The sequence below is a fragment of the Vicugna pacos genome, chromosome 2 (assembly GCF_048564905.1).
Source record: "Vicugna pacos chromosome 2, VicPac4, whole genome shotgun sequence".
Taxonomy (NCBI): Eukaryota; Metazoa; Chordata; class Mammalia; order Artiodactyla; family Camelidae; genus Vicugna; species Vicugna pacos.
This window is the reverse complement of record NC_132988.1, coordinates 113,135,322-113,423,679: the sequence shown is the minus strand read 5'-3', so window position 1 is coordinate 113,423,679 and position 288,358 is coordinate 113,135,322. Positions and strand designations below refer to the sequence as shown.

Sequence of the window (288,358 nt, the reverse complement as noted above, 5' to 3'; positions counted from 1 at the left end):
CTATATATGTATAACTGAATCACTATGCTGTACACCAGAAACTAACAACACTGTACATCGCCTATACTTCAATAGGAAAAAATAGGTGGAATCTGAACATACAGTCTAAGGGGAAGACTCAGTGGGAAGAGATGGAGTGAGATTCAGGGGGAGAGAGCATCCTGGGCACGGTACCGTCTAGGGGAGCAAGCGAGAGGGTGATCTCCAGGAAAGCCATCAGGTCGGGGCTGACTGTGAGCACATGGCCTGTGCAGGTCAGAAGGGCCCGCAGTTTGCTGTCTTCAAATTTTTTTTTTTTGGTCTTTAAATTTTTAACAATTTTATCTGTGATCGTCTGTTTTTCACATGGAGCATGTGCTGGGGACATGGAGCCTGGGCAAACAGGCGCTACCACATCCCAGGGACAGAGGCCGAGCTGCCCACTGAGCTCCTGAGGGCCTCCCGGCCTGCCTGCCCACCTTTCGATCACTTCCACCTCTGCCTGAGGCAGGGACCGGGTTGTGTGGGTAGGGGAAGGCCCTTTTTGCCGTCACCCTCTGGTCCCAGTAGGGTCTTGCCCTAACGGCATCTTGGGGCAGGGCAAGGTAGTGGCAGCTCTGACACAGGCTGGCAGGAGCAGAGCTTTCTCAGAGGACAATGCAGTGAAGGACTCTCACCCACCCCTGACCCAGATGCTGAGTGCGTTCCATCATGGAGGTTACAATCACAGTGGGGTCACCTGTCCACTGTGGACTGAGGCACCAGAGGAGACAGAAAATCCCCTGCCTAGAATTTTCACTTTGCCCTAAGCCGGGCAAAGTCTGCCGCCAGCCTAAGTGAAGGAGTTAGCCTTGGTCAGGAGGACTAACACTTTTATTCCAGGAGGGGAGGGACAAAAGGATTGGGGGCAGTAGTTTGCAAGCCACGAAACGCACACCTGTCCGCCTCTCTCTCTCCTCACAGGTCCAGCAGGTACAAAGCTGGACAAAGGCTGAAGTAGGGGGTTGGGTGGAAGCAGAGCCCAGAATTGGGTGGAGTCTTGAGGTCAGAGGTCAGAGTGGTGCGGATGAAGCTGCTAGACCTAACCCTGCTGCGACTCAGCACGAAAAGGCTGCTTCAGGACAACAGCACCCCTCAAGCTGTCTCTTCACCCGACTACTCACTGACAGCTTTCAGGCAGTTTTACATTTCAACAATGCCAGAAACTGACTTTCCATGTTTGAAGGGATCAAATTCTCTTTTTTTTCTCTCCGAATGTTTCAAAGAATATTTTAACATAATGAATCCTAACATACATTGGGTTTCCCTCACTCGTATATCAGACGTTCCATAAATACCCCGTAGGTTTTGTTGACAGATTGATTGATCCTGGATTTCCAGGGGCCGAGCTCCCCTCCCAATCGCCCATGTCATGCGCCTGACCCGCAGCCCCAGGAGGTAGAGAGAGCAGGCTAGGCTCCCGCATGCTCAGAGTGCAGAGAAGAAAGCTTATGTGGCTCAGGACCAGAGTTCTGCAGCCAAGTTCTCCTAATCCCCTGCCCCCTGCTCTGCCCGGCGGACCCTCTATGAGATCACTAAACTGCCTTCTGTCGGCACTCCTTGAGTTATTACTCCCTTAGCGGTCATTTGCGGGAGTGGAGGACATTCGTGGACACCAGGGGATTCTCACTTCAAATAAAGCATATCTTCTCTCAATTAGAAATGGAAAGAAAGAAAGGGGACATGTGTGTGAGGGGACTGGATGGCAGGCACTCAAGTCTTAAAGTGCCAGCCCCCAGCTCGGGGGATGAGTCATGCTTCCTGAGCTCAGGGGCTGAACACACTCCAGCATCTTCCCTGAGGGCTGCCCCTCTGTCTTAATTAAAGTCTCCTATGTTCCCATATTGATGGAGAGAGGGGGCCACTCATGAGAGACGGCTGGGGCGGGGGGAGGGGTGGGGAGTGCACTGGGCAAATGACAATCCAATTACACAAACCCTGTGCTTGAAATAGAAGCTGGACCCCAGCTCTGAAGCTGTACCTCCTGCTGCTGGCACCTGCCTGCTCCCTCCTGCGTCTTCCCTTGCTCCCTACTGCAGAGCCAAAGAATGAAGTCTTTCCTAAGGCAGGCTTGGCCGTAGGGAGGCCCTGACATGAAGTCACGTTCCACAGCCTTCCCCAGGCACTCCTGCTGTGAGCGTAGCCTCACCAAGGAACCTTCAATGATAAGTTAATCCTATTGACAGACGGCCAGGAAATTGGTCAGACCTACAACAGTTCTTAGGCTCACTACACTGGAAGTTCTGGCTGTGTTCTCGCATAAATGGGGAACTCTCAGAGACCAAAGGGACCTTGGAAGAAGTGCTTTGCTTTGTTTAGAAAAGTTGAAGCACAGAGAGGTGGTATGACATGACAAAGTCACACAGCAAGTAACTAACTCTCTGGGTTCAAATTCAGGTACATCTGATTCCAAAAGTAGGCTCTTTTCAATAGACCTGAGTCTCAGAGCTGCCTCCTTAAAGATGCTTCAGGGATTCCAGTAACAATAAGGTGTTTTCCACCAAAAAATAGAAGACTTGTCATTAAAATTTTTAAATATATTTTTAAAATTTTTAAAGTATATTTTAGTCACAAATAATGCATTTCCTTTATTTTTTAAATTGCAATATCTTACCAGATTTTCCTTCAAAGGAGCCTGAACGATATTACACTGAGCCCTGAAGTCCAGGGTGCTCGGTGACAATGAAGTAAACCATCCTTTTAGAATCATTAGAATCAGTCAACAATGCAGCAAAATATAAGAAACGCATGACTGGTGAAGGTACAAGAACTGGGGGTGTGCCCCACTTAGAAGTGGAAGTGGGGGTGCCCGCCAGGGGCCCCCTCAGTCCTGAGCTCTCACAATCTTAGGTGGAGAGAGGTGCTTCACCCAAGGTCACGCTCCTCCCACAGAAGCAGCTCCTGTCCAGTCACTAGCCTGGGTGCAGCAGCAGCAAGGGTACAGCTCTGCAGCCGTCCCAGCTCCGGAGCCCTGGTGGGCTAGCTCAGACCTTTGCTGCAACTGCATCTCTGCCCAGCCTCTCCTTCTGCTCAACCCTCCCTCCCTGTTCCCTCACACTCCACAGGAAACCACCTGCATGCAAACCACAGGGTCTCAGAATATTTTCAGAGAACCTGACCTAAGACAGGAAAGGGCAGCTGCATCACTTAAAACGTTGCGATCTGTCATTAAAAAACCGTTCTTAAGTATAAAAAAAATTAAATATAATAGGCAGTGATTTATAACAGAAAAAAATGTAGTCAAGCAGATTACTTAATAAATATATATCTTTCTATATATAATAGGTGTTTATTTTTCTTTAAATTATACCGTATTTCAAATATGTGTGCAAATAGTATTCTAATGTTTTTTAAGCTGAAAATGATATTTTTAAAAGACACAACCATCACTAATTGGATTGTGTCTTGTTAAGAGCAATAATCACACCTGAGAAAATACTGCCTTTTTTCTCCCCCTATTAGCCAAGCTAGCCCCCGTCACCACACGGCAACTACAGAACGCCACAAATGAAATAAGCTCTATTCCAATCAGACAGCCCACATCTTGGGTAAACAGTCAACAGCAAGAAAAGGAAAAGAGATGGAGGAGATCGTGACACTTCTGTTTCTTATAAGGATGAGAGCTCTCTGAAGTAATCATGACAAACATCTGAATACTGAGTGGTGGATAACGAGTGCCAGACTTCTCTGTGTGTTTGAGATATTTTATAACTAAAATATGTCATTTTGAAGAATATTCACTTCCAAGCTGGATCTCAGCATAGGATCAGTAATCATGAAACAGGCATCTGGTTGTTGGTCCTGCCATTGACACAGCACTCATCACCTGGGTCACTTGTCACCACCTCTTCATCCCAGTGTCTTCCAGGTTCTGAAACGTGGGGGTCAAGAGTTGGACAGATGTAAGTGTCCCTATGAAACAGACTCCTCTTCCCCTGCTAGATCTGTTCTGTATTTCTTCCTTCCTTCCTTAGAAACAGAAACCCTGATAGTTACTGGTACAAGGCTGCCTGGAATAGATGTATTTTCCATCCCTCTTCGCAGCTAAGCATGGCCATGTGACCAACTTTTGACCGTTACGATGTGTGGAGCTGCCTGCAAGTGTTTCCAAGATGAAGAGACAGCCCCTTCTTTGTCCTGCCTCCTTCCTGTTGGTTGGAATGAAGAAATGGCGGCTGGAGCTGACACTGGCACCTGGACAAAAAGAAGGCATCCTAAAGGTTATGAAGCAACAAAACGGAGAGCCCTGGTGCCAGGTAATTATGGTGCCCGAGCTGAGCCTGGACCCATTTATCTGTTTATGTAAACAAGAAAGACTGGTCTATCATCATAAAATCACCACGTTCAGGAAATCTGAGGTCATTTGTCACATGCAGGTGAACCTAGTCATAATAAAAAACAGTCACTAAAAATACCACCATTTCCAGACTGGGCCACACTTAACTCACTTCTGAGAGATGACACAGCTTTCATTTTAAAACCTTCGAAAGAGATAGGCATCACAAATGCATGCTAAGTAAGGCACTTAATCATCGTAAAGTATACTTCCTTCCCAGGTTCCAGGGAGTCAGAATTGGAGGAGGTTATCACATAGTCATAAGAATGATGATTTGTTTGCATCTGGGAAATGGAATGTGGTGATATAGAAATTAACAGAACTGCTTGCATTATAATCTTGATTCATTACTTCTTTCCACTTTACAGACCAATTTTTCACATCAAATTATAAAATTCTTGAGAATATAGCTAGATAAGGTTTTGTACATGATGAATGTTTAGGAAATCTTTTTAGATTACTTATAAAAGTTCTAGTTACACTGTAGAGTTCAATATTAATAAGTAAACCTGGAAATTCTTTTCATAAGTGGCGAGCTCAAAGGATGGAGCAATTTAGTGAGGTAATTCAAATCAAAAAATTTTCACTTGGATCAGGAGAAAGATAGTGGCTGAATTTTAGCAACATCACACTACCTTGTAATTTCTCCTCACCTTCTCCCACCTTTGGCGAGAGCGTAAGAAAAGCAGCAAGATCCAGCTTTCAAGGAGCGATTGCACAGTGAATGAACATTTAGCGTCACTTCATCAGGAAGCCTCACTGAAAGAACAATGAAGGAATGTTTAAGGTGTAGAACACAAAGACACAGAGAATTGGAAAGGAAATAGAAGCCACAGAATTTGGGGAGCTAGGAAACAGAAGGATGAGTTAATAACTGACCTAGAAGTTGCCACAGAAATGAGAGCTAGCCAACTTGCACCATGGTACCTCTATATGGATAGCAGTTAGCATCCTCAGGACCCCATGGAGATAAGCATAAATGTGGAGATGAAATGGGTAAATAGGCTGAAAATCTTTTTACAAAGCCATTGGATCACCATATCCTCTCCACTACTACAACTCTGACAGTAAATGCAGGTTTATTTTCTAAGAAAGATAAGACAGAAGGTACATGGACCAGGGGACACCATGTGAAGTTTAGGTACAGTGCTCTGGAAACAAGGAGATTACATGAAAATTTGCATTCTAATTGTTCCCTTAGGCTCTCAGGTCTCTAGAAGCCAAGCCTGTATCTCCCAAGCAGGACACTAAAAGATAACTCTCCAGGAAATCTGACCAGCCCAAGAAAAATTATCTAAAGACATTCATATCAGCAGTTCCCCCTATAAAAAGCCCAGATCTGGGAGAAGAAAAAAAAAGGAAAGAAAAGAAAAGCCTAGCTCTGGCACCTGATAATGGAGATCAGGGTCAAACACCCAGCCACACGTCTCAGACCAACCCAAAAACGAATCAGGTATCATCATTCTCAAGCAGGACTCTTGACGCTGGAAGACAATGGAGAAATATCTTCAAATTACTCAGGGAAAGTGATTTCCAACTGTGATGGTAAACTATGTGTCAACTGGACTGGACCATGGGGTATCTAGATAATTGGTCAAACATTTTTTCTGATTGTTTTTGTGAGGGTGTTTTTAAATAAAATTAACCTTTAAATTGGTAGACTAAGTAAAGTTCTTCCTAAGGTGGGTGGGCCTCATCCAATCAGTTGAAGGCCTGAATAGAACAAAAAGGCTGACCTTCAGACAGGAACTCCACTGTTGGCTCTTCTGGTTCTCAGGCCTTTGAACTCAGACTGGAACTAAACCACTGGTTTTCCTGGTTCTCCAGCTTGCCAAATCACTCTGCAGATCTTGGAACTTGCCAAACTCTGTAACTGCATGAGCCAATTTCTTGTAATAAGCCTATCTATCCATCTATCTACCCGTCCGTCCATCCAACTGGTTCTCTTTCTCTAGAGAATTCTGACTAATATATCAGTATTAATTCAGTGTAAACAGAGAATAATAACCTGCCAGATCCCCCAAAAGTTACTTCTATTTCTCCCTTTATCAAAAACCTAGAAAAGCAGACGTCCACCAAGGAGAATGGACCAAAACTATAGAAGTCATGGACAGAGGAAACAGAAACTCCAACACAAGAGACAGGGTATCCCTAGGGTGTTTTAGGAGGGTCTAGGTTGCAGATCTAGAAAAGGAACCAGTCCTCTAGAGTGAAAAAAGGCCCTAACGACAATGTCTCCCAGGGGACAGAAATCGAACACTACTTTTGTTTTATTATGCTAAGGGGAGATTCAACAAACTGGGAGAGAGCTTGAGGAACATTTAATAACAAGTATATTTTTAAAACCAACCAACCAAACACACAAAAGTTCTGCTACAGAAGGAAAGTAATTATAATATGCTAAATGGCTTAACTATTACAAACACTGAATTTTGTCTTAACTAAGATTATGGTATAACTAAAGATCAGGAAATTGACAACACTGAAGCATTTTTGACGAAGAAAAGTAGCAATTTCCTAGAATTCAACCTAATATAATAGAAGGTTGGGGGTGGGGGACCGTGCCAGTGTGTATGCTGAGCAGGAGGAGGCGGGGAAGAGAGCTACATCCTGTCTTCCACTGTAGGAAATCAGTCAGTAAGGCCTGAAACTGACAAATGCAGGAACAGCAGGTAAAGCGTGTTACCTAGAGATACGGAGGCAAATATCCACAGGAACAACAAAAATGGTGAGAGCTGCTGCGGGAGTGAGGTCCACCAGACATGCAGTCCAACACAGCTGTTTGCATCTTCAAACTACATTGTCCATATGACTGTAATCAAAGTTAACATTAAAATTAAAAGCTGGAATCAGGGGAAAATAAGAGCCTTGCTTCCCATGCTGTTAACAAGGTGGAGATCTTATGCTCGGTAGACCCAAGGAGAATTAAAGTCGACAGACTTCAGATTCGCCAGAGAATCAGCCAGATGGGTCCACATCAACTTCTTCTCATGACCCTGTGTTGTACACTCAAAAAAAAAAAAAAAACCTTGCTTATAAAGGGGCATATGTTTATATATCCAAGCAGAACTTTCACCAAGAAGTATAAATAGTTTGTGATGGTTGAAGGAAACATTCATAGTTAATAATTAATTAAGTCAAAATGAAAACCTGAGCTAGACTAAACAATGATGGAGAATGCTAAAGGATCAGTGAAAACAAATCATAATTCTACAAAAGTGTGTTTTCCTGTATATTTTGTTTTAAACTGGGTGTCCTACTTAAATACATTGTTTGTGCTAATGTTATAATGTTTGTGCTTAGTTCCCTTAATAAGTACTTTTTCTTTAAATAAAAAGCACAGTTGAGTGTGGAAGCAGTCTTATTTCCCCATCGACCAAGATTCTGATACTCCTGTGGGTTCATATTACAAAACAATAACTAGTGACCTATCTAAGACAAGACAGTTTACCCAACTGACACGTAAAATATCCAGCAAGAAAAAAAAAGTTTCATCCTAAATGGACTAGCAAATACAAACCTGTGAAGAATGGAAAGCACTATCAACACGGAGGTGCCTTGGTTATTGCAATGTAACGGTTAACTGGTCTACAGGAACTATTTTTACTCTGAGGAGAACATTTTCAGTGGAACAGGAGAGGCTGGAGCCAGGCTGCAGAAGGTTAAAGAATATGTGGGATACGAGAAGTTACAGATGCCAAGTGCAGAGAACTCTATAAGAAATTTGCCTGTGAGGGGGTAAGACAGTAGCTGGAAGACAGGGGGTCAAGAAGGTTTGTTTTTCTGTTTTTACTTTAAGATGAACTTCCTTTTGGATGACTTCGGAAGCTCATAAGATGATCAAAAAAAAAAGGTGGAATGACTCAACATATATTGGAAGGAAGAAAGGGAGAAAGGTAAAGAAGGGAGGGAGAGAACAAGAGGGGAAGGACGGGTGGAGTTAGGAGCATTTACACCACGTGCTGCTAGTGACTCATGTTTCAGATGAGGAAACTGAGGTTGACGGAGAACAGAGGGAAGCAGAACCATGTTCCAAAGTGCAGTCTGCCTGAGCTCAAGTCAGCCATGGTCATGAATCCCATGACTTTGCACCTCACAGGTAACAATTACCTAGAACTGGCATTCAGTTCTTTTGGGAGTAAAGAAAATTTTGAAAAAGACACTGGTACCATTTGTCGATTTTCCAACTAAACCATTCCTAAAAGGCTGGGTTAAGTGAGAGAGGAGTTAGAAATGACCATCAGTGCATACAAAAGGGTCTGAAAACAACACAAGGATGTAGGGAAACGCTGCTGCCAGCCCTTCAAGCGTTTCAACATCCTCACAGTGAGAATGCACAGTTACCGAACAGAGTGGAGCCCCTCGGTGTTGGTTACACTCTGACAACAAAGGGGAAGTCAGCGCAGACAAAAACTATTAATGCATCCGGCAGACTCATTCACTCTGCATTTCTGAGCTGTTGCTTGGCCCCTGCTAAGGTGCCCCTGAGACAGCTCAACCAACACAATGAAAGGTGAAACTGCACACAGCAGATTTGTTAAACCAGGCTAGCACATTTAGAAGGAAATATCACTCCCAAACAGCATTGCCATTAGCAAACTGTATAATATTTATTAAGCACTCTACTGCCTGGAATACCCTCTTGTAACCAGTAAAGATTAGGAGTTAAAGGCCATAGGAAACATGAGTTTTTCTTTTGTGAATGCAGACAAGGAGTTCTTTATAGTTTCGCATAAGCTGGAGTAGTGCATACTCTCTTAGCGATCATTTTCCACGTCACCTCAAAACTGAGTCATCCAAGTTCCCAGGGCCCTGTGACATGTCATTCTGGCAAGACAGACATCTGGGAGAAGTCTGTCTTCTATCCTTCAGGTCTTCCCCCAAGTCTAAATACCATTGCTCTCTCAGGAAGTGAGAACGGCTGGAAGGGAGGGAAGTTGAGGTTCTTCAAGGTTCTATTCCCACTGCCTTCAGGGACGGCAGCCGGCCCTGCCCGGCACAGGGGAGGTGCCTAACAAAAGCTTGCTGAGGTCACGAGCAAACGACCGGATGAACAAGTGGACAGAGAGCGCACTGCTGAGAATGGAGTGGGGATGAATGCGGAGGAAAGATAACTGAGACAGAAATCAGGAGATTCAGGTTCTAGCCACATCAACTCAGTAGAATCAAGGCATTTAAACTTAATTTCTTGTTGATATCTGAATATAAAGCAGGACAGGTGTATGTAGCACAGACATGTAGCACATACGTGTAGCAGTGTGTTTAGCACACTCCACCAATGACTGGTGACAGATGATATAAAAGTGCTCCAGCTCCCTCATCCCGCAGCTAGGATAAATCTGAGACACACCCTTTTACGTGTTTCTAACCAGCATACCCCTCCATATCCAAGGTTCTCTCTTGAGCTTCCAATTTTTATGCCCACCATACTGTGGACATCTCCACCTGGACATCTCCCAGGCACTTTAAATTTAACCTACAAAACTGAACTCATTCTCTTCCTCTGCCTCTTACTATTTCCCATCTTAGTTATTCGATGTACCATTCACTCACCCATCCAGGTTAGAGGACTGGGATTCGTTGCTAACCTCGCCCTTTCACTTGCCTTGTGCTCATCCATTTCATTCTTTACATGCTCCTGACTTCACCTCTTATGCATTCTCTAAATAAGTCCCTCTTTCTCCATCTTTACTACCAGCACCAGGAGCCTGTCTCACCTGGATTACTGCGGCACACGTCTAACAGCTTGTTGAGTTGCCCGTTCCCACCGCCCTGCACCCATGCTTTGCACTGCATTTCTAACTGCTTCAGTGGTTCCTGCCTCCATAAGGATAAAGTCCCTGCCCTCTTTGCCATTTTGCAGGTGCTCTGTGAGGCCGCCCACAAGCCACAGCACTAGCCTGTCAACTTCGCAATTTCTAGTCTAGTAAATACTAACGGCTTGTTTCTCTATCCCACCAGTCTTTCTGCCTGAATATTTTGTCTTCTTTGCTGGAATACATTCCCATCCTTCTTCACCTAAATATGTGTTCTGGATTCAAAGCATCCATTTTTCCCTTCAGAAGATCTTCCTAACCCGGACCCAAGGCTGTGCTGGGTTGCTTCTCCTCCATGTGTGCATAGCATTTTAAGCATCATATTGAAATGATCTGTTCCCTCAGCCTGCCCATAAACCTTTCAAGGCTAGAGATCATGATGTGTTTATTCTAATATTCACAACATCTTTCCCATGCACCCAGAACATAATAGGGAGCCAATAAATACTTGTGGAGTAGTGAAAACCTTTGTCTAGCCATGTCATAACATTGCAGTCGTCCAGTCAGGGAACTGTAGGTCTTATCCCACAGGTGGTAGGCATGATCCAAGTGGTGTTTCAAAAAGTCATTTTGGTAGCAAGGTGGTGGGTTAAAGGAAAGGAGACGGTCTTGGAGATGGCGTTTCATTCTCTATTCCATTCTACTTTATTCTGTTTTCCATTCTATGACTATGATCACAACGTGTAATTGTGTATTTATTTGTCTTCATTTTACAGACCACCCAGTGCCCAGGGCAATGCCCTCTGTGATCACCAGGCAGGCCTTGCGAGTCAAGGAAAAGGTACCTACCTACAATAACCGAGGTTTCTCTCTTGGATAATAGTGGACAGTAAAGGCATTCATGACTGCCTGCAACATATTTTGAAATGCATTAACAATAATAACATGGATTGATTGATACCTACCAAGAAAGGAAGAAACAGATGAACAGAGACATAATAAAGCAAGCAGAGGAAATTGTTAATGATAGCATCCCTCTACCACAGAAAGCATTCTGGTGTTCACTGTAAAATACATTTAACTCTTCAGTATGTCTGCAAGTTTTCATAATAGATGCTGGGGATAAAAAAGCATTCATGACAAAAACTGGCGGTTCCCAAATGGACATGAGGGATGATGCCGAACAAGACAGGGGAACGATTCGCTTTCTTTTCTAGTACTAGAAACAACGCCCGCGCCTGCCCCACTCCTCAGTCCCAGCTGCCACTTCAGCGCAGACGGTCAACGAACCATAGGTATCTACATGCCATCAGCGACCCCACCTTTCTCTGCCTCAGCTCCAGACTTGCTCAGTGAACCAAAGCAGTCTATTTCCGATCACATCAGTAACCCAGAGTTTATTGTAAGTGCAAAGCAGGGCAGAAAGCTTGTCCCTGTTGAATCTTCTTGTTATTCTTAAACTGGGAAGTTGAACTTCCCCACCTGCAAATGAAACTAGAAACCTCTTTTCTCCACTCCTGAAAGGACTGGGGAAAAAAAAGATTTTCAAATGGAAGAACTCTTTTTCCAATGTACAAAACATTTTTTTTTCTTTCTTACTACTTGTCAAGAGCATCAACTTTCTCTAAAAATGCTGAAAAGCTACCTGGGAAAATTTCATGATGGCTCATTAAAAGAAAAATCACATCAACTGTCAAAAGAAGTTGTTACATTTTGTTTCCTGATCTTCTCGATAGTTTGGATTTTTAAGAGTTTTCTTCCAAAAACACAACCTAAGTCAATGTACCTATTCTCCAGGTTCTGAAACATGGGGACTTCTCGTAACTTTGCAAAGAGAAGGCAGTTGTTTGCCTGGCCCAAGGTGTACACTGACTCTTTCATGCAAATACATCTTTCTACTCCTGTGGCCAAGTGCCGTTCTGTTATTGCCGCATGTTTGTTCAAGTGGTGAGGAAATATTAAATATCACACATTCTCAGCAGAGATCGGACAGTAATTATCAACAGATGGCAGCAGCAGGGGACTGAGAGCGCAGAAGAGTCCTCCCCGCGGGAGGGCTTGTGCCCATCCCCAGGCGACTCACTGGTCACAGACCTGGGCAGATAAGACGAAGGTAACTACCGACCCCTCTCCTCACTCCCCACATTACCTTACCCTTTCCTGGGCATCCACCTTGAGCGGCTACTCCAGGCTCCCTCACAAGCGGCAGGAGATTCACCTGTGCGCCGGGGTCACTTGGCCATCGTCCGGAGAAGGGAAGCATCGTCAGGAGGATTCTGAGTGTTTCCGAAAATACACAGAACACATGCAAATGGATATAAGTCAGTTCAACAAGTGCATGCTGACAAGCTGCTCTGTTCCACATGCCTGCCAGACGAGAAATTAGGAACACAGAGATAAAAAGATGTAAACCTGTTTCTTGAGGAATTAACATCTAATGAGGGAAACAATTACTTACAATACACTAACAGCAGTCATTGAAATATATATACTAGGTAAGTGTCAATTTTTTTTCCCATGATTAACTGTCTGGAATATAAGTTGTAGGGGTTTGGAAGCTATGTCAAGAAAGGCTTCGAGGAGAGGTGACATCTGGGCTCATGAACTAGAATACATTTATTCTAGAAACATGACAGGTTATAGGCCTACAGCATTGAAAGAGACAGACAGGACCTCTGACCTAAGGAAGCTTCTATCTACAGGAAACAGGAAGATTAGAAGAGGAATTTTCACAGCAAACTAGCAGGCAAGGTCATTCCTAGAGGCGATGAGAGGGACGACTTGTGCAAAGGCACAGAGTATGGAAGAGTCGGGCATGTGGACGAGGCGAGAAGCGGCTGTTGGGTAAAACTAGCAGCCCTTCCTTTACTCATGGATGTATTAACCCAATCTTTACGCCAAGGCACAGGCACGGGAAATGCAGTGCTGAACAATCCTGGTGCGGTCTCAGTCTTTACGGAGTTTATTGACTCCATAGAGAATGCTGGACATTGAGGACAATATTCAGTATATACTGTCTTCTTTAAACTCCATAGGAACTAAAGCCCCTTGAAGAATTTGGTTGTTTCCATCATGAAAAGAACAATTTTGATTTTTCTCTTTTAGGTAACTACAATGTAGACACAAAGATGAGGGAGAGCAGCATGGATGAAGGATTCTACAGAAATCCCACCATGGCTTAAAATCACTGCCAGGGAAGAGTGAAAACAAAAAGATGCTCCCACATGGTCCTCCCATCAAAATCCATATGAAAAATTTAATGCAGAAAATAATGATACCTTTGTACCCATCACCCAGATTGAACACACCTTAAAATATGCTCCACTTGCTATTGTGAAGAAGGAAAACATTACAGAGAGAACTGAAGCCCCCTTTAAACCCCTTCCTTATCCTCCCATCCTCCATCCTACTCCAGAAGCAACCACTAACCTGGTGTTCATCTTGGTCCTTTCTGTCTATTTTTAACAAATTATATATATATACAAACATACACACACACATACATACATTATACAAACATACAGCATACATACACACACACACATACATTATATGATATTAATTTATTTGTTTTAGGATAGAATTGTTTTGCAGTCTGTATAATTTAAAATAATATTATTATACTCTATATTTTATTCTACAACTGACTTTTTATACTTAAAATTAAACTTTCAGGATTTTCCCATGTTATTCAAGACAACATCTCCTGTATTTTTTTTTTTGTTCTCATTTATCATTTGTGCTAGGATTCTCCAGAGAAGCAGAATCTATGACATATATATATATATATATATATATGACGAGATTTATTGTAGGGATTGGCTCACCTGATTATGGAGGCCAAGAAGTCCCATGATCTGCTGTCTGCATGCTGGAGACCCAGGGTGCTGGGGGTGTAATTCAGTCCGAGTCTGAAGGCCTGAGAACTGGGAAGCTGATGGTGAAATTTCCCCTCCGAGTCTGAAAACCCAAGAGCCAGTATCTGAGAACAGGAGAAGAGGGATGTCTCAGCTCAAGCAGAAAGAGGGAATTTGCCCTTCCTCCAACTTTTTGTTGTTACTTGAGCCCTTGGTGGATTGGATGGTGACCACCCACATTGGGGAGGGGCAAGTGCTTACTCAGTTTACCAACTCAAATGCTAAGTGCTTCTGGAATCACTCCAGCAGACACACACAGAAATACTGCTTTACCAGATCCGGGCATCCCTTAGCCCAGTCAAGTTGATACATAAAATTTACCTTATTGTTCTTTTTCTTAACTTCTTTTGCTCTCATTTTTTTAATTCTCTGAGATGTCTACAATTCTTTCTTTTTTCGCTGTTGGTTGGCAATATATAAATTGTGTTTATATTTTAGTATTTAACATTAACCTTTTATAATTTTCTAACAAGTCTAGGATTATTCACTATTTTTGTCCTCCTATAAACAAATCAAGGACTTTATCATGTTTTAACTATTCTGTTATAATCTAGTATCTATTCTTTTTCTATATTACCTGGACATTTAGTTTTATATGTTTCTTGGTAAGCTGTGTTTACCTTCATTAAATATACTAAGATATTTTGTTAATCTGTACTCACTATTTTTACTTGCATCTATTCATCTTTCTGGTTTTACTTTTCTTCATTTTTTAAGCACATCTTTTTTTTTTTTTTTAGTAAAAGCTGTGGATGATAAATTCTTTAATCTCTGTCTGAAATTTTATTTACGTCTCCTTTTTAAATTATAGTTTTTTTGGATCTAAAATTATAAATTGACAGCATTTTCTCTCATCACCCTGAAGGTATTGATTCATTGCCTTTTAGCATCTTTATGATAAGGAGAAATCACTGTCATTGTATGTCATTTTTTTGTTGTTGTTGTTGTTAACTTACCTGTTCTCTCTGTTAGCTTTAAGATTGGTCATTTTTAAATTTTTTTATTAAAGAATAGTTGATTTACCATATTATTGTAGTTTCAGGTGTACAACATAGTAATTCTATTTTTATAGATTATGTTCCATTTAAAGTTATTACAAAATACTGGCTATATTTCCCTGTGCTATACAATATATCCTTGTATTTATTTTATACATGTAGTTTGTATTTCTTAATCCCCATCCCTCCCCCTCCACTGATGACCACTAGTTTGTTCTCTGTCTGTGAGTCTGTTTCTGCAATACACATTCATTTGTATAATTTTTTAGATTCTACATATAAGTGGTATCACATAGTATTTGACCTTCTCTGTCTGACTTATTTCATTAAGCATAATACCCTCCAGGGCCATCTACATTGTTGCAAACAGCAGTTTCATTCTTTTCTATGGCTGAGTAATAATATACATATATTTATTTAATTATATATGTATCTTCTTTATCCATTCATCTGTTGATGGACACATGGGCTGCTTGCATTTCTTGGCTACTGAAGATAATGCTGCTATGAACATTTAGGTGCATGTATCTTTTCGAATTAGTTTTTTTCATTTTCTTTGGATATATACCCAGGAGTGGAATTGCTGGATCATATGACAGTTCTATTTTTAGGTTTTTGAGGAATCTCCATCCTGTTTTCCATAGTGGCTACACCAATTTACATTCCCACCAACAGTGTACAAGGGTTCCCTTTTCTCCACATCCTCACCAACATTTGTTCCTTGTGGTCATTTTGAAGAGAACCACTCTGACAGGTGCGGGGTGATATTTCATTGTGGTTTTGATTTGCATTTCTCCTGTGATTATTGCCACTGAGTATCTTTTCATGTGTCTGCTGGTCATCTGTGTGTCTCCTTTGGAAAAATGTCTATTTAGGTCTTCTGCTCATTTTCAATCAAGTTGTTTGTTTGTTTGTTTTTTATATTGAGACGTGTGAGTTGTTTCTAATCAGTCATATCATTTGCAAATATTTTCCCCCATTCAGTAGGTTGTCTTTTAATTTTGTCAGTGGTTTCCCTTGATGTGCAAAAGCTTTGAAGTTTAATTAGCCCCCATCTGTTTATTTTTCCTTTTGTTTCTTTGCCTTGGGAGACAGACCAAAAAAAATATTGCTATGATTTATGCTAAAGAATGTTCTGCCTATGTTCTCTTCTAGGAGTTTTAAAATGTAAGGTCTTACATTTAGATCTTTAATCTATTTTGAGTTTATTTTTGTACATAGTGTGACAAAATGCTCTAATTTCATTCTTTTACATGCAGCTGTCCAGTTTTCCCAGTACCACTTAATAAAGAGAGTGTCTTTTCTCCATTGTATATCTTGCCTCTTTTGTCATAGATTTAATTGACCGTAAGTGTGTAGGTTTATTTCTGGGCTCTCTATTCTGTCCCACTTAACTATGTGTCTGTGGCAATACCATGCAGTTTTGATTACTATAGCTTTGTAGATAGTCTGAAGTCAAGATGCATGATACCTCCAGCTATGTTCTTTTCTCTCAAGATTGCTTTGGCAATTCAGGGTCTTTTGTGGTTCCTTATAAATTTTAGAATTATTGTTTTGTGAAAAATGTCATGGGTATTTTGATAGGAATTCCATTAAATCTGTGTATCCTTCTGAGTAGTATGGACATTTTAACAATATTAATTCTTCCACTCCAAGGACATGAGGTGTCTTTCTACCTCTTTGTATTATCTTCAGTTTCCTTCACAATGTTTTATAGGCTTCAGGGTATGAGTTTTTCACTTCCTCAGTTTTACATTTCATTACACTATTACATGTCATACACTAACATAGTATTAGAAGTCCTAGTCACAGCAATCAGACAAGAAAAAGAAATAAAAGCATCCAGTTTGGAAAGGAAGAAATAAAACTGTCACTATTTGCAGATGACATGATACTCTACAAAGAAAACTAAAGTCTCCACCAAAAAACTATTAGAACTAATAAACAAATTCAGTAAAATTGCAGGATACAAGATTAATAGCCTGGTTTTGTTCATGATGTATTCCTTTATGATTCTTGATCACCCCTCATACATTTTTTTGCAAGTCTTTTTCAGGCTGTTTTATTAAGTCTATTTTATGTGCCTTGACACATCCAGTCACGGATTTTATTGACCACCTTTTAATATTTTCATGTGTTTTATAACTTTGGTTTGTGGGCACATTTTTGTATGGAGTATTACTGTTTTTCTCTCTGACGTGGGGGTAAATACGTTTGTTTTTATGTACTCCTTCATGTCTAACCTTTTCTGCCTTCACCTGGGCCCCTGGAACTCTTGGCCAGAGCTAGGTCTTTTATTGGAATCAAGGAGCTCTTGTCCCCAGAGGCATTCACAGACACAGTCACTAGCCAGGAGAGTCTCTTGGCTCATAACTCAAAGGTACACAACTTTATACAAAGTAAAAAGCAGCAACTTTTCACACCAGGTTCTCCCTGAACCACATTCCAGCACTTTTGAGAAACAGTGATCCTGGCACCATTAGGGCAATTTAGTCCTAATTGCACCATAGGGCCTAAATTCCAATCCTCCCCTGCTCCCTGCACCACAGAGATGAGTATCCTATTTTTGAACAACCGTGGAGGACTTTTTCCCTTTTACTATATTTTATCTATCATTTCCATGTCTGGGAAGCAGCAGAGTTGACTGGCCTCAAAATATAAACTTAAAATCTCATTCTGACATGTCACCCACCCTTCAAAAATCAGATTATTGCTTAGTGTCACCTCCCTGTCACAGTCCATGATTATTCCTCTGCTTGGAATTCACACTCCTGGTTCTGCCATATTAGTTCTTCAAGGCTTAACTTATACCTCTCCTTTTTCAATATGTTTTCCACAGTAAACTCCATTTCCCCCAACCCCTTTATTTGTTCCTCACACTCAACAAATTGCAAACTTGAGAATAGAGGCTGAATTGGTTTCATCTCACATCTCCTTTTAAAGTTCACTATGAGTGCTTAATCAATATTTAGTGAATGAATAGGTAATGAATGCATATTTGTTTGAGCTTTAGAAAACCCAAATGCACAGGACCTTATTTTGACTTTCCTAAAATCTACCAGCAAGGCTGAAAATAAAAAGTAGAACTAAAACAACTTTTCTCTTCAAGACATCTCAAACTCCTAAACCTATACTCAGATATCCTGAAAACATGTAGACGTTTTTCAGTCTTCCAGTTCTGTGAAACCCAAGACAGTTTGTTCTCCTTGCCATTTCGGAAGATAAATAGGATCTGTGGAGAAATTATGCAAACTTTCCCTGGAAAATAAAAAGATTTCTAAAAAACCCACAGGCAAACTTCTGAAAAGCCAAAATCAACCAGCTCCATTTTACATGCAGAACTTTCTACACCTCTCCATAAAATAATGTGGATGATTAAATCTCACGGAAACTTAAGAAAATCAAATACCACATTTTGCCAAGAAAGATTAACATATACACATATGTGTGTACATATATTTGTGTGCATGTATATGTCTACACTCAGATGAACAAGAACAGCAGCTTTATGCAACTGAATGAATAAATGGGTGAATGAGAGAATCTGAGCAGTAATTGTTTGTTAGATCACTGGCACTTACTCTCTAACAGTAGAAACAGCTGATGGTTCTCTCCAACACAACTTGCTCCCAAGACCCCGTGAATTTGCAAAACTATCCTTTGATTAGCCTTCCCTACCTTGGTTAACTGGATAAATCTCATTCAGCTTAAATCCTGCCTCCTTTGGACAGCCTCTGACTCCTGGCCTATCTTCACTGCCCTTTCCACCCCTCTATCAGGACAAGTATTGAGACTATTTCTTCACCTGTCTTCCCTTCATCAAACTGTGGGTCATCTAAGGGTAAGATCAAGGGTTTCCATCTCTGAATCCCAATGCAGCCCTGTGCTTAACACATGATCGGTATGCAGTACGTTTTTGATGAATGAATGATTAACACTTATGGGTAGAATTACTCTGCAATCTATTTCCATCAAAGAATGAAACCATTAACAGCTTCTGCTTTATCAGGAGTCTTCTGCTAAACACAATCTAAAAGGGCTTCTGAAAAAGTACTGCTAACTTTCAGTGTGAACACCATGATCCTTCTAAAATTAAAAAAAGGCACCCCTCCCGTTAAAAAATTTCAGCCATTTTACACCAGCAAATAAACACTCAAATGATATGTTTTTCTATTAAAAACTCGTGGGTCTTAAATTTCTTCTTAATCACAGGCTTTAGTATTATTACACGTGTTCCATTAACAGGCATATCCAATGAATTCCCTTTCATAAACACTAGTAAGTTCAGTGCAAGCCAGCCAGGTGATTAATTTATAATTCTTGACACATTAGGGAGGTGGGTTGGAGGTAAGAAGTAGCCAGTAAGTCCTAGGATGGTTTGCCTTTTATGCCAACACCACGGACACACACAGAGAAGGGCACATGCAAACACCTGAGCACAGAACACATACACACACACACAGACACATGCCACCCATGAACACTCACTGCTCGACTGGCACTGGACCCATATTTGACAAACCAATGCCTGAAGGCAAATAGCTGAGCCTAAACTGTTGCAGGTTCCTTTTCACATAAAAAAAATAATAATGAATAAAAATTGTTGGAGTTTGGCCAGAACCTAATGCGGCACAATTTCTAAATTCAGCGTCGTCCTTCTCCCAACACACGTACTCCCCACTTGCTCTACCGCCTCCTTGCTTTTCTAAGCAGGTTACTCTACCTCGCATAAAAAGTCATTCAGTGTCTGCTTCCATCTCTGATACCTAATGCATTAGGCTCTCTCCCTACACCTGAGGGACAGAGATTCACTGTGCAAGAAGGAAAAGAACTTCAGATTGGAAATAAGCAGCCACTAACTTGCTGTGTGATTTCAGAAGAGTTAGTTTCCCTCTCTGAACCACATGAGTAAATGTCCACATATGTGAATGAGAAGGCTGGCTGTGATGATTCCTTCCCTTTCTAATTTTTTTATGTAGTAGTTGAGAGCATGGACTCTGGAGCCAGACTGATGGGGATCAACTCCTAGCCCTTTATTTGCCTGGTAAATAGTGATGATGATGATGATGATGATGATGATGAAAATGATGATGTTAGATGGATGATGGATCAACAGATGATAGGCAGATGGTAGGTAGATAGGTAGATAGATAGACAGATAGACACATAGCATCTCATGGATACTGTCTTATACTGAGAATTAAATGACATATTCCATATAAAGTGTTTAAAAGAGGGCCTGCCCCATTGTAAGCCCTATATAAAGGTCACTTGCTATTACATTACACAAATTTAAAAAATGATTTCCAAAGGCCATACTATTAACTCTTTCTGTCTCGTTTTTGTATTTCAGAATAAGGGTGTGATAAACAAAAGCCAAATATTGAACATTTACTTCTGGTCACACGAGGGGACAGTTGTTTCCCCTAATCGCTAAAGCCCCCGACTCTTAGACCTCACGAATCAGCTGGGCCTGCTGAGCGCTGCTGGCGCTGCCGGGAAGACGAGGACAGGAAGGAACGGGAGGGAAGCCGCCGTCAGGAATGAAGGGCGCTGGCAAAGCGAGGGGACTCACACGGAGCCCTGGCCACATGGACTTGGCAGCATCCAGGCCTCTTCATCTCTCAATTTCATGGTCATAAAAAAAAAAAAAACACATAAAAAGCCCAGTAACTACATGAATATGGAAACGGCTTGAACACCCTGGAGATGTGGTCAGCGTGGGTCACATTCAAGTCGCACTGTGGCATCCAGGGATGATGGCAGGTCACGCAGGCTCTGTGACCTTCCCAGGGGCAAGGAAAAGTGATGAAAATGATATTTCAACCCCCTGAGCTATCGATGCAGAAACTTTCACAGAATCTAAGTCCAGGACAGAAAAACAAACAGTTCAAATTATTCAATCTTCCAATATCCCAGTTTCTAAGGAGATTTCCTCCCAAATGAGTCACTGGAAACTGCTCTTTAAAAACCAGGTATTTATTTTCCTTTTATGAAAGATTGAATATATTGCATAGTAATAATAACAGGGGAAAAAATAACAGTGATGTAAACCAAGGCAAGAAGACTGGTCAGCAGGGTGATTACCCCTGATCTGTGCTTTCAGCTGGAGCCCAGAGACAGAGTGCTTTCTCTTTCTCTATTCCCTGCCTTGACAGAGCACTGTACTGGGAGCCCCGACGCTAAGGATCTCATCCCCAGAACATCCGCTGATGAGCTGTGTGTCCCTGGGAAACCTCTTAGCCTCTCTGGGCCTGTTACACAATCAACAAGAACATTAATTAGATAGATCGCAGCCCTCATGTTCAATGGCTTTAGGCTGCCATCCACCAGCTCCCACCCTCCATTGGTTGAAGGTTTCCCTGCAAGAATCTTAATATCCTTGTGCATCCAGGCTTGCACGAGCCTTCATCAGAATGGCTGAGTGATGTCCAGCAGGTGTCACAGGAAGCAGGTAGAAGAGCCACAACTCAATCAGGATGTAATTAAAAGGAGAGCTGGGAGGATGTCACGTGGGCACAAGAGGTACCTGATACACTACGCTTTTTAAAATGACAGCTCACTCGTGAACTGTACAACACGGTGAATCCTAACTTAAATTATGGACTTTAGCGAGTAATAATGTATCAACATCGGTTCATCAGTTGTAACATATGCACCACACTCCTGTGAGACGTTAATAACAGAGGAAACTGCATACAGGGGAACAAGGGTATATGGGGACTTTCTGTACTTTCTGCTTAGGTTACCTGTATACCTGAAACTGTCCTAAAAAATAGTCTATTAAGTAAAACAAACAAACAAAAAAAACAAAAAGACTTCAGCTCTCCCTGTTTCTAACACACCTAACGTATCTTATCATCTTAGTTAGGGCTGCTCTAACAAATTACTCTAAAAATAGGACTGTATAGTTTAAACAATAAACATTTATCTCTCCCAGTTCTGGAGGCTGGAAGTCCAAGACCAGGGTGCAGCAAGATGGGGGTTGGTGCCTACTTTTCTTTGTTTCACATGGCAGATATACGATGAGCTAGCTCTCTGGTCCCTTCTTTTAAGGGCACTAATTCCATTCACAATGGCTCGAACCTGATGACCTTGTTACCTCCCAAAGCTCCACCTCCTAATATGATCACACTGGAAGTTGGATTTCAACATACGAATGCTGAGGGGCACACAAACATTCAGTCCCTAACACTCACCTTGCTGACAATGCTCGTTTTTTTTCATGGCGCTCATCGCTGTCTTATTAGCATTATTAGACTTACATTTAGTGTTGACCCCACCTCATACAGGATCCATGAGGATAGAGATGTTTGTAATTTTTGTTCACTGATATATTCCCCAGTAATGCCTAGTGCATGACAGACACTCAATAAGTACTTTTTGAATCAATGAATGAATGAATAAAGAACATGAGAAGCCTAAAACTCTGGCAGACTAACTGCAGAACAGAGAATCCACTGAAGAAGAGAAATAACCCTTAGGCAAAGAAAAAGGATGGGGAAGGTTTACACTAGTGACCACTCTAATCCAAAAGCTCATCAAGTTCCCCTCCCCACTCTCTACACCCATGAAATCAGCAAGAAATTAACCTGGAACTACCAATGACAAAAGCCAACTGGGCAGCCCAAGTCAACAGCAAGAAGCACAAATTATCAAAAGATGCCAACTTGGGCAAATTTTAGCCATGTCCCTAGTGAGGATCTGACACTAGGCCCGAGACTGTGGTTCCAAGAAGAGTGATTCCTACCTCCCTTGGATTCCCTGAAACCACTGCTCGACGGGGAAGGACCATGAGACAAACTGATGGCCATGCTGATGATGAGGGAAAGCGCAGAGAGAGCTATGACCCACTGAGGGTTTACCATGCGGAAGGCAGTGCCCCACACGTGTAATCGTCGCAGCATCCCTGGGAGACAGGACCGTTATCTTCACTGTGGCAGAGACAATGTCAGTTGTTCACGGTTGCATCTCCCCTCACCACACAGCAGTTTTCCCACCATCACTCCCCTTGATTCAAAAAAGGATCCTATGCCTGGATTCTGGCTAATGGAGCATAGGCAAAAGGGATGCATCCACTTCTGCGTGTGGCTCCTCTCCCACCACCATTCCCAATATTCCACACTCTCCTTCTTTAGACAGTAAAGTGGGAAAGAAAGAGAGTGTAAGGGTGTCAAGCCACTGGGAGTTCCTGTTATGGCAACTGGCAATAATTACCTTGGCTAATGCTACCATTTTACAGAGGAGAAAACTGAGGCACCATTGTAGGAACTTGCCCTAGTTGGTACTGGAGCTTATCTGAACACAGGTAGTCAGCCTGCGTCCATGAGCTTAATCCCCTGTGAGAGCAGGCTCTGGGGAGACCAAAGCCCCTTCATTCAGCCACAGTCTCTGATACCAGGGAAGCCACGAAACCAACATCAGGAAATGTCTCACCTCCAGGAACTGTGGGCAGGCAGAGCACACAGGCTTTACAGAATGAGGTCGCTCAGGAATTCTATGTCTATACATAGGCCACATACTTAATTTTGATGCAGATGGTATATGGCATTTTCTGTTCATTAAATTCCTTAATATAACTTTACGGTAAGAATGCTCGTCTTGTATTTCATACAGTCCCAGGAGTGCTAGGAACGGGGATTAAGCCACCCAGCAACACTGCATGAAACTAATTAACTGGCAGCATTTACAAATGCTTACTACATGACGGTACTACATTCAGAGAAAAAGAAGGCGCTGGGAATGGATGAGGAAGATGTCTCCGCACAGATGTCAGTTTATACTCTGGGGCGAGCACTTGGCAAGGAGTGTCTGTATACTTTACATTATCCCATCATTCTGACAACCCTGTGAAAGACGCATTATTACCCCTATTGTACAGATACGGAAACTGAGGGTCAGGGAGGCAAGTAACTTTCTAAGACTCCTCAACTCACATGGGGGAGAAAAAAAAATCCAAAGCAGCCCAAAGAGAAAGGGGGAATAGATAAATTAAGCGTATGAGATCAACAGATACACACCACTATATACAAAACAGATAAACAACAAGAACCTACTCTATAGCACAGGGAACTATATTCAATATCCTTTAATAACCTATAACAGAAAAGAATCTGAAAAAGAATAGATATATTCTATTATACATATTCACATTAGATATAACTGAATCATTTTACTGTACATCTGAAACTAACACAGTATTGTAGATCAACTATAGTTTGATTAAAAAAAAAAAAAACAGCTCAGCATTGTCCAGGCTTTTTCACTGCAATCCATGACCCATCAACAAGATTGTTTTTAACTGAAATACATAGTGATAGAAAAAAAAAAGAGCCTAGGGCACCTCCCTTTCTAGAATAGAAGTGTTCCAAAAAAACTTTTAGAGTAAATCTCTGTAAAGCAAATTCAAATTCCCTATTGACTCTCCAAGTCGGGACAATGAGCTAAATTCTTTTACAGAGCAAGGAGGAAAGACAATAACAGATGATCTCCACTGAGGGCTCACTAGGTGCTACACACATCATATGCATTATTTTTTCACATTCACAACAAACCTATGGGACAGGCTATTATTATTCGCATGTTAACAGGTGAAGAGACTGGGAGCATAAAAGGACAACTTACTTGCCAATAGACACACAGCCAGCCTCAGCCAGAATTTCAACCCGGGGAGTCTGATGGTGAGAAGAATAACATCGATGATGCTATTTAAAGCTAACTACAAGCCAGGCAGTGTGCTAAGCATCTGTCATATATTAACTTGTTTAATCCTCAGAATAACTCTATTATTGTCCCATTTTATAGAAGAGCAAACTGAGGCACTGAAGAAATTGAGTAAAATGACATAATCCATACTGGCCTACACAGCTTGCAAATGGCACAGCCAGAGTTCAGATGCAGGCAGTTTGGCTCCAGCGCCTGGGCTCATAACCACCACACTCTACTGCCTGATTCCAGGACCTCTCACATCTTTCTTCACTACAATCTTTCTCTTAAGTGGAGGCCAAAACCACACAAAGCAAGTGTCTCCACTGTATTTAGGGGAAGCATGGTTTCTCACCCTCCACCCCCAGTCTCCTGCCTGCAATCTCTGATGCTGTACTGTTATCAACTGAAATTATGTGTGTCTCCCCCCAAATCCTTCTGTTGAAGCCCTAACTCACAGTGTCATGGTATTTGGAGGCAAGGACTTTTAAGAAGTAATCAGGATTAGACGCAGTCTTGAGGATGGGGTCCTCGAGATGGTATGAATGCCTATATAAGACAAGACACCAGAGAGCTTGGAGCACTCTCTCTCTCCCCCCCCTTCCCCCCCATCCCCCAGCTCTCTGTCTCTCCACTGTGGCCATGTGAGGACACCACATGAAGCTGGACACTGGAAAGCCAGGAAAGGGGCTCTCATCAAAAACTGAATCAGCCAGCACCATGACCTTGGATGTCCCAGCCTTCAGAACTGTGAGAAATAAATGGTTGCTGTCTAAGCCATCAGTCTATGGTATTTTGTTACGACAGCCTGAGCTGACTAAGGCATGATCAGTAGCTCTCCTGTACGTGACAACTTCAACTCCATCAGAATCGCATCTCCCAGTCTCCTAGGACTCAGCTCCATTCTCCCTTCTAGCTGATTATTTCCACGGCCTGACAAACGGGTCGGGTTTGATGCCCTTACTAAGACCGCTAGTACTTCCCCAGATGCTGTCTCTCTCTTGCAGAGGTGCCTGCGCAGGAAAGTGGCCCACGTCTCAGGATTCAAGTGAACCAAACTAAAGGCATTCCTTGCTCCCTCCTTGTATTAGTCATCCATTGCTGCATAACAAGTTAACATAGAATTTAAAAGCTCAATACAGTAACATTTACCATCTCATAATTTCTATTGATCTAGAATCTGGGCACAGCTTAGCTGGGTCCCCTGGCTCAGGGTCTCACAGGTGTTGGCCAGGGCAGTCATTTTGCCTCAAGATGGGAATGGGGGTGGTGTGGGGATACAGGGAGGATCTGCTCCCAAACTCATTCACATGGCCCCCTAAGACATCAGTTCTTTGCCACATGGGTGTATTCTCAACACACAGCTCACATCCCCCAAAGGAAGAGCCAGATAGCAGGTCCCAACATGAAAGCTACATACAGTCTCTTTGTAGACTGATCTTGGAAGTGCCATGTTATCACTTCTACTATGTTCTATCCATTAGGAGCGAGTGGCCAGGGCCAGCCCACCTTTAAGTTGTGGGGATTACACAACAGTCTGAACGTAAGGAATCTGGGATCGTTGGAAGCCACTCTAGAAGCTGCCGACCTTGAAATTTCTTTGAAGTTAGAGCTACCTGTAGTAGTCTGACAGTTTACCATAGCAGATTATGATGAGTTATCAGCTGAAAATTCTAACTCAAGTAACAGGCATCCAAATGGAAATAGGCTTAAACAATGTGGAAATACACTCTTTCTAATAACTGCCAAACTGCTGAACTGCCTAACTCTTTCTGATAAGCTTGCAAAACACGGGCAAGCTTCAGTGCTGGGTGACTCAGTGGCTCAGCCACGTGAGCAGGGCACTGGGCATCTCCCCCCTCTCCTGTCTGCCCTCCACTACGATCACTTCACACTCAGGCTACCTTCCCTCTTGGTCACACGACAGCTGTCAGTAGCACCTGGTGCAGCGTGCCTCTTTGGAATATGAGCAAGGTGGCCACGTAAGACACTTTCAGCGTGGAAAAGGCCACTAATTAACAGTTAAAATGGGACAGCAGGCATAAAGCAGGACTTTCCCAAGGAAGAGCAGGACAGCTGGTTGCCCCAAATGCAAGTTTTCCTCTTCAACATCACAGGGTTACCTTAGATCACTGACGCAGCCCTGCACCAGTGATAGCCTCCGCGGGGTATCTTGGGCTTATTCACTCTCATTCGCTCTTCCATTTATCCAGTGCCTACTTATTGAATGTTTTCTCTATTCTAGAGCTGTCAGCATTGAAGATAGAGCAGTGAACAAAACAGACAAAAGTCCCTGACCCACAGAGCTTCTATTCTAGTGATGGGCACAAAAACAAACCAAATAAGCTTGCTGGAGAATGATGGCATTAAAGAAAGCAAGGAATGGGACTGGAGAGGGCAGGAGGGCGGTGCAACTTTAACTAAGCTGCCGGGAATATCTCACTGAGAAGGGGATATTTGAGCATAATGTTAGACAAGGTCAGGCGTAGCTATGGGTGCTGGTGGAACAGTGTTCCAGCGTGGGGGTGGGGGCGAGGGGCAGCAGTGGTGGTGAGAGCCAGCGGTCCTGGGTGGGATCTATCTAATGTGCTTCAGGAGCAGTGAACTGGCCAGAAGCTGAAAGAGAGTGAACGAGGGGAGGAGCAGAAGATGAGGTCACGGAGGGAATGGGAGCCAACCACGCAGGGCTACAGAGGCCATCCTAAGAAGCGCTCTTGTTATCTTGAAAGAAACGGGCCTCGTTAGAGGGTTCAGAGCAGAGACATTCCACGCTCTGATTTACGCTTCACCGTGATTCTAGACGGCTGCTAAACTGAGAAGAGAACAGGAACAGATTCGTGGAAGCGAGATGGTGTGAGTTAGGAGGCTATGATAATCCAGGAGATGTGATGGCGGATGCAGGGAGAGACTCAGACCCTGATATGGTTTGAAAGGAGAGCCTACATGACCGGCTAATGAACTGCTTGAGAAGAGAGACTGAGCACTGTAAACTGCGGCCTCAGAGTATCCTTGGGTTTGTAAACTAAAATAATGGAGTTTCTACAAAATAGAATGGAAAAGCCACTGAAGGGGCAGGTTTGGGAGAGGGGCCAGAGAAAAGGGAGAAGATCAGGAGTCTGATTTTGGAGATGGTGTGTTTGACATGCCTGTTAGACCACCAAGTGAAGATGTCAACTAGCCCTTGGAGACATGAGTCTGTCGAGATGTTTGGACTGGAGATGTAAACTTGCAATTCATCAGCATATAAAAGATACTTAAGTCACTAAGTCAATTTGTTAAATCATTCATGCATTCAAACAATTCCATGTGGTAGGTAGCATTTGAGATGCTAAATATATCTATACTTATTTACAGTCACACTATTTTTAATATAAATATATATACAAATATATATTATTTTATATATGTATATACTGATGTAACCTGTCTATCTATCTATGTATCTATCTATCTATATTGTTGATATGTATCAACAAACAATACTTTGTTTGATCCCCACTTTTACGGACCTCATTGGTGGAGAAGGCTGCTAATAAAATCTAAAGACACTGATGATGTTGCATTAAAAAAAAAGAGAATTCAAGGGCTCCAAAAACAAAGCCGTACCTCTCCCACTCTTGGGTATGAGAGTCAGCTCTGTTGTCCCTTTTTCAAGTTGTGGGTTGGCTTTTACTACGCTCACAGATTCTGTGGGTCGAAATTTAAGGCAAGGGCCGTGGGGTGGAGGCAGAGTAAATGAAAGGAAAACAGGTGAATGAGAGATTAAAAATAAGCCAGCAGGAAACAATCCCCTAAGGCCCTGCAGGCCATGGTAAGGACTTAGGATTTTACTCAAGTGTGACTGGAAGCCACTGGATGGCTCTGAGCAAGAAGCAGTATTTCCTGACTCACATTTTGAAATGCGTAAGTCCCAAGAACAGTGAAATGAGAACATCTTGGAAGAAAATGGAAATGCCCAAATGTATACACCTTGAGCACAGTGGTTGCAAAGCCAAACTGACCCGGATTTCAGTTCTGCTTATGCATACTAGCTGTGTGACCTTAGGCAAGTTACTTAAGCTCTCTGAACTTAATTCCCTCACCTGTAAAATAAAGATAAAATAGTACCTACCTCATTGCTGCCTATCAAACTTATTATTGTAATTATTTTTATTACTGCTGCATAAAAGTTCACTCAAGTCCTAAGGAGTGAGGAGACTTAGGAAAATCGTAATATTGGATCCAACACAAACTGAAGAGAATTTCAATGAGAACCTTGAAGAAGAACAAACAGTGGTATTTAAAACAGGGTGTTTCGGTTACTTGCTGTGGTGAAGGAGGGACAGGCAGAGCCAGGATTATGGATTCTTGCTATGAGTCTCCCTGCTTTTTATTGACAGCCAGAGATCCTTCCTTCCACCCTGACCTCTGTTTTCCTGAATTACAGTGCTGCTCACTACGACACCATCTTGCTCTAACTTGCTTGCACACTCTTCTCCTTTAGTAGACAAGTTCCTTGAGACCAGAGGCTATGTTTGGTTTCACATATATCTCCAACACCTAGCATAATGTCTCTATTAGTCAGAGTTCTCCGGAGAAACAAAACAAATGGGATGTATATGTACATAGAATATATAGATAAATTAGATACAAATATATAGAGAGAGAGGGAGACAGGATATAGATGAAGGAAGGATGGAAGGAAAGGAAAGGAAAGAAGAAAAGAAAGGAGGGAAGGAAGGAAGGAAGGAAGGAAGGAAGGAAGGAAGGAAGGAAGGAAGGAAGGAAGGAAGGAAGGAAGGAAAGAGGGAGAGAGGGAGAAGCTTATCACAAAGAATCGGCTCACAGGACTGTGGAGGCCGAGAAGCCCAGACCCGGAGACCCAGGGGTGTAGTTCCAGTCCACGTCCAAGTCCAAACGCCGGAGAAAACTAAAGTCCCAACTCAAAGACAGGCAGGCCGAGAGAGAGAATTCTTTCTCATTCAGCTTTTTATTCAATTCAGTCCTTCACTGAGCTGGATGAGGTCCACCCACACTGGAGAGGGCATACTCAACCTGCCAATTCCAGTGTTACCCAGAAATATCCTCACAGACGTACCCAGAATAATGTTTAACCAAATACTGGAGCACCCAGTAGTCCACTCGACACAAAAAACTAAGTATCACAGGTCCACCCCTTGTCAACTTGGCACCTGTACGTGTCTCCTTAAACCATATTTAATCTCCAAATAAAGACACTAAGAAGGCCATAATTCTAACATGATACAGCTATCCTGCCATCAGCTGGAAATGGGCTAATCTTTTCCCCACAAAAAGAGGTAAAGCCCTTGAGTGGTATTTCATTTTCTCATTGATTTCTTGAAACTTAAATACTATGAGTTAAAATGAACAATAAATACTATGATATAAAGTCAGTACACTTTATGTGACATGAGAGAGAAAATAAAGGTATTTGACATATAGATAAATTATAACCAAATAAGGAGGCAATACTCATGGCAATCACAGGCTTCATTTCCGTAACGGGTCATGAGGCTGTGGTTGTATTTAGAACTACTTTCCTCCACCACCAGTTCTATATTTCCTTTGCCCTCAGGAAGCACCTCAGGGGTCATGGTTCTTTACCTGGTGGAGTGACCCAAACCTTCATTCCTGAAAACCATCAGCCTTTAAGGCGGGAGGGTGTAGCTCAGTGGTAGAGTGCATGCTTAGCATGCACGAGGTCCTCAGTTCAATCCCCAGCACCTCCTTTAAAAAATTAAATAAATAAACCTACTTACATCTCCCCCTCTTCACCAAAAAATGATCTTGGCCTCTAGAAGTCCTGCCTGAATTGTTAGTTTTCCACGGACCTCAATCTCAGGGCACAGTAGTGCTAAGAAACGCCCTAAGGGATCTCCCACAGTCCAGACATACCCTCCTTTACCTGCACTGTGTAGTCATCCAATTTCCCCCTGGTAATGAGGATCAATCAGTCCCCTAGGCAGCACAAGAACTTCCTTTTGTGCTGCTGATTCAGAATCACAAGCAGCCCAAAGTGGCTGGGTGGCGATTTTAACCTCCATTTCAGTGGAATCATGGGTGTGCCTCTGGGTGGAAGTGTTCCTCTCCCTGAGACTAAGACTGCTAGTCTAGCAGAGTGCAAGGTCATGGGAACAGTAGGCAGTAATTTTGCTAATGGGTCACTAGGGGTAGTAGTGAGTGGTGCCACTCCCATTTCCACACCTTGATTCCTGGACCCGTGATTTCTTGCTATGGGAGAAACAGCACCCTATACTTGACTCTGATTCAGCGCACATACAGCCCTCTGGAGAATCCTCCCCAGTCCTAAAAGGTATCACCACCTAACTAGCACTGTAACTGTATGCTCAGAAGGTCATTCCACCATTCTCTCAAACCAGCTGCTCCAGGATGGTGGTGAATCACACGGTAAGACCACTGAAGTCCATGAACAGGGGCCTACTGCCCCATTTCTTTTGCTGTGAAGTGAGTTCCTTGATCAGAAGCAAAGCTGTGTGGAATGCTGTGATGGTGAAGAAGGCATTCTATAAATCCACAAATGGTATTTCTGGCAGAAGCACTGAGTGCAGAGGAAGCAAACCCATATCCAGAGTAAATGTCTATTCCAGAAAGAACAAAATGCTGCCTCTTCCATGATGGAATCGGTCTAATGTAATCAGTCTGCTACCTGGTAGCCGGATGATCATCTGGGGGACTGGTGCCATACTGGTGACTCCGTGTTGGTGTCTGCTGTTGACAGATGGGGCTCTCAGTGGTGAGCATAGCCAGGTCAGCCTTGGTGAGTAGAAGTCCATGTTACTGAGCCCATGCACAACTTCCGTCTCTGCCACTATGGCCACTTTGCTCATGAGCCACTGGGAGATGATGGGGTGCCTGGGGACAGAGACTGACTAGTATCCACTGAGTGGGTCATTTTATCCACTTGATCATTAAAACCTTCCTCTACTGAGGTCACCCTTTGGTGAGCATTCACATGGGACACAGATACCTTCACATTTTTTGCCTGTTCACAGAGGTCTATCCACATATCTCTTCCGCAGATTTCCTTGTCACCAATTCTCCAATCATGTGCCTTCCAAGTCCCTGACCAACCAGCCAAACCACTGGCTACAACCCATGAATCCATATCTAATAGGCCATCTGGCCATTTCTCCTTCCAAGAAAGTGAATAACCAGAAGCACTGCTCAAAGTTCTGTCCACTGAGAGACCTTCCCTTCAGCAGTGTCCCTCAGGGATGTCCCAGAAAGGGGTGTAGCGCTGCACCCGTGCACTTCCAGGCACCTGCCCAGCATACAGGGCCATCTGTAAACTAAGAAGGGAAGACTCTTCCCTTCCTCTGTCCAGCTGATTACAAGGAAATCCCCATGAGGCCATGGGTGCAGACTGGGAGAGGGAAGGCAGCTTGGCAGGAGTGGGGACCATGGGCATTTGGTCACTTCTTGAAACTTACCATGCCTCAAGCGGGACTGCTGAGGGCCAGTCATATTCATACTACTTCCACTTGATGAGGGGGTGTCGTCTCTGCATACCCAGCTTCACGGTTTGGTGAGTCAGAGAACACTCAGTTTACAAAGGGCAGCTCAAGTCACATGGTGACTTGGTGGTACATGGCTAAGCATTCAGTCTGGTAAGGCCCAGTATAAGGCCAAGAGCTGTCTCTCCAGCGGACCATGGTTACCGTGGAGGGTGGCAGGGCTCTGCTCTAAAAGCCTAGCGTCTGTGCTGTGATTCACCTGCAGGGGCTGCCAAAGGCTCCCAACAGCACCGCACTCGGCCACTGTCAGAATGGCTAGATTGCAGGACCCAAACAGCAAAGCACAGCCGTCTGGACCTGTTGAAGAACCTTCTCTTGTCCTGAGCCCCACTCAGAACCAGCAGCCGTTCCAGTCACTCGGTAATGGGCCAGAGTAACACACCCAAAGGAGGCATGTGTGTTATGAAGCACTGTGTCCCTTTTTCAGTTGTAGGAAGAACCAGATGCAACAACTGTCTTTCAGCTTAGAAGGGATATCTTGGCCCCTACATCACTATACATGTAGAAATTTCACTGACATAGAAGGCTCTTGATTTCTGTTGTGTTCATTTCCCACCCTCTGACATGCAAATGTCTTACCAGTTAGTCTAGAGTAGTTGCTGCCTCCTGCTCACAATGCCATCAATGTAAGGGGTCACTGTGATACCCTGTGGAAGGGAAAGGTGATCAAGAGCCCCGGGGGCAAGGAAAAAAAAAGAGCCCTAAAAACTAAATTATGACACAGAGCTGGAGAGTTGACGTGCCCCTGAGGTAGCACAGCGACAGTATATTTATTGCTGGGCTTGTTAACTGAAAGAAACTGCTTTTGGTGGTCTGCACTAACAGGTATCAAAAAGCAAAAGTGATTTGCCAGATCAATCACTACATACCAGACACCAGGGGATGTGTTAATTTGCTCAAGCAGAGAAACCACATCTGGTACAGCAGCGGCAGCTGGAGTCACCACCTGGCTGGGCTTACTATAATCCACTGTCATTCCCCAAGACCCACCTGTCTTCTGTGCAGGCCAAGCAGATGCGCTGAATGGGGATTTGGTGGAAATCACCACGCTGCCTCTTCCTAATCTTTGATGGTGTCACTAATCCCTGTAATACCTCCAGGAATTTGCTCTTGTTTTTGGTTTGCTGTTTTCCTAGATACATGCAGTTCGAATGGCCTCTGCATCCCACTGGAACAGCCCTCATTCCACAGGTCAGGAAATCAGCGTGGGGATTCTGCCAGCTGTCAACTGTATAACTGCCTATTCTAATTCTGCCTCCAGAACAGGAGAAAAAAGCACAGGGTGGGCTTAGGGATCACTGATCCCACTGTGAGGTGGGCCTGACCTACAATTCCACTCATCCCCTGATCTCCATAAACTTCTACTCTGACTGGTAGACAGTGGTGACAGTTCCAGGCCAGTATCCAGTAGCTCCTGAAAGTCCTGATTATGTCCTTTTCCCCAATGCAGCTGCCCTGGTGAAAGGTGGCAGGTCCATTTGGGGAAGCCTGGGAGGAAGATTAACAGTATAAATTTTTGGCAGAGTGCTGGGGTCCTTCCTCAAGGGGAACCAGTCTCCCCTTCATTCAAGTTGTTCTGGGTCTGTAAACTGGCTCAAACCTGGAAATTGACTGAAGGGTCATGCCTTTACGTCTTTATGATTCAAGTTAGACTTTTGTTCACCTGGGGCCTAGAACTTTTCTGCTTATACAGATCAGTGAGAATTGGTAAGCTTCCTGTGTATCTCACTTCTAGTCACACTGTGATCAGTCAGCCAACACCAGAGAGCTCTGTGAATCAGGCTATTCTAATCGCTGCTTTGACCCTACTGTCCATGACAGTTACCACGCCCACCTTGACTTCTGTGGCTGAACACCATTGCTCGGCCCGTCACTCCAGGATCCAACTATAGTCAACCTTTGAACAACACAGGTTTGAATTACACAGGCCCACTTATATGTGACTTTTTATTCTTTCAATAAATACAATACTACGTGATCTGTGGTTGGTTGAATCCAAGGATGAGGAGCTGCCAATACAGAGGGCCAAGTATGGGTCTTGAGCATCCTCAGGTTTTTGGGGATGCTTGGTTGGCCCTGGAAGCACTGCCCTGTGGATACTGAGGGACAACTGTACCCCGACTGCAGTTAGATTTCCCAATTCAGCGACTACTGTCCCCACTGCAAGGTCTGGTCTGCAGAGAAGAGTGGTCACAGAGCTCTGTAAGGACACCAGGGCCCCCCTCACAAATCTATGTTCAAAGTATCAGTCAGAGCCATGTCTTCTGCACCCTCCAAGTGTGGCTGAGTAGGTCTTAAATAACAAATCCACTCTAACACAAACTGTCCCTAAGCCTCTGAACCCCTTCATATACATTAAACCATAGAAGGGCAAGCATTTCTCATTTTCCCACCATAGGCCACATTTTTCATGTCTGTGTTTCAGCCAATCAACCAAACGAACTGTTCGAGCTCTTTCTAGCTCCCTGAGCCACAGCATTACGTGCAGGACCTGTGCTTCGAGAGCCCACATCAGTTAGCTCAGCCTGATTTGACTTTACGGTCCTGCTACCTTTATCCCACAGCCTTAATATCCATTCTCACATGTGGCCCCACACTTATGTCTGCATAAATTAGAAAAGTCAAGTAGTTCTTTGGATGTGTAACACACCTCCTTATGGGTCACACTTTGTACCTCATCTTTAGGGGTCTTCTGGGACTTGAGTCTAGCTATGGGTCTAAAGCAAAGAGGAGCAGTGGGGGGGGGTCCTGAGGAAAACCAGCATTGTCTTGCACGATGATTATCACAATTTCAGGAAAGAGTTCACAGAGGCTGACTTGGGTGCAAGGAGCTGCCCAAAATCTCCCAGAGAGAAGGTGTTAGAGCTAGGACAGCAAACTCCTTTGTGCATCTCCTTATCCGGAGATCTTTCATAGCACTTTCCTTCCTCCTTTCCTCCCTCCCTCCCTTCCTTCTGTCTAAATGTCCAGGGCTGGAATCTGAGAAGGTGGGGAGGACCTACTTCCAAAAAGATGGTATTGGAAGTGGGGAGGCTGAAAGAGGGCAGGAAAGAGGTGGGGGAGCACACACAGGCAGCCCCGACTCAGACTAGGACCACTGATCTCCACTACGTGACCGATCTGTGGCTCGCGTGCTTAATGGATCAGATCAGAATTCTAGCCCTGCTCCATCAAAATCGATTGCAAATGTTCATCTGTGCCTGCTGATCTGTAATGGTATGTGATGTATTTCATCTTTGAAAAAGTCCACTGCTTTTGATTTTTTTTCCACCATCTAAAAATGTAAAAAAATATTCTTAGCTCTTGGACCATACAAATCCAGGCAGGGAGTGCCCCCCACTGCCTCCCTGCAAAGTTGGCCAATCTCTGCAATATAGTTACAGAGTCCGTCTTGTCTCAGCCAGGTTGCTAGATGGTTATTTCCTGCTAGATGCCAGGATGGAATGCTGGCACAGTCACCACCAGCTCCAGGTGCTGTTTCCTTTCTAAGTAAGCAAGCTTAGTAAGCAACTTTAATAACTACTATTTATTTAGACAGAAGGAAGGAAGGAACGGAGGGAGGAAGGGAGGGAGGGAAGGAGGAAGGAAAGAAAGAGGGAGGGAAGAGGGGGAAGGGAGGGAGGAAGGAAAGAAAGGAAAAAATATTTCAGAAAGCCTACTATGTTGCTGGCTCTGTGCTACATATTGTATATATATATTACCTCATTTAATCCTAATAACCCTATAAAGTATGTGTTATTATCCCATTGTACAGGTAAGAAAAATAAAGCTCAGAGAGGTTAAGTGGTTGCCCTCAAGTCACAGAGCAAATGAGTGGCAGAGACCAGCTCCCCACCCAGACACATTTAACTCAGAAGCCCTGGGTCCTTTCCACCTTTTCCTGTTTCCTTGGAGTCAAACTTACAACCAGTGAATGAAAAATACTGCAAACCAAATCAGTAAACAAAGAATGCTGAAGCCATCAAGTCCTCAGCGGCTGCCGCCACCCCCTAGTGAGGACAAGCCTGCAGCCCAGCCTCTGCAGCCACTCACGGTGGTGCACTCTGAGGGGACTCAGAATAAGAAAGGACAGGAGACTGGTCCCAGATAGCTAGGTGCTTGTCAAAGGAATGAATTCAATGAGCCCAAATGTTGGCTCCCTCCCATAGATAGAAAAGCACTAAATTCTTTAACTTCTTGAGATGCCTGGTTTTCTTTAGTTAACTAGTAAACCTTTAATGTTCCAACTACCTGCTCTTTGTTGTGAAACTCCTACATATCCTAGCTCCTCCCCTACCTCATCGGAGCCGTTCCTCGGAGCCATCTAGGAGGCTGTCATCCCGGGCTCGAAGGGGTTCGAGTCTTCAGAAATGTCCGCCAAATAAAACATAACTCTCAACTTTCAGGCTGTGCATTTATTTCCATCGACAAACCCCAAATGCAAGTCCTCACTGTTGTTGTCTTCTTGTTTGTTTGTTTTTGGAGATTTTTATAGATAAGCTCATTTCAGTAGAGGCCACACCTGGGCTCATCCAGTATTTTCCTGGAAAACCAGGAGAAAAAAAAAACATTTTCAAGTTCAAGCAGCTTCCTGGCACTGGGAAGTGTTTGAGAAGAAAGGGCTCTTTGTCCCTGGTGTTGCACCATGGACGTAATCTCATTTTCAGCTAATCAATTCATATACAGTAAAAAGCCTAATGTGATTCCTCATTAGCTGAGGACCATAAAGAAACGGGTTCCGAGGCTGCACTAAATCCCAAAATGGCTGGCACCTCCCGCTCGGCGATTATCAAATTGGCTGGCATTAATCATTTTTAATGGCCAATTTGTGTTTTTTTTTACTTAAAAAATGGGGAGGGGGAAGACTTGTCTGATGATTGTAGAAAAAAAACAAGCAGGTCTAGTAAAATCTTATTTAAAAAAAAAGTGGGAGAGAATTAATCAGGGGGGAGGGATGGAAAAAACGGAGAAGCTTGAATCACCTTTGTCAGGTATGTAGCTTGGGACCAGCAAAACAGACCGTGGAGAGGCCTTTCAGCAGAGGCCTGCAGGGGGGGGGGGCTGTCAATGGCCCCTTTATTTGTGAAAGATGGATTATTTTAAATAAATTACAGAGCACTTTCGCTGAATAAACAGCGTCTCGGTGGCTGTGGTGTGCTGCACATGCTTAATTGCGCCACAGAAAATCCTAAATGACTCTTGAGCCTGGGGCCAGGCTTTGAGTTTGCTATCAGAAAAAAAGGACCTGAGGACTCAGGTCGGGGCCCAGGGGGTTTGGGGCCGAAAGGCAGTGCCATAGAGAAGCCTAATCGGGACTATATGCTTGTAACAGTTCGGAAAACCACAGAGATGGAGGATTCCCAAAACTGCACAAGGCTCCTCAGAAGTGAGCCATCTGCGTGTCATTTTTATTTGCGTTTGATATGTTAAATGCCCCCCGATGTTCATGGCGTGGAAGCCCACTCAAACGTCGCAAAGATTCCTTGGCTAAAGCAAGAGGACACGCTCCCTCCTTAGCTACCGGCCCCCAACACACACCCCGCCCCCTCCTTCCCTCCGTAGACCCTGTTACTGTCCCTTCTTTGACCAGAAGGTTTACCGTGAGAATTGCACCTAAATAGAGAGTTTTAGATTCTTTTTAAGAATCTCAGTACAATCTGACCTTGTTTTAGGAACAGGTTAAAGTGATTTATTATGTGAGGACCCGGAGTGAGTACAGGCGGGAGTTAGGCTAATGCTGGAAGCAGGAAAGGGCATTTGAGCCCCTTCCCAAGGAACCTGGCCTCGGGCAGGGAGCCGGAATCAAGAGATGATGAAGAACTCGGAGCGCAAGCAAATCAAGTCAGGAGAACAGGTACCGCTATGTTTTGTGGGAGGCATGGGGTATTAATTTTGACAGCTGGTATTACAGAAAGTAAAATGACTCTCATTTGCTAATATCCCCCAAATTGAATTGCAACAAGCAAGCAGCTACCAGTCTCCTTGATGAACAGCAATCAAGAAAAAAAAAAAAAAGAAGGAGGAGAATATAGTCAAGCCTCACAAAAATCATAGAATCTGGGCTTTCTCTGGAGAATTTCAACACATACTACTTTAATAAGGGACTTACCACCCTCCCCCAAATGGAGCTGTGAAATTCTTCCCCAAAGCTGACACAATTAATTGCATTTGCAGTTAACACAATTAAAGTGTAACTGAAAGACTGGCCTGCACCTCATAAATCTCAGATGTTAAGAGGGATAATCAAGTTGATAAATCACTGGGTTGTACCACCTGAGAAAGTATATAAAGGTCCAAGATCGTGGGAAAGGATGAGGCATTAATGAGGGATAACAAGGTAGACAAGCAACCTTAACTGAGATGTCACATTCTGAGACTTCTCCTGATTGTTTAATTTTGCATAGAATTGAGCAAACTGCATAAAAGATGTTCATTTTGAACCTGCTGTTAACTGACTCCCTCAGAAGACGGTCAGCCAACTCCAACTCAGTATGTCAGCTGTGAGCGCTTCATCTTTCTTCCATATATCAGTAGGGCTGAGTTGTTAATAGAGTGCCTATACTCAGACTTCCAGTGAGGTGGGAAAAGAGGACATACACAAAAGAAAAATCAATCCTTCCAAAAGGGTGCCAGTCAGAGGGGGCAGGTTTAGCTCAATTGGTAGAGCACATGCTTAGCATGCACAAGGTCCTGGGTTCAATCCCCAGCACCTCCATTAAGTAAATAAATAAACAAGCCTAATTACCTCCCTCCTCAAAAAATAAAAAGTACTTTTTTAAAAAGGGTGTCAGTCAGAAACTGTAAAATCTGTAAAATGGGTATAACCCTGTATACTTCAATTTTCTGAGAATTAGGTTGCTTGTGTACAACTGAGGAGAATACAACCCAATTCAATATTCAAAATGTTATTTTGAGGATTAAGGACAAAACAATACAGTAAAATCTCTAATAGTAGGTGCACAATAAACATCCAGATTTTTTTAAAGAAAATAAATGCCACAGGGGTAAAAGGAAAGTGTGTTTGGTAGCTGAGACATGTCTTATTCAGAATGAAGGAAAAAAAAAAAAGTGAAGGGAACTAAGTGATGATGTGGCAACAACTTGCTTCCAGATCAGAGAAGATCTTAAAGGCTGCACTGTGGACTCTGTCCTGACAGCAAAGAGGAGCTGTGGATGGATCTTAAATTTGGCAGGGAGTCGTATTACCAAAGCTGATATTATGACAGGAATCAGCCCTGTACCAAAAGGAAAAAAGGATGCGAAGTGGGAGCAGAGACTACAGGTTGCAGCTGTGGAGACATGAATGCACAACCGGATGGGGCATTTTCAATGCAACTAAAAATGAGAGAACAAGAAACAACAGAGGTAAAGGACACAGGAAAGTCAAATCTTAATTTGAAATGTGAGGCCCAGGAAGTTGGGAGAACTCATTCGTTTACTCATTTATTGATGGTTTCAAAATAAATTTAATAAGCACTTATTATTGCCAGATACTGTGCTAGAGAATATAAACAAAAGAATAGGCTGACAGTCATGCAAATAAATAAATACAGCATATGTCTTATAATCAGTATATACATAACAGCACACAAAGAAAATACAAATGTGGCCATATTGAATTCTGGAAAGTTAGGATAAGCCCCCAGAGGTAAGGTGATTTTGGAGCTGAATCTAAATTCCCTAGACAGAAAAGCAAGGAACAGCATCCAGGCAAAAAGAACAGCATGTACAAGAACATGGAGACGTGAACTTGAATGCTACATTTGAGAAACATGCTAAAGTTCAGGATAGTTGGATTTTAGTTGTATGGTCAGGAAAATGAAGCTAGAGAGGTCAGTGGAGGCCAAATCATGAAGGTTCTTATGCATCAAGACAAAGAGTTTACATTTTACCCCACAGATCACAAGAAAGCTAATAAAGGCTTTCAGTGTGCCAAGCAGGCCAGTGCCATTATCAGAAATAGGTCCTGCAGGTGGAGACCTAATATGAAAAGAAAGATGTGGATTTTGATTTCAAACATGTTGAACTGGAGGAGACCTCCAGGTAACCTACATGGAAGTGTTCAGTGTGTAGTTACAGAAATAACTCTAGTCTGTGGGGATGTAGCCAGGTGGAAAGATGAATTTTGAAGATGCTGCAAAAAGGTGACTGGTGAGATTTTAGAGTGGCTCATACATTTGGGGGAAGGTGCAGAGAGAGAAAAGAAGAGGACCCTGAACTGAACTGTGTAAATTCTATACTCAAGAAGGAAGAAAGGCAAGCCGGGCAAGAAAAGGCAGAAGGAGACCCAGCTCCCTGGAGTGGAAGGGAAGCCCAGGAGGAAAGGAAATCGGCAGATTCAAGATAATCAAAGGAGAAAGGCAAGGACTAATAGAAGAGCTGAAATAACCTACAGTTGGACAGAGCCTGCAGGATGCTGAGCTTGGCAAAGGGCCCAAAACTGCAAGAAACACATCACATCAAGTAGAGAAAACACTCCTTCCCCTAAGAAACTCAATATTTCACCCAGAAAATCAAGGTTAATCCTCCTTTTAAAATAGCAAATAGCAAAAGACAAGATATAACTCACTCTATAGCGTGCGGTACATTTTTAGAGCTGCAGAAAATCTGAGAAGGGCAGGTTTTAATATCAGGAGAGGTTCAGGGATGCATTTGACTTGCCTTGGCCTTGAAGGACAGGAAAGAACTGGCTGGGGAAACAGGACTACAATAAGCCATTCTAGCAGGAGGAAATTCCTGAGCTAAAGCCAAGAGTCAGGAATGAGAGTAGTGTTTTGACAGGACAGCGAGGAGCCCAAACTGTCGGGTAGAGAATTCAAATTTGGAAAGAGTAGGAAACAAGATAGGATAGGTTGGAATGAGCTAGAATGTGAAGGGCCTTGAAAGTCAGGTAGAGAAATGTGTGTTTGTGAACCCAGCCTTCGGTAGAAGCAGACAGATGAGCATGTACCTTTAACTCCATCCAGTTCTAAGCCAGCTTTTAGGCATCCATCCATCCATTCGCTGACTCACCCATTCAGTAAGTGACGAGCTGGATGCTTCAACAGGTAGGAAGACCAGGAAGGCTCAAGAGATCAGAACAATCACCCCCATTCTTCCTTCCACTATGATGTAAGTGCCAGCCCAGGTAAAACACTGTAAGAGCACTGAGGTCTACGAAGCCCAGGACAAGCCAGTGTGTCATCAGTAAGATCCTCTGTAACTGAGCTCCTTCTCTGAACATCCCTTACATCGTTTGTTCTCACTAAAACCTGGCTTCACCCTGAGGACACTGGCTTCTTATAACCTCCTCAATGGTGGCTGTTTCTCTACCAAACCCTCTAGAGCTGGAGGAGGAATAGGTGTCCTGGTCTTCCCTTTTTGGCACCTCTGACACCAATCCTTCCTCCTCCCTAAAACACCACTGATCCCTGGAAACGGATGTCAACAGCACACATCATTCCCCTGCTTGCAGCCGTCATCTGGAGACCCCGGGACTACTTCCCTCCCATTCCTTCATATTAGTCTGACTTACTGTCCCTCTTTCCAGCATCACTGTCATAATTCTTGGCAGTTATCCTCACAAATGATTCTTCAAATAACCCGGACAGTTCCCTGGCCTCTTTCCTTCCCATGATCTTGTCTTCCACCTGCATTGGTCATACCTGAGAACATCATGACTAGTCACTGTAGCCCCTTCCTGATCCCAACTCTAAGCTCCCCTCTGTGCCCCACTTTCCATCCCTCAGTTTTCTCTCCTTCCTCTGGTGATTCTTCCCAGTTTCCTGCCTAACTCAGATCCCATAGGCTCTTGCAGAAGCTCTCAGTCTCTTTGCTTCTGCCTCCTCCATTGGTACTCACCTAGCAAATTCCAAACTCCAGGTAGACTGAATTCTGCTTCTGCACCTGGACGATTGAATATTCCAGTGAAAAAGCACAAACCACAGTGATGGATCTCACACTCAGTGTACGACAGCCATTCTCCAACACGTCTTTCATGCTGCCTGGCAACCCTCCAGCGTTCCCCTCTGACATCCATGCTGCCGCTCTCCTGAACAGCCTACACTACCTGCTCCTCACGTCTGAAATCACCAAACGGTCTCTCAGAGAATAGTCTTATCGATCAGATATGGGTGAGATCCCAGGTAGAAGTCATCCTGAAGCAAAGTTCCTGGAGACCTGTTGTGAATCTGTGAAACCAAACACATTACGTGTTTCCGAAATACAATGGCAGGACAGGCCCAGAGACATTCCAATGGTCTTTTGGAATAGTCCAAAAGGAAGAAAGAGGAAAGAAGGAAAGGGTGACAGGTCCCAAGAAATTCCAAAACCTAGCAAGGCAAATTCCATTAGATCTTAAGTCTCAAGAATAATCCTCTTTGGTCAGTGCTCTCCCTGCTGGACCCACGAGAGCAGCAGTCCCAGCTTCAGGACTCCCTGGGGCAGTGATTCCACTCCCATGGCTCTGCTTGGCAGGGGCCACATCCCCACAGCTCTGGGCAGTTCCTGTCTGGCCTATTGAAACCAAAGAGGTATCTCTGAGGAGGATCTCTGAATTGCCTCTAGGGTCAGTCTACTGTTGTCTTGAAGAATAGGGCACATTTGCAGCTAAATGGCTCTGTGGTTCTGCCCTGTAAAATCAAAAAAGTCCAACAGCCTTCCTTCTTTTTTATCCTCTTTGTTCAAACTAGCTCTGCTGGGCTGGCTAATGAGATCCACAGTTTATGCCTACACAAATCTCCTCAGATGGCTGTTTAGCCCCACCCTTGGTTTTCTCAGGGATAGACTGAGACTTCTCCCAACCTTTTCGTTACGATTTCTCTTTGCTTAACAAGTCATACTTCAATTTGTTTCTCCAGTCTCACATTTTACCATAAGGAGTCAGGTGGGACAAAGTCACTTCTTCAACACTTTACTTGGAAATGTCCTCAGCTAAATATGAAAGTTCATCTCTTGGAAGTTATACTTTCCACAAGTATACATGAACACAATTCAACCAGGTTATTGGCCACTTTATAATAAGGATCATCTTTTCTTCATCGTCCAATAACATCTTCCTCAGTGCCACCTAACACCTCACCAGAATGGTCTTCACCATCCATATTTCTAGCAACATTCTGTTCACAATCATTTATGCATTCTCTTAAAAAGACAGACATTTTCTCTGTATCTCTCCTCTTCCCATTCTGAGTTCTCAACAGAATCTCCTTTAACAATTTCTTCGTGGCAACCTTGGCTTTTTCTAGCATGAACCTCAAAACTCTCCCAGCCTCTACCCATTACCCGGTTCCAAAGCCATTTCCACATTTTCAGGTGTTTGTTACAGTGGTATCCACTTCTTGGTACAAATTACTGTCTTAACTCAGGCAGCTATAACAAATACCACAGACTGTGTGGCTTTAAAAAAAAAAAAAACAGGCATTTATTTCCCATAGTTCTCAAGGCTGAGAAGTCCAAGACTAGGCTACTGGCAAATTCAGTTCTTGGTGAGGGCTCTCTTCCTGTCTTGCACACAGCCACCTTCCTGCTATGTGTTCACATGGCCTTTTCTTGCTGTGCATACATACAGACTCTCTCTGTCTTCCTCTTCTTTTGAGGGCAATAATCCCATCAAAAGGGTCACACTCTCATGACCCCATCTAAACCTAATTATCTGCTAAAGGCCCCTGCCTCCAAACAGCTTCACGTTAACAGTTAGGGCATCAACATACCAGTTTGAAGGAGACACAAACATTCAATCCATAACTCTGTGTCTTATTTCACTGAGAATATAGAAACAGAAAAGAACTCCACATACCTTGAGCTTATCCACCAATCTGCTGGCATGCATACCTAGATATTTTGCCTCTTCCAGTGTTTGTAAGGATTTGACCATTCTCCTAGCTAAGGTTAAGCTAAGCTTGGGACAATCGCTCAGGTCTCTGGTGGTCCTGGAACATCTCCTCCAGCAGGTAAGGCGAGAAGGAGGGGGGATTTGTGAGTAGAGGGAAGAGAGGGCACAGGCACTCATGAGCTTGTTCAGGGAGCTGTTTGGGGGTCACTTTGACTCGAATGTGCCTGCACAGACAAGTAGGTCTGTGTTGTGGAGGATGGAAGTGTTTCCGGGCAAAACGGTGAATGCACCAGCATTGGAGTCAGACTGCCTTTGTTTTAACCCTCAGCTCTGCTACCTACCAGCTGGCTCCTTTTGTCAGATGTTTTTGCTGTTTGTTTCTCACATTGGAGAATGGGAGCTATGTTAGTCTTGTTTATTCTGATTCCTTTGTTCCCAGTACTCAGCACAAATAAAACAATAGTGTTAAGGAACATAAAATCTGAAGTCACATCCCAAGCGGGACTCCTAATGTCACACTTTAACTAGCTGTGTGCCCTGAGGCGAACCGTTAACTTGTCTAAGCTGCAGTTTCCTCGGCCACAACACGGGCCAGTGGCAGCACTCCCCGAGGAGGGCTGAAGAGGAAAAGGAGATAGCAGGCATCGGCATTAGCGTAGCGCCTAACGCACAGCAGGTGCTCGACAAACGCTGGCTGATGCGATGTTCTGATACGATGTTTTATTTCAAGGCTCTGTAATTACATTCTTTCACCAAATGATCATCGATTTCTTTCCTGTAACACAGCTTTCATAAGCCCTGCCTCTACAAGTTTTGAGGCCACTTTCTATGTAGATAAGCTGAACTTGTCCCATAATAGGTTCTTTTTTTGTCCTGGGTCTCATACCATATTTTGCATCTTAGCCAAAGAGCAGAGGCTGTAATCAGCCAGGTGTGGGCGGCAGGCTCTTGCTTTTGGCCCCTCCATGAAAAACAAACTCTCCGTCTCCCTCCTAGGAGGGCCCTGCTGCTCTGCCCCCTTGCTTTCTTCCTTTCCTTTGCTGCCTTGTCTGAGCACCAGGACTTAAGTGGGGGGTGGGGGGCTTGCCTTCAGCTCCACTCTAAGCTCTAAGATTACTGTTTTCATTTCCCCGACTGCTTGGTGACCGCGATGTGGCCCTCGGGTGAGGGAGCCCGGGAGAGGGTGTGACCAGCGGGGATCCCATTAAAATACAGAGCAGCCATGCAGGCCAGGCTGTTTGGCTCCTTCCCGCCTGCTCTCGCCACCCCGCCCCCAAATATGATCATAACAGCACAGAGCTATAAAGTTGCTTTTCATAGCACACACTGCCCGGCTCCCTAACAAAGTTCTGACTGTCAAGAAGAAAAGGAGGACATTGTAAGGAGGGGATTAAAGGAAGGAGTGGTGCAGAGAGGCAGTGTGGTATGGTGGAAAGATCCCCTACCCAAGAAGCAGGACCCGGTGATTCTTGCTGAATTCGGCAGGCAGCTCACTCTCTGATTCGAAGCAAGTCCCTCCTTCTTGGGCCTCAGTTTCTCCATTTGTAAAATGAGGACTAAGATGGGACTGTTTTAATGAACTTTCCAGCCTCTGGATGCTAGAAAAATGATGCTTGACACCAAGCAGAACAAGAGAATGTGATGTCTGCTTATGCCATGACCTTCTACTCGCAAGTCCCTTAGCATTTAACCAGCCCTGGGGCTTGGGTCTAGAATGGGGACACCAGACCATGGATTTTGAACTGGAGACATCTGAGTCACTTTGATCTGCTTTGGCTGTCACTGAAATCCTCAGATTGTTTTGGGGCTTATTCACGGCACAGCACCAGCTCCTCAAAGATGTCAGTAAGCATCTTCTAACACATAATAGATGCTTAATGAATGCTTTTTGAATTGATGAATGAGCACATGGGGTAGGTTGGGAACAAGTTCTTTTTCATCATTCATTATTCAGTCACTCACTATTTACTGAGTGATTATTATGTGCAAGGACCTGTACATACACATTATAGATGAGACAAGACCAAGACCCTGCCCTTCTGGAGTCTACATTCTAGTAGGAAGATATGGAAAATACATGAATGAAAAAAATAATTGCTTGCTGGATAGTGATAAATGCTAGAGGAAAAATAAAGGATGGTGAGGGAGAGGGAATTAAGAGGGCCAGGATTATATACAGTGTGACTAGGGAAGGACTCCCTAATTAGGTGACATTTGAGCAGAGACCTAAAAGACGTAAAGGAGCAGCCAAGGTGATGTTTCAGGAAACTGCCTGCTGGGTAGAAACGGTAGTAAGTACAAAGTCCCTGAGACAGGAGTCAACATAGTGCACTTAAGAAACAGCATGGAGGTCTGTGTGGTTGGAACCCAGTCAGCAAGGTGGACATGCACAGATGGTGACATCAGAGGGCTGGCGATCGGTACAGATTATGAGGATTTGATGTGAAATCTAACAAAGATTGGCATCCAAGGGGGTGAGACTGGAGACAAAAAGAGACAGGATGTGGTATATTTCAAAAAGCAAATATGGGCTGTAAAAATTCGCCAAAGCGAGAGAAGAAATCAGCAGGGAGGTCAAACAGGAGGCTACTGAAATAACCAAGAAAAGAAATGAGACTGCATTAGACCGTCGCAGTGAGCTGCAGTAGTTAAGAAGGGATCAGGTTTAGGGGGTGTTTGGAAGACTGAGCTAGTTCAATTAGCATCTACCCTGCACTACCACCTCTTCAAGGGCTGGTAACTTCTTTCTCCAACTAGACCATAAGTTTCTCAAAGGCAACGGCTCTATGTCGTTCCTGCGTAGCTCTCAAATTCTTGGCATATTTGTTAAACAACAATGTAGACACCCAACAAGCCTCTCTTCACTCAACTCAGTTTAATCAATACTTACTAAGCACCAAGCTCCTTCCTCAGCTCCCACCCCCACAGGCCAGCCTCACATGTTTAAGTCACAGTGAGCGCCTTCTAGTCCCTCAAGCCAAGTGGTTTCAGTTTCCATACTTTTGCAAGAAGGGACTGGGTGGTCCATAGAGTGAGACATAAGGTTAAAGAAAGATTTGTTCTCTTTTTTGATGATGAGAAAAAAATAAATATGTTTAAATACTGATGGGAAGTTGCTGTCAAAAAAAGGAGATGAAGAAACCATCACAGAAGGAAAAAGTGAAGGAGAAAAGTCGTGAGAGAGCCAGAGAGCCGGATGGGAAGATGTTAAAGAGGAAGGAAGGGCGAGGACACATGCTGGTTTATAGGTTTCATGGTAGAAAATGAATAAGGCCTCTGATGATTGTTTTTTATGTGCTGGGCATGAGAGTACAGTAGAAGCTGAGGTCTGAGAAGAGAGGAGAGAATGTGAACTATCACTAGACGACAGACAAGAATTCTGAAGAGTGAAACAGCCTGTCGTCGCTGGGCCGCAGTAAGGCATCTGTGGAGGACCATGTGTGTGAGTGCATAGTGGCCTTGATCTGTAGGACAGAATGGATTTGACCTTGACTGAATGCCAGCAGCCAGGCCAGGAGTGCAGACAGAGCAGATGACTGGAGTCACCCAGGGGTAGCGGGTCATGTGTATGTGACAACAGGAGAGTTAGAGCCAGGACATAAAGTTTAAAGAGTTGTTGGAGTGATGAAAAGTGGAGTCCGTGGATGCAGAGAGGGGAGAAAAGACAGGAGCTGCAGACTGTGCAGGGCAAAGAAGTGGGTCAATGAACTGGAGGGCCTAACTGAAGAACCAGAGTTGAGGACAAGCGAGCAAGGGAATTGGAAGCAGAGGAGGGTTGTGGTCAGAGTGGGAGGTGTGGATTTTATGATTTCCATGGTGGAGCCCTTCCAGAAAATGACCAACTCCAGGGTGTAGCCACAAAAGCGGGTGAATGAAGCAGCTGGGAGGAGGCGAGAAGAACAGGGACCCAAGGAACAAGGTGCTGAATGGCTCACAGGTGTGAACACAAACGACCTTAAGAGCAGCAGCAGGGCTCGGCGAGTGGAGGGATATGGAGACAGACGCCAACATGTGTGACGCATGAGGGGGTGTGTCCAGGAAGTGTGCCCATGGCGTTATGTGGGAGGGCCAAAGAGGGTACCAGTGAATCAGAAGGGGCCCCAAGGGAGCAGAGGTCATATTTACTAACACCTAGTTCAATCCGCACAGCAGAGAGGTGACTGTGGACCCCTGGACCCTGCGAGGGGCCACATTTGGGGGAAGAGTTGGTGGAGACGTGAGGATCTGATTCACATGCAGATGCACAGGCATCTCTTAATCAGGATCAGACCGTAGGAGACACAGCTTTTCTGAGTCACCCCCACCACCAACCAAAACCCTTTACCAGTCTCCAGACCACAGGGGTCTAGGGGGGAAAGTTTAAGTGTCAATTTTAGGTATAAATCAGCCAGTTTATAATCTTAACCCAACTTTGAGAGTTGGACTAACTGGAGAGATGTTGTCAGATTTTGTGGCTCATGCATGAAATGATTAGGGGCCCGTTAGCTGGTAAATATCACTGCAGTCACAATACTGGGATTTCAGACAAGAACAGCATCAAGAGATATGAGGGTGAACTGGAGAAGATGGGGAGGCAGCTGGAGGGGAAGGGGTTGATCTGAGTCGTGAAGGACATCCAGGCCGTTTAGAGATGAAGGGAAAGAAGGAGAGGGTCTAGGCAGCGTGAACACTCTCACCGCATGTGGCTGGGCAGGAGCTACCGCTAAGAACACGACTTCTTAGAGGACTTGAAGGAGTTCCCAGACATTCTGCTTGGCTTCGAGCCTCATATAATCTCACAGAAGTCTCAAGGTTGAACTGAGACCTTTGAGGACTAATCTGCCTGAAGAGTTTAGACGTGGGCAGTAAGGAATGGGTTAAGTCATGGGTGTGATGTGTGTAGGATCAGAGTTGTGCTTCTGGAAGACACTGGCTGGCAGAAGTGGGTGAGGGGAACACCGGGAAAGAACTGCAGCAAGCAGAGCATTTATAAGGCCACTGTGGTGGTCCCCGAGAGAGGCCCAGAAGCCATAGTGGGAAAGGGACTGATGGAAAAGGGGAGAAAAGAGCAGAAACAGAAGGTTTCTACAGAGGGAGACATAACAGGTTCTGCAAAGAAATATGAATGATGGCTGTGAAGCCTGCCCACTGTTATCGGTCACGTACTATCAAGTGTTATTTGGAGGCTCTAAGAGATTTGGGTCAACACAGAGATTCTGACTCCAACTAAAACCAAGTCAGCTGTTTACATCTTAAAAGAAGAAAATCAGACACCACGAAGGGAAATTAACCTTTCCCTCACAGAAGCCATAAACAGCATCCAAATGTGGCAGAGAATAAAACCACAGGCCATGTGTTAAAAAGAAACATGATATCATTGGCTAACAGAGACAAGACCCAACCAGGAAACAGACTCCAGTATTAAAATCCTAGCACACGGGGCTTTTGGAAAATAAAAAATAGACACAGAGGGATGGAAAGACTCTACCTAAACGGAAGGGCCTGGAGAGATACGATCTACTGAGACACAGTCAAGAAGGCAGCTGGCAGAGAGGTTACCGAAACTGGGAACCAGCCACCAGAGGAAAGGTTATTGGCCACCAACGAGCAATGATACGAAAGAGATTCAAAATTGCTGCTTCGAATAGAAGCAGGAAAAACAGGAATACGATCGGTCAGGGAGGATCCTTCTCTCAAAGTGAGGCCAGGCTCCTGGAAACCCCCTGGGGTGCAGCTGCCTGCAGCCCTGCCTCCACTCTGCCTGGCCAAGGAGGCTCTGAGCCACAGCGGGCACATGCGGGGCAAGTACAGAAACTCCCTGTGAACTTCAGGCTCCTGCTCTCACGGAACTAGACACGAAGGCAGACAAGACTTGTGCGTGACTGCAGGGTCTGTCCACACTGACCTTGTGTTTGAACTGACTGGAAACAATAGGAATGAGAGTGATTCCCATTTGATATTTCTGACATCACAGCTGTCCAGTGACCCTTGGAACCGGCTTTTTTAACCAGGAAGGACCACTGGTCAGGGCTGTTACGGGTCATATTGATGCAGAGCCAGAGGTACCTGAAGAAGGAGAGGGCTCAGTGGGCTGCAGGTGAGGATGTCGCACATTGCTCCTCCTCTTGGCAGGGCACAGGCTCCTGTGGGCAAAGGCTGCACCTTCTTCTTTCCATCTCAGACATCTAGAACAATGCCAGGTACAAAGCAGACACTGACAAGGTGTTTGCTGAATAGCTGAATGTCTACCCTTTGTTCCAGTAAACTCCACTGAGTCAAGAATCCTGTGTACATCCTCAGCCTGTAGGGAAGGACTGACCAGGGGTGGAGGCGCTCAACAAGCGATTCTCCAATACAGAAATGAGCAGAACTTGACATGAGTCAGGACTACATGTGTTACTATCTGAAAGGCTTTTCTGACCTCCTTGGCTTGGTTAGAATACACACAACACCATATGGCCAAATTCAGGTACATACTTACATAGCGACCCGATACCTAAGCATATTGTACATGCACCAGTAAGGGGGCACACTCGCAAGGAGAGCTAGCGTCTCCCAGGCACGAAGATCAGTGACGTCTCCATCCATTAGCTTTATTTTACCGCCCTCTGAATCGTAGAAATAGTGATGTTCCAGAGAACCAAATAATAAGTGAAAAGAATAACTGTTTTTCTACATGGTGGGCTCCATGCTAAGTGTCATACAAAAAAGACACTCTGCAGTGCAAACTTTACATCAATCTTGTGAAATATATACAAGTATCATCTCCATTTTACAGATGAAGAACCAGAGACTCACAGGAGTTATTAAGTAATTTGCCTAGAGTCACACAGCTCAACCACTGGCCTCTATTCTATAACACCTCTTTACATGGTATTCGGAAATCAATTTGGAATAGCGCTGTCCACTCCTTCTCCTGTTGAGGGAAGCTACAACAGACATCATTCTCTGGCTCCGGCCTTTTTCCTTTGCTGCCCTCGGGCTCTGGCCCACCCTATCTGTAGTCCTCCCAGCAGTCCTGGGTGAGCGGAGACCCAGAAGCTTCTGAGGCCCAGCCGATGTGGCGGGGCTGGCTGGGAGCCACTGCAGGGGAAGCTACAGGTAGGATCTTGTTTCAACCATCAGCCATGCAAATAAGCTGATGCTGGCTGCTGATCACGAATTGCTCACCAGTCGTTTCCTTAATGACTTGCTAAATTTCCTTGCATCCTCCCAGAAAGTCACTTTTTCAAGGTCCTGTGGCTCCATCCCACAGCCCACACTGATAGCACCAGGATTCCTGACCTGAAGCCAAATCCCAATTCTCAGCCCTTTGTGAGCTGACTTGAAGGAGTCCAAGGTAACTGAGGCACCCAGGGTCACACAGAGGCCTTAGCCAAATGTAGACTGGCGGCCAGGACCCCTCTGGAAGGCACCTTGAAGGGGCTGCAGCGACGGGAGACCAACGCATCTCTCTTAAAGCAGAGGAAGCTTTGTTCAAATGAAATCTCCAATGGAGAAGGCAAATAAGAGCAGAAATGCTGGGGTTGATGCAGGAGTGGAGGTCCCAGATCTCTACCTCTGTGTCCCCTATGACCCCACGTTGCTCCCCAAGGCACTGGCCCACAGTTTCTGTAGCTCCTCCAAGTGTAGCTGAGATCCTCTGATCTGGTTCACTCAGCCATTTCCTTTAGGGACAAAGAATAAAAGGACAGAGAGTTCAGGGAACAGGGCCAAGGTCCACAGCCAGCAAGTGCTAGGATCAGATCTCAGAGCTCCCTACACTCAGCTCAGGCTCAGACTGTCACACTACACTATTTCGGCTTCAGAGGTGAAAGTTCTCTCGTGGCTGGCTAATTTTGTCAGTCCAGTCACCATGGGTAACAGTCACCTAAAGGTCTTTTACTCTCTTCTAAAGAAGTCTTCGCCTGCGGCCGGGGGGGGGGGGGTCATCATCGTTCTGTGTTGCACCAAAGAGAGTAGGAGGGAGGACATGCAGACCTTCGCGAGAGCACCCTCAACAAGTGAACATACAACCCCTTCTCTCTGGGAGAAAAAAAAGGTTTATATGTGAGATTTTTCTGTCTGGAAAGCTCTCCTTTTTGAGTCCACATGCATCTGTGAGGCTCTGGTTTCCTTCCAGACTATCCCATGTGACCTCCCCCAGGGACGCCATCCAAGGGACATGCCCCAGTGCCAGCTCTCCTTTCAGTCCCCTAACTGCGTGACCTCCTCAAGTGGAGAGCTCGTGCGCTATGCACCAGTGCAGAGCATTAAAGAGCAAATTTCGCACATACAATTGAATGTAAATCTTCAGTAACGCTCACAGTTGCACAGATATGCTGCCCACTCCGCAGTCACATGTTCTTTTATCTCATGGGACAGAATTCTAGGATCTTATCAGCCCTCAGTTCAAGTCCTAGCTCTGGTACTCTCTAGCCGTGTGGCCTTAGCCAGGCCACTTACCCTCCCTAAGCCTGCTTCCTCCTTCACAACATAATTATAATAACTTGCAGGGTCAAGTGAGGACCAGAAATAATGCAAGTGTACTCTCTGATTCATGAGAATGGCAGATAGCATTTTTCTCTCCCAGAGGATATGCTCTTGTTCACAGCGTTGTCCCCAGCAACCAGCCAGTGCTCAGGAAATGTCGGTGGCAGTGACGACGGCTTGACAGAGTGACTGAGTGCACAAATGAATGAACTAACAAACAAATGTTCACTTTGTAAAGGAGCTTAACAGTGATCCACCCATCCAGTGGACCTTTTAGGTTTATTTATTCATGTGTTTATTTATTTATTTAGTGGAAGTAGTGGGGAGTGAACCCAGAACCTCGAGCACACTAAGCACATGCTCTCCCACTGCACTACACCCTTCCCAAGAGTGGATCTTTTAGAGCACTGATGAAGGATGGCCGTTTGGGCTTCAACAGAGCTGCCCACTAGCCCTTACTGCCCACGGCTGGGGACATGTGTAATCAGAAAGGCGGGCCCGGCACTGAGAAGAAATACTACCATGGTCAGCCACCAGTCCACCTTTCCTAATTCTGGCCTCCCCACTATGGGGCATGTGGCATGTGCTCATTCTTTCAATCCTCTTAACAGACACTTCTTCTTGGCCTTGTTTACTGGGTTAGGTAAACTCTGGAGTCACAGAGTGTGCAGAGGCAGCCCTGTCATTACACGATTCACATTTTAGCCAGAGACGGACATTCAACAACCCAGTGAATCATTAATTATTTAACAGCAATTATAACTCGCACACAGGAAGAGAAACACAGAGCACCACAGAGGGAGAATGACGGGGGAACATTACTGCTCCAGCTCTGTAAGGTAGGCCATGGATTTGACTGAAGAAGACTCGGGAGCAGGGGAGGGAAGGAATGATGGAGGGAGGGATGGATGCACTTTTTAATCTACTAGAAGTCAGCTCTTAATCCTCCCTGATAAAAAATCATTCATGTTAACACTCTTTGTCACACATGAACGGTTATTCATAGATTCCTGAATATAAACAGGCCCGAGCTCAAGCTCTGAGCCCGCTGTTTACACCTCTGGCAAATGACGGCACGCCCTAAGCTCAGATTCCTCGCCTGTAACAGGAAGGGGGTGGACGTGGATCCTGCTCAGGGCTGCTACGGAAACCGATGCGAAGATGCTCCTAGAGCACTTAGCAGTGTCTCACACGGTGAGCCATCAAAGTGGTACCCTCGTTACTACCGTATTAACATTCAACTGCTTCACATTCAGGTGAGGAAGTACAAGCTCAAAGACATGACTCATCAGCTAACCGAAGGCAGAGGTGACACTCAGCCGCAGGGCTCCCTTAATCCAACCCTCTCGACAGAAAATGATGCTGCTTTAGGTTTTTTTTTTATATCTCATAATCAGGAATGAAATACTGACACAAACCAACAGTAATGCTTTCCTTAGAGTTGAGCGATGATCATGCGGAAATTCAGAGCATGAACTCTAGGTTGGGAAGGATAAAAACTCCCCTTTTTTGGTATTACCTTACAGGTCTTTAATGGGCAATGTTGTGGGCCCAGGACTGCTCTGGAAGCTTAATGGGGTATAAAGAATAAGACAGGGCTCTTTCCTCCGAGGTTTTGTCATCTGGTTGAATTTCGCCACAAAAGGCCAGCAACATGGATCCTTTGAGGATGGGAGGATTAAGACTTGAAGAGAGTATTTCCAAACATTCTCAGATATTTCTGGTTACTGCTTTAAAGAAAAACCTTGACTTTTGAACAACTATGCACCTTAGAACACATCCACGTTATTAAAACCAACAGAATAATTTCCACTTGGATGTAAGAAGCATCGACAGCATTTAACCTTCAGGATTTCAGGACATTGACCATCACAGGAAAGTCATTCCTCTCAACTTAATAATAACCTAGTAATAGAAACTAATTATAGGTAGGTCAAAAAACAGGCTTTCTGAACCAAATAAACACCTCTGTGTTAGCCAGACTTCCTGAGACCACGGCACACTAAAGTCTATTCACTGGCCTTTTGAAAAGCAGCTCCTGAGCACCTACTAATAATAGCCACCCTTAATGAGGGCTTACCATGGCCAGACTCTCAGGTAAACTTCATAATGTCTCTGTGAGGCAGGAACTATTATTATCCCCACTCAACAGATGATAAAACAGAGTCACAGGGAACTCAAGTAATTTCCCTAAGTTCACACAGCTAGGAAGTGGTAGCATCAGGCTTCTCCTGGGGAGCTGGGAGCCAGGGCCTCTGCTCTTAGTCACCATGCTGTACTGCTGCTGAGAAGCACGTGCTCTCTGGATGCTGTGAAAGACACATATGTAAGCAGTCGGTGGCCCGTGCTCTCTGGATGCTGTGAAAGACACATACGTAAGCAGTCGGTGGCCCTGACCTTGGGGGCTCCTCAGTGTCCTGATGAGCCTGACATACCAAGGCAGACAATAAGGGGACACACGTGAGCAAATATTGAGCTCTCACCATGTGCAAGTCACAGACCAGCTCCTCTCCTCACAACGCCCCAATTATCCCCTCAATGACTTTGCAAGGGGTCATTGTTTCCAGTAAGGCAAGCAACGAGAATATGAGCGCAGCAGGAATTGACAGATGTCAGGTAACCAAATCAAGGTCAAGCAATTTGTGAGGGTTGTGAGCCAGAATTCATGGCCAACTCCATCCCTCCTGGAATCACACATGCTTTCCACTTCAGCCAGATGTCTACTACTATCTTACAAGCCTCACAATGGTCACGGGCATCCCTAATGCGCTCTTGGATACAAATGAGACAGTGGCTTGCTCTACCTGGGAAGGACCAGGAAGGCTTCAGAGAGAAAATAGTGTAAGAATGGGATTGGGAGGAGTATTGGGATGATAAGAGACAGAAGAGGAGTGTTCCAGGCTGGGGAATGTATTTATAGAATGTCCACAAAAGCACAGAGATGTGAAAAAGTTTGCTTGCTCAAGACCAAGAGCCAGTGCTGCAGAGCAGCTAGAGTGGTGGGGAGGGGCAGGACACGAGGAGGGAAGGTTTGGGGGGCCAGATATTGAGGAGCTTTGCAGGACACTCCACTTGGCGTTTATACTGGAGGCCTATGAGAGTTGACTTGAAGCTGCCCAATGTGTGCAAAGTCTCTGAACAAGAGATATCCATGAATATTGTTTTGCTGTCTTTGATCTAGTTAACTAATTCTGCATAGAAAATATTTTTCAGAATATTTGAAGAGGGCTTTTGTTCAAGAATAATCTTCCAAGATCCTCAAGGACTTGTACTACGTCATATTTACTTTTATTATCCCAGTGACTGCTGCTCTGAAGATTGTGGAAAAAGTGGTTGGATGGATGGATAGATGGATGAGAGGATGGATGGATGGATAAAAGACTGAAGTAATTAATGAGAAATAAGCACAGTGATAAATTTTATGGTAGGAGTGGCATTATATGTAGGCAGAGTTACTGGCAATTTACATATTCAATGTCAGCACTAAATGTGTGCCTCTCTCCAGAGTCCCTGATTACTGGAATTCCTATCACATGGAACAGTGTATTTCATTCAATAGTAAAGAATAAGATTGAAAGTACAAATACTTTGAAGAATTCTCCAATGAATTTTGATTGCTGAAAACAGGAACAAGTAGACATGAATTCATACTAAGATGTAAATGATTGGTCCTGGGTCATTTCCTGACAGAGTGTAGGGATAGGAAGGGAAGGCAGAGGATGAAGTCTGAGTTTGTTAACTCCTTCCATTCCATCAGAAGCTTCAGTCTTCCACCAAGGATTACCTTACCATTCAAATATTCACTTTCTTTTAAAAATAGATCCCAGGGAAGAAATAAAGAATCTTGTCCTCATCATGTCTCACCACTCACTAACTTAAACACCCCTCTTTACTAACCAGGCCAGCCTGTCTTTCTCCATAATCCACAGACATCCCCACCTCACTGTCTCATCTTCATCTTCCCACCCTCCTATGGTGCTCTTCCCACCCCATCAGGGAGATGAGAATCCTTTAAAATCTTTCAAAATCCTGCCTCATCTTCTCAGCAAGCTCTCCCTCCTAAAATTCCCACAGTCATAGAAGCAACACCAAAGCCCATTTTCCCCATTCAGTCTTAACTATGTACCATAGTCTTGGCTCTTTGGTCTAGGTTGTAAGTTCAGTAATCTTTTCCCAGTTACCATAATCATAATCATCTACATGCATTGAGCAATGCCCTTTATTCTCAGAACCTGGATTTGGCACACATTATATCTCATTATAAGAGGTAAAAATTTCCATGCCTGTTTCGTAGACAAAGAACCCAAAGATCAGGAAGGGTAAAATACAAGCCAAATAAATGTCCCTTGCCTTCAATTCCAGCTCTTCTAATTCTTACTCATCCCTCCTTCCCCTACTCAGTACAGCTACTGAAAAAAGATAATATTTTGCTTTATCATTAGACAATATATTTAAAATGGTAGCTCAATTTGTTTAAAACCTCCATAAGTGCTTTTTATAATAGGTGTAGAGTATTCCACAAACTACATATGTATTAGATTTTATTTAACCCTTATTATTGGATGTGAAGTTTGCAGCTTTGCTTTTAAAATTATAAGGAGCACGACTATGAAAAATTGTAGGGTTTCTTTTCCTTATTTTAGATTATTTTCTTATAATAAATTTCTAGGAGCAGGATTATCATGTCAAAACACATGAATGTTTTATGACTCGGAATACACATTATCAATGTGCAGTGACATGCACCAACATACACGGCTGCCAGCAATGCATAATAAATCCCAAGTCACAGTCCCCAGCAGCAAGGAGCATGATCATTTTGCCTCCTTATAACTAGTGAAGTCAAACACCGTCTGCTAATCTATCTGATGTGAATTATTTCATGTACTTCTTGGTATTCAGATTGCATTTTTATTCATTTGCACTAGTTCTTCATAACATGGTGTATATCCTGTGCTGGGCATACTGTCTGTGCTCCATCTAAATCCATTCATATAATTATACTGATTATGGCATCAAATACTTGATGATCACCCACAATGTGTCACCATGCTGGCATTGGGGACACCCAAATGAAGAAGACACGGCTTCAAGAAACCTGGAGACAACAAAAAAGAGATCTGATGTTTGGCCCTGTGGGGTAAACTGAATTCCAACTACACTATATTTCTCTCCAAAATGGGGAGATGGAGAATGAGAAGGATCATGATTTGGACATGGCAGGGGCAGCCAGGGAGTGTCCTAGGGCTTCAGAAGAGGCAGAGAAGGGAGAGTTTCTGGGCATCTTCATGGAAGGTGCACAGTTTAATCTGGGCCTGAGGAACAGTGGGATTTGGGGATAAGCAGAGAGGCGGGATTTCTGGTTAAGTTGCCTTGTGAATCAAAGCCCAGAGCTGACATCACAGCTGAAAAAGCAAGTTCAGTGAGCGGAGGGGTGGTGGGTGCATCTGGGAAACATTTTCTGCATGAGGACCCAAGAGACATTTGTTTGTTCACCGAGAAGTCTGGCCACTATCACAGGGGTCCAGAAAACAAGACCACTCGGATGAAAGTGGCATCTCTTTTCCAGAAGTTTCTCCTTGTGAAGGCTGCCAAAGGGGGGCAGGGAGGAGGGTACAGCTCAGTGGCAGAGTGTGTGCTTAGCATGCACGAGATCCTGGGTCCAATCCCAGTACTCCATTAAAGTTACATTAATTAATTAATTAACCTAACTGCCTCCACCCACCCCCCAAAAAAAATATTTAAAAAAAAAAACAGAAGCAGTGAATGACAGTTTGGAACAGAAAAAAATAACATAATTAGGAAAAAAAAAAAAAAGGCTGCTAAACTGACAGCATCTTTAACCAACCAGTGAGGGGGCTGATTAAATTCTGATCCTGAATGTTCTTAGTGTGCCAAATGTAGTCTTTCCCCAAGGCCTGGTTGCTTGGACCCAGGAACTAAAAGGGATTCTTCTTCTGCGACAGGGGAGGGTTTTACAAAGACATGAGGATAAACTGCCTCGCCCTCCAAGTCCTTTGTAAAGTGGGTAAGTCAGGGAGTTGTTCAAAGCAGTTCCCTGTTTAATAAGCACCAGTGGATTATCCATAATCTGAGGCCAGCAAAGTCTCCCTACCAGATTGGATTAATTCAGTTAAATAATCTTACTTGCATTTCTCAGTGGATTCCTTAAATCCAGCCTGAGAGTCCTGTCTGAGCATCAGGAGGGAACCTGCGTCCATTGTCCTGCATCCCCAGTGCTGAGTATTAAGACATCTTACTCTCAGGAAATGGCCTCATGTCCACAATGATAGATGCCAAAGGATCAACCAACAGTAATAATGGTGAAATCTCTAGAATCGAGCAGAAAACTGTTCCTAAGCTACCAAAGCAAGGTTCCACAGAGTCTACCACAGACTACTAGGATCATAGATGACTAGTCTTCAACAGAATGCTCGTTAACTGGACTAAAGACTCAGGATCCAGAGTTACAAGATCCCTCACCCATCTCCTGGTCACCAGGCAGGCCTTGGAGCATCTGCTTAGCATCACACTCCTGCCCAACTCCAGGCCTTGGATACAATGATGGACCTGATGGCAGAGCCCAGGAGTTCCGACCCCTCAGCACCAGCCACCCTTTGCTGTTTCTCAAACACACGACCCACCTCTAGGTCTTTGCATTAATTGTTCCTCCAACCTGGAATACTCTTCCCCTAGACCCACCAGATTCTCTCCTTACTTCACTCTGGTCACTGCTCCAATGCTGCTTCCTCCCAGCAGGCTTCCCTGACTAACTTGTATAAAATAGCAACCTTTCACCCTCCTCTCAGCACATGAAACTTTCTTCCTAGCACTTATAACCATCTGAAATGCTAACCAGAGTTAAGCTCCATGACATCAGGGATCTGTCTTGTCTGTCTGCTGCTATGGTAAGCCTTCCATGATGATTTATTAAGTAAGTTACTCAACTTTCACAGAGCTCTAAGGAGTCCCTGTAGGCTAGGCCTTGAACCACACTTTGTAAGCTGTCATCCTTAGATCCTAGAGACAAATTTTACCCCTTTGAGTCTCTCAGGTCTACTTTATCAAGACAGCATGTTCAGCTTGGCTCCTCTATCATGCCTGGAGCCCCAGAGGAGGATTTAGCGACATTATGGACTCCAGGAGAAGACGACACACTGATCTTATGCAAACCTCTCAGAAAACTGACCATCAGAGAGTTTAGCTACTGCTCAGTGTCCCACAGGCAGTATGTGAGTAGCTGCTGGGACAAAGAACCCAGGTTTCTTGACTCCCATTGCACGTCTCACCCAACACACCATCCTTTCTCCCTTTGCTGCAAATCTGCCCAAATTTCAAAAGCAAGGAGCATGTCCTTCTAATAGGAGACTTTTTTTAAAGGAGGCAGGCAAAACAAAGAGGAAGACAACATGTTGAATGAGGAAGAAATGCAAGACCTTGCCATCACAATCAATTGTGGGACAGATACCCTGGGAATGGAGAGATTTAGGTGAACAGTCTGTCCAAGACCTTGCCAACCCCAGGGCACCACAGGCAAACCACAGCAACAGTGGCCAGCAGGACCAACCACATCCGACCCGGACCTGGGTCTGAACACGTGCACCAGGACTGAAAGAAAGAACATCGAGGGCGCAGGTAAAGGAAAAAGAAAGGCCCCAGAGAAGAGGGAGGGAGGCCAGTTAGGAAATGAGCCAAGAATATGACAGACACAAGAAAACATAATAGACATGGAAACCTGGCAGAACGAAAAAAAAATGGCAAAGAAAAGCAAGTTGGTGAAAAATAAACGCCATCCAAAAACACAACAAAACATTTTTTGAAAGTTTATTTTACCTAGAATTAATGACAGGAAAACCCCATAAACGTGGTGCAAAATGTTTAATGCCCCATTGAATGCCAACATTATGCCATTCATCTGTCCTTGCAGGTGTATTATTTCTAGCCCCCAGGATGAAAAGAAAAGTTGCTTTCCACATCTTTTATAGTACTTAAAAATACATATTTCCAGGGCCTTATGGCCAAAGGTCCCGCTTTCTTCCGGAACCCACAGCAACTAATCCTGTCACTGCCGCCGAGTCTCGGAGCTGGAATTAATAGCTGGTGGGAGGGTTTGCTCCCATCCTATGAGTGGTCTTTGCTTTAACGACCCTGAGAGTTAGTGATTTCTCCTAAATATTTATTTCTCCCTGAAGGAAAGATTTCTCTAAGAACTTTCTCTCTGCCCTCAATAGTCACAATTCCCGATCTGTTTTTCTTCTATTTGTCCACTTAGAGTTTTTGCTGAAATCAATTTTATTAATTTCCTTCTGAAAATTAGCAAGTCAGAGTAAATCACCGGGAGCTTTTTCCTCTCTACGATGTGAATCAACTACCCTCCACTTTCCCGGGTTTTCCCCCAACACTAGGTCACCAAGGCTGAGATTTACCCTAGTTTTCCTCCAGAACTTCTCTTCAAGTTAAAAAAAAAAAAAAAAGGAAAAAAATTTAAGGTGAGACAGAGAAAGCCAGAGAAGAAAGGAAGGAAGGAGAGAAAGGGAGAAAGAAAGGGAGAAAGAAAGGGAGAAAAATTTTAAACTCATCTTTTAAAATACTGCAGTTTAAACACTGCAATCAACAACTATGCCTTCACCACTTTTCTAAAGGGTGCCCCCTTCAGATTCAGGAGACTTTGTTTATAGTAAAAGACATTATCCAACATTTCCTCAGCATCTCTTCCGTCTGCCATCAAATTGACTGTTAGGCAAAACTTCTGGTATTGTCAGCCTTCTTCAAGGATTCACCTTCAAATTACAGGATTAAGTAAACCATCAAAATTAGGTTTCAAAGCCCGCAGCCACTACCAGACCCATGGCCCCCTGAGCTTGCTAAGTCACTTATACTTTCTGAGTGGACAGATTCCCCCTCTGCTAAGTGAGGTGCTAGACCAGATCGTCTCCAAGATCCTTTTAAACTGTTCTACCCCGCTTGTATACTCTTTCTCAACTCAGTGATTTTCATTTTACTTAATGAGAACACAATATTCATCAAATCTTCAGGGACTCTACCTCGCAATTTTAAAAGTCAAAAAATGAAAGGAAATAAAATAACAAAGGCTTTGGTCACCATGGAACCTGTTCCCAGAACTAGGGATGCACTTAGAGGCGTTCTGTGGCCCGAGGTGTTCTCATTGGCTGCTCTGGTGGCAGCCGGCTTGTTAACCGACTTTTATCATTTGTTTTCACAACAACCTTGAGACTCCTTAGAGCAAATTGAAATGGCAAAGCATGTTCTCCAACTGGCAGCTGGGAAATCCAGATCTCAGGCCCCAGACGAAAGGCTGACTCCCTAATTCCAGCCTGATGATGGGAACGAGTTATCAGGAGGTTAAGTGACTTATGCAGCTGGACAGAGCCAGCCGGCGTCCACGACAGGATTCTGGACACAGAGCACTTGCCTCTTCGGACAGCGTTCAATTCTCCCAGCCGCATTTCTTCCCTGAATGCTTTTTAATCTGGCAGGATCCACAAATAAAGGAAATTGTGGTTTTCACATCATGATGGAGATTATTTTTCCATTGTGAATAATAAAAGCAGAGTAACCCATTCGTAGCTTCAAAATGTTTCCCTTCCAGCCCATGTTGTTTATTCCTCCGGCTTTCAACAGCTTTTACTTCAAGATGTCAGTTTTGAACGTGTTTGCATAATAATTCTGCATTTTATTTCGGGATTCTCTGTCATAACCATTCATTTCCCCCCACCGGCTAAGCTGTTGAAAAAGAAAACTGTGTTTCGAGGCCAGTCCAATCCTACAATTTAAAAGCTGGCAGGATCCGTCTTCCTTTTCTCCCCTGGGAGGATTAATTTGCTTCTTTTTTATTCTCCAAGTTTTATGATTCCAAATAAAGGCTATAATGGTGCCATTGAGAGTTGGGAAATGTGGAAGATAAATAGCCTATGTGGGAACCGCTTGAAATGAGAATCGAAGTTTTGGGGAAGGAGGCGGGAAGAGTGGAGACGTTTTTTATCATGTGAGTGTGGCCTGTTAATGATAAAGGAAATTTCCTCCTTCTAACGAGTCTTGCCTTTATAGACTGAAGTGAGAGCGAATGGCTCCATTTGTATCATAAATGTAAAGAGGCTGAAATCGTACTCCCAAGAATGTAATACGTTTAATTTTGAAGTTAGGGGAACAGCCGTTAAAATTTGACTTTTTTTTCTGGGTCCTCCAACACGGAGCCTGGGCTTTTAATCTTGATTTTTTTGCCTGAACACTGGAACGTTTTAGAAACATGCTACTAAAATCATCTGCGGGAAACTAATTGACCAAGGGAAGTCATTTGAATAAATTCTTTTGGTGGAGTTCACCTTAATTAGCTCCCAACTGGGTGGGAGCCATCTCCATTAATCCCATTATTTCAAGAGCCCAATTCATCATCAAAGAACTGTTCTTATGGGCCCTCTGGAATTCTGCAAAATAAATTGGGCAAATGTTATTAACCTCCAGGAGCTTATAATTAAGGTCAGTGCAGTAGACATTCACGGACCAGGCACTGTGTACAAAGCACTGGGGTGCCAGGGCCGAGCAGGGCATGGGTCCTCCCTGCAGAGCACAGAGACAGTGGGACAGGAAGAATGTGTCCCTTCATTACTCTACAGACACGCTGTGAGTCTAGGACCCCAGGAGGGGTTTACACTGCTGCAAACGTCTCACAGCACAAGCTACATACAACTGGCCCTAAAACAGTAAGAAACACCACACTGATTTGATGCACATCTGATCACATGACACTGTTGCTTACACACTCTTTTAGCATCCCCACCTATGCTGACTGCAGCCTAATCCGTTACCCTTGACCTTCAGAACCCTACACACCCTGAGCCCAACCTAGTTCTCTTATCAGATTTCCTACATCCCTCCTTGGCTCACACCCTTCTGGTCTCCCAGCTGCTTGGTGTTTCTCAACCAATCCGACCTTACCCTGCCCTCGGGCCGCTTCTCCAAATGGAACAGCTGCTTCTAAACCACATGGCTACTGCTTCCGGGCCCCATCTCAGCTCAGGGCTGCCTCCACGGGGAGGTCTTCCTTGCCCACCCACCTTAAATCGGGCTTCCTCTCCACCACCACTCTCCTCCCCCATCACCCTGTTTCACCTTCTTCATAGCATTTATTATGCTCAAAAGTTATCAGGGATGGGCAGAGTGTATAGCTTAGTGGTAGAGTACATGCCTAGCATGCAGGAGGTCCTAGTACCTCCATTTAAATAAATAAATAAACCTAATTACCCCCCCCAAAAAAATAAAAACAAAAAAATTGTCTAAGTTATCATGGTTATTAATTAATTTACTCATTTATCATTTGTCTCTCCCTTTGCTCTACCCTACAATGTTAGCTCCACAAAAACGGGGAATTTTCTGAGTTATTGACTACAACATCCCCTGCACCAGGGCAGTGCCAGGCGCTCACTTAATATTAGGTGAATGAATGAAAGAATCAATCAATCAATGAAAAGAAAAAGATCAACAATAGGTTGTCATCAGCAGGGTGGGAGATGGGGAGACAAGAACAGACACAGAAGTGAAGGTAGGTTGCAGGGTAGAACGTATGGGTGCTTGCAGGGAACTAACAGAAATATGACTCAGTAGGGACGCTGTGGCTCTGAAAGCCACAATTCACTCTCCAAACTTCCAGAGAGCTGGCTTCTAAGAATCAAAGTTCAAGATGGTAAAGCATTTGGGGGTGTCTGCCTCCCCTCCCCATCCCTCAAAATGTGCACCGCTGATAAAGGGCATGTATCTCACCCATATTTTCCTAATGCATCCAACAAATATTTGCTGAAATGTTGCTCCCTCCAGGGATAGATCCCCAATCTCTAGTGCCAAGTTTTACAATCTTCTTACAGAGGAAAGAGACCTTCCACACAAACGGAAAGCCCTGAAAAGAACCACTTGTTCCTTCCTAAGCGTGAGCGAGAGAGGCTATCACTTTAAAAATGTGTGGTTTCTGTCCTGGTCGCTGTGGTGGACAAGCCCATCTTTAAATGTATCCAAAAATGTCAGCTGTCACATTTAAGGGCAGACATCCAGCCCCGGCCGCCCCACAAAGGTGGGCATGTTATCAAAAGGCCATCACAGAGCACTTAATGGACCTCCACTCCTAAGTAAACACGGCGGGGGGACGCGGGGGGACGCCCCACATCCTGCTTCTTTGTGTGTTCCTGTCAGACTAGTCAATTTCATTGGCCTACAACGTTACATTTACTTCTTGGAATATGAGATTGCCCAGATCTGCCTTCGTGGGTGCTGGTGGCTTAAATGGGAATGGTTTAATGAATCTCGAGTCAAAGCCTGTGTATAAAGTCCACATCGCAAGGGGATAGCCGGGCCTCTGCTCAGCACAGGAAGATTTATCTTCGCTGGGTTAGACTGTGACCCCCTGCCCCCTCACCCTCCTTTCACACCAATAACAACTCTATCTCGCTCCCTAAAGGGCCCACGGGATCTTATTGGAGGCCCTTTAAAATCTGGAGCCAAATTATTCTTCAAGTGTCTAAATGATGTTTTAATTGCACTGGTCACAGTGAGGTGCCACTTTAACTCTTTCAGTGGAAAGTGAATGATTTTACAAAGATGTGCTGAATTAGGAAGAATTCATGGTCTTTGTCTTTGACACCGAAGTCCAAACGCCTGGCTGGCCTGAGCGCCCTGTATCCATGCTCCGTAGTCCATCAGCCAGGTGAGCTTGGAGGGGTACAAAGAGTGAGTCTGCATTTAGGACAGCCCTCCCACCCAGGCCGCCTCCAGCCACCCCTGGTGTCCACCACCCCCTCCTTACAGACCCTTTCTCTGGCGCAAGCCTTGGTGCTCCTCTCCTTGCCTGTTACATAAAAGTACATCCGATTGGGGTCACCTGTCACTACACTTTAATGTGAATAAATCTGCCCTAGTTTTAGGTATCAGAAGGTGTGAATCAGAGTCTGCTAACATCCTTCCAATCCGGTGAGCCTGAGTCCACAAGAACCTCTCAGTGTCCCTCGCTTCTCTTCCTTCTGTCTGTGGCCGAATCCCCACTTCATCCCCCCCGACCTGTGGTACCAACTTCTTAATGGGTTTTTCCACAAACATAACAGACACAGCCTACACTTCCCAGTCCCTCTCCTCATGTCCAGCACCATGCCGTCCAGTAGGACAGATCTCCTCTCCATGTCCAGCTGTCTCACTTCATCCACCCCAAAGATTCCTCACGTCCTGGGGGTCGCCCTACTGAGCGGAGATTCTCTTCAGAGTCTCTCTCCTGAAGGAAGTGGAAGAGGACCCAGTTCCGGTGGGCATTCTGAACGTCGAGACCTAATTTTTGGCCTTGGAAGGAAGGGGTTTTCACTTCCCGCTGTGAGCTTGGCCTGGGGTTTTCTTTCCCCGGCCTCCTCTCTCCACGAAGGAAGGCAGACTCTAACGTGAGAGGTGATGCTGCCCAAGATGCCCACTTCCATTTTTTTTTTCTTAAAACACAAACTGTAAGCCTAATGTCTCTTTGTCCTCATTTCTAAGAGAGCAATACTTCTCTACTTTCAGCAAAAATGAGAATATAAGCATATAATAAAAGGCATCTGACTCTCAGCTTCCATCAGGGAGATGAAAGGGAACGGTGGGGATAGGGTTTCCTGGAGAACACTTTTTCCTCTTAAGTGTAGGGGACACCATTCAGTCCCAGATAATTCATACCAAATAGGACAAGAAAAATTAAAGAAGCCCTCAAACCTATTTTTAGGAGAAATCTCCTCATTTATAGGTGTCAATTTAAATCTAAAAAAAAAATCCAAAACAAATAAAAACAACATAGATCAGTGTGCAACAGTTGACGTAAGACAAATATTAAGGTATGAACTTAAATTATTTCCTAAAATGTATTTTATGATGCTACAGATTTCTGAAGTGTTTTGGGCCCCATGGTCCTGTAAGTTCAGAAAACAGTGATACGTATCATGTGAATCAAGCTCTCATCTCAGCCTTTACTCTGCACTTGTGTGCACTTGGGATTTCTGAGAGGCAGAAGGCAGGTTTTCCTAAGTATCGATGACCAGGAGAACCCCTCTCCCAGGAATACCTCAAGGGACTGCTGAGCCACAGAACAAGCTGGTGGGGCCCAGGGAAAAGGGTTCTCAGAAGATGCCCAGGCTGCTCAAATTGCTGGCCTCAGGCCAGGGGCACAAAAGAAGCCTTTGTGATCCACATAGGCCCAGTCCAGCACCCCAGGAGGCTACACTGAGGTGTGGGGAGAAAGTACTTTCTAGTAACAAAGTGTTTGTTTTCTAGGCCTTGCACATCTGTCTCCTTTGGAGGCCTCCCTGTGTGACTCTAAGGGGTCTTTCCTTCTTGTCACAACAAACATTGGGCGGAGGGGAAAACAGAGATGCAGAGACACCCACATCTTCTTGCAACACCTGGAGTCTTGGAGGAAGCTAGAGGTGCAGACAGAAAAACACAGAAAGTAGAGACAACTGCTCTAACCAAGGTTTGTGCAGAGTGGAGGGAGTGGAGGAGGAGCACCCAGACTTGAGAATCAAGAGAGATTCAAGAGCTTGCCAGATAGATGGTCAAAGGCAACCGTGTTTCAGACAGAGAAAAACCAGGGGCAGTTTTGCTCCCCCAAGGGATATATATTCGACAATGCCTAGACAGATTTTTGATTGTCACAACGGAGGGGGTGGACTTGCTACCAGCATCCAGTGGGTAGAGGCAGAGCAGCCCCAACAACAAAGATTCATCTGTCCCAAGTGTCAACACCCCGAGGCTGAGAAGCCCTGCCACAGGCCAACACAGAGGTGTGAAGACAGGTTAACCTGGGCATCTTCGAGCACCTGGGCGCTGCTGAGTGGAGGTAGCACAGAACCGTCTCCCTCCACTCCCAGGTCATAAACTCCTCAAAGGCATTGGCTTATCTTATTGGTCTTGGTATTTCCAGGACCTAGACTCTGATAAGCACAAACTGAATGAATGAAATAGGTCTCCCAAGGAGCAATGTGGTAAGAATGCTGGGGGAACACACGTGTATTAAGTTCCTCCAGCACTCATAACAAATCACCACAAGTTGGCGGCTGAAAACAACAGAGATGCGTTTTCTCACAGTCCTGGAGGTCAGAAGTCTGAAATCAAGATGCTGGAAGAATTTGTTCCTCCTGGAGGTTTTGAGGGAGAATCCTTCCTTCTCTCGTCCATCTTCTCCAGGTGTTCCTTGGCTTACGGAAGCATAATTCCAATCTCTGCCTCCATCTTCCCTTGGGTCTTCACTTGGCATTCTCCTCTGTGTCTGTGTCTCCTTCTTTTCTGTCTCTTATAAGATGTGTGTCACTGCATTTAAAGTCCACTTGGTTAATACAGGCTGAGTTCATATTAAGATCCTTAAATTAACTACATCTGCAAAGACCCTTTTTCCAAGTCAGATCATATTCACAGGTCCTGGGAGTTAGGGCTTGAACTTAGTTTTCTGAGGGGGCCACCAATCAAGGGGCTACGATAGGGGCCATGTCCTGGAAGGAAGAATGGGAAACAGACAAAGGAAGAGAAGAATGTATCCTCTACCTGGATCATCATTTCTCCAGGAGTTGGCCACTCAGAGTCTCACTGAGTAAGACGGCAAGATAAGATGGCAGGGGCATTTTATTTTGAAGTAGAAAATACTTATGTCCAGAGCACATGGGTACAAACTATTTTCAACGATAAAAGAGCCTGTCAAGGAAGAAGTTCGGGGGAGTCAATAAAGATTCCACCAAATTCACATGACATCCCTAGATTTCAAGTCTCTGAAATCTGCTCTGGGCAAAGATTCAACCCGTGCTATTGGTGGGAAGCCTCACTTTCCTGGGAGCAAAGAGGAAAACCTGAGAAGCTCTCTGCAAGGCTCTAGATGCCACGAAGTAGCTCAGTCTGAGCCCAGTCCCCAAAATAAGGAACACTGGGTCTCTGTTTTTAAAATTGGTCCTGTCACCCTAAATTATCCCCACTTCTTGTCTTGACACAACCTCGAAAAGCTGCTCTCAGGCGTGGGTCCATCAAAGCTGCATCGGGGCGAGAGGGGCATATTTTAAAATGACAGATCTAAGCAGCGAGCCCTCAGCACTCTAAATGAATATATTATTTTAAAGATGGAAACGACTTCTGGAATACCCTGTAATCCAACATTTCTCAATAAACCTCATGTAATAAATTCTTCACAGGTCTGAAGACCCGGTCTTGGGGTGAGCAAGTGCATTCTGGAGCCATATTGGGGGAGAACTGAAGTAAGTAGGGCAGAGGGCAGAGGGTCATGAGCGCCTTTGAAAGTGACTCCAAGATCGCATCACCAAAGCAAGCATGATTTTAGAAGAGGGATGAATGGCCGATTTAACTGAGCTCCCCTCAGACCTCTAGTTGGTCAAGATGGATTCTCCCATTTTACACAAATACGCTGGTTCCTTGCTCCTCTGAGAGACTGGAGGCTGGTTGGGAAGGTTTTTCCACTGAATGGTTTTCAATGTAATAATACTTAATACTCCTTTTTGAAACAGTTTCCTCTTTTTCTGAATATTTTCATGGGACTGTAACCCATTTGTACATAAAACTGGTTGAAAGTGACATGTTGAAAAGTCCAGCAAACACTGCAGCACACTCTATTTTCAAGGAATATAAAATTGGGCTCTGTCTGACACCTTGAGTGCGCTTGTGAAAACAGAATGTCACATCTCAAAGGGTTATTCTTGATAGTTTAAAAAAATAAAATAAAATAAACAGACCTCTCTAGGCAAACAGCCCCCTTTGTACTCCAGTTTCCTTGGAAACGCTGGCAATTGTATTTTTCATGGCATGGTCTTTTTCACTTGGTTTTTAAAAGTCTGGTTTAGGCAGCTGACTTAGTGACCCTCAGAATTCAGGAAATAATCTTTATTAAGGCAGTATATGACATTTTAATAGATCCTAAAGACAGTACCCTTACTGTAGACCTAGTAGAAGAAAAGAAGATGTATAAATTGTTGTACAAGCTGGAAGAAATGAACCTCATTTTGTCCTGAGCAATGCTGCTATGATAATCCATTCTATCTCATGTCCCTATTTGAAAATTCCTGGCTTTAAGGGACGAAATATAGTATTTGGAATCTTCCTTACAGAAGAATTTCCAATATTATGGTGTCAACAATCCCCTCTCCAGGAGGTGGAGTTTAACTGCCCCCCACCATCCCCCTGGGGTTGCTGGACTCAGTGACTCACTTCTGAAGAATAGAGTATGGAAAGGGATAAATAATGACTTTACAATGAGACCTGGTGGACAACATTTTAACCAAGTGTGAAGGTTAATATCCTCAATGGTATGTCACATGGATCCCATGACCTCCCTGACATGACATGATTAGAAGGGCATTTCACCTCAGTTTTGACAAATGTACCATGCTTACCCGTTAGAGAGAGAGGGGAAAATGGGTGAGAAACATGGGAACTTTCTGTACTACTTTTACAACTTTATTATAAATGTAAAATTATTTTAAAATTAAAAGGCATATCTTAAAATAACTTAGAACGGTTAAAAATAAAAAATAAGAGAAAGTGCCATTCTTTTGTGTTATGAGGTAGACTCAGTTCAAGAGGACAATACTGAGACAGGATTAGAAAAGCAAAAAATAAAGACAGAAACAATACAACTGGATACAAAGGTCTAAATCCTAAAGAAAGAAAAATCTGAATTGAAGAAAAACCCCATTAGGCAGATTGTTCCCCATTGCCAGGGCCTGGGTTCTTAAACTGCGATTAATTTGTAAAAATTCAGATTCCTGGGTCCCACCTTCCTGATTATCAATAGATAAGAGACAGGATCAAGTCATGCACATTTCATAGAGACATCATTGCCTCACTGTGATAAAGCACACAGACTCTGAAAGAAATGGAGTCTCTTTCCATTCCCTTTGAATCTTGCTGGTAATGAGCATTAACCAATAAAATGCAGCTGAAGTGATTCTACATAACTGTGATCAATTTTATGTATCAATTTAATTGGGCTACCTGGTGCCCAGATACTTAGTTAAACATTGTTCTGAATGTGTGTGTCCAGGAGGATATTTCCGGATGAGATTAACATTTGACTTGGTAGACTGAGTAAAGCAGATTGTCCTCCTTAATGTGGGTGGGCCTCATCCAATCAGTTGAAGACCTGAACAAAGCAAAAATGCTGACCCTTCCATGAGTTTTTTGATTCCCACCTGTATGTTCATCATCCTTTGAATCTAACGGGGAGGGGGTATTTTTACAGTATTTCCTTGTTTACTTATCCTCTTTTAGTGTAGAGGGTGGCATATTAGAGAGCAGCAGTAATTCTTTTTTTTTTATTGAGATACAATTGACATATGACATTGCATAGGTTTAAGGTGTATGTGCTGACATTTGACACATTTATATACTGCACCATGATTACCATCATAGCATTCGCTAACACCTCTATATGTCACATAATTATCATTTCTTTTTGTGGTAAAAACAATTAAGATTTATTTATTAAGGATATCAAAACTTTGTAATAATTTTTGAAAATCTTCTCCCACTCTATTATTTGCATTTAAATTTATGTACTGTTTTCCATGTATAAATTTTAATTATATTGTAAAATTAGTTTTCTTCTATGTTTGCAATTCCTTTCACTGTTTTATGGTCAGAAAAGTATTACACATCTGGAGATTAGAGAATTACCTATATTTCCTTCTAGGTTTTTTTGAGGTTTCAGAAGTTGATGAATACATAGTTTATCTGGAATTTACTATGATGTATAACCTCTTTACTATGATGTATAAGCCCCTTTTTCAACCCAGAGAATCTATCTCCCTGGCTTTAAAGGCCTACTTCTTTGAATTTAGTATACTGAAAAAATACTTTAATTGAATTTTAAAATACTGTTGAAAGATTAAAAATTATATAATTCATACCAACAGCAAGCCTACTCTACAAAGAACAGTTAAAAACTAGAAAAGCCTCATAAAAGTGAGTAGGTACCCACTGAATAAAATATTTGAAAGCCAAAAAAGAAATATGCAAAAGGAAACTCAGATCTATCACCTGTTAACTGTGGGATCTTGGACAAGTTTCTTAACTTTCCACCCCTGCAAAATGATAATAATAATACCTCTCTTGTATAGAGAACAAACTAGTGGTTACCAGTGGGTGGGGAAGGGCATCTTGGGGGTGGGAGGGGCTGGGAGGTACAGATTTTTGTGTGTAAGACAGGCTCAAGGATGTACTGTACAACACAGGGAATACAGCCAATATTCTGTAGTAAGTATAAATGGAAAGTAATCTTTAAAAATTTTATAAAATTAAAAAAATAATAATACCTATCTTGAAAGGTTCTTGAGAGCAGTAGATACAAAGCATGTTCAGAACTCACTGCAGGGCCTCAAATACCAGCCACTGTGAACTTAAAGTATAAATTCTTTCCTCCTCCATCCTACTTTTGAGAGGTGCACGTACTTGCACTTTTACACATACTATGCCAGACTCTCTGTGTTTGTTTCCTGTCTGTCTCTCTTCTGATTGACAATCTTTAATGGCTAGCCTATGGCTTTATTTCTGTACCCCTAGTTCCCATTTTGGCACCTGAAGTACAGCAAACTCTCAAATAGTTTCTGTTGAATGAATAAATGGCTTTAAATATCAAAGAAACATATCAGTAAGTGCAAGAGAATATCATCTGGGCTAAATACAGAAAAAAAAAATCATCAAGTAACAGATTGTAGAGGAAACAACTTGCTAAGCTTTGAAGTAATCAACAAACACCCAAAGGTAACACCTATAGATGCATAAGGTGAAGCTGGAAAATTTGAGTGGTCCATAAAAATGTATTAACATGAAGATGTTCTCACACTGCCCCTTGTGGGCCAATTGTGTTCTGAATTTGCACCTTCCTCTCCACCCAGCCCGGAGGAGGAATGGGTTCAGCCTGGCTTGCCCGGAGGCTGTGGGGTGAAGGGAAGAATGAGACTAGAAGGTGAGGAGGGATTACGGAGAGGTTAAGACAATCTTCAGAGTGAAATCTGGCTTTGGGAGGACACCTTCTAGCACACTCAAGAGTGAAGGGTACAATGGGTCCCTTTGTATTCATCACCTAAATACAACTATCTACATGAAGGATCTTAGTTAATGTAATTCCCATCACAAGTTCTTATGTCAAGTAAATCCCTGTCCATTTTCAAAGTTTCTATTATTTCTAAAATGGACAGGAGGATTCTTTGATGGAGGAAGGGTGTTTTGGGAGAATGAGCCATTTTATTTTATTTCATTTTTTTAATGGAGGTACTGGGGATTGAACCCAGGACCTCGTGCCTGCTAAGCATGTGCTCCACCACTCGAGCTATATACCCTCCCCCTCGAATGAGCCATTTTAAAGAGTGTGGAATATGAGAAAACTAGAAAACTTTAAAAAGGGAATATGAAGCATGTTGCTGATCCTTATGTAGAGGATCCCCTTTAATTCCTTCTAGAGACATACGTGAAGACTGGGATTCTTCTTAATCAGTTTCGGGCTAGTACTCAAGAATAACCTAGTCAGTCATGGGGGCTACAGGACTGCAGGTCAACACCAAGGGAGTTAAGAGACAAGCTGTCACGTGCCCAAAATATTCTTTTATCAAATATGACAAAGGGTTAATTAGTCATTAGAGAGAACAAAATAAAAGCTGCTTAAATTCTTAAGAAAAAACATCAAGACCTGTAGTGTGCTGAATAGTGGCTCCTACCCAAAAAAGTTACCCCCATCTTAATCCCCTTAATTTGGAATTTTATCTTATTTTACCTCATTTGGAAAAAAGGTCTTTGCAGATGTAATCAAGTTAAGGCTCTTGAGATGAGACGGTTGTCCTGGATTATCCAGGTGGGCCTTTACCTAATGACAAGGATTCTTATAAGATAGACATACAGAAGAGAAGCCTCACACCCAGATGGCAATGTGAAGACAGCAGAGAGAGGCAGCCACCAGCCAAGGAGAAGCAACAGTGCCAGAAGCAGGAAGTGCCAGGGAACGGGTTATTCCCTAGAGCCTCCAGAGGGAATATGGCCCTGTGGAGACCTTGATTTCAGGCTTCTGAAAGAATAAATACATTTCTATTGTTTTGAAACACCAAGTTTGTGATAATTTGTTACAGTCACCATTAGAAAATTAATACAAACCCAAAGAGAAACATGGGCAAGATAGAGGAAGAAGGAAAAGACAGAGCACAGAGCCTTGCACTGAAGAACTGAAGACGTCCCACGGTGGCTGGAAAGTGGAGTTCCAGGTAGGAATCAGGGAGAAAGGGAAGAGTCTAGACAGGGAGGAAGAACGATGGCTTGGGACGTCTTCAAGGCCACAGAGCAGAGCCTGAACTTGACCTGAGAACAACTACAAGCCACTGAACAGGCCATTTCACAAGAGACCCAGGAAGGGGTATGAACAGATGCCTCAAGAAGAAAGAGAAATAAAACATGAAAACCAAGAGTGTCCATCCTCAGTCTGATCACACAGTCACTGATTCACTGGACCAAGGACACTAAGTGAAGAGCTTGCAGACTAATGAGGAAGACAGAGGTTAATGAAACAGGCACATAAGTGAATGCACAATTACAGGCTGAAATAAGTGCCCCGAAAAAGCAGCATTCGGTTCTGTGCATTTCATACCTGTCCTAACGCAGGGTGCAGGAAGGGCTTCCCCAGGAGTTATGCTTGATTTGAGAAGTGAAGGAGTGCTGGTGTCATCAGGCATCTTAGACAGCTTGTCACGGTGTGGGGACCATCTCATTTCTTTCTTTTCAAACAAAAATTAAGGAGGGTGTGGTATTATGATTTGTAGTCAGAAATAGATACTTGATCTTCATCCTCATTTCTGACAGAGAAATTCCTAAACCCTTGGAATTTCCTAAAGGATGAGAGCAATATAGGGGTCTTTTGTTATGTTAATGAGGTGACTTTGGAAACCCTGTGATTAGAAGGTTGAAACTTTTATTCTCACTCCCTTGACCTCTGGTGGGTGGTGGGAGAGTGTCTGGAAGTTGAATGAATCCCCAGTGGCCAATGATGTTATTAATCATGCCTTTGAAATGAAGTCTTCAGCAAAACCCAAAGTGATGGAATTCGAAGAGTCTCCAGGCTGGAAAATCGGAAGGCATCCACATGCCACCATTCTGGGCACCAAACTCCATAAGGAGTGTCTCCTTTGTTTGGGAACTTGCCTTTTATATTTCATCTAGCTGTTGATTTGTATCCTTTGTAATAAATCAGTACTCTAGTGGGTAAACAGGCTTCCTGAGTTCTGTGAAACACTCCAGCAGATCAATCTAACCCAAGAAAGGGGCCATGGCAACCTCTGATTTGAAACTACTTATTCAGAAGCACAGGTGACAACCTGGACTTACAATTGACATCTGAACTGGAAGACAGTCTTGTGGGACTGAGCCCTTAACATGTGGGATCTGACACTCTCTCTCCAGGTAGTTAGTGCCAAAACTGAATTTAATTGTAGGACACCCAGCTGGTGTCAGAGAATTGTTTGGTGGTGTGGAAACACACACACACGCGCGCACGCACATACACACACTCTGGAATTGGGTGCAGAATCTTTAGAAGAAATTATGGAAGGACCACTGTATATCTAAAGATAAACACTTTTAAAACTAGGTTTCTATTTTTAAAACTACACTGCTGTGTATTTCTAGTTAGCAAGCCTCATCGGGATATCATTGTTACTAAACAGGACCATATTTTCCTATAAATTGGGAAATTCAAGGTTTAAATTCACAGAGAAACTTTATTTTCCAACTCTCAACTAGTCAGCGCCAGGCCTGCCACAATAACAATACTGAAAGTCTGGTCTTCATTCAGTGAATTTGACCCTGAAGACAAGTGAAATGAGGAAAATCTTCTGTATTGAAATAATCTGGCCCCAACATTCTCATGATTGGAGGTACCAGGTAATTTTTCCATGTAGATTTGGCCTGAAGATACAAAGGAAAAGTTCAAACAGGGACACAGCGTCTCTTTGGCTTAACCCCGCAGGGATGTTTGCCTTGACCATACATTTTTTTATTGTCCAGTTAAGTTTTGAGTAATTCAGCTGATGGGATTTTCAGCCCTGCCCATGGGCTGTGACTCATTCCACCATCAAATTAACAGCTCTTTTGGAAAATGTTTTTTCATGACTTGGCCAAAAATTTCCATGGCTTAATTTCATCCCTTTCTTCCCAGAGAAACTCTTTGAACAAGCCCAATGAGTGCACACTTCAGAAGAGCCTTTATTTCTAGCCACAGCAAATGCCTGACCAACCTGTCAATTTCAACTTTCCTCAGCGCCACTCCGGAACGCCTTCACCAGCCCTTCACAGCTGCTTATCAACTCTTTCTCCCCTGCTAAAGCAGATTTACAGTATCTTGAAACATCAATTCATGGGATTCATTTGGCAAAAGGAAAAGATGCAGCAGAAGGGCACATCAGGATGCCTGGATTCATTCTCCGTGCCTCTAAGAAAAGTGAGATTTTAGCCAAATTGCTTTTTCTTTTGACATCTTCATCTGTAAAATGAAGAGACTGAACTAAATGACTTCAGGGTAACTTCTACCTGCAAAACTAAAGAGCTCAATTCATTCAGGTCAATATGAAACTATAGAAAAGTTTGTCTACGGAAGTCAAGCAACAGGCATCGCATGACACAGAGTTGACGGAGAACACTGGGAGCAGAGCTACAGAGTCCTGGCCCCTAGGTAAGAGGATGCATGCACAATGTGTTAGTCAACAATCTCCTCAGTAACACTGCATAACAAACCAGCCCAAAGGTAAGTGCTACCATCAGTAAGCCTGCATTCTCATGCTCACGGATCCACTGGTCAGCTGGGGCAACTCTACTTCATATCGTGGGCTGGGTGAGCAGGGCTTGGCTGCAGGCCACAGGTGAGACTCAGGCCTACTCCACACATCTCTCATCTTCACTGGGCCCACTCTTCTTAGGAGTACTGGAGCCAAGAGCCAAGTCAAACTACATAAGCACATTTAAGGTCTCTGCTTATGTTCTACCCTCTAGCATTCCATTGGCCAAAACATGCCACATGACCAAGCTCAAAGTCAAAGAGTCTTAAGTATACTCTGCCCATATGGGGGAAGAAGAGTGAACATTGCTGAACAGTCATCAAACAATCACATACAGCTCTCCTTCTCTCATTATCTTTTTGACATGTTCCTTCTATATATATGCATTCAGTTGACTTGAGGGTCAAACAGAACCAGTTTCTAGAATGCACATTTTAGGAGGAAAAGAGTCTTTAAGAAATAATTTACTACCTTTCAATTTTCAGGAGCCCAAAAGCAAGCTATTCTGCAACTATGGATAATTATATAATAAAAGTTAGAATCTGATGAGGGCTGACTACGCACCCGGTACTATTCCAGTGTCTTTTCATTCCTTAGCTTATTTAATTGAACTATCATGTAAGCATCCCAGCTTGGTGTTGTACCACATACAGGATACCCTGTATCAGTATCTTTTCAATTCACAGCACTTTAAAATGTTAGTCTAAAAACATTTCTTCATTATTTAACCAATTTAATTAGTATTCACAAAATACCTCGAAGTCTCAGTTTTCCCAGCAAAAGCTAAAATAAAGTATTATTATCCACATGTTATAGATCAGGAAAGTGAAGATTAGAAATGATTCAATGACAGCTCAGAAGGAATAGAGTACACAAGTTCCAGTAACTGGCTATATAATCAATACCTTATATATCAAAGAAAACATTCCTAAAGAGGAAGACATTATTTTCTTGAATGAATTTTTTGTCACTGATGGCAATAAATTTCAAAGTGCTCAGAGAGGTGTGTGGGAATTTTCTCTGTCCATGCCAAACCTTAGCCCCTGACTATGGTCTTAACAAATAATGCTAGTGCATGATAATAATAAGAAAAAATAAGACCTAGTTTATTTTGAGACCTGCAGTCACCAGTTAACCAGTCCTATTTAGTGTCAGTAGGACTAACGACAGTATCTATAATTTATGATGGGAGGTACTAATACTGTTATCTTTATTAAAAAATGGTGATGAGGAATGATATTCCCATAAAGAAGACAACGAAAATGAAAGGTAAGCTAATACAGCAACTTCATCAAGAGTGGCTGCTTCATTCTGATCTACTTTCAGCCTTAAAAATACCCAAACCATAAGGAGGAGAGAGGGAGAGAGAGGTAGAAGGGGACGGGGAGGGAGAGACCAGCCATGACGCAGTATCAGCACTGGAACAGTGGGGAGAACGGGGGGCCTGGGGTTAGATGGCTGGCACTTAGCCTGGACACAGGAATGTTTGAGAAGGATGTTTATTACCTCTGAATGTCTATTTTCTTAGCTGTAAGATATAGAAATAATATAAGGCAGTGAGAGAAAAGCCTTTGTAAGGCTTAAACCATCATAAACGTATAATTGAGAGTCACCTGCACAATTCCAGTCTGGCTCCTACTAAAAATGTGATGTCTGTCCCATTTTAAAATATGCATTTTTACTCTAATTTCTCAAGCTCTATATATCAGTGGGCAACTTTATTTTAGTCTAAAGCTAGGATAACCTTAGGAAGAAAAGACACTTCTCATATTTTCAAAGCAGCCTGGAGACTTGTGTTTTAAGCTTCCTACTGAGATTTTATTTAGTCCTATGGTCTTTCCTAGAACTACAAGCACGACTTTGACTCTGACAGCCAGAATCTGACAACGACTGAGAAACGGAGCCTTGAATTTTAGGCACCTGAGTGTGCAATTCTTATAAACGTTACAGGTCTTCTGGAGCCTATGAATTACCTCCATTTAAACTCAAAAGCCCCATGACACGGTTCCCAGGGCCTATAAACCCTGTGATACCAGGCATAATAACTCCCCTGGCAAGAAATAAGCCTCACTTCCCGAGGCCTATAAAGGACCTGGCCTGACCTTTAATATCAATCAGAGGGAACATGTGCTTGGGAAAGCCCAGGCCTGGGCCTGAAACGGGGAGCGGGCCTGGAGCCCCAAGGACTGCAGTCCTGCCTGGCAGCCTGGCGAATGACACCGTCACACCTGCTTCTGTGCCCAGAACCCCTATGAGTCTCTCCTCCCTCATCTCTGGGGAGCAGATAGGACTGACTACCAGTATAATTGATGGAAAGAGTATCCTATACCAATCACTGTAAAAGGTGGGGTTTGGCCTGGACCTTGAGGGGTGCAGAGACCCGGGGGAGAAATAAAGCCAAGACAGGTCACTTGAATATATGCAATCTGTACAATAAGAAGCCAAGCATATGGAAGGTGTGCAGTAAATGCTGATCTATGCTTGAGATTCATGGACTCACAGAACTTACCCAATGTTAGGTCCTAAAATAAATAGCCTCAGCAAAGCCGGCTTAGAGCTCTTGTCCTGGAACTGTCATTCCTTTCACCATTAAAAGTACAGCAGATAGACAGCAAAGTATATGGTCACCTCAGCCAACAGTCTCGCTTTTGCAGAAGAGGAAACAACAGCCACAGGTGAGAAGGGATTTGCCAGAGCTGACACCCACACCCTGATACCCCTAGTTGTTCTATAAACCCTGGAGAAACTCTGGAATCCATAACCTCCTCTGTTTTCTGAGCACTTCACACCTGACCTGGGCCCACTGTCTGTCTCGGATTCTGATAGTCAGAATCCCCCCCCCCCTTATGTTTTCTGAAATAACTTGAATCACAGATGATGAGATATGTATATGCAAGTGGCAATCTATGTCAGTGAACTGACCAAACTATGGTGGCATTTATTACTTACTTCTATTTACGGCAACCTCTGGACCCATACAGACTGAATAATTAGGAATTGTTTGGAGGTTAGTAAGTAGCAAAATGGAACTTTTCAGCATAAATGCAAATTCCACTCCTTTGTTATCAAGTAAAGTGAGCACCAGATATTTACAAGAACGCCACTAAAACACAAGAATTCAGTAGAGACAGGCAAGTAGACACTGAGGTTTTGTGTTGTTTGTTAGGTAGCAATAGCTGACTGGTACACTACAATAATAAAAGGAGAATAATTTCTGTCCACCAGAGCTATATGAGAAGTTTCAGAATTTTGATGCAAAAGATGAATCCAGGAACAAATGATAAAGCTGGACAGAGGAATCATAATCAGAGAATGGAAGCTATGGTCCCAAGTCTCCTCTCCAGGTACCTGTGATCTCCTTCGGGTCACAGGAGTAATGCAGAGGTGAAGACACTCAAAGTCATGTGAATTGAGACTTATTTACTACTGGATTCTGCATAAATAAGACAAAAGGCTGTGTTGTACCATACAAATCTGAACAGTTGGAGATTACACAAGACCTGATGATATTTCAGTACTTATTCCTTGCTTATGTACAGTTTTTAAAATATGGATTTATATCCCTTATTAGTTAGAAAAGGATTTATGGAGTGGCTAAAACCCCAAGTCAGATATATTCAAACCCAAAACCAATATGGCACCTAAGGAAATTTCTGCAGAGGTAAGAGGGAGCCTCAACAGGCTTACTTTCATGCATCCCCACCCTAGATTCAACCAGAGCAACTCCACTTTTCATTGTTTTATACCCTGGGATTCTGCACAAAATTCTACCTTAACATGAGTGAGCCCCAGGCTGACCAGCCTTGCAGCAAAGATGAGAGCTAAAGTTTCTAAAACACATGACTGAAACTAAATTCACTGTTTTCCCCACCCCCATAAAATCTCCAACTGTCAAAGAACTGAGGGTGGTTTCCAGCTGACAGCCAGTGTGGAACTGAGGTCCTAAGTCCAACAATCTGCAAAGAACTCAATTCTGCTAACAAACAGTTGGGCTTGGAAGTGGATCTTTCCCCAGCTGAGCTTTCAGATGAGATCCCAGCCCCAACTGGCACTTTGACTGCAGCCTCATGAGACACCAAGGACCCAGCTAAGTTGTGCTTGGATTCCTAACACACAAACTGTGAGGTGATAAATGTATGTTGTTCTCACCAACTAACTGAAAATTTGCTACACAGCAATAGATAATTAATACACCCCTCCAGTGCACACTCAACACAGCATCCAGAGTGATAGTTCTATGCACAAACCTGATGATGCCCTTCCTCTAACTGAAACCCTTCCTTCAGTGTCATGGAAAGCAAAAGAATGGGATTCACTGAGTGCCTGCTATGTACTGATGCTTTTATGTGATGTTTCATTTAATCCACAGAGTAACGCAGCAAAGTCTGGGTTATTAATCCCCTTCTGCAGATGAGAAAACTAGAGGATTAAGTAACTTATTCAAGGCTACAAATCTAGGAAGTGACTAGTCAGAACAGGGGGACCAAAACTGTCTGGCTTGAAAACTCTTCCACTATACCAGCCTTCAGTACCTTGGTGCAGCATTAAATAAAGCCAGGCTAACCAATGCAGGTGAACTTTTAGGCCTAGGAGAAAGGGGAGTTCAGCAAAACAAGAGGGAAGAAAAAATTGTAATGTTTCTGCACAGTCTCTGACTTAGGAGAGTTTTATTGATCTCTTTTGAAACAATAGAAGTTCAGCAAAAATAAGTTTGTTTATTATTAATTCCAGGAATCTGAACCTCAATGGACTTTGTGAGAGGTGTTTAAAACTCAAAGGTGAAATTCCAGAGTTGGGAGTCTGTGGGTTTCTTGTCAAGGGCTACCTTGTTGGGCAGCTTTCTAAGAGACATCTTCCTGATATCAAAAACAAAGGCAATTACTTTGTCCCATCTCAGCTTAAAAGGTGTCCCTGGGACCAAAAGTATACCCTACTCTTTCGTCACGATTCAACCCTCTGGCAAAAACTTACATCTCCTGGAAGTATCCCATTAACCTCACAAATCCCCCACATACCAAAAGCTACATCAGCCTTTAAAAACCAAAAGGGCAGAGGGGGAAAGCTCACAGAAATCTTACAAGGATGTTGAGGTGTTACAGGCGTGTTCTTAGAGATGAGGTCTTTGATAAATCTAGCATGAGCCGCTAAGAGAGAGAAGAGCCAAGAAGTCAACCTCTTCCTCCCCTCAGATTTATGAATCTTCCAGCCAGAGGCAAAAGCATCACTCCGTCAAGATCAAAGCTCAGAGAGGTGAGAAGAAAAGCAAGAAGAACAGAGATTCCCCTGGGATGGAAGTATGTCTGTTTTATGTAACATACATGGTCTGTGTTCTAGAAAGCACATTGCATAGGAAACCCATTTACTAGTCCCCATAAAATAAATACTTCCTTTGCGTTAAGAATACAAAAAGATGGATATGCTCCTTGCTTGGAATGTATAAAGCAAAGGTTAAAAGTTCCACCGTGTTTTCTGCTCATGGAAAATAACTTTTGATTCCTCAGCCCAGAGTCCCGATATTTTCCTGGAAGAATCGAACCCGGAGACCAAGAGTATTTGCAATGCGTCAGCTGCCACAGGCTGTCGTGGCAAGGTCCTTATTGTGTAAGGGTGTTGCTAGTCATTGAAGTCAAAGCAGGCTCCAAAGACTGACGTAAAAGACAACAGCTACAGCAGAGAGGCGTAATCGTTTGCAGAACTCTGTGATACGAGTTCTTAGAGGACTCTGCATAAATTCCACGTGATTCACAGACCCGATACTCCCCCTTTACCATCTGCTGTTTGGCGCGATGGTCATTAACACAAAGCTATTAGGCAATGCTGTGATTATGGACAAAGAACAAAGGCTGAGAGAAACCAACTTCTCAATTCTAAGGGAAAAAAAACACCAAAAAGGAAATGAAAATATCAAAGGGCCTTGTGTCCCATGACGCCCGTTCTAGCCAAACGCAGACGTGTGTGAAGGGCTGCTCAGCCTCGTCTGAGGAGCACCTCATTCTTCAACGTCTGCAGAGTTTGCAATGGCTGAATGAGGACCAAAAAAGAACATCAGGATCTAGACAATCAAGAATTAGAATAAGAGTCAAAGGGCATTGCTTCTGATCCAGGTCTACCTTCTCTTACTCATCTGTAAAATGGGAACAGCACTGTTCAGGTTGCTAAAGTCTCTTCTTTATTCAGCTAGACATCTGTTTTATTTAATCATTTTAACATGTAAGACACTAAGTCTGAAGGCGAAGGCACCATGGGCCCTGCCCACCCAGGGTTCCCACTAGGAGCAGCGACGAGACACGTACATGCAAAATCGCATTCTCTCGACAGGGGTGAGTGTCATATTAAATAACCAACCAGAGGAACAGTATCTTCAGCTGCCAAAAATTTAATCCCAAACTTGCAACTTTCTCTCTCACATGAGAGGTCGTTACAGCATGTCTTTTCCGTTCCCATCCCATTCATGGTGCCATCTTCCTTTCTTACACTTCGCTCTTTGCCAAAATTTTCCCCTTCATTTTAGGTTTATTCTCCCTAGAAATGTCATCTAACCTTCGTGAATAACTTTCTGGAGAAATGAAGATTGTAAATAAAGGGATATGTGGGTGCCTCAGAGAAGCCTTCATGATTATGTGGTTGACTGCAGGTGACTGGTGTGTACACGGAATGTACAAATTGTTAACTGCTATACAACATAAGGAATGGATGTTCTTGTAGTCATGCTGATACAGAGGAGGAGAATTATCTTAATGCAAAATATTTCTATTTGTATCAACATGGAATATAGATTTACAGAAATCTTTTCTCACAAAAGATCTAACGGTGGTTCTAAGCCACAATAAAATAACCTGTACCCAGTCAGGGCTGGGTACGCTGAGACGTTCCCTGGGGCTCTGGCTCAGCCCTGGCAGCTGGAACTCATGTTCCCCTCATGGCTGACTAAAGGCTCAACAGGTGAGCCTGCTTCTCCAGACACCTTTGTCCCCTCAGGACAGACTCCCAAACCCAATTGCCAGGCTCTGACCTGCCTTCTGTTCTGAGGCAACAACCTGCCGGAATCTTCTCCCTGAGTAAGATGCTAGAAATAAGGGAACAGGTAAACACATGCCTCTCAACCACTCAGGGTGAGCCGACCTCATGCTGGTCCCTGAGTCTGAAATCCTGTCCTGTTTGCTCTGCCTCTCGGACTGCTACTCATCTTCAAAGTCCAGCCCAAGTGCCACCTCCCCATTAGGGCTCCTTCCCCATGGCCGGCGGCGTGGTCTGCAGCCTTCTCCCTGCGCCCAGCCTCCACCACAGAATCACAGTGTGGTCCCTGCAGTCCGCGCGCCCTCCGACCAGCTCCTAGAGGCAGAGGTTGTTCAGAACCATCTAACTCATCCCTGGGAACTCCCCCTCAGCAACCAGCACGGTGCCCAGAACTTGCTCAGTGAGTACTTATTAAATCATCTTGTTTTTTATCCAGCTCTCCTTTTCTTTCTTATAACTACTTGGATAACAAATAACAGCACAAACACTCTTCAAGGGAGAAACCCTCAAATATTACGTGTCAGGCTAATAAGCAAGAAGACATGTTGTCTTTAGCTGAACGTGAGAACAAAGGCTCCAAGGAACACATTTCATTTTTCCCCGCAGTGAAGAGGAAATAGCATAGCATGGCACCAAACAGATCTGAGTTCGAATCCTGTCTCAATGATTTAGAATCTGTATGACACTTTGAAAGTCTCTGAACCTCTCTGACTCTCATTTATCACCTGTAAAACTAGGGCGATGAAGGACAGTAGGGGAGACCCGGTGACAGTGTGTTAGAGCATCCCAGGCCTGAACACAGTAGTCACTCAACAGATGTGGCTTCCTTCCTTGCCTCGAATAAGGAAGACAAACTAATCCCATTCTCCTGGGAGAGAGGCAAAATATATATAAATATATATGTACATGAAAAGAGAATTGAGTACTGTCAGAAAGAGCAAGCACATCTGTATAAAGACCCACTCCTGCTGATGTGGGTATAACTGAATAATTCATTTTTGTACCCAATGCAATTAAATGGCCAAGCCCCACAGACATTCTCTATGCTCTAGACATGGGAATTTATATTAAATTTCTAGTATGCTTGGGATACATAATTCTAAAACTAAATAAGATTGAACTAATGATGAAAGGCATACCATTTTTTAAGTCAAATTTTGAATAGCTTTTTTAACAGAGCATTAGTGTACCATACATACATGTATGACTTGTACCGTCTGCTCTACTGAAAAAAAAAGACATAACGAAAAGAAGTCCAATCGTAATTGGCAGTAAGAAAAATTGCATTCCTCCTGCCCTTTGCTCAGGCATAGAGCCATCAAAGTGTTATGCCATAAAATTTAATTTTTGAGTTTTGAATGATTTACAGTGGAGCAGAACTTATAAATCAGAACAGTAACCATTGCTATGAATAGAGATGTATGTTTTTCCAAAATGTCTAAATGAAATACCTTGAAACACATGAAAAGGCCTGCACACTTCTCCAAAGGCAGTCATAATTGAAGTTAATCATTCTTGTTTGGACAGAAGGAAATTTACTGACACCTAGGCACCTCCCTCTTTTTAAAACGAAGTGATCAAATAGTCATCATCTCTTCTTATGAAAGCAGTTAATCATGGTAATATATCATATTATTGCAGGTCAGTTTCTCGCCTTGTCCGTTAAGTTCGTAAACCCTTTCTATTATCTTTGACTGTGTCTTGAATCCAATGCACTTCTTAAAATAGTTAGGGTACCCAGAGCATCATTATGTGAGAGCCCTGTGTGCATGAGTTCACTGACAGAATTCCTCCCTTTCTTTCACATCTCAGTGTCTAGTCCAGCAGCAAGTCCTCTACACTTCTGCTACTCCTGCCCACCTCCTTATTCTGTCCCCTTCCCATCTCTTACCTGTCTCCTAATTTCCTGCCTGCCTCCAGTGTGGGGAGAATATAGGAACAGGCTGCCTAAAATGTAAACTGTATCATTTCTTAAAATTCTCCAGTGCCTTCCCGTAACACTCAGCATAAAAGCCAACCTTCCCACAGTGTTTTACGGGGCTTACATGAGCCTGGCCCTGCCCACCCACAGCCCTCATCCAATCTCTCCTCACTGACTCTTCTCAGTCTGAAAACATACCACTTTGTACATACTCCATGATCTCAAATTTGTGAAAAGTTCTAGATAAACGGATAGAGATGGATGGATTTATATATCACATACCAAGAAACACAGGCAGGAAAAACACCAATGTATTAATAGCTTTTATCTCTGGTGGGATTTTAGGTAATTTTATATTCTTCTCTCTACTTGGCTATACATTACAAAATACTGGAAATGAACATATTTTAGTTCAAAAAGACATCAGATATATTCTGCAAGACTTCAGAGGGCAGAAGTAGGACTCTTAGGTGCAAACTCACAAAAGATGCCAAGGTTTAGGTCTTTAATTTCCTGCAGAACAGAAATAACACAAGTTTTCATTCTGATTTTTATCACTCCCAGAAGTCTTTTCCAGCGGCTGACCAATCAAAACATTTGTTGAACAGATGCGCTCTGATCTCTCTCCCCACCCCACACTCAAAATGTGGACAAAGGGCATCAGGAGCCAACATGGATCCTGGAGATGAGAGCAGCTGCTGAAAACAGCACCAGAATCAGGGATTCTGAAATCATGTGTGTCATCACGTATCTGGTAATATTAATAAACACTTGTAATTTTCATCTCTCCAGCTAGATTATAAGCTCTATAAAGGCAGGGATCATATCTACCCATCTTGTTTTTTCAACAAACATTTGCAGAGTGCTCCCTCACATAAACACTGCTTGAAGTGTTGCAAACACAGCAGTGAAGGAGAGATACCTGGTCCCTGGCCTCACAGGATTGAATTCTAATGGGCAGAGAAAGAAAATAAACAAATTACAAATGATACTAGAGTCATAAGTGATACCAGAATAGAGAAATGTGGTGGAGGAAGGCAGTGGTTTCTTTAGACAGGATGCCAAGAAACGTTCCCAGGCACCCACAGCAGGGCTGAGACAGGAGCACAGGAAGGAACCAGCCCCAGAATACTGTCATCCAGGCAGGGGGATGCGGGGCCAAAGTCCTGAGGCAGGAACGAGGTGTGTGAAGAACAGAAGCAAAACTAGCTTGGCTGGAGAGAGAGAATGAGTAGCAACAATAGGAGATGAAGTCAGAGACTCATTGAGGGGGTACAGATTATGAAAAGTCATCATGATAAGGGGGCCATCTTTTTTCTAAGTAGAGTGAAAAGCCATTGGGAGATTTGAAGCAGGGGAATGAAGTGATCTGATGTAGCTTTTTAAAAAGCTACTCTTGCTGCTGGGTAGAGAATGAACTAGTGGACACAGGAAAAAACACAGAAGGCTATCACTGAGATGATGAGGTCCTTAGGTAGGATGGAACCATGCAGAGAAGAGAAAGGAATGGCTTCCTGGCTGGAGGTGGTGTTGACAGCAATGGACTAAAATGTGGAGATACTGAAAATAAGGAAAAACTGGAATCATGGATGACTCCTGGGTTTACAACTTATTCACAAGTGTGTTCCCAGCACCCAGATCAGGTCCTGATACAATGAGTACTTGGTGATTGTTTGAGTGGATGGATGGATGGATGGATGAATGGACTGAAAGATGAATGGATGAATAAATGGACAGAAGGATGGATGGATGAATAAATGGATAGTGAGGAGAGCTTAGAGAAACCAATATGGGGTGACAGAGGAAGACAACAGCCATCTTCTTCAATTCCAGAGGCCCCATCTGGCATTTTCTAGGAGTCCTTACAGGGACAGCAGTAGGGAGGGCAGGATTTCAGAGCAGGTGGAATTCAGTGATGCTGTGAAGTCAGACAGACTCTGACTGTATTGCATTTAAGACCTCGCTCCAAATCTTGCTCACTATGTGTCCCTGTACTTTGTTAGCCTCTCTGAGCCTTAGTTTCTTTATTTATAAAATGAGAGTAACTATCAACATCATAGTCTGACCTCTGTGTACATGGCTTATGTGGCCGTGGGTGAGCCACTTAAGCGCTCTGAGCTCCAATTTCCTCATCTGTAAAGTGGAACAAATAACCACTACTACCTCTCTCCCAAGACAATCGGAAGGTTAAGTAAAAATAAAAAAAAAAAAAAGATGGGTACAAGAATTTATTGTCACCTTTGTGACAACACAGACCAGAGTACAGCTCCCCCATCAACACCTGAGTCAGTGAAGCCAGGCAGACAGAGGAGGATCTCCCATGGCCAAACCAACCTCCTGCCTTGCCTAGAGGCAGAGTCCCCTTCCCGCCAAGCCCAACATGGCCATTATTCTCACTGTCATGGTTCCAACAGGGGCAAGGCTGTGCCCCACAGGTAACTGTCAGGACATGAAGAGAAAAGGTTTTTAAAGACCAGAAAGGAGAGCTTAGGGCACCCTGTGTGGCCTCCCTGCAGCCTGTAGGAAGAGCACGGCATTGTGGGCACTCCAGCTCTAATTGAGGATGACGGGCTGGATAAATGTATTTATAGCTGCAAAACCCAGAGCTTTCTGGCTTGCGCCCCATCCTGCTCTAAATGCTCCACACCTGAGGCCCACTGGGCAGGCAGGCGGCAGGGATGGGAGGTACCAACAGGGCCCTGAGGGCCAGAGGACCAGATATAAATCCCATCCAGACTTCCTTTCCTAAACTCAGGAAATACCAGTCAATTTATATCTCATCATCTTAACCCTGCAGGTCTGGTTAATGGTTTGACCCATGTATTCTCTCCTTTTCCAAAATCTTGTCCCGTTCCCTCTTAACTTGATTTACTCTACTTACTCCAGCTGCTGACTTTGGCAAGTTTTCTAGCTCTCAACCGACCACTGCATGCGGGCATCATCCTGAATGGTTTCCATGGCAATGAGGGTGCAACTGCTCTGGCTGTAAGCTCCAGAAAGTGCCCACTCTCATAACCTGGGCTGGAAAAACACCCTCCCCCCCAGCCCCACCCCCTTTTCACTTTCAACACCCAGGCACACTTTGGGGCGCAGCATGAAAAGCCAGGCGAAAAGGGGCTTATATTTTTACACCATATTTGAGTTAGCTGTTTTATCTGGACATGAACCTGAGCAGGGAGACGAGAGGGAGAGAGAGGGGCTTTATGAACTCAAAACCCAAATAGACCATTTAAGCAGGGCTGAGTGAAGTCACCGAATGTGCCGTGGAAAATACTTCCAAGGCATTTTATAAATTTTGCACCCAAAAAAATGCCTTGGCCAGGTTGGCCTCACAGCTTTCAGATACTCAAATCCTCCGTTTCTCAGTGATTTTCCTTACGGCTTAGGGCTTTAAGAAAACAATGAGAACGTGTCCCAAAAAGTTACCCGAGCACGGCAGGTAAGCTCACTTTCCTACAAATGAGCCACAAAAATCACAGGCTCTGAGAAGAAGTGACATTCTCAGAAGGCTCCCTCCTTTCTCCTCACCTTCTTCTCCTCCTCCTCTTCTTCCTCTTCTCACTGTTACCAGTAACATTAGTGGACCGCATCACTGACAGTTTCTGCCTCCTGGGCTCCTGGTTTTACTTGTGCTTCTACGGAAGGGGGGCTGGGCAGTACTGTTAATCGAGAAACCAAACTCAGCATCTTTTTTTTTTCTTTTTGAGCTACACTTTTATTTTTTACTTATTTTATTTAGTTACTTTTATCAAAGTGTGGTTGATTCACAATGTTGCATTAGTTTCTGGTGTAGAGCATAATGATTCAGTTATACATACATGTACATATTCTTTTTCAGATTCTTTTCCATGATAGTTCATGACAAGATATTAAGTATAGTTCCCTGTGCTATAGAGTAGGACCTTGCTGTTTATCTATTTTATACATAGTAGTGTGTATCTGCTAATCCCAAACTCATAATTTATCCCTCCTCCCCCTTTCCTCTTTGGTAACTATAAATTTGTTTTCTATGTCTGTCTGTTTCTGTTTTGTAAATAAGTTCATTTGTATCATTTTTTGATTCCACATGTAAGTGATATCATACGATATTTGTCTTTTTCTGACTTACTTCACTTAGTATGATAACGTTTACATCCATCCATGTTGCTGCAAATGGCATTATTTAATTCTTTTTTATGGCTGAGTAGTATTCCATTTTGTGTGTTTGTGTGTGTGTACACACATCTTCTTTACCCAATCATCTGTCAAAGGACATTTAGGTTGCCTCCATGTCTTAGCTATTGTAAATAGTGCTGCTGTGAACATTGGGGTGCACGTGCCTTTTAAAACTGGAGTCTTCTCTAGACACATGCCCAAGAGTAGATTTGCTGGATCATATGGTAAGCCTATTTTTAGTTTTTTAAGGAATTTCCAAACTGTTTTCCATAATGGCTGCATCAAGTTACATTCCCATCTACACTGTAGGAGGGTTCCCTTTTCTCCACACCCTTTTCAGCATTTTTTGTTTATGGACTTTTTAATGATGGCTATTTTGACTGGTGTGAGGTGATACTTCATTGCACCAAACTCAGCATATTAAGTGATTTTCCTGAGAAATCTACCCAACCCAAAGATATCTTGAGAGTTGTGTCTATGCACCCCGGCTCCTCTCATACTCCCTTGATGGAGGGCACTGCCATCATGCTAGAGAACCCCGTGCCCCACATATATGTCCGCCCCCAAGTCTTTGCTCCTCCTGGTAGAAAATCCTGCTCTTCCTCAATCCTGCATTCTCCATTCTATCCACTCAAGTCCCCCCACCACAGGCCTGGCTCAGTGCCACCTCCCCCATGACTCTCCAGTCTCCAGCTCCACTGAACACTTCCTCTGTTTCCCTTCCACCAAACTTCATTCTTCCTATCTTGGCTAAAACTGTTGGCTGGTCCCAGATGAGCATCCTCATTCTAAGACTTGTTAGCTGTGTGATCTTAGGCAAATAATTTAAACTTCCTAAGACTCAGTGTTTCTACTGAAAAATACAAATAATAATATTTATCTTATAGAGCTGCATGAAAATGAAATATAAAAACATATGTGATTACTCAGCCACAGAAAAAGAATGAAATAATGCCATTTGCAGCAACATGGATGGACCTAGAGTATTTAGTATGTATCATAATAAATCAGACAGAAAAAAGACAAATATCACATGATATCGCTTATATGTGGAATCTAAAAAATGATACAAATAAGCTTATTTACAAAGCAGAAACAGACTCACAGACATAGAAAACAAACTTATGGTCACCAAAGGGGAAAGGGGTGGGGGAGGGATAAATTGGGAATCTAGGGTTAACAGACACATTACTACATATAAAATAGATGAGCAACAAGGTCCTACTGTATAGAACAGGGAACTATATTCAATAGCTTGTAATAATTTTATATAACCTACATATATATATAAAGAATATAGATATCTTTTTTCAGATCATTTTGAGATATATATATATATATATATATATATATATATATATATATATCTGAACCACTGCTGTATATCTGAAACTAATGCAACATTGTAAATCAACTCTCTCTATACACACACACACACACACACACACACACATATGAAGCTCTTAACCCAGTGACCAGTACATTCCAACAGTACAGGAAATGTCAGTTGTTGGTTTATTTACTACCTTGTCATATAAATACTTGAGTCTAATCATATCTCTTGTATTATATCATAAACTTCTGAATATCGGGATTAATATATAGTCTTCCTTTGTCTCTCTCACCATCCTAGCTAGAAATGACTGGATACATGTATCTGCCAAGTCGTGTGCATGCTGCGCTAGGTTTGTGATGGTAGTTTCATGTGTCAATTTGGCTAGTTGTAGGCTGGAGTAACCAATGTGTCAAGCAAACAATAAGTGAGGTGGTGCTGTGAAGGCATTTTGTAGATGTGCTTAACTCTCACAATCAGTTGCCTTTAAGTAAAGGAGGTTATCTGACTCAGTCAGTTGAAAGATCTTAAGAGCAGAACTGAGACTTTTCAGAAGAAATTCCACCTGTGGAAGGCAGCATCAGCTTCTACCTAAGAATTCTAGTGTGTCCTCCCTGATGGCCTGCCCTACAGATTTCAGACTTGGCCAGCCAGCTCCCACAATGGTACAAGCCAATTTTCTGCAATCAGTCAATCAGTCAATCAATCAGTCAATCAATCAATCAATCACTGGATATGTTTCTCTGGTGAAACTCTTGACTAATACAATATTAGTACATCTTAATATTAGTATCTATACCTATGTGTGATAATTAATTTTATGTGTCAACTTGGCTGGGCCTTGGTAAAATATTATGCTGGATGGTTCTGTGAGAGTGCTTTTAGATGAGATTAATATTTAAATCAGTGGACTTTGAGTAAAGCAGACTGCCCCTCATAAGGTGGGTGGGCCCCCACCAATCAGTTGAAGGCCAACTGGAACCAAGATTGACCTCCCCTGCATGAAAGAAAGCAGTCGGCCTTCAGACTCAAAAGGAAGCATCTGTTCCTAACCTGGGACTCCAGCCTGCTGGCCCAGCCTGCAGATTTTGGACCTACCAGTGTCCATAATTGTGTGAGCTGATTCCTTAAAATAAATCATCTTCTCTATATCTACATATTCTCTTGATTCTGCTTCTCTGGAGAACCCTGACTACTACAGAGTGTCAGAACAGGAATTGCTTTTGCAATTGATGTTGCTATCAGTATCAGCAACAGTATTAATACAAGTGTTAGAATTGGTATTGGCTTAGTATTTGAATTAGCATTATTAGGATTTGGATTCAGATTGACACCCTATTTCATACTAGAAACTGCCAAATAGTATAGTGTCAAAGGGAAGTGACTTTGGAACTTGAATTCTAATCCTGTGAAATACAAATGCCATGCCACTATCCACCCACTGCCTCCCAAGTCCAGGGGCTCACACCTGGGAGGTATTTAATAAATGTTTACCCTGCCCAAACTGAGCAAATTGCAAAATGTGCAAAATCCAGTTTCCTTGTAGTATCAAAAATTTAACGAGACAGATACTTCAGAGAATTTCCTTCAAACTCTGAGGATTTTCATGACTCCAAAGAAAGTCTATTTAAAATAGTTCCCACTGGAGCAAAGAGAAGTGCATGAAGCCGGAGCACCTAATATATGAGAGTCATCACACATACGTGCTGTAGGTCAAGTATTAAAAGGATAAATGTTCCACGCCGGAAACATCTGAAATACGTACATTATGGATGGACTTCCCAGTAGGTGGACAATCATGACCAGTCTGAGGAATGGCTGTTTTCATCCATCAGCAATAAATAGCCCCAGGGGACCCTGCCTGTGACAACAGGGAGGGAGACACTGTGTTCATCTAAAGTCTCATTTTCTTGGTTTGGGATCTTTTGAGTCAGAAACTTCCCCTCTGTGTCAACAAGGCTTATGTGAACACTTAATTTATTATCCTGAGGGTCCAGGAGACAAAAAAAATCATTGTGATGACTTCTTTTTCATGAAACAACTATGCCTCAACTAGCACATTAAATCAGAAATGCAGTATAAAGACAAATAAACTGTCATGATTAATGTTAGCCTCGGTCATTGACAAATACATCTTTCTTCTACACGGAAGGGAGGTAAGAAAGAAGTAAGCCAAAGGTTCTAAAACACATTTTACGTAATTAATGTAATTCTCTCCCTCTCTTACAAAATGAGCCAGGCTCTTCCAAGCTCTGCCATTGTTCCTGTATTGTTTTTCCACCCAAATCTCCATATTTCTCATTTCCCACTTCTTTGCCTAGAGGACACACATCTTTGAAGAATCAGGCTGTGGTTCTCAACCACGGCTATATTCAAACATCATCTGTGATTAGAGTTGCAAGATTCAGCAAATAAAAATGCAGGACCACCCGTTAAATTTGCTTTTCAAAAAACAGTGAACAATTTTTTTAGTGTTAAGTATGTTCCATAAGATATTTCCAACATACTCAAAAGACTCTTCATTGTTTATCTGAAATGCAAATTTAACTGGATGTTCTATACGTTGTCTACAACATCTGGAGTGTTTGCCTTTGCCTCTGCCTGTCCCTAGAAATTCTACCTTAATTGCTAGAAGGTGCCTCTTCCCCATCTACACACATGAGCACGCTTCCAGTTCTCTTCTTCCTTATCTCTTCTCCCCATACTTTCAGGTAACTTGTACCTACTTGGATCACCTGTTAACACAATGTCTGGGGGATAGGATATCTATTGAGATCATTAGTGTTTTGTTGCTGCTGCCTGCTGTGAAATATTCAGAAAAAATGAGCACTATTTGTGTTTTGGGCTTTTCACTTTTCTCTTGCGCTCCAAGATCAGGTGAGCCTTGGTGTCCCCTAACTTTAGAAGCCAGCCCAATTTAGAAGGTGTGTACAGGTTGTGGAGGTCATTTTGGTTCTGGGAAAGTCTTCAAACACATGCAGCCAGCTTTCCCTGAGCAAGGAAGAGGAGGGAGGGAGCACATTTGAAGGAGGTGGGGTGGTACCTAAACATGGGACAGAGGAGGGAGGCGCCCCAATACTGAAAGAAATTATTGAAATAGCACCTTAAGTGTTCTTCCTGCTTCACTTCTTGCCCTCTACCCTCCCTCCCCTTTAGAATGGAAATCAGATCACATCACTCCCGCCCAGATTCCTCCCGTGGCTCCCCTCTTATTCCAAATAAAAGATGGGGCTTGGTCTGCCCCAACACAGTTCATTCCATCTCCACACCAGGCTCCTAGCTGTTTCCAGAGCATCCCAGGCATGCTGTTCTGCCCTCTTCACATTTCCATGTTCATTTCCCTCTGCCAGGAATTCCTTTCTTCCAGAAATACGCCAGTTTGTTTCATCACCTATTTTGCCTTGTGCAAAATGCGAGGTTCATCCTGACCTCCTCCCAACACCTCCCATCCCTCTTCCTTACTTTGCTTCTCTGTAGCACCAAACTCTTCCAAGCTTTGATACAATTTGCTTATTGGTTTTATTTGTTGTCTGTATCTCTATGACTCTCTGTTATTGAACATCCTGAGGGCAAGAGTTTCTGTCCATTTCACTTCTCTACCCCCAACACAAAGGCTAGTCCCTGTTTTATAGGGACACTCTATAAATATTGGGAAAGAAGGGAAGGAAGAAAGGGAGGGAGGAAAGGAGAGTGGAAGGGAAGCAGGAAAGCAGGGAGGGAGAGGAAAGCTCAGAGATCTGAAGATGCCCAGTACAGTGAGAATGAAAAGACCCTGCTTCCCAGGCCTAGGGGAAGTGGCAGGACCTTTGAGAGACGCAGGTCTCTAGACACGGGTACCTAGGATTGAACTGATTCCTTTGTCTAAGTGTGTCACTGAATCAGTAAACTCTCCAGATGTTCAGGGACCACACAGAGCATTAGGGGTAACCATGAGGTCGACTAGGTCTCCCAAAACTGTGTACTCCAGAGATGACCCCTGGGATATTCTGTAAAGTCTAGGGAAGAAAAAAGTAAAGATACAAAAAAGACCAATGAGACTGAATTTCCCACCACTATGTGAGATGGGAGCTTAGAGTCAGATTAAGATTGATTTAGAGAAACTAAAGATACATATTTCTTGAAAAAAATCAGTGAATGAAGTTTGTACTGGTTAAATTTGTGTATCTGTTAAAAACAATGTAACCACTGAACAGTAAAAATACTGTAGTCTTGGTGCCCCGCTTGCTAGCTGAGTGACCCTGGGTGAGTCACCTCCCTGAGCATGAAGTGTCTCATCTATAAAGTGGCATCACTGTACCTCACACATCAGTCAGAATGTGTTAGGTGATGCTGGAGTAACACGTAAGCTCCAACTCTCCATGTCCTGAAATAGCAAAGGGGCATTTCTTGATCACACACATGTCCTCCCAGGTCAACGAGAGAGCCCTGCTCCAAACACATTCAGGAACCAGGCCGATAGGGCAGCCTCCTTCCACGCACCTGGTGGCTGTGCCAGAGGGAATACAAGCTCCAGAGACCCTCTTGGTGGCACCCAAGGGCCACGCCCCAGAAAGTGGCACATGGCACATTAGCCTTAAGTCTGTTCTTTGGCCAGAACTAATCATAAGGCCCCACCCAACAAAGGGGATCAGGAGTGTGATGACACCATGTGCCTGGAAGAGAAAGAGCAGCAAATATTTAGGAAAACATACCACAGGGGTACCAAAGGGCAAGTGTGAGGGTGAAATGAGGTAATATACATAAAGTGCCTATCACAGAGCCTGGCACATAAAATACACACCATGAATGAAAGCTGTAATTAGATCCTTAAGAGTCTTGGGGAAGGCTGAGATGAAACCTATTTTATGCCCAGTCGTTAGCTTAGTGCCTAATAGGCATTCTTTTGTTTGTTTGTTTTAACTGAAGTACAGTCAATTTACAATGTTGAGTTAATTTCTGGTATACATATAGTGATTCATTTATACATACACATATAAGATTAACATACAGAAATCAATTGCATTTCTTTACACTAACAATGAACTATCAGAAAAGGAAGGTAAAGAAACAATTCCTTTTAAAATCACATCAAAAAATAAAATAAAATACTTAGGAATAAACCTGACCAAGGAGATGAAAGACTTATACATGGAGAACTACAAAACACTGGCTAAGGAAATTAAAGATGATTTAAAGAAATGGAAAGACATCTCATGCTCTTGGATGGAAGAATTAACACTGTGAAAATAGTCATACTACCAAAAGCAATCTACAGATTTAACATGATCCCTGTCAAATTACCCAGGACATTTTTCACAGAACTTGAACAAATAATTCTAAAATGTATATGGAATCACAAAAGGCCTAGAATTGCCAAAGCAATACTGAAGAAAAAGGAGAAATAACCCTTGCAGACTTCAGTCAATACTACAGAGCTACAGTAATCAAAACAGCATGATATTTACACAAAAACAGACATATGGATCAATGGAACAGAATAGAGAGTCCAGAAATAAACCCACAGACTTACAGTCAATTAATTTTCAACAAAGAAGGCAAGAATATACAATGGAGAAAAGACAGTCTCTTCAACAAGTGATACTGGGAGAAAGCTGGACAGCCACACATAAATCAATGAGGTTAGAACATTCCCTCACAACATACACAAAAATAGGCTCAAAACGGCTTAAAGACTTAAGCATAAAACAAGATACTATGAACCTCCTAAAAGAAAACATGGGCAAAACATATTCTGAGATAAATCTTAGCAATGTTCTAGGGCAGTCTACCCAGGCAATAGAAATAAAAGCAAAAATAAACAAATGGGACCTAATTAAACTTAGAAGCTTTTGCACAGCAAAGGAAACCATAAGCAAAACAAAAAGACAACCTACAGAATGGGAGAAAATATTTGCAAATGCGGAGGCTGACAAGGGCTTAATTTCCAGAATATGTAAACAGCTCGTACAGCTTAATAACAACAACAACAAAAAAACCCAATCCAAAAATGGGCAGAATATCTAAACAAGCAATTCTCCAGTGAAGACATGCAAATCGCCAATAGGCACAAGAAAAAATGCTCAATATTCCTAATTATCAGAGAAATGCAAATCTAAACTACAATGAGGTATCACCTCACACCAGTCAGAATGGCCATCATTCAATAGTCCACAAATGATAAATGCTGGAGAGGGTGTGGAGAAAAGGGAACCCTCCTACACTGTTGGTGAGAATGTGGTTTGGTGCAGCCATTGTGGGAAACAGTATGGAGATTCCTTAAAAATACATTTACCATATGATCCAGAAATCCCACTCCTGGACAACCCAGAGGGAACTTTAATTTGAAAAGATATATGCACTGCAGTGTTCATAGCAGCATTATTTACAATAGCCAAGACATGTTAATAACCTAAACGCCCATTTAGAGATGACTGGATAAATAAGTGGTCTATTTATACAATGGAATACTACTCAGCCATAAAAAACAAAATAACGCCATTTGCAGCAACATGAATAGAATGCAGATCATCGTTCTAAGTGAAGTAAGCCAGAAAGAGAAAGAAAACTACCATATGATATCACTTATATGTGGAATTTAAAAAAAAAAGACACAAATGAACTTATTTACAAAACAGAAACAGACTCAGACATAAAAAACAAACTTATCATTACCTGGGGGAAAGGGGGTGGGAGGGATAAATCAGGAGTTTGAGATTTGCGGATACTAACTCCTGTATATAAAATAGATAAACACGTTTATATTGTAGAGCACAGGGATCTATACTCAATACCTTGTAGCAACCTATAACGAAAATGACAAAGAATATGAAAAGGAATATATGTATGTATATGTATGACTGAAATATTATGCTGTACATCAGAAATTGACACAACACTAAACTGACTATACTTCAACTAGAAAAAAGAAACTCTGAAATTAAAAAAAGAAAAAATATACATATATATTCCTTTTCATATTTTCATTATAGGCTATTACAGGATATTGAATATAGTTCTCTGTGCTGTACAGTAGGACCTTGTTGTTTATCTATTTTATATATAGTAGTTAGTATCTGCAAATCCTGAACTCCCAATTTATCCCTCCCCACCCTCTTCCTCCCTCGCTAACAGGCATTCCTTTAATGAAGACTGCTGATTGAATTCACTGAGTTTTTTCTATATTTCAGACAGTAGTCCCTCATGGGGAAAGGGACATAACCATATACAAGTTCAGCCGCTGCACCATTCCCATGCCTCCCCAAACCTACAGCACCAACATTGATGTAATGCCTCTTATGTTCTAGGAAAGTGCTATTCCAGGCCTGGGGAGATACAGAGTGAAGCAGACAGAGAGCCCCTGCCCTCAACAAGCTTACATCCTAAGGAAAGATGAGGAGGCAGAGAGGACACACTTAATCAAATATGTGAGATGGTTTCCTATCTTGGTACTGACAAGCATGGTGCTGAAGAAGACACCCTGGAATAATGCGGTAGGGAGCAAGTCTCTACGGATGGGAAAGGAGGCCAACAAGGAGGGCTGCCTGAGGGTGACTCCGTGATGGGAAGGAAATTTGCCGCAGGAAGATCCAGGGATCCAAGCAAAGGCACCTGCAAATGCAGAGAGCCGGAGACTGGAAAGAAAGAACCATGTTTAAGAATCAGAAGCAATGTCATGTGACTGGGTCCTAGTGCACAAGGAGGAGAGAGCAAGGATGAAGGAATCAGAGAGGCAGGCATGGTCCTGTAGGCCAGGATAAGAAACTGAGGTTTCATTCGAATTATAGGAAAGAACAAGTGTAGAGTAGGTGGAGTAAAATTTGGGAAACAAACAATAGTGCTTTGGCCAAACCAACTTTTAGCCAAATCAAATCAAGTCTGAGGTACCTATAAAACATCCAAGCACAGTCATTAAACAGCAACTGGATACCAAATCTGCAATTCAGGAAAGAGATTTAGACTGGAGATACAAAACTGAGACTCTTTAACACAAGTCAGAATACAGAGTCTTTAAAGAGAACACTGGCCTCTCTGGAGCTGGTACTAGCTGAAAAGTCAACGTTGCTTAAATCAAGTAACAGAAGAGATGCTGCCATTCAGAAAAGTTCTCTTGGGCATGTCACTGCTAAATCAGACACTACTGTTACAAATAGTAACTGCAGATTTTTTAAGCAGTAACTTGGAAGATGGTGAATAAGGTATAACCATGAAGATGCATGAAATTCACCAAAGGGAAATGCCATAATCTGAAGTTGAATTTTATCAGTCAAAATAAGCTAGGTTCTGCTGTGATAACAACAAACATCAATGTATCAGTGGCTTAAAGCAGCAGGGATTTTTACTATCACATGGCATGTCCATCAGCAGAGAGCTCTGCTCAACAGACTCACTCTGGGAACCACGCTAACAGAGCAGCCATCTCAAAGAAGCCCGTTCCAGGTGAGAGGGCCTGAAAGGGTCTCACGTAATAATTGAATACATGAAGGAGTACTGTCTCTTCCGTTCACAACCCAAGTCATCCCCAGCCACAAGGGGGCCAGTATGCACAATCTTACTAACGTGTCCATTTTCCAACATTTCCAACTCTTCCCACTCTTGTCACCATTTTTTTTTTACTAGAGATAACCCTCAAAATGCTCACGATAGGGGCAACTAGAAGAAATAAGTCATGATTATATGATTCGTGATATCCTTTAATTTTCACAACAACCCTATCAACTAGTTTTTATCCTTCCCATTTTGCAAATGTGGAAATGAAGGCTTAGAGATATTCAGTAGCGTGCCAAAGGCCCCACGACAAGTAGACAGGGGATCCAAGATCTGTAGGTCAGGAACAAACACAAAGTCATCGTTATTCTTTCCAGAATAACACACTACCATCTACTCTCCTGCGTCCCCTTTAAAATGACTGGGTGTCTTCCTCTTAGATCCATCCTGTCCAAGCCAGAAAAGGAGAGGGAATACTTAGCAAAATATACTTAATTAGAGAAAAAGAATAAATGTAGCAAATGTTGGATTAGCTCAATTTTCTTTGGTCATCTTTGTCTTCTGTGAGTGGAAGGAGAAAGGTGGGGGAATAGAACACAAGGCAGATAAGAGGCCTCTGATACTGCTGGCGAAGCTGATGCTTATTTTTTAAAGATTCTTCAGGGATTCAGACATGTGTAGGCCAGCTCAGCCTCAAAATCATGTTTCATGGAGTTGATTCCTTATGAACCATAAAACAGTCTAGTGTTATTCGTAGAAATGCGTATCAGAGAGATCAAAAAATGATTACACATTCTCTTTTCCAAGGGCCCCAGTAAGCAGTCTGTTATATTTCTTGGTTAGGGCAGCGTATTCAGTTATGTTTCAAGTTCCTGCCAGTTGGGACTGCCTTTGTGCAAAGCTTTGCACAAGGTTAACTTTCAACTAGAACACAGTCGTATACATCTTGCTCCAAGGCTTTGATTTAAACTTTCTGTAGATGCAACGTGTTGACTTAAGTTTGTCGTGTTTATTTGTAAAGTATTTTCTGACATCTTGTTACAGTTACTCCACACCTCCAATTACAACCTGGGTCCTGAGAGAAAAATCCAAATCACAGCCTGAGCCACCTGCTCTGCTACAAAAGCCTCATTTCTCAATGCTCAAAGATGCCAAATTCTAAAAGAAAAGCTCCCAAAATAGGGCAAATCCTCAGTCAAGAAAAGAACATAAGATAGAAAAGACAAAGGCTGGGTTACGAAGCTTGAGATTGCAAATGGTTTAAACTTCTCCTTCCTTCGCCAGTGCTTCATCTCCATTTTACACACAGGTAAAACAAAGCAAGAAAATGAATAAACCTGGACTGGACCCCTCACCAAAGGCAACTGTCTTACCACGTTCCACCAGGCAACTCATGAGACGTCTCTACCACGTGTTGGAGCAGAGAGAAACTGTACAACGTGAGGGCCAACCCATAGTATCTCCCCAACAGCCGTACTAAACCGAGGTCAGATCTGAAGATTGCAGGCAAGTCGTCCCCGTGTCAGAAACCGAAGGGACCCGGGACACTGCCACGTCTCAGTACCTTTGGTGACACGGGGGGAAGCAGAGGCCCATGGAGCTGAGATGACGGTCGAGCCATCCTGGCTCCCTAGTACCAGAGCCAGGCCTGAATCCAAGCCCTTCCTGAGGGTCCACGTGGCCCCCTTTTGGAAGAAGCTTCAGGTTGAGGGCTGGTTCCCAGCTGTGACCAAGTGCTGAGTGGCCTGGTAGCTCCCAGCGTCCCTCCTCTGAGAAATGGGGAGGGTACTATTTACTGCCATGGGACGGTGGGAGCATTACCAGAGGAGCATCAACGTACGTCCCACAATAAACCGTTCACATCTCCGACACTCCACCTTGTAAGGTCACCGAGAATCTACGCACGTGGGTCTCCTCGCCTGGCTCCTGCCGCAGACCCGCCAGCGCCCGGGCGGACCTGAGGGGACGCGGTCGGCGCCCGGCCTGGCTTCCGTGGGCGCCTTCGCCCCGGAGACCCCGAGAGGACAGCGGACACAAAGGCTCAGCGCCCCAGCCCAACGCCGTTTCAGAGCCTCCCGCTCCTTCTCTCTCACCTTCGCAGGGTCAAGTCCGCAGGAAGCAGCCCAGACGGCGCGGGGCAGGAGGAGCGGGAGACGCAGGCGGACGGTTTTTGGCGCCAAAGCCGAAGCGTAAATGAGGGCGCAAAAGATGGGACTGCGCAGGCGTACAGCGTCGGTGTGCTTTACAAGTCGGACAGCAGGGAGGGTGCGACCGGGAAACGCGGTCCCCCAGGACACCTGTTTCACTCTAAGGAAGTTCCCTGTCTCAAGATGCTCCTCAGCAGAGGCCTGGGGCCGGGCGTCGTGACTGGGTCACTTCTGGTAAAACTGCCCCAAGTGTTTAAACTCCTGGGAGCCGAGAGTGCCGACGGGTTGAGTCACCAGTCTGTAACGCTAGCGTTGGTGGCGCTGACTGTGACCATGGCCCACAGCTTCACCAGCAACTTCTCCTTCAGCTCTGGGGGTGAAGCCCTGTTCCTGATGCCTTCCGCGTCCTGCACTACAGGGGACAGACTGTGAAAGGTGTCGCTTTCCCAGGCCTGCTGGTTGAGCTTTCACCACTGAAGCCCCTGGCTGTAGTCACTCTGCTCCAGGCCTCCCACATGCCTGCTGTGATGGTGGGAGTGTTACCGAGTCCAAACTCGTTCTGCTCCCCGCAGGACAGGCCAGTAAATCCGGAGACCTGTTGGGGCAAGGAATAGCGACTTTATTCAGAAAGCCAGCGGACCGAGAGGATGGCAGACTAACCTCTTGGAGAACCATCCTATTCTAGTCTTTTATACAAAAAACAGGGGAGGGGGTGTGGTTGATTGTTGCAAACTTCTTGCTGTAGGAATTCTTTGTTCTTCCAGCTGTCCATGTGGGTCAGGTCATGGTGTCCCTGTAAACCTCCACAAAACAAAGGTTATTTCCTATTCTGCAACTTGTTATCTTTACATAAGTGCAGAAGTATTAACATCCTTAAAGATCAGAGCCTTGAGAACAGTCTCTCCCTTACATTTCAGGCTAAAGGCAACATTGTTTGACAAAAGGTGCAGAGCTAGCAAGACTAAGCCCAGAAACAGGGCACAGTGGTAAAAACCAAAGAAACAGATCCAATGTAGTCAGATTTGTTCTCCTGTATTACAGGAGGGCTGCTCCAGGCAGCCACCAACTATCCCAAAGGGTACATGGGCCAGCTCTCAACAATCACATTCTATCTACTCTTTGGGGGCTCCCTGGCCAGAATCTTCACCTCCATGCAGGAAACTGGAGACCCCCTCATGGCTGGAACCTTTGCAGTCTCTTCCCTCTGCAATGGCCTTATCGCTGCTCAGCTCCTCCACTACCCCACAAGAAGACAAAGGAGCAGTAAAACTGAACTGGCTACTGGAAGTACATTCCAGCGCTGCCATTCATCCACTGAACCTCAGGGTCCTTCTCACCTGAACCAGCCCCACACATCTGGTGTCAGAAGTGTTGTGAGTATGGTAGTTGGTGTGAGTGAGACATACATGGAAGGAAGACTGAGTTTTTCCCAACACACACAAAATTATGTTGGTCTGCTCATGAGTATATTTGCCCCACTAGACTAAGACAGTGTCAGAGAAAGACCTATACCTTGTTCCTTTTTGTGTCCCTGTGTCTGCACAGGGGCAGTCAAATATTTGAGGACTGAATACTCAATTAAATGACATGTGTAACTTGTCTAGCACGGGGTCTGGTACTTAGAAATCAGTCCGGATGTCTCCCAGTTCTCCTTCAAATCTATCTTAAGACCCATTGCTCTTTGCATTGTATTATTCTGATACCCAGCTGGGAAAGTCTACCTGTATAATTGGCCAGGACCTCTTTTAACAGTGCGAGAAGTTTATATTTAATTAGGTTTATATTTAATAGTCTAGAATGAAATAAGCACTTAATATAGACAAATCTAGCATCTTCTTTTAAATAGAGTAATCTAATTTATGTGTTTTGAAATTATGTAACATTTATTTTCTATCTTAACAGCAATAAATAATCATTGCCCCCCTCCCACTCACCCCCCACCCCCACCCAGGGTTCTTTCCTGCTCCAGCTTTCCATGTCTGCTCTGCCCCTCCTTCAGTCCAACTCCAATACCACCTTAAAGATTCCAGGTAAGCTGCTCACCTAAATCCTCCAGGTCAAATGGATTTTCACTGAGTTTCTATAGGAGTTTTATGCCCACCACTCTCCCACACCTTTATACATACATTATGCCTTTCTTTAGATCCTACTCAAGTCCATTCATGTAATTCTCATCAATCAAGCCAGCTGCTAACTTTCTCCAGGTCAAAGAAGTTCCTTCCTTCCCTTCTTTTAATTCCCTGGGCTCAGAATAGCAAATTGCTTCCATCCTATGAAACAGCTCTGCTCAAGGAGTTACCTGGGACTCCAAGGTGAAAAAATCCAGGCTTAGCAGGAAAATGAAATGAAATTTGTGTCTTGACTCTCCCTAAATGGTGTATGGCCTAGAACTGAATACACAGCTCATGATTCAAATATTAAACCTAGACTTATTATAGCCTCCAAGTCTAGGAGACAGCCCTTACACCCTCCCTTCAACAGACACACACACACACACACACACACACACACACACACACACACACACACACACACACACACACACACACACACGAGTGGCCTCAGAATTGGTTCATCCTACAAAAAGATGGCCCCCCAAATTTAATCTCTTGTTTTACAGATTAAGAAACTGAGATAGAGAACCCTTAAATAGATGGCAAATACATCGAGCTGGAACCAGAAGTCCAGAATATAACCCTTGGTCATTATCCCTCAGCAGCCCAGTTAGAAGCAATATTCAAAAGAGGGGTGGGGAGAAGCTAATAGAATCAGTAGTACCTGGTCTTTATCTAGTTAACTGCACAAAACTTGGGAGCTTAAAAAAAATCATGAGGCTTTTTTTTTTCCCTTTAGAGCAACATGGCAAGACTATCATTTGGGAGACTCGAGCCCCTCAGAGCTTCTCCTCTTACCAGGCCAGTGTTCTAACAGTCTCCCCTCTTTATCCTGACCATGAACGCCTTGATCAGCATTGCACCAGGAGAAAAAACAAGCAAGGAGAGAAAAGAGCAGGAAAACACATGCTTCTGCAAGTAGAAATTTAAGCTGCTCTGAGTGTGTGCTAAGTGAGTGAGCCCAGTGACAGCCCCAGGATCAGAGTCTGGGACGCCTCGTGGCTCCATCCCAGACCCTGGGGCCAGCGGACGCTGCACACATCCAGCCCAAATCACACGGTGCTTCGTTCTCTGGGTGAGACGTTCTGTCTCTCCACGATGAAGTGCTTGCTCTCCGGGGAGCTCCTGGCTCTGCCCTGCGCATAACTAGATACGCTCAGATTCTGTTTCCCCGTTTTGCTGGTGCAACACTTTTGACATTAACTCTGAGAAATGAGTATATGTAAAACTAGATGCAAAACAAATTATTTCCTAAAGAATAACTTAAATGAAACACTGTCCTAAATGAAGGCACTTCTAAATATTTCTGGATTCTTTCTTTGACTCCAAAGGACAAAAGGGATTAACTCTAGCTACCCTAAATGGAGTTACACAAGATGCCCAATTAATGGGTGAATTAAAACTAAACACAGTTACTATTTATTGAGCTCAGTTCCAGGCACCGTGTCAAGAAGTATACCAACATCTTTATATTTCATCTTCATGACAATTCTATGAGACAATTCTTCTTGCCCTCATTTCACAGATGAGGGGACAGACTGAGGCAGGTGAGTGATTTGCCCCTGGTCACACACCAACACTAGGCCAGGTAAGGAATGAGAAGCACCTAAGTGCACAATTTAAGGAGGCACCCACTCTCAGGGCTATACAAGGGCAAGGCCATCACCGGAGTGTGAGTGCCACCTTAAATTTACATCCTAGGAGCCTCCCTTGCCTCACCCTAACCATGTCACAGGTGAGCAACACAGCAGTAGTACACCTGGGATTCAGACTCAGATCTACCTGGTCCAAAGCCCTCGCTCACACGACCCATCCTGTCGTAGAGATAAGCAACTCTACCCATGATATTTTGTTTCAAATCATAAATCCCTGCACAAGCATCCTTGAGAGCTGAGATCACAGAAGGACAGCGTCAGCCGCAGGAACCCAGCAGACAGGCACGGGGGTGTGGCAGGTTCAGACCTACACCAACCCTCAGTCATGCTGTAATCACAGGGTAACCCGATATCCTAAAAGGAAAAACTATTTTGTAAATATCCTCAATATGAAACACGAGAGTACAGAAATCTGCCCTATTTTAAACCTAAGTTAGTGATCAATTTGTTCTGAGACACAGAATACAGTGCATATTTTTCATCAATGTAAAAACCAAAACCAAAGTTCTGATTAAATCCCATGGCCAATTCCCCAGCCTAGGCTCTACCCTGCTCATGGCTGAAGCCATAAAACTTCTAATTGCTCACCAGGGGTAGAATAAAACACATTTCTTGAGGGCGAGAGCAGAAAGCTTGACTGCCATGAAGCTCACCATCCCGTCTGTGGGCTGGAAAGGGGAGGAGAGCTCAGGCTTTTGCCTTGAGGACAGCACTCTTTCCTGACCTCTTTTTGGCAGGGAGGATGTGTGGGAATTCTACAATGTCTGCGTTTGTCAAAATTACCCCCAATTATGAGAGATATTACCCCAAATGACTCTTTTCCCTTGCCAGCCACAATTACCCATTGTAATTTTCATTTTCATCTGAAAAGCATTTTTTACCAAAAATAAAATTGTATATTTAGTTTGAAAATGGGTATCAGCCAGGTGTTGGACATGTGACCTACCAGTCATAGCTAAGTTGGTCTAAGATTCACCCATCAGAAGCCACCAAGCTTAACTGAAGGTGGTAAGAGGTTGTGGGGACATAGCTAATAGGGGGAGTGAGAGTGAACAAAAGTTTTGATACACCACACAATAGAGAAAGGTTTCTAATAGCAAAATACCAAAAATTCAGCCTGGCAAAACTGATGGAAGGTTGGATCTTAAATTTCTAATGCTCTTTTAGCATAGTTCCAGAAAACGATGAAATCATGTTATTTCAATTAGAGTTTCCATCCCAGGCCTTGTATTTCCATCTTCCCCAGCAAAGGAACAGAGAATGGTGGAACTTGCCCTGTGTGTAAAGTGATGCTGTGTCACTTTAATGCTTAAAGATTTGTTAGAGCCTTGAAGCTTCTGGCATCTCCTGGGAGCTGGTTAGAAATGCAGACCCTCAGTCCTTGCTCCAGACCTACTAAATCAGAGACTGCATTTTAACAAGATCCCCAGGTGGTTCGTGGGCATATTAAGGTCAGAGAAGCACTGTGTTAACTCCAACTATGATTAGGAATGAAGAGCAAAGGGATAATAAATTCACCATTCCCACTGATGGAGTGATGAAGATGCTCTGAGCACCATGCTCCTGCCCCGCTCTTCTCCACTTGCGATCATTTACGCTCTATGGCAACCTGGAAAGGAAGGCATTATCCCCATTTTACAGATGAGAACGTTGACACTCAGGAAACTTAAATAACTTCTCAAAGGTCACTAATAAATGGCAGAGCCGAGATTCTTTCTCAGGTCTCTCTGGTACCAAAACCAGTGTCTGGTACCAAACCCAATCTTTGGGTGTGGTTCAGGATACTCTTGTGATAAAGAATCCACAAACTTGCTAGAATTACTGAGATTCCATGATGTGATTCTTGGGCCCAAGGATGAAATGCCACATCTCTTTAGGTCATTCTGAAATCTTTCCCGTGGGAATAAAATCCTCTTCAAAACGACACTAAAGGTTACTACAAGATATTGAATATAGTTCCCTATGCTATACAGAAGAAACTTGTTTTTTTAATCTATTTTTATATATAATGGCTAATATTTGCAAATCTCAAATGCCCAAATTTATCCCTTCCCACTTCCTTTCCCCAGTAACCATAAGATTGTTTATTATGTCTGTGAGTCTGTTTCTGTTTCGTAGATGAGTTCATATATTGAACTATATTCAGTATCTTGTAATAACCTTTAATGAAAAAGAATATGAAAGTGAATATATATATGTATATGCATGACTGGGATATTGTGCTGTACACCAGAAGTTGACACATTGTAACTGACTGTACTTCAGTAAAAAAATTAAAATAATAAAACGATGAAAAACAAACAAACAAAAAACTACACTAGACATGAATACTCTTTATAATTAAACATGAAAAAAACTGCTTGCCTTCCCTCCAAATCACACACTATAAATGTAACCAAGAGCTTGTAAATTATTAAATAAAACTTCATGGAGAAAGATCACTCCAGTGTACCAGCCCACAAAAAAAGTGTCTTTTGCAGCATCCCAGTAATCAGTGAGGTCAGAATTAGTATCATTGATAAGTTCTCTTATCACTGGTAAGTAGAGCTGATAAGCTCTCAGACCATGAGCTCCCCAGGGCAATGAAAATATATATATTTTTCAATCCTTTATTTTTTCTGGTCAGTTTTAAATTTATAAGAAAATTGAGAGGAAGGTACAGAGATTTCCCATAAATCTCTCCACCCCCACACACTTACAGCCTCTCCCATCATCAACATCCCCCACCAGAGTGGTTCCTTTGCCGCTGCTAATGCACCTACATTGACACATCACAATCACCTCAAATCCATAGTTTATATTAGAGTTCACTCTTGGTGCTGTACATTCTATGGGTTTGGACAAATGGATACTGACACGTATCCACCATTATACCACTATCACACTCACTGCCCTGAAAATCTCCTGTGTTCTCTCTATTCACCATCCTTCCCCCAAGCCCTGACAATCACTGTTGTTTTTTTTAAACTTGTCACCATACTTTTGCCTTTTCCAGAATGTCATATAGTTAGAATCATACAGTATGTGTAGCCTTTTTGGATTAATTCTTTCACTTAGTCATAAGCATTAAAGGTTCTTCCACTTCTTTTCATGGTTTCATAGCTCATTTCTTTGCAACATTGAATAGTATTCCATTATCTGAATGTACCACAGTTTATCCACTCACCTACCAAAGAACATCTAGGTTGCTTCCAAGGTTTGGCAATTATAAATAAAGCTTCTATAAACATCAGTGTGCCAGTTTTTGTGTGGACAAACGTTTTCAGCACTTTTGGGTAAATGTGAAGGACCATTATTTCTCAATTGTACAGTAGAATTATGCTTAGTTTGAAACAAACCACCAAACTCTCTTCCAAAACAGCTGTACTGCTTTGCATTCCCATGAAGATATCTTTTTTCATTTTATACCCCTACTTTCTTATACCATAGCATAGAGTCAGCACACAGCAGTTGTCCAATAAAAATTTATGGATTAATGAAATAATGAATGCCTTATATACTTTTTTCAATCATTATGCATTCATTTATTCAGCAAATATTAATGAAGCACCAATAAATTCACACATTATGTTAGGTATTAGAAACACAGAAGAGAAAAGACACTGGGCTTAATTTCATATGTTTTCTAATACTCAGAAGAGGCACAGGTTTTAGATCATCCAGATCAAGGGATGCACCATCTCAGCCTCTACAGGTCTGTTCCATCAGCTACAGAATGCAGAGAACTAGAGTTACTGTTCAGGGTGGTTGGGTTAACTAAGATGATGCATGTTGAATGGCAATCACTGCTTATCACATATAAGCTCAAAAGTAGTAGCTATAATCATTGATATCATTTGTTTATAGTAAGTGATTTTTAATCTTTTAAACCTTTACAAGAATGGATATAAGTCCATAGCCTTCACAAACCCATTTTCTTTTTAAGGTGAAGTTGGTTTCATAGTGATCCTCTTTGAGGAGAATAATGGTTTAGGAACTCCAAGAAGAAGGATCAGACATCTTAAATGTCACCCAATGATCCAACAGCAAAGAAGCCTTGGGGGAACCCAGTGCCAGGCTAAGTGGGGAGGGGGAAGCATCTCGCCTTTGCTGCTGGCAGAGCCTCATGCTGTAGGCAGGCCTTCAGCAGCAGATCAAGTGATCCTTGTGTAGGTCTTCCAGATCCCAGAGAAATAAAACACAGTTTACTATGACATTATCATGGTAGGGGAGGGAGTCTTTTTCCAATGGTTACTGGATGTGACCCTGTCACTGGACACCTTACCAGACATATCTGAAATGGGAAACTAGCTAAGTCACTTACTGACAGTTCTGCTATCTTCTTTCTATAGCTTCCTCAACAAAAATCAAGTAAAAACGACTTAACTTCAATCCAGCAATCCTACTCCTGGGCATATATCTGGAGAAAACTGTAATTCAAAATGACACATGCACCTTAATATTCATAGCAGCACTATTTACAATAGCCAAGACATGTAAACAACCTAAATTTCCATCAACAGATGACTTGATAAAGAAGATGTGGTATATTTATACAATGGAATATTACTCAGCCATAAAAAGAATGAAATAATGTCATTTACAGCAACATGGATGGATGTAGAGATTATCATATGGAGTGAAGTAAGTCAGACAAAGACAAATATCATATGATATCACTTATATGTAGAATCTTAAAAAAAAGATACAAATTCTATTTACAAATCAAAAACAGACTCATGGACATAGAAAACAAACTATGGTTACCAAAGGGGAAAGGGCAGGGAGGGATAAATTAGGGGCTGGGGATTAACAGACACACTATACTATATATAAAATAGATGAAAAACAAGGACCTACTGTAGAGCATAGGAAACTATATTCAATTTCTTGTAGTAACATATAATGGAAAAGAACTTGATAAGAAAAAATATATATGTGTGTGTGTATGTATGTGTGTGTGCATATGTGTGTGTGTGTGTGTATATACATATATATATATATATATATATATATATATAATTGAATCACTTTGCTCTACACTTGAAACTAACAGTGTGAATCAACTACACATCAATAAAAAATAAAAAAAAAGCAGCCACCAGGAATTGGTCTCAGCCCTCCCCTGGCATGATCTTCAGATGTGTATATGCTAAACCCTGTGCACCTCCTACCAACCCACATGGCCGGGCATCTCTCTGCCTTATGAATATTCACTTTTACAGGGCTCCCCAAAAGCAAGTTCCAAGAGGCTCTGATGGTGTCTTTTTGAGTTGTGTGACCTTGCACAAATTATCTACCTCTCTGTGCCTCAGTTTCACCATCTGTAAAATGAGGATAATAACATTATCTAATAATAGCATGACTTTCAAGAAGTTAAAAAACATGGCACAGAGGTACAGCTGTCAAACCTTTTTCTAACTCCTTAAAGCAAGGGGCCGAAAGATTGGTAGAAATGGTTCAAAGAACATTTGAAGAACTGAGATTTTTGTAGGCACTAGAGAAAGAATATTGGAGTAAGATTGACAGATTAGATGTAAAACAAACTGGTTAATGTCCTACAGGCAATAAATCTGTAACCTTTGAAGTTAACTTTTTCATTAGACAGAAAGCGTTTGCATCTCTACCAGACAAAACATCTATGTTGACAGGTAGCTTGAAGAGTCTGTCTGGGCCCTATTCAATAATAGTCAGTAGAACAAATGTTCCCCTCTAGAGCTGCACCACCAAATACAGTAGCCACTAGCCTCACACGGCTATATGTAAATTCAGGTTAATTAAAGGTACATTAAATTAAAAATCCACTTTCTCAGTAGTCACATATTAAGTGTTCAGTTGCTGGGGGTAGCTGGTGGCTGCCGAATGGGAGAGGGCAGAGTAGACATCTCCATCATATCTGCACCCTCCTGGGGGGTGGCACTGCTAGAGAACTCTAGGGAGCTGAAACAAACTACTACAAATCTAGTGCCTTAAAACAATGCCCATGTATTATCTTACGGTTCTGTAAGTCAGGACGCTGGCTTACCTCCACTGGTTTCTCTTTTCCAGGTTTCCCAACGCCAAAGTCAAGGTGTCAGCCAGTCGGGCTCTAATAGGGTGGCTGTGGGAAGAGTCTGCTTCCAAGCTACACCAGGCTGCGTGTGGGACTGAGGTCTCTGTTCCCCTGCTGGCTGTCAGGCAGGGGCTGGTCTTGCTCCTAGAAGCTGTGTGGGTCCCTCTAGCAACGTAGGTCAAATCCCCCTCACCTTCGAATGTCTCTGACTCCCCTTCTGTGGATTTTTGGACTGAAAACAGCTGAAGAAAGTTCTCTAATGATTAGCTTGTGAGCACATACAGAGTCCAATATGATCTCTGCACCATAAATTCTATGACCCCAGTGACATCTGCGAAGTCCCTTTTACTACGTAACATGACAAGTTCATTGCATACAGGGATGAGGATGAGGACATCTTTGGGGAGCCATTGTCCTGCCTACGACCGCAGGCTCATTAGACAGTGCTGAGTGGGACTTCAGGAGAGTGTGCCATCCCCCTTTTGCTTTATTTCCAAGCATTAGATAATTTTTTCTAACAACTTCCTAGCGTTATTATGAGGAGTAAATATATGAACTGGGCTGGGTGCAGAAATAAGTGCTACCTACTTAAGTGTAGCACTAAACTTCCCGTGCCTTGGTTTCCTCACCTGTTAGATTTGAGTAGTATCCGTGTCTTTCACAGGAGGTCATTGTAAAGAATTCAGAAGCTAACCCATATTAAGAATTAAGCACAGTATTCTACACATAGAGGAGGCTCAGGATGCCTTCGGTCTTGGTGAAGGAACCAACAATGTTGACCAACAGTAGTCCCACCCCCTGTGGGATGGAGGAAGAAGGGGCCAGCATCTCCCCTCTTCACCCACCCCCTTTGCTCCTGCATTTCAGGTGCAGATGGACGGATGGAAGCAAACCCACAGAGGCCCAGTGTGGACAACTTGGAGTGAGCAACGCCCTCCTTTGATGAGCGATCTGTCTCAAGTGAAATATCTCACATTTCCTCCCGTGGGGCAGAAGGAAAACGGGAACGTGCTGGACTGCGAGCCAGGAAGGCCAGAGGGAATGGAGGCTGGTGGAATGATGCCTTGGGGGTTTCCTGCCATGGAAACCAAAAAGGCCGTTGCAGGTTTAAAGTCATCCTCGGTAGCCTTTTGTGGTTTAAAATAAATGTGCAAGGGCAAATTCTTATTGGCCTCTTGTTAAATGCTGAACTCAAGATCTTCGTATCTTGATCTTGTCTCGTTTATTAAGTCTTTCCTGCCTCTCAAGGAGGCATTGTCCCTCTGTCTTTTGTGTCCCTGCTGCACCCCCTGGAACATCCAGTGGCAGTAATTCTGACACTTCATGGCACTCACTTTTGTTGCAGGTACAAGTCTCATGAGGGTCATTAATTGCATGTAGGTGAGAAATGTGCCTTTCTTGTCTGGAATTTAATGTAATTTCTATTCTGAGCCCCTGTTCCCTCCCTGAGGCTCACATCAGTCAATATAGGGTTTCCCGACCCTCTCTGCCAGCAACTTACGCACAACTTGAGGCTGACATAGACCCAAAGCTATAGGAGCTACAGAGGCTGGGAGCACAGCTGCTCTTCAGCTGCCACCGAACCACACCTTCTCAGGTGGCATGTCCCGCATCCAAGAGGAGCCTCGGCAATTGGTTCCCGCAGGACAATCCTGGGTCTATCACATGTTCCACCCTGAGAGCAATTTTCCTCTAAGTCTGTGCTGTTCTGTGCACACAGAAGCATTTTGTGTGGAGGACTCGTCAAAGCCATCCCAGACCCATCACCCAGGTATCCCAGATAGCCATTTATATTCAACTCATAAAGCTTTTTCTGGAAATAATCTCCGGGCACAGGTACACACACGCACACAGCCCTCAGCACCTCTCACTTCTTCTCCAGTCAGGGTGCAGCCAGCCAAGCCTGCTTCCTCAGCCCAGAAAAGCTGAGTGCACCCAGACTGGTCACATGGATAATCACTTAAAACTAATTACTCACTTGTGTCACAGAGATGGCCCCCAAACATCTGGTTCAGATAATCCACCCCCTTCCTCCCCCTCCTCCAGCCTGAAACGTTCTACCAAATGTTGCAGGAAAAAATACAACCTGTGCAGCGTCGCAGCTGGTCGATGACCCAACGCTGCAGGCTGACACCCGGGAACAAATCTGCACCCGGCAGAGAAGATCTGATTTCAGTGTGGTCATTTTCCATGATTCAGAGCCGAACGCTCCTACTTCCTCCTTCTCCCTCACCCCAAGGGAAGAATTTCACCCTGAAATCAGACCCTAAACTCAAAGGAACTGGCACCAGGGAGGCTGCCCCAAGAACTTTGTGATACGGGCACTTTACGCTTTTCATGAAATCACTCCAAGGCACCTTACTCTGTTCACTTGTTTGTTTATTCAATAAACCTTTATTAGGATCCCTAACACATGCCAAGCTAAGCCCAGGGTGGTAAACAGTAGGAATTTCAGGAAAAGTCTGAAAGATCACCTATTACAAGCCTCTCTTGCTATAGTCCCAGCGACACAGCTACTCAGGTGACATAGCCTGGTCTGGAACCTCTCACACCCACAGGGAAACTGAGGCCTGAGGCTCACAAGCACAGCTGGCTGAGGAGCTCAGCTCAGACACACAGACCTTCTCCCCAGCCTCTTTGAAGTTAACAGCCACCCCCAAGACCAAGGGGAAAACAGTAACTTCATTTTGCGCTGTCTTTTGTTATCGCAGCAACTCCATGCGTGCCAGAAAAGAGATCCTGGTAACTAACCTGGTTGCTCTTCAAAGGAATTTAAAAACGTCCAGACCCTCTAGGGCATTTGCCACGCTGAGATTTGTCTAAGACTTATCTGTAGCTGTTACTTGGCTTTTTCCTTTGAGGGGCTTGCAAAGCACCTCAGTATTAGGGATGCCTGTGCTCCTTGCCTTCATTTTAATTCCAAACTCTCTTATGGTTCATCACATCTATTTCCCCTCTGGACCTGGAGTGCTGTCCCTTATCCCTGTCTTGGTTCACACTCACAACCCCTCTCTTCACACTTTTCACAATTTTCTAACTGGGTTTTTAGCTTCCACCTACCACTGTCATTGAAACGAGCTTCATGAAATGCAAATCTAATCAGAACCTTTGCCCACCCACCCCACTTAAGTCATCCTCCTCACGGCCTCCTCCAGCTAGAAATAATTCTGAAGAATTTCATTAGCAAGACCTTCCACGATCTGGCACCTACTGACCTCACCAGCTTCACCCTCCATCAGTCCCCACATCCCTCCTCCCACCCCTACGATCTAGTGAAATTACATGCCACTCTATTCCCCACAACTGCTACCCTCTTTTGTGTTTTTACACCATCCCTCATACCCAGAACGCCTTCCTCCCACACCTCCACCTGGAAATCTCCAAGTCACCTTGTCGCCGTGTTGGTTAACTATTCACCATTGCCCTAAGAAAGTGCATTGTGATTTCCTCTACTCCTATATTTACCCATCTATCACATTGTTCGTGGTTTGCCAAACTAAGCCAAGAGTTCCTTATGGAACTAGGTGTTAGGAGCTGAATGGAGTTCATCGTCCATTACTTATGATCTTGATACTATTATTTTATTGGTGACAAGACTTGCATTTTTAATATCTCCATTTCTAATTCCTAACACAGTGCCATGGCATATAGTAAACACTCAAATTATGCCAGAGAGAGAGGGAGAGAGAGAGAGGAGGAAAGAAAGGGAAAAAGAAAGAGAAATAAAGGCAGGGATGCTAGTGGCCCCAGCTCACCTATAGTTTCTTTTCATTTCCTACCTCTACCCGCATCTGACCGTAACACTGTGTGTTCATTGGGCCATTTCTTAACTTTGCGGTCCTCCAGGTGAAGGGGCTGGAGTGACATGTGCAGTGCGAGGCAGAATTTTTTTCCTATATACTCCCGTCAAAGCCATCGATAAATTAGATGAGTGGTTTTGACATTTTCTGCCTATTTGCTGATCTAAGCCTCTAAATAGAGCCTCTACAGTCCTTTCTTACAGCCCATCTCAGTGTTTATAAGGTGGCAGAAGTTGCGGGGCTTACCTGTCGCTGGGCCAAGGTCAGATGGAGCAAAGCACAGCTTTATTAGACTTTGGAAAAGTTCCCAATAGGAGGCTCCTTCTCACATATACATGTCGTAGCTGGTAAAATACCTGCCAGCAGCTTCTAACCCCGCTGAAAGGGCGGCCGTGGCCAGTAACCCTCACCTAATATATCAGCGTAAATCTCATTCCTATCCCCTTTTATTCCTTACACTTTCTCTCCACGGCTGGGCTGTACGAGGTCACCAGGAAATTGTTAGAATTCCCATCCCCCAGGGCCAAGGAACACACTTTACGTTTCATTTCTTGCTACTCAGACTCACCATGGTTGGGGATTGGGGGATTATGTTGGGGGCTCCTAGAACTAGGGGTACCTTAGAAATCAGCGATCCCAGTTTCTCACTTTACAATGGAGGAAACGGGGGTGGCGGGGGGTTGCAGTCTGCCAGGGAATGAGTGCTGTGCTCTCATTCAGCAGAAGTAAACTGGTTTAAAAAGCACCAGAAAGCTGCTACCCACCTGGCTTTGCTCCCTCTGGGCACCAGAATTTTGACTGAAATAGACAATTCTATTTGCAGCGCTCAGGAACGTCTACAGAATGAGATCCATAGAGATCTTTAACTCAAGACCTTATGACAACAGTGTTATTTCAAAAGCACTGACTTCATGCTCTAAAACAAAAACTAGCTGCATTTTTCTGGAATGATCATCGAGGCTTGTATTCCTACAAAAACAACCAGCTTTGAGTTCTTGCTAAGAGATGGATGGAAGTCCTGAGCTACAAAGAGTGAGGAAAGGCTCTCTGCTCTGGTCTGCTCTGAAGTCTGGTCTCCGTTCAGATGATGTTAACCCTCTGAGGGCCCCACAAGGTTCTCCTCCCCCGTCATTGCCACTTCCTGTCCTGAGTCCAGGTCATATTTTCAGCTTCAGCTTGTGCTCTGCTCTAAGCTTCTCTGCTACAGCAATAAAAGACTAGTTTGACATTTGACAACTTTTTATGAAAACGTTAGTTGGGACGGGAGGGGATGGGTGTCCAACATACAAATGGATTTGCTCCATTGGCTGAAAGCAGGGTGACTTGATATTTCCTGTGTAATATTAATAAACACTCACCCTAAGAGGAGCAGGCCAGGGTTTTTCCTGCTTAACCATTTCATGACTCTGTTCCAAGGATGACATTGGCAGGGAGTAGTGAGTCCTTGGGGAGCTGTTGGGATTTCTTTTTTAATATAGCTTGATCTGATGCAATAACTTTCAGGGAAATAATTTACCTAAATTAAAAGAGTGATTTTCCCCTGGACAGTGCTCTAAATCCCAGCCTAATGAGATTCAGTCCCTTCGAAAAAGATTCAATCTACCAAGTGTTAGACTCACAAGGCACTGAGCTAGAGACTTAGCATTACTATTATTTCATTTAATTCTCACAGCCCTATGAGATGGATACTGTCGTGATTACTGTCTTATGAATAAAGATGCTAAGACTTAGAGAGGTTAAGCTGTGCAATATAATACATGTGTTAACAGGAAGAATTAGATCCACCTGGTGCTACAGCCAAAGCAGAGAATTTAATCATTGTACCAAAATGCTCAGGACCCATAGTAATGGACAGTGCTGTACCTTTGTGTTGCAAAGATGCTTTAAATACAAGCCAGCTTCTTAGAAAGCACTCTTCCCTGACTACCATTCAAGTTCCATCCTCTTCAGAACTGATGTGCAACCTCGTGCATCCTTTCATCTGTGCTATTGCTAAATCTCTTGTCTTCAGTCTTCCAAAGTCTCAACACTTTGGCAAGTTGGTTTCTTGGCAAAGCCAGAAGTGACAGTAGACTGTATTAAACCCCAGGGTTTACCTGTGAAGGGGAAGGAGACATGACTTGAGTGACTGAGTGAGAGTTACATCCTGAATAAAGAGATTCATGTCTGAAAATTCAACTGAATGTCTTTAAAGCCTGGGACACAAACATATGAACCCAATTTGCCTCTTTCATATGCCCTTGAGTTTAAGTGTACCTTGCTTCATGTTTCACACTCTCTAATTATTCCCAATGCCAGGTCTTTATGCCTTTTCTACCTGATTCCATACTTCAGACTTGTTTTATTCTGTAGCTGTTGAATGGAGTGTTCTGTAGTGGTAGGTTAGATCTACTTGATTTATAGTGTTGTTCAAATCTTCAGTTTCCTTGTTGATCTTCCTTCTAAAGTTCTATTCATTATTCAAAGTGAAGTATTGAAGTCTCCAGCTATTATTGTTGAATTGCTTATATCTTTCTTCAGTTCTGTCTGTTTTTACTTTATGTGTTTTGAGCTCTATTGTTAGGTTTACTTTCCATATACCTAGTGTTCACAGCAGCATTATTTACAATAGTCAAGATATCAAAGCAATCTAAGTGCCTATCAACAGATGAGTGGATAAAGATGTGAGATATATATATATGTTTATGTAAAATATATATGTGGTGGAATATTACTCAGACATAAAAAAGGATAAAATTCTGCCATTTGCAACAATGTGGATAGGCCTAAATAGTATTATGCTTAGTGAAATGTCAGAGAGAGACAAATACTCTTTTATATGTGGAATCTAAAAATTTTTTTTAATTGAATGTGTATAACAAAGCAGAAACAGACTCAAAGATATAGAGAAACAAACTAGTGGTTACCAGTAGAGACAGGAAAGTTGGGAGGGGCAAGATAGAAGTGTAAGATTAAGAGACACAAACTATAAGCAAAAAGGATATATTGTACAAGGCAGGGAAATATAGGCATTATTTTGTAATAATTTTAAATGGAGTATAATCTATAAAAATACTGAATCACTGTATTGCATACCTGGAACTAATATAATATTATAAATCAACTATACTGACATAAAATAAATAAATAAATATAGATTTAATTTAATTATATGTTTATAATTATTATAACTTTCTGGGAAATCAGCCCTTTTATCTACATATAATACCCTTATCTCTTGTAATAGCTTTTTTTTTCACTTAAAGTCTACTTTATCTAATATTATTATAGCCACTTAGCTCTCTTTTGTTACTGTTTTCATGGCATCACTTTTTCAATCCTTTTACTTTCAACCTATTTGTGTCTTTAAATTTAAGTGTGTCTCTTGTAGACAGCATATAATTGAATTTTTTAAATCTATTCTGTCCATCTCTGTCTTTTAATTAGAATTCTTAACACATTTTACCTTCAATGTAATTACTGATTAGGTAGGATTTATGTCTGCTGTTTTGTTATTTGTTTTCTGTAAGTCTTATGTCCTTTTTATTTCTCTATCCTTAAATCATTGCATTCTTTTGTGTTAAATAGATATTTTTTAGTCTCATACTTTAATTCCTTTGTTTCTTTCACTATTTTTTCCAGCCATTTTCTTAGTAGTTTCCCTGGGAATTACAATGTATTTTTTTAATTTATAATAATTTAGCTCAGATTAATATCAACTTAATTTCAATAGTATACAAAACTTTGCTTTTCTATAACACCATTCTCTCACTCCTCCTTAGTGTTTTTATTGTCAAGCAAATTGCATCCTCATACGATGTATGCCCATCAATACAGATATTTAATTACTGATTTATGCCATTGTCTTTTAAATCAGACAAGAGAAAAAGTTACAAACAAAAAATACATTTATACTGTGTTTTATATTTACTCATACAGTTACCTCTGCTGATGTTCTGTATTTCATATGCAGAATTTAAGCTACTCTCAGATGCCTTTTATTTCAGCCTGAAGGACCCCTTTAGTATTTTTATAAGGCAGATCTGTTATTGAAAAGTTTCCTCAGTTATGTTTATCTTGGAATGTCTTAATTTCACCTTCATTTTGGAAATATAGTTGTGTAGGGTAAAGTATTCTTGTTTGATATTATTTTCTTTCAGTACCTTGAATATGCCATCCCACTGCCTTCTGGACTTCATGGTTTCTGATGAGAAATCAGCTGTTAATCTTACTCAGGGTCCTTTGTACATGATTGGTCACTTCTCTTCTGCTGTTCTCAAGATCTTCTCATTATCTTTGATTATAATGTGTAAAAGTGTGTATCTCTTCAAGTTTAGCTTATTTGGAGTACATTAAGCTTCTTTGATGCATACATTAAAGTTTTTAAAATTATGTTGGGGAAGTTTTCAGCCATTATTTCTTCAAATATTATTTCTACCCCTCCTTACTCCCCTACCCTATACATTCTTTTGAGACTCCTATTATATGTATGTTGGTATACTTGATGGGTGTTCCATGGGTCTCTCAGGCTCTGTTCATTTTTCTTCTTTTTCTTTTATGTTCTTCAGATGGAATAATTTCAATTACCTATCTTCAAGTTTCCTAATTTTTCCTTTTTCCCTGTGCAAATCTGATGTTGATACCCTGTAGTGAATTGTTCATTTCAGGTATTGTAATTTTCAACTTCAGAATTTCCACTTGGCTCCTTTTCCTAATTTTTCATTTTTTTATTGATATTATTTTGGTGAGACATCATTCTCATGCTTTCTTTTAGTTCTTGAGACATGCTTTCCTTAAACTCCTTGAATATATTTTAAATAGCTGATTTAAGTTCTTTGTCTTTTAAGTTTAAAATCTAGGCTTCCTCATTTTCTAGTGACTACATGTTTTCTGTGTAAGGACCACACTTTCTTGTTCTCTGCATATCTCATTTTTTTTTTATCAAAGCTGAATATTTTTTAAAATGTGGCAATTTTGGAAATCAGATTCTTCCCCTACCTGCCAACCAGGGTTTGTTGTTACTGTTTATAGTTGCTATCATTTGTTTAGTGACTCTACTGAACTAATTCTGTAACGCCTGTGTTCTTTGACATGGGTCAATAGTGAAGTCTCTACTTTGTTAGTTTAGTGGTCAGCTAATAATGAGACATAGATTTCCTTCAATTCCTGGAATCAATAAGTCCCCTAGTCTTTGCCAAAAAGTCCTGTGTGCATGCTTAACATGCCCTCAACACTCAGGCAGTTAACAACTTCCCCTTAGCCTTCAGTTTCCCCCTGAGAAGAACCTCAAAACCAGCCACAGATAAGAGCTTAGAGCCTTCTCATGTCTTTCTTGCATATGAGCTACTAGATTTTCAGGAATATGTCAAAGCTCTTGAAAGCTCTGTGTGAAGATCTTATTCTCAAGCTTTTCTTTTAAGCTTTTCAGTTAGCCCATTATTTGCCCAAATTGTTAGCTACTGTCTTAGGAAGCCACAATATTAAGCAATTGTCCTTTTATTGTTTTCAACAAGTGCTGTGTGGTAAAGACTTTTTATGCTAAGCAAGCTAAGGACAGCCTTGAGAATGGAGTCTTCCAGGATACTACCAGACTAATTAAATAATGTCAATGCTCTGGAAATATGGTTTTGAAATGGTTCCAATCCTGTTTTGCGCCCTCTAGTGGATGACAGACTGCTAGTTTTCACTAATATTACAGGTTGTTAGTTTTCAAGGTTCCCATGGAGCTAAAAATGAGGGAATGGAAAGAGGAAAAATTAAAATTCCACTGTTCATATCAAATTTTCATACCCAGATTCAGTTGTGTTTCTTGAATAAATGCTCCTCAGGTTGCTTCAAGCCTTTAGTTAATTTCCACAGTTTTGAAAGAGTTAATTCTTACAGTTCTTGCCAGTGTTCTCAGGGCTTTTATGAAGGAAAGGATCTTCAGAGATTCTTATTCCATAATTTTTACTAAGGTCCAATGCAGACTTATTTTATAACAATATTTCTTTGCTCTGTTTGACCCATTTGAGTTTATTGCTGCTCTGTTTCTACTCCTTTCCAGTTCCCTCATTCCCCACTTTCAAGCAAAACATATTTTTCTGCTTCAAATCTTTCGAATATTCCTTTATTTCCATTGCCAATGGCCTTACCTAGAAGTTTTACCATCTCTCACCCAGATTACTCCGACAGTGTCCGAATTGGTTCCTTTGTAGCATATCTTATTCTCTTCTAATCTCTTCACTATTCTTCACAGTGTAGATTGATTATTTCAAAACATATGACTGTGTTTTCCCTTGCTTAAGCCCCTCCATTGAGCCACATCATCTACAGGATAAAGTCCAGTTATCACCATGGCAGGGTATAAAATGCCCTCTTGATTTAGCCCTGAATCTCCACTCTGACCTAGCAGTTTTTACCCTAGCCGTTTACAAATATGCAATTCCTCATAAATTCTGCACTCTTTCATTGACATTTTTGTCTTTTGTTCTCCTAGTAGCTTAATTCATTCATTCAATGCACATTTTCTAAATACCTACTCAATGTCAGGCCCTATGTGAGACATGCGGGGAAAGGAAATGAGCAAGACAGGCAAAGTTCCTCTCCCCATGGATGTAACATCGGAGGAAGAAACTGACAATAACCAAATAAATTAATAAAAAACTGGATAATTACAGAATTCTGTAACTGCATCAAGGGATGATAGTAACAGGAGAAACCTTCATTAATTGGTTTAGAAAGAAAAGTTCTCTGTAAAAAGTATTTGAGCTGAGACTTCAAGGATGACACAGCCGATAAGTCATGAGAAGAAAGACCGTACAAAATCCCTGAGACCAAAGTGAAACCCAGATAGAGATTAAACTGGGAAAACCTGTCCCAGAGACTTCCACACATTCCAGTGAACACACACACATGCTCACACATGCGCACACTTAACTAAGTTCCTCAAGTGAGTAAGTGCTGAATGGCCCAGCTGACAGATGGGAAATGCTTGCACAGACTCTGACAAGGGGAAGTCTGTGGGAAAAGGTGCTGTTATTTAGCTGGCCCACCCCTGCTGAGTGAGTCCAAAGTTTCCCTTGGATTCATTCCCACCTGAACTTCCACCCTTCTGAGCTAAAAAGGCCTTTAACGTTCATGTTTTATACAAAGCAAGAGATGAGGATTAAGTAGCAGCTGCTTAGGGGTAGGTGTAGAGAAGAAACATATATATGCTTGGCTATAAAATGATTATATTTTTAAAAAGAAACTTAAGACCCTCCATCCATGCTTCTCAGAGTTGTGATCCGGTTAAGGAGTGTTGGGTAAGCAAAGTGCTTTAAGAGAGATGGCAAGAGGAATGAGTAAGTGTTCCATGAGGAGGGTGACTCCAGAGGTGACAGACTCTTGCAGCTGAGCATCCAGTCCACAAACACAGACCCCGCTGACACTGAGGATTTCTTGTAGAAGTCGAACGACAGCCTGATGATCCTGAGAAATTCCTCCCGATGCTGGCACTGTCTGTATTTATTTATCTTATAAATAAATATTGAGTACCTACAACATGCCAACCCTTTCTCTAGGTCAAAAGATACATCACTGAACAAGTAAGAATCACTTGTAGAATTATATTCTAATAAGTAGAAAAATAGACAATAAGTAAATAAAGAATGTGTCAAATGTTAGTAAGTGCTGTGGAGAAAAACTAAAGGAGAAAAAGGAATTAAGAAGGGGTTGCACTGGACCTGTGGATTGCTTTGGGTAGTACAGCCATTTTGATGATGTTGATTCTTCCAATCCAAGAGCACAAGATAGCTTTCCATTTCTTTGTATCACCTTCAATTTCCTTCATCAATGTTTTCCAGTTTTCAAAGTATAGGTAACCTCTTTGGTTAAGTTTATTTCTAGGTATTTTGTTGTTTTTGATGCAGTGGAAATGTTTATGCCAATTGTAAAATTTTGGCTTTTGAAGTGAAAAGAATAAAAAAAGTGAATAAAGGGCCGCAAGTGGCAAAATATCCTTCTTTCTTATGGGTGAGTTGTATTCCATTATATATATATATATGCTGCATCTTCTTTATCCATTCATCTATTGATGTGTGTTAAGGATGCTTTCATATATTGGCTATTATAAAGATTTTTGCTGTTAATAGTGGGGTACATATACCTCTTGGAATTCATTTTTATTTTATTTTGTGGTTGGCTTTATTCCTTTGATAACTATGTAGGTTTAAAAACCTAAAGCTCTAAACATTCTTAGAAACAATGAATAGTACATATATGTAAATAAAAAAAATGTGCAGTATATTGTGTATATGTATTTACATGCAATATATTGTGTATGTGCAGTCAATGTAACAATTCTACCTAATAAAACAGAAAAATGGGGGGAAAAAAAGAAGGGCTAAGAAGTTCTGCTCCCAGCCAAGATGGACTAACGTGAGCCATGTTTACCCTTCCACTTAAAACAACTAGACTATCTGGGCAAAATATATAAAACAATGGTTTTCAAGTCTTTGGATATCAGGTGATGAGTGATGGATGAGAGATAAGTAATAAAGTGAGCTTGCTACCTGGAGAGAGTTTCCAGGCTGGGTTGCCGGGAGGAGGAACACAGGTGGAGCCCAGCATACTCTCTGATTTGAGAAGGTGGAGCTGAGATTCTGAGAAGACAAAGGCAGCTAGAGTTTTCAGGATAGAGTTCCAGAGAAGACAGCCATTCCGGAAACTCTGGCGATCTTCAAAGGGTCCACCTCAAGCATTTAGCAGATACTGGTCAGCATATTCATGTGAGGAAGCTACCCAAGGCTGGGAAAAGAACAAGGAACATGTGCCTGGAGTGTTCAAGGTGCAGCAAAAAGCCTGCTGTGGCTGTGGTGACCCAGGAGAGAACAGTAGGAGAAGAAATCAGAGAGTCTGAGGTACAGGGGGACTGCTCAGGTAGGGACTTATAAACCATTGGAAGGACTTTGAGTTTTGCTCCAATGAGATGGGAGCCATGGGAGAGTTTTGAACAACAAAGTGGCATAATTTGTTTTATGCTTTAATTTTAAAGAACCACTCTGGAATTGAATGGAGAATAGATTTTAGAAGTAAGAGTAAAAGCAATGGAGCACTTTGGAGATTATTCTTATAATCCAAGCAGGAATTCGTGGTGGCCATGACCATGGTATACCAGTGGAGGTGGTGAGAATATAGCAGATTCTGGCTGTCTTTTGGAAAAAAGCAACAAGATTTGTTAATGGTTTATTCCAGAAAGTAAGACTGTCTTAATATTAGGAAATCTTTCAAGCAGACTTGACTTCTGTCTTATTCCTGGTTATCCATTCATCGATGCCACAAGCAAACTTAGGGCTTTCTCAAAGAAAGACCAGTTGCCCTCTCTCTTTCTCTTTCACATGTCTTCTTTTAATGGGACTGGAGTGTAAAGATCTGAGACTTGGGTTCAGTTTGGGTTTAGTGAAAAAGAAGTAATAGTTCTCTTTTCAAACTTTAGTCTGAACCTAATTAGCTTAGGAAAAATTAGTGTTTTATGTGGCCCAGCCTTGCCTTCCAGTTCTTTAAATTGGAATGTGATCCTCTTTGTAATTATTCTTTGTGCATATTTCCCCTTTAGGAACATTTTTAGGAGGGTGACAAAAACTTGAGATAGGATTGAGGTATTCCTGGTTCTTCTGACCAATTGCCATATTATTCCAGATCCACGTATTATTTCTAACACAATATTATTAATATAATTAATCACATCATGAATTAACAGAATAAAATTATATATTCACTTTAATAAATTCTTATACAACGTATAATAAAATTCAAAATCCATTATTGTTTACTTTAAATCTTAGTAAAAATGAAAAGAAGACTATTTCTTTAACATGACAAAAGATATTGATCTAAAAATTAATTGACAGAATTACTCCTAGCTGTAGTATATCAGATGAATTCCTATGAAAGTCAAGGACAAGACAAGAACAACAGGTACTGCCTATTTTATTTACCAGTCTTGTGTAACTTCTAGATAATACCATAAGATAAAATAAAGAAATAAGACTTTAAAATGTCTCATATGCTTATAAATGTATAAATGTCTTATAAATAAAAGCTTTATTTATCTGAGGCATATATAGTTGTATACCTAGAAAATACACAAAAATATTAAATGAATAACTTTTGAAGTAATAAGATAGTTCAATAACATAACTGTTAAAAATACATATTTTAAAAGTTTTCCTATATGTCTGAAATAATTATAAGATGTAATACAAAAAGATCTCTTTTACAATAACAAAAATACTTTAAATTCCTATGAATAGACCTAAAAAGAAATTTGCTGCATTCATTTTAAGAGTACTTGTATGCTATTTATAGAATTTATGCTATATTGACATAATACAATGTGCAAATTAACACTTTGACCTGAAAGAATCAAAGGGAAAGAGACAATATTAGAGACTGGAAGGTCAGTTGAGAGGCCATTGGTATATTCTAGGCAAGAGATGATAAGGCTCTGAACTAGCAAAGTAGCAATAGATACAGTAAGGAGGAAGAAAATTGGCTGATATTTAAGGGCTAGAATTTGACAGAATCACCACGGGAGGTGATCAATAGTGAATGGAGTTTCTAAACAAATTTGCACTAGCTCATAGCATAGAAAATGGTCTTGAAAGTCAAGACTTGCGTGTGCATAATCAAAACTTGAAAGGGGAAATTTTTTTTTCAATTCCAAAAGTTTAGCTTGGAATACCAAGAGCTGGGCTCCAAAAGATTCTGCACGTAAAGTTGATACTATAAACTAGTATTTTGCAAACCTCTGGTTTCACTTCATTGGTGGATTGTGAAATCAATGTGTAAGTTACAGCCAGATTGGTTCAATGAGAGACTAGAATAATATAAAACACCACCAGCGTGTATTACACATACAAGGATAATTCATGTTTCTTGAATTTTTTTTGTTTTGTATACATTCATGTGTGTATGTGTGTGTGTCTGTGTGTGTGTGTGTGTTGGGCCTCAGTGTAAAATCCATTTCTTACTGTGAGTCATGTCCAAGACTTGGAAAACACTGCTATAAATAATAAACTTGGGGAAACACTGAGGAAGAGTCTGACCGCCCAGCTTCTCAATAGATTGGATAAACCAGCTCCAATTAGGAAAGTCCATTAGCTTAGGGGTGACGAATCGTGAAAAGAATTAAAAGAAGGTAAGAACTACCGTGAAAATGCAGCCCCAAGCTGAGTCTGGAAGCCTGAGATGGACATTTGGGAGAAGGGAGAGCAGTCCTAGGAAGAGGAGCAGCAAACGCAAAGATTGGAGGTGGGAAAATGTAATGGGTGTTAGAGGACAAAGAGGAGGTCCATCTGGCTGCAGCCAAGTTAGACTGAGTCATGGAGAGCTGAGGAGGTCTAATCGGAAGTCTATCTGGTAGGAGGGCTGTTTTTGATGGTTAGTTGGGTGTCATGGACTATTTTTGCTTTGGTGAATGATGTGAAGATAACAGGATGGCCCGGAGGAAAAAGGAACTGAGGGAAGAACCTTTATAAGTCTTGTAAATAACTAGGCTCAAGGGAACGGACAAGATTTGTAACAGAGGCCATAAAAATAACAAACTGTACGCATTCCAGGGTGAAAGCCTTAAAAGCTCTTGGGGACGGGCTAAAAGGAAAGAACAGGGGAAAAGAGTCCTAAGACAAAAGCCTCCCGCTCTTGGGCATTGCAAGTAAGTCTGTTAGCGTTGCCGGAATAATCAGTACTGTTAATATCCTAAATAAGGATTTTACACCTCCATTACACTTCATTACCTCAAAGTGTCTTCACATCCGTTAATCATTTGATTTTTATAATAACCTTGAGAGACAATAAGGGGACATACCACTATCTCTATTTTAAAGATGGAGAAACTGTATCCCAAAGAGCTTATCTGGATTCCCAAGATCACACAGTTAGTGATGGCCCTGAAGTCCCCAGATCTTTCCCTTGTTAGCCAGGATTCTCACATTATCCCACAGGCCATACCTCAAGTATCACCATTCTCTACTAATGACCCATCAATTTGTTGATTAAAATTATTCCAAGAATTGAATTGGCTCAGTATTTCAGGGAGAAAGCCCGTTAGGAAGGTCACTGTGGCTTGGTGTAAGTTTGTTTAGTAAATATTTTTCTTATTTGGAGGTTTTAATTTTAAGTATGTGGTCTACTCTTTTTGTATGATTATTTGCTCAAAAAAATTTTTAGTCAGCAACACACCTCATAAAAATTTAATATGCTTCAGAGCTCTCTTTACCATTTGAAAAAAGCACAAATCAGGCATTCTTGCATTTTGAAGGTGGCACCCTTATGACTGGGCTCTCTCTGAAGAAGGTGCTTCCCAACTTTGCAGTGAAATTGCTCTTTTTTAAGAGAAAATTACACTCAGATGGAGAGTTGTCTTAGACAGCACTTCCACTCACTGAGTCTGAACATCAGCCACTCAGATGTGTCATGATTTTCCAGGTCACCTGCACATTTCTCTCCTTAATCTTGAAAAGGCTCTGCTCGCTAATGTATCTTTGGTTTTCAGGGCAGGAAAAAGATGGCTCAGCTATCAAACAGCCCTGGGTTTGAGTTGCAGCTCTGGCTCTCCTTGGACACACAACCTTGAAAAAATTAACCCACCTCCCTGAACATCATTTTCTCACCTGTCCCATGACGTGGTTAAGCTTCACATCACAGGGTTACTGCATGGATGTCAGAGAGGAAACTTGAGAGCACTGAGCTTGAAGTCAGCCTTCATCGATTATTTATTACTTAAGAGCCTCTGAAAGATAAGGTTTGCCAAGAGAGCAATCTGTGGGTTCCTAGCTTCACTTATGTGGAGAATTAGCAGTTAGAACTCCCAGCCATTCTCTTTTACCAGGTCCAGAGATTTATACCCATGGGCCCTTACCTGGTCATATTCTACAATCAACTGCTTTGAGCAAGAAGTTGTTAAAGTGCATTCATAGTTGGAGAGAAACAGCCCTGGCTTCTTCAATTCCTTCCATCAAATAATATTTATTGAACATTTACTATGTGCTAGCCATTGTTCTGGGCATTGAGGATAAAGAAAGACAATGGATAAAATACTTGATCTACCAGGGTTTACCTTCTGTTGAAGGAGACAGACAAGGGTAGACAAGCAAGTAAACAAGAAGCTGTATTAGACAGAGACTGGTCCAATATAGAACATTAACAGAGTGCTGTGAGAATGTGGGGCGCTCCGTTAGATAGGCCAGTCAAAGAAGTCTTTCTGAGGAAGTGACATTTAATCTGGGAATCAACTGATAGGTCCTGCCCACGTGAGAATTAAAACAAAGAGCAAAGGCCATTAAGTGGAAATTACCTTGGGATTCTCATGCGATGGAGAGCACGAGGGTGGCTGGCAGGGGAGTGTGGCGGGAGTCTTGGGATGAGAATAGGTTGTTTATGGAAAAGGGTGAGAAAGGAAGAGGCCAGATCACACAGTGCCTCACAGACCAGGGGAAAGAGGCAGGATTTTGTTCTAAGAGGAACTGAGTTCATTAGAGGATATTAAACAAGGAAAGGTCATGACTAGTTTTTTCAAAGTGCACTCAGTCTGCTCTTTGTAGGGCAAGGACAGGAGCAGGACATCTCTTTGAATGTATTGTGGAGGTCCAGAAAAGAGAAAGGGCTGTAGACAATGAAGCTCATGGTGGAGATGGAGAAAACTGAACACATTCAAAATATATGTTGGAAGTTGAATTGACAAGGTGTAGTGGGTGAGCATGATAAAGAGAGAAACTGAGACTATCCCTAGAATGTTGGTTTGGTTAAGTGGGTGAATTGTGGTGTTGTTCACTGAGAAGGGGAAGTGGGAAGGAAGGAAGGAAAGAAGGAAGGAAGGAAGGAAGGAAGGAAGGAAGGAAGGAAGGAAGGAAGGAAGGAAGGAAGGAAGGAAGAAAGGAAGGAAGGAAGGAAAGGGAGAGGAAGAAACATTATTAAGAGATGGAAGCTCAGGGACCTGATCTATACATGCAGGAGCCTTCATCTTTCTATCCTCAGGGCTGAGTACCATGCCTTACACAGCCCTGGGACCTCAGTAACTCGAGTTCATGCGATGGGGAGACGAGAGCATGATCTTAAAAGTCCAGACCTGTTGCTTTACTTACAAGCCTCTAATTTCTCTGAGCTTCAATTTCCTGTCCTGAAACATTGGAATAAGAAGACTTACTTTGCCTATTTCATGGAATGTTGTATCAAAATTAGGTATGTATGGAAAAGTACTTTGAAACTGTAAGCCACTGGGCAAACATACGTTTTACAGAAAGGAGTATGACCTCATGTTAGAAGGTAAGTTTTATGACATTAAAGACTCAGTCTATCTTACTCCTTGTCTCCAGCACCTAAAATGGAGGTTCTCAATAAATACATGTTAAGTGAATGAAAGAATAAGAACAGATTCTCATGGAATGGAGAGCTAGAGGCCATGAACACTAGAGATCCCCCAGAATGTTATCATATAATTAGTTTGACACACATTTGCCTGCTTCATAGTCCAGGAACCCATTTTATTCATCTTTGTAGGACCACTAAAGTCCAGCACACAGTAGGTGTGCAGTGAAAGGCCAGTGAATCAAGTTCTCGGCAAACCAGACTGTGAGCCACTAGCCACTAACATACAGGGACTGTGCTTCACCAGAAGACCACACCGCTCAGCACCCTTGGACACCTCCTGCTTCCTGGGACCTGCAAGCTTACCATTTCCTCTCTCAAATCCGGGGCAAAGTGTGCCAAAGAGAAAAAGGAACACAGGAAGCCCTGGGGTCAACATGGCACCTCCTATAGCGAGCTAATGTCACTAGGAAAGTGGAGTGAGGACGTGGGAACAAAATGGTCCCACCCCTTAGGTCTGACTTGTTCATTAACCTGTATCCAGTGCTTGCGCATAGCTTGTCCTCAGAAGACAGCTGTTGCAATGAATGAACAATACATTCAGGAATACATATTAGACACACTTGGAGAGATTATAAAGCAGAATTCATATTTTTAAAAAGATAGTCAGGATTCTTAAGAAGGATTTCAAGTTTGAGGTTCATCACGTCCAGCTACACCCCCTGAATTCCAGTGGGTACAAGGGGCCTGCATATTCTCTGCACTTTGAGTGACCTAAAAGATAGGAGATGCAAAATGGAAAGTTCCAAATGCAGGTGCTACCTGGAGGCTGCAGTCAGGGCCTAGTCTCTCCAAGCATCATCTATAGCCCCTCTTACCTTTACATTTAGGGAATTCACCCTCTCAAATGTAAGCCCTATAACTCAGTGTTCAGCATGGTGAGAAAAAAGTGGGTCATCCTACAGGGTTCCAAAGATAGTTTATTTGTCTGGAGCTGATAAATTCTGAACATGTCTCCTGCTTTAATATGGGGAACTTCCTCCTATGTGACTCAATGTTATATTAGAAAATTTATGTATATAGATGAAGATATATAGTTATATTGGAAAATTCCTTATGTCATACTGCATACTGGAATATTTAGGGGTGGCATGTCCTGATGTCTATACTTTAATTAAGCAGAAAAAAAAGAAAGTAAATATGGAAAACTGACAATTACTGCTAATCTAGATGAGGGAAATATGGGTGTGTATTGTATTATTTTTAGTTTTCCATATATTTGAAATTTTTCATGATAAGAATAGAAATAAATCAAAGCATCGTAAGTGAGGAATATCTATCTGGGAAGACTGTTTGAGAGTATTAAATGAGGTACTTATCACAGAGGCATAATGGATGCTCAGGAAACATTAATTCCAGTAACTGCTGAGTTTGTAATAGGGAAGAAAAGATTTGACTCCACTTTAGATCTGTTCCTTTAGTTGTAACCCTGTGCTCTGTTTCCTGTGCGTAGTCATACTGGTTCTGTACCTTTTGTAAAAGAATGTTGCCTAGAGCCTGAAATACACAGGCTAGACAGCCCATTCTCAAGGCTCTGACCTTTAAGGTTGTAACACTTCTCCATTCATACAGAGATAAAAAGTTGCAGAACACAGAATAACATTTGTCTTGTCAGAGGTTTACAGGAACATCATGACCTGGGCAGCTGCAAAAACAAAGGACTCTGACACCAAGAAGTTTGCAACAAACAACCACACCCCATCTCCTTTCAGTATAAAAGGAGCCTAAATACTGCCAGGGGTAAGATGATTCTCCAGGATGTTAGTCTGCCATCTTCTTGGTTTGCTGATTTTCTGAATAAAGCTGCTACTGCTTGCCCCGACACTTTGTTCCCTATGTATTGGCCTGTCACGAGTTTGGACTCGTAACAAGTTCACATATAGGCACACTCTCTTAGCAACTTCTCCTTTGAAAACAAAGTGAAACCTCCACTTTTGGGCAACATGATAAATCACATAACTTAATCCTATTTCGTAGCCTCGTATGGGAGTTTTGTATCCAAGATCTCTTGGGCACAAAGACCATGACATAGGCAATGATGGGCCATCGGAGGAGAGTTTTCTATTGACTATTTCTTTCTAAAAAGAAGGATGAGGCAGAAATAAAAGCAAGCTGCACCTTTGAGAGATGTGGGTGTGTCCCCACTCCTGCACTAACAAGAGCATGAACTTGACAACTGATCGACATGATGGAGCCTCAGTTTTCATAGCTGCATGACAGGATCCCTGTGCTGCCCACAGTGATGTTCCAAGGGTTAAGGAAGAGCTCATGCACAAAGGGGCTAACACGTACAGCACGAGGTAAGCAGGAGCAATGTTAACTGCCTCCCACCAACCCCCTGCAAAAAGGCACAAAGACCAAGCAAAGGGCCTGATTGGGGTGTCTGATTAAAAAGTTGAGATTTAGGCAGTGAGTGATGATTTGTACACTGATCGTTGGTTAGCATCAATTATTTTGCTCTGTTTTTTCATTGGTTTTCTTTTAATTAACATGCTTTAAGGAGAAAATGAGAAAAGACAAGAAAAGCTTATATCAACAAACAAGCCACTTTTAGAACATGTCCTGGAAGCAGGGCTCAGTCAAGCCAAAAATGACACCCTGCCCAGTGAGCAAGACAGGCCTTGGGTCCTCACTGAACAGTCAAGAAACCGAGTCATCAACTGGCCAGAAAGGGGGAGAGTCAGGCCAAGGCCTGGGCAGTGGGGGTGGATCTGAATGCAGTGGCTGCTCTTGTGTGAACAAGAGGTGCTTGTTGCAGAGGCGGGAAGAAGAGACCGGACAGGAGAATAGAGCATCTCCTTTTCACAACTCCAGCCCCCAAGTGGCAAAGCCACACAAGGAGGACATTCCGAGAGTACAGATGTGGGCAGGACGGTGTGTTAAATGCACAGGGTAGCTGATTCACTGGGACAGGAGTTCAAGTGTCAACAGTCCTCTGAAGGCCCACAGCAGAGCAGCGAGGCCTCCCTGGGAACTGTGAACACTTTGAAACAGACCGACCATAAATAAGACCCAGGGACTGGGACCAAGGGACTGGAGCACTGAGATGCTGCTTCTCAGGGAGGCAGGCGGAGTGGACTTTTTACGGCTGATCTGTGGGTAAGAGATGCCCATATATGGCCCCAAGGATGCAGGTAGGGGTGACAGCCTTCTGGGATGCTCAACTCACATTCCAGCTCTGCTTTCTGTAGAGGAAAGATGCTTCTGACGGGTGTGTGTTCCTGCAGACCTGCTGCACGTGCTGAGAGCAGGGAGGCGCCCAGGCCCCATGGGCGAGGCTTCCTCCAGAACTGTCAGGAAGTGTCTACAAGGACCCAAAGAAACACCCTTGTCCCTGAACCTGGAGGTGAGCCCAGGTGGGTGAGCACTTAACCTCCGTCTGGCACATCTGACCCTCACAGGGGCACTCGCTCGTTCATTCACTCACTCATCCTCACCACAGACATCCACTGACCTTTACTCCCTGCCAGACACTACACTCAGCCCCAGGGAATTTGAATGTTGTAGCTGATCTGCACGCAATCATTCCTTCCTTCATTCATTTGTTCATCCAGTGGACATTACTGAGCATCGCTCTACAGAGTAAGTTTTAGAATTGCAGCAGTGAGCAAGACAGACCTCCTCCCTGACCTCACTGATAGTCTAATGGTTGGAGGGTATTCAGAGAGTCGGGTGATCTCAGTTTAAAGCCCCTGGACAGGTAGCTTGAGCCTCAGTTTCCTCACCTGTAAAATGGGCATCATCCTATTTCTCTCCGAGTCGCTGTGAGGTTCAGAAATAAAAGATGTGAAAACTTCACTCCAGTCTTCATGGGTTGGTAAGTACTCTTGTGGAGAGAGGTTTTGTAACTTCCCCCTGAGCTATTTACCTACAGACAAAGAGGTCTCCAAAAAGCTGTATCAAGTTACTTACTCAGAAGTGGGGGATGGGGAATTTCATAAAGAGACCACTGTGAATGCAGTGACTTATTGAGTGTAGAAGACTGTTGGAGCAGGGCAGAAATCACTTCCATTTATGTTCAAAGAGCATTTTGTGGTTTACAAAGGCGTTTTTGTAATACGTAGAGCGCTTTGTTAAGAGTTAGCCTCGCTCAGGTAGAGCGCAGTGACGGGGCAGAAGCTGGTTACCTGGTTTGCCTACCCTGGAGGCAAGAAAGTTAATTCCAATATCTGGTTCATATCTTGATGCCTGATAGACTTCAGGAATACACTGAGAATAACTGAATCTAAACTACGAGAAAAAGAATGATATGCAGATCTCTACACACGTGACATGAACCGATGCCCAGGATACAAACCCTGCCCATGAGTTCTCGAACTTTCTCGACCAAAATGCGTGCCCATTGGTAATATCTCTTTTGCAGGTAGTAATTTTCAGTTGGTTGAGAAAGGGGAGAAAGGGGCAGAGAGAGGATGCCATAAGGGAAAAGTTCATTAAAATCTGCCAGAACACAGCAGTTATTTAACAAAGTCTTCTTGACACTGATGCTCCCCACCTCAATTTGAGAATCACCGCAGGACAGAGAAGAGATGACATGAGCCTGGTGTCTCTGACTGGATCCTGCTCAGTGTACCACCCTGACACCACATCAGTCTCTATGCCCTCACTGTCCCATGATAAACTGTGCTTAACCCAACCTGCATCGGAACAGACATTTCCTCACTCTGGGACTGAACTGTCTAATTGATAAGAATTCTCAGTCTCTTTGTCTGCAACTGTTTAGCTTTTTTTTTTTTTTGGCCCTTTTTTGGGTATTTTTATTACTCTTTAATACATTAAACGCATTCATTCCTTCCTTCATAAATTGAACTGATTTTTTAAGTACCTATAATTTAACAACTGTTGTTTTAAGATTTTTTACTATTATTTTTTCGTTTAAGCATAGTTGATTTACAACACTGTGCTAGTTTCAGGGTATGGCAAAGTGATTCAGATACATATATTATTTTATTACTTTTCAGAGCTTTTCCATTATAGGTCAAGATATTGAATATAGCTCCCTGTGCTATACAGTAGGTCCTTGTTGTTTATTTTATATACAGTAGTGTGTTGGCTGTATTTTTGTGGTTCTCACCATTCCTTTCCTGGTGGCCACAGCGCAGCTCCCTGTCATGCCAAAACCTGGGGACACCTGTCAGCTTTCTCTAGACACCCTGTAAGTGTGCCTGCTGCAGACGTCTGTGACTGAGGGTGACTTCTGACTTTTTCATCTCCGCAGTATAGCAGTGGGAAGCATAATAGAGATCACCTGATTTTCAGCACTAACAGAAAATTCTACCCCACTGGGGACATGGCAACAACTCTCAGTTATTATCTGTACTCCAGAAAAAAAGAAAAAAGAAAGAAAGCAAGGTGCTGTTCTCCAGCTGAGGTAGCCTGTGTCTTTCTTGTTGACCATTTTCTGCTAACTTATGTGTGGACTAGCCCCCCTGAGCCGACACCAATTTGAGCCTCAAGTACATAGATCTGTATCAGTTTTAAAAACATTTTGCAGAAACAGAATAGGGGGTTCTTGTCCTTCATTTCATCTAGCACCAAGCCGACTAAGCACCTCTGGTCAATCACCCAGCTTCTTTTTGAGAAGCTGTCATGGGCCTCTCTGACCCTCAGTCTCTTGATCTGTCACCCAGATGCTTGCTCTCTCCTCATCCACAGAGACTGTTTCTGCTTTGACTTTGGCTACAACTCCATGCAGAAGTCAGCTCTGTGCTAGTTTCCACAAGAAATCCAATCACAGCAGAAGTTCATGACTTTTTAGTGATTGTATCTGAAAGTTGGTGGAGTCCTGGGAAGAAGGTCAGCTCATGCCATCACAGCAGATTCCACTATGGAGCCCAGCTTCTCCAAGGTTCCATCATCACCTTACACCAGAATGGCCAACAACAAAAAGTCCACAAATGATAAATGCTGGAGAGGGTGTGGAGAAAAGGAAACCCTCCTACGCTGCTGGTGGGAATGCAGTTTGGTGCAGCCATTATGGAAAACAGTATGGAGATTCCTCAAAAGACTGAAAATGGATTTACCATATGATCCAGTAATCCCACTCCTGGGCATATATCCAGAGGGAATCTCAATTCAAAAAGATACATGCACCCTAATGTTCACAGCAGCACTATATATAGTAGCCAAGACATGGAAACAACCTAAATGTCCATCGACAGATGACTGGATAAAGAAGTTGTAATATATTTATACAATGGAATACTACTAAGCCATAAAAAAGAATAAAATTATGCCATTTGCAGCAACATGGGTAGACCTGGAGATCATCATTCTAAGTGAAGTAAGCCAGAAAGAGAAAAATACCATATGATATCACTTATATGTGGAATCTAAAAAAAAAAGAAAGACTAATGAACTTAGACATAAAACAGAAACAGACTCACAGACATAGAAAACAAACTTATGTTCACCAGTGGGGGAAGGGAGTGGGAAGGGATAAACTGGGAGTTTGAGATTTGCAGATACTAACTACTATATATAAAATAGATAAACAATAAGTTCCTACTGTATAGCACAGGGAACTATATTCAATATATAGTAGTAACTTATGCTGAAAAAGACTATGAAAATGAATATATGTACATCCATGTATGACTGAAGCATTCTGCTGTACACCGGAAATTGACTCAACATTATAAACTGACTATACTTCAATTAAAAAAATACACACATTAAAAAAACAATAATTTTCTCTCCACCTCACCACCTCCCTTCTCCCAAGCAACCCCACTGGCCTCCCCCTGCACACAAGCCCCCTCTTCTACAGCTCACTTCACAGGAAACAGGGACCTTCTCCTTTCTTCCTGAGAGCATCTCCAGCCCAGACATCCTTCCCAGGCCTCGTCTAAAGGTTTCTCCAGATAAAGATAATCCCTTCTAGAAGGAAAAGTTGAGGCACAAGTCTCTCCTCCTCTACAAGAAGAATGCAAAGAGTAAATGTAACCGCATGTCCCTCCTCCACTCCAGGTTCTGATGAAGGCCAAATGAAGGGGCGGGTGCAAGCATTTTTTTGTAAAATGTAAAATATTAATCAAATGTGAGGGGTGATGGTGGTGGTGACAGCAGTCATGTGACATTAGAGACGGGAGGACTGACTAGTCCAGTGCTTTTCATACATTTCCAGCAATAATGGACAATAAGAAACATATGCATTTCACATCTAGACCCAGCGCATACATCCCACCCCCACCACACGCACACGCAACTGAAACAAAGATTTCACAAAGCAACGTCTACCTTATTGTGTGCAATCTACTCTAAGTTTTTTACTCTTCCCTTCTATTGCATTTTAAAATGCTAGTTGTGGCCCACAAGATTTCTTTCAAAACCCACCCAGTGAGTCACCAGCCTTACTTAAAAGAGCCCTGATGTAGTCCCAGTATAATTCTTTAAAGATGACGAAAACAAGGCCCACTTATTTTTTTGTAAACAAACATCTACTGCCCACTTACACACTCACACAGTGTGCTGACCTTGGGGAATGACAAGTCCGTGTTCACCCTGAGGACTTCACCGTCTAGCAAACGGCGGGTGAAGAGGCACGTCTGGGCGATGACGGGTCAAGTTCACATCATTCCAGGGCAAGGACTAGAGCTAATTCTACCGATAGGTTTCTATTTTTTTTAACTGCTTGCCTGTAGTTTTGAAAAATAGCAATGCTTTTAATTGTGTTTTTAAATATTTCCATTTGCAACAACTGTTGACAAAAAAAATTAAATTTTCTTATAAATGTTCATGACTTTCTCTCTGTGTATATAAATCAGCCAGAGCCTGGGGTCAAAGCAGAGCAGCGTAAGAGGGAATAGTAGGCCTTCAGGAGCCAAAAAATACAGTTTCTCAGTTTTTTTTATAGCATTTTACAGCTTAAAGTACACTTCACATAACATTGTGTATTTCATTTCAATATTCACAATCATCCCATTGTTTTATTGTTCCCATTTTATGGATAGAAAGCTGAGGCACAGGCAGTGACTCACCTAGGGTCACTCAGTCAGCAAGGGGCAGGAATAACAAATCTTCAACGGGCTGTCATGGGAAATAAAGAGGCAGCATAGGTTAGACCCAGATTCGAGGAGGCCTGGGTCTGTCTTGGGGCAACAGTTATGAAAAGTCATAATCCCTGATAAATTCATCAATTTCGAGTCATTATAAAAATCATCTATTTGCTTCAGTATGTCATGAATGCCCCACATAAACTTCGCTTTACCACCCCTTTCCTGGCAGGGACTTCTATTCCAGCAGAGGATGCGAGGAAGCAGTGCTCCAAAGCCACTCCCAGCCTTAAGTCTCAGTCAAAAAGAGCCTCAGGACAGAAGCCAAAAGTTCATTGTCTCCGCCCAACGTGGCACTGACTCGCAGTCTCCACTCCCAGAGTGGGTTTCCTTCTCCAAACTGTTTATTTATTTCTAGAAATTCTCACCAGGCTAATAACCAAAAACTGACATTTGTCTAAAAGAGCTCAGACTGGGAGAAAATGCAAAGCCCCTGAAGGGACAGTTGTGTGAACTTGAGCGAGGGGATTTTAAACCCCACTTGCAAATCAGAGCCAGAGGTCATTGTGAGAAACAGACAGGAGACAAATTCAACTATAGCTGATCTCTGCAAGGCCTAGATCCTTGCAGAAAAAAAAATATAAATAAATAGAACACGTACTTCCATTCGTTAGGCTTACAGAATTCTCCTCCTAAATTTCCTTTGTCTATTGTTAGCGCGCGCGCACACACACACACACACACACAGTCACATACAAGCAGTACAAGCAGAATTTGAGATGCACTTCAGCAAGAATAGTTGACACGTTTACAAAGTAGTTTATAAAGGTTGTCTCAAGCCCATTAACCTGTAAATTGCTCCCCATGTAGAGGGAGCTCTAAAAGTCACTGTGAAAATATTAACCGAAGGATTATATGTCATTTTTAGACGTCAAACATTTTCAGCACAGAATAGAAGAGATGGCTGAAAAGCCAGGCAAAAGCTGAATCAAAAACTATTTTATGAGGCACACTAAGGAAATTACCCTGTAGGAACTAAGGGACCATTGAAGAATTGTAACAATGGTAGTTGCATGACCCCATTTGCATTATGAAAGATTGCCCTTGCAGCCGAGGAAGAATGGGCCGGAAGACAGCAAGACTGGGGCACAGGCCGGCCAGTTGGGCAGATGCTGTAACAGTTCAACAATAAATGATGATTGTCCAGAGAAGGTGAGAGGAGACGCTTTCCATGGGTCTCCTTATGTTTCCCTGTGTCTTGTGAGTGAGGTACTGACTGCTCTCTATTCTGGACTACCTTTTCAAGGCCCTTTGCATGTCCAACAGCCTTGGAAGCACTAGAATCTTCCTCCAGAACAAAGGGAAGATACAGACAGCGTCTCCCTGCCCCACCACCTGCCAGAGCAAAGAGGAGACGTGCTTACTCATAAAAGGTGTGGTTTCCGAAGCTCAGAGTTCCTCTCCTGCCGTGAACTCACTGTGTGTGCAGGTGTCTTCTGGCTCTCACTGCATCATCCTGGGGGAACTGGGGCTCAGGGAAAAGGCACAATGATGCCACCACCCTGGCTACTGCTATTACTGTGAGCAGTAAATCGTCCTTTGTCTTTGACCTATGAAACATCTCTTCTGCCAGCATCAGTGAAACCGTGGTGGGCTCAGTTATTCAATTAGGGAAAAATGTCAGTCTCTTCACCGTGTTTGACACTGGGATGTAATTGTTTCAGCAGGAATGGAGAGAGGAGAACAGATGTGAAGGAAATTTAATTGGTTTTTGGTGATGAGAGATGAAAATATTAAACTTGAGATAAATTCATTCTCCCTCTTCAATACCCTCCTTACCTTCCAAGGATGTGTCTATGACTCTATTCCATCCTTAGTCTTTCATGGTGCTGAAAGAGATGTGAATTAGGGGGAAACCCGAGAAGTACAGACAATTATGAGATTGATTTATAGCAGAAAGAGTCTGGAGTAGATCATGAAACAAACGAACAAAAAAAGAGAATGGGGAATAAAAAATCCTTGGGTTTGGAAATAGTAGCAGGGTTTGAAGAGTTTTAGACCTTTTCAGGAAAAAAAACAAGAAAGAAGTAGCTCAGGGAGAGTTGATACATAGATAGATGGAGATGGATAGATAGATAGATAGATAGATAGATAGATAGATAGATAGATAAATAGATAGATTAGAAGATTTCAAAGTCTGCTGTGTAATATGAATGGGACCTCTCCTTAGTTTTGTACAGAATTCAGTAAAGGTTAAAATTATTTTAAATTTTCATTTTTGGTGGCCAAACTGCTGGATTTTTTTCTATGAATCCAAGCCAAGGTTAACTTCAAGGCAAGAGCCAGCAGATCAAGATATATGTAGGTTACACGTGTAAAACTTGTCAAACAGTGATTTATTAGATGTGCTAGTTTTAAAAAAGAGAGAGAGAGAGACAGATCTATGATAGCACTCAGGTTTCTGGCTTAAATATCTGGTTTTATGGGGTGCCATTTACCACACTAGGTAATGCAGATGGAGGAGCAGGTTTGGGTGAAAGTTACAGGGTTCGATCTCGAATGTGTTGAGTCAGGAGTGCCTAATGGGCGTGCCAGGGGGTGGCCTGGGCTGGAGTCTGTGGCAGTGATGTGGACCCCGCAGCAGTGGGACTGGATGAGAGACTGTTGCCAGGGTGGGTCCCTGGAGCGCTCCACAGGGAGAGCGAGGCAGGCCTGGGTGGGGTGGGGGGTGGGATAGGAGACAACTAGGGGAAGGGGTGTCGCAGAATCACCCAAAGAGTGCATGTCAAGAAAGCGAATCCAACGTTGCTACCCAGGAAGGGAAAAAAATCGAGATTATTTCATTACTTTCCAGTCAAAGTAAAAAATGAAAAACAAAAACAGCAATGAGATATAAACGGCTTTTAAAAAACATAATCATGTTTCAAAACAAGGCCAGTAAACCCTGCAGGCCACACATGGAAGAGCAACAGCAGTGAGTGGGAAGGGACTCGAGGCCCGCGGAGCTCCGAGCCAGGAGCCAGCAGGGGCAGCCAGCCCGTCCACAACTGCGATGGGAAAGAGGCCCCTGTCGGGTGATGGGGGCCAGTGTCAGGCTCGCCACGTGAAACCTGGAGCTGAGCGGGAATCTTCCACCCGTGAAAGGAGGCGGAAAGCTGTGACCGTGGCCCGGGGCTGTGCAGATATCAGACTGCGGCCTGGGTCAGCCGGGAGAGGAGGCCGCCATGAGGCCAGCTGGGTCCTAGGCACAGCCACAGCACATCTGTGCGCTCTCCCATCAGCAACACAAACTCTGTCCACCTTGGCCTCCCAGGACTCCCAGCTCTGTCATTTCAACTCAGGGACACTGCCAGACTGCCTGGCTCCCCCATCCCTGCATTGGCCCCTGGAAACTCTCCAGGCAGGAAACCAGGACATCACAGCCCACCTCGTGTGATGGCCCACCCTCAGGGCCACTGCCCTCTGCTGCTGAATGTTTCATGTATGAAAACTCGTTTCTCACATTCTGTCCAGATTTTTGTTCTGCCGAATGTGAGGGTAAATCTGGTTCCTATTACTCCATCTTGGCCAGAAGCAGGAATTTTTCCTACGACTTTCAGTGCCATCTGTCTTTTAAAGTGTGAGCTGTTGACTCCCAAGTTCACACTTGTAGCCCTTGCCTCTTCCCACCGCCAGCTGCCTGCCTGCCATCTTCATTTGGATGTCTAACAGTTCTCCAAACATATAATAACCCGCAGGAGTCTTACGGATTTACTGCCCCAGACGTGCACCTGTTCCTCCCCTCCCTCCACATCTTCTCATTGATGCAGGGAGCTCCTGGAGTTCCTGACCCTTCCCCTTCCCTCACCAGTCACTCCCAACTCCCACTCACATCCAGTGGCTTCTGTCCATTGCTCACCAGAATGCTAATTGCCTTTGTTCTCTTCTATCTCCAGTGCCTACGCCCAGGTCCAGACTACCAGTGTCTCTTGCCTCCACACTGATCTTCTCTGTCCGGTCTGTTCCCCTTTGACACTAGTCTCCACATAGCAGATGAAATAACGCTGTAAAATATTGATCTAGCCACACGAGCCCTCTGCATCACTCTCACGTCCTTTCATTGCACTTTGAGCCAAACTTGAGGCGCTTCCACAGTGCAGCCTGGCCCATGCTCCCGGGTTCCACCTTTCCCACTACACACATGGCATTGGTTTCCACTCCACTTCTTGAACATTCCAAACCAGCGCCTGTCCCAGGGTCTTTATACGTGCTGTTCCCTCCGCCTGGAATTCATTTCACACTCTGGCTTCTCGACCTTCGAGCCTGTCTGTCACCTCTTCAGGGAGGGCTTCGTTGTCCAGTCCATGGAGGGAACATGCAAGTGCAGTCCTGCCCTCGCCCTTTTGCCACCTCAACCCTTGTTTGTTTCTTTTCCAGCACTTAGAGTTTATCATGTCTTTCTGTTTCTTTTTGTTCACAGTGTCCTGTCTGTCTTTCTCATTCAGATGTCAGCAGCAGGAGGACAGGAACACAGGCAGTCTTGCTCATCATTCTAATCCCAGCATCTAGCATAGTGCCTGGCTCGACGTGTGTTGAATGAATGGCTCAATCAATCAAAAACTCAATGAGGGGTCGGGGATAGAGCTCAGTGGTAGAGCATGTGCTTAGCATGCACCAGGTCCTGGGTTCAATTCCTAGTACCTCCAATAATAAACGAAAAAAGAAAAAACTCAATGAATTGATGAATGAACAAGAAAGTGTAACTTCATCCTGAATCAGATTCCTATTTTGTTCTAACTGTGGCCTGGACAGTGATGGGAGGAGGCAAGCCTGGCAGCAGTGAGGACAGGAGGAGGTGGCAAGGGAGGCACCTAGTGCAAAACATTTAAGGAAGCACTCACTCTCCTGGCCATGCAATCTGGGAGTCAACACCCAAGTATGAGTGCTTCCTTAAATGTTAAGCCCTAGGTACTTACCTGGCCTCCCCCTGGCTCCAGCCCTGGGCAGCAAGGATACTTTCTGGGAGATTATTGAGACAGTTCAGGCAACAGTTGACAGTGGTCATGGCAATGAACAGAAGTGGGTCTATCTGAGACATGCTGAGGAGACCTAGACCCTGCAGTGCCCACTCTCTGGCTCACGCTGTACAGATCTCCCCGCTCAGTCTGCCTAAAAGCACACTGGGCTTCCTTCTCATTTTCTTAACCTGTCTATTTTACATTTTTTCCAAGCCTCCAGAGTTAGCTTAGCCATCTGTCACCTTATTAGCCACAAGTGGCATTATTGGTAAAAAAAAAAAAAAGAGTTCCAAAAGGACATGAGGAAAGGTTTGAGGTTCATGGACTCAGAATTTGAGGGCATTGTAACAGAAGAGAGGGGAAGTCATTAATTTAGTCTAGCTTTCCTTGAACCATGTACCCACAGAATGCTGGCATCTTGGGACTGGACAGGACAAGGTGTTCCAATGAAAAAAATCCAAAAACTGAAAAATCTTTCTATTGGTAGGTGGTATGACTCGGTGATGGGGAATTAAATAAATACATAGAAAAGCATTTACATTTTTCTAAAAAAATTGTTTCTCAACTATTTAGTGCATTTGCTTCTTGTCTTTATCTCATTTTAGGTGGTGTGAAACTTAACAGAGAATAATAAACTTTTTTTTTTTTACATAACACAGTAGTATTTCCCGGATCCTGCTAGGAATACCGTGACTTCTGCCTGCTGTCTCCTGAACATGCCTGAGGTATATGCCTCTCCCTCCCTTGTATTCCAATATAATACACTGAGATGCCCAAGTTTACCACGCATATCGAGAGCTGTACACAAATTCAGAGACTCCCACTCCAGTCAGTGCCATCCCTGTTACAACAATCTGCTCTTTTCCCTGTTAATGCTTTCATCACCAGGTCTGCTACCCGTATCAGTCAGGATGGGCTCAGTTAGGCTGCAGTAACAAACAACTCCAAATCTCTGAGATTTTACAGACACAAACACACAGATATTTTACCCTTACGCACATCTCCAGGGCAGATGGATGTGGTGGGACAGGCTAAGGGAGGGCTCTGTTACCCTAACAGATACAACTCGATACATGTTTCCAGAAGTGAGAAGGGAATGTGGAAAACCATGCACAGATTTTTTTAGTTTCTGTCCAGAAGGGACATATGTCACTTCTGTTCAAATGCCATTGGCCAAAGCCAGTCACATGGCTGTGGCTGATTTTAACAAGGGCAGAGAATCACAAACTTGCCAAGCAGAGAGGGATTTGGTGAACAATCCTAATGATTATCACATCATTTACAAGAAGAGGGGCTGGGGCAGGAGGAGAAGGAGAAGAAGAAAAACCTCAAGAAGAAGAGAAGGAAGAAAGTTTAAAAACTGCTCGTGCTCAGGGATTAGAAGGCTTACATTTTCTTAACAAGATGTGTGATCTTGGGTAATTTACTTAATCCTATGATGTCTCCGTTTCCTCGCCTGTAAAACAGGACTAAAAGCATCTACTTCCTATAGTGGTTGTGGAGACTCAACCAGATAATCTCTGCCAGTGCTATTCCCGTGCCGGGCACAAAGTAGATGCCCATGAAATAGCCATGATCGCTGTGGATATGGCCGTTTCCAAAGCACTTTCAAGTCCATCAGTAGGTCTGATCCTCATGACAAGTCTGTAAGGTCAGTAAGGGGGATTATTATCATCCACATGTTACAGATGTGGAAAGAGGTTCTTTGAAATCGAGCTGTCCCAGCAGCTGCCTGCTGCTCCGTGGACGCAGCTGGGGGACCCTGGGCCACAGGGCTGCAGACCCCAGTCTTGTCCGCATGTCCTCCTCTCCTTCTCCCTCTCTTTTCTGGGGATTTATTTTTAAAACTTCACTTGTGGTGGGTGACTATTTAGGTATATATTAAACTAGAAGACTGAAAAATAAGAATGTAAACATGTGACTTTGGCCCAGGCCAGAAGACATAACACCTGTGTTAGCAGAAGCGTGTGGAAAGCCTCCGGACATATTTCTGGAACGTTTTTCACACATGTGAATGAAAGACTCACCCGGGCCGCACACAGAAGACAGGCATGCCCGGGGACTTTGGCGGTCCCCGGGTGAGATCACCCCCTCCAGGAAAGGAGGCCCAGGAGGCCGGGAACCATGCTGTTGCGGTTTCCATTCAGGGCTGCATGCATTGTTGCATTTGATAAATATTAAACTCTCGGTCGTGTAAAAAGATGAGCTATGCTCAAAGGCAGCTGGAAACAGATGCACTGCAAATGCCTTTGCCCCTCCAGCTAAGTCTGAGGGAAGGCTGGTTTCTTCGTCCTGAAAGTGAAAGTAAGAGCAAGTTCTGTCTTCTAGCAAAGTGAGCACTTAAAGAGAGAACCCAGAGTCTCCAGAGAGACAAACGCAAGCTTTGTTGCTGCGTCCCGCCATCCCTAGCCAACCACTTAGGGACGGAGGGCCTCGAGGTCAGGAGTGAGAAGGAGTTGCAGCTCTTACCCTCCAGCCAGGCTCTAGGAGATGCGGAGAGAGAAGTGGATGGTTGGTTGCTGTCCCAGCAACCTGCACATCCTGAAAACCAAATTCCACCAGAGCTTTGGAGCTTTCCAGAAACCCACCCCTAGAACCCTGGCTTCCAGCACTCCTGCCCTGATAGCCCCCACTCACCCTCCTCTTTCTCTTCTGCCTCACAATGCCCTCACAACTGATCACTGGTACACCTCCGATTGCTTCAGGTATAACAGGACATAGAAAAATGCATGCCCCTCAGTTTCAGAAGATCTGGGGAAGGCTAGGTGGTGGGTGAGGCTGAACCTCAAAGGAAGGGACCTTGAACTTTATGTCAGGTGGTGGGCGGGGGCTTGGGGTCTGTGCACAGCAAGATGTAGGCATGTCTGGGGCAGGGAATTTGGAAGACAGCAAAGCCCAATGTGGGAAGCCCACCAGGTGGGACAAAGCAGGGTGCTGAGAGACAGAATTCTCACCCCTTCCTCCCAAATCTGCATTAACATTACTGAAATCATAACATGTACCCATAGGAGTAGATATTTTTGGATAAATAAAATGGCCAAGGGGCCATGGTCAATTTCCCAAGTGGTCCAGAGCCAATCCATGGCACATGGAGTTGCAGCAGCAGAAAGAGAGGAGACCATGAGGAAGAAGAGGAGCAAGAATTTGTGGAAATTGCAAGGAGGATTCTGGATTTTCGCCACCAAAACAGTAGGTGTTCAAACTAAGTCAACCAGAAGCCCCAGGGCACAGCTGAGGGACTGTCATGGGTTTCTGTTAATTTAGTCTTCCCAACTGGAGCATAAGTATTTTGAGGGTGGAAACCACAGCTTGGTTGTCACCATGTCACCACCATCACAGTGCCTTTGCACACAGCGGGTACTTAATGATTACTGATGCATTAAGCTGTTTTCCCAATCCCTCTACACACAGCCCCCAGCATGGCGCACTGAAGACTCGACAATGGACTGAAGCAGCGGGGCGTGCGGTAGCAGTGGCGCGGGAACTGGGAGTGTGGGAGGCTGGGGTTTTCATTCCAGCTCAGCGGATTGCTAGTCATGCCCTGAGGACAAGGTGCCTAGCCCCTCTGGGCCTCAGATTCCACATAAGTAAAATGGGCATTAAAATCTCACTGAGGAACCAAAATATTAGCTACTTAATGGAGGGAAGTGATCGTGAAAATCCTGACTACAGCAGAGACTCATAAATTACAGCTTGTTATACAAATGATTTTTTAAACCTTTAAAAAAATATATTACTGACACTTTGGGAATGTAACTAGGAAAGAAATGAGTTTCAGGACAGGCCATGCATGTCTGCGAAAAGGTTCTGAGCACGCACCACCACTTGGACATGATAAACACAGATCCTCTGATGTGCCTGCCGGGAACATTCCCTGCTCACCACGCTTCCACCCTCTGCCTCTCTTGCCAGCCCCTGTCTGTGTATCATCTCTGTGTCTCTGCACTTCTGTCTTTCTCTCTAACTCTTTCATGCTGTACTCTCAGTTGCAGTGTCTCCCTCCGTTTCTGTATGTCTCTGTTTCTATTCCTGTTTTTTGCTCATCGTCTCCTGGCTCTCTGCCTCTTTTGGTCCTTCAGTTTCTCTCTCTCTGTCACTCTCTCACACCTTGTATTCCCTCCCTCTGATGATCTCTCTTTGCTTCTATCTCTCACTGTCTTTCTCTCTTGTCTCCCCATCTCTTTCTGTCTCTTCCTCTCCTTCGTCTGTTCTTCTCTGCATCCTTGCCTTGTCTCTGTCTCTTCTATGATGACTCTGTGTCTGTCTGTCTGACCATCTCTCTGATAGGGTCCGTCTCTCCCCTCTTCCATGCTTTATGCCGTGGTGCTCACAGAGACTGAGATTCCACCCACACTGTGACCTCTCACGTCAGCCTCTCCCTTGACTGCTCACACTCACCATGACCATGTCTCATCCGAGTCCCCCGGTCAGTATAAGTCTCCCTTGTTCACTTTGGGCAGGAGCTGGGGCTTATGGACAGCCATGCAGCACAGCCCAGACCCGGAGGCAGGGAGGCCATGTGTCTGGCCTCACTCTGTCCTGGGGGAGGGGCCCTGGCTTCCCTCTCCCACGGGGACATCTGGTCAGGGTGGGCCCCCAAAACAAGGCCACCCTGAATCCCCATGAAACATGTGGCCAACATTTATCTTTCATGGACCTCTAGGTTGTAAGATTGTTATTTTTGTGTATTTTTCTGATTGTCCCAATTATAGATGCTGTCAAGTAGAAAGTTTAGACAATATGAGAAGCAGTAAAGATGCAGAAAGAAAAGCCATGTGTTATCCTACCGCCCAGAGGCAGCCTCTGCTGTCATTCTGGCATATTTTTGTTTAGGATTTTTCTCATGCATTTTGTTATTTGTCTTTACATAGATAAGATCACATTAGACCTAGAACTGTGCAATGTCTTCTGTTGTTTTGAATATTCTATCATTTTTATTTTCCTTTGTCCTGGAAGCTTTCTGGATACATAGTTTTCTCTCCTTCTGGGAGACAAAAAAAAGGGGAATCTTCAGTGGCTCCCCATTTCTCAAAGGAGAAATTCAAGTATTTTAACATGGCTTACCACTGTAGCCTACCTCTTCTGATTCCAAAACTCTACACTGAACAACAGCCAATCAGGGCTCTTCTAGTTTCCCAAATGCATAAGGTCACCTTAGCAACTGGTCTTTGCACACACCCTTCTCTCTGTGTAGAACACAAGTGTCTGAGTTTTTTCATGAATCAGCTTAGCTATCACTGTCCTCTGAAAATGTTCCCTGGTCCCTCCAGACGTCCTCCCCATCCTACATTTAGGAACCATGCCTATCGCATTCCACACTTCCCCTCGCAGAGAACCTGCCCCTGGTATAGTTGCCTGGTCACTTGATGTCATCCTCGCCGAACCACTCAGAGGGCATCTGTACTAAATGACACCCAGAAAGCATCTGGCACAGAGCAGATCCTTTGTGAATATCGGTGTTAGCTGAGTCATCCGTGAGAAATTCGCCAAACCATTTATTCCCTTGATGTTGGCCTTGTAGGTCGCTTTCACTTTCCCCAAGTGATAAATAACCCTATTAAGTAGCTCATTCACAAAGCTTTGTCTGTGTTCCCATTCATTTGCATAGGCTGAACACTCCAGAGACCGTAAAATAGCAAATTGTATGTATCATCGTTGTTTAATGTTAGGTCCCTCTGACAGCTTAGGGTCCCTGCTATAGATTTCTCGTCCTAAAAGCTACTGATGGGTTGAAGAGAGGCAGGGGAAACTGTCGGTGGGATTTAAGAGTGGAGAGGTTTTACCAAATTTAAAACTGTTATTAAGTGAGAATCTTTGAGCTGATGATCCTTATAGATCATGAAGCCTTGAGTTATGAGATTTACTGCAAGTTACTTAGCTTTTTTTCTGCTGATGGAACATTTAAAGTCCTCCCCACCCCACCCAAGGTAACTGTTGCACGTTTGGTCAGCTCAAGAAGCATGATGGGTTTGGCAAAGGATGGTGGTCAACGGAAGGCACGAAGCGATACTGAGTCAAAAGCAAGGTAACTTCCCCTGTTCCCTAACTACCCTGCAATCCGAGATAAAATCCTAGATTTTGGAACCATTATTCACTGAAATATTGAACACCTGCTAGGTGTCAGGAGCTGTGTTTTGTTTGTTGGTTGGTTGGTTGGTTGGTTTTATGCTGGGAGTGAGAAATTAGTAATAAGAAACAAGTGCTTACCCACAGGAGCTCCCAGGCTATGGAAATGATTTGCAATATGTATTGAAAATGTGATGGCAGTAAGGAACCACGGGGAAGGACACCTCACTCAGGGGGCGCAAGGGACCCAGCCTGGGGCAAAGTGAGGGCAACAGGGAAGCACAAAATGTGCAAATACCCTTGGGTGTGGTTCACTGGGAGGTCAAAGGTCAAAGTGTTAGCAGTAGGAGTCGATGACGCCTTTGCAGGTGCTTTTCAGCCACAAAGCTGCAACACACTGGTTAGTTATGAGGCTGTATCACAAGAGATAAGAGAGTAAAGCTTTTTGGAAAAAATTTTTTGTTTTTAGCAAATCAGAGTGTATTTCAGGTTGTCCCTCTTGCGAACGTTACTAGTTCTCAATTCATTCTGATGCGCTGTCTCTCTTAGCCCTCAGGGAAGTAAAAGTCTGTGTCAGCCTGGCCTTTGAATTCTCTGTGACCTTTTTGGTTGGCCGTAAAGTGAGCTCTACTTTAAACCAAGTTTAAGAGGATGCCTGCCCTTCTCAATCTCTTTGGCTTGGGTTTCAGACAAGCTAACTTTGGAAATTATGTCTAATCGCATCTGAATCCAAATCAAGGCCTAGCTTCAAACCATTGGCCTCTTTTCCTAGGCGATGGGGGAATAAATACAACATTGACAGCACAGCTGTTTCTCCTGAAAGGACCTGGCATCTCATGTAGTTTATTTCCCGTATTTTACAGAAGTGGAAAACGAGGCTCCGAGAGGCGGCATCATTGCCCAGGATCACAGCTCTGCATCCTTAGCCACGGAGAGGTCATGAGGAACCACACGTGAGCCGCAGTTGTAAGTGGAGCAGAGGAGGTTGAAGAAAAAGTCGGTCAAGAGGAGAGAATGAGAAAGGTGCTCAGTAGAAAGAGAAGAACAAATCAGATGGGCAGGAAGTTAGCAAACCCCATTAAAGCGAGAATCCTACAGGGCAGCTCCCTGCTCTCTTGTGTCCGTGGGCCCCAGAGTGACCTCGGCTCTGGAAAGGTCACGCTGTTCTCGCTTTCCTGAATTTCAGTCTTCCTCCCACTGAGGAATGTGATGCAATGCAATGGGATGCAGGAATCACTGTCTGAATTTCTATTTCTCTTCACTTTACCTCAAAGTAAGAAAAATACACTCTGTTATTTAATCTATATGTTGACACCTATACCTTTACTAGACGCATGTCAGATGGTTACAGCTGGGGAAGCATCTAGAATGTTAGATGTGAGAACAAGCTAAGAGAATGAAGGAAGTCTCCCAACACAGAGGGGCTGGCTGCCACTCACCTAGCCAGTTGAGGTGGACGGCAGTGGCCTGTGGTCTCGGAGCACCCGCCGGCTATGGACTAAACATTCGTGTCCCTCCAAAATTCATATGTTGAAACTTTAACCCCAATATGATAGTATTCGGAGGTGAAGACTTTGGGAGGTAATTAGATTTTTGTTTTGTTCTGGTTTTTTAGCGGGGGACTTCGTTTGGACTGCATCTTCCAAAGGGTGGCCTCGCTTAGGGTCTCTTTATAAGGACAAGCACATCTCAGCCAGCAGTTACACTAAGGCTCCCAGCCCACCGGTTCTATCTGCCAGGAACTGGCCAAGGTGGGGGAATGACCCGCCTGACTTTCAATTTAAAATGAGGCAGATGATGTGTTTTACCAGTTGTCCAGTTCCCTTCTTTCCTCCATCATGCATGGATCTCATATTCTGTAAAATTTTTAAAAGGACCTGTAGTATCAGCCTAGTCTAGTGTGCAACTACTGATACATTTCAGATGATGATTCTTCCGAATGAATTAGTGAAAGTGAGGGGAAGAATTCTGAACAGGTAGGATAAATGATTGTTTTCATCGCAGCAGCTACTAGACATTAAGTCTTTCCTGTCAGCCAGGCACTGTGTTAAATGCTTTCCTTTAATGCCATTTCAAATACTCCTGATTCCAACCCTATAAAGCAAGTAGTGCTATCACCCCCGATTTTCCGGTGAGGAAACTGAGGCCCAAGGTCACATGATTGCTACATGGAAGAGGCATAATTGAATCAAGGCTCTGAGTCTAAAGCTGGGCTCTTGGATACTTAGCCATCTTTTGACTGCTTTTACAAAACAACCACAAAATGCATGTTGACAAGTTTTACACACTTCGTCATGCCTTCAAGGTCAAGTTCAGAGATTCTCAAACCTGTTCAGGTGTTGGAGCACCTAAAAGTCAGGCAAGATACCAAGAAGTGGTTACATAGTTAATTAGATTTTTGGAATAGGAGTAGTTTTAGGAGCAGAAGAACACATGTGTTTATAACATCAAGAAGGCTCACCCAGAACAGGGACCCCTGGGGGAGCAGCTGTCACAGTGGGTATGGGAGACTGGAATCTCAGCCCTTATTTTTTTCTAATTTTAATTGAAGTACAGTCCGTTACAATGTGTCAGTTTCTGGTGTACAGCACAATCCCCAGTCATGCACACTATTAATCACTTCCTACCTCCTCATTGGTTTTGTTGCCTGTAATGACTTGCAAGCAGACATTCAGGGAAGTCAAGAGAGTTTCAGGGACTATTATAGAAGAAAGACTTAACACTGAGAAAGGTGAATCCAGCAGTGCCCCGGGGCCAGAATGAGACGTCCTGGACTCCAGTCCTGCTTGTACAGTTTCAGCCTTATCCCACAGCTCAGTTCTTCATCTGTTAAATGCGGATAATATTAGTAAGCACCTCCTGTGGTCATCATAAGGTTGTCATTAAAAACACGCGTAATGCACTACAACAGAAGAGTAGCTTTAACCTAAGCAGTCAGTAAATAGTAGCCCTTATCCTCATCATCATAAACTTGCTTTTCCCATGAAATTGGAAAGGTCCGCCACTACTCAGTTTGCATCTGAACATCCATTTTCTGCAGGAGGGTGTCTGAGACTGTTGCCAGTTTAACGTGGGTAAGTGCCTACCAAGGACGGCACTGATTTGACATTGATGATCTCAGGGCTGTAGGACTAAAGAAGCGGATGGGGGGGACCAGAAGTGTTTCTTTCAATAACGCTATACTTTTGGTGTGTTGAAACAGCATATATCACAGCTATGTACTTTTTTTTCCGTCTTAAAAAGTAAAAATCAAGTTACCATGACTTCAAATGTCAAAACATCGTGATTTCCTCTTCTGTTACATCCCACATTCAATAAAGTCAGGGTTTGGGTCCGTGGAGATGGGTGCGATGATCATCGCACGAAAGATGGTGAAAGACAAGGCACTGTGCAGAATGCATCAGAGAAATGAGCTCGTTCAGAGTTCAGTGACAGATTGTACATTTCAAGATTATAGAATCTGCGTTGCTGTTTTTGCAAAAATTAAAAATAAAAATAAAATCATTACAATAAGACATTCCTACCTTTCCAACACAGGGTTCTTGTTCCTGCATTTTCTTTCTGATCAGCCGGCTTCCCCTTCTGGCGTTCCCCTCCCCCCACCCCGCCCCCTCCTCACTCCCTCCCCCTCCCCTGCAAAGAAGCTGGTGAGGGAGCAAAGGAGCACACAGCACATGGGAGGCAGAGGACAGAGTTCACCCTGTGAAAAATCATTAATCATCTTGAGGTCACCAGCCCTGAACACGTTTCCTTCTCAAACCCGTCCTGCGGGCGATCTGTCTCCTAACAGGTTTTGTAATGCTGAGTTGTAAAGCGTTCCTGATGAATTATTGTTGGCACTCAGTCCAAAGGCTTGAAGGCTCGAGTCCACGAGAAGAAAAAGCAGACCCTCTGTCTTGCGCCTGTTGTCCGTGGGGCCAGAACAGGGCTCGTATTTTGTGTGCTGGCGGATGGTCGGTGGGCCCTCATCCCGGCAGCTCCGACTCCAGGAAAGGCCTGAGACGGATTGTGGTTTATCAGTGGGCTTCTGAGCAGAGGTGTTTGAGGGCAGGTCACACTCTGTTGTAGCACAACTCTGGCTAAGGCTGGATTTATGCTCCCCTTGCACGGATAAGGAAACTGAGGCCAGGGCTATGATATGGCATGTCCCAGGTAAGCCAGCTACCTTGTGGCAGAGCCAGGATTAGAATTTGGGTATCCAAACTACCGCCTTTTCCTTTCCTCCACTCTGCTTGCACCAGGCTGTGTGGTTCTTCCCTGTAGGACATCATCCCACACCATTCCTGCCTCATCTAAAGCCTCTGGTCCAGCCTTCCGTCTGCCTGGCGTCCTCTCCTCCCAGGTCCCCCTGCCTGCTTCCTTCTGGTCATCCAGGGCCAGTGTAAGGTCACGTGCTCCAAGAGGCTGCCATGACCACCCAGTCTAAAACAGTCCCTGTCACTCTTGATAGGAACTCCCTACTTTACTTCCTCATGGCACTTATCACCTCCCAACATTATCTTGTTTATTCATTTGTTTATTTGTCCTCTGTGCGTCTGTCTGTTTTCCTTCGAGCTCCAGCTCACCCAGCGTGTGAGCTCCAGGGAGGCAGCCCCCTGGCAGCCTGGTTCTCCACTGTGTGCCCAGCACTGAGGGTGGTAACTGACACCTAGCAGGTGCTCAACAAACACTTAGTCAATAATTAACAAACACTGATCATCAGTGATGCCTTATCTTCATATGAAGCCTTTCCAAATATAAATGTGTATATGAATATATAGACATATATTCACAGGATTTCCAAAGCATTTTCACAAATAATATTTTACTATCACTTGCCCCACATGAGGTAGAAAGAAAAGGGTTTATTATAAACTTTTACAGATAGGAAAACAGATATTTCATCATGACTTTTCCTCCTGACCCTAAAATTAGGAGACCAGGGTTCCCCTGCAAGTCACTTGCTATGTAACGTTGAGAAAGTCATATTCCCAGTCTCCCTACAATGGAGGGTGGTGAAAGCAAAGATCTCTAAGGCTTCTTCCAGGGAATATTCTAGGGTGGTGGTCCCAGAATGCGTGCTTGGGACCCTAGTATCCGAGGGGGTGTTCTGTGGAACCATTTGGGAAACACTGTTCCAGTGCTGGCTTCAAGTTTACTTCAAGGCAGAGGCTGCTGCAGGGCAGGTAAGATGCACTGAGGCCCAGGGCAGAGTGGAAAATGGAAAGGAATACAATCCACCAGCCCGGGGCCGTGCCAGGCACGTGCTGAGCCCTCCCCTGCCTCACCTCACGTAGTCTTCAGAAGCCCTGGGAAGTAGGCGTTCTTCTTACTTCCACTTTACAGCCTGGAAACTAAAGAAAACGGAGGAAACTCAGGAAGGTGATGTGTATAGCAGGCGATGGTTGCTCAACAAGATGACCTGAGAGAGTTCATTCTTAAACCTCAGCGGGCTGCAGAAAGCTTCGCTGTTGCCATTCATGCGATTTGCCATCAACTGTGGGGAGTCGTTGCTTCCCTTTCACCTTCCAAATGTCCAGCAAGGGCATCTGCTAGCTGGGCCTAAAGAGGACCTAGCACTCCAGCTGCAAGGGAGTCTGGGAAATGTAGTCCCTTAGCACTGTGTCCGGTGCAGTGCGGGACAGCCCAGAGAAGGGCCGTGGTAGTGATGCTGAGGGCCAGTGGCCACAGTCATCATTCACCCTGTGGTGGACTAGGTTATCAACGTCTCTTCCTGGACTCCACGGGTCTGAGATGTGAGCTGCGGGACTAGGGAGGGGAGAGGAAATGTGTGCAGGGATGAATTGGGGGTAGGGGTCGGGGCTGTGGGAATCACGGTCCAGGATAAAGACGCAAAGCTCCTGCCCAGTATGGCAGCAAAAGCTGAGAAGTGAAAAGAAAGAAAAAGGAATCATAGCGTCAATGAGTGAAGGGTTCATTTTCTCAGACTGAACCCGCCCTGCTGGATTCTACTCCTGGCTCCTCCCAACCTCACCACACAGTCCTAGACACAGCCTCTCCCTCTGAAAGGCACTTCCCATCGCTTTCCTCTGTCCTCCAGTTTGAGGATCAAGTGGGTCATGATACATAGACAGATCCATTCCCTGTGAAGGAGGCACACAGGAGAGAGACAGGGGTCATCTCCCAACCAGCAAAGGTGAGTGAGTGGCTTTACCACTTGCCTTCTGAGCTGTGCTCATTCGACCTGGAAGGTTCTGTAAGTGGCAGAGTCATCTTTCGATATAATTTCAATTCAGAAGAGCAGGATTTCATGGGATTTTTATTTTACAGTAACTTCATTTCTAAGAATGAGTATGTATTCCTTTTCGAATCAAGAAAATCAGTTAAAAATACGATGTCTTGGGAGGGCCAGGTGGGAGGGATGAAGAGACAGAGCACAGAGGATTTGTAGGGCAGTGAAAATATTCCGTACGATTCCATACTGGTGGACACCTGCCATTATACATTTGCCCAAACCCACACAATGTACTTCATCGACCTGTGGACTCTTGGTGGACTTCTCACACAGGGGTCAATGTAGACTCATCAATTTGAACGGATGTACCACTCCAGTGGGGGATGTTGGTGACAGGGGAGGCTCTGCCTGCGGAGGGAGGGGGTGGGGGTATATGGGGAATCTCTGAACCTGCCCTTCAGTTTTGCTGCAAAGCTTGATCTGCCAACTTTTTTAATGCAATGTCTTGGTCAAAATAAAATAAAATGCCAAATTGTAAAGTCTCTCGTACGTGTACACACAGACATATTTTTGTAGTCACAACTGTGACTTAGAATTTACAACTCTGTTTGTGGGAATGTTTGAGCCCAAAGGACCTGAGAAATCATGAGGTATCCAACCACGTGCTGAGGACCCTAGGGATCCAGAGAGGCATCTCAAGGGCTCCAAGAGCAGAGGGGATGGCAGTGACCAAGGTCTCTCCAGCTGCCTGAAACCAAACAGCTTGGCTTTCGTCTATTTTATGTTTTGGATTTTCCTGTACCATCCCCATTTTAAAAAAGATTTTACAGCAACCCCTCCCCCAACACGCACATGAAAACCAGGAAATGAGCTCAAAGCTATGTAGCTTCTGCCGTTTTTCAGATGGGGAAGCTGAGGCCAAGTGAGCTCAGAAACCCACCTATGGTCCCACAGAAGCAGGAAAACAGGGTCTGGAGCTGGAAATTTGATCCCTAATCTGTTCTCCCTCCCCACCCCACTGCGAGCATCCCAGGCTGAGTGGCCCAGACAGACGTGGCTCGGATCCAAGGGGCAGATCGTTGTTGGTGCTGTTTGTTTGCACAGCGTAGAACATTGTTTAAGACCTGAAGCTCAGAGACATCCCCTGGCAAGACTCTGAACTGGAGCCCAGAGGAGAGCGTTTCCAGAGTTTGTGGTCTGGGACCAAGAGAGCCACGGTCAGGGCTGGGTGGCTCTTCCAGGGGGTGGTGTGCTCTGCTGTTACGCGTCACATCCCCCCGCAGTATTGTAAACACAAGTCCACTGTATGTTTTTAAAACGTGAGAAGAAGCAGGATCCCGCCTGCATGTTTTGACATAAACTGCAGGGAGGGAGGACGGGACGGGCGGATCGCGCAGGAGCAGAATGTAACCGCTTCCCGCACCTGATGGTTAATCTCAGGCCCGCGGGCTGTCCGCCGGGCCCTCTGCCGGGCCGCCCAGACCTGCCGGCAGCACAGAGAGGAGACCCGGGACCCACACTGGGCCAATATCGCCGTTCGTGTGTTCTGGGACTTTGGTCCTTGGTTTCCTCACCTGAAAAATGAGAGGCTTGGCCTACATCATGGTTTTCAAGCTGTCGGAGACTCAGTTTGGATCCATTTTACAAAGTGGGTGTCCTGGTAAGATTTAGGCTGAAGTGTCTGCTACTAAAAGGAAGTTGGAAATCCACTGGGCTAGATGTTTCTGATACCTCCTTCAGCTCTGAGACACTGCAATTCTAGATTTTACTTCTCTTTCAGGCCCTGAAAGAATTTCCACTTCCAACCAAGAGGGATCAAGAACAGCACGCTCAGTCTTGTCCTGGGAAAGTCAGCTGGCGGTCTCGGGGTCCCCGGAGCTCCACCTTGCCATCCCCCTCCCAGCCCACCTCGCACCCACAGAGCGAGCTGCTCCCAGCTCCGCCCCACGTCAGTGCTCGCGTCCTGTACCAGTCCCGCTGCCACACGACAACTGCGTTGCTCGTCCCCCCCCCCTCCCGCTGCCCCCTCTGCCCCTCCCTTCCATCCCCTCTGAGCGGCCTGAAGCCCACAGCTGCGTCTTTTTCCCGGCTGAAACCCCAGGAGCTGGCACTATACCTAGTATATTGTAGATGCTCATTAAATAGATGCTGCATTGAACTGTGTGCTGAACAACTGGACTTACTTTCAGATTCTAAAGCTAACCTTTAAATGCTCTGGCCCGGCGCAGGACAGGATCCAGCCAGTCAGTGAGGAGATGCCGAGATCAGCTCTGAGGCAAGCACTGCTCTGGGGCCTGGAGAGACAGTGGAGACTAAAACTGATTCCACCTCTGGTGGAAAAGCACTAGACTCGCATAGTAGAATACAGTGAGGGTTGGGAAGTCCTCTGTTCCCAGAGAATAACTCTTTCTGCTGTCACGAGTCACGTGTGAAGGTGGGGGCTTAAAGTGTGACGGCCTCAGGGAATAGGAAGCCATTCACATTGATTTCTTTACTGAGACAAGAGCCTTGCAGAAAGGAGCACCAAAATACCAGATGGAGCGCCGCAGAAGAGGGCACTGGAGAGAAGGCGAAACGAGAGGGAAAGACTGTGAACCTTCCTTCCCACATTTCCTGACCCCAAGATTGTAGTGGGTGGAAAGCAGTCCAGAATGAGAATGGACTTTGACAGCGTTGGGTTTGAATTTGGTCACTGTTACTTGCCAGCTATGTGATGAGAGGCAGGTTGCCCTAAGCTTTCTGAGACTGTCTTGGGAGAAAGACCGTGACTTTGGGAGGTGATGTGTTGAGCTGGAAGTGACTTTGGGATTGCCAGTGGAGGGGTCCTGGAGGCACCTGGACAACCAGGGATGGAGAGCTGGGGAGGACTTTGCTCTAGGGAAAGAGATTTTGCAGTTAATTTGCATGTGTGTTTCTTGAAGCCAGTGATGTCTATGACAACACTCAAGGAGACTCAAGGAGAGGACACAGACAGAAGAATGTAGGGCTGGTGAGGAAGGAACCACAGGAAAAACTCTCATTAGAGTGACCCAAAAGCCAGCACCTCTAGGAGGTGGGTTTTCTCCTCTTCTAGGACCTTGCTCAGGCAGCCATTTTAGCTCCCAACAAGCTGCCCAGGGAATCGTTGCTGTTCCCTCCCAACATCATGAACTCTGCGGACAAGACCAACATCAGACCGTCTTTGCACGGTCTAGCCCAGTGTTCACTGAATGAGTAAAGAAACAAACGAAGTCTAGAAATCGTGTCCTTTGAGAAATAGCTAAAGAATCTGTAACTGTGTTCTTGGAGAAGACTTGATTCAGGGAGCCCAGAAAAGACTGACCTCTGGAGAAAGGCGGAACCCCATTGCGTCAGTGCTGGAGGAAAACCATTTCAGTTCTGCACTAGAGCTGCCCGATGATGGAGTGGGCCATCTGGTGAAGTGGTGAGGTCTACAGCCCTGAGAGCATGTAAGCAGAGACGGGGGACATTCTCCCAGGATGAGGGCATCAAATGGGAGCCTAATCACAGCCTCTTAGGCAAGCAGCCTGAGAGTCGATGATTCCAACATGGTGCCCAGGCAGCCCCCTCACCTGAGCTGATTAACTTCAGAAGGGATGAATGGAGCCCCTTTTGAGCAAATGAAGACAAGATTTCTGCAGGTGTGGGCTTCATTCTACAGAAATTCTTGAAGGCCATTTGGCCCAACCTCTCCATCATCATTCTGGGCCCTTGGTATCTGGTCCTTGCCTGCCATATCTACTTCTCATCGGTTTCACTCCCAGCCGTCACTTCTCTTTGATGGAAAGCCCTTTGAGGGTAGGGACCAGGCCTCATTTATTCATCAGGCAGCTGTGTTGCAGTGGTTAAGAGCATGGGTGCCATGGTCAGACCTCCTCCATTCCTTAGTCTGCAAATCTGAGGCACTCATATGTTGTGAGGATTAAAGGGTTAATACACATAGAGTGCTTAGAACAGTTCTAGCATGGAGTAGGTTCTGGAAAAAAGTTACCTACTTTTATCATATTAGTTTCTCCTCTAGCTGGCATGGTACCTATCAATAAATGTTTGTTGATTTAAAACAACAACAAATAAATTAACAACTAAATATTGATGTTGCAATCACCAGCTAATCAACAGACACTTATTAATTTCAAAAAAGTACCCAATACTCTGCTGAGTACTGAAAAAGACAAAAATGGAAAAAAAAAAAACAGGGTTCTTATTTCCAAGGATTTTGTAATCTGATGATAAACACAAATACCATTACTTCTTAAGATAATACATTTTTTTCTTAAGTTAATATATTTAAAACAAAACCTAACACCTTTATAAAATAAGATATAGGTTGAGCCCTGCTGGTTTGCATGGGTTATTTGATCAAGTTCTAAATTGTGGGGGCCCTCCAGTGAATGTTTTAGAAGAAAAAGGGAAAATCATGTGGGCTTCCTTAATGGGAAAGATTTTGACTTTCTTAAAAAGTGCCCCTAACTTTCTTAATATTCTACAAGTTGCCCTGGAATATTCAAGTAAGACGGGGAAGCAAGCCCTGGCAGTACGAAGCCCGCTGAGCTTGTATCTTTCATCAGCATTAGTTCATTTAATCCCAGCCTTAAAGCTATTAAGCAGGTGAGGGTTTTCCCCGGGCCAATCGTGGAGTTGGTCTTCTCTCTCCTCCCCAGTATGAGGATCCACAGAGATGCTTTCCTGGCAAAGGAACTCTCAGAGGTCCTGCCCTCTGACCTACCAAGGGCCAAGGAGCAAAACAGACTTTGGCCAGTCACACAGAATGGCCAAGGGGGCTATGTGCAAATTCACCATCAATGTCCTCCCTAAAGAAAACATGAGCACCATTGATTACCTTCTAATAACCATTTTATTGCACATTTTATATTTATGAAAGGGCACTGCGAGACGACGGTTATTATTCCTCTAATGCAAAGCAGATGGGCCTGACAGAGGTAAATGGGACTTTCTGGGTGTGGCCCTGAAAGTTGGTGTTTTCCCGGAAGGTTTTGAGCCGGGGCCAAACCAGACCCAGAAGTCCTCATCCACCCTTGTCTCGACACATGACTTTCATTAACAAAATTATATTGCTCTTTTCTGCAAAAGTGGTACCATTACTCTAATAAAAACATGTCCATTGTGGATCAATTACCACCTACGTAGCGGTAAGGAGGACTCACAAGTAAGAGGGCAGGAACTGGTGAGAACAAAGAAAGGCTGGTCTTGCAGAGGGAAGCTCCAGCCACCGGGCCTCCTTCCCAGGCCTGGAGATGCACAGGAAGGGAATCACACTTGCACCTCCGGCACAATCAGCATGGGCTAATCCCCTCCAGACAGAATTTGCCTCTCAGAGAGCTTCTGCTCCAGCATTAAACCAGCCCGGCCTGCTGCACATGCCTGGTCTACAGAGGCCAGTACAAGACCCATCACCAGCTGCCGCCACTCCAGGCCCACTCTCGGGGCTCAGCTCAGGCCTTCGCGCTTTGCTCCTGAGTTGGCATCCTTCCTCCATCCCAACAACCGCCCCTTCAGTTTCCGGTCTCATGCTCACTTTCTAAATTTAATTCGGATTTCTTGACTTGGCCATGGTCATGTTGTTCCACTCACTGGCTCCTCCCACTCCTGGTGTGCTCAAGTTGACCCTGACCTCACCAATAGCCACCCAGATCTACTCAGAGTCTGTGATAGCTTGAATTTTTGATAACCTTTGATGTGCCATCTTGGTGGAGGTGTTTTTCCCTGTACCTGTGATTCTCAAGCTTTTAGGTGCATGAGAATTAGCTGAGGAGAGGCAGAGACATGAATTTCTGAGTCAAATCTTCAGAAATTCTGATTCTGTAAGTCTAGAATGGGCCAAGAATCTGCATGTCTTATGGCGGATGATTCAAATGAAGAAAGAACTTGGGGTGCACTTTGAAAACTCAGTCTGCACCTGTCCTCACATGCCTTCACTGGTAAGTGACCATTTGAAAAAATAACAACATTTTGCATCCGTATGATGCACAAACTTTTTCAAGTACTTTACAGTAATTTGCTCTTTCTATCCTCTTGATTCTCTCTCCCATTAAGGGTACTATTATGTCCATCTTACAGATGAGGAAAGAAAGGCTCAGAGTGGTAAATGTGAGTCTCCCAGATGCTAGTGCTCAAATCCCAGCAGATTCCTGTCTCTGGCCTGAGCCTCCCTGCTGATCCCCAGCCTGTGGAACATCTCTGCTGGGAGTGCCCAACAGATGTCCTAACCTAACATACCCACATGTGAGCTGGTGTTCTTCCTTCCCAAACGTACTCTTCCTGATGAAGAGTTTCTCCATCCCCATAATGTCACCTCCATCCTTCCATGTTATCAGCCCAAACCTTCAGTCATCTTTAATCTGCTCATTTCTAACCCACATGAATTCCTTCTAAAAGTATCCAGAATCAAACTTCTCTCCACTTCCCCTGCTACACTCTGCTGCAGCTTCATTTTTCTCCTCACCCCTATCCCACTGCCTCAGTCAGCTCGAGCTGCTGTAACAAAATATACCATAGACTGGGTGTGTGGCTTAAACTACAGACATATCTTTCACACAGTTCTGGAGGCAGGAAATACAAGATCAAGGTGCTGGACTCTTTGGTTCCTGGTGAGAGGCTTCTTCCTGGCTTGCAGACGGCGACCTTCTCACTGTGTCCCCACGTGGCAGAGAGAGAAAGAGCTCTGGTCTCTTCCTCTTCTTATAAGGACATTAATCCCACCCTGGGGGCCCCACGATGATGATCTCATCTATACCTAATTATCTCCCAAAGGGCCCCACATTGAAATACCATCACAATGGGGATTAGAGCTTCAACATATGAATGTGGGGAGGGGGGACACAGTTTAATCCAGGGCGCCCACTTCAATTCATTCTCAACTCAACGGCCACAGTGAGTCTATTAAAGCATAAGGCACACCATGACCTGCCTCCACCCAAACCCTCCAGTGACTCCCAATCACTCTGAGTAAAAACCAGATTCCTTCCGGCTGAGCCACCCAGCCCTCCCCTCTGCCCTCACCTCCCACTGCTCTGTCTCCACTCCCTCCAGTCCAGGCTCACTTGCCTTCCTGCTGCTCCTCCCTCTCACCAGACCCATTCTTGCCTCGGGCCCTTTGCACTATCTCCTCCTCTGCTTGGAATGCACTTTTTCCTAGAGATTCCTCTGGCCCACTTTCTCATCCCCTTCAGATTTTTACTCAAACACAGTCCCAGTGAAGCCTTCCTGAACTCTATTTAAAATTGCAGCCCCCCACAAACACACACACACACACACACACACACACACACACACACACACTACCCAAACCCCTGTCCTTGTTTTATTTTCACCTCCTAATCACTATATGGTTTATTTAATTACTCGTCACCTTCTAACACACTACAGTCTATCTAATTGTTTTGTTCACAATCTCTCCAGAGCATCAGCTCCATAAGGGTAGGCATTGCTCACCACCAACTCCCGGTGCCAGGAACAATGCCGGCAGACTGCAGGCCCTCAATAAATCTCACTTGAATTAATAAATTAAAGGATAACCCAGGCCTTGAACAGCTTCCTCTCTCCCTCCCCCTGTCTCTCTGCCACTTTCACAAGGGAAGTAGCCTTTCCACTGCCCCTACATCAAAGCAACACTCAGAACGGGATCTGCTCAGACCCCTTGACTGTGGGCCCTCTGGGGACAGAGACCATGGGTCAGTGACCTCTGTATCCTCCCCCACATCAGAGGTGGAACCCAGTGCCCATTACATGTCTGGTAACTCTAGATTAAAGTGTTGAATGGGATTTGGGGAGAGTTATTTGCACTAAAATCTGGTGTCTTGCCCTAAATAAAAACCTGCTCTCTGCTGCGAGAATTTCTAGAGGCAGAGAGTAGGTGAGAGACAGTGCTCTGGATATGTGAGAGGCAGCTCTGGGATCCCAGGGTGAGCTCAGAAATGTAAGGAGTATTGTGGCCCCAAGGCTTTGGAGCCAGAGAGGGTGTGTATCCTGGCTCTACCCACTTGCCCTCTGATCATATTTACAGGCAATTTGTAAGCCTCAGTTTTCTTGCTTGTATATAAGAGGAAGCAGGTTTACCCAACTCAACCTAACCTAACCTTCCTCACCGGTTAGTTGTGAGCGTTAGGAAGCAAATTTTTGTTTAGACCTTGCATCTAATAGGTACTCAATCGATAGTTTTAAAAAATTTGGGTCCCTGAATTGTATAATTTAATCTAATTAGAAAGAGAAGACTAACACACAAGAGAGATATGAGTCAGGGCCTGAGACTAAACAATGTGGTGCTCACCAGAGGAGCTGCAAGGGTTTGGAGAAGAGTTCTTGGAGGACGTGGCAACAGCCTGAGCCTCAAAGGATGAGAATGTGTAAAGCCAGAAAATGGGAGGGGCACTAGCCTGGGCTGCAGAGAACAGCATATTGATTCAGAGGACCATTTGGGGAAGCCAGTTATTATTTTCTTTAATGCCTTCTTCAACACAGAAAGGATTTGAAAAAAAAGTCAGCACCAAGAAGATTTCATTTTTTCAACAGGACACCAAGATCAAGAATGGGAAATGGAATCCAACTATTTAGTTCATGGAGGCTACATCCCCGCTGTCTGGGGGCTATAGATTTTTTCACCCTGAGCATCCTGGCAATCTGAGGAGAAAGGAAAGCAGAGGTAGTCTCTAATTCCTTCTGTCAGAAGGAAGGAACACATACTGCTCTTGAGGAGATGGGATTCTTTCTCCCACTGTCGGGCTGGGAAGGAAATCGTTCAGTGCAGTTACTGCCAACAGCGCTTTATGTCTTGAGCCAGAGTCTTTCTATGTAACGAGGTCTACAAGGCTACTTAGAGAGTCCCTCCATGAAAGATGGAAGTGTCACTCAAAACCCAGCAGGACAGAGAGGACAGGGTGGCACGGCCTCCACACATCTTCCTGGTGCTTGGGTTTGAGTCGGGCCGGGGCGGGGCTGCCCTGCCCTCCTCCCGGTCCACGAGCACACGCTGGCCCCCGGTGCTGAGCTTTCCGTGGCTTCCCACCGTCCTTCCGAGAAAGCCCAGCCTCCTCCCCGTGGCCCGCAGAGACCAGCACCAGCTGGCTCTCGTCCTCGCCCGGCGCCGCCTCCCACCCACGCGCCGCCACGACGCTGCGGCCACGCCGGCCCTCGGGAACGGGCCGGACTCTCTCCCCGCGCCACCCCTCGGCGCTTGCTCACTCTGCCCGGAGGGCTCTACCCGCAGCTTCTCGCTTGGGGCTGCCTCCTTGTGTTTCGGGTCTCAACCGACAGTCCCTTCCTCCCGTGGCTCTGCCCTACCCGCCCCTCTAAGTTAAGCCTCTCTCGTCATGCTCCAGCTCATCCGATCACCATCTGTCCCTGACTCCCTCCTGCCTTTTCTGGGGTATTGGTGTCTCCCCACTAGAACGAAAGAGGACGCGGATTTAGCCTGCTTGTCCGCCATCGTGCCCCCAGGGCCCAACATAGCATCGGCCACGTGGTAGGTGCTCAACACATATTTCTTTAACAAATGTGGGAAAAAAACTTTTTTTAGTGAGAGCCTGGAAAGTAGGCTTTTCTGCATTAAATCCTTGCTTAAAAGAGCCAGCCGTCCACGGCGATATCCTTCCGCAGAAATCAAGGCGCCCAAAGCATCCTTCACTCCGAGAAGCAGGCCAGCCCCACTCAGCGCACCAATGCTCGCACCTCCGCAGACAAGGTCAGGTTTCTCTCTCAGGAACTGGCTCTGGGTGGAGCCAGGTTTGCCCTTTGCAGCCCTCCTTGGCAGGAGTGAGGTGGCGCGGAAGGGTGATGAAATTCTTTCCTTCTATTCCTTTCAATCCAGTCCCCAAGGAACAGTTCCCCCAGTGGGATGAGAACATACCTCCAACCCAAAGGCACCAAAGAGCGCTGCGTGGTGTAACAAATAAAAGAGAGACACTGTCTGGATGTGAACGGAAAACATCTCCCACTTGGCGGTGGTCTGGTACCAGGGGCCACTGGCATCAGCAGGCAGCTAAGGGCAGCAGCCTCTCTTGCAGTGAGGCCGGCACACTGCCCCCCGCGGAGACGAGCAGTCACCAGGGCGAGGCCACCCACCGCCGCCCGCAGCCCAGACAGAACTGAAGGCTTATTATCACAGCCCAGCCCTCTCTGTTCCCTTTGGTTTCCTCCTTCTTTCCCACACTCTTAGACGGCTCCAAACTAGCCACCTGGTGCCCACACCCAAATTCCTACCCTCCAGTCTGTCCTGCTCTACAGCCACATGGCGCTAGGGACGCAACCCAGAAATTTCTCCAGCTGGAGGCCAAGGTGGTCAGAGGCCTCATTCCTGCTCAGCCACTCTCAGGCTGTGGGACCTTGGGCAAGACTCTCCCTAGCCTTGGTTTAGGCGTCTGCAAAATAAGCAAACTGTTCCCAGTCGTGTACCACCCTCATGATTTTTACCATTTCTTCATATTTAAAATATGATTATCTAACGTTTGCCTTTATACTTACTCACTCGTTAAGCAGTGATATCGTGGGTACTCTCTGTGTATCTTTCTAATGTACATTCAAAAATACATAACTATTAAAAAATTCATCCATCTGCCACCAAAAGCCATCTTATATTCCATCAGTCCAACATATGCACACTTTGGGAAATGCTGGATTAATTAACTGATCTCTGAGATAAGTTCCTGCAGCCTATGATTCTAAGTATAATTCTAGAACACAGAAAAACTACTTTTGATTCCTGAGGGTACAGACATCGTGGCTGGCATTTCAACACATCCATGGTGATGAATCCTCTGCTTGGTATCCATGGAATTCCAAATCCACTGCTGATGGTAACAAGCCCCAAGAGTGAAGGTCCTATTCTTAGCATAACTAGATTTTGTAGATGTTTAAGTCTATTGTGTACCGTGTCTGATGGTAGATACTTGCAGAACAGAAATAGTGGGAGACGTAGGTCTGCTCTCATTAGGCCTAGCAGGAGACAGCCATGGGAATGAAAAGTCCCATTGCAGTGTGTTAAGACCGAGCTGCAAACTCCTCGAGAGAGAAGACTGAATACCACTCACCTGTGAGCCCTGGCACCGCGCACTGCACCCAGCACACGGTGGAGATATTATTGGCTTCTCTGCTGACGTTCTGTAGTGGGGATCCTTACAAAATACTCCAGGGGAATGGTGAAGACAGAGATGCATTCTGCACTGGGAGCATCACTGAAGGCTCTGCTAAGCAGATTTGTGAAGGAAGAGATATTCTCTGGTTAGGAAATTCCTCCAGGCAGACAAAGTAGCCGAAGCAAAGACCTAGAGGAGAGACGCAGGAGGAAGTAGGGACCTTTGAGTCACTAAAAAGAGCAGGACAGTGGTTCTGTGCAGGGGAGTGATGAGGGCTGAAGGTATCCAGGTAAGCTGGTCACATGGGAGGCAAGCAGGTGACCTATGGGGATTGCAGTTCAACTGTGAGCAGTAATAAGGAGTGTTCAGATGGAGAGAAGAAGGCAATTGACTAGGGACCTCAGGCCCCAAGAGACAACATGGCAGTGAGGTCCCTGGGTTTTCAGGTATTCCAGACTGGCTGCAGAGAGGCTAAGAACCCCAGACTCCAGGAGGTGCAGATGAAGAGCTAGCCAAAGGGCCAAATAAGGTGCAGCCTAGCAAAACAGGAGACTTAGATGCTGACTGCTGTACTCCGGCCAGACAGAAAAACCTACAGCCTCACTCCTACCGTCACCAGCACGGTCAAGTAGGGAGCCTAGATTTCCACACTTATCAGTCTGTCTCGAGACTCTCACCCCCTCCACCAGGATAGTATCAGAGAAGGTAAACTGGAGAAAAGGGATATTCATCTCTGCTGGGCAGTAATGAGCTCCAAGAGCCTGAAGTTCCACCCCTACCTGCCAATAAAGAGGCACCGCTCCCCAGCTCTGCTGCTTGGAGTCAAATGGGCCTTGGTAGAGAGCCAGGACTTCCACCACTGCCCACTTATAACAAGGCCCCTCTGCAGGGTCCGTGCAAGTCCCCTGCCCCTTTCAGCCAGGACGGTATTAGTGGGTGCCAAGTGGAGAACCCAGACTTCCACCTCCACCTGGGAGTCATGGGGCAGTGCCCTCCTCTTCCACCAGAGCAGTGTCAGAGGAGGCTGATGGCAACTGAGATCCAGATGCTCATCACGTAATTCCCTGGTTGTCTGGGTTTCCATCAAAAAGTCACTCGTTATCCCAAGAACCAGGAAAATCTCAGCTTAAGTGAGAAAGACAATCACCACACCTGGGGACACAGATAATAGAATTATGTGCCCAAGAGTTTCATGCAGCCATGATAAGAATGCTTTAATGAGCAATTACAGTCTTGAAACAAATGACAAAGTGAAGAATCTCAGCAAAGAAGTAAGAATCAAGTGGAAATTTTAGAGCTGAAAAATACAATAGCAAAAACAAACAGGAAGGAAAATTGAAAATCAGTGGTCTAGTCCAGGGGTCAGCAACTACAGCCTATAAGCCAAATCCAGTCTGCCGTCTGTTTTCGCTCATGGTTTTGCTGGAATATGGCTTCTTTGACTGCATCCTGCCTATGACTGTTTTGTGCTACGGTGGCAGTGCTGAGTACCTGCAACCAAGAGTGTGTGGCCTCCAAAATCCTCAAGTTTTTACCATCCAGCCCTTTACAGACAATGTCCGCCAACTCCTCATCTAAGCTACCACCTCTGGACGCTAAAAAAAAGAAAAATGAATGAAACCCAAATAAATAACAAACATAATAATAAAGGGTGATGATGGAAATTTCAAGAGTGAGGGACATATTCTGTATCTTGACTTGGGCGATGGTTTCACGGATTTCACATTTTTTAAAACTTATCAGGTGATCCTCTTCAGATCTGTGCATTTTTGCTGTATGTAAGACAGGCCTCCACAAATTACATGGGTCAGCGCATGTCACTCTACGGCTCACAATCTTCCAATGGTTCTTCTTTTTATTCAGAGTAAAAGTCAAAGACCTTTCAGTGGTCTCAAAGTTCCTGCATGATCCGTCCCCGACATGCTGCACGCCTATTCTGTTATTCTCTGAATCCATCTCTCCCTCCTCCAGCTTTCACTTCTCACCAACTACATTGGCCTCTTTGGTTGCTTGAAGATTCTAGACACTCTGTGACATCAGAGCCTTTGCGCTGGCTGTTCCCTCTGCCTGGAATGCTCCTCCCCCAGATACTCCGGTCATCACCTCCCTCACTTTTTTTCGGTCTTTGCTCAGCTATCAGCTTCTCAATATGTCCTTCCCTGATGGCTGTACTTAAAATTGTAACCCACTCCCCCCACTCCACCTGGGGGAGCCCTGATCCCCTTAACCTGCCCTACATCTTTCTTTTTCCACAGTACCACGTTTACCACTATAAAAGTTGCTCATGTATTATATTTATTGTCTGTCTTCTCTCACTGGACCAGAACACACTAGAACGAAAACACAAAGGAGGTAAGAATCTTTTTGTTTTACCCACTGATAATGACACAACCACTTAGAATAGTAAGTGACGTATCATGGAGAGTCATGGAAAAAATGTGTTAAATATGTAAGTGAACAGTAGACGAAGCTTGTGAAGACAATTCAAGTGAAGAAAGTATATACATAACCTTTACGTGAATACGGCGAAGCAAAAAGTGTCAATCCTTCACTCTTGGCACTTACTCCTTGTTCCCTGTCCCTTCCCCTCTTGACCTGGCACTTACAGAGCCCACATTCTGAAACTCCACATTCTCTGACTCAAAAAAAAAAATCTCTAACTCTGTGAGTGGCAAGCACTTTTGCCACTGAGCACCCCAGAGGACTTACGGCATCTTCGAAATGGGAGAGTGATTGCCTCCTCCCACCAAAACCGTGGAGTCGCGGTATGTTTTAACACTGACGTGGCCTCCACTCTCACCGAACTTTGATCTCAATAGTTCTATTTGTGTGTACAAATACTGTATCATTAATTCCAGAGCCTTTTTAAAAAGTAGCCAAAATGTGAGAAGTGATTATGGACATGTGGAATCCATTTCTACACTCCTTCAATCATGTTGCAGAATAAGAACCAAGCATCTCAGGTCTTACTGCGTTGTGCCCTTAAGTGCCCAGAACCTTTCCCTGTACCTTACAGAATAAAAGGAACAGCCTTTACCCTAACCAGGGCAGTTGCTGTTTCTAAGTCTAGAGAGCATGTTACAGAAGGTAGATCTAAGAGAAGCTAATGAGCTTGGCAGGAAGGAACAATTAACCAAGTTGACCAGTCAGGATGCTTTTACATTCTATCAATTCTAATCATGATTTGAACTCCTATCTGGGCTCAGTGTAAAAATTAATGCCTGTTGGTTTTGCATTTCTCAACTGAGACCAAAGCTCAGTCAGTATTTTCACATGGGAGCAGCAAGAGTTAACTGTGACGACCACACTTTATGTGTCTGTCCAGGTCCAGTCACAGGGACCTTCTGTCTCTGGGATTTCTCTCCTCACCCCGCTGCCCCTGGACATCATGCCTGCCGTTTTTATCTCTGGCCATGGCCGCCTGTATCAAAGTGGATGCTTGACCCAGGATCCTTGAGCCTGGGCAGACTGGATAAGTGATCCTTTTCTGAGTCCTGCTGTGGGGCTACAGCGCTGTAAATAGCTTCCTATACTAATCTAGAATGCTGCCCTGTTCACCAAGGTATGGAACATGGCATTAGAAACTGCATATGAATGGCCTTTACATCTGAGGAAATCAAAAAGATACGTGCACACCAATGTTCATAGCACTATTTACAATAGCCAAGATGTGGAAGCAACCTAAGTGTTCATCAACAGATGAACGGATAAAAAAGATGTGGGGTATATATTCTGAAATATTATTCAGCTATAAAAAAGAATGACATAATGGCATTTGCAGCAACATGGATGGACCAAGAGATTATCATACTAAATGAAGTCCAACAGAGAGACAAATATATGATACCACTTACATGTGGAATCCAAAAAAATGATACAAATGAACCTATTTACAAAAAAGAAACAGACTCACAGACCTAGAAAACAAACTTATGGTTACTGGGGAGAAGGGGATGGGATAGGGATAAATTAGGAGTTTAGGATTAGCAGATATACACTACTGTATATAAAATAGATAAACAACAAGGTCCTACTACACAGCACAGGGAACTATACTCAATATCCTGTAATAAATTATAATGGAAAAGAATCTGAAAAAGAACATACATATATGTATGTGTGTATGTATAACTGAATCACTATGCTATACACCAGGAATTAACACAATATTGTAAATCAACTGTACCTCAATAAAAAATAAAATAAAATAAAATAAAATAAAGAAATGACTCTCCCAAGATATGGCTAAGCAGGGGCACTGACAGGATGAACACCGGGTCTGCCCAAATACAAAACCCACCCTCTCCCCACCACATCACATCCTCTCTGCTACAAAAGGCTCCTTGGCAAAAAGAGACAATTCCTCTCAGATCCCAACTGGCTGCTGAGTAAAATCTGAGGCAGACACACTTTCGAGGGCACCACCATAAGCTGTTCGGACGAAGCTCAAAGGAGCGTGAGGACCACACCCAGAGTGCCAGAGGAGGGATTCTCCTGGACTGAACAACAGCACATCTTCAAAGCCAAGACATCACATGTGATACTGTGAGGATGCCTCTTCTCAACAGCATCCTCTGATCATCGTCAGTAACCCACCCACAGTTCCTGGGTCCGTACTGATGGGAAAATGGCTGTTGCTCTGTTCCCTAATCTCTAGTCAGACCAAATATCTGGCTTGTGTCTCTTTTACTGGACAGCTGCAAAAGGCACCACCATTTCTCTGGCGTTCAGACAGCTGAGCAAAGCCCGAGCCCAACTGTCACCTGTATGTGGAGGGAACCAGCTTCCGCTGACTTAGATCATCCAGAACGTGACTTGGTGGCTCCCAGGCCTGAGGCTGGAGAGTCTCTGTGAGCAACAAAGAGTCCCTTTGTAGACACGATTCCAGCAGAAACAAGCATCTTTTGACAAACCTCTCAAAGACGATAGTAGCGCTCAACGGGAAAACTCAGGAGGGAGCTTCATTTTAAATGTATGCTCCATAAAGTGGAAGCCACAAGCCCAGGGGATGCATGCTTTGGGAGAATTACCCGAGTTCCTGTCTTGCTGCTTCAGAAGAGCCCTCTGACTTCAGCACAAGTGGGTCAAGCTATGTTTCCTGCCTTGCATCAGGCTGCTCTGAGCCTAGCTGGGGTGGCAGGGTAGCTCAGAGGCAGAACACTGTCTTTGGGAACCAGAGTCCCGAGTTCAAGGCCAAGTGCCCCCTTCTAGCCATGTGACCAGCAAAGAGTGGCTCAGTTTACTTGTGTGAAATAAGCAGGAACATGCTGCTCATGCAAAGTTGAATTTGATAAAAGAACACATAATGAAACACCTAGCAAGGTACCTGGCCGAAAGTGCCAGTTCGGTATGCTGTGCTGGTCTTCCTAGTTACGTGAGTACCTTGACCTTTGGAAGGAAGGTCATCGGCAGTGTGGATGAGGTGACACCAGGCGGTGCCCAGCCAGTTGGTGGCCCTCAGTGGGGCATCCTTTGGGAATGCATCAGGTCCAGGATCTGGTTCTTAGTCTTTAAGGTTTAGAAACTGGTTCAGCACACTCAGAGGATCCGTCTCTTCCTGATGGGTGGCTATAAGAAGTCCATCCCTCTGCTGGGAACCCTTCCTAAATATCAAAGATTGATCATCAAAATCATCACATCATGATGAGCCAAATGAGAGCAAAGGTACTGAAGGGCTGAACCCAGACCTGGACCACCGTTCTCCAAGCATTACATTCTCATTTAAAGTTTGTGTTTTCTTTTAAATGACAGTCTAAAAAAAGCATGTAAGCATATTCTGCATCTGAACCACCATATGTAGCTACCAAAATTTTAAATTCAAACTAATAAAAACTAATTAAAAAATTCAGTTCTTCAGTCGCACCAGTTACATCCCAAGTGCTCATGGCTGCATATTGAACAGCACAGAAAGCCCCATTAGATGTCACTGTTTGAGCTATTTCATCCATGAGTATTGCCATAAGATTTAAGACCTCCAATTATAATACATTCTTTACCACTGAATAAGAGCCAAGCAAAGATACTTTGATGAAGGCTGATGCTAAAGAGAAACAAGAACTCAATTAGTGTGATACGTTCTCAGCGGTAGCAGCAGGAGTCCTAAACGTTGTCTATTCACAGGGAGGAGGACAGGTGGGTGACAGCGGGGAGAGGGGGTGGCTCTCGTGGTAGCTGCAGCCACGGGAGTCAGAGCTGCAAGGCTGTAATCTGTGGCTCAGAGTCCACAGTCACAGAGGAAAAACAGAATTGTCAGGCTCTGCCCGAGCCCCTGCCTCCGAATTCCTCTGGACCCATTCAGAAAGCCTCCACGGGGTGTCCCCTGTGTGCCTGTGAACACACAGACTGTAGTTTGGAAACGCAGTCCTCTGGGCTGTGAGACGCAGCCTCCCACTTCGTCTTCTCCTGTGGGGGCTGGTCAGGTGACAGCTCTGCCACTTCCTGCTCCAGAAGCAGGAGACCCAGGGCCTCCTTCCAGCCTGGGGAAGCTTAAGCCAAAGAAATATCTACCACTTACAGGCCTTTGGCTGAGTGAGTGGCACCTTTCTGGCATCTCTGGGATGTGCGGCTTTGGCATCTTTTTACTGGTGCATCTTCCTCTTTTCAGGCGCTGGTCTGAGTCCCAGGCAGGAGGCAGGGCCAGAGACGAGCACTCATCCCTCCATACCTCAAAGTTTTTGCGGAAAAAATGTGCATCTTCATTTTCTTTCTCATTGAGGTGCACTCCTTCAGGCTAAGTAGGGAGACTTTTTTTTAGAAAAAAGAAGAGTCTAAGATCCTCTATATGCAACTACTTTAAATCTATTTTTAAGAAGGAAAGAAAAGGTGTGCCCTGTGGCTATGTTCAGGCAGTGGACTCACCTGTTCCACGACTGTCTGTTGGGTACCTTCTAGGTACCGAGCACAGTTCGGGCACTAAGGATATAGCAGTGAACCCAGCCGTCGAACACGTCTGCCCTCCTGGAATTCAGTGGGGACAGACAAACGGTAAAAGCGAAACAAAGATATCTATAGTCTATCAGGTGGTGATGAGTGCCATGAAGAAAAGGGAAGCAGAGCAGGGAGACAGGGACGGCTCAGAAGACGGAGGTAAGTGTGTTTGAAATGGTGTCCATTCGGGCAGGGCTCCACTGACAGCATAAAATCTAAGCGCAGAGAAAGGGAACGGGGTAACCCAAGCCCAGTGGAGATGCTGACGTTCCTCCTTGTGGGGGGTCAGCCCCCTCTCCTTCAAGTCTTTATGAATTACTCTGTCTTCCAAGTACCACCAACCAAGTTTTGTTGAATTTTACCTCTAGAAATTTGCATTAACAAAACAATAGCCTGGGTTGTTTGGGAAATTTTTTTTTTAGCATCTCAAATGTAAAGTTATGTTCTAATAGTAAGTACGCTCTTTCAAATGAAACAGCCGTTGCCCAGAAATTCAAATAGACGCTCTGTTCCCCAAACAGCTGCCTTATGGAAAGCAATACTGACAGCAGGCGGTGTTTTTCCAAAACCCACCTTCGGCTTTTGTCTTTTTGAAAAATCTGAATTTTCACATTCTCTCGTACTCAGAGGCATTTTTGCATATTATACCTTATTAGTAGCAGTCAGGAATCAGTCAGAAAAATACACTGCAGGTATTTCAAACGGGAAGGGAAATAGGATCTAACAAAACCACTGGAGGAACTGAAGAAGAGAGAGTTAGGGGGCGCTCCCACCAGCTCTCAGATTCACCACTAGCTTTTAGAAGATCAAGAAGCTAGAGTCACAGAATGACCACTGATGACAACCACAAGCAGCAAAGAGGCAAGTAATTCGAGGGTAACACACTTAGGGGGCATCGCAAAGCCTCCCATTTGCCAAAATCCACACATCTGCCCACCACTGCCAGAGGAGCACTAATGATGGTTTGGCCTCTGTTCACCTTGCAATTCGTACCTTCATGCCTGTGATCACTGAAGTAATCTAACCTGGAACCTTGCAGCAGGGAATTCTGGGAATTGTCATTCCTAGGCTCCAGCCTCTGTGATTTGGGGGAGCATGAAATCTTCACCCTAGATGGGTGAGAATGGTGTCTACATCGGCAGCAGACTCTCCTGCATAGTCGACTCACTGTGATTTTCAATTGATAAGTGTAACTTGTGTCGTAGTGGTGTCCCTTCCCTGCTATCCCAGCTCAGGGCCAGCACTCCCAGAGGCTCGGCTTAGCATCTCAAGTAGAGTGATGGCGCTTAACCTCCTAGGTCTTCAAAGTCTTCCAGTTGTCCCAAAGGGAGACAGCAGAGAGAATTCTCCCAGTAGTAGAACTTAGCTCCCTGAGGGAGGGTTCAGCTGGTGGGCTGTTGACCCAGCACTGTTCCTGCTCAGACCAGAGAGGGGACCGGTGCTGGAACCCAAGCACCTGACATTCTGGTTCTCTCCCCTCTTTTCCCCTCCTCCTTGTAGCTCCATCACCCCATCCCATCTCACTCGATGTCCCACACAGAAAGCCCTGGAGCTTAATACCCCCCTCCGTGGACCCTGATGGGCCATCAGAAAGAGGATCAATGGAGCATTAAAACAGATCCCCTAATTAAGAGCAATGAAAGCTCAGTCCCTTCTCCTGGAGGACTCCATCTCCACAAAACATTGTCTAAATTGCCACTCTCCTCGGGAGCTGTTTTGTATCATTCCCAGGAAGATTACTCCCCTCTGTACAATGGCCGAAAATATCACTTCTTGGAATTCCAAAAAGGATGATAAAACAAGTTGAACATTCATGTAATTGTCTAAAGGTTTTGAGCCCCTAGTTCATGCCCTACAATAGGGTTCCCAGGCTCTCAGACTGAGGTGAGCAGCAACTGTGCAGTCAAGATCCCTGGATGAGGACTGTCCTGAGTTCCGATTGGTAGAAGTTGTGGCGCGCTTTCAGGCACAGTCAGGCCATGATAAAATCACATGGTATGCAAATTATATTTTACAGAGAACAGAACTGTTTTCATTTGTTCCAGGTAACTTGACAATGACCCTATGGGGAGACCGTATAGTTGAAGTAAACCCAAACACAATATGTCTCTTAAAAAGAAACTAAAATCATAAACACATTGACTTTGCAGAGTGAGTGCTCAAAGCACACTTGTGTGGATGAGGCAAAAATGCATTCCTGTATAAAAATCAAATGATCCGTCTTCTTGAGTTCTGTCAGGAGAGTGTTTAATGTGACCTAGTAGGAAGTCCATGATCCGGCCTTTGGCCCTAAGAATGCCTGAGGTTCTAAACCTTTTTGATCACACACCCTTTGAAAGTCTGGTGAATGGTGGCCTGAGTTTGCTCTAGTTTTATCTGCTCCGTGTGCTTTCCCATCTCCCTTCTTCTGGTGCCTCTGTGGGACTCCTCCCTTACTCCGTGTGGTTCTGTGAGACTGTCAGTGTCAGTGTGGGGGCACTGGCTGCAGACACGACCCAGGTGGACCAGCCAGGGTGGCTCAATGCCTCGCACCAGCGAATGCGAAGGTGTGTCTGAGTGAGCCATGCAGGGGACTGGGGGTCATTCTCTTACTACTCAGTAGTAAGAAGCCGGAAGGTGTGAGTGTAGAGTTGTCGGCGGCCTTTCTGTGCCCCGAGTACAAAGAGCCTTAAATCAGAACAAAGTGAGAGGCAGGCTGAGCTGAGAGGTGGAGAGAGCTAGAAGCAGAACCACCATGTTCAGCCATTCTGGAAGCTATTAGTGTCCTGGGTCTGAGCCCGTGGAAAATAAGCCAATAAATTACCTTTACGCTTAACGTTTCTCTCTTATCCAACCAAGAGAGTCCAGGATAAACAGATCTTCTCCCTAAAGAAAACACACATACCTACTCATGCATGAAATAATTCATACAATGTCAAAGGCTGAAGTCCTTCCAAGGACCCTCAATAAAGAAGCCCTGCTCGTCCAGTTTTCTAGATGGCCTTAGAATAGAGCTGATTTCACAGTCAAAACCATCTTCTTCCTCTACATCAGTGTTCTGTCACACACTAAATGTTAGACCTTGGAAAGGTAAATACCGCAAGCCATTACTAGTCAGAAACAACCATCAGGAAACGTCCGAGGGTAATAGCTAGGATTCAGAATGACCTGCGTAGACGTATTTGGACAGAGATGATGGACAAGTGACCTTTGGCTCAGGATTTGAGTTCAAGCAACTCATTTTCCCCATTTGTGCAGTTTCCCTGTTTGTATAATGAAAAGTTTGGACATGTTTCCAAAGGTCCTTTCACTAATGGATCTGTTAAATTAAGCATGAGTACTTCTTCCATTTTTGATTATAATCTAAAGCCAAGTCAAAAAAGGAAGTATTGCTTCAACGAACACAGCACTCGCCTTCCCCCGGCGTTATACAGACTAGGTTTGGTTTCCTCTCCACTGGAGTTGTTTATTAGAACAGTACGCTGAGGAGACTACAGAATAAGAAGTGCATCCCAGGACCCGTTAATGGCTCTCCTTTCAGTTATTCCACGAAGACTCCAAACTTAAATTCTCAAGATTCAGCAATCTCCCTAGGAGGGCTGGGAAATGAATGTGTTAATGGGTTTATTTATTCATATGTATTTAAAAATAGATATATACATATAATTTGTGTTATAATTATATATCACATATATAAATATATATTTAAGTGAATATATATACACATGTCTATATGAACAGAGCAAAACATTTTACAATAAAATGCCCAAATATGTGAGAATAGTCTCACTGGAGGAATAAAATTTATGTCTTGCAATCTGAAACAGGGAAGCATCTTTGTGCTAGAATTATCTTCAGAAAATATGAATGAATGAATAATTAGCTGAAATATAGTGCTTTTCTCTCCAAAATAATGTAATGGGGTCCTAGTCTGAGCCTCACCTGTGCCCACCCTGAGGTTTATTCACGGCTGGCAACGTTGGCCAGGGGGCCCCAGTGAGATCTATTTTAATAAGGGAGAGAAATGAGAGTATCCTAGTAGGGAAAAGCTTATGGGTTCCTTTATACAAGTTTGGCCAGAGAGCAGTGTGTTTGCATCTGTGAGGTGAGTCTGGGTACAGCTCACGCTGTCAGGCAGACAGCCCTGAGGTCCTGTCCTGTACACAGGGTCCAGGCCTGATGTGCGGTAAGGAGGCTGCCAAACAAAAGCAAATACAAGCTGGAAGAATGGGACAAGGCAAGTGCAAGTTACCTGCAACCTTGAAGCCAGTAGTCGAGACACCATTGGACAAGGTGTGTTTGAGGCCAGTAAGCAGCCTTGAGCAGGCACTGGTAGGTACCAGCAGCCCTGGTGAAAGCTTTGACAAGCAATGCCCAGAAAGCATATTGCTCTAGAAATCAAGGCTGGGAGAGGAACAAAGCTAAAGCCACACAACTCCAGAAGGACAAGTTCCTAGAGGACGCAAGATGTACCCACTTCTTAGGATTCTCAGAACCATACGGAAGACTTCAAAGGATGCTTGGAGGCTGGAGTTTCCCCTCACTCCACTCCCTCCCCCACCAACCCCTGCAGTAAGGCAGAGTTTCTTAATTTCCTATGTTCCACAGCATTTTATGTGGAGAGCCACCCTGTTTTCCCTCAAGATGGTACTGCCTGGGCAGCAGAAGTGCCAGTAAGGTAAGCCAAATGGAGCTTTGCCCAACAGTGGTCAGAAGATAATTAGAACATGGAAATTCTGGGCTGGGTTCTACCATTTCAGGCCCTCTGTCCTAGTTGACATTATAGATTCAAACTGAGACCAGATTTCCAGATGCCAGATTTCCAACTCTTATTTCTCTGGATTCTCTATTTCTAAAACAATGCTACACCATTTGCCTGGATACCTTTTAACTAAAATATCCAGTGATTGTCATGGTGGTGCAATGATATTGGAATATTCCAGAAACAAATCTATATAAATGACACTTTAAAATCTTGGGCCTAAAGAGAGGGGAGGATGGGCAGGCCTGTTTACTGGTGACTGACTCTAAGTCACAGCTGTGTCACTGTTCCCTGGTCTGTTATCCAAGAACCCGTACTGTACACAACTCAACAACAAAATCCAAACAACATGGTTTAAAAGAGGGCAGAGGGCATGAATTGACATTTCCAAAGAAGACACAAACGGCCAATAAGCACATGAGAAGATATTCAACATCACTGATCATTAGGGAAATGCAAATCAAAGCCACATGAGACACCAATCCACAGCAGATGAATGGATAAACAAAACAGGGTATGTTAATGGAATATCATTTGGCCAGAAAAGGGAATGAAATTCTGACACATACTATAACATGGATCAACCTTAAAGACATCACGCCCAGCAAAAGAAACAAGATACAGAAGGATAAATCCTGTATGATTCCACTTCTACGAGGTACCTCGAGAAGTCAGATTCATGGAGGCAGAAAGTCCAACGGTGGTTGCCAGAGGCCAGGGGGCGGGGAAACAGAGAACTATTGTTTAATGGAGCAGAGTTTCCATCTGGGAAGCTGGGAAAGTTCCGGAGGCGGATGGTGGTGATGGTTGAACAACAACATGAATGTACCCAGTGCCTCTGAGCTGTACACTTAAAAATGATTGAAACGGTAAATTTCATGTTACGTATATTTTACCACAGTGTTTAAAAAGGAATCTGTCCTTGCCACGCTTTTCGCGCGTCTTTGAGCAGTGGTCACATGTTCAGGTTGAGCGTCCCTGGCTTTTGCTGGCCCCACACCATTTGCTAAGATGGATGCCCTGTCACCAAGACGTGGCTTAAATCACCCCGGTCAGCAAAGTTTACACTCCAAAGGCCCCCATTGGCTGACGTGACTAAGTGGATTCACAAGATCCTGGACAACTCAGGCTACCGCCGTGTGGCCGAGCACAGGAAGGGACCAAGAAAAATTGGACATCGGTGTCAAAATGTTAAGCCCCTGCTGTCTCAAGTGGCTGGAGGAGCCATTAGGGGCAGGGAGCCGACGGCAGGGGGCACGGTCTCCCCCACCAACTTCTCAGCCTGCTCAGCCCCCTCTCGGGGAGGCTGGCTTCCTTTATGCAGCCCATGCGGTTTGCAAAGGGGACAAGCGGCAGCACAAAAACCACACCACCGCATCTGCATACGAAGCCCTTGTTTAGAGAGGCTCGAAAGGGAGGTTCTTAGTCTATAATATCTTCTCCCTGAAAATTCCTTCCGGGCCCCCTGCGCCCTCAGCACTATATAGAGATGTCAAGTGTTTATCCAAGTCGCCTGCTGCTTTCTGTGGCCCAGCCTGCCCTTCTGGACGTGGCTCCCCCTCTCCGCGCCCCTCTGGATGTCCTGGCTTCCCTAGGCCTCCCGTGGCTGACTCTCTAGCTTTCCTCTTGCTTGCTCATTCTTCTGGCTTTCCAATTGATTTTTATTTCACCTGTTTGCCCAAAAGAGTGGTGAAGCATATATTTACGTGAAGGTTGGCAAATCGGCACACTCAGGACTGAGGAGGAAAGGGAGGAGGAAATGCTTCAGCTGTAAGAGCGGGCACAGCTGCTGTGCTGGGCGGCGGAGAGAGAAGCGTTGCTCCCCCCGCCCTCCGTGCCAAAACGAAGGCGCCTAGATGTTTCTAAGGGAAACGATGCTTTTGAGGAGAGTGAATTCTGAAATTTCTGACCTTATAAAGGGGACACTGAGTGACATAATGAGACACTGGCCACACTTCTATGGGATATGATCGATTTCGTATGGCTTTGTCCTGGTCCAATTTTCACTGTTTCCCTGTCAGTGAGACCATTTTCTCTTGGGTTCTGTTCTTTTTCCAGTGGCCACGTCGGAGATCAGGAGTTCTCCAGTCACATACTTCTCTAGGCCGTGTTTCCTATTATGTGGGAATGCTTGGGTCCCCTAGACAAGCCAACGAGGAGCTAGCGTGTCAGCCGTGAAATCCTCACCCCCTGCAGGTGACTCCACTCTCTTAAGTCAACACACCTGCCATCAGAGGCCTTTGGCTACCTAACCCCTTACCCACCGCCCCTCCCAGGAGGGTCTAAACAATTGAAAAGTGGGCCTTGTGGGACAAAGTCTCCAACGTGATTAAGGGTGGATCATCGGGAGCAACTGGTCACAAGGCTGCCTCCTGCTCCCTCCTCCTTGATTTGAGGGGAGGAGGGGTCAGCCTTCACCCACCCTGTGTAAGACACAAAAGCGAGCACCGAAACTCATCTCCTTTATCTATTACCTGCCACAAAACGGGCTGGGACCTGAGATGAGCCCACCGAGGAACGGGGAGAGGAAGACAAACAAGGAAGCATGCTTAAACAATGACCCTGAATATAGTAAACCCACCAATTACTGATTTAGGATAGTGGCCTATTTTTTAAAATAATTCCATTGAGTCAAGTGGGACTGTGAGGAGTCTTACCTTCTGGATAGACCTGCTTGGATGTTTGTTAACTATTCCCCAGCGTGGCAGACACTGCTGGTGGGCAGTCATGGCCCAGCGGTCATTTCCAGCCCCTCCTACCTTATCCACATTTTCTGTGTTGCTCTAAAAGCTTCTGGCCTGCCCTGAACAAGGGGTGGCCTTGTGACAGTCCAGCTGTGGCCGGTGGGAGAGTAGGAAGAAGGAAGTAGCCCCTGGGGAAGGTGGCCATGGTAGGATGGCCCCAAAGTCATTCATGCCCTAAACACTGGGACTTGTGAACATGTTTCCTTCTCTGGCAAGAGGGACTTTGTAGATGGGGTTAAGACAAGGATCTTGAGATGGGGAGATTTTTCTGGATTATCCACGTGGGCCTGATGTTAACCCAAGGATCCTTATAAATGAAAGAGGGAGGCAGGAGAGTCAGAGAAGGCGATGTGACAAGAGCAGAGTGATGTGATCAGAGACTCAACCAGCCACTGCTGGCTTTGAGGCTAGGAGGGGTTTACAAGCCGAGGAACGTGGGTGGCTTCTTGAAGCAGGAAAAATCAAGGAAACAACTTCTCTAGAGTCTCCAGAAAACAAAAACAAAAACACAATCCTCAACCTTAGCCCCCTGGGAATCCTTTTGGACTTCTGACCTCCAGAACTGTAAGATAACAACCTTGTGTTCTTTTCAGCCTCTCCTCCTTTTGAGTTCAGTTTGTGGCATTTTGTTACAGCAGCAACTAGAAATGATCCAGGGTCTCTTCCCAAATAAACATGCTTCACACTTTTTCTCCTTCCTTGTTCTTGCTGCATGAGATGTGGATGTGGAGTCCGGTGGGACAGCAGCCCTCTTGCAGTCTTGCGGTAGTACCCACGAGGATGAAGGACTCATGCTCAGAATGGCAGAGCCGAGTCTGGGACTCTAGATGGCTTCACCAAGCCACCAGCCCTAGACTGCCTGTCCCTGAACTTTGTGTCACATGAGACACATAAAATGGGACATGTTTAAGTCACAACGGCAGGACTTTGTGCAGTGTGTGCTGGAGCTGACTCCGCCAGCTCCTGAGAGGGAATTCTTAAATTTCCAGAAACTCTGTGGGCCCATTATTAAAAATTTATATAATCTTATAATCAAATAAATTACATTAAAAATAAAGGTAGTAAGGAATCAAAATTCTTTTGATTTCTGAATATTTTACAAATTTTACTACTATCTATGCTCTTGACACTACGTACCTCTATTGTATCTGAATGGCGGTGACAGCACGTCTCCCGGTTCTACGCTACGTACAGCAGCGTATCCTATACTGAATGCCATGTATCTGCACAACTCCGCACTCAGTTCCATCCCACTGGCAGCTTTAAACCAGCCATGCTAGAAATCAGCAAACACTACAAACCAGGGTTTTCTTTTCCCCCAGAGTCCATCGTTAATCATTTACTGATCCGCCACTGGTTTTGTGTTTCTGCAGCCAGATGCATTTGTAATGGCTGCATCCCTCATGGTGTTTAATGCCACCTGCAGTACAATGGCAGCCACAACTTGCCAACCCAAATTATATTTGTAGGGAACTGAGTTCTCCTAGTTTCTCTTTTAAATAAAGATTTAGGCCCCAGGCACTGTGCTAGGCAGGCTCTTTCTTATTCTAGCTCACAGAATCCTTCCTGTCTCGCTGAAAGGTGGATATTCTAACCCCATTTCACACACAAGGAGACCAAAGCTCAAGGGGAGAAGGGCTCTGCCAATGATCTGTAACCAGTTAGGGGCCAAGACAGGATTTGAACACTCTTTCAACTGACTCAGAACCTCTGCTCGTTCTCCAACAGCATGCTTTGAACACAGCAGGACCTGAATAGATATTTGTTGAGTTATGAAAACAAATATTAACTCTTCCTTCTAGATAGCTGGGGACCCAGGATGCCGGACTCAAGTGCAAGGCGGCTTTCACACCATATGTGCAAAAGACATTGGCACCAGGCTACTTTTCCTGAACATCAAAGAGAGCCCTGAAACACTTATGGTTAGAAGATTGAGTTTCATGAAAGTATTAAATTTATGTTTTTTCAAACAGCATCACTGGGGGGAGGCACCGTGGTTACAACTCTCTCATCTTGAAATAGACACAGAGTAATTTCCTCCTTTGCTGGTTGTCAGCTTGGCTCCCAATCATTCCCCCCAGAGCTGGCAGAATTTCAATGACTCTAAAATTAATCTGTGGGGCAGAGAGTTTGTCCAGTGCCTTGACATTCCGGGAGCTTTGCTGTGGTCTCAAAGTCAGTGCCTGGGAGGGAAAGTCAGGAGGTCAAAGGTGAAATCTCAATTCTTGGCCCAAGTGGGGACCTTGGACAATCCTGCCAACACATTTCTCCCCTGGTTTTATGATGGGAGTCCCCACAAATTATTCTGAACTAGGGTGATTGGTAACTAACATAGAATTGCTAGGCACAAATATGGGTTTTTAACTTAATTTTTTGAACATTTATTTGAATTCCTAAGGAAGATAGACATGAGCACAGATAAGCAATAGATGAGTGTAGTGAAAAAGACACAGGCAGGCTGCTGGGATCACACAGAACCTGGGGTGACTAAGCCCATTGAGGCGGGGAGGGAGAGATTCAGGAAAGGCCTTTTGAGATGATGATGCCTGAGGTTAGGTTTAAAGACAAAATGGACCTAGATAAGTGAGAAGCTAGGATAGGGGTTTACAAGCACACGGAGTCGTGCACCGACTGCACGACTGCACCGACGGCTGCACTTGGGGGTGGGGTATAGCTCAGTGGTAGAACGCATGGGGTTCAATCCCTGGTACCTCCACTAACAACAACAACAAAAGATGGTTAAACTACGAGCAGCTCAGAGTTTTGAAGCACAGAAGGTAAGACACAGATTAGCAGAGAGACGGCTAGAGGGCTGAGCAAGGGCCAGGACACACAGGGGACATGGATGTCACAGAAGCACACCTGCACTTTATCCCACATGCAGTGAGAAGCCGTCAGATGTTTTAACCAGTGGGGGACATCGCTATGCTGTATTAGGAACTATTCTAAAGACTTTGAGATTCATGAAAAGATTCTTGCAAAACGCTAGGTAGGAGACGAGGGCCAAGGATGGGGCTGTGGAGAGAAAATAGAGGGTCAGCTTACAAATTCAGAAATACTCATGGAGAGACTCGTAGGGCCTAGAGATTGAGGTTAGAGTGAGTCTAGGATAACCCCGAGTTTAACATTAACTAAGCACAGGCACCAGAGCAGGTCTGGGCGAGAGAGTGAGCTCCAGAATGAGTTCAATGTGTGCCATCCAAGTGGAGACGTCCAGCAGCAAACGGACATATGAGTCTTCAGAGAGGAGCATGTTTTATTCACGTTTGCATCCAACCTAGAGCAAGTCCTGGCACACACAAAGCTCTGGACGTATGTTTGTAAGCTGGAAGGATGGAAGCTGGAATAAAGATTAGGAGAAGGGTTCAAGGTAGAAACAGAGAGAAGTTTGCCAGGGTGGGTTAGCAACTTCCTGAGAGTGGTTTAAACTGAGAAAGAATGAAACTCCAGAGAAAGGGAGAGTCTCTAAAGTGAGAAGAGAGGAGGGCTGAGAATGAGATCCTTGGGCGCACTGACATGCAAGGGATAGGAAGACAGGACAGAGCAAGGAGATGGAGACTGGGGCACAGAGATTGGAGGGGCACAAAGACAGATGCCACAGAGGCCAAAGATGGCTGGTGGAGAAGCAAGGTCCCAAAGGCACACCCTGAGAAAGGTCCGTGGGAGCTACGTGGGGGTCTTGGCAAGAGCAATTCCAGCGGGATGCAGGAGGTAGAAGCCAGAGGGCCCTGGGATGTAACACGGGGTGAAGAGAGGGATGTTAGACAGAGTAATAGAAAGACACAAGGTCGAGGGTGATATGTTAGGGCGGAGACTTACACATGGCTGGAAGTGTTAAAGGGTGGAGAACAGAGAAGAGAGATGGGATTGTCTGCTCTGTAAGATTCCACAGGAGATGCCCGGGAAGGAGACTGTCAACCAAAGTGGAGAGACTGGGTGACGTGGCTTTGTCTGAGAGGAGAAGATACGGGCTAGGTATGGAGATTCCTTTGGAAGGGCAGAGGCTGGAAAGTGCATTGTTTACTACGGCTAAAATACTGGGGAAACCCTCTGTGTCCCAAAATAGGAAAATGGTTGTATATGTATGATATATCTACCCAATGGAGTGTTTTACACTCATAAAAAATAAGTTACAGGGGAAGACTAATAGCTCAGTGGCAGAGCGCGTGCTTTTCATGCACGAGGTCGTGGGTTCAATCCTCAGTACCTCCATTAAAAAAAGAAATCACAGTTATGAATCTATGTGGTCATCTGAAAAAAGGAGTTACAAAATCACACCACATGAAAAGGGTGGAAAATTACCAATCCAAGAGGTACAATTATTTTTAAAAGAAATTTCAGGAAAAACTTCTGGAATATTAAGACCAAATGTGATCATGTTATAAAGATTTTTGTGAGTGCCTCTTAGGACTTTGTCTTTGATTGTCTACAGGCTTATTGAATTTATTTTGAAAATTAAAAAAAATAAATTTAAAGTAGGACTGACTTGATGATAGCCAAGTTTTTCCATTAGCAATAATTCTCATTCTTCGATGTTAATCCAAGAATCACAGCTCCAGATAGCATTTCCCTCTGCTGGAAATCTCTCTTCCACCCCATCTGCCTCGTACCTTACTCTTCACTGTTTCCAACACAGCCCTTCCCCTGGAGAAGCTGAAGACTGCCATGGGCGTGGATGCAGGCTTTCAGTCGGAATATCCACAGAACTACATCCAATCCCCAGGACAGCTTCCGTCCTTACCATAGGGCAGGTGGCGAAGATGCCAGCCAGCCCTGAAGTTAGCACATGTTTCATTTGACACTTTGCCTCAGGTCTTGTCTGATTCTGAGAATGTAATTGAGACACTGATTTTAGGGGGTGAGCTCAGGGGTTGGAATGAGACAGAAGTGGGTTAGAATCTCCAAGCCTTCTTCTTATTAGGGAAAGACACGGAAGCTGTGCTCCAGTCTCTACATCTGTAAAATGGGGGCAATGAAACCTCCTTCATAGACTTTTGAGAATCATAAAAAAAGGCATCACCTATGTATGTGTATATATAGCTTCTATCTATATATGACAATGTCTATATTTACATCTACATTGACTTTAGAATTTCACCGCTTAGGTTTGCATTTCAATGCGTGAGACCTTGAGCAGGTTACTTAACTACCAATGACTGGATGAGACAGGATAACAGGGGATGAGGATGGTACTAATAGCCAAACGGATCAGTCTCTAAAATCTTCCAGAATTTGTCAGTGACCCTGGAGAAAGACGGGAAAGACCACTCAAGTGTAAATGGGGCTTGAGACAAAACGTAAGGTCATTGCAGAAAATCAAAGGTGTATTTCTTGCACTCCTGAGTTTGTGCGGTGAACATTAGGTGGCAGTTTCCTTGAGAAAGTAGGAGTAGAGTTAGCTGGCAAGTGTGGAAGGAGATGGCAGGACCAAACTTCAGATCTCAGTTTACAGACCAGTCAGTGGAGGCCCAGAGAGATGAGACAAATTGTACACAGAAAACCGGAACTCAGGGCTTCTCTCAGACCCACACTGCCTCCCCAGATAGATTTGTTACAGTGTTACCGAAAGCGGCAGAACGGGAAGGCTATGCCCCCGATTAGAACGAAGCAAAGCACTGAAGCTGAGCCATTTCCCCGAAGAGCCTGAGGGGAGACTCGTCATGGGAAAGGCACAGCCAAGTCTCTAACCTCACCTGCTTCCTTAGTAATGGCTGGTGACACATAACCAGTGCATCTTAACTGGCTGGCCTGAGAGATTTTCATCCACGGAGACACTTCCATCAGGTTCATCTCAGGCCACCATGGCCCAGGCCTACGACTACCCGCGAAGCGCTTCGGCTCTGTGGTCACTCCAACGCCTTCTAATAGGGCTCATTCCTGACACTTGCCTCTGCCAATGAGCCTGTCCAAGGAGCAGGGGATCATTTTCTCATCTAAATTATTGTGTTGATGAAGACTCCTTTGGCTGCAGGTGACGGGAACCTACCTTGCACTAACTGAGGTAAGCACGCCACTTTCTGAATAGGATGCTGGGTCTCCCTCAAAGACAGACAAGTATTTGGATTCTAGGACTCAGAGCAGGAGTTTGAGCACCATCAAAAAAAAATCTGTCTCCATCTTTCATTCCTGAGCCACTGCGTCATTCCTGGATTCAGGAATCCCAGAGAAGGAACTCACTGGCCTTTCTGGGGCAGGAGCTTGCTACTGAGGCGACCAGCTTGGCTAGAGAGGGTGAGTCACAACAGAGCCTTCCTGCAGCGGCTTCCAGGTAAGAACGAGGTGGGAGCAGATAGGCACCGAGTGCTCATCTTAGTATTTACTAAGGGTAGGGATCTGGACTAGGTTCTAGGGGAGAGGGAGCAAGGGAAACCAAGAGTTGGAGAAGGACCAGATTCCTTCCTCAAGGAGCCTCCCACTCTGGAAGAGGAAGTGACATAATACCGTCTGGGCAGTGCTATCATGTTGGGTAGAGGGCACGGAATCCCATCTTACCCAGGGCTTGGATTCCAAAGTTAGCAGGCAAGGCGAAAATGGTCTACAGCCAATACATTTGCCCTAAATACTCAAATCGCACCCAACACAAGATGTTCATGGCAGAGACAAGCAAACCAAAGCTGCCTTAGACAGCTCAGATCCGCGTTTCCCACCTCTCATTCCAGGATGCGTGCTCACCGAACAGACGACAGGCAAAGTCACCCACGTGGTTGATAGTTACCTCTCTTCTTGTGCTCTTTTCCCAAGATTGTGGAGTTAAATCTACAGAAGTCAAACACATATAGCATGTGACTCATTAACTTACCAAAGCCACACAGCACTGAGCTTGAGAACCAGGTTCCAAGCCCAGGGTTGCCTGAGTTTTCAGCCCACAATCACACCCTCACATGGGAAGACTCCTGGAATTACTTCATTCCCCAATTCTCGGGGCTTTTTAAAGATGGAAGTTCCACCTTCTCCTCCTTGGAAATCGCTGGCCCCCAGCCCAGAGCAGCACCGAGCTCTGCTCAGCTGGGTCCACGTGTGTAGGACTGGGTTGGGCTAGGCTGGGCTGGGCCGAGCTGAGTTGGGAGGGCATCTGGACAAGCACAGGGAGACAGTGATTCCAGGGCAGCTGGTGGGAAGCCATTCATTTTCCCAGGTTGTATATGCTATAAAGGGCTTATCAAGGAGATGTTTACAAATGGGAGCCTTGCTGTTTTTAACAGATTAACTGTAGCATTGATTCAGTGACCTGACAACCCATTCCCCTGGACCGCTGGCTTACACTTGACTCCTCCTGGACAGCAGGCAGATAAAGGAGCCGCCGAGTTGACAGCGAGGAGGCGGGCCACGCCCAAAGCTTCCATTAAGCAGCCTGCAGGGCCTGCAGGCTCGGACACCCCCTAGAGTCCAGCCAGCACTCACGCCTCGCTCCTCCCCCATGGTCCGTGAACCCTGCCACCCAGCCCTGCCAAGGGCGCCCCTCTGCCCAACTCTGCGTCAAACCTCCTTTCCAAGCAACACAGAAGAGCGTTGCCGTTGTTGCTCTGGTCAAGCATGCAGGTCACAACCAAGGCAAACAGGCCCAGCGGGCCCCAGGGCAGGCCCAGTTATATTTCCTGATCTGCAAGAGGAAAAATCTGACCCCCAGGGACATTACCAAGCATGTACTGAGCCCCAATCTGTGTCAGCTCCTCTCACTTCCTTGCTTTCATTTAACCCCAAAACTACTCCTGGAGGTAGGCAGCATTCTCCTCATGGTTTGGATAAGAAAACTGACGCTCAGAGAGATTAACCAAACCGAGGCAAGTTGCTGGTGGCCACATGGAGTTCTCACTCTGGTCTGTCAGATGTTCACTTTTTTTTTTTTTTTCAAAATATCATGTGGCCTAATCCAGATACCCTAACTGTACCTGTGTGGGGCAGATGCTTCAGATGCCTTTGGATGTCTACCAATAGCCACACACCCCGTTTAGAACTTGAACTGGTTCAGCTATCCCATGGCCATGTGCTTCACTGAAGACTAGGACGCTCTCCATCCCGGGGGGTGAAACTTGAACAGTCTAAACCAATGATTTTCAACCCTAGATGCTCATCAGAGCTCTTTGGAGTGTATACACACACACACACACACACACACACACACACACACACACACACACAGACGTGTATATGCACAACAGGGCCCCAACTGAGCCCCTTTAAATCAATCTCTAAGAGTAGAACCTAGACATCTGTATGTATTTTAAAGATGCTCCCCCCTCACCCTAGTTCAATCTCAGACAGAGTTGAGAGTCACTGGCCCTAACCATTTTCCCTTACCACGGGTCTGGGATGAGCATTTGATAAAATTCTGGCTAATGGAAGGGGTGAGAAATCTTCTGGAAGCTGGGGCTTTGGGGAAATTTTTCTTCTTTCTTTAAAGGAAGTATGAGGATGAGATGGGCCCCCTTTTCTCCTTCTGACCTTTGGGTTTTGTGGTGTAAAGATGTGACACCTGGCATTATTGCAGCCACCTTGTGACCATGAGAGAGCCAGCCCAGCAGTCAATAGGCTGAGGACGGCAAAGAAGAAAGGCAAGAATCTGGAAATTCGGTGGCATCTCCGAACAACTTAAACAACCCTGCGATCACCTTACCCTGAGAATACTTGTAAGAGGTGATCAATATTCTTAACTGTTTAAGATACTTAAAGTTAGTTATTTGGTTGCTTGCAGCCAAAAGGCTCTCAACAGCTAACACCCACCACTGAACTTCACCTACTTCTGCCTGCTGCCTGAGCTGTTTCCAACAGGGGCGGACATCCGTCAGCAGCTGGGGCCCCCAGACGGGAAGGCCGAAACTCAGTCCTGCTGCCCAGAGGACTCATAACTAGAGTGAGCCCTGGGCGTATCATTAAACAACTAGTTACCATGAGAGCGATTCCAATGATAACCATGACATTTATTACGCACTTACCCCATGCCAGGAACTGTGTAAAGCAAAGTGCTGTAAGTATGTCCCCTCATTCCATCCTTAAAATCACCCAGTGAGGTAAGTATTACTGTGTTTTACACACCAGGAAACGGAGCCCCGGAGAAGCTGCGGCATCTGCCCAAGGCTGCAGGGCTGCAGGGCTGCAGAGCGGCAGAGACAGGACGCTAACCCGATCTGTCAGACTCTCAAGACTTCCCTTCTTTCCAGGAGACCGTGTTGTTTCATTTCCCTGTGACTTACGACGTTACGTGTGTTCACACATTCGCTGAAATGCTTAACGATGCGAATAAAAGGCATTCATCACTGTAATCCCTAATGGAGATAACAGAAATATTAGCAAGGCTGAAGTGAAAACAGTTCAAGTGAGGCCTAATTTTTTACAAGGCCAAGGAATAATTTACTTTATCACAGCAAAGAATTTTATTTGACAAATGCATACTTTGTCATCTCTGGTCTGCTGAAAATGTAAGTTTACATTTTTCCTAGCCATAAAATTAAAATAATTTTGGCTGCAAAAATCTAAGAAGAAATCCCATTCTAGGGTCAAGCATTTCCCTGGAAATTTAGATGCTAAATATGGAGCGTGAATAAATGCCATCCCAGTCGGGCATGGCGGATGCCTGAGTCTGTTGGATCAGGGTTCAAATCCCTGTTCTGCCTCCTGTTGACCCGGTGACATCGAACAAGACATTTCACTCCTCCAAGTCTCAGCTTCCTGATCTGGAAGATGGGAATCACAGCTCCCAAGGCAGGCCTGGGATGAGGGTCCAATCAGATGCCCACGTACACTGCATGGCAAAGCAGATGAGCTGTTAACTTGGCTGTTACGAAAATCCGTGCAAAGTGCCTAGAACGGGACCTGGTGCGGAGTGGCTTCTCAGTAAATCTTTAATGCCTTCCCTCTATCCTCCTTCTCTCGTTCCTCATCATCGACAGCCAGGGGTGGGCCTTCGAGGAGAGCACCGGCAACAAACCGGTCCCCTCTGCTCCTGGTTGTGGGAGGAGTAATGGGCCGAAGCCCACATCTTGGTTCACTCAGCTTCCTGTCAGCTTTTTACAGCATCATCCCTGCACCCTGACCCAAACACAGGGCAGCCGGCCAACCTGTGAGCGGGCCACCTGCCAATGTGGAAGACAAATTTGAGAACGTGTCAGAGGATTGGGATAAGGGACAGAACAGGGGGTGGAGGTGGGGCGGGAGGAAATGGTTAAGTTGGCTCAAGAGTCGAGGGTTTTAGGGAAGCTGGAAAGAGATGATCCCTCACCCTGAAGTGAGGAACAAAGGAGGCAATTTTAGAAGAATCTGGACTGCTAGTGGGAGAAGCAAAAGACGGGGCTAACTCAGGGGCTCCGTACCGCTCCATTAGGGCTGGGTAGCCAAAGTTGGCCCCCAAGTCACACTGAGAAAAGCAGACAGAAAAGGCCAATAGTTCATGAATATGTTTGGAACTGTTACAAGTTTCTGAGGTCCTTCCTCCCAAGACTGGAGTCTCATTTCAGCTCCATGAAGTTCTCTGGGCTGTCACTATGGTTATCATCCCCATTTTACAGATTTGCAAATGGAGGCCTCAAAGCTGGCAGTGTGTTCTTGGTCACATAAGGGAGGAGAGACACAGAGAGATGAGTTTGTCCAGTGGTTCCCAAACTGAATCCAGAGCCCTGCATCTGGGGTGGAGCCCCAGAATCAGTGTTTTTTTTTAAGCTTCCCAGGTGATTCTGATCACAACCAGGTTTGGAAACCACTGAGAGTAACAAACTCACTGCATATAAAGAAATGGAGCCTGACAGAGGTGGAGGAATTTGCCCATGGTCACATAGCCAGTTAGAAGCTAAGACAAGGTCAGTCTCTTGGTCACCTGTCCCCAGGACAGAGCTCCTCCCAGCTCACCCCATGGGCTGCTTAGTTGCTGATGACAACCTACAATACTGGTAGGTTTCATTCATTCAATAAACGTTGATTGAGTGCTTCTTCAATGCCAGGCACCAGGGAGATGCAAACAACAGGGGGGTTCTTGGCCATGGAGAGCTCATGGTCTGAAGGGGACTGGGACAACCAGCCTCATGGCTGCAGGGTGGCCTGGTGGTGCTACAAGCCTGGTGGGTGCTTCTAGCATGGGGCCTCTGGCAAGGCTGTGGTCAGCTGAGAAGCTGGACGACTCACTTCCATGTGCAAGCAAAGGGCACAAGAGGGCTTGGTAACGTCTGCTTGGGATGGGGGGTGTGGGGTGGGGAAGGGGAGGGCTGGGAGGGAGGACTAAGGCTTCAGAGGAAGGGAGAGAAAAATAAGGAAAACAAAGGCTCCTTATATGGAAGGTGGGTTACTTTTGTTTTAATAAGCCACTTGTGTGCTGTGACTTTATACAACTCAAGTTAGAATAAACAATTTTGAACTAACGATTGCTAAGGATATTTACTGGGTGTATAAGAAACAATTTGACATTACTAAAATATGTCAAGACCAAAATAGAGGCACCAGGAAAACGTCCCTGTAGGCACGAGTCTTTGCTACCATAGAGACATCCTATCTGCCTTTGCTCACAGCTGTTGGGAAAGTCAGTCCACATCAGTGCCATGTAGAGGACCACACAGGTCAGCGAACCCACCACATTTACAGGAGGAATTTACCGACTCTAATGCTGCCAGTGTCATGGGGAAGTGGACACTTTCACTTGCCATTAGCAGGATAAGTTGTACAATATTTCTGAAATGCAGTTTGGCAAATTTTATCAAAATATGAAATATTTTCAAAATACCCTTTGAACCAGCAATTCTACTTTTAGGAATTTATCTCAGGGATAAATATATACAAGAAAATATAGAAAGATATACGTAGGATGTTCAACAAGGCATACTTTATAATAGTGAAAATTTGGGGAAAAAATAAATGTCCACAGATCACAGAGTGATTAAATTATCCTGTTATACACTTGAAAACCATGAAGCCATTAAAAATGATGATGTGTATTATGTTTATGGATTTCGAAAATGTCTTTAATATCATTTGTCAACAAAAGCAAATTTCAAAACAAGTTATTTAATATAATGCAATTTATTATAATTTCTGGAACTGCATTTATCCATATCTGGTACATGGGTTTTCACCAAAATGTCAACATTGACAGGGAAGGGGCGATCTTAATTTCTTTATTTTTCTCTGTATTAAGTATTTTACAGCATTTCTACAGTCAGAACAAATGGTAGCGTTATCTTCGTTTGGGGATTAGAAGTTTTAAAGAAACTAGGCTAATTTCAACCTGACAACAGAGATTGCAAATATTCGTTCATCCTTCATTTTTACAGGCTAACGCCCTGTAAATACATATTCATGCAATTTGTTTATATACTGAGTCATGAAAACGGTTTGCTCAGTCACTGGAAGCTGTTTAGTAAGCACCACCACGCCTGAGGCACAGGGACGGTAATGAGGGGGGCGGATAACACGGCAGTTGGGGTGTCAGGCTTCTGAGCAGGCCGACCTGGGTCTGATCCCGGTTCCACCGCCTTTGGACAACTGTACAACCTCAGACAGGTTGTTAAACTGCCCTGAGCCATAGCTTTCCCGTCTGCCAGAGATGATACAAGTACCCACTGTATTAGTCACCTATTACTCTGAAGCAAATTACACTGAGATTTTAAAACAACAGTAATGATTTGTTCTCTCTCACAGTTTCTGTGAAGCAGGAGTTTGGGGCACCCTGGCTGGGTGTTTCTACCTGGTGGTCTCTGGTGAAGCTGCAGTCTCATGAAAAGCCAGGGGTTCACTTCCAGGCTGGCTGCATCAAAGGGCTGGCAAGTTGATGGCAAGCTTCGTCGTAGGCCATCTGGAAGGCTAACTAACATACATCGGATGAGAAGATGTTTATACAGAACTCAGGATGTCTGCACTGCATCCATTATAAACCACGGCAACAATAAAGAGCACATGTAACCGTCCTGCGCAAGCGAGCCCCGGAAACTGAGCTCAGAGATATTAAGTGGTTTGACTAGTTATGCAGTCAACTGATCTTTGAGCTGGGAGAAGAAACACGTTTTCCAACTCGTCTCTTCAGCGTCCCTCTTTCCCTAGAGGAAATCTCAGTGGAGACATGGAAGTGAGGGACCACAAGGTAGTCACAAGAGCTAAAGATGAACAGATGTCTCAGAAGGAAGGATAGGGAAGCTGCTGGAGGATTCAGAATGTCGGGCTGATGGGAAAGGCCCTGAGGAGCCATGAGGGATTTGGAGTGAGACTGACCTAATTCAAACCCGTAGGTCAAGTCCCCCCCTACAGCTGCAGCATGAAGGTGATGTGGAGGTCTCTGAAGAAAGCGGGCTGTTAGAGCAATGCAGGCAGCAGCCAAGGAAGAGGGGAAGGGGCCTGAGAGACACAGTGGCTCAGAGTCCAAGCCACGTGCAACCTGCGGATTCAGGTTAATTAAGGATTAAGGAGGCCAGGTCACCAGGCTTAGGGGAGAGTGGCTGACTGAGCTGGTACATGCACAGTGCCTCCCTCAGCCCCAACTCCAGCCCTGAGTCTACTTCAGTCTACAGCGCATGAGGCCTAAGAGTACTCAGTGTGACTTCGAAGAAGGACTTTAAAACAAGTCATCTGCCCTTCCTCGTTTCCAGCTCTGCAGCATGGAAAACTGATGAAATGAAGGGCCAGATAGAATGGAATGTACATGGTTCTGAGCTCAGCCCAAAGGCCCTGCTCCACTGAAAGGCTTGCTTCCCAAGGATGAAGGTGCTGGGAGGGTCGCCTCACTCAAGGCTGTCAGGCCAAGCTTCACTTCCCCTGTTAAATCTGTTCTGACTGCCCCTCACCCCTGTCCGGGGGGAACCGAGCTGCTCCCAGCACCCTGTACGCCATTACCAGGATGGACGCTCTCCTAGGACACCAGGATGCCCTACGAACTGCAGGACAGAGGCTGTGTCCCTAGGCATCTTAGGCCCCTGGGGCCCAGCCCGAATATTATGACTTAGCTCTCCAAAAAAGTTTGACAAATAATTTTCTCTCTTAATATCATCAGCTTTGCATCCAGACACTAAGGTTTACATTCACAAGAACTGCGATCTAGTAGCCAAAGGGTGGAATTCACCCCCTCAGTAGGACTGCCATTCACATCAAAGGTCTTGTAGATTTAATCACACATTTTACAGGATAGTGAAATGATCAGTTCTAACGGAATGGTGTGACAATTTTCTAGAAGAGAGAAATAAATGATTTGAGAAAGGAAAATTTTTTCTTAACTGGCTTAATGATTCTGTATGGGTTAGCAGTGGCCCTGTCCATACACTGGTTTTATTTGGCCAATGTAACTTTAAAAATGGGGTTAGAATGGCTGTAGCCGGGCACATGCTCTCCCTATTGTTTTATATGCTTAACTGCTTTGTGTTCATTTATTTACTTACCTAGCCCCTAACGCCATGAGTTTGCAACCCTGCAACCTGACACTTCATAAAACATAGAGCAGATGCTTGCAAGGTTCTGTCTTGGGCTGCATCAGAATTTTCTTCCGATAGCTTCTATCTACCCACCCTGCTTCTGGCGTCCTGTAGGTTACATACTGGAAGTTTAAGCTTTTTCCGAAGCATGGTCTCACCTCTCTGGAGACTACCACCAGTCTCTCTCGGAAGCTTTCCCTTTTCCAAATTAAGCATACCGTCTTCCTTCAACAGTTTCTTATGACATTGTATCTTTTCACCATGATCAGAATGTGCCCTCTTAAAGAGGGGCACCCATAGAAGGAAAAATAATGTCAGCATAGCCTAATCCCTTGCAATTCAAAGTGTAATCCAAAAGTCAGCAGCATTAGTACTCCTTGGCAGCTTGTTATAAATTCAGAGCCTCAAACCCCACCCTAGACCTACTAAATCAAGATTCTCCAGGTGATACGTATGCACAAACTAACCCAGAGAACAGAGACTCTTTTTGCATTAACATAGTCTAAGATTGTATTAAGTAATCCTATAAGAGGCAATTACCTTATACTGTTGACCCTGATTCCTGTTATCTGAAATCCCTGATTCTTCACTCACTGTTAAGCTACATCTTCCTATATTACAGTTTTATTGAAGCATTTAACTGATTCCATTCCGATGAGTTATATGTGTACCTAGACTAAGACCTTAAGGACAAAACGCAGACATGTTCATCTCGACCTTTGGTGCCAAGCAAAGCCCCTGGTACATAACAGCCGCTTATGTAAGAACTAACAAGGAAATAAACTAACCCGAGCCAAAGTGACAGAGGAAACCGAGTCATGCTGTTACACAGTTCAAGCCTGCCTTAATCTGGGGCTCGGTGTCAGGGACGGGGCTTCTCCCCATGTCTCACCTCTGCTCCCTTGGCATGAGCTCTGGATTTGGGCAGGTTCTCCCTTCGTGTCCTCAAACCGGCTGCCAGTGCTGCTCACAGCTACAGCCTGTCTCATTCAAGTCCAGTGGGCAAAGAGTCATTTGGGAACTTCAGGGGATGAAAGCTTTCTTTTCTTTTTTCTCGTTTTTCAGAAACCTCAGCAAATGTCCCTTCCAGTTTCATTAGCTCTGATGGAGTTAGCTGAGCCAATCACTGAGACCAAGAGGAATTAATATCCTAATAGGTTTAAGCCAGTGAGAATCCATCCCTAGAGCTGTGAGTGGTTGAAAATGAAGGTGGGATCCACCGGGAAATCAGGACACTGTTGTTGGGAGAAGCGGTGACCTGATGCTGGGGAGGCCGCTGGCAGACGTCCATCACAACGCTCAGAAGGTCTGCATTTCCATTTTCTTTGAATCTTGCAACTGTTTTCCAGGATGTCCAACATTGCAGCAGTCACTGCACGGGTTATGGCCAGAAAACTTTTCTATTTTTAAATGACACACACACTATTATGCCCCATCACATTGTTTCAGTGATCGACTTTAAAGGGTCCTGGCTTACCTCCTCCTGGAATAATAAAGCAGTCACAGGAGTTCTTTGGGCCACTCCAAAAACCACTCCAGAGTGGTTTGCCACACATAATAGAGGGTGCACTTGAAAAGCAGCATCCAATGACCAGTTCTGGCTGAAAACTTTTGTGTTTTCAAAAGTTCAATAAGCAGCAGAAGTGACCACAATGTGTTTGAAACTTTATAGCTTGAGTCTTCAGGAGACAAAGTGCCTAAAACTAGATGGAAAGACTTATAATTTTTTAAATTAAAAACTGTAGACAGGAGAGGTAACAGTCAAAGTAAAAAAAGCATGAATCCTATTTTTTGTTTCAAAAATAAAACCCGAGGTATGGGGAAAATTGTAATATGGAATTCAGAAATCTGCTTTGGCCATATGCTTACTGCGTGTTCACTGCGCCTGCCTTCCCCGAGCCAGAAGGCCCTCAATGACCCTTCAAGCTTAGGACGGGACAGACATGAAACCAATGAGACCAACAGCAGGGGAGGCATTTTTCTGTCCTCCCTTCTGTGATCAGAGGGCAAACTTACCACCATGAGCCTCTCTAGACACATACCGCTTGCCAGTCTAGATGGTCGGCGTGAGAAAGTGGGTGGACCAGCACTGGCCGTCACCACTTCTCAGAAGAACACCTAGGCCTGATCAACATCTAGGAAGGTCAGCTGTGTGAGCTCTACAAAGGGAAGGCAACCTAATTCAGTACTCGGCCGAGTGCACCCTCTCTCAGAAATGGTTTGTGTGGATCCTGGCTCTACCCTCAAGCAGGGATTTAGTGTACATCACTCACTCCCCGCTGCAATGTCCTCGTACATAACAGGGACAATGACACCCTTCTCATAGTGTGGTGTGGAAATAAAACAGCTCCTGTGACAAGTGCCTGGAAATGTCCTGGGAGAGAAAACCGACAAAGCCATTCCCTCACCTGCCCTCTGTTCAGTGCCCTTTAGTGCTCTGACTTTTATAAACACACAACTGAAGTACCCTGGTCTGATCGCAGATCTTCTGTAGTTTCTCTCTGCCTCCTCCAGATGCCTGTACAATCATACGTACGTGTTAAGTCACACCTTTTAATATTGCAATAATTGGGACTGAAAAAAAAAACACTTTTAAAAATCTTCAAATTTTCACATAGATGTATAAATGACAAGAAATGATCAAAAAGGCATGGTCTTACCCCTTACTGAATGTAAAGCAGGGCAAGTTTAGTTAACAGTAGACCTCAACCAACCACAGCTTTAAAGTAGCAGCAGCAACAACAAACATCTCTCCTATTAGACTGTACGGTCCTTGAGGGTTGAAATCTTTTATTCAACTTTATACTCTCCTAAACGGCCCTAGCCAACCGACCAGCATGTATCAGAAAGGTCTTGAAAGGAAGGATAAGCTGAACTATCCTGAAGGGCATGCCACCTTGAAAGGCTTAAAAAGGCTGCACAGTTGCTAGAAAGTGAAAAGCACAGAAATCAAAGTGGGGAAAGCTGGACTCACTGCCTAATGAGTGCCGCAGGCCCAAGTTTCAAAATTTCTTAGATTTCAAATCACTCTTGAAAAAGTGTTAACCCTGGCCAAGAGACAGAAGATCTCCTATAGGGTCTATCACTGTTATTTCATGACCTCAAGTTCCTTTTCTTTTTTAATTAAAAAACTACGATCTTACCTGAACAGCGCCCACCCTGGACAGCAAGGAGTGCCAGAAGCAGTCCAGCTCACCCGGCCTCAGAACTGCCAGGGTCGTCCCCACTTCTGGCAAGCTCCTTTCCTCTCCGACCTTCAGTTTCCCTTGCCACGCAAGATGTGAAACAACAAGGTTTCTAAAATCCCTTATAGCTGTAAAATTAGATGTCCAAAATTCCTGCACACACTTACGGCAAGTCTCCTCCAGGGAAGGCACCCTGACAGGCACTCCTGAAGGGACGCAGGAGAGGACAGGGTCTGCCCTTCAACAGGCTCATCGTCTATGAACAGTAAAACACAAGGACACGGACAAGTGGGACCCAAGGCAGAAAGGGGTAATGGCCACCTGAGAGGTACTCACGTGGAACCTGCAGCTGTGGAGACGAGGACTGGCTTTGGAGGGGCAGCATTCACCCTGTTTCACATGGCAAACACGGGGCACCCAGTACTCGGGTGCCCACACAAAACACAACACAACTCTACCAGGACAGAGCCCTGCCCTCGTGGTGCCTAGACGCCGGCTGGCAGAAGGCAGACATTGGGAGAAGGGGGAGGAATTCCAGGCAGAGGGGCCTGTGCAGCAAAGACAGGACGGCAGAGCTTCATAAGCACACAGGAGCGAGCCCACGGCTCTGCTGGCGCACAGACAGGAGGCGGGTGGAAAAGCAGCGTGAGGAAAGGTACGGGGCAGAATGCCACTGACATGGAGCCCTGAAATGCCGGGCTACAGAGTCCGGGTTTTAACTGGTCTAACAGAATCACCTAACAACTCTAAGTTACTCATGTTTATTAAGCTTCACACAATCACTGGTCTGAATCCAAAGAATCTTTGTTTTTCTATACCTAAAGAATATGGCAGAAAGAAAATTCCCCCCCAAAAGTAATTTAAATAAATTTATTTGCAGGAGAAAAACATCTGAACATCAGGTACAGTCTGATCCACAGTGATCCAACAATAGTCATAGCTCATCCTGGGAGTTCTCTTACGCAGCCTGCAGGAGGAAGTCCACTGGAGCAGCAGCTGGACGTTTATCAGAATTCACAAAGCCGTCTAACTTGAGTATCACACAATACATACTGACCATGATACAGTAACAAAAATACAATATCAAATACTCACTATTTCGTGAGCTACAGCTACAATATAAACAATTTCGGCCCTTTCTTAAAAAAATGAAAAAAAGTATTTCTATTATAGCTTTATTTCAAGCATTTTCAGTTAGATACAGCTTTACATATTTTTACTTACAATAGATAGCAAAAGAATGCCTTCTTAAGTATCTGTAGATAAAATATATTACTTGTTTAAATGTTTGCACTCCGAAGCATACTTTGCCAGGTATCAGTTCAGATAAGAGAATGAAACTGTGCTCTGGCAAAATCCTGGCTGATGGTCAAGACCTGGAGAGTTTTCATATTTGTTTAAAAAAATTTACATCGGGGAAAAAAGAAGTGAGGACATAAAGAGAACCAACATTATTCTTTTACAATGAAGCAGTCTACTTCCAGAGAATGGGCTTTCCATTCAAAGTGTGTGGTCCCGAAGCTGAATTCTTTCCAGTCCAAGGAGCTGCCTGCGGCTGTGAGGCAGCTCGTAATGATGAAGCGAGTTAAGAGGAAAGTGTTAACTGAACTACAGAGATGGTCACTGATAAAGCAAGTTCCTAGAGGTCCTCAGGCCCACACAGAGGCGAAGGGCAGCCAGAACTATCAATACAAAAGAAAAATGCGCTCACTGAACTGCACACATAGCGCTTCTAGGAGGGTTAACAGTTCTTGACATAGGTTCCTGGTTGTAGTTTACAATATCTGCCTTCACCACCCTCTGTCATAAAAGAAAACAGAGTTATTATCAGGACATCAGAACATTTCGAAAGAGCTCCTTAGAGTATATTTTTATTTTCTGAACTCTGGTGAACTCCTGATGATAGACATCATAAATGAAGCAGGAGCTGATATTAAAAGAATCATCCAGAACCAACTAAAGTCGAGCTGGGGTTTTTTTTTCGGTTGGGGGAGGTTTGGTTTGTTAAAGGCTGTAACAGCAATTCTTTTAAATGGAGTCTTCTCTGGTTATGTGACATTAACTTGAGGTTCTCACAAGTCTAATAAAAAATCGGCAAATCAATATGAAAAATTAAACCCTGGTTATAATTTAAAGCAAAGGAATTAAAATTAATCATTTACATATTTTAACTCTTAAGACTTCATCATTTCATAGTAAAAAATGTCATTATTAATATTTTCATAAGCCATTATTCCCAAACACAACTTTTAAAATGTTAATCAATTTGTGAGTTAGTGAGAAGAGTTATAAATATTAAAGAGATGTGACATATAAAGAAGAAATGTTCTGAGCAACCCAATTTTTAAAACTTTTTTAATTTTTAATACTTTTCTCACAAATCCCTAACTTACTTCCAAAACAGCTATTAGGTTATGAATAATGACTCTAACAAAATATAGAATAATGAGAAATTTACAAAATTACCTTATATTTTTAAAATAATTTAAACTAAAAGACACTTTCAGCTCTTCCTTCCTTCCCTCTAACACACACTTCAAGGAATGTCTTAAATAATGAATTTAGCAATATATCCTAACAATCATCTCTAAGTAATAAATTTAAATTAAAACAAATCCTTTACCATTTTCAACTTTTTTTCACTAAGTCTGCACATACAAGCAGACAAAGAAGGATAATTCAAGGCAAATTTTTAAAATATTCTTTCAATTATCAGGCTATTTCAGGAAAAATGGTGAAGAATGAATAATGAAATAACTGCCTCAATTCTCCACTTCACTGCACATGTAATAAACACAACCATAAAGACAAATACGTTTGACAGTAACTGAAATGTTATTTTAATTTGTTCCCAATTCCTTGTTTAAATCGTAAGCCTCCTGACAAAAGATCGATTTTTCAAAGTTCTGAAACAGGACTTCTGCAATATTAATTCCCAATAATACACAACAATCATTTGAATGTCTCTATTCATAAGGAATAAGGAACAAGATAGCATTCACTAGTCCTCCCCACCCGCCTCCCCCCGAATTGCAAGTTTATTCATTAATACCTGCACTACTGTACTGAACAGATTCTACTCTGAGCAGAGCTGGTAAGTTGATTATCTTCTTCCGGGTACTTCACTATTTCTGCCCTGACAATACGCTGTCAATTCCGTACAACATAAACAACATGAAGAAGAGAAAAAAAGGAAAGAAAGAAAAAATGGAAAGTATATTCAATATCTGAAAATAGAAGGGAACACCAAAAAAGAAAAAGAAATATACACATAAATTTAAGGTGTCACAAAAGAAACAGCAGAATATATGCATATAAAAGGAAAGAAATGAACAAAGATCCAACTGTTTACAATTCTGACTATTGAAACAGACATGTCTACTGAACCTCCCAGACAAGCTATGAGTTCCATTTCTAGTATCACGATTACAAACAATGCCCAGTGTTTCAGAGGACAACAAAGAATTACGGGGCTTCTCCATGCTGAAGTGCAGTGAAAGTATTAATTCAACTTCCTTCAACAAACATCACTGAGGACCCACAATGTGCCAGTTACTCTACACGGGGAATGCATGGGTGAACTACACAGAATTTGTTCATCAGTTCTGTGGAGCTCGCGGGAAGAGAGCATGTACACAGCTAACTGTCACACAAGGTAAGTGCTTCACCAGGGGGCTTGTAACATGTTGTGGGAACAAAGAGGAAAGAGTGGTTAATTTTCTTTGAAGATGGGGAGAGGACGCAGAAGTCAGAGGACGCTATATGCCGTTTACAATTTTTACATTTACTAGTATTTACTACTTGTCAAAGATTTTCCTTTGATTCTCACTCCTCCACCCCTCACAACCCTAACTTCCATGCTTCCAAATTCCATATAGAAATAAACAAGTTCAAAATACACTTTTCTGTCATTAAAAAAAATCCTGACACACAATATTTAAGCACAACAGCTGTTGTTTTCAAATATCTAAGAGATTTGTTAAATATAGGAATAAAAGTTAGGGTTTTTTATTGCTATAACCCTTAAGATGAAAAGACCACATATGACAAAGTGTAAAACTTGAAACTATTCTCACTTTTTAAAGTAATTTCAAGTATTTTATTTCAGAAATACCTTCCTTCATAATAGCATCTACTAATTAGAAGAGAGAGAAAAACGTTAATCAGGCTGCTGCTTGGGATAATGTTTATAAAGCTTGGATAAACAACTGAGGGTGGAGGACAGGACGCTGCAGCGCGTGAGCCTTGGACGGGCTCTGCTCCAGCTCTCTGGCAGGCAGCATTAACTTCTGGACAAGGCTCATGATTTACTGGGCACTCAGCCTGATGCTATCAACAGAAGCATTACCAACTGCCACGTGAGGTATGAGGGGGTACGTCAGTGAAACTCTGAACACCATCATCTGGCCTCCCCCGAACCTAATTGTTTCATGCCAAACTATGGATTACAATAAAGAGAAAGGATTTTCATAATCAGTAAGCAACTCATTAATCCTCCAAAATGATGGTTTAAACCCTGTCCTATAAACACAACCAGGTTACTGACCTGTGGTCAAGACATTCTGGTCGAAGTATTGACTAACATAAATGACTTGGATTTTCATCAAATTAATGAAGAACTAACAAGGCAACATCTTTCTTGGGGGCCTTGGCTGTTTGACATAAAGCTTTGTACAAAGTTTCTGAACTGGATGCCAGAACCAAAGCTCTGCAGATTCAAATCTTTGCTTTCGGATGAGTTAAAAAGCATAATTTCCATGATACAAGCTTCATGGTAGGTGATTTCACAGCAGTTGGCTTACTTACAAGTCATTCATTCATTGATGTTTTCAGAGAAAATGTTACCTACAAAACACCAACTTTGGAGCCACAAAGTCAATTATATTCTCTGCTATTAGTCAATCAAGTGAAAATAATGAAGTGGCCTTAAGAGAAGGGAGCTGTGATTCAACACCAGATTAACTCTTACTCTTAAAGAGAATCTACAAGTGGATACCAGAAATGGAAGTGGTAGCTATCCACAAGGGTAAGCAAGAAGTCAGCCTCAGAGTTGAGATCATAAAGTACTAAGTAGTAGAGATGCTTGGGAAGACACTAAAGATCAATCTGGTCAATTCTGCAACTGCATCTTAATCCAACAGTAGCATGTTTACCATTGCAAAAGTCATAGTTTTGTCACGCTTAGGGTATGTAGTAAACATAGTTTGATGGACTTTGATGGCTAAAACACCTGTCACTATCATTCGTTCAAAGCAAACCACTATTCTACATATTGAAGACATTCAGATAAATAACGTATAATCCCTGTTTTTGAGATGCATAAGAGCCTAGCATGGAAAACAGATGTGTAAACTATTAAAGAATATTATGATATAAATTTAAGGTGCAACAAAATTATAGATTACCATTTAAAGCACTGCTATAGCATTTTTAAAAGCATGGTACTTTGCACATAGTAGGAGCTTAAAGAAAGCCACTCTCCTCTTTCTTCTGTATAATGCACCATTATACACTCCCAGTAACATTCACAACTTTGGGCAAGTTACTTCACCCCCTTGGTCTTCAAAATATCCTTATCTATAAGACACAAGGTTTTTCTGCAAGGTCTCTAAGATTCCATCTGGTTTTGAAACTATATGAAAAAATAGATTTAAAAAGTGAATAGAAAAAGGAAAAAATGGACTATGATTTGACATGGGTCTTAGTAACATTTTTTTGGAACTGTCTCCTCCTCAGGCAAGGGAAGTGAAAGCAAAATAAACAAATGGGGCCTAATCAAACTTACAATTTTGTAGATACTGACAGGCATATGCAGAATAGATAAACAAGATTATACCGTATAGCACAGGGAAATATATACAAGATCTTGTGGTAGCTCACAGCGAAAAAAAAAGTGACGATGAATATATGTATGTTCATGTATAACGGAAAAACTGTGCTCTACCCTGGAATTTGACACAACGTTGTAAAATGACTATAACTTAATAAAAAAAATATTAAAAAAAAAAAGCTTATGCAGAGTGAAGGCAATCATCAAAAAAATGAAAAGGCTGCCTACGGAATGGGAGAAGCTATTTGCAAATGATAAGTCTGATAAAGGGTTAATATCAAAAATAAATAAAGAACTCATACAACTCAATATCAAAAAATCAAACAGATTTAAAAATGGGCAAAAGAGACCTGAGTAGACATTTTTCCACAAAAGACATACTGATACCCAACAGATGCATGAAAAGATGCTCAACACTGCTAATCATCAAGAATATGCAAATCAAACCACAATGAGATATAACCTCACACCTGTCAGAATGACTATTGTCAAAAAGACAAGAAATGACAAGTGTGGGCAAGGATGTGGAGAAAAGGGAACACTTGTGCACTGCTGGTGGGAATGTAAACTCATGCAGCCACTATGGAGAATAGTATGGAGGTTATCCAAAAAACTAAAAATAGAACTACCACATGATCCAGCAATTCCACTCCTGGGTATATAGCTAAAGAAAACAAAAACACTAATTTGAAATGATACATGCACCCCAATGTTCAAAGCAGTATTATTTACAATAACCAAGCTATGGAAGTCACCTAAGTGTCCATCAACAGATGAATGGATAAAGAAGATGTAATATATACATATATACACAGTGGAATATTACTCAGTCATAAAAAGAATGAAATTTTGCCATTTGTAACAACATGGATGAACCTGGAGGTTATTATGTTTAGTGAAGTAAGTCAGACAGAGAAAAACAAATACTGTATGTTTTCACTCACATGTAGAATCTAAAAAATAAACTAATATAACAAAACAGAAACAGATTCACAGATATGGAGAACAAACTAGTGGTTACCAGTGGGGAGAGGGAAGAGGGAAGGGACAAGACAGAGGAAGGGGATTAAGAGGTACAAACTACTAGGTATAAAATAAGTAAAATATAAGGATGTAACGTACAACACAGGGGATATGGCCAATTTTTAAAATAAGTTTATATGGATAATCTGTAAACATATCGAATCACTATGTTGTATACCTGAAACCAATGTGATATTGTAAGTCGACTATACTTCAGTTAAAAAAAGAGAAACTAATGCATACCTATTTCAAACCAAACAAAGTCATAGCTTATTAACTGGCCAGTGAAAATGTCAAAGCTTAAAAATGTATTAAGAACTCAACGCCAGGTATATAGGACAAACCCTCCTTGCAACTCAGACTGAAAGAGATAAGACACAGAACTATGCATTTTCTTTTTAGATTATTTAATGTATTATTAAAGAGCTGAATGCTGGACTTCCTCAGAGAATAGCACTTCTAAATTTATTTCTTCTAAAGGTTTGACTCCTTTGTAAACAAAACATCTGGGATGGAGTAATAGCTCAGTTGGCAGAGAGCATGCTGCATGAGGTGCGTGGTTTGATCCCCAGTAAAAGAAAGAAAGAAAGAAAGGAAGAAAGGAAGAAAGAAAAATGAGAAAATCTCAACAGTCTGGGAAACTTGGACATTTGTTAACAACTAGTCCCAACTTTCACACTATCAGAGGAGCGTAGGTGGGGACAGAAAAGAGGTGAATAGATAAATGACGCAAATAAAATCACTAACTAACTGAGAATTGTAAAAAAAAAAAAAAGGCATCAGAGCATACTTAACTGTTTAAATATCTGCCTGCCCTCATGTATTCTGGGAGCTCCTTGAGGACAAGGAATTTAACTTAGTCATCTCTGTATCGCCAGATTTTAGTGTCCTGGCACAAAGTAAACCCGCAAAAAATGTCTGCTGTATTAATAAACTGCATTCCCTTTCTTTTCTCCCTCTTCCCTTTCTTGCAAAACTTGTAGTGTGTTGATAGCTCATTTTATATGACTCTCAAACAGGAAAAATCTAGGTTAGAACTAAAATAGCAAAGTCTCTTTAATCAGTGAATGGAACCAACACTAAAACCTTATTATAAATATTTATGTTACAAATGAAGTTACTATAGTGTCAATTTCTATGTGACTGGTGAGTCTACAATCTAGCTCCTTCTGTATAAAGTAATACAAAACACTTTCAAATGTGACACCAAATTCCCTCCGGAACCCCTCAAATGACATAAAAATCACAGAAAACAAGTGTACACACTCTCTCTCCCTCCCTTTCCTCCCTACTCCCCCACCACATTCTGTATATATAAAATCTGAACTTCTTTGCTTTTAAATGAACTTTCAGAAGATATCAAATAGCCAACAGGTACATGAAGAGGTGCTCAACATCACTAATCATCAAATTAAAATTACAATGAGACATCACTTCACACCTGTTAGAACGGCTGTCATCAAGAATATAAGAGATAAGTGCTGGAAATGATGTGGAGCAAAGGAAACCCTTGTGCACTGCTGGTGGAAATGTAAATTTGTGCAGCCACTGTGAAAAATAGTATGGAGTTTCCTCAAAAAGTTAAAAATAGAATTACCACACCATCTAGCAATTACATTTCTGGGTATTTATCCAAAGAAAATGAAACAATAAATCAAAAAGACATATGCACCCCCCTGTTCACTGTAGCATTATTTACAATATGCAAGATATGGAAACAACCTAAGTGTCCATTGACAGGTGAATGAATAAAGAAAATGTGCTAAGTATATATACAGTGTAATATTATTCAGGCATGAGAAAGGAGAACATCTTGCTATTTGTGAAAACATGGATGGACTTGGAGCACATTGTGTTAAATGAGATAAGTCAGACAGAGAAAGTATGATATTACTTAGATGTGGAATTTTAAAAAGCCTAATCTGTAAAAACATAGAATAAAATGGTGGTTCCCAGAGGATGGGGAGATAAGACAAATGTTGTTTAAGAGTACAAACTTACAATGATTAGTAAATAAGCCCTAGAAATACAATGCACAGTACAATGATTCTAGATAGCAATATTGTCTTATAATCATCAAACTTGCTAAGAGATTAGAGCTTACTTATTCTAACTACTAAAAAGGATAATTATGTAATGTAATAGAGGTGCTAATAATTGCCACAATGACAATCATATTACAATATATAGCCATATCAAATTAACGTGTTATATACCTCTTAGATTTATACAGTGTTATACATCAAATATCATTTCAATAAAAAATAACACTGCGCTCAACACAGCTTGCAAGTACCTTCTTATAAATGAATCTTTTTTTAAAAAATCAACTTTAAAAAAATGTTTCCACTGAGAAATGTTAAATGTGAGATAAATAATCCAACTGTCAAAGACACCAAATTCACTAGTTTTGGGAATGGAGACTGAAGTTCCCACACACAAAGGATTCTGATGAACATAATACAGGAAGTCTCTAGTAGCTTGAATTTATCCTTTAATGAATGAATTCAAAGTAAACACCAAGAAACTGAAGACTGAATTAAACCTCACAGCATAATAAACAAGACGGGGTGCACTAACAAACAAGGAGGGGTGCACAGGGAGGGTAGAGAGCTATGCAGTTAACACATCTGATACTGCTTTAGTTAAAACATGCTTAGGTGTCAAGTCCATCTCTAAAGTCTAAACAGTAAGTTTCTGGCTCTTATGACCTAGAGCGAGCTAAAAATATTAGTAAAACTTCTCTAAAATTCTGCCTTTCAAAAGTATTTGCATCAGTCCACCTCTCTGGAGTTACCCTGAACCCGAGCATGCCATGGAGCTCCGATGGCAGCCTGTGCCGCACCAGCACACCTCCCCTCTAGGGAGGGATCACCAATCATTGCGTCTCCCCCTTTTTCAACTCCACTAGGAGAGAAATCTCAACGTGATCTTGGACTTCTCCCTTCTATCCAGTCATTCCACAAGTCTTACTGATTCTTCTTTGAAATGTCTCTCTTAACATCCATTCTTTTCCTTCGACTCGGATTTTGGTCCTTATCACATGAGGGCAGTAACCCAGTCTCTTTGCTTCAATCTCTTTCTCATCCATTCACACACAAAAAAATCCCATTATATTAATCCTACCTAAAATCTGCTTTCATTTATTTCCCTGCTTAAAAAATTATTTCCCACCGTCAATATGTAAGATAAAATTTATCAACTTGGCATTCGTAAACCTCCATAATCTTTTCTGAAATTCCCTTCACACTGTAACATTTATTTAACCAAACTGCTCTTCTGTTTCCAAAATACAAACTAAGCTTTTCAGCTTGTTCATACCAACTTCTTTTTCAATTCCCCACTCCAAACCCTCAGTAAATCTTCCCCCAATATGGAAGACTGAAAATACTAGGCACACTGCCGTCCGATAGGCCTGAGTTCAGATCCTGGCTCCACCACTGCCTAACCACAGATTCGCAGATCAAGTTACTTAACCTCTCCACAGTTTCAGTTTCCTAACCTTAAAGTGATGAACTGCCACCTGCCCCACAGAGTTATTATGAGGATTAAATGAGATAACACAGTGCCTGGCACATAATATATTACTTTTCCTCACTAAAGGCAGGGACTGCATCTTAAACTCTTTTAAATTTCCTCTGGATCCACCACTAAACCACATTTGTAATACATGATCAATAAATCATTTGTAACTGTTTGATAATCATTCATGGACTATCTGATTAACCAGGGACAAACATAATTTAGAAAATGAAGCTAAAAATCAGAGGAATCACTCGACCTCTGCGGCCTGCCAAGTTCTGTGCAATCAAGCAAATCACGGTGATTTCTCTTTCTTGTATCCATTCTCCTAGACCAAAACCAAGTAACTATTTTTGTGTCTGGGAGCAATTTATATGGCATAAATATCTGAACATTGTGCCTAGCCATAGTAAGTGCTGAAATAAACATTTTTTGTATAATGAGAAATAACAAGTTGCAGATTTCCAGAGTTCCAAATATTTTAATGAAGTCCTAGAAATAGCCACAGCAGCATAACAATTTTCAATTGCTATTTTCTCAAATTGTTATAAACCCCCCCCAACACACAAACAGAGTGACCATGAAAATAAGACACAGAACTAACTCTAAAAGAAGTAAAGAAAAATTTAAGGATGGGGAAATATCATTATACCTTTTTAGCTGCAAGGAGCAGGAATGCAGTGGAAGGGATTGAGGAAAAATGTAATTTATTTGTTGCTTCTACGCAAATCACTTCTGAAGCTTAACCTTATAGGCTCTTGTTCTGAGTTTCATTCAATCAAATGTGAATTGGCTAGTGTAGTGGTATTTTTAAATGCTTGATCATTGGTATTCATGTTTATTTCTTAGTCTAAGAGAACTGTCTAGGAATACTAAGAGAATTCGGAAATCCTCAATAATTAATACCATTATTAAATTAACAATAAAATAATAAATATCATTAATTACTATCAAAATCAGTATCATTACAGTGGAGGATGTTTTAGAGAGGAACAGAGAACAAGACTTAAGAAAAAATAATGTTTTACCAAAGCAAACATGGAAGATGCCAAATGGAGTAAATTCTTACTAATTAAGGTAAACTTTGATAAATAGTTGGGATTTGATATGAAATACAAAAAGAATATTGTACAGTAATCTAGGAAGAAGAACTTAATGAAGTACAAAACAATATGGTCAGTATCTTAACTAATTATATAACCACTGATGAAATTTTTATTATAGTAATCTAATTTCTTCCAACACAAAGGACAAAATGAAGTTTCAAGGGTATCATAATTTGGCAAAAGTTAACATCCTCCATCTTCTGCACAAACCATAATTCACACACACAATCTATTTCTAGGGCTTTTTGGAATATGTACATAAATGTGAAAGGATTCAGGGTGAAAATTAATGTCATTTAAGAAATAAATTATTTTTTTAAATATAAAGTTCAATATAATCACCTGTGACTGTTCTATTTCTGCTTTGTTTAACTTGATTCCAAGGATTTCAGCAGCAACTTTCTGAAAACACAGGAAGACCTACATAACAAAAACAGGTTTAAATGATTTAAAACAGGCATGCTTAAGTTACTTTCAAGTAAATTGAACTTTCTAAAAAATGATAAACAGCAAGAACTGCAAAACTATGATGTACCAGGTTATTCCAAAAATAGCTTTGTCAAATACTGCAACATTTTAAGTGTAATAATTTTTCTAAATGATTAAACCGTAATTTGGAAATTCATACAATTCACTGAACTGGTTTAAACATACACAAATCACGCTTTTAAATATTTAACATAAGATAATTAATTACAGATACCACATTTTAAAAAAACTATTAGCATAACAAACTCCCGTAAGTCCTGAAGAAAACGAGGGTCAAGCAGTCTGTACCACCTGTATGAAGTCCTCACTGGCAGTTCTACACTGGCCTGTTGATCTGGCATTAGCTTTATCTTAAAAAGTCTTACTTTCTAACCTTTCAATCCTCTTTGTGCTTCTCACCAATTTTAATAAATTCTCCGTATCTCTTGAGCAAAACAACTTAGCAATCTTTACCGTATTTTATCAAACAGAAAAGGAGCAGTATACTCCATTATCATTAAACGAAAACCTACGAAGACTTTTCTATAAACAGCCTTTCGTACATAGGAGGTTTATGCTGGGTCCACTATGACTCCTAGAGCTCCACTCCAGTCACTGACTGCTACACATAACTTGTCTTTGCTTCTAAGTGTCCTATCATATTCTTATCCCTACTTATGATTACTTACTGAATATTTATTGCAACTATACTAATTTAATTTTGATTTCTAATCAAAAAGAGATACATGTCCTCGAAAGACTTACATCATTTCTACCCCAAAGAGCATTACATAGTATAGTTCACTGATGGTCAATGTTCAAGGAGAAACAGGAAAGTTAGTGTGGTGGAATGGAGAGAAAGAGGATTGTAAAAGAAAATTAGCAAAGAGACTAAGAGTGTACAAATCACGTAAGTAAGATCTGGTAGGCTACTGGAAGGACTCTGACTTTTTCTCTGAGTAAAATGGAGGGTGGTTTGATGTGACTTCTGTTTTTAACAAGGTCGACCTGGTTGCTGTATTGAGTTTTCACTTCAGAAATCAAGGTACAAAAAGAGAAAACAGCAAGGATACTAATGTAAGAGATGATGGAGGCTTGGAACAAAGTGGTAGCAGTGGAGATGGTAAGAAATAGTCACTAGACTACGGATATATTTTGAAAGTAGAACCAACAGGACTTGGTAATAGATAGATGTAGTGTGTGAAAGAAAGTCAAGGATGACTCCAAAATTTTCTTGGCTTTAGCAACTGGTAGAAGATCTGCCATTCCTGAAGTGGGGAAGATTGTGAGAGATTTGAGGGGAGAATATCAAGAGTTCAGGACCTGAATTAAACTGGGACTACCAATTAGACATATAAGCAAAGGTGCTGGGGTCCACGACTATGGAGTTCAGGGAAGAGGCCTCGTCAAGGCCATGAGACTAGACGAGTTCACTAAAGGAATGAGATTTTAAAAAGAGATACCCAAGAACCGAGCCCTAGGGCACTCCAATATTTAGAAGACAGAAGGATAAGAAGGAATCCGCAGAGGGGACCAAGAGAGCAGTCTGCAAGGCAGGAGGTAAGCCAGGAGGGGTGGTATCCTGGAAGCTGAGTGAAGAAAATATTTCAAAGTGGAGAGAGTGATCAACTATTTTATATGCTGCAGCTAAGTCAAGTAAGATGAGGACTAAGAACTGACCACTAAATTTAACAAAAAGGAGGTCACTGGTAACCTTAATAGGAGCATTTTGGGTGAAACACTGGGGACCAAATTCTAACTGGAACTGTTGAAGAGAAGTTGGGAGGAGAGAACTGGAGACAACTCTTTCAAAATATTCCACTGGTAAGTGGCAGAAGAAAGAATAGCTAAAGATGTGGAATCAAGGGTTTTCTTGTATTTAAGATAAGAGAAGTCATAATATTTTGTATACTGATAGAGTAACCTGGGAGACAAAAAAAGGTGCAGGAGAGAGTGAGAACTGCTAAGCGATGTTCGCTACTAGGCAATGAGAAATGGGACTGATGCACAACGGAGGAAATGACTAGGAGCACAGACAGTGCACCCCGCAGCAACCGCAGAGAAGACAGAAGATACAGATGTGGGGTGGGAAGGAGAGCTGGGGTAGATGTGGTGGCAGGAGTATGTGAAAGTCGATTTCTGTTTGTCAAATTTCTTATAAAATAAAGAACAAGGGCGTCAGCTGAGAGAATGGACGAGGAAGTTTTGAAGATTTGAGGAGAGAAGGGAAGCTATGAAATAGTCATCTGGGTGAGGGAGAGAGACAGTGGCCCTGGGATATGTACACTTGCTGAGCAGCACTAGGGCCCACTTGAAGTGAGTGACTGTGAACTTTAAGTGAAACCTCCACCATGCCTCTGTTTTCTCTGATCATGTTCAAACCCATGAGTGCAGCCACATAAAGGTGGGGGCTTGGTTTAAGGCAGCCCAATGAGTCAGATAATGTGAACGAGGGGAAAGGGAACTGACAGGATGTGCTTGGCTGGCCATGACATTTAAGTTAGGAAGAGAGGAAAATGAGGACATGAAAAGAAATTAGGGACACTGAAAAAGTGTTAGGATCAGTGTCTTGTAGGTCCTGCATGGGTTGCAGACTGACTGGGTTAGGGCACTCGGAGGTTGTGAGCTGGGAAGACAGAAGGTGGTCAGTGATTAGGATGCGTGATATGCAATATGAGGTAACAGAAAGGCTGTGGTGTTTTGTAAAGACAATGCACGGGAGTGAGTGGCTGAGGTGGGGTGGAGAACAGACAAAGATGCCAAATCACTAAGAATTATGACAAAGGTATTATCAGGGAAAGCACAGTAAGCCAGAAACTCAGCTTCTCAAGCAACAAAGGGAAGTAACCTGGGAATGGAGATGACTAAAAGCCTTAAAGTGATTTCACAAGAACAAACCATCTCAAAGTTACACTTAACAAGAAAACAATAAGAAATTTTAAAGGTGGTTCAACATAAGTACACAAAAAATATTAAATGGTTAAACACAAGCTAAAATACTGAAAGGCAACATAATTCCAAAATGACAGAAGACCCCTAGGAAGACACGTGAGGGTAAAAGCCCAACCCATGGGTGGACTTACCAAGAAGTATTGATGTTATTATTTTTTTAATGACATGTACGGGTATGTGCCCTTGTCTGCACCACCCTGGGGGAAAGCGCTCCAAGAGGTCACATTTTTAAATGTTAGACCCCCCAAAAGATTAAATACCCTTATATTACTTAATATTTATCCCAAGCACAAAAACCATCAAGGACATCATAAAGGAAAAACACCAGAAAGATTACACCACAGAAAAAAAAATACAAACTTCCTTTGGTTGAAAATGCCAAGAAAATTAAGTCAAATAAAAATCTGGGCAGAGGAGAGTATCTGCAAAAATTATGACAAATGGCTGTTATCCCCACCTTAAAAATGGTCACAGAAAACTTTAAAAAGCAATAGAAAATTATAAACACACAATAAGCAGAAAATTAATAAGTAATAAAAAATTTTAAATTTCCACTTCAGTAGCAGTCAAAGAAATTCAAATTTACATAGCAAAAAAATTAGTTTTTCCTACCAAATGGACAAAGATTTAAGAATAAATAAATCCTGAATGTTAGAAAGAGCACAGTGATACGGAGCTCACACAATGCTGGTGGTGATATAAGTTAACTTAGGCTTCCTGGCAGTAATTTATCAATTGGTTTCAATTATCTTTCAAGGAATCTATTTCAAAGAAAAAAATCAAAACATCAAAGCTTATGGACAAAATATTACATTAAAATTTTGCAAAATTTAACAACATCCCGGACTTGGAAATAATCTACATGCCCAAAAATAGGTACCTGGTTGAATAAATTTTTGAACATTTATTTAATGATTTCTTAAATCTAATGGATTATTAAATCTATTTAGTATTATTAAGTGACATGATAAAATTTTCTACAGATAAATACATTAAAAAGTAAAACACAACCTTATTTCTATACTATAACCTCAGTTTTGTTAAATAAATATTTAACATGGTTAATATGGTGAGCCCTAGATTGTCAATCCTTAGGTTTACAAATCCTACCTCCACCCTTATTCTGTGTACCCTGGACCCTACTACATAACCTCCCTAAGACGATTCTATAAAACAGAGAGAATCACAGTAGTACAGTGCCCATCACAAAGTACGCACTCAGTAAATGCAGTCCCTTGACAGCAGGACTAGTATTTGTGAGCATCAGAAAAATAAGACTGGAAGGAATCATATGAGGTCACCTCCGAATGCTGGAGATTATGAGTGGTTTATATTCTTTTTGACTTTCATATTTTTTAATTCCTTAAAATAACCGTGAAGAGAAATACAAACAGAATACCCATGCTATATCTAACCTAACATATTTCATGTCTTCATAGGAATTAACTTGTTCCAAAAGTTAAGTAATGGAAGTATACTTCCTATGAATATTAGTATATAGAAGTAAAACACTTGTAATATTCAGTGTTCATTATTTTACTTACAGAGTCTCCTGTCTTTGCTGAGACGAAGTGGCTACTAAAACCATTTTCCTGGCAAAACCTTAAGTGTTTTTCGGGTTTTACTGTTCGCATGTGCTCCAAATCAACTAGAAAGGGGAACAAAAACAGAGAACAAAATTCAACATTAGAGTCAGTCAATACATTTTTTAACATATTTAAATTTGACCTATTTTCCAATACTGTACCACCACTTAGATATTAGCTGTGTAATCTTGAGCAATTTTTTTTAACCTCTTTATGCCTGTCTCCAAATCTAAAAACTGGGAATAACAAATACACCTATTATATAGAGTTCCTTGAGAATTAATCCATGCTTAGTGCACAATGGCCAGAACATGGTAAGCACTCAAAAATGAAAGCTGTCGTTCTTGTTATCTGTATACTTCAGGCACACTGATGACACTCAAAACAGGTCTACTTAGTATAACGTGTTGACACACAGTGATTAATTGAAAAATGCACTTTCCCAAGCACATTTGGTTTGAAACAGTTTAATTTAATAATTAGAACAGTTCTACAGTCTATGAACTTTAATGTTACACAAATACATTAGTACTTTTCTGCTAAAAAAAAATCACCATTTCATTGTACATTTATTTTATTTACAGCCATGGTTTCACTTCAAAAAGATAAAGCTCATTTGCTTTTCAAAATTAAAAGTATCCATTTTGAAAGTAGTAATTGGCCAGGATATACTTCCTTGAATAGTTGTAGGTGCTTTAAAGCAAAGCACAGTACTCATGTCCAACACTGGTTTTATCCAGCACAGACTAATTTTTTAGTGATCCTTTATTGAACAGTTTCTCTTTTTACAACACTACAGACCCTATAAGGGTGTTGACTCAATGCCGTCAAATTATAAGGCAAATATATTCACAGGATTTAAGGACAACTAGGCTCTTTGAGTCAATATAGGAAAAAAAAACTTAAACTGATTTCCTGAGGAAGGGACCCAACTGACTTGTAAAAACTTGTAAATTTGCAAATCTAGTAAGCCTACATAATAGTGCCAATTGATTATCAACTAAAAAATGCTCTCATACTACGTAAAAGGCTTTATTTAAAATTAGATTGAAGGCTTCTAGTTTGTAAGCTCAGGACATCCTTCTCTAGGAGATTTTTGATCTAGTGGGGGATTCCTGAGTCCCGTTTATATTGCTTAACTTGGATAATATGCAGCTTTTTTATTTTCTGGCCACAAGTTGCTGTTCCTTAAACATCACTGAGACCTTATTTACAAGAAGAGGCCAAAAAATGTCCAGATACCACAGGCATCAATTTGAGAAGACTAAAATACTAAGCTATTAGCACTGACATTTATACATCTAGTTTATCATAATATTGAAGTTAAAATACTTTCCTAATTCAACAAGAGTAGAACAAATCATGTCACTAGGAAAATTCCCCAATGAAATCCCTTTCCAATAAAAAAAAGTCTGTAATTCAACGAGTGGGTGCATTTGTCTTTTCTAATGAAATAGTCCATCATTGTTGTGTCTTTTCCTTCTTTTTTTTTCTTCTCTCCCTCTCCCCCACCCACACCCCACAACTTCTCACTACCACATAAGTTTATCTATACAGCAATGGGAGATTTACTATCCAAGCAAAAGTTTTTTCCTAGCAAAGGTAACTATGAGAGACTAATACTATCACTGATCAACTGAAAAAAATTATTCAATAAACATTTACTGAGTACTTGTTATGTACCAAGCACTGTGGTAAGCTGTGAGAAGCCAAAGATGAAAAAGTTCAATCCAGGTCCTAAAAAAGTCACCACCAGTACTATGAACATAAAAAGATGGTTAAGAATCATAAAAGTTATTTTAAGTAACTGAGATTCTGACAAATGAGACAGAAGATACAAAAAAGGCCCTCACAGAAGGCCTTGACTACAAAGGCTTCCCCTACTGTGTTAGAATTCAGCAGGCAGCACTTAAGAGGACTCAAGTTGCTAGAGGACTTCATTCTAAATAATTCAGAAATGTAAATTTTGAAGATGAAGGTACAGTGAGATACTAGTGAATTCTTTCTTTTCTTCTATTCTTAAGAGTGTCCTTAAAATTACTGTCCAGTATTCATCTAATGGACATGAGATAACAGTCTTACTGCTGTGATTGAGTTTCCCTTATGTCCTTCAGTGAACCACATCGCTATGCTAGCTCTTGTATTTTATCTTGAAAATGGAATTAAAATCTCCTAATAGCAGTAATACATGATCATTTCCCAAATACTCAGAAAAACAATTATGAAAATGATACAAAAAATGCCACTAACTAGAGACAACTACTGTTAACATTTTGGTGCTTATCCTTCCAATTATCTAGCAACTGAAGGGACAAAGGCATTAACATTGTAACATGCAATTTCTTTCAGCTCAATCATACTACAGCTTGCTTAAACATGTGTCTAACCATTTCAGTGGATAAACACTTTGTCAATCATTCATTCATTTGTTCAACAAATCTGAGTGCCTACTATAGCCAGGCAGTGTCCTAGGTGCTACAGGTATAACAATGAGCTTACATTTTAATGAAGAGAAAGAGACCAACAAGTAAAGTATATAGTATGGCAAACGCTGATACATCTAATGCGGAAAACAAGGGGGTACATGAGAGGAAGTGCTATTTAAATAGACAGGTCAAAGACCTTATGAAGACTAAGGAGCAAGGAAACCTGGGGAAGAGCCTTCCAAGCAGAGGAAACTACAGTGAAAGGCCCTAAAGGAAGAATACATTTAGCAGATTCAGAGAAAAGCCAGGAGGCCAGGGTGGCTGAAAAGACTCAGAGAGGGAAACAGCAGGAAATGAGGCTTAAAAAGCCAGGAACCATATTACGCAGGGTGGGTAGGTCTCTGTAAGAAACGTGAGAAGAAACATGGGTGGTTGTGAGGAAAAAAAAGATGCAATCTGATCTACATTTTAAAAGGTTTTTTTGGACTGCTTTGTTGAGAATAAACTACAGTCAAACGTAAAGCAGAGAAGCCACTGAGGAGGTTATAGTAAAAATGTAGGAAAGAGAAGATGGTAGTTTGGACAAGAGTGAGAGCAACAGAGATGATAAAAAGTGGGGCTGAGTCTCAATATGATTTTTGGAATAAAAAGTGAATAAGAAATGCTCATAGATATGACATGGGATGTAAAAGATATGGAGAAGTCACTTGAAGATAGTTAACCTGAATATTAAATGAGACAGTGTTTTGTAGGTTTTGTTCCACTCATATTCAGCTGCATGAATGGAGGTGCTGAGTAGATAAACATTTGCATTTAAGTAGAGCTTTGGTTTTCCCAACCACGTACAATTACTAAAAAGAAAGGCAGGTAACTGAAGACAATAAATGCAAGGGAGTGATTATGTTGACGAAGCATGGAATCTAAGCTGGGTAAGGAGGGGGTTCAGGAAAATGAAAAATTGCTAAGATCAACTGATGTTAAGGTCTTGTGTGGTTTAAAAATTATTGGAGTTGGGTTACCAAAGGAAGTGAGCTAGAAGGACAAGAGATAATAGACTGTGGTGGATGAAACTGATATTGATGTCATGGAGAGGGTACAGAAACTTATAATGACTAGGTCTTCAGAATAACTATGGTAAGTGTAGATGGGGGAGTCAAGATTGTTGAAGATGAGAAATTCAAGAAACTGAGAGACCAAAGTATTAGAAGGATAATCTGTATGGATACTGAGATTACCAAGAATCATGAAAGCAACAGTGATGGCGTGACTGTGACCCAACAGCCAAAATCTTCAAGAAACTCAAGGCAGTGATTAAAGGGTTGGTTGAAAACTCCAACAAATATAAGTAGCAGCAGGTATAATCATGCAGCTTGATATTCAAATCTAAGGATTTTTAGGAAAGATGAAGGAGAATAATCTGGAAAGAGCAATACGTAACAAGAAGGTCATCTACCTCACCTCCAGTACTAGTGATAAGGAGGGACCTCAACATCTGAAACAGCTTCAGGAGAAGGCAGTACTGTCCTTATGGGAGAGCCAAGTGAAAGAAGTAGTGTAAAAACTTTTGTTCAAGGAAGATGTTGAGAATATAAGAATTTTATTGATGTCTTATTTGTAAATTCATGAAGGCCCAATGGAAAGATCTCAGAAGTTACAGAAGGACAAAACTGGGGTCTGAAAAGCAGATGACAGAGCCATATAGGATAAGAGTGCAGGAGATAAATCAACAATATCCATGGCAAAGGCTTTTCCAGGCAGCTGAAATAAATGAGGAGTAAAAAAGCATGAAGATGAAAAAAATTCTAAGACTGCATTAGACAGACAAGAAATCCAAATTTTATACTGTCAAAACAAACTGTTCAAAAAAAAAAAAAAATCACTTGGCTTACTCAGCTTGACCTGGACACTGAAATGGAAAGAAAGAAAAAAAGTTATCAAGATACCAAGTCTGGGGGGTGGGGTATAAGCTCAGTGGTAGAGTGTGTGCTTATTAGCATGCAGAGGTCCTAAATTCAATCCCCTGCACCTCCATTAAAAAAACAAATAAATCTAATTACCCCCCTAAAAAAAGATTAAAAAAAAAAAGACTAAAAACAAACAAATAAAAAAAGATCTAAGTGTATCTGCCATGTTCTTAAAATCACATGGTACATGAAATAGAAGTCTAAGAGAATCCAATTAATTTTGGCTAACAAGAATAATTTTGATATAACTTGTAAAGTTGTTTGAAAGAGTAATATGTATAATTTTAGTTTAATATATTTTAAAAATACAAATTACAGTATTTCATATTTTATAATTTAGGTTTACAGCAAGAAAGAGATACTAACAAAAGCACATTTCAGGGCTTCCTGGAATAATAACAATCCAGTAAGAAGTAAAGTTTTCTCAGAAATATGACTAATAATTACATTTTCCAGAATATTATGCCATCTTAAAGGCCTTTTTATAATGTTTCACATAAACCTGTGAAAACATTATTCAATCTCAGTGTGCAAAGAGATGCAACTGAAAAAAAAAATGGAGCACTGAGGTTTCCTTTCAAAATATAAAAAAAAAAGAGAGAGAATACCCAGTGCTGATGAGAGCTGGTACTACTGGCTTTCTGAAAAGCAATTCAGAAAATGTGTGTTGAGCCTTTCAAACATTTCTGCTTTACGACCACATAACACAATTTGAGAGAGTTTATCTTGAGGAACATATTAGGGATGTATAATAAGAATTATATCTTCACCACAGAATTATTGTTATATAAAAAAATCATGGAAGCAATATAAATGTCCCCAAACAGAAATACAGTTAAATTATAATACAACCACATAACACAATACTCTCTGACCATTCAAAATCATGAACTCGAAGACTATTAAGTGAGATCTTGGCAATGATTTTTCAGATTTGACACTGAAAGCAAAGGAAACTAAATCAAAAATGAACAGTGGGACCACATCAAATTAAAAAGCTTTCAAAAGGAAACTATCAACAAAATGCAAAGGCGACCTACAGAAGAAAATTTTTGCAAATCATATATCTGAAAAGGAATTAACATCAAAAAACTCAATAATTGTATGAAAATAATTGTATGAAACAAACAATCCAATTAAAAACATGGGCAAAGGAAATGAATAGACTTCTTTTTTTGAAAGAAGACATAAATGGCCTACAGGTACATGCAAAGATGCTCACACCACTAATCATCAGGGAAACACAAATGAAAACCACAACGAGCTATCATCTCACACCTGTTAGAATGACTATCATGAAAAAGACAAGAGATTCCAAATGTCAGTAAGGATGTGGGGAAAAGGGAACTCTTTTGCACTGCAGGTGGGAATGTTAATTGGTACAGTCACTATGGAAAACAGTATGAAGGTTCTTCAAAAACTTAAAAACAAAACTACCATGTGATCTAGCACTCTCACTTCTGGGTATATAACCAAAGGAAATAAAAACAGAATCTCAGTGAGATATCTGCACTCTCACATTTACTGCATCATTATTCATAATAGCCAAGACATGGAAACAACGTTGATGTCCATCAACAGATATGGATACAAAAGATGTGATACATACATGTATATACAATGGAGTATTATTCAGCCATGAGAAAGAAGGAAATCCTTCCATTTGCAACAGCGTGCCTGAAACCTGAGGGCATTATGCTAAGTAGAAATAAGTCAGATAGAGAAAGACAAGTGCTGTATGATATCACTTATATACAGAATCTTAAAAAGCCAAATTCACAGAAACAGAGTAGAATGGTGATTATCAGGGGCTGAGGATTAGGGGAAGTGTGGAGATGTTAGTCACAGGGTATAAATTTCCAATTATAAGGCAAATATGTTCTGGGATTCTAATGTACACATTGTGATTATAGTTAACAATACTATACTACATATTTGAAAGCTGCTAAGAGAGTGAATCTTCAATGTTCTCACCACAAAAATGTTAATTATGTGAGGTGATGATGGTAGTAATCACTGTGCAATATATAAGTGTATCAAACACACTGTACACCTTAAACTTATACCATGTTATATGTCAGTTATGTATCAGTAAAGCTGGGAAAAAAGACTATCAAGTGAAATACACAACAGTACAGGATATTAAATAGTACAAAATTGCACACAATAAAACTCCTTTGTAAGCATAATATATATGTATAAATGTGCATAAATAAATGGCAAGAAAAATACACTTGTGATTTAAAATAAAATTTTTTAAATTAAAATTGAGAAAAATAACATTTTTAAATAACAGCTTTTGTTTTGAACTATCCTTTCAAGGATGTTTGTGTGGCAATCAACCTACACAGAGAAAGTGTCTCCCCCAGGGATAAGGTGTAAGTTTGTTCGTCGTCTAGTATAATAAAATAGCACCTCCCTCCAGAGCAAAGTCCAGAGGCTTACCTGGAGCCCATTATAAAGGATTTAGGTTTCCTAAGCCCAGTACTCCTCAGCTGTGATAGAAACCACTGCATACAGATCACCTGTGTAGGTCCCCTCACACTGTCCTAGGAACCGACACAATCATGGAGCTCATCCTGCTTGCTATGCTAGGAGTAATAAATTCCTTTATTTCCGATTCCAGGAGCCTCATGCCTTCTGCCTGCATCCATGTGGTAGCAGGCTAACTTGTTAGCTTGTAAGTAGGGTAAAATCTAAGATCCTTCACTACTTTCAACAAAAAGAAGAGTTAAACAGATAAATAAAGAAAAGATGAGCCAACCAGATAGCTGTTCATCAACCTACACTACATTTCCCAGCTTGGAGTGCAGTTAGGTGTGGCCGTGAGGCTAACTTCTGATCAATGTAATGAAGAAATGATATGCATCACTGTTAGGCTTGACCCATAAAAGCCTTCCATGTGTGGTAGTCCTTACTCTCCTTTTTCATGGTAATCCATGAAGCCATCTGTTGAAGATGGCAGTTCCAGAAAATGGAAGGATTTGGGGTTCTTGAAGGGAGATGCACCAGCACTGATAAGCATTACCTGGTTTTGGTCTTTAAGTAAATAAGAAATTTCTATTGTGCAAAGATATTGAAACTAGAGACTGTCTGCTTATGGCATCCAGCATTACCTTAACTAATATATATACCTTAATGTAAAATAACATAGATTTACATCACTCTTGTTAACAATAAACCTCTCCTTGAGTAGATATTGGGTATTGAGTTATTAACTAATGATAACTTGAAGTCATAACTGGCAAGATAATAGAAATCTAAATGTTACAATTGTCTCTGAGATTCTGCATATGTAGTATTCAATTATGTAGTCAAACAGTACATTAAACTTAATTATAAATTGAGAGTAGTCATTTGCATTTTTAGTAACTAGGGAAATATAAAAACAAATAAAACACAAACCATTGGAGAAATGTTCTTTCTTCTGCCATTAAATGGCTCAGTTAGGAAAACAGTATGGAGATTCCTCAAAAGACTAGGAATAGACTTACCATATGACCCAGGAATCCCACTCCTGGGCATATATCCAAAAGGAACCCTACTTCAGGAGGACATTGCACCCCAATGTTCATAGCAGCACTATTTACAATAGCCAAGACATGGAAACAAGCCTAAATGTCCATCAACAGGTGACTGGATAAAGAAGATGTGGTATATTCATACAATGGAATACTACTCAGCCATAAAAACTGACAACATAACGCCATTTGCAGCAACATGGATGCTCCTGAAGAATGTCATTCTAAGTGAAGTAAGCCAGAAAGAGAAAGAAAAATACCATATGAGATCGCTCATATGTGGAATCTAAAAAACAAAGACAAAAACAAAAAAAAAGCATAAATACAAAACAGAAATAGACTCATACACATAGAATACAGACTTGCGGTTGCCAAGGGGGCGGAGGGTGGGAAGGGATAGATGGGGTTTCAAAATTGTAGAATAGATAAACAAGATTATACTGTAGAGCACAGGGGAATATACATAAGATCTTATGGTAGCTCACAGAGAAAAAAATGTGACAATGAGTGTGTATATGTTCATGTATAGCTGAAGAATTGTGCTGAACACTGGAATTTGACACATTGTAAAATGATTATAAATCAATAAAAAATGTTAAAAAAAATGGCTCAGTTAATACACAGTAAGTAGTATGGAAACAAAAACGCATTCTCCTTTGTTAATACACTTAGTGGGAAGATATAAAGAAAAGTGCCTGAACAATTACCAAGTCATGACTAATCTTTTTTCAGCCATATCCCCACTCTTAGATTATCTTAAAGCAAATCAAAACATATTACATATCATCTCATCCATAAATATTTTAGTATGCTATATTCTTAAAATATCTTATTTTGGTTTTATTGAGGTACAGAGTTTTGATTTAGAAGCAACAAATGAGAATTCTGAATCTACAGCTGTCACTTTCACCCTTCACTTGGCCCTGCTGATTCCAATGGAACAATAATTCCCTACATTGATGTGATGTGAACAAAATTCATTTACTTTGATGACTTTCAGGATAAAGCAGCCTGTATATTAGGATACAGAAACAGATTCTGATAAGTAACAGAAAATAAATGGTGTTTAATAAACAATACACAATTCTGATAAAAACCACATTATGTCAAATATCATCATAAAAAAACTATCATTTCAGCACATTTTTTCATATCCCAATAAATGGTCTTTGTTACTATTTCACTATCTAGAGTGGTAGATAATATACAAACACCAGTCTCATACAAGAAATAACTTTTCTGAACTTCTCAATTGTTTGCATTATAGTAAATGCAACAGAAACTACAGTTCTTCAGTAATTCACTGATTAATCTGGAAAGGAATTAGGACATGGTAGTAAAGAAGTCTCCAGAACCAAACTGCCTGGGTCTGATTCCTTGTTCTGCTACTATCTGTGGAATCGTGAGCAATTTCTCTTTGTCTCAGTTTTCCCATCTACAAAAGGGGGCAACAATAGTACTTTCCTCATGTTACTATAATAGGTAAAATAACTAAACACATAAAGCACACATAACAATGACTGGTACATAGTATGTGACCGGCACAATAAGTATTAGCTAGTGTTATTGTGATTTGTCTATTCATTCATTTATTCGTGAACTATTTACCCAGCATCTTCTATGTGCTAACGGCTGGGAAGGCTGAGAGGAACACATATGGAAAGATACTACACAGTGAAATTCTAAGACCAAGAGAACAACAACGGTCATATAGTATATAAGACAACGTACAACAGGAGTAATAGAGAAAGGAAATTTCTAAAACTGCATAGGGGGACAGGAAAGATCTCACAGAGAAGATGATGCTTCAGCTAACTCCTGAAGGATAAGGAAAAATTAGTCAGACAACCTTGGGGGCAGAGAAGATGTACATTCCTTGCCAAAGGAATGTATGAAAAGCATCTGAAAGAACCTGGCTTCCAAGAGCTGGTGAAATCAGCAAGGCTGGCACATGAGAGTCTTGTATGGGATGCTAAGAAGTTCATATGCACATCGGTAACATCTATACTGCTATGCATTTCACCTATCTTACCTCACACAGTCCAGCCCACCTGAGCAAAAATATAACCACAAAAAGGAAGTTCTTGTGGGTGACATATATAAGAAAACCTTCAACTTCTCCCTGCTGGATTCAAAGCATTTCCATTAACTACACAGTGACAACTTTTATTTCTAAATTCAGAGACTATTCAAAAGAAAATTACAAATGATTAAAAATGTTGCATTCCTACAGATTTCAGGACTATGACTTCTTTTTCTGTTCAGTTATCTTGTAAACTAGTAAGTTCCTTTACAAATTATAAACAATTGCCATTATCTATATCGTAACTTTAAAAATAGAAGATGGCAAGTTTTACAGTCACACACATGCAGCTGGTTATTCTTTATCCCAAAAGTAATTAGTCATTACAACGCATGTTAATCAACCTAAAGATGACTCAGATTAACAGTGTAATTACAAAATTCACGGGCTATCCAAAAAAAACTTCAGGAACTTCTTTAAAAGAAGTAAAACAATACCTTTTAAACATTTATTAAACATACACACCTATTATGTGTCAAGTACTATGCTAAGCACAAGCAATAAATGAGAAAACAAAGCAGACACTGTTACTCTCACATTAATGAGGAAGAAAGACTGATAAACAAGTAAACACATAAACAAGTCAGTGTAACACTTATAATCAGAAATTGCAGGAGGGGAGAGGTGTTGCTGAGCAGATAAAGAGTAACAGAGTGACAGGAAGCAAGATAGCAATTATGACAATTTTATATGGTAGTTATGGAAGACCTCTTTGATCTGAGTCTGAAAGATGAGAATAAGCCAATCAAGCTAAAAGGAGGTTGGAGGAGAAAAATGTTTCAGTCACTGGAACAACCAGGACAAAATCTGGATGAGGAAAATGACTGAGTACAATTTAGGAAAGTAGAGACGCATAATGAGCAAGAGTGGGGACGTGCAGTCTAACGTGAGGCTATTACCCAAATACAGCGATGCAAAGCCAGTGGAGGGTTGTAAGCAATGGCACAACATGGTCTTTGCATCTGAGAAAATTACTCTGGCTACTATGAGGAGAAAGGAAACAGGCGGGCAAGACAGATGCAGAGAAACCACTTTAAGAGACTTCTGAAGCAACCTAAAGTCTGTTTCAAAACTTACAAAACTTTGTGGCCCCATAACAATCTTGACAAACAGGTAAAGCATTAATCTAATTTCACACACAGTGATTTAATCAAAGTCCCACTGCTAGCACCAGAATTAGAATCAAGCCATTTGGTGCCAGATTCAGTGTCTCACAAAGAAGGAACATCAGCTTTTGGAATGGTCATTTTAAAGTGTTTTATTTAGAGTTTTAATTAAAAGAATAAAGACATACAAACTTTAAAGGCTCATTATTATAAAAAAGTGAACTATTATGAATCTGATTATTGCTTATTAGTACTTTAAGTATTCATACAATAAATCATAAAACCGAGCCCATCAGCATCATAAAATAAGATACTCTTTGCCTAGCACTTGATTATATAAAGTTCTTTACAAAGTACTTGCAGCTGTACATACAAATTGTGAAATTACATAATGTTTAAAAATGATCCATCATGATTAGCCCACACATGACAAGTAAAATACCCTTAATAATTTATTAAATTTGATTTACATGTGCTTAAAATTATGTATATATTTTGACTTCTAAAATACACACACTAATGCTAATAAGCCAAGTATATGACAACTTCTCTTTTTAAGTCTTATTTGTTTATAAGTCCTATTTGTTTACTGGAATTCAGGCATCCATATTTAGGATCTCCATTGTATCTACTTATATAGGATTGCTAATATAACAAACAGAATAGTTTTCAACGATACAGCATCAAGAGTAGTAAGTAGTTTAAAAACTATAAATCAAATGTATAATAATCAGAGCTACTGATCAAACTAAATAATATAAACTTTGAAGTAAAATTTTTAAATTCTGAAAAACATTACAATAGTTTGTATATATTTTTTTATATTGGCCTCAAAGTTTACAATATTCTTATTTTCCTAAAACTTCATTTTTTAACATGCTGTAAGAACATATTCTACAATGAATATGACTTTTTTATTCAAACCAGAATGCATTACTTCATGTTTTTTAAAAAAGGGAAAGTATTGCACGATGCTAAATAATTATATTATTGTCTAATCCCTGTCAATGGAAAGAAATCACTAAAAGTATAAACTTTTTATGCATCTTAGTCCATATACAATGGCAGAAATAGATATTCTCTGTGACATTATTGTAAAATACGTCTCTGCCTAACTTAAAGAAGCAAAATACAAATACAGTACTCGTACGGATTTTCACAGTAATTTTTAGGTTATCAAGGAAACATCTAGAGTGTTGATCTGGTTATACTCAATTCAAACAAACTACTTGTCACATTAACTACCTCCAGGAAGTTACTCCAAACACAAAATAAACTGTTTATGCCCCTACTCAGATAGATAACATGACAGATTGTTATTAGTTGAAGACAGATGAAATACATTAATTTGATTGTGAGCATATGTTTAATTTTACCCCGCCATGTACACGCTCTAATGCTGTCTTTCTATGATGACACAGTAAATCACACTGTATTAGAAGAATTGCTAATGCAGGAAAATAAAACATTACCAGAACTTGACTTCGACTTTATAGATTCTTAAACCAAACTTCTTAAAAAACATAACTGCCTGAAAATCATGAGGTTCCACAAACATAAAGAAAAAGGTGTCATCAAAGAAACTACTTTAATTTCTAATATAAATCTAAAAAACCTCAATGCAGTTTAACATTTTCCCTATATACTAGTTCATCTATTTGTGAAATGCCATGTCCTTCCTTTTCCCATTTTCTACTGTTTTTAGTGCTTATCTTACCAATGTGTATACCGTTTTCTACAATAAGAACATTTGCTACCTTTATTCCAACATTTGTTTCCCTCAGGTTAGGATTTTCCTTTTAAGTACTTCATGATGCTTTAGAGACAATGAAATTAAGATTTTATGAAATAAAATACACTGAGAAAATAAGCTTATCATTTTTTAAGCTGCACTTATTTGGTTCTTTTGTTATATGCAGCTAAAAACAAAAACAAATAAAAAAGCACACAACACAACAGCCACATGCAAAGTATTTGTCGAATAAAGAAAAACATTTTTAGGCTCTTAAAAGAAATACAAAATATCAGCTGTGTCTAACATCATATATTTTTCTTCATTTTTACAGGGAATACTATACTGTACTGAAAATTAATGAACTAGAGTCTCACACCACGTTAAGAATGAGTATCACAAAGATGTTGAGCAAAAGAAGAAAGACAAAAAGGAATACACATAAAAAATAGCATTCATATCATAAAATTACAAAATTAAACATTACTCAGTGAAGCATACACAGATGATGAAACCAAAATAGAAGACCAAGGGAAAAAGATCAGGACAGAGGATAGTAGTTAACTTTGAAGGTAGAGAGAGGATTGTTTAAGTCACTGGCTGGCCTCTGGGGTGCTAGGCAGTACTGTTTATTGAGCCAAGAATAGCTATTCTTTAAATTATACATATATTTTATATACTCTTCTGTATGTATATCTCACTATATTAAAAATTACTAGGAAAATTACAGCAATATAAGAGTCTTCAAACTGAATTTTTCATATGATCATAAAGAAGGGTAACTGTTGCAAAAACACTTTTTCACAATCTTCCCTTGTTTACCTTAATTACCAAATCACACTCCTTTGACCTACGTATATATGTCATGAATCTTGTGGATTTTCTCTTGAATTATTTGTTACCTGACTCCACCAGATCTTTGTCTTTTTTTTTTAACATTTTTTACTGATTTATAATCATTTTACAATGTTGTGTCAAATTCCAGTGTTCAGCACAATTTTTCAGTCATACATGGACATATACACACTCATTGTCACATTTTTTTCTCTGTGAGCTACCATACATAACGTTTTGTGTATATTTCCCTGTGCTATACAGTATAATCTTGTTTATCTATTCTACAATTTTGAAACCCCATCTATCCCTTCCCACCCTCCGCCCCCTTGGCAACTGCAAGTCTGTATTCTCTGTCTATGAGTCTATTTCTGTCCTATATTTATGCTTTGTTTTTGTTTGTTTGTTTGTTTTTTAGATTCCACATATGAGCAATCTCATATGGTATTTTTCTTTCTCTTTCTGGCTTACTTCGCTTACAATGACATTCTTCAGGAGCATCCATGTTGCTGCAAATGGCGTTATGTTGTCAGTTTTTATGGCTGAGTAGTATTCCATTGTATAAATATACCACCTATTCTTTATCCAGTCACCTGTTGATGGACATTTAGGCTGTTTTCATGTTTTGGCTATTGTAAATAGTGCTGCTATGAACATTGGGGTGCAATGTCCTCCTGAAGTAGGGTTCCTTCTGGATACAAGCCCAGGAGTGGGATTCCTGGGTCATACAGTAAGTCTATTTCTAGTCTTTTGAGGAATCTCCACACTGTTTTCCATAGTGGCTGCACCAAACTGCATTCCCACAATTACTTTTTGCTTCTAGTAATTCTCCAACACTTTTACAGATTCTCTATATTGGTATAAGATTTGCCTAATCACTTTGAATTGTATTTCTTTTTTTGTATATATATATTTTATTGAAGTACAGTTTACAGTGTTGTGTCAATTGCATTTCTATTACATAGTCACATACATATCTGCAAACAGACCTATAAGCATTCTTAAGGGATAATGATGAATACTGTTAACTCTGTGGAGTCACAGAACAACATCAATAGCAGCCAGCAGCAAGACTGCAGGAAGGGGAGCATGTAGAAATTCATATTATTTCCACTTATTTAGTACCATTCACTGGATTCCCTAAATTCCCACTGGTGACGGATAATGGATAATTACTTATTTAACTTCAGGATAAAATGTTAATTATAGGTCTAAATGAAGACATAACACCATGGAGTAAATCTTTCTATATTTGTGTCTGTCTACAACTTTTATTGCTTACTGACTTTTCTTTTAAATTCATGTTTCAGGCAGTCTCCATAGGAACTCTTCCTAGAGATTTCATATTGACACAGGACTACACAGGTTTATCTGCAAAGTTGTACATGATAGATAGTATAATAAGGTCCAAGTTCAATTATGCCTTTTATACATAGAATTGTATGGGGAAAAAAAAGAGGTGTTTTTGTCTTCCTTAGACACTAGTATATCCTGAGATCTTGCAAGGAACAGAAACCATAGTAAGAATTGCTTCAATTAGCAATTGTATTATTGTTATTTAATTTTTTTTTATATTTCCCTCTATTTTCCAATTGCCATCAATTGGAAACCTTATATTAGACCCATTGGGAGATGGCAAATAATAAAACATAATTTAAAATAACAACAAAAAGCAAATAATAAAGACAAAACTGCCTAACAGCAATAGAATTCAGAGTAACAAGAATAGCTAACATTTATTTAGCACCACACCATTTTATAGGCACTTTACACATATTAAATCTTTTAACCCTCACAAGAACCATCATTGACAGATGAGAAAACTAAAGCATAGACAGGATAAGTGACTTACGTAAGGACCACATCTAGCGAGAGCTGGAGCCAGAACTCAAGCCCCAGGCAGTCCAGCTCCGGAGTCTGCATCTTAGCTCTCACACAGCTGTCTCCTCATTATGCAGTTTTTTGGGACTGTCTTTTTTTCACACAACATTGTTTCATTCATGTCTTCCCAAGTGGAATAGTTCATTCACTTTCATTGCCATATAACATACCTTTATATGAACAGACCACATTTCATACATCTTTTCTCCAACTGACACACTTGAATTGTTTACAGCTGTTAGCTATTACCCTCAATGAAGCACCATGACGTCCTTAGTACACGCCCTGTCACCTGATACATATGAGTAGCAGTCTAAGACATTCAGCAGAGGAAAACTGTTGAATCATAGGGTCTATGAATGTTCAATTTTACAGAACAGTGTCAAATTATTTTCAAAGTGGTTGTACCAATTTATAATCCATCCAGCAGTGAAGATGAACTATTGTAGATTCACACTGTGTCTTACCACTTCTTAGGTTTCTTGATTTGTATCTCACTACTTGTCTGTGGTCTTATTTCACATTTCCTTGACCCGTGATGAGACTGCACTTATTCTCATACATCTCTGGGCTATCTGTTCCTCTTTTGTGAAATTCCTATTCATGTTTTATGTCCTTTTTTCTACTGAGTTGTCTTTCTTGTAGATTTGTGAAAGTATACTAATCTTTTGTCAGTTATTTGTGTTACACATACCTTCTCCCAGTTTGTGGTTTATCTCTTTGAATTATTTAATACATCACTTGATAGAAACAAAAGTGTTTATCTTAAGTGGTTGATATATTCAACACTGAAATTTAGCCATTACTTCTTGTTTAAGAAATCCTTCCACATCCCAAGGTAGGAAAGTCATTTTTCATTTTTTTCTTCTAAAAAAGTTGTACCATTAACATTTCAGCCTTTAATCCATTTGGAACTAATTTCTGTCTGTGGCAGTAATACAGGCACTATTTTCTTCTTCTCTGTAAATACAAGCAACTATTCCAGGGCTACTTAATAAACATTCTCTTCTTTCTTGAAGATCTTCAACAGGACTTTCACTATAGCATCAAAGTTCCCTTATGTGAGGGTTTGTTTCCAGCATCTCTGTTCTGTTTCCTTGAGTAAATTCCACATTGTCTTTATTACAAGCTATTTATATAGAGATCTGATCACTGGCCTGGCAAATGCTCCTCACATGGTACATTAGGAACATACTGACTATCCTTCGCCCTTTATCCATCCACATATGTATTAGACTCAGTCTGCTTAAATACCACACACAAACAGCACTGGGCTTTGATTGAAATTATGCTGAATTGATAAATCAATTTAAGATGAACAGCCATCTTTATAATACTGAGTTGCTGTATCCCTGAACATGGGAGTTGTCTTCTTTCATTTGGGTCTTATATTAAAATTATATAATTTTCTCACACAGGGATTTTCAGTGTAGCTATTCATATTGTGTGAGAATCTGAGTAGTTTTATTTCTTCCTTTTTAATATGTATGTTTTATATATCTTTTTTCTTACTTTTTTACAATAGCTAGGACTTCAAGAATGATGTTGAATACAGGAGTGCTGAGAGTGAACATCCTTGCCTTGTATCTGATCTTAGGAGGAAAGAATTCACTAATTCACTATCAAGTATGATGTTAACTGTAGGTTTTTCATAGATGCCATTTATCAGGTTGAAGAAGTTACTTCTTATTCCTAGTTTGCTCAGGGGATTTTTTTTTAATACCATGAATGAATGTTAAACTTTATCAAATGTTTTCATGTATTTATTGAGACCATCACATAGTTTTTCTCCTTCAGCCTACTTATACAGTAAATTATATTAATTGATTTTGAAAACTGAACCAGCCTTGTATTTCTAGGATAAACCCCAGTTGATCATGATGTAGCATCCTTTTCATATATTACTAAATTCAAGTTGTTAATATTTCATTAAGGATTTTCTGTGTCTACCTTCATGAGGGATGTTAGTCTGTAGTTTTCTTTCCTTCCACTGTCTTTTTCTGGGTTTAGTATCAGATGAACGCTGCTGTTATAAAATGAGTTGAGAAGTGCTCCTTCCTCTTTCATGTTCTGGGAGGATATATACACAACTGATGTTATTCCTTCCATGTATGTTTGGTAGAATTCACCAGGAAAATCATCTGGGTCTGTAGCTGTCTTTGTGGGAACATTTAAAATGATAGATTCAGTTTTTTCCTCCATAAATACAGCAGTATTCAGGTTATCTATTTCTTCTCGAGTAAACTCTGGTAGTTTTCATCTTTAAAAGAATTTGTTCATTTAATCAGTTTAAATTTATGGAAGTAAAACTTTTCATTATATTCCCTATTCTCTTTTCAATACCCACAGGATTTGTGGTAAATTCCCCTCTTTTATTCCTGATACTGTAATTTGTATCTTCTTTTTTCAGAGCCAGTTTGTCTAGAAGTTTATCAATTTTATTTATCTTTTCAAAGTAGCTTTTGATTAACTGATTTCTCTACTGCTTTTTCTTTCTACTTTTCACTTTACTTTTCTCTTTCTCCTGCTTGCTTTAGGTTTAATTTGCCTTTCATCTTCTATTTTCTCGAGGTGAAAGCTCATTTAGGTCACTGATTTTGAGAAATTTTTCTGTTTTAAACATAAGCATTTAATAATGCTAAACATTTCTCTCTAAACACTATTTAGCTGTTTCTCACAAATTTTGATATGTAGCATTTTCATTTTTGTTCAATTCAAAATATCTAATTTTTGTGACTTCCTCATTGATCCACAGGTTATTTAGAAATGAGCTGTTTAGTTTCCAACTAATTGGGGATATTACAAATATCTTTATGTTATTGATTTCTAGTTTAATTCCATTATCGTCAGAGAACATATCCAATTCTTTTAACTTTGTTAAGGCTTTTTTTTATAGGCCAGAATATGGTCTCTCTTGTTCCATGTGCACCTGAAAGCAATGAATATTCTGCCATCGTCAGATTAAATGTACTGTAAATGTCAATCAGGTCCAGTTGGTTGATGTCTCTATATCCTTATTAATTAGTTTCTACATGTCCTATCAGTATTGAGAGGAGTCTTTCAGTCTCAACTGCAATGGTAAATTTGTCTATTTCTCTTCTCTGTTCTATTGGTTTCTTCTCTGAGCAGTTTGAAGTTCTGCTGGTGGGTTTATATACATTTAGGATTGTGATGCCTTTTTTGTGAATTGACCCTTTGATCATTATTTAATGTCTTTCTTTATCCCTGATAAATTCTTGGTATCTGGTATAATACAGGTACTTCAACTTTCTTTTGATCAGAATGTGCAGAATGTATCTTTTTCCATTCTTTTACTTTTAACCTACCTGTATCTTCATATTTAAAGTGGGTTTCTAAAGAACCTGTGGTATATATATACAATGAAATGCTACTCAGCCATTAAAAAGGATGAAGTAATGCCATTTACAGTAACATGGACAGACCTAGAGATTATTATACTAAGTGAAAGTGCAGTAAGTCAGACAGAGGAATTTGATATCGCATATCAAATCTGAAAAAATGGCACAAATGAACTTACTTACAAAACAGAAACAGACTCATAGACATAGAAAACAAACTTACGATTACCAAAGGAGAAAGGGCAAGGGAGGCATAAATTGGGAATCCGGGATTAGCAGATAGAAGCTGCTATATACAGAATAAATAACAAGGTCCTAATATGAAAAATAATTTATATATATGAACTGAATCGCTATGCTGTACACCAGAAAGTAACACATTGTAAATCGACTAAATTAAAAATTAAATTAAAAATAATAAAAATTTAGAAATTAAAAAAATAAAGTGGGTTTCTTATAGGCAGCATAGAGTTGAGTTTTGCTTTTCTATCCATTCTATCTCTGCATTTTAATTGGTGTATTTAAACCAGGTGTTGGCAAAACGTTCTCTGTAAAGGGCCCGAGAGTAAATATTTCAGGCTTTGCAGGTCATATGTTCTTCACAGCAGCTACTCAGCTCTGCCGCTGTAGTGAAAAAGCAGCTACAGACAAGATGCAAACAGATGAGTGTGGCTCTGTTCCAATAAAACTATTTATGGACACTAAAATTTGATTTTCATATAATTTTCAGGTGTCAGGAAATATTATCCTTCTTTTGATTTTCTTCTAACCATTTAAAAATGTAAAAACCATTCTTAGGCAGTTGGCCATACAAAAAAAGCAGCATGCTGTAGTATGTTGACCCTTGCTCTACACCACTGCTCAAATGATTCTTCTGTTTAAAATCCCTTAGCAGCTTTCTATAGCTCTTAGGAGAAAATCCAAACTCCTTAGAATATTGTCTCTGTTTCTCAACTCCTTCTGCCTTGTACCTTATGCTCCAGCTGCAACAAATATAAATTTCTCTTATATTTTAGACTATTTCCTAGCTTCTGAGGCGTTATTCATTTTTTTTTTTTTTTACTTCTTTCTGAACTGTTATTTCTTGTCCTTCTCTGTATGGCATATTTCTGCATATTAAGATTCTGTTTAAGTATTTACTTCTACTGTAAAGTCCTCCTGTATATCAAGTACATTACTCTAGGACAACACTATCATACTGTCTTTCCGACCACTGTGCTTGGTACATCAAAAGCACTCATGAATGAACGAATGAATGAATGAATACTTCAACTACAAGAGGAAACGGAATGTGTATAAATGTTTACAACAGTAAGAACAAAGTCAAGTTCTAAGGTAGTTTTGTTTTTACGGTCATCAAAACACATTTTAACCAAACTGATTATAGACATTTTTTAAAATTTTCATAAAAACTAAAAGCATTTTCTTAATTATAAAATATCACTTAGACTTTAATATTAAACTGTAATGTAACAAACTCTCAGAAGATGGTGCTAGCCCAATATGTCAATAAGCCAAAAAATAAATAAATAATAAGACAACTGACCAAAAAAAAAAGCTTCCTCTAAAAAAAAAAAAGAGGAATTACTTAAGGAAAAGGCACAAGTCCAGATAATTCCTAACAAAAACCTTCTTTCCAAAGAGGAAAACTTCATTCATGAACCTAAGACTAAAAACACAAAATTTAATCAATTTTACCAATTCTTATTAAAATATAGAATAGCAATCAATAATCTTTAATGGTTAAAAAAGAGACCCTAGGAATGAGCTTAATTGCAAACCTAGAAAACATTCATTTCCACTAACATTCAGCTCATAGTCTCAATATATTAACATATCAAATTATAATTCTATGGGTATAAATGGCAGGTGTAGAGAAGACAATGGAATGAAGAAAGAAACACGATTATACAACCATCTTTGGTATTCAGCTTTAAACCAGTGCTTTACAATGCATTACACAAGTGACATATTTGAAACAGTTCACTATGCTGAAACTTCAATATGCAATACAAATGCATGGAAATAAAAGTGTTTTTTTCAAACAACCATATCAATGGTAATTTTGTACTTTATAAAGTTATGAAATTATTCACTAATATTTAAAATCTATTATGCTAAAATGTAATAATAGTTTTGGACTTCTCTATCTGGCATAATTCATTCAACAATTATTTATTATACTGTCTTTTATACACAAGTGTTGCAGAAGAAAATAAAGCATTGTAACAAAATCTCATTTGGAGCCAAAAGTGGCATCAAATAACCTGAACGGTTAAGTAATCCTGTCTATTGCCAACAAAAAAGTCAACTGCAAAAGTCAAAAATATACTATCTTTGATATTAAATAAACATGATAAAAGCAAAACATACATTAACCAATTGCAATGAAAAAAATGCATGTCACTGAAACAGGTGTTCAAACTTTAAAGTTGCCAAAAAGAAAAGTACAAGACCTTACTTCATAATTGATCACATCATATTACATTACACAACTGGAGCATAATGTGAAAATACGTCTCTCTGTTGGTTGTCAAACACTTCTCACCATGCTTCTGTCATCATGCCAATTTATGACACTTCTACCTCACTCTAGGCCATTTAAATGTAAAAACTTCTTTGGGTTTTTTGTATGCTTCTAGCTCACTGTTTTGTTAAGTGGGTCTTTATGGTAAAAAGACTTCAACTATTTTTAAAAGACTGTTATGTCTACTTAAGTGTTTTTAAAACTAGTATTTAAGCACAATTAGGACTTTTAATCCAAACTATTAAAGGTTTAAAATACCACTGCTATGTCAGATCAAATATTAAACATGAGAATACATAGCAGCATTAAATAAGGAAAAGGTGCCAAGATTAGAAGAGAAACAGAAAACTTTCTGGAAGACAAAATGAGCAGTTAGAAATAACTCTCTAAATACATGATCAAATATGAAAAGTTTCTAGCATGAACCCTGGAATAGGTAGGGTATATCAATTAGGGTTCAGTTCAAAGAGGCAGAACCGGTATGGGTGATAAAGAAGAGAGATTTATTACAGTGGTCAGATCTTACTCAGCTGTGAGAGTTGCAGGAGTGGTAGGTGCAGGCTGTTGCCTCTGCATCTAGTCTTGACCCTGAAGTCACTACAGGTCAACCAGGCCAGCAGGCAGCAAGGGAACTGGACAAGAAGGAGAGCAAGAGCAGACTGGAACCTGTAAGGATGACAGGAACTGTCACCAACCCAACCCTGACACCAAGGGTGATGTACAGGAGAAGCATGCACCCTTCACTTGGGAGCTATACACGCAGGGCAAATATTCAGAGATGCAGAAGGGGGAAATCTGGCAGCAGCTGAAGGCACTGAAGTCCACGTGCTACCCCAGACCTACAAAGTGAGCTAGCAAATCAGTGATGTGGTGTGAGAGCTGCCACAGTGCCTGGTACTCAGCACTAATCCTCAGAGAGTCAAAAAGCATACTGGCCAATTCACTTCCCTCTTAAAAGTCTTCCACAAAATGTCTTTTGTGATCAATGCTAACTGAACAATACAGAGAAGGAAATTCTGGGAAATGTATTTCTGGTTAGCCAAGTTGACCCAGCACAATGTCACCACAGAGAGAAACAGGTCAGTGCCCTCACATAACCTTAAGCTGTCATAAAGGCATAAAGAGAAAAAGAAAGAACAGCTGTACAGTGATAAACTCCTTCCTAACTTCCACAGTGGACAGGGGTCTCAGTTACTGCTTGTCTGTATACCCATGGGAGAAGACTGATCGTCAGCATGCTACCAATACTCTACAGTCAGCGTGAAATCTACTGCAAACCATGAAGTTTGTCCTCAAATTCAAGGTAAGAGTGGCTAAGAAAATTCAACAACACCCTTTATCATAAATTTTTAAATCTAGATCAGTTACTAATACTATTAAATTCTATCTTTATATGTAAAGAGGAATAAGAGTCTACAGATCTTAAGAAATCAAAAACATGAATGTGAGGCCATAGAGATGTTAACCCTCAAGAAAACAGTCAATAAAGACAATGAAGGACAAGGGAAAAAAACACACGCATCCCATTCGTGGTATCTGCGATCTCTTCCCACTCCGGCAGGGGAGGCTGCGGCAGTGGCAACAGCTACTGCTCATTCTGTTTCATTTCAGCCTTGTGGCTGCGGCGAAGGCTGCGGTAGGATTTGGAGGGCACTGAGGAAGGCTGAGCTCCTCTGGGATGGTAATATTCTATATCTTGATAAGGATATAGGTTATATAGGTGCATGACTTGTCAAAATCAACAAAAGGTACACTTAATTGTTTTTTAATTTCACTGCAAGTAAATTTTACCACACACGAAAAATTGAACTCTAAGTAATGATATGTACAATGAAATACTTAGGTGTAAAGTGTAGTGTCTGCAACTAACTTTGAAATGCATCAAAATACAGATGAACTGCTAGATGACAGAGAGATAGATAGATGGACAGGTATGTGATAAAGCAAACATAGCAGAATGTTCACTGTAAACTCTAGATCAGAGGTCAGCAAACTATAGCCTGTGGGCCAAATCTGATCTGCCACCTTCTTATGGCCCCATGAACTAAGAATAGTTTTTACATTTTTAAAAAGTTGAAACTAAATGAAAAGAAGAATAATTCATGACATATGAAATACAAAATTCAAATTTCAGTATCTATAAATAAAGTTTTATTGGAACACAACCACATTCATTTATTTACATACTGTCCATGGCTGGACTGATTACTGCAATGGGACAGGTAAATAGTTACAACAGATGCTGTATGTCTTGCAAGTCATAAAATATTTACTATCTGGCTCTTTTCAGAAAAGTTTGTTGAACTTTTGCTTTAGACAGTGAGTATACACAGGTGTTTACTATAAAATTCTTTCAACTTTTCTGTATGTTAAACAATTTTTATAAGAACGTTTAAAAAAAACCAGAGCAATAATCATAAACTGATTCTACAGTGGCCCATGGTAGGGGAGGGGAGGGTCTATCAGTTCTGGGTGCTGCAACCAGCTCTTCTAAATCCTACTGGCATGTGTGTGGAATTGCAAGAAGGTCAGAAAACTAGAACCAAAAAATGCTCTGTCCTTTAAAAAACAGCCTAGAAACATTCTACCCACCAGCCAATAGAAGTGTCAAGGAAGCCTGGTATTATAAGAAGCCTTAGGTCAAAGAAAGAAAAGTTTAAAAAACATTGAGAAATCAAAACACCAAGCCTTCCCCCATTCTCACTCCTAGTTGAAGACTAGTATTAGTTTTCAAGGGGTGCTCAAAGTACCACAAAATAGGTGGCTTAAAACAACAGAAATTTATTCTCAGTTCTGGAGGCTGGAAGCCAGAAATCAAAGTATTGGCAGGGCCATATGCCCTCTGAAGGCTCTTGAAAAGAATCCTTTCTTGCCTCTTAATTTCTTATGGCTACCAGCAAACCTTGGCATTCCTTGGCTTGTAGCTCCATCACTCTGATCTCTGCCTCCATTCTCACATGGCTTTCTTTTTTAAGTGTCTGTGTCTCTGTCCAAATTTCTCTCTCCTAATAGGGATATCAGTCAACCCTAATTAAGTATGACTCATCTTAACTTGGTTACATCTGCAGAGACTCTGTTTCCAAACAAGTCACACTCACAGGTTCTGGAGGTTAGGATTTCAACATACCTTTTAGGGGGAAACAATTTAACCCACAACAAAGACTGTGCTTCCCATTTCACTGAGAAACTAGAAACAGTCAAAAGACCTTCTGCATGTCACCAGATCTACACATCAAACACAGTATAGGCAGTTGTCTATACTCCTGTTAGTATGAATCCATGCTCCTACTTAAAAGTCAAACCATTTATTTGTATACTAAATCCTATCCTCTACTACTTAATGACATCACTCCAGCAATTCTAACATCTCTCTCCTATGTCACCAATTTTACTCATGCTACTATTTCGTTTCTATCAGCATACAAACATATTTCTCCTATCCTAAAAATAAAAAGCAAAAACAATTTAAAAACTCTTGACCCCACTCCCCCTTCCATTTCTCTGCTTTCTTTACAGCATACTCCTCAGATGAATCACCTATACTTATTAATTCTAATCTCACTTTTGTCCTCACAACTTCACCAAAAGATAAACAACGAAATGTTGCTAAAGCCAATAGTTAAGTATTGTTCCTCTTTCTACTTACCTATCAGCAGCATCTGACACACTTGAATTCCTCCCTCCTTGGAACATTCTCTTCAACTAGCTTCAGGAATATCATACTTAATACTAAAATCAGACAAGTAACATTCTATGAAATATTCTATAGCTACACTAAGATATAGTACTTTTAAGGCATTCTTTGAAATTACTTCAATTTCATCAAGAATATCCACAGGTTGCAGGATACAAGATTAATATATACAAAACAATGCATTCCTATATACCAGCAATGAACAATTAAAATTTGAAATTAAAAGCATTAAGCCATTTACATTAATACATCAAAAAAATGAAATACCATGGTATAAATCTAATAAAATATGTACAAGGTCTACATCTTTAAGGAAATGTACATGTAGAGAAAAACTACAAAACTCTGATAAACAAAATCAAAGAAGAACTAAATAAATGGAAAGAACTAAGTAAATGGTGAGCTATTCCATGTTCATGGATAGGAAGACTCAATATTGTCAAGATATTAGTTCTATCCAACTTGAGCTATAGATTCAATGCAATCCCAATCAAAATCCCAACATGTTATTTTGTGGATATTGACAAACTTATTCTAAAGTTTATACAGAGAAGCAAGAAACTCAGAATAGCCAAAACAATACAGAAAGAGAAAAACAAAGTTAGAGAACTGGCACTATTCAACCTCAAGACTTACTATAAAGTTCCAGCAATCAAGATCATGTGGTGCTGCAAAACAACAAATAGATGAACGGAACAGAATATAGAGACCAGAGATAGACCCAAATAAATACAATCAACTGACCTTTGACAACAGAGCAAAGATAACACAATGGAGCAAAGACAGTCTTTTCAATTATTGGTGATGGAAAAACTGGACATTCATATGCAAAAAAAAAGAAAAAAAGAATCTAGACACAGATCTTAACTTTCACAAAAATTAACTCAAAATGGATTGTGGAACTATATGCAAAGCACAAAAATATAAAACTCTTGGAAGATAACAGAGGAGAAAACCTAGATGACCTTGGATATGGTGATACCCTCTCAGATATAACACCAAAGGCACAATCCGTGAGAGAAAAAAAATTGATAAGCTAGACTTAGTTAAAATTAACTTTTGCTCTGGGAAAGACAAGGTCAAGAGAATGAGAAGACAAGCCAGATCTTATCAAAGATTTACAGACGGCAAATAGCATATGAAAAGATGTTCCCTGTCATCAGGTGAAATGGAAATGAAAACAACAGTGACATACCACCACAATCTACCAGAATGGCCAAAATCTGGAACACTGACAACAGCAAATGCCAGCAAGACTGCAGAGTATCAGGAACTCTCATACAATGTTGATGGAAATGCAAACTGGTGTAGTCCTTCTGGAAGACAATTAGGCAGTTTCTTCGAAGACTAAATACACTCTTACCATAGGATGTAGCAATTGTACTCTTTGTTAACTACCTAAATGACCTGAAAACGTATATCCACACAAGAACCTACACACTGATGTTTATAGCAGCTTTATTCATAACTAGTAAAAAATTCAGTGGTTGCCAGGAATTGGGGTGAGGGGATGGATAGGTGGAACACAGGATTTCTAGGGCAGTAAAAATACTCCATATGACATCATAATGATGGACACACGCTATTATATATCTACCCAAATATTTAGAATGTGTAACAACAAGAGTGAATTCTAATGTAAACTATGGACCCTGGGTGATTACGATGAACCACTAAAGGTTCATCAACCGTAACAAATGTACCATTCTGGTGGCGGCAGGGGTTGTTAATACTTATGTGAGGGCAGGTGTACATGGGAAACCTCTATATCTTCACCTCGATTTTGTTGTGAACCTTAAACTGCTCTAAAAAAATAAAAACTCCAATAAAAATTTTTTTTAAAGAATATCAACAAGCAGGCAATTGGTTCTGGAATTAAGCGCCCTTGGCTATTACTAAAATTAAGGACTAAATCCCATATAAAACTATGTCAGCAAATGATGTTTTCCTCAAATCCGTCAATCCTTAACAGTAATTTAATACAGATTTTTGTATTTCAGAAACTCCAACATTAGCAATTTCAATCTCTAGCATCATGAAAAGCACTCAAGATCCTACTTTCGAGCAGAGTGCATGCGTGTGTTTATATGCAAATGAGGAGGAGGAATTCTTGGAGAAAGCCAAATTTGGTCTATACACATTTTTTTCAATGATGAATTTGGCATTTTAGGAGAATTAATAGAAACTTTTAACCTCTGGCAGTCCTTGGCTTTTATATAGGTCCTGGTAGTTAAGGACATTTTGTTTGTTTGTTTAAAACTTAATACATGTACACAGAGTTCTGTGGCAAGACAAAATTGATAGTCATACTCTGGAGCAGCATCAATTCTAAACAATACACAAATGATTACCCTCATAGGATTATCACTCTGAGGTACTACTTTCCCCTTCCATTCCCTCTCAACACCTGCTTGTATTTATATTTATATGAAATATAAAAGAAAATGCAATTAAAGCTTGGGTTTAAGGGAAGATTTGATTAAAAATGTCACACTGACAACTTCAACTCAAGTTTTATAACCATCATATTATTTTCAAATTTATTATCTCTGGCGATTTAAACTTGAGATAATATTCAAACTGAAGAGGGCAAAAATGTGTCTGACTGCTTAGTTCCAACCTAGAGAACCCCTCTTTGATATTCCCATATTTTGAAGAAAAAATCCTGTAAGACTTTCATAAAGATTCAATGGAAAAAGTCTTACAGGGGAAGAGAGGAGCAGAACAGAATTCATCCTCTTCTTAACTTCAGGTTACCACCTAGTCTGATCCAATGTGATAGGATCTGTGCACAAATGAGGATGCAGCCTTGGGAAAGAATCTCTAAGGAGGGGAATATGAATTGAGACCATCATATAATGAGAATCATGAGGATGAAAATTAAATGCTTTTATAAGACCCCAAGTGATGCTTCACCCACATCTATGACTTTGACTTTTATTCCACGTATCTGCACATGGTGCTGATCCTTGACCTTGATTCCCATTTAATACCTTATCTTTCCATGTCCTGTCCATAAAATGGTGACTATCCATTTTTAATTTTATAAATCCAACCTACCTCATAATTTAATGGCTATATCTTGAAAACTATCTGGTCTTTAAAGGTAGGGACCTTATCTTATTATTTTTGTATTCCTAGTATTTAGCACAATTCCTGGACAAAATGGGCCCTCAATAGATGTTTGCTAAATAAACATATTACTTTACTTGTGTTGATGAGATTATGCTCATGGTATTCAACAGCATTAATCAAAACATTTGGCTGACCTTTAAAATATTTTAGTATTAGTTTTAGTCTTGGTAACCTTTACTCTCAAGATTATGACTAATGAGAATATTTTCAACCCACAGGCACAACATGTACTTCGGACAGTAGGATTTTCAAGATCAGTTTCTAAAAAGAAAATTTCAGTTTGTGTGGTTTTTAATCAACATTGTCCTTGTCTTCCTTGTTCTGCATGAAATCAAGATATGGATGGTGTACAAATGGCAAATAGGCACATGAAAAAATGCTCAATATCGCTAATTATCAGAGAAATGCAAATCTAAACTACGATGAGATATCACCTCAAACTAGTCAGAATGGCCATCATTAAAAAGGCCACAAACAGTAAATACTGGAGAGGGTGTGGAGAAAAGGGAACCCTCATATACTGTGAGTGGCAATGTAGTTTGGTGCAGCCGTTATGGAAAACAGTACGGAAATTCCTCAAAACACTCAAAATAAACTTACCATATGATCAACAATTCCACTCCTGAGGGAACTTAAATTCAAAAAGACACATGCACCCCAATGTTCAGAGCAGTACTATTTACAATAGCCAAGACATGGAAACAACCTAAATGTCCATCAACAGATGACTGGATAAAGAACTTGTGGTATATTTATACAATGGAATACTACTCTACCATAAAAAAGAATAAAATAATGCCATTTGCAGCAACACAGATGGACGTGGAGATTGTCATTCTAAGTGAAGTAAGCCAGAAAGAGAAAGAAAAATACCGTATGATATCACTTATATGTGGAATCTAAAAAAAAAAAAAAAAAAAAGACAAACTACTTATTTACAAAACAGAAAGAGACTCATAGACATAGAAAATAAACTTCTGGTTACTGGGGAGAAGAAGGTGAGAAGGGATAAATTAGGAGTTTGAGATTTGCAGATACTAATTACTATATATAAAATAGATAAACAACAAGTTTATACTGTATAGCACAGGGAACTATATTCAATATCTTGTAGTAACCTATAATGAAAAGGATTTGAAAACAAATATATGTATGTATATGTATGACTGAATTATTATGCTGTACACCAGAAATTGACACTATAACATAACATTATAAACTGACTATACTTCAATTAAAAAAAAAGGTATTCATGGTGTAAGAAAATGGCTCAGCCTCATGATCCAAATTATCAGAATTCCCCATAGATCTGATACTCTGAATGAACTGATCCATTATTGAGTTTTTCTTATTATTTCTAATTTTTGAAACTCTCTTCATAAAACTAAGATGTAATCTACTCCTGGGGAAGATGCTGTGAAGACTGTTGAAATGATAACAAAGGATTTAGAACATTACACAAACCGAGTTGATAAAGCCAGGTTTGAGAGAATTGACTTCATTTTCTTTTGGTCAGGTAACTAACTTTATCTGTTGTTGTTGTTGTTGTTTTTATTGACGTAGAGCTGATCTACTATATTATGTAAGTTTCAGGTCTACAGCCCAGTAATCAGTATTTTTGAAGATTATATTCTATCATAGGTAATTATAAGATAATGGGTATAATTCCCAATGCTACATAGTAAATCCTTATGCTTATTTATTTTATATATAGTAGTGTGTATCTGTTAATCCTATATCCTTAATTTGTCTCTCCTCCCTTCCTCTCCCCTTTGGTAACCACAAGTTTGTTTTCTGTATCTGTGAGTCTGTTTGTTTCACATACACACTTATTTGTATTATTTTTAACATTCCCTATATAAGTGATATCATATAGTATTTATTTGTTTTTCTCTGTCTGACTTATTTCACTAAGCATAATATTCTCCAACTATGTTGCAGCAAATGACAGAATTTCATTCTTTGTTTATGGCTGAGGAAAGAAGTTCTACTGTTGGTAAAATGCTATCAAACAGCATTGCATGCAACAGAGAGATCCTTTTTGAAAGGAAGAGTCAATCAATGAGGCAAACTTCATTCTTGTCTTATTTTAAGATTTGCCACAGATACCCCAACCTTCAGCAACCACCACTCTGATTACTCAGTAGCCTTCAACTATGAGGCAAGGTCTTTCACCAGCAAAAAGATGATGACTTCCTGAAGGCTCAGATGATAATTAGTATTTTTACCAATAAAATATTTTAATTAAGGTATGTACATTGTTTTTTTAGACATAATACTATTGCACACTTAACAGACTACAGTATAGTATAAACATCTTTTATATGCACTGGGAAACTAAAAAACTTATATGACTCATTTTATTGTGGTGGTCTGGAACAGAACCCACAATGTCTCCAATGTACAGCCTCCATGGTTCTAAAAGTCACCCGTGATATTCTATTTGTGTAAATCAACTCACTTTCACCCTTCCTTTGGCTTCCATTATAACTTTAGAAGTACTAGACGAGAACAGAAATAAGGACATCATTTACTTTTAGAAGCATTCTTCCTTAATTTGTATAGTATGTGTATTTGCTTCTTCTAATAACAAAAAAAATTCAAATATATTATCTGACACACAGCAATCCACATTTTTATACAGTAAATATTTAAAGATGGTTTACAAATTTAATTCCCACTGATTTTCATAATGTATTCAAAAGAGCTCTTATTTCTGTTTCTTTATTAGTAAATAAAAAAATTAGAAGATTTCTAGATTATTCTAGCTCTAACTTCAATGATTCGTTGAGATTTACTTCTAATGTTTTAAACCATAATGGTTTTTCTCTGGGCTGAATTGTGTCAACCCTGCCACCCCTCAAATTTATATGCTGAAGTTCTTAATCCCCAGCTGCTCAGAATATGACTTTACTTGAAGACAGTAATTATCTTTAAAGGAGCAATCAAGGTAAAATTGAGGTCATATGGATGGGCCCTAATTCAGTATGAATGGTATCCTTCTAAGAGGAGATTCAGACAGACACGCAAGAAAGACAGACCATGTGAAGACAAAAGGAGAAGGCAGTCATCCACAAATCAACTCTGCAGGCACCTTGATCTCAGACTTCTAGCCTCTAGAACGGCAAGAAAATGAATTTCCATTGAGGTACCTTGTTATGGCAGCCCTGCCAGAATAACACAAGCTCTAATACTTTTCAATTATTTAGATCCTCTCAGCATGGAAACAAACACCAAAATATGGGAGTGGAACTCCTATTTCAAGAAACCTTAAAATGAGTTACTAAGAGATCTTTTTTTAATTGCAAAAAAGAGCCAACATTAAATTCCAAATGGAAAGTTATCCTTGAATTGGCTTAAGACTTACCTATAACAACATGAAAAGAAGTGGAGGTGCTCTGGCAGAAAACAGCTGGGTTCAAATCTGGATCTGTCTCCTACTAGCTATTTAACAATTGACAAGTTACTCTCTGAGACTCAATGTTCTCACTCTTTCAAAAGGAGATCATTTAGCATGATGCCTGGCACACAACAGATGCCTTATAAAAGGGACATCATTTTATTATCATATTTAAAGAACTTAGTACTGGCCCAAAAGGAAACAGCAAGCTATCTACCTAAGCACAACAGATACAAAAAAAAAAAAAATAGCACCAATATGCCCAAGTGCTATTATGTAATTTTTACTTATTATAATTTAACTGAAAAGCACAAATAAAATCTAAATTCACACAACAGCTTATATTGCTTTAAAAAATAGTAAATAGATGGTACAGACTCTAATGAATCAAATATTTAAGAAGGACTCAAGATTTCTGTCAACTTCTCTCTAAAAATACTTAACCTTAAAATGCTACATTTTGCCTGAAATTCAGTCTTTCAATTTATATATCCAAACCCTACTAGTTTTGCAAAGACTCAGTTTGAGTTACACATTCCTCTTAATCCTTAGCTGACAATTTTTCCCTCCCATTGATATAGTAGTATATATGATGTCTTTCTTTTGTACTTTTTGTCCACTATGTCAATCTTGCTTCCACAACAAGTTTTATAGAGGCTGGATTAATGTATATGTGCCTGGAAGCAGCCATGTGCTCACAGGAAGAACTTACTACTTTATAAATTGACTATGTTAAACATTTATATTAAGTCTGCTACTGTCTTTCTATGCTGCTTAAGTTTAAGGTTTTTCAAATTAGAACTCAAAACACGCCTTTAATTTAACACATATACAGAATCACACACAGATTTGACAGTATCCTAAAGGAATCACCTAATTTAGCCTAATTAATCACCTAATTAATTCTATAAGAGGTAATTATTAGCAAAATACAGACAACACTAGTATTTATTCTTATTTCTTCCATTGTTAGCAATATATCTCTTTTACAGTACACAGTGGTTAATCTTTCCATTCCCTGAATGATAATGAGAATATATTTTCACAGTAGCAATTGGTGACATTTCAATAAATCAGTGTACTGCAGTGATACCTAAATAAAAGCTTATTTCACTATAATGATGCTTCCAGGCTTCCCTCAAGTCAGGTGGTTACTTGCAGTTAATGATCTGTGACATGCCACACAAGTAGTCCTAAAAAGACTTATTATCCACTGCATGTGCAACAATATTTGCTTTATGGATGGCTAAATGAATGAAGACATTCAATGTAACTGTAAAAGTAAAATCAAAAGAAAACTTACAAGTAACATGTTTTCTTTAAGTAAAAGGGCTGTGACCATTTTCCATTAATACTTAACCTTTTGCTGGAGCAGTGCAACCACATAGAACGCTCAAATCCACAAAGCCCAGGCGCTGTTCTGGGTTAATGCTGATTAACTGCCCCCAATCAAAAGAGAAGCAACTTTCCAAAAATGTGAGATCTTTAGCTTCTATTGTTGACGTCAAAAATCACACCACAAAGCTTAATGAACAATAAAAAAAGACAAATACACTTTATACATAGTTGAGAGTATGCCTTTTAATTTAATTTACATATACATATACAACACAAGCATGCCAAGAAAAGAATTATTATTATTGTGCTGCACACAAAATTTGCTAATCTGAAACAATATGCTATCTTTTATAGCTGCCAGACTTTGTAAGCATTCACATGTTTACCATTTATAATTTTATTTCATTTACTAGACTCGGCTTTTGTCCACCATATGTCCACTGTGGATTAACTATTCCCTTAGGTACAATTAAGGCCTTTCCATTTGTTGTAAGAAGAGCTAAGTATGAAGGACACAGCCAGAAATAACATTTATACCTCAACCAAAAACAGAAGCACATTCAAACTCAAATGATGGTTTATGCAGCATCTTTTTTTTTTAATAGACACATGTCTACATAGCAAAATAAACTTGAGACAAAAATTCATGGCAACTGTACACCAGCTTTCACCATTCAGATTGAATATCAAAATTATATTACCTCCATCAATTGAATTTAAATATTTTCCAGAAAAATATACTTCTAAACTACCAGTGAAGGTTGGCTTCCAAAACAATAACTATAACCAAAAATTTAATCATTATTCAAGTATTTTAAAGATATTTCACAAAACTTTTAATGTTTTCAATCTTTAAATCCTTAAATTTAAAACATACATAGACTTAGCAATAACTCCTCTCATTACCCATAACTAGAAGACAGGATTTGGAGAGATAGTGGGAAATATAATAACAACTGACATATATAGCACCTATTATATATCAGGCATAGTTCTAGGAAATTTGTATGTATTAAATTCCTGTAACAACTTCCTTATAAGGTAGGTACTATTATTATTCCCATTTTACAGATGACAAAACTAAGGTACAAAGAGGGTGAGTACCTTAACGAGATCATACATTTAAATAAGTGAGCCCATATCTGAACCTAAGTGGTCTTACTTAGAATGTGTTTCTGACTCTACATTAAAAATATTAAAGTGCTAGAATATACCATGAAATAAATACCTATAGGGAAAATGCAATTTCTCATCTTTTTAAAATTAAAATTTTGAATAAAAATTAAGAGATTAGGGCTAAAAGTTTAGTTTTCAGAATAACTACACGTGCAACACAAAAGGCTTTTTACATGATCTTCTGTGGCAGTAGAGTTAGGCTGTTATTAAATTCCTTTTCCTTCTCCAGATAAAAAACCTGGCCTCAGAGTATTACAAAAGCTACAAAAAATTTTCACTTTATTATCTCAAAAGTTCCAAAGTTCCATCTTTTACTGAGTGGAGAATTAATAATCTTCTAATCACTAGTAACAAGGATTTATTGAGCACTTTCTGTGTGCCAGGGACCGAGCTTGATACTAGAGAGACTAGGCAGTCTCTGCCTTCATGGAGCTTCAGTTAAAGAACACCTGCATGATTCCAAATCAACATCAAAAACAAAACAAAACACTTTGCTCTAAAAAGGGTGACTTTTCTGGAAGAATCAGACAATTTAAAAAGCAAAAAATAGCTAGTAAAAATTAAAATCAAGTGAGAAACTATCTAGTATTCTGTCCTGGTCCTTTTCTACTTGTTTATTCCCCTCAACCCTCTAGGAGGAGTTTAGGAATTGGGAAAGTTCTCACAGACCCCTCATGTGCTACCTTTTCATTTAATTAGAACCAATACAATAAACTGAAGAGTAAAGAATGGAGATGACTCATTCCAAACCATATCTAAAACAGAACCAGTTCAAAAACATTTAAAAGACATGTATCTTAAATCATCAGGTGTTTGCACAACACCCACCCATCCCATGTTTATCTCTCTTTTCCAATTAACATAAAGCATGCTGTAATAGCTCTCTTTTAAAAACACCAAGACTCAGATTCTGACTCAGATTCCCTCCAGCTGCTATCCTACTTACGGACTCCCTTGTTTAGCGGCGTTAACATATACATGTTGCCTCTATTCACTGTCTACAATTCACCTTCTTCCCTGAACTCACTCTACTCAACTTTCACCCCCAGCACTCCACTTGCCAAGGTCACCACCAATTGCCTCTGTACTGCTTAATCTAACCATTCTCAGACCTCCTCTGCTGATCACACCCTTCTCCTTAAAACTCCTATGCATTTGGCTTCCAGGATACTTCACTCTCCTGATTTTCCCCTGACCTCCACTGGCCATATTTTAATTCCTCTGCTGATCTTTCTTCATTTCCCCAAACTTTAAAACATGACTATAACCCAAGGATTAATCTTTGGACCTCTTTCTTCTCTTCTTATACTCATTCCTATGTAAAGTTCACTCAGTCTCAAAGGCCTAAATATTATCAACATGCTGTTGACTCCCAGACTTTTATCTCTAGACTTCATCTTGCCCTTGAATTATAAACTCATATATCCAACTTCCTACTAGACATCTCCACATGGAGGCTTAGTAAGTGTTTCAAACCTAACATTTCCAAACCCAAACTTTGACACTTATCCAAAATCTGTTCTTCTCACATTCTTCCTGACCTCAGTAAACTGAGCTTCAGCCTTCTGGATGCTTAGACCAAAAATCTTGGCATGATCTTGCTTCTTCTCCTCTCTACTTTACAACCAACCTATGAGAAAATCCATCACCCCACCTTCAAAATATATCCAACCACTTCTCACTACTTCACTATTATCACCATGGATCATGTCACCATTATTTCTCACCCAGATTGCCAAAAGTGTCCTATCTGTTTACCTTGCTTCCACTTTTACCCACTATGGTATATTCTCAAAACAGGAACTGTAGTGATCCCTTCAAGTTAAATCACTTCACTCTGCTCAGATCCCTCGGTGGCTTCACATCTCATGCAGAGTAAAACTCAAAGCCCTTACAATGGCCTACAGAGTCTTTCCTGTTCTCTCCTCTTCCTAGATCCTCCTCTCTTTATATCTTCAACTCTGACACTATTCGTTTAGTCACTATTCCCCATATGCAGCTGCACATACAGCTACAAACACTCTCCCTCTCCCTCTCTCTCACTACACACAAACACACACGTGCCTCCTCATGGTTTCATATATTTCCAAATACTAGATGGAGGCCTTTGCACCTGCTCTTCCCCTCCTACTTGGATAACTCTTCTTCCAGATATCTATGTGGCACTTTCTGTCATCTCCTTTACGTCTCTGCTCAAATGATATTTTCTCAGACTTTTCCTTTTATATCTAAATTCTTAACACTCTCCTCTCAGACTTCCTTTTTCTCCTTTCCTGCTTTATCTATCTATACAACACATCACTATTTAACATGTTATATATTTGCTTATCTATTGCCTATATTTCTCTAGTGAAATACCTACATAGGTGCTTAATGACTATTTGTTGAATGAATGAAATAAATGAATAAGAGATGACATAAGAAAGCAAAGAAAATGCTTGCTGAATTGCTTCATTTATACTGCAAAACTAGACATTCATATGAATTTTAGAAAATAGTGTCAAGAAAAGGAAAAGTAACTAAATTCTGAAGTCAAGCACAAATTTAAGTTAAAAAGAAATGCTATTTTTATCACGCTCCCTGACTTCAGATTATACTACAAAGCTACAGTAATCAAAACAGCATGGTACTGGCACCAAAAAAAGACACATTGATCAATGGAACAGAAGAGAGAGCCCCCAAATAAACCCATACACCTATGGTCAATTAATCTATGACAAATGAGGCAAGAATATACAATAGATAAAATATAGTCTCTTCAATAAGTGGTGCTGGAAAAACTGTAAGAGAATGAAATCAGAGCATTTTCTCACACCACACACAAAGATAAACTCAAAATGGATTAAAGACCTAAATGTAAGACCTGAAACCATAAAACTCCTAGAAGAAAACATAGGCAGAACACTTTTTGACATAAATCACAAAAATATTTTGGGGGGTTTGTCTACTACACCAAAGGAAATAAAAGCAAAAATAAACAAATGGTACCTAATTAAACTTAAAAGTTTTTGCACAGCAAAGGAAACCACAGAAAAAACCAAAAAAATCCCACTGAATGCAAGATATTTACAAATGATAAGACCAATAAAAGGATTAATATCCAAAATATATAATCAGCTCATATCACTCAATATTAAAAAAGCAAAGACCTGATTTAAAAAATGGGCAGAAGACCTGAATAGACATTTTTCTGAAGACGACACATGAAAAGATGTTCAACACTGCTAATCATCAAGGAAATGCAAATCAAAACCACAGTGAGCTATCACTGGTCAGAATGGCCATTATCAAAAAAGTCTACAAATAAATGTTGGCAAGGATGTGAAGAAAAGAGAACTCTTGCACATAGAAAATGGACTCTAAGTAATCTAACAAATGAATGATAAAATGAGCCTAAGAAACCATCTCCGAAGATTAGACAGAATTTTAATTACACATAAAGCTAAAATGAAAAACTCTCTTAAAATTGTATGGCAGTAAGTATGTTCAATTAAGCAGACCTATAACTGAACATAGTTTGGGTCATCATATTTTAGGAATAGAAGGTGCTTATGATTGCCCAGTACAGTCCTCTCATTTTACACAAGGATCATCTCAAATGATTAAATAAATTGCTGAGGTAACGTAGCTAGATAAAATGGCAGTAGCAGGACAAAGTTTTCCGATCTCCACTACAGTGTTCTTTTAATCTAATATTGGATTTATTCTACAATCACTGCAAATAGAAATTAAAATAAACTATTTAAGGGGCTTAAATTACATTAATGAAAATTTCAAATCTTTCCACACACAGAAAAACCTGATAGCCATGTTATTTTATTTAGGATTTTATTTAATATTAATATTGAACAATTAATTTCTTCTAAAATTTAAAATCAGAGATTCATCATAAAAGAAACAAAAGGTAGATTATGCTTTATCGTTTAATAAACCTTCTCTATCAAGACAATAAAAAGATAGACTGAAATCATATAAACAGACTGCTATGACTGAAATGCTTACACAATTCCCCCAAAACAAACAAAACCAAACCACAAAAGCCATAATACTTCTCAAGCTAAGTAAACTGTATACTGTCAAAACGGTTCGAAGTGGGTCATTCCAAAAAAGTAACCCTGTAATGACATAATAACACCACTGCAACAACTGTCAGGTGAAAAATAGTTTTTGATTAGTATTATGAAAAAAGCACTCATTTGACATTTTCTTCCCCAATGTCAGTCACAACACCAGTCTGAATGCAAGCTTATGCATGTAATTTGAGGAAAATACTCAGCCAATTAAACTTGAAATACTATCAAGATATTCTTAAAGTATAGTAGGTGTGTGAAGTACCACATACAAGAAGAGCTTTAAGTGTGTATATTAAAATACTCTCCAAGTATAAGGAGTACTGATGCTATCAGTATCAGAATAAGACGCTATCAGCATCCACCAGTAAGGAAATCATCACAGCAATATTTGGCAAATTTACATGCAAAGAGAGGGGCAAAAAGAGGAAAATGAAGCAACAGAAACAGAAATATGACGTCAGTCTGAAAAAGACACTTGGATCTGATATTCTGGTTTACTATTCCCAGAACAAAAAGAACTAAAGTATTAAAACAAATGGGTAAAGGGTGGAATATTTTAATTTAGAATGTATAAACAGAATGAACTTTTCAAATCCTCAAGTTTTTGTTTATGCTTTATAAATTGTAAACTCTCTTAAGCAAATTGGTATTATGGTTCACTCATTCACTTTGTTATAATATTGTAGATGATAAATTTTATAGAAGTCAATATGAATCCTTCCAAATAGAAATCAAAGTAAATGTTACCTACATTTCACATTTTCACTCTCCAGATGAAATAGGAATTTTTGAAGACTTAAAAGAGGCACAGTATAGGGAAGTACTTTCATGTAAATCTCCATGAAGTTCTCAGAGCTGGACATATAAGCATCTCATACTCCTCTATTACTAAGAATAAAGAATAGTCTTTAAAAGGCTTGTGATAATTTTACTGAGAGCATCAGTAAAATTTTCAACTTAAAATTTACTTGTTTTACTAATACATTTCCTCTGAGTTCAGGGAACACAACTAACAGGGTACATTAAAATGTAACCTTTGAACCTCACAGTGTAAAACATCACTTCCTGGGCAGAGATAGTACTCCAAGAACAATCAATCACTGTTAAAAAGAATATACACTCAACATTGTTAATTAGTGTTGATGCACTCTTCTCTATGCCCTCATCTGTCATGAAGATTGTTTAAAAATCTGAGTTATTAGTCTTTATTTGGGAAAGGATCTGTTTAATATCTTTAAGAGTAGAAATCATTCATCCATACACTCTACACTGGAGCGTGATAATTCCTACTCTCTATACAAGTTACTGATAACCACCACCCCTCCACTAACTTAGAAGCTATAAATCACGAAGGGGGCAGCTCCTATGCAACCCTGTTAATTTCTGTTTACAATCTATCCAACTGAGAATGTTAGCCAGTCAGGGAAGAAACTAGGTGATGGATCAGATAGTAGGAAAACATAACAGCTTAAAGATAGAAAATAACACAATGACAAATTAAAATGCCATGTGGTTATAAAACACGGGTTGAATATAAAATTAACCTTTAAAAAATTTAATATTCCTGAATGTTCACTTCATTTTAATTTGAACCTTCTGTGAAACACTGAAAGAAAAATTAAAATTATACTTGACTAAAGATTATGATTTTTTAAATTAAACAGAGAAATTAAAAATTTGTAAATAAAAAGTTGAAAGTATAGGTTTCTACATATAAAAGTCACAAGTTAAGAAAATGAAGCAAAATTCTTAATTTTTTTAGATTTATTTAACCTAAAATCATGACATAAAATCTGTGACATTTAACCTCAGACATGATCCAGCATAAAATAACTTTGATGTGTTTCCTAAGAAATTCTGACGCTATTCACCAGAGTGGAATTCAGTAGGCCAGTTGGGCCCAAAGGCCATCTAATAGGTTCGCTGTATCTACATATGTATTTTTCCTCATTAAGAAAACCATTTTCCCTGAATAACACATCCCAGGCCATAAACACTTCTAATTTCAACAGTCTTCATGAAAGGCTTTTATTCATTCATTCAGTATTCATTCTTTCAGGCACTGTTCTAAGCGATCAGGTCCTTAGCTTTCACAGAGTTTAGATTTTAGCAGGGAAAGATATATAACAAAAAACGGTATCAGACGACAATGAGACTATGCAGATAACTGAAACAGAACATCCCGACAGAAAGGGACTCGATGACTTATGTAGATTTGAGTGGTCAAGGACCCCAACTCTGAGAAGATGACATTTGCCCAAATGACAAAATGGAGCCAGCCAAGTAAGACTGGAAGGAAAAGCATTTTGAGCAGAAGAAACCCTAAATTCCAAATTAACTTGGAATGTTTTAGGAATAGAAAAAAAGACAAATGTGCCTTACATATATTATTGACAAGAGAGCATTTAGTAGAACATGAGGTCTGAGAGGTAGGGAGGAGCCAGATCACCTAGTGCTTGATAAACTTGGATAAGGAGTTTGGATTTCACTCTAAATATAATGAGAAAGCACTACAGGATTTTAAGAATAAAAGTCATCCAACATGATTTGCCATCTGGGAACTGGATTGTAGGAGAGCAAAGCAAGGAGCAGGAGGAGCAGTTAGGAAGCTAGTGCCACAGTTCACATGAGAGATGATGACAGTGTGTTAGGCCATGGTCAGGTCCACCCCGTAATAAGCCCATAGTAAGTGGACACAGAGTGAAAATCCACAGGCTCTGATCAAGTGAGAGGGGCCCACTGCTGGGGGAGCAAGACCTTCAAGGCCAGGAGGCCAGTTACTAAGCCTGGCGGATCTGGCTCCCTGAACTGCAGGTGTTCCCTTAGGTGGTAACATAACTGTTTCCGGATGCTTACGTTGCTGGATCCATCGCCTGTCAGATATCGTACTGCACTTGGGCTACAGATTTCATCAAACTTCAACAGAACTTCCCTAAAACACAGAATAAGTAGATGACCTACTCTTTTTCCCATCTTGAAAGTTACCTACCAGGAATTTTTTTTTTTACCTCACCAGGGAAAAGTAGGGCCTTCCATGGAGATTTGAACATAAATGTATTTATTAATCCCAACAACTAGACAAAGCAAAAGAAAGTTAAAATTTTAGAAAACTTGAAGATGGTAGAGAAAAAGAATAAAATTAAGACTTAGGTTAGCAGGTCCCAACTACTCCTTAAGCACTCTCTTTGGTTCAAACCTTTGCACAGATTGACAATGGCTAGCTGAATATACATAGTTGGCACTCAAGAATGGTTGCTGAATGAATTGCCCTACCCATGGTATGGGAAGTATCATGAAAAAAAAAACAAGGTGTAAGACTGGGACAAAGGAATTCTCTAGGAACAATTTCCTTCAGGCTACTTTTGTAAAATAACTAGTTCAGCTCTACTAATTTGTAATTTGTGATCTTTCAAATTGAAGCTATAGTCAGTGCTTTTAAAAGGCTATTATGATTAATAATAACTAATAGTTTATTGAGCACTTATGGTGTATAAGACCACATACCAAGTATTTTGCATGTAATAGTTCATTTAATCTTTAAACCAACTTAATCAGACAGAAACTATTATTCTTATTTTCAAATGAAGAAATTGAGGCTTAAAGACATAAAGTAACTTGTTAGATACCACACTGCTCGGGCTTGTAAGCAAAGTCTGTCTAAAGTTAAGGCCCAATGATGTTAACCACAACTCAATGCTTCATTTAAAACCTTAAATAGTACCAACTAAGAACACGAACTAGCACTTTATAGCCTTTAGAATAGAGTATAAAAGTAACTAAATTAATTTAAGCACAGCTGACCCTTGAACAACACGGGTTTGAACTGCGCAGGTCCACCTACACGATGGTTTTTTTCTATAGTAACACTGCAGCACTACATGATCCAAAGTTGATCCAATCCATGGCTACAGAACTGTGGATAAAGAGGAACTGTGTTTACAAGGACTTACTGTAAGTTACACACGGATTTTTGACTGCGGGAAAGAAACATGCCCCTAACTCCTGTGTTGTTCAAGGGTCAAAATGTATTACATGTTTTTAAGTATTAATGCTGAAATAATTAATTTACTAATTACCAATTCTATTTCATTAAAGCAAGTATCCTCCTCTGCTGGCTATATCATTAACCTTCTCTAGTTGATCTCTGTATTTAGCTGTAATAAAATATAATGTTTATAAAAATAAACCCATAATTCTTCTTTATCTAAGACTCAGCCCAATTTCTGAGAGTTTTATGTTTTAATAAAAAGCAAATGATTTTATAACTTACTAATTATAAGCTCATACTATGTAACAAATTCACACACACACACTCTTTGTATAGAAACTTTCTATCTCACCCTTTTGCTAAACTTTGGCTAAAAGCTGCCAATATTTTCACAGCCTACACATACTTCTTTTCAACATATGCTTTCTATTTAAGTTGCAAAGAATAGTACACAATGATGAATTTTTAAAAGCACATTTAGGCAGAAGATGACTCTGTATAGATAATGATCATAATAATCTAATTTCAAATGTCTTTCCATAATGTTTTTTATGCTTTGCCTCTACCCAGTATGTAAAGTCTTTGCCTTTTAATATAATTATATCCCTCAAAAAGAAAATTAATGCATACTACTATACTAATGTAACATCAAGTTGGAAATACAAATTGTAAGACCATTCACTACATGATTGTATTGATTATATGGAATTGGGTCACTGACATTATGGTAAATAATATCGAGGAAAATGTTTATCTATAATCACTTAATTTTATACATATAACATTCTGTGTCACTGCAAACTCTGTTATATGATCTCATTCTGAAAGAGAGTATTATAAATATGAGAAAGGGGTTAGAGCTAAGCCAAAAGCAAAAAAATTCTCTTGACTTTAACGCCATTAAGTCTCAAACATAACACTATATTCATTTTTTGCATAAATTCATATAACTTATATAAATGTATGTTTTTAAAACCTAAGATGGCATCACCAGTATAGTCCAATAGCCCATCTAGTCTGACAACCTGTCTTAGACAGGGACCAATGGTGGATGCCTCACAGGACAGCACAAACACACAACATAATGTACATAATCATGCACAAGTACTCCAGATGGTGGTGAGATTATATCCTAAAAAAAATGAAAACAAATCCCAACCCCCATTACTCCTCTATTCTATAATTTCCCAAAAGGTGATGGGAAATCTCCAGTAAAGCACAAATTTAACTATAATATAAGCCAATGCTTTGGTGACATGACAAATGACTAAGAAATGATCTCCTAAAATGAAAAGCTGCACTCAGAAAATAGAATCTAAACTCATCAAAACTTATGATTTGTAAAGGGGGATTTCAATGAATTGAAAAGCTTCTGATTCACTCAATTAGATCCATGAAAGAGATGAGCAAAATTTAACTAAAGCTTAAAAAAAGGTGTATCTTGTACCCAAGCCATCTATTTTGTGGTATGTAATACTGTTTTCTAGAAAGTATTATAAAACTCATATTTTTAACTCTTCAGAGAAATGATATTCACACCTGCTTTGTAATGGTTTTAAAGTAAGGCTTGGATTTATTAAATGTTCATCTAAATGTGCAAAACCACATCATGAAGAAATCGCAGTTTAGTCCTTCAGGAAGTACTATTTCCTAAACAATTACAGACAAAAAATGCACTATATTTTTAAAGACTTTTGGAGAAGATAATTCTCTTGGTAGTATACTTGGGTATTGATTTAACAATGTTTATAGCCAGGAAACAGTTCCTGACCTGAATTCTCCATGGTATAATTTAATTCATTTTCTCTTTTTCTGACCTCAAATAAGTTGTAGAAGATTAGGTCATATCATAACATTTTATATATTTGAAAACCCTTATTAAGGTCTCCTTTTCCAGGGTAACTGCATTGTAGAACTATGAACCAAATAAGAATCCTGTACTGAATTCACTCTTATAATTTTTATGTGCTGTATATCATATAGCCCAAGAGACAGATCTAAAAAATTATTTATCCATCATTTTTACCAAGCACCATTCCTCCCCCAATACACTTTTTTTCAAAAAAAAAAAATCTTTAAGAACAAACCTAAAAAATTTAGAAAGGGAAGCTCATGAGATGAGAGCAAGGAACAATGTACACAAAATTCCATGCAGACACTGCTTTCTTCCCTAGAATAGGGTATCATTTAATGAAATGTATCTCTCAAAATCTCTGGGGCAGAGCTGAAGCTGCAGTGCAGTATCATAAAATCTGCAGCTGTGTTGCTGTTCTTAATAGTCCACACTGCTTCCTTAGACCACAGGAAGCCAAAACACACAGTCAGAACAGAACTTACCTTAACGAGGAACTGGCCAAAGCAGCAGAGGAGTTACGACAGATCAAGCATCAAAACTGTTATTGAAAAGAGTGAGCACATCTTTAGGAATTTTCTCCTCAAGCAACTTGTTCACTCCAGGAAAGTGGTATCTATTTATGTTTCCAATCACCAAATTTTTTTAGGAATAAAAACTATAGGATAGGCAAATAAACTTTACTATAGATAAACATTAATAACTTACTTTTATTGCCCACCAAGGCAACCAGTGGCTGAGTTTCTGACTCCTCACTCACTTTCTTCACGACAGAATACCAATCTTCTAAATTCTCAAAGCTTTGATAATTTGTAATATCATATACCAAGAGGATTCCCTGTCACAAAAGAGTTATGGAATATTTGTAACACAACAGTTGAAAAAAATATTAAAACCAAATATACTTAAGCAATAGATACTACTAGTAGTCTAGCAGTCTAGCAGAGCATAAAAATACAAACATGGACTGTTTGTATCTGACTTCAATTTAGTTGTCAGCAGACAGATAACACTAAATATTTTCATTTAAGATAAATCCAGCAATTAAAATACAATGCAAGCTAAAGAATAATTTTATCTATTTGTAAGTGGCTTCCCAATGAAATATCTGGGATATGTTTGGTAAGTTACAATAAATATAAGAAAATCATATCACAAAGGTGGAAAAAAACTGCAAGGTCCACAAGTCTGCCTGTCACTTTCATGAGGTCAGACATTTAAACTTCTCAATAAATAACCATCTGCTGCTGCTGCTCTCTTTTAAATATTTTCAAAAATGGAGATTCCATGACATCCCTTGATAGTCAATTTCAGTGTTTAACACAATTTTCTTTAAATGAAATAAGTCGACTTCCTCTTTTGGTCCTCTGTGCATTTGGAGAACAACGTGAGAGTGTCCTCCTTATACTAACCCTTCATGCACTTGAAGATAGCTGAGTAACTCCTTCACCAGCTCCTCTCCAGAATAAACAAACTCAATTCCTTAAACTTGCCTCAAAGGACCTATTTTCTATCCCTTTAATCATAATTATTGGTTCTTCCCAGGGCATGCTACGTACAGTTTTTTGACATCCTCTTTAAAATGAGCAATGTAGAACTGGACATGATACTGTAATAAGAGCCTGAACAAAGCCAAATGTAACAGAGGAATTGCTTCCTGCCTCTTATATATCATATTCCTTTTAATATATCCCATTATTTTGTGTGGGAAGGAGAAGTATGTACACATACACAAATAACAGTGCCACATTCTTGATTCTCATCCAATTTGTGGTTAAACGCTTAATACAAAGCTCTGCATATAGTATGCCTGGATCCTAATAGCATTTAGTCTCCTTCTTAAGTTATAATCATAAATGCTGACTACTTTTTTACACCTGCTATGTACCAGACATGTATTAATCTTCACAACAATCATGCAAGACTGGTATTATTATCCTCATTTTACTAATACACAGAGGTCAAACACAAAGTAACACAGAGCCAGGATTTGAATCAAGGACTGCATGAATATAAAGCCCACTCATTCATTCTACAAACATTTGTCTGCCAACTATAAGCCAAGCATTGTGCTGGGTACTAAGGATATACATTCCAACCTCAAGGAACTCACAGTCTTGCAGCAAAGCCAGACACATAAACAGACAAGTATATAACACAGAAGTCATGGCTAAGCACATGCAGGTAAATATTAATCAACCAGCTCAAGCATGTCAGGGGTAGGGAAGAGAGTGTTATCTGTAACATTTGTCAGTTTCTGTAATGCAAATACTCATCTGTGGCCATTTTCAAGCTATTAATGTCACTTTACTGAACTGAGTTGTGGAGTATACCACTATTTATACCAAGAGCACAGATAACAGAAATGTATAGGAAAATAATTAGTAAGTGATACATTTTGATTATATAAATCTTTGTTTTTAATATAATTTGAGTTTACGTGTAATTTTTATTCATGAATGTATTCAACAACCAGCTCACAAAAATTCATCAGAATTTCACAATTGACTCTTCTAGTCTGGCTCTAGCTTACTACCATTATGACCTTCCAGTACTATGCTTTTATTTTTCCTCCAGTTTTATTGAGAAATAATTGACATACATCACCGGACAAGTTTAAGACATACAGCATGATGGTTTAATTTACATATATTTCATGGTCTTTTATTATTCAATTACACTGGTCCCTAAGTCACTTAGCCTCTCTGGATCTCAGGTTGTTTGCCTGTAGAATTAGATCACTGAGTTAAACAGTCTCTAAGATCCCTTTCAGTTCAATTATTCTATAATTTTATGTAAAATCGCTTGTCTGATTTACTTCAGTAACTTATACATGTATTTCTGTGTGTCTTCCTAAATGCTTTGTAATAATGCTCAGTACAGAATTATTTGAGATAATGAGCATAATCCCACTTTTCTCATTTAGAATAACACACCAGAATTGGCCTCTGAACAAAGCTAGTATTTAATCTGTTGACTCAACCTCCAGTTGACATGAGTGATACAATACATTATGTTAAAAGAACTCTGCCCTGGAAGTCAGATCACTGATCTTGGGCAATGCCTCTGTCATCCACCATTATAATACCTGTCATGCCTAAGTGATTAAGTGAAGTAATAAAAATAGACTTATTTTAAAACTAACATCCTACACAATTGCTGGGAACTTTTTAAATTATTCTGAATGAATATGAATTACATTTCAAGGTAACTTTGAGGTAGTTTTTACTCTCATAAATTGAGCCTTGATGGTGCCTCTTAAAGCTTAAAATTTTTAGAACCCTTCTAACAACATATTAAAATATCCATCAACACAACATGGGTTAATACCTGAATGTAATAAAATATATGCAAATAAAACACAGCCAGCATCTCTTGATAATCAGTACTAGACGAGAGCTATACAATAAAAATTAAATACCACTGATCTAGACCAGGAGTTGGTAAACTATGGCGCCCAGGTCAAATTCAGCTCATAGCCTGTATTTATAAATAAACTTTTGTTGAAATATAGTCATAGTTACTTGCTTAAGTATTATTAATGACTGCTTTTGCACTATAATAGCTGCAGCAGAGACAGTCTGACCTGCAAAATCTAAAATATTTTCTATTTGACTCTTTAAGGAAAAGCTGGCCAGTTTCTGATCTAAACCAATGTGTCCCAATACTCTTCAGTCAGTGACACTTATAAGTTGTCCAGGACTCATAAGAAAGAAGGATAACATCTTTTCATAAACCTATCTATCTACCAACCCGAACATCTATCAGTTTATATACCCGTTTCTCAGTACCATCTAATGTAAAAATTATGATTTTATCTTTGCTCCTAACATGACAATTTTGTGCCAGTTTTGACCTACATCAATGTGGTGAAAATCTGAGAAGGTAAAATGAGAAAACCAAAGACCTTAAAATACAAAAGAAGTACCAGGACTTTTGGTTTCACGTAAAGAGCTTAGAAGTCATCACATCTGTCCTTGTAAGTAAGAAAAAAGTTGGACAAACTGAAAATCAATGACTTTTCTTGGACACAACAGAGAATTAAGTCTGCATGGCAAATTGCTACCCTGAAATCTGAAGAGACAGGCAAATTCAGAGTCATAGCCAAAATCTGCTTACTTGGAACAAAAGCCACTAGAGTCAGTAAACAGTAGAAATATTTAAATGGTAATTTTGATGAACTGCTGGAGGCTGAGTGTGGTCTAGTTTGAGAGTGAGAAACTCCTGGGGGAGAGGGCCTTTGGACATACTTGCGTGGGTTTTATTTCTAGGAACCCCACAAGATCCTCATGGTAAAGAGTCAAGAAAAAAATCCCCTCACAGCTCTGGCACGGGGAGGGAGAAAGTAACTACTTAAAATACACCCAAGCATTATTTATCAAAAAGGCATACTCCCCAAGAAAAAAGCCTAGTTAGAGTCTTCTATCACATGGGAGAAGGGCAGTTCCAAACTCCAGCCCCTTCTAGCCATCCTGTCTCACTTAAGTCGGAAAAGCCAAGAAATATCTATGAAGGTCACAGTCCAGGGACACATATGCGCTAAAAGGCTATGACTTAATCATAAGAGTATAGACTGTTTCTCCTCCTCCATGCTTCACCACACATCAATAAGGCAGTAGATTACATCTGAAAGAGCTGCAAGACACAAACTTCAACTAAGGAAGAGCTCTCTGTCATGGTCAAAAACACAAGGGAGGGGAAGAAAAAGGGCACTAGAGGAACCTGATGTCTCTAACGCCTAAAGCTTCAACAAACATTAAACATAAACCAACTCCTGGTCAAATTAACATAACACTTCACACTAAAGACCTATTTATTTGACTTCATATTGCTTGATACATCATGTCTAGTTTCCAGCAAAAAAATAAGCATTAGAACCACACTCAAATATGAGACTGATTTTAGAATGATCAGACCAGGCATTTAAAGTAACTGTGATTAATATTTTAATGACTCCAATAGAAAAGGTAGACAACATGAAAGAGCAGGTGGGTAACATACACAGAGATGGAAACTTTGAAGAATAATAAAAAGGAAATACTAGACATCAAAAATATACTCTAACAGAAATAAAGAACGTCATTGATAGGCTCATCAGTAGACTGGACACAACCCAGAAAAGAATCACTGAGCTTAAAGATAAGACAATGCAAACTTCCAAAACTGAAATGCAAAGAGAAAAAAGAAAAAAAAAAATCAAAGAATTATGGGACAATTCTCAATGGTGTATCATGCATGGAACTGGAATACCAGAGGAGATGAGAGTATGGAACTTGAGAAATATTTGAAGTAATAATAGCCAAGAAACTGACAAAATTAAGACACCAAACCACAGACCCAAGAATCTCAGAGAGTATCTAGTAGGATAAATACCAAAACACTTACACTTAGGAACACCATATATTTAGAATTTAGACTGCATAAAACAAAACACAAAGAGAAAATCTGGAGAAAAGGCAAGGGGTGGAAGCCAAAAGGAGGGAAGGAATACCCTATCTATACAGGAACAAGGGTTAAGAATTACAGATAATTTCTCATCAGAAACCGTGCAATTAAGAAAATAATGGAGTGAAATATTTAAAGTGTTGAAAGGAAGAAAAGGGCCAATCTAAAATTCTATATGTAAAATTATCTTTCATGAATAAGGGAGAAATTAAGACTTTCTCAGATAAACAAAAACTGAGGAAATTCATAGCTAGAAGACCTGCCTGAGAAGAAATGTTACAAGAGATTCTTTAAGGAGAAGGAAATGATAGAGGTCAGAAACTCAGTTCTATGTAAAGGAAGGAAGTATATCAGAGAAGGAACCAGTAAAGATAAAATAAAATCATTTTTCTTATTCTTAATTAATCTAAAATATAATTATTTCATAATAGTAACAATGTATTGAGTGATTATAGCATAAAGATAAGTAAAATAAATGACAGTGATGCCATCAGGGGCAGGAGGAATGAACTGAGAACATTCATCCATTAAATATTTTATGAACTATACAGGAAGCAATACAGTATCATATGAAGGTCAACTTATATTAGTTTAAAATGTATATTGAAAACTCTAGAGCAATTGCTTAAAAAATGTTTAAGTATAATTCACAGGCTAAGAGAAGAGATAAAATGCTCAAATAAAACCATGGGAAAGAGAAAGGGGCTGAGTGTGCCGGGGAAGCACAAGGAATAGAAAACAAACATGAAAGATAGGAACCCAACTATATCAATAATCACTTTAAATGTGAATGGTCTAAATACACCAATTAAAAGACACTGTCAGAATGGATGAAAAACCAAGACTCAACTACATATTGCCTATAGGTAACACCTTTTAAATATAAAGACATGGGTCAACATCAAGGGATATAGAAATATCATGCTAACACTAATGACAAGAAAGCTGCTGTAGCCATATTTCAGACAAAGAAGACTTCAGAATAAGGGAAAATCATGCGATACAAAGATTGGCATAATGATAAAAGGGTTAATTCTCTAAGAAGACATAACAATCCTTTGTGTATACACACTTAACAACAGAGTATCAAAATACATGGTACTAAAATTGATAGAACTGTAAGGAATTCAAAATCCACAGATCCACTAGTACAGTTGGAGATTTCAACAACTTTTTCATTGATACATCAAGCAAGCAGAAAATCACTAAGCTGACCTGACCAGCACTAACAATCACCTTCATCTAACTGGCATTTATAAAACATTCCATCCAACAATATGAATATTTACACTCTTCTCAAGCTAGTACAAAACATTCACTATGACAGACTACATTCTGGGCCATAAAAATATATTAACAAATTTATAAGAATAGAAATCATATCAAGCATATTCTTAGATTACAATAAGATTAAACTAGAAATCAATAATAGAAAGACAGTTGGAAAAACTCAAAGTATTTGGAGATTAAACAACATACTTCTAAATAAGACATGGATCAAAAAAGAAGTCTCAAGAGTTTAAAATACCTTAAGCAAATAAAAATACAATCTATCAAAACTTGAAGATACAGCAAAAACAGTGCTTAAAGAAAAATGTATAACATCGAACAAATATATCAGAAGAGAAGAAGTATCATTAATCTAAGCTTCTGCTTTAGGAAACTGAGGAAGAAGAGCAATTTAAACTTAGTGCAAGCAGAAGAAAAACTAATTAGAGCAGAGATCAATGAAACTGAAAAGAGGGAAACAATAGAGAAAATTAACAAAACCAAAAGCTGGTAAAATTCTAACCAGGTTAGAATTTTAACCAAATTCTTAACCAAAAAAAGAGAGAGAGAGACAAGAGACAGGGAGAGAGATCGAGACAGTCAAAGACAGAGACAAGAGTCAGACAGAGAGAGAGAAAGAGTAGGCACAAATTAATAGCAGGTCATGACTACTGATTCCATAGACATTAAAAGGATAGTAAAGGAATAATATGAACAACTCTACAGCCAAAAATTTGATAACACAGATGAAATGAATCAATTCTTTGAAACACACACAAACTACCAACTCATACAAGCAGCCACCGACTCCCAAGGCCTCTACCCACCAGCACACCAATGCCAGACCTCTAAGTACTCACCTCTTTGGGAGACTATAATATAAGCACCCTAAAAGTCCTGAGTCTCTCACCACATCAGTCAATCCAGACCTCTTGACTCCTTGCAGAAAACTATCAGAAAGTATAACTTCCTCAGAAATGCAACACATGTTGGCAACAACTGAAGTCTGAGAAGAATCTACTGGAAACTGCTAGAAATAATTGTCTCTTGGCAGTCTGGTGGCCATCTAAACCCAGCACCATGTCTCATGTCGCTGATATCCTCTTTCTCACCAATCTATCCACCATTTGTCCTTCTCCTATGTCTTCATCCCCAAACTGCCCTATGCTTCCTCTTCCTAATTTATTCTCCAACTGCTTCTCTTCTTCCCAAATCTTTTTGCCATGACTTGTGGAAATCAGACTTCAAGTTTAATAAATCCTTCTATATCCTCAAATTCTTCATTAAAAGTTGCCTCCATTTTCTATGCCTTAATTTCACTTTTACCCCCTGTAATTCTAAGATGGTACCTCTTCTCCTTATAAACCTCAAGACTTTGAATAAATTTTACATAATATTATGTAGTATTTTACTTTCATCTATTTCGCTTATCACCAAATCTAATAAGCATGAGTCAGTAAATCAAATGGATACCATTTTCAAAGGAATAACTGATAGCAGTCTTGAAGGAACACTGTGGCAACACAACCATAACATAAGGTATTTCACAAATTTAATTCTAAAATTTAACAGATACAGTACACAGAATTTAACCTTCCCCTAAAATGAAAGGTTCACTATTTCCAAAATGCAGGTATTTTCCCCTGACCTGCACAATAATCTACTTTAGTTTTTAATTACATACAGAAATGAATTAAATCATAAAGACTATATAATAATCATAATAACATATACTTTGCTGTGTAAGTACAACCTGTAAGAAGGAAAACTAATGCGAGAGGTCTGTAAATACAATCAGTTATAAGCTGGCAAACATCCAACCAAAAAATTCATAGTAAAAGACAGCAGACAGTCTCAAGGAGTGCAACTGTGAGACGTGCTCTCTCCCCAGTTGTCACACAGGCACCATATCCTTTTGTTGCTGGTTAACAGGGTGGCTCATGTGTGTGGGACACTGGCACAAAACAGTAGTTATGTTCTACCTCACAAATGACTACACTTCATTGAGTTTATGCTCAGTAGGGCAGTGTTTGCAAACCACTTAGATTCCAGGACGGAAAGAGCTACAAAAATGAAACATCCAGTCCTTCTCTGAGGTTTGTTATTAGCCTCTGTTAGCCACAGGTTACAGGGCACTAAACACTATGTACTGTGTGTTTGCTCGTAACCGCTATGAAAAATAGCCTATAACATCTTTCTGAAGACTCCTAGAAAATTTTAAGTTAATTTAAAATCTGGTAATTTAACTGGGACATACTTCAATTCTTAGAACTAGTTCTTGACAAAATACCTCATTAATTCTTTCTTGGGTGTCAATTCAATTTCATTTTAATCAACACTATTCAATACACTATCACTAAAATTTAATGCTACTGGCAGAAAAAAAAAGTGAAGAAAGTCAAATAATCAGTTTTATTTGACTTAAGTTAATTCCAAGCCTACAAATAGGTTTCTTTCTACACGATAAGAAGTGCTTTAAAAAAGAGATCTATAGCTTAATAGCTCAGATACATATAATTCTTTCTATACACATTATATAAGTTAGAGAACCTAAATAAAAATCCTAAATAATACATTATACTAATGTCTTCAAAACAGCTTGTCAAAACATTTCTGAAAGATTTCTATCCTGTAGCAAGTGCACAAAAATCCAAAATATTCATGAGATAGGCAATATACAGCATCCACAACTCTAAAAACAGTACAGATCCACTTTGAAGAATAATTATATAATTACATAACATTATTAAATGCTATTAAAGTGCTTATGAAAGCACTGTTTTTTTAAAAGTTACGTTTCCCCAGTTTATGGCAGTGAACTTTAGACACAGCTTCTCTGGCCTGCTTAAAAAATTTACATAGAGTTTAACAAAAGAAACTACTGGTAGATGTACTGTATTGTATTTTATATATTATTTAATTTAGAATCTTTAGAAAGCAGAAAAAATTTATTATATTATCATTAACGTATGACATCTCATTTTACCTTCTTAGAATTCCTACTTTCCTGGGACGATCTCATGAAAATGTTCATGAATTTCCTAGAAATACTTTACTACACTGTTTTTTTTAATAAAACAGGGTATATGCTTTACAGAGATTGTTAAGTATAAACAATGTAAGGCACTGTCAAACGAGAAAAAAAAATGTACCTTCAAAACAGAAATCTTATGTGACATCCTCTTTCTCCCAAGATATGAAATACATTAGAAAAGAATAGAGACATTTTACTAAACTCAAGTATCCTCAAAAAAAATGGAAATTTTCTAAATTTCTACAAATTTGCCCATTAACATCTGCTGACTTTAAGCAGATATGTACTAACATAAAACATACACTGCAAATAGATAAACAAGATTACACTGTATAGCACAGGGAAATATACACAAAATGTTATGATAAATCACAGAGAAAAAAATGTGACAATGAGTGTGTATATGTCCATGAATGACTGAAAAATTGTGCTGAACACTGGAATTTGACACAACACTGTAAAATGATTATGAATCAATAAAAAATGTAAAAAAAAAAAATACACTACAAAAAACTGATTTGAAGGACTGGTCACACAACAGTGTGAATGTACTAAATGCCACTGATTATATACTTTAAAAATGGTTAATTTTATATTATGTGAATTTCATATCAACATTAATTTTATATCATAATTTTGTACTACTAATTAAGTTTATATAAATCAAATAAAATTTTATATGATTTGAAGTAAAATAGAGGCCAATCCATAAGCATTTAGTTCCTCTAATTTTAAGTGAAAAAAATTTAATTGAATGTCATAGTATTATTTACTCTGAGATGTATAAAAATCTTCCTGTTTGCCACTAACTCTTGATATATTTATAAATCACAAAAAACTATTCTATTTGACATTCAGAATCAAATATCAGTTAGAAGCTTGACTGATTTAGTCTTCATTTTTTAAAAATCCAATAGGTGTCCATGAAGATAGATTTTAATGGAGCAAAGAGGAAAGACACTGCTATCTTCAAATCCCATTTTACCAACTAGGTGAATGAAACAAGGACTGTAGCTTCCCACAAGTCTCTGTCCAGCAATTTTACTTTAGTTTAATATCTACTTTAAACATAATCAGTTTATAAAACAGAAACAAACAACAATGAAAAAGCTAGCCACAAAAATCTGAGACATTTCTTTTAAGAGAAAAATGAACAGGCATAAAATATCAAGTCATATGGTCACAAGTGAAAATGTTAAACGAGCAGAAAGATTTTCCAGAAGACAAAGAACAATGTAGAAGACAAGGCAAAGAAGGGTTCTAGGAGCCAGATCTATGTATCAATAATGCAAAATATGAAAACACTAAGGTCTTTATACATGATTAAGAACCATGCAAGCTTCATCCTTCTCTTAATATTTTAGAAAATAAGTCAAAATCCATTTTCCATGCAAATTAAAGCAGTGGTATTTGTTAAGCATCAAACTTCATAAAGAAGATTGCTCACTATTCTGTCTTCATCTTCTAGACTCACTTCTTATGAGCAACATTGTTCCACACAACCAAGTTATGATTCTCCACTTAAAACATCAAATTCCAATAAAGAACTAAATGAGGGTTAGGAATATTACCCCTCAATACCTCATGATGATGTGAAAGATAACATACTAATTAAAAGTGGAAGAAAAAGCAAAAATAAACAGTATGTCAATTAATTAATTTTTAAGTATGTTAATTACTATCATGTATATTTTCTACTTGTATAATTTTATTTTAAACCTTATAAATTATGTCTATATAAGCTCATGTTGCCAAAGAATTTTTGTTACAAAATTATTCAAGTGGTTTTTCTTACACATAGATTTTTCTTCTGAAGAGACACCACAAATGACTATCATGTTAAAATATTATATGTGCTTCATATATAATTAGCCATATTTAGTTTTCTAATATAATACATTGATATATCTATTAAATCTGAAGAACTATAAATATTTAATAGACTAACTCATAGCACAAAAACATATAGACATATAAATATGCTTTTTGTCCTTACAACTTAAAATAAAATTTTCCCCTACTGTATTTTCATTCAGTTTACATATTCTGTAAGTAGTCAATACAACCAAATCAGTTAATAAAAATCAAAATATCATTTGTCACTGCATGTATTCAACTGCTGACAATAATATCAGTAATGTAAGCTGCATATGAAGCTCGTAGAGTCACCCAGTCCCCTGACCTAAGTCATTCCAAACGTGATTTTGGGGGAGGAGGAAAAGGAAAAGATCTGCACAAATATAAAATCAGTCTCTCTACGTATCAGATAAAAATCAAGGTAGAAAGAGCGTGCGTGCGTGCGTGCGTGCGTGTGTGTGTGTGTGTGTGTGTGTGTGTCTGTGTATGTGTGTCTATGTGCAACTTCTTCTGTTTGTGAGGAGGGTGTTTACAGTACTGGAATAATCACAGAATTCATTTCATACCTGTGCTCCATAGATATATTTATCCAACATCTTTCCTCCTATTGTCTGTCCTCCTATGTCCCAGACTTGAAGGGTAACATTCAAGCTTCCTAGAGTATAAAAAAAAGAATATAAAAATAAGAATACACAAAAAGTTAAGGAACATACAACAATCAAATACAGTTTCACAGAACATTAAGTCACAATAATACACTCTGAACCTAATTTTCCTTTTATTGTGCACATTCACATGGTCAACTATTTGGAATTGTGAGATACTGTTGTCAAAAGAGACCATAGTGGGGAATTTAGTTTACACTTTACCCCATTTCCATGAGACTACATTTATAATCACCTTCAAAACAAAAGAAAATAAAGAAAGCTTTAATTCACAAACTTCTTAAATGTTAAAAAACATTTTTCCTAAACAGAGAATAGAACAATAAAGTTCTTGTATGTGGAGTAAGAAGCAATTTAAAACTAAAAAGTGAACTTTATATACTAACCTACCTTTTTGCACATAATGAATTTTGGCTCTAAGGTCTAAACTCAATAGGTTCTAAAACTCATAGGTTAATAACAGACTACAAAGATGGTCCCATAGTTTCAACTCAAGTGAATTTTTAAATTTGAATGTTACCTACTATATACAGTAGCAAACATAATTTTAAAAGTACATGTTTTCAAATTTAACCCATAAAATATAAACATATTTGATAGCCCTCTTCAGAACTGATGTAGGATACATACCCAGTACATCACTAAATACTATGATGCATTTAAACCTGTTCAAAGCATTCCACTGAAACAAGTTTTAATGTGTGCTTCAAAGACCTCATAAAATCGTGTAACAAATCTCTTCCCTATAAAAGCATTCTAAAACACTAAAAGGCAATCTTTAAAATTCTTTTGTCCATTTTACAAAATACTTACTTGATAAAAAAATTTATGAGACAAGTTATTCTCTATTATCAAAGCAATTAGTGACAAAACCACAAAATTTAAAGACCAAGTCCAATATGCTTTGTAGTTTAACATTTCAAACTATTTCTCCTAATAAAATTATGCAGTTTTCTCCAAAGGTAGACAATTAGTACCTTCAAAACGAGTTCCCACACCAAAAACGTCTCTCTGAAAAACATGCAAATCAGGAAAACTCAAAAACTTAAGACACTAAAAAACTGTTCTCACTTCAAAAACAAACAAAAAAAGGATTATATAGACATGAATTTTCATACTAATGTAAAACACTAAAATTGGAGAATGTTAGTTACACCATTCACCTTTGCAACTGAAAAGAAAGTATGATACTTACTGGATTAACCAGCCAAGTTTTACCCTTAACTCTAAGTTTTGTTGGGTTTGTATTACAATCTTTCCATTACTCGGATGTAGGTCTGTTCCATCTGCCAACGTGCAGAGGATTTACATGAGGAACTTCCATTAGCATTAATGAGAGCTACTGAAGTTTATCACCCGGCATCATTCCGACATACCCACACTTTCAACACTCGCAGAGTAATGACCGAAATGTTCTTAAAGCTCTATGAATACAAAAACCAAAATGTCACAGACTAAGACTTATCCAACAACTGTGTAAACCCAATTTCTTAAAAATCTAAATTTTTCAATATTCAAAATTCATTCTCCTACAATGCTGTCTCAAATTAAATACGTGAAAAAGGACTAGTCATTGCTACAAGTATGTTAAATAATTTCAGAAGCCCCTAGATAAACAGGCAGTATTCTATTCATTCTACTCACTAAACTCTCTGCTTACTTGAAAAAACAGTACTTAACAATATTACCTTTTTTAGAGTAAGATTTTAGGCAACACTAAATAAAAGGCATTTAATTCCATTTTCTTCAAGGCCAAAAACCTTATTACCACTTAACTTCATATCAAGAAATACGAAGCTTTTTTCCTTTAAGTTCTGATATTTAGATCCTATCCTACCTAACTTTAGGAACATGGTCTTCATTACATGTTTTCAAATTCTGACTACATCATTTCAAGACTCAAATCATTTATTCAACTATCTCCCACCTGAGAAGTTTACATTTATATGTAGAGGGTATTTTTAAAAATCTATACCTTTCCATATAAACACTGTTTGCTGCTCTTGGCTTCTTTTTCTTTAATATATATATTCTAGTGCCTCAAATAAAAATAGCTATGCATTACTAGTAACCCACTGATTTACAATGCTACCTCCAAAAAAGCCCAAACTTTTTCTATCACTACAGCTTCAACAAATGATATTAACATCATAGTTATTTTATGTATCTCAAAATATATTTCAACTTCCACATTTGAATTTTAGGCTTATTAACACATAAAAATAAAAATAAATGGGGATTCTGTATTTGGGAAAACAAAATAATATACAATTCAAATCAATATTCCTTCTAGTTCTTGCAAGCAAAAATGAAGTCTTCTAGCATATTTTCAAAATGACATGCCTATAAAGCTCTAAGAATTTTCAACCGATATTGCAAATTCTTAAAAAATCGAGAATCCACCTAATATAAATTTGTAACTAATAAAGAATGTTAAGTAGGAAATTGTCAGCAACCTAATCCCAAATGCAAAATGCTAGAAAATTCCTGCTCCTCTGTAAGAAGTGACATTTAACTGGGGAAAAAAAATAAATAAATGAGGTGACAAAATACAGGTAAGTTGCTTTTGGTATAAATCAAAGCCACCAAGAGGATTCAACAGTGACCTTGTAAAAGTACACTTGGTGCCTTGGTTAACCTTACTTAAAGTGCTGCATAGTCAAGATGGAACTAAAAACACAAGTCTGCCCACTTCTTGTACTAAAGACTTAGAAATCCTTTTCACAGTAGAACGCTGTTTACTGGACTGTACCCACAAGCTTCCTGAAAGTATTTTGACTAAGGCTCTTAAGAAGCTCTATCAGCAAAATCTCTGACTAACAGATACACTATTTCAAGCAGTAAAATCTGCACAGTGGTTGCATCCAGACTACACAGCATACCAGATTGTGAAATACACGAAAATGGATGCGTATTTGCAAAGTAACGACCTTGAAAACTTGCATGAAGAGAATGTCAATAGATGGACAGGAGGAATTACACCTCTAACAAGCTGAATGGACTGAAGACTTACTAGAATACTAATAAGTATTAGATTCCCCTCGTGTGCTGCTATACCATGAATTCAATAATGCTGCCTAGAATGTTTTAGCAAATGATACAAACATTAATTGTTTGACACAATGAGTTAAAATTAAGGTTACGGTATATAAAAGGTATATAATAAACCTTTTAGTTTATTAACCTCATTTTTTTAAGGTACCTATTGATATAAAATCAAATTACACTAAAACAATTTTTTCCTCCTGAAATTTCTACCATAATTTTGAGTCCATTAAGTAGAATAAGACCAACTGCCTTCTTAAAAAAGGAAATTTTCTTCTGGAACTCTGCCCATAAAAATAAAAACTTAATCAGGAAAATTAAAATGTATATTCATTAAGAGTCTACATTTCCCAGTGTCATTTTTTCATGTAAGTACTTTCTAACTCTAAAATATTATAAATTTGGATTTCAAAAATAAATAGTTTTTACAAAGTCATCAAAATTTAAAAATTGGTAGTATTGTGCAAAAGACAAGAAATTATCATATATATCAGATATATAAAATGTCCAAAACCAGTCTTAAAATGTTTCTAATGTTTGACTAGGTGCTTACTCCTTTATTTAAGTCTTTGAGCTGAAAAATGAGAAAAGTTAAACAATATTAATGACACAGAAAGTTAGTGCTTTTGCTAATTAGTCTCAATACAAAATAGTCGATAATTAAACACATACTGAGGTTCTCTGTGTACAACTGGCATCTCTAAAAACACTGCTGCAAAAATAAGTTTTCAGTATGTATATTATGATTTGTACTTCTCCTAGTGACTGCTGTAAATATTCTGAAAGCAGCATTAAACTACCCATAAGAGTAAGAATAATAAAAATGAGATTTTCACTTTTGAATACATTAAAAGAAATACAAATAAAACAAAATACACGTATCTGTCTCATTAAACCTCTTTCTGAACAGTAACTTAGTAATGAAAAATTGAAATTCTTTTCTCAAGCTATATCTTCTATTTTATTTTTCCCTGGAAGCCAAATACCAATCACAACAAAATATAAGAGTATATTACTAATGAGATATGCAGAGTAACTTCAAATACCAAGAGTTTTCATTAGCTGCTCCAAAACTTTCAGAGTTGCCTGATAGATAGGATATTTGAGAGATCAACATCTTTCAATAATATCAGAATTTTTTAAAAACCCCTTCCCATTATATCACTAACATTCCAATATATGAATCTTATACTACACTTGCAACTGTTTTTATTCAAATATACTTCCTCAGAGAGGAGAGAGATGGGCTGGTTTATTAAGTCAATCAAGATAAACTGCTTTTAATACTTTTAATAAAATACTTTAAACATATAATTTAAGCATCACATGTAAATGGACAGAGCATTTTAAAGCCCCAATTGTTCAGAAACTAACTTAAAACAGAAACCACTCTTTTTTTGTTATTATTTCCCTGTATTTCCCACAAAATGTGCTGCAACTGGCATCTAAATAGTTCTTTGCATGGTGAACTGAAACATCTTGAATGCTCAAACTGTATTTTTATGAGTGCCTGGGGACCCTAAATTTTAGTGGTCTATTAAATGCCAGCAATTTCATGCTGCCTTGCATAAAACAGCATTCACATATTAGAGCACAGAAGTTCCATAGCTACATTATACTTCTGTTCCAACTTTCTCTCAAACAAAAAACTGAAGCAGAGGCTAATCAAAATAATATTTAAAAAAATAATCCTTTCCAGTCTTTTCACATTTAGTTTATACAATATCTGATGATAACTGTATGGCATTTGAGTTTTTTTTTAACTTTAGAATTTTATAAGCAACTATTGTTTTTCCTCAAAAATGTATAGTGGTCAAAAACAGTTGGAGAGTGGGGAGTATATAAACTTTTTCCTCACTCCCAGGGACAGTATGTCTTCATGGCAGATGCTGAAGAAAGTTAACCTCCCTAAGATAGATTTACTAACTACACATATTTTCACACAGAAACTGCTGCAAAATTTATTTTACACATTACTGTTTATGTCTCTTATTGTCAGATATGTACAATTGTCTGTTAAGACATTTTAGTCTCTTACCTGGCAATGTTATCCTTCTCAAAAAGAAATCCAGTCCTATAGTTTGTTTGTACTGTTTCTCAAAAGTTTCTTGAGCAAAACACGTAGCTAAGGAGGTCTAAAAAATTGATGCACAGAATATCAAAGTTAATGTCTTTGTTTTAGATATATAAACATAAAATCACTACCAAATCTTATTAAGTAATCTTAATATTTATACTTGTATTAATTCAACAAGCAACTTTAAGCAGTTCTAATCAGTTACAACGGGATGAGGGACTTAGCAATCCACCAGGTAAATTTCACTTGCCAACCAGCTATCAGTGGCAGCAACAGACTAATCAGCTAAATCTCTTTAAATCCCCTGATTGTCAAGCTCCTTCTCCTTACTAGCAATTAGAATTTGAGATTTATCAACAGAGAAAACTAAAACAACGTGATTAAAGATCTGAATCTCATATGTCCACATATACCAGTTCAATATAAATTTCAGAGAAGTTGCACTTCTGATGTTAAACATTTCTGAGTAGTTTGTGTCCTCAGCCAGTAAGTACTAATTAAGGAGAAGAAAGCCTGTTTATAGAATTTCATTTCTTTATTGTCCCCTCAAGAAACGTGTCTAATTTTTCTCTGTATTAAAGATGTTACATAAAAATGATCCTATAGAATGACTAATTTATCTTTTAAATTAAGAAATTGATATTTTAAGATTAATATTAAGCAGGCAAAAATAAATATATTCCATTCAAAAGAACTATAAAGCTTAAAGTCACAAGAATATTATAACCAGGACAGATACATAGCTACATTTTTTTTAATAACAACTAAAGTTGTATTCAAAACTCTGGAGTTTTTTTTAGAGTACCACTTCTTACCAAAGCAAAAGAATAATTAATTATTCTAGTAACAACTGAAGTAACTCAGTAACTCAAAAGCGTCTTAAACATTTTAAATGCACTATTTATTTATTTGTAAACTTCTCCAAAAAGAAGAGAAAGAGAGCTTCGTGAAGCTTGTATGCTCTTCAAGATAGACTCCCAAAGTTAAGGAAAAATAGCTCCTTTTTTATTTTAAAAGTTAAAATTAGATGTCAACTCCTAAGATAATGAAAACTAAGATAAAATTTCCATGATAGCTTATTATAGTTAATTATGACATAATTACAATAGTGTAAAACAAAAACTTGGCCAAATTTCAATTCCTTTAAACAAAAAACCCTAAAATTGCTTTGACAAAAGAACAATATAAATGGCAATTTATACACGTTAACTCTAATTCTTGTAATGTTTAAATTCTCAGCATTTTTAAGAAATTTATAAAATATTTGGTTAAATATTTACTGAGCACCATAAAAAAGATGTTTTGCTAGACTCTGAGAAATAAACTCACTATACCAAAATGAAAATTTATCTAGCTTCCTTGATAATATAAAAAACTGAGAGAACAGAAAAAAAAGATAAGCATTCTTTTTTAAAGCCTTTTGTTTTTCATTTAGCCTTGTTTATGCCATTAAGCTTACTTAACTAGGAGCACAAAGTCATGTGTGAAGAGGCTCAGCGTTCTAGAGAAAAATAATTAACACTACTTACACTACTACAGATATTTCAAAATGTTTAATATATGGGTGGTTAAAACACTTTCATAAGTCAAAGAAAAACTCAAGGCACATGTAACTTCAGTATAATGTTATTTAAGGTGATTTTTCACTTTCACTTAAGTTTCTCAAAGATCAGTATTTTTATATTAATGAATATTCAGAAAAATTTTAAGTTTCTTTTTCTGAAAATAGGATTTCTAGCTTTTGAAAGACCTACCCTCACACTTTTGAGGCAAATATAAAGCTAGAATTTTCAATTGGAACAGAATACAATCTGTCAAAAGTATAGGTCCTTGGAAAAAAGAATTTATGAAAATGGATTCTTATATCTCCAGACATCTTACTTAACAAATTAAACAGAGAATCAACTGAATCAGTGAGAAGCATTTCTTCTTCAATTATCTAGACCCTGTCTTTCAGAGTCAATAATTTCTCACAAGTCATTGCATAATTACCCTTCTTAAACAATTAGGAAGTGAACAACCACCTACCATATCTATAACATTTTTATCTGATTTTTTTAACTTGGTGAACAACTGTTAACCATACTACATCTACAAATACTGAAGACACCATAAAAAAAATTTTGTCTCAAAAAAATCTTAAGAAATATATAATAAAATCCAAAGTATGAATCAAAACAAGAAAGAAATAGAAACACATGTTAATAGGAGGAGGAGCTAAATTTCTCTTACAGAAACTGTTAGTGGTCATCTCAATACTCTACTGCTTCTGTCTGGGTGTATAAAATGCCCTGAGTTACAACTAGCAAGAAAAATGATGCGAGAAAAAAATGGCCAGGAGTTAAATCAGCACACAAATAAGAAAGAAAAGGACAGTGAAAGAAACATATGGGAATTTTAGTAGCTGCCAAATAATTTGCCAATAATTTGAGAGCTGAATGGGGTATGGAGAAAAAAAAAAAAGCTTGATATATGAATAATGGAAAAAGGTTAGCTTTCTGATGCTGGTAACCAGAAATTTCTTGCAGAAAAAGCCTTTACAGTTTAAAAACACATAAAGATGACAAAGACTAAATCAGAACTATCAGGTACTATAAAGAGTATCATTGTTATCCTTCAAAGCAGAATAATAGTCCTAATTCACCAAAACAGAAGGGGAAAAAATGTGTTGTCCTACACTAGACACAGTTTTAGACAGAAATGAAAAACCTTAATTATTCACACTAAATTAACAACAAGAGGAAAATGTATAACAGGCTAGATGAAAAACCTAAATAGAAAACTATGAACAAATTTCAACTGAGAAATATATACATAATAATGGATGAATAATAGGAGAAAAATTAACAAAAATTTAAAGAATTATAATAGAATGTAGGATAATGAACAATTTTTGTGTCTTTTTACAAGTGTATTAGTGTTATAGTCACTGTAATTTTAAACAGAAAATAAATTACTTATGAGTTGACCATAAAAAGATTTAGGAAATAGAAATTAGAAGGCATTCAAAAGAAAATATGAATGATAAGAAAACTATAAAAATAAAGCTTACTTTTTTATCGAATAAGGGTGTTAGAAACAATGCTAATTTATTTAAACAGCTATTCAAAGAGTTGTTACAAGTGTACAAAAACTCATAATAATTAATGCTTTATGAAGAGAAGTGGTCCCAAGTAATTTTCTTCCTCAAAATGTTCCAAAATCATCAGAGCTTATTAAGTTGTTTTCCCTAACAACAAAAATCAATAACAAAATATCAGTGTGGCAAGAAAGAAATTAACAGAATTCTCCAAATTTTGCATATGAATAACACCTTTCCGGGCCCTAGGAACTCAAATCTCAGAATGAAAGACAGGAGCAGCTGTGCAATGCTGCCAGCGAAGATGTGGCGAGGAGTCGTCTCCACAGAAACAAGGTCCAAACTACACCAGTAACACAGAAACGCGCAGCCGAAAACGGGGAACTGGTTAACAATAACCACCTGCGTTTCTGAAGACTGGTTGGGGAAAGGGATGAAAGAAGAAAGGAGACAACTTAAGCAACGTTCTCGGAAACAACGTTGGCGCCACTGACAGAAGCGACAGGTGTGAAGGTTCCCCGGGGCAGAGGCTCTTCACCTTATTTGGGGCGTGGATCATAGAAGCCTCTAAGATCTTACCGACCCTCCCCAAAGAGCAAGGACCGGGCCGGCAACGCTTACTCCATTACAGGAGCTCCACGACCCTGAGTTAAAGACCCCCGCCTACGAAGTAAGGGGACTGGCTGCCAGATATTCTCACGCACTCACTCTCATTCATTCAACCGTCACCGAAGGATAGACTTTAAGGCAAGGATCCCCTCTGCCAGGCTAGCAGCTCTGCCCTCAGCATCCAACTCAGAAGAGTTCAATTGATACTTGTTGAATGAATGCTTGTGTTGACAGGTGCTGCGCTGGGAGCAGAGATGAACAGGTATGATGCTCTAAAACAGCACCTAACGTTTGTTGAATGCACACCATGTTCTGAAAGCTTCATGTGGATTTTCACATTTTATGTGGATTTGCACACTTTACCCTTGGAGACGACCCCTATCGAAATACCCATCTTACAGACGAACCATAGACAGGATAAGCAATTTGCCCGCTAATGACCTGACCAGTAAAGTGACGGAGCCCCGATTCTCTCACCAAGGGAATCTCATTCCAGAGTCAAGCTCTTGGGAGCTCCTCGTGCAGTGGAGGCATCAGAAAAACAGTAAAGAGGGGGAAAGGGAACAAAATGTGACCTGGACTAAAGTTAAAAGAAAAAAAAAAAAGATAAGATGTCTTCCTTGAGAGTCCCCAGAGGCGAGAAGCTGGAAAGCTTCCCAGGGAGATGCTGGCCCGTGTCTTGGAGAAGTAGGAGTTCGCGATAGAGACAGGGAGTTGGGAAATGCCTTTTTCTTCTTCTTCTTTTTTTAATGTAAGGGGAGCTGGACAGTTCTCGTCGGACTTCACCAAGCACCTAGTATGTGTCCAGTCCCAGGCCACGACCTGGAGGGCCCGGGCCCACAGGCCCCGGGGGTTCAGAGAAATAAGGCGACGCCGCGGGGAGGGGAGGAGGCTGGGGGCGCCAGGGCCGCGCCAGGGTTCCTGCAGGCCTGGCACGGCGGGCCCGCTCGAGGACTGACCTTCCCGGAGGTGCCGTCCCCCAGCACGACGATTTTCAGTTGCCGGTCCTGGCTCTCCTCCTCAGAGTCCGACATGGTGTCCCAGGAACCAGGCCCCCCTCCCCTCCCTCCCCCACCGAGGTAGAAGGAGGAAGGGAAGGAGGGAGTCTCCGGGGGCGGGGGAGAGGAGGAAGGGCAGCGGTGGGGACAGAACCCCCCGCCCCGGTGTCTCAGCGGCCGCTGCAGGTAACCGGGAAGAATCACTCGCCAGGCGCCATCTTGCCCGCCTCCCCTCCCCCTGCGCGAGGCCACGCCCCCTGCGCGCTACGTCGGGCGCGCTCCCCAGCCTCTGCTCCAACCAGCGCCGAACGCGAGCTTCCCTGGCCGGCCGGCCCATCAGCCGGCCTGAGATGAGGAGGCGTTCAAACACAGCAGGCGAGACGCGGCGCTACCCTCGCAGGGACAGTTGGAGGGAGAAAACAGAGGATGTGTACTATTCAAGCTAGATAGAAAATGGGGGCAGGGTAGCACGCAGGCGTTCTATTAAATTCTATTGTTTCCAGCTCCCTGTGGAGGTCCCCCCTCCCCTGAAGCGAATGGTTTAGCCTGTCTGGTAAAGGGTGGGTGACGCCTGGGCTGCTCGCCGAGGTTGCCATGGAAGCCAGGACCCGGCGGAGCGGCGGCGGGGCGGGGCCTGGCTCAGGGCGCCGCGGACGCTGGTTTCCCGGCGGAGCGCGCAGGGGAGGGCCGTCTGGGGTGGTATCTGCCCCGGGGGTCGCGCGCCGGGAAGAGAGGCGGCGGCGCGACGGCGGAGGGAGCGGCTACCGAGGGCGTCGCTGCCGGGCGGCGAGTCTACGGTGGCGGCCGAGCGTAGAACGTAGCTGTGGCGCTGCCTCTTGTTTTCTCCTCTTAAACACTGGGTTTTCTCATCCAAACAACGGAATCCGATGCTTCGCTCCCGAAGCACGTACGCTAGAAGCAGCAGTTCTCAAAGTGCGGTCTGGGGGGATCTTGGGAGCCCTGACAAAGTCAAAACTATTTTCCCAATAATACAATTTTTTTTTTTTGCCTTTTTCACCTTCATTCTCTCACAAATATACATAGACGTTTCCCGGAGGATGCTTGATGTGTATGACGTCATCTAACGGAGCGTATGCTTGTTATTCTTTCAAACACTTTTCAGTACTCATCTTAGTGTAGTAATGATAGCTATAAGTTACCTAAACAAATGCTCTTTGGGGTTTACAATAATTCTTAAGAGTGAAGAGGGGCCGTGAGCCCAAAAAGTTTTAGAACTGCTGTCCTGAATGGATGATTTCAGTTCAAGAAGGTAGGTAAAAGACATAACTGGAAATTTCAATATGGTAAGATAAATTCCACAACAATAATGCCAGCCTACTATGTCTCCTTGTTAATTGCTTTACGTGGATTATCACGTTGGCTCCTCATGGGAACCCTGTAAAACAAGAATTATCTCAGTTTACAGATGAGGAAACTTAGGTCACAAAAAGCTTAGCTCAGAAGCAGTAGTCCTGGAAAGTATATGGGAATTCAAATGGGAAAGCAGTACGGTGTCAAGAATTGCTTAGCCCTTGCAGCAGCACTGGCTTTCTCATCACAGACCTGCACTTACTAGATGTGTGATCTTGAGCCACAATTTCCTAATCTATAAAACAGAGACGCTACCTCCTTCATAGGGTTGAGAATTAAATGACATCATCACTGCAAAGTGACAGAGTACAGTGATAAGTGCTCAGTGTTAACCAGTGCAATTACCACCCTCGTCATTATCATCATTAGATACGGTCCATATTGGACAATCACTTCTTTCTACCCATGTTACTCTAAGCAGAGTTCCTATGTGGAACCCCAGTCCCTTCATCTGTAGATAGGGCTGGCCACAGTAGTTGCCACCCAGGTGCCCAGATCTTTCTCTCTCCCCCCAATCACCACCATCAACTTTCTACATCACTGGGTGTGTTAATGAGAATTAGAAGAAAAAGGTGAGTGAGAAAGCTTTGCCAAGTTCTTTGTAAATGTTCCTTTGAGGAATCTGTTTCTAATGAGGACAGATTTAACCCCTTCTTGTCCCTGAGAGGAGTTAATGTGGCAGTGGTTGGCTTTTCTACTCTTCCTGAATGGAGATGGTTATGTGACCCAGTCTAACCAATGAGACAGAGAGAATGTCCTTTGGGAAACATCTGGTTTTCTTCTCTGACAGAGGAAGGAGAAGGGGAGGCAGGAGGGGGAGAAGAAGGAGAAAGAACAAAAAGAGAGACACAGAAGGAAAGATGTCCCCTCCCTTCCTCTGTTGTCATTATTTGGGAGAGGACATAAAGCTTGGAACTGCTACAGCCTTCTACACCCTACCTTCCAGGCTTCTTGTTATGAGGAGTAATACTTAGGTAGCTTAGTGATGTATTCCTTTACTTGCTGACAAAAACACCCCAACCGGCACAAATGCTTTGGCTAAACACCAGATTTAGTTAAGGCCATAGGATCAATTTTCATGTGTGGTTTCGTAGGAAGGGAAATCTGGAAGAAAACTTTGCATTTTCTAATCACCAGTTTCCTAGACACCAGTTTGATGGAGAGACATCATTTATTTGGTTGTGTTCATCCCTGGGGCAGTATTGCTACATGAAACAAAAAGCCGATTACATTTGTTCAGTGACCATGTTTTACACACTTGTGGCAAGATTCCAGGTTAAAAATTAGATTTGAAGACTTGAAGTCATGTACATAAATTAAAAAGAAAAAAAAATTCGTCTTGTGTGGAAGACCATGCTAGATGGCACCACAAGCTTCAATGTGGTGCTTTATTATCCTGAAGAGAAATAGAGCTGATCCACAGAAAAGAAAAATGTCTCTGTGGAGCCTCTGTAAAATGCCCACAACAGGGTCATAAACTAGGGAATCATTTTTAGTGGTCTTAAAATTAATAAATTAACAAAATGCTTAGAGATAAATTCTAGAAATTGCAAGAAATTGGAGATCTTTAGATAGGAAGAAATTGGAATAGTTACACAAGATAAACCTGTCTGCTATCTGTAAAACCACCTTCTTACCTCATTTTAAAATATCATTTTTAGTGTCCTTAACAGGTGATAAACCAAATTTTGTTGGAATGCATCCTGATTTCAAGGAGTTTATTCCTTCATGAAGTACCTTAGACTATGGACAAACTGGCGTGGTCATTAGAGTATTCTTTCTGATGAGCTGATGTCTCTCGTTAAAAATTCCAATGAATGGTATCGGGTGAGACTTCGGGAATAAAATAGGACTTCCCCATTCTAAAGGAAAGTCTTCAAATTGATCCCCTGTGTTTAGTGAATATTTGACAAGTATTAAGTGAACGCCTACTGTGGGCCTTGTTCACAGCTCTTCTAATCAGTGAGGACACTCATTCAAGGGCTCTGCTCCCACGGAACTTGCAGTTTTGTGGAGAGGTTAGTAGACTAAAGATACCAGGTCCCAGTCCCTGTTTTCTGTTTAACTCAGACAGAAAAAGAGAAGGCAGTGTGACCACGGAAGTAGACACTGGAATGATACAGCCACAGTGCCAACGAATGTAGGGAACCACCAGTAGCTGGAGGAGGACAAGAATGAATCCTCCCCTGGAACCCCAGAGAGGTCAGGCCTGGCAACACCTTGAATTCAGTCCAGCGAACACTGATTTAGGACCTCCAGCCTCCAAAACTGCGAGAGAATAAATTTATGTTGTTTTATGCACCACAGTTATGGTATTTTTTTACAGTGACCACAGGAAGCTAATAAAAAAAGGAACATAAAATTTTAATAAATCAACAGGAAAATTTCAGATTCAGATAAAAAAGATACTAAAACAGCCAATGGATAGGATGAAGAGTAAAAATACCTGAGCATTTTTATTCACCAATGAATGTGAGAAAATAGTGAATCAGTGAGTAGACTGATTTCAAAAACCATGGATCTCTGCTACCTTAACAAATCCGATAATCATCCATCAGTTTTCTTTCATCTTTTGCCAATATTTCATAATTTTGAAGATACAGAGCTTAGGACTAAAGTTCCAGGCAAATATGGACTTGGAAAGAAAGATAAAATATGGTTGAATAATATCACAAATTATTAGGGAAACGAATATCAAAACCACAATGAGATATCACCTCACATCTGTTAGAATGGCTGATAGCAAAAAGACCAAAGATATCAAGTGTTGGTAAGGTTGTGAAGAAAATAAAACCCTCATACATTATTGGCGGAATGTAAATTGGTGCAGCCACTATGAAAAACAGTATGGTGATTCCTAAAAAAAAAAAATTAAGAATAGAATTACTGTATGATCCAGCTATCCCACTTCTGAGTATTTATCCAAAGGAAACAAAAACATTAATTAGAAATGATATATGCACCCCTATGTTCATCCCAGCATTATTTATGAAAGTCAAGATAATGGAAACAAACTAAGTTTCCATCAGTGGATGAACTGATAAAGAAGATGTGAGATATATATATTGCACATGGGGTATTACTTGGTCATGAAAAAGATGAAATCTCTCCATTTGTGCCAACACAGACGGACCTTGAGGGTATTCTGCTAAGTGAGGTAAGTCAGGTGGAGAAAGACAAATACCATATGATTTCACTCATATGTAGAATGTAAGAAACAAACAAAATAAAATAAATGAACAAACCAAGCAAAAACAAACATGTAGATACAGAGAACAGAGTAGTGGTTACCAGACAGGAAGGTGCAGGGGGGTAGGGGGTAGGGTGAAATAGGTAAAGGGAATCAACTGTATGGTGATATGGTGAGGGATGGAAATTAAAATTTTGGTGGTGAGCATGCTGTAATGTATACAGAAGTCATAATATAATGTTGTAGACATGAAACTTGTATTAATGTTATAAACCAACATCACCACAATAAAAAAAAAACAGAAAATAAAAAAATGCTGAGTAAGGCAAAATAATAGCCATGTCCCCAGCTTGTACATTTGATATTGTTGTATTTCTGCTGAAAACCTTAGAAAAATATAGAAATGATCCCCAATATATTGGTTTATTAAACCTCCATGAGAACAAAAACAAATAAGCCTGTCTCCCTGAAATTTTCTTCTCCCTTGATTGTATGTATATGTACATGTATACATGTGTATGTGTGTACATGTGACCACCACCTAGATCAAGATATAAAAGAGTTCAGGATCCAAGCAAGCCCCCTTGTGCCATCTGTCAGTCATTACCTCTTTAAAGGTAGCTACTATTTTGACCTCGAGCACTATAAATTAGTTTAACCTGTTTTTGAGCTTTATCTAAATAGACTCTGTACAATATGTACTCTTTGGTATCTGGCTCTGGTCACTAGATAGAATGTCTGTGAGATTCATCTGTGTTGTTATGTGTAGCAGTAGCTTGTACTTTTTCATTGCTGCATAATATCCCATTATACAGCTTAACCACAACTTAGTTATCTACTCTACTGCTGATGGACATAGAGATTGGACATTTGGGGATGTTATAAATAGTGCTCTTTAGCACACTTCATCCCTCCTCAAAGGAAATCCCAGTCCGCAAATAGCACTCTCCTCACACACACAAAAATTCTTCTGTCTACATTGTATAGTCTTGAAATGATGAGCGAATTTAATAACCATGGAGTGTTTTTTGAATATACCCTTTTAACATTTGTTGATTTGCTCTTGGAGTGTCTCACCTATTGTATCAGGTGATCGTCACTGAAACTTCAGAATTCACATAGTATTTTGTTCAGCATTATAAAGATGTCTGTTCCACACAAACAGATTATGCTCACTTTCAATCAAAACCTCCCTTTTTTTTTAATTGACAGAACAATGCTAAGTTTTATCTGAAAGAATAAACACAAGAGGAAAATTAAGGGAAGGGGCAAGAAATGAAAAGATCATCAACATACAACATAATTTTTCTGAAGGACACTAATTATAACTGCAACTATATCATGCAACACCTAGGAATTCATCTTAAAATAAATATGTGTACGGGAAAAATTACAAAACATTTAAGTAAATTGAATAAACACTAAATAAATGAAGAGCTATCTCATGCCCATGTATAGGAACACAATATTGTAAATATACCAGTTCTACCAAATGGCCTACAGCCGATTCAATTTCAATGAAATTTTTATGAAATTTGAAATGCATATAAAAGGAAAAGATTTAAAATTCATATGGAAGGCAAAGATCCAAGAATAGCAAAGGTATTGTAGGAAAAGAAGAGCAAAGAACTTGCTTTACTAGATAGTAAGGCTTCTCATAAAGCTAAGATAAATTAGTTGGTTATATTCTCACTGAGGAAAACTAGAAAAGCTACACATAATATTTTTAATCTGTTTGATATTATCTGAAAAGTACTAAATTATGACATTAAGAGGAAGGAAGCTGAAAGATTAGACACCAGCATTCAGGACCACTGTCTCCAAAAGGCATCTGTGGAGTCAGGAGTTGAAGTGAGAGACAGGATAAGTAGAACTTTTAACAGTCTTACAGAGCTGGGGGAAAAAGAGGCAGACATTGGCGTTCAGGGCACATCACGAAGGAAGAACTTTCCTAAACCAGCCCCCATTCTTTAGGTTAAGAAGTCCCTGAAAATCTACATCCTAGGATATACACCACTGGAAATAGATCACCTCCACAGAAATTTAAGCCAAGCTTTGTGTTACCTCAGTCCCTCATTGAACTAAGATGATCTGGGTTGCTGAATGAACTACCAGAAACAAAGCTATGTTCTCTCTGCAGGAATATCAAATTATCTCTACAATCTTTCATAATCAGTATCTAGCACTCTATCTATCAAAAACTTGGTATGTGAGGAGCAATATGTTGTGACTGAAAATCAAGAGATACTGTGAAAAATAGAAGTAACCCACAGAGATCCAGATAATGGAGATATAAAGCATGGACATTAAGTAGCTGGTATGTATGAGGGTTTATATGACAAGATTGAGAATATGGTCAGGGAAGTTGAAAATGTAAAGGAGAATCAAATGGAAATTAACAACCAAAAACATAATAATTGAAATTTATCCCAGTAAGTAAGTTTATTAGCAGGTTAGACACAGTTGAAGAGAGAAAGAATAAGTCAGAAGATAAGTCAGAAGATGTATCTGGATGGAAGGACACAAAGACAGAAAAAAATACAAAAATGACCATAAGAGACATACAGTATATGGTCAAAATATATCATTGGAGTTCCAGGAGATACGCTTTTTTTTTCCTGATTCATCACAAAGCTGACACTCTAGAGCAGTGAGAAAAGAACTCTCTTTTCAATAAATAGTCCTGGGCCAATTGGCTATTCATATAGAACCAAAATGAATCCTGAATCCTACCTTACGCCATATTCAAAAATCAATTCTGGGCATTTTGTAAAGCTACTTCTAAAAGTAAGAAAACTTTTGAAAGATAACATATCCCAGTGGGGCCTCCAAATAAATAAATAAATAATATCTAGGAAAATATTTTCATGATCTTGGGGTAGGCAAAGATTTCTTACAAAAGAAATTAACCTTTAAGGGAAAAGTTGATTAAATGAGTTAAATTAAAATTTTAAAATTCTGCTCATCAAAAGGTATTTTTAAGAAAATGAACTATGAAAACCCCACAATGGAAGAAGATATTTTCAATTCATATAACTCACGAAGGACTTGTATCTAGAATTGAAAAGGTTTACTTAGTTCAATAAGAAACAGACACAAATAACCCAATATAATATTGAACATGAGGCTTGAATAGCCATTTCACAAAATAGCCATTAATATTAAAAAAGTTCATAACTTCATTAATAATCAAGGAAATGCAAAGAAAAACCACAATGAGTTACCACTGCACCCTCACCAGAATGGCTATGAAATGACAAAAACTGACATGGCCAAATGTTGGAGCCATTAAATGTTCCATGCACTGCTGGTTGGAGTATAAATTTCTGTAACCACTTCAGCAGCCTTTTTGGCATCATCTACTAAAGTTGGATATATATGCCCAATAGCCCAACAATTTTATTTCCTAGTATCTATCCAGCCAAGATGCATCCAAGGACATGCCCAAGAATGTTCACAGCAGCATTATTCATCATACTCCAAAACTAGGACAAATGTCCATCAACAATGGAATTGTGGTATA

The 288,358-nt window shown here is 41.2% G+C and overlaps 1 protein-coding gene, 2 long non-coding RNA genes and 1 pseudogene across 5 annotated transcripts; 1 reads left to right on the top strand and 3 right to left on the bottom strand.

The window, feature by feature from the left end:
* Positions 1-2,540: 2,540 nt before the first annotated feature.
* Positions 2,541-5,821, bottom strand: LOC140688054 (uncharacterized). The gene is made up of 3 exons (XR_012062752.1): positions 5,743-5,821; positions 5,008-5,113; positions 2,541-4,212 (listed from the first exon to the last, which is right to left on the bottom strand). It is a non-coding gene; the product is annotated as an uncharacterized lncRNA (long non-coding RNA).
* Positions 5,822-85,669: 79,848 nt separating this feature from the next.
* Positions 85,670-101,082, bottom strand: LOC140688053 (uncharacterized). Its single transcript, XR_012062750.1, has 5 exons — positions 101,037-101,082; positions 92,518-92,613; positions 88,793-88,923; positions 88,146-88,247; positions 85,670-85,777 (listed from the first exon to the last, which is right to left on the bottom strand). It is a non-coding gene; the product is annotated as an uncharacterized lncRNA (long non-coding RNA).
* Positions 101,083-101,338: 256 nt separating this feature from the next.
* On the top strand, positions 101,339-112,088 carry LOC140688772 (mannose-P-dolichol utilization defect 1 protein-like; annotated as a pseudogene).
* Positions 112,089-116,754: 4,666 nt separating this feature from the next.
* RAB28 (RAB28, member RAS oncogene family) lies at positions 116,755-280,519 on the bottom strand. 3 transcript variants are annotated; one of them, XR_012062747.1, is made up of 9 exons: positions 280,236-280,519; positions 275,550-275,646; positions 270,368-270,456; positions 258,905-259,034; positions 214,066-214,169; positions 209,444-209,521; positions 189,094-189,323; positions 186,733-186,816; positions 116,755-117,058 (listed from the first exon to the last, which is right to left on the bottom strand). XR_012062747.1 is itself a non-coding variant. In XM_006208085.3 (8 exons), the coding sequence occupies exons 1-7, from the start codon at positions 280,308-280,310 to the stop codon at positions 200,678-200,680; spliced, it is 663 nt and encodes a 220-aa protein (XP_006208147.1). In that variant the 5' UTR covers positions 280,311-280,519; the 3' UTR covers positions 198,476-199,420; positions 200,673-200,677. The 3 variants fall into 3 exon arrangements, 2 of the variants coding, with proteins under 2 accessions (XP_006208147.1, XP_006208146.1); XM_006208085.3 differs by lacking the exons at positions 116,755-117,058; positions 186,733-186,816; positions 189,094-189,323 and adding exons at positions 198,476-199,420; positions 200,673-200,767; XM_006208084.3 differs by lacking the exons at positions 116,755-117,058; positions 186,733-186,816; positions 189,094-189,323 and adding an exon at positions 198,476-199,420.
* Positions 280,520-288,358: the final 7,839 nt, after the last annotated feature.

Coding starts and splice junctions, on each gene's coding strand:
- RAB28 (XM_006208084.3), bottom strand. CDS start 280,310: ATGTCGGACTCTGAGGAGGAGAGCCAGGACCGGCAACTGAAAATCGTC. Junction 270,457..275,549: donor GAGAAGGATAACATTGCCAG/GTAAGAGACTAA, acceptor TTTATACTCTAG/GAAGCTTGAATGTTACCCTT. Junction 259,035..270,367: donor AATATATCTATGGAGCACAG/GTATGAAATGAA, acceptor CTTTTGTGACAG/GGAATCCTCTTGGTATATGA.